General features: G+C 40.3%; 1 long non-coding RNA gene and 1 other non-coding gene across 2 annotated transcripts; both read right to left on the bottom strand.

The window, feature by feature from the left end:
* Positions 1-32,381: 32,381 nt before the first annotated feature.
* LOC112673298 (U6 spliceosomal RNA) lies at positions 32,382-32,484 on the bottom strand. The gene has a single exon (XR_003144726.1). It is a non-coding gene; the product is annotated as a U6 spliceosomal RNA (small nuclear RNA).
* A 103,185-nt stretch (positions 32,485-135,669) lies between these two features.
* LOC112673166 (uncharacterized) lies at positions 135,670-263,399 on the bottom strand. Its single transcript, XR_003144695.3, has 5 exons — positions 263,285-263,399; positions 245,012-245,081; positions 230,709-230,780; positions 156,533-156,732; positions 135,670-136,544 (listed from the first exon to the last, which is right to left on the bottom strand). It is a non-coding gene; the product is annotated as an uncharacterized LOC112673166 (long non-coding RNA).
* Between the last annotated feature and the right edge of the window lie 24,959 nt (positions 263,400-288,358).

Genomic DNA, 288,358 nt, shown 5'->3' with positions numbered 1-288,358 from the left:
TATGGCCAAGAGGGCAGAGTTAGGGGAGGGATGTTTGATGCTGGTTTGTTTAAAACACATACCTACTTGGGTTTCTTTTCCACTGTTAAAGAGCTATTCATGATAATACTTCATTTAATTGAAACTGAGCTGAGAAGTGAAATCAGTTTATGAATCAATAAACAAAGCTAGAAGCCATTTTGCAGTGTGGAGTCATGGCCATAAGACATTCAATTCCAGCGGCTAGCATGATGTCTCAGCCATAGAATAAACTCAGAAAAGATTTCTGTCTGCAAAACAAAATGGGTACAAGTGAGTTAACAGAGGTTTAAATGATACTGAATGGAACATCAATAGAAAGAATAAAGAGAAAACTGATTTTATTACGAAGTCATTGTGGATCAATAATACATAATAACATGGGCACGAGAAGCAATCAGTGACAGAAGACATTCAATGATTCATGAGCACATTGAGTTCATGAAATAATAAGCCCACACTGTTACATACTATCTTTTTTTCTGAATAGATAGCTATGGAATTGAATAAGAAAGTGGGATCTTTTCAAAAGGTGCAATAATAAGGGTGACAGAACTGCGCAGAGTTGATTATCCAGAGGATAGCTCCAGTATGTAGCTACCTAAGAGGAAAAATATTCAAAGGTTTAGCATGGAATAAACCCAGACATGTTCACCATGACAAATTGAGTAGACACATTGGTGGATCGTGATTAATTATCTTGTGTCAATGACTGGTTCTCTGCTCAAGTATCTCTTTTCTAAGATGGAAAAATCTTATATGCTGACTTCGTTTCCTCCCCCCGCTTCCACTGGGTCTTGAAGGGAGCAGTGTATTAACAGCGGTGCAAGCACCCCAAGCCCCATCCAACTGCAGGATTCTGACTAATGTGAGCTGAGGACAAATAGATGACCCGGATATCTAAGAAGAGGAGCAGCAGTCAATGAAATCTATTTTTTGACCCTCCTCCAGACAATATCATGTTGTCTCTTTCAGCAACCAAATAAGTTTGCAAAGGGATCCATTCAAAATCTCAAAACAGGGGCAACTGGGTGGCTTAGAGTTTGAGCGTCTGCCTTCAGCTCAAGTCGTGATCCCGGGGTCTGAGGATCGAGTCCCGCATTGGGCTCCCCGCAGGGAGCCTGCTTCTCCCTCTGCCTATGTCTCTGCCTCTCTTTGTGTGTCTCTCATGAATAAATAAATTAAATATTTTTAAAAAATCTCAAAACACTATCTAAAATAGTCCTTACTCTGAACAAAGGTTCTTATCATATGTTTTGTGCCAATTCCTTTAGAGTCATTTTCTCTCTTCGTCTCTCTCTCTCTCTCTCTCTCTCTCTCACACACACACACACACACACACACACACACAGAGAGACCACAAACATCAGCCTCATAAACTCATACACCAGAAATGGAGGTCTCCGAAGTAAAAAATGAAACATGATTTTAAAAAAACCTCTTTATTAGCTTATTCTAAAACACAAAATAGAGATTCTAAGCCACAGAAAACGTTATCTGGGTGTTTAGTCCAGAATGTTTGTGTGTCCTTGTGGGTTTACAGATGTGTTTCTGTATCTTCTGTTAGAACATCTGAAGCCTCTTCCAGTCCATCTCCTCTCTCTGTCTCTCTCTGTCTCTGTCTCTCTCTCTCTCCCTAATCTTCTTTCTTTCTTATTCCAGTAACTAGGGATAAGAGAGAATGGAAGTGCATATATATATTATTTGTTCTATTTATTGAATTTTTTATGTTCTCTATTCCTCTTGTACAACTTAGAAAAGTCTAATTGATACATTTCTCTTTTAAAAACAATAAAAACCTAATTAAATTGCCTTTTCTGTATTGATTGCCAATGGTTTCTACCTCCTTCGAGCCACTGATCCTGAAAAGAAGCAAGCTTCACCTTCATTCTTAGCTTATTTTTATGAAGTCAGAGTTTTGTTTTTGTTTTTGTTTTTGTTTTTTTCAGAAGAAAAGGAAGGAGGGCTTCCAATTTTTCCTTGCAGTCAGAATTTTGGTTGTCACTGCTTCTGGACTTTAATTCTTGACTTTGCTCTGTTAACAATGAGAACTCATGTTTCTACGTCTCCATAATTTTGTGCATACATCTTTGTATACGCCTGGCCAAAATTCCAGTCCACCTCTGGCACACCTTACCTCACTCTTTTAAATGAAAGATCCTGCTTAGGAGACATTCTTTTTTTCCGTCTCTCTCTCTCTTTCTCGCTCTTTTAACATTCTCATGTAGCCAAACAATTATCTTGCTTTAGAACCTCATTCACTTCCTGATTTAGGCAGAAAACAGCACATTCTAAAATTACAGCGACTTGGGGATAGAAGGGATTAGTCAATGTATCTAATTTAACTTAGTTGGCTCCCAGTTGCATTCTCACTGGTTTAAAGGATAAGGCAAGAAATAGGGCTCGTTAGTTGTTCAACTCTCTAAACATTTATAAAGCCAGGCATTGGCAGACACCAGAGGTTCAGAAATGAACATGTGGTTCTTGTCTTCAGGAAGCTCGTAATCTAGTGGGTGGAAAAGAGAAGTAAACAGTTACCAATGCTGGGAATCATTTGTGTGAGAGGGAGATACCGTGAGAGCAGGAAACCCAGGCTGGGGGGGGGGGGCGTTTTTAGGAACAAGATGCCTGATATGGACTCTGAAGGACGAAGCCTCAGAAATCCTCGAACTCTGGAAAGAGTGTCTCACACAGAGAGCATGCTATTTCAAATGCAGTTGCGGTCGGAGAAGTTACTATCAGAATAACTGTAAAAATGTCACCTTTATACTCAAGGTAGCGCAGCATGGTGTCTGTGTGGTTTATCGGCAATGGCAGGCTTATTACTTTTAATGCTGTGATTTTCCCAGGGTCACCGTTCTACTTTCCCTGTTATATGCGTTACATAAAAACTCTCCTTCTTCGTCTCTACTGGAAAAAGCAAAAATGCCTATGGAGGAAGTCGCTTTTTGATAACAGCATATTTTCCATGAAGAAGATGAAACCCTTGCACATTCACTTCATTGTGCTTGGCTCCCTCCTACATCAACTCCTTCCTTCCTTCTCCCCTTCCCCCCAACCCGTACCCAGCTGGTCCCTCCTGTTGCTCTGGTGTGGTGACCCTGGCCAGACTAGGAGGACCTATCTTGTGCTCTTGTTAAAGTTATGACTCAAAGCATAAATTGATTATTTTCTTTTTTTTTTTTAAGATTTCATTTATTTATTTGAGACAGAGAGAGCATGAATGGAGGAGGGTGGGGGAGAGGGTGAAGCAAATTCCCCACTGAGCAGAGAGCCTGCCCTAGAGGTTCCATCCCACAACCCCAGGATCAGGACCTGAGGCAAAGGCAGATGCCTAATCGACTGAGCCACTCAGGTGCCCCTAGATTGATAATTTTCTTTTTTTAAAGACTTTATTTATTTATTCATGAGAGACACTGAGAGAGAGAGGCAGAGACACAGGCAGAGGGAGAAGCAGGCTCCCCATAGGGAGCCTGATGCGATACTCCATCCCAGGACCCCAGGATCACGACCTGAGCTGAAGGCAGACCCCTAATTGACTGAGCCACCCAGGCGCCCCTAAATTAATACTTTTCTTTTTTATTTTATTTTATTTTATTTTATTTTTATTTTTATTATTGTGATAATTTTCTAATTATCTTTGGCTATTGGATAGTTCAGCCAAAATAAGTCTGTCTTCATTTAAGGCCATTAGAAGTGTCTGGAAAGTTAAGCTGCTTCTGGTGTCCCTGTAGCCAGAGAGCAGGGACAGCCTCGCTCTGATCAAATCTATTCTCTACCCGGAATGTTAAGGAGCAAGAACCCATTCCAGGGGCCAGGAGAGAGAGAGGAGGAGTCGTGGGAACAACAGAGTGGAACAGGGACCAGAAAACTGAGCCTGACAGGCCAGAGTGCCACTTTTGCTGCAGTCTGGTTCAGAATAGAGAGACTAGCCACGGTAAGAGAGCAGAAGTGGGCACTAGAGGCACTTGACAACAGGGTGTGCTAACTTGGGCTCTCTGGTACACCACACATGCCCATGCAGGCTGCAAAAGCCAACCTGCTCTAAAGAGTGCCAGTTTTGCAGCCTCACACCGCCCCCCACCCCGCTGCCAGGGCCAGGCCTTGGCCCCCATTCAAGCATAATGGGAAGGTTTCTATAATTATCACCCCAGTGCTGGCATTTGCACACAGCTGTGTTATCGCACACACAGGTCTGCCCAGTCCCTGAGAGGGAGTTCCGAAACAAGAGGACTGCTGTCCTTGACACCACCTCCGCAGCCTCCAGAGAACCTCAGACCTCAACCCAGGCCCCACCGGGACGCTGACCCAGGGCCTGAGGGCTTTGCCTTTTTAAAATTTTTATTTTATTTTATTTTATTTTATTTTATTTTATTTTATTTTATTTTACTTTCTGTGGGGTTTGGTTTTAAAAGAAAAAAAAAAAAACCCTAAAAACTGGTGAAACCGTCTAATATCCTAGCCCATAGTGCCAACGGTTGCAGGCCCAAAGGTCGGATGCTGGCAGAGCAGTGTCCGTGAATTTGCCATGGCCGGTGCCTCTCCTGTGTGTTCAGCAGGAGCTGAGAGAGCACAATCATTAGAGCCCTGCGTATTCCCAGAGGTTCCATGTCTGGACATGTATCCTTTTTTCTTGGCCCAAGGGGGGAAGCTGGAGCACAAGACAATCTAGCTTTGGATGACAGTGAATGCATTCTCCAACTCTGGTGCCCTCTATCCTACTGTGAAGTCCGGGGGCCCCGACCACAGGAGTCTTAGAAGTTTCAGATTTAGGAAAGATGTTTGAGAGTCTAACTTTCCACTCAGTGTGGCTTCCCCCTGGGAGATATCCTGGAGCCATCATCTAGGAAGAAGAAGGCTCTCCTTGGCTGTTTCCAGGAACCCGATCCCCATTCCTGGGGGAGGCAGCTGGATTTATATCTGAACAGCTCTGGTCCTTGGCCATTATGTCTTCCTTGCCTCTACAATGGGAAGAAAAAATCACACTTGGGGCCTCCATGGCTTAAAACCTATCAGGGGCTCCCAGGACCCTTGGGATCAAGCCCACGTTCACAGCAGCTCTGCACCCTTGGCCTCGTCCTTGATGACAGTCTCTTATCCACCTGACAGAGAGAGAGAGAGAGACACTCAACATCAGGTTTCCATTGATCTTCTAGAACAAGCCTCTCGCTCTCAGCCCTTCAGCCCTCTCACCTGTAAATTCCTCTTCTGGAAACAATGCTGCCTAGGTTGTCCTTTCTCTCCCCTGCATTCTCTACTCATCCTGCAGGTCTTTTTTCTGGGAGGCCTCTCCAGCTTCCAACCTACATGAAATCCCTTTGCTATGAGCTTTTGAAGCACTGCTGAGGGGTTAACACAATGCTTGGCACGTGGCAGAGGCTTAATAGGATTAGCTAAAGGAGTACATGAACCCGATCTTCCTGTAGCTTTTACTCTCTTGTGTTAATTCTACCCTCCCTCTTCCATATGACGGCCCTTGAAATATTCAAAGGCCATCATCCTAATCATTCCAGCATCAGTATGAATCTGGTCCCAGTGGGAGACAAATCACACACTTGGGCAGGGTAATTGGGGACAGCGTGATAGAAGGGGATTTACAAAGATGGGAGCAGGGCTGAGTGAATCTTAGGAGCACCCCAGAGCTAACAAGAGCAGAATCTTAAGCATGAAGGGTCAAGGGGAAGGAAAGCTTACCTGAGGCCAGAGAGGGCAGCTGAGCTGGAGAAGACCACCCAGCAACCCAGTAGGGAGGCAGCCAAGGGAATAAATACCCACTCCACACTCCTCCCACCTTCTAATCTTCCCCGTGCCTCCCACTGGCAGATAAAGGGCAGGGAGCCTCCTAGGATACAGAGCCCAATGGAAAAAGGTGGAGAATAAATGAATAGGGAGAAACCAATGAAAAATACCCAGAACCATCATCCAATTCCAATAGCTATCCCAAATCTACTCTTGCCAGGCTAAACAGCTTGAGTTGTTTCTACTATTGGACCAAAGGTGGTGTCTGCTGGATTCCTTATTATCTGAGTCAGCACCACCAGGGTAGGTTCTGGATTGCCATTTGTTGCCTGCCCTGAAGCCTGTTGCCAGGAATACCACGATGCTCCACACACTCTCTGAGTGGCACAGTGGCCAGGGTAAAGGATACCAATCTCCGCCACTCTGAACGCTACCTTTGTATTAATAATGCAGGTTTAGAACTGGAGTTCCTTGCTTGTTGAATACATTTCAATTGTTTTTTAATTGGGCTTATGATCAATTAAATCCCCCAGGCTTCCTCATGCAAACTACAGTGAAATCAAGCTTTCTCCTAAATTGTACTCATGTCATTGATTTTTCTTTTAACCTAACTGCAAGATTTTACATTCATCCCTGTCAGATCTTATCTTATTTACCTCTGTCCATTGTTCCAGATTATTAAATCTTTATTTTGTTACCTAGTGGAGCAGCTTTTCCTCTCCACTTTGAGTCACTAGCTAATTTCATTAGGTTGTTCTCTTTGTTTTCATCCGTATTGATGATGATTGAGCAGAATCCTGGACCGCTAGGTGCTGAAGACCTCCTCTCAAGTAGTATGGTGTGGTATTTTACATTTTACCAAGTGTGAGATATAGAACACTATTTTTGCAGTGAGTTGGTGGTACAGAGCCGTTAATATGCTAATATCTATGGACTATGTCTGGAATCAGACATTCAAGGCTCTGCCACATTGATTTGACTCTGGAACACTCACACGTGTTTGTGTGTATGCATATATTTGCACATGAGTGTATATGTAGTATTGCCCAGGATAGTGTTTCACAGAGTGCATCTTGGGAAATGTTGACTGTGGAATCTAACAGACCTGAGTTTCACTCCCAGTTCCACCACTTACCAGTTTGGAGCGAGATATTTAATCTCTCTAATCCTTGGTTTTCTTATCTGTTAAGAGGGAGTAAAAGTAGATCTTACCTCAACAGTTTGTGCTGAGAATGAAATAAGATAATGCATGAATGAATCAGTAATTTTTACCACCCCCAGATAGTAAATACTCGCTATGTGTTAGCCAACATTAAACAGTATTTTTATAATTATAATAATTACTAATGTTATTTTGACATTGATCCACTGGTTAGGCTCTGTACAGCAAATACATCAAAATATAATAATATAAACAAACTCAAAGATACACAAGAAGCTAGAAATATGTTCTAGTTTATGTGACTCATATGACTAATAGAGGATGAATATTCTAAATAAATGAGAAAAATTCTCACAAATAAGTAAGAAAAAAATGACATCCTAACAGTCAGTAAGAGACATGAGCAGATAATTAATAATAGAAGATACAAGTGGTCTTAGGTTGGAAATTTTTATTTTTATTTCTTATTTTATTTTTTAAAAGATTTTATTTTTTTTATGAGAGAGGGAGAGCAAGATCCTGCACATCCACGCACAAGCATGAGGGGAGGGGCAGATGAAGAGAGAGAAGCAGACTCTTCGCTTGTGGGGACCCTGGGGCTCAATCTCATGACCCCCAGAGATCATGACCTGAGCAGAAGTAAGACACTTTAACCAACTGAGCCACCTAGGTGCCCCAGAAATTTTTATTTTTATTTTTTTAATTTTTTAAGATTTCATTTATTTATTTGAGAGAGAGAGAGACAGAGAGAGAGCACCGATAGGGGAGAGAGGGAGAAGCAGGCTGCCTGCTGAGCAGGAAGCTCAACGTGGAGCTCTATCCCAGGACCCTGGAATTATGACCTTACCCCAAGACAGACACTTAACTGACTGAGCCACCAAGGTGCCCTGAAATTTTTATTTTTATTGGAAAGAATTCACTACTGGTACCAGTGTAAAATGACAATGACAACAATAACAACAACAACAACAACAATAATAATAATGAAAATTTAGCATTTAGTATATACTGGCCACTGTCCTAAGTATATTGTAAATATTTACTCGTTTAATTCTTACAACGAAAACTGTGAGGTAGATGTTTTTTAAATCATTTTTACTTTATAGATGAGAAAACTACAAAAGATTATATCATTTCTGGAACAGTGTTTGTGAAACTGAAATTTTTGATGGTATTTTTTGATGGTAAGAGCCTTAAAATATGCGTATGTGTTGACTCTCTATAGTAGAAGCTGTGATGCATTCCCCAGATTCTCTTCAAGGCTTATTCCTCCAGCTGCTGCCATGTGATGGTCTTCATCTCTCAGGCCTCTCTAGATATTGTCTTCAGCTGGGAACTTCTGCCTTGTCAACATGTGCCTTCGGACCAGCCCGTGTGCAATGACCAGATGATGTAGAAATATAAAGGCCTAGCTTCCTCACTGTGTTTAGGACAACTCTTTAGGACCATCTCTGCTGCAGAGCTTCCCATGGGGTCAAGTGAACCCTTGTTGCACCTCTACCACAACTGAACCTCTCCCTTTATCCAATCCTCCTTCTCCCCCTCTCTCTTCTAGAAGTTTTGATTCCAAGGGTAATTTCTAACAAACTTCTGCAAGGTAATCTTCATCCTAGAGTCTGCTTCCTGGAGAATGCACATTGCAACACCCAGTAATTTAATGTCTAAGAATATATCCTACGTTAAAGCCTACTGTGACTGTAAATAATTACACATGAGCCCTAGTGGATGGTAAAACCACAAGAGGAAGGAACCTAGGTCCCTGAATCAATGCATGAAAAGTTTCATCCACCACTTTCAGCTTGGATCTCTCAGCCATAGAAAGCCGGAAAGAGCTTTGCTCTCATCCTTTCTACAACAACAAAAAGGTAAACAAACTACAAAGAAATGGCTTTTTATTGAACACAAGAGAAAACTGAGGTCAGAGGGCAAACAACTATCCTGAAATCTAGAGAGAGAGAGGTGATGGTAGGGAAGAACAGAATGTTAGCATTTAGTTACTTGGCACAGAGCCCGCCAGAAGCCACGTAAACTGAGAAGAGGATTTAACTAGATTAAAAAAAATCAAATTGCAAAAGGCTGAGTGTGTGCTAGTGTGGGAGACTGAAACCCCTTAGCTGAAAACATAGAAAAGTTCATATCTTGCAGGATTTTCCTATTGAGACCCACAGGTCCTCACAGGGTGGGGTGGGGGTGAGTTCTAAGAAAGCTTCCCCCTTCCCCGTGGTGCTGACTGGTGGAAGAGAACATCTGCCACTGCTAAAACTCCACCTAGACTCCATACCTGTCTCTCATAAGAAACAAAAACAATCTGCTAGGGGCAAAGGAAATTGTAGCCTTATGGCACTGGTGGAAACCAGGTATTATCTGGGAGAAAGAAATGCGGGGAAAAAACCCTAAATTTCTGCTCCGGGGATAAGATAGGAACCCATAATTAGCCCAGCATTATGTTTGGAAGAAGGGCAGGGATACTTGTGAAGGCTACAACCCCTAACCCAGGTTTATAGCACCTGCCCAAGACTGAAGCTAAAGCAGAACATCAGAGAATGCACCCCCTCCACTGCCACCAACATGCTAACTAGTGCCAAGTGAAAATAATAGTGGAATAGAACTGGGGAGCTGCAGAATAAAAACTGTCTTTGAGGAGCATGACAATGAGAAGACCCAAACCAAGTGGAAAGCAAATTTCAAACTCAGCCCATCTCCCAATTATGTTATTACAACCTTTAATACTAAAAACATGGTAGATGGAATAGCATGCTCATCTCCAAGCACTAAAAAATGTATACCATAGTATCTACTGTCTGACATAACATGTCCAGCTTTCATCAAAAAAAAAAATGGAAAGGCAAACAAAAAGTCAAGAGGAACACAGTCTGAAGAGACAAAGCGATTTTCAGAAACAGCTCTATTTATGTCACAGATACTGGAACTAGTAGGGAATTTACTATGATTAACATGTTAAAGGCTCTAATTGAAAAGGTAGATTATATACAAGGATAGTTGATTTCATCAGAGAGATGAAGACAATAAGATGAAAGAAAATGGAAATGCTAGAACTGAAAAGCACAGTAACAAAGATGAAGAATGTGTTCAAGGGGCACATCAGTAAACTCAACACACAGCCAAGGATATAATCAGTGACCTTGATAATAACAGATCAGTAGAGATTATCCTACCTGAAATACAAAGAAAGAAAAAAAGAGCAGGAAGAAAAACTGAAGATCCAAGAGATATGGGACAATACCAAATGATTTAACATATTTGTAACGAAATTTCAGAAGGAGAAGAGAAAACAGAGCAGAAGAAATATTTAAAGAAATAGTGAAATAGCAGCTGAGAATTTTCCAAAATTGGTGACAGACATCAAATTATAGATCCAAGAGGCTCAGAGAACACCAAGCTAGGAAAAAACAATACCTAGGTGTATTGGTTTCCAGTGGTTGCTATAAGAAATCACCACAAACCTGGTGGCTTAAAACAACAGTGATGATTTTGTCTATTATAGCTCTGGAAGCCAGAAGTCTAAGATCAGTATCATGGGCCAGAATCAAATCAAGGCATACTTTTTTTTGAGGCTATAGGGTGAATCTAGTCCTTGACTTTTTCAGCTATGGGTCGCTGCCAACATTCCTTGGCTTAGGGCTGAATCACTCTAATCTTGAAGACCAGCATCTTCAAATCCCTCTGTTCTCTCTTCACATTGCCTTTTTTTCTGTATGTGTATCAAAAGCACAAGGGATGGGAGGATGAGTTAAAAATATACTGTTATATGGTTCTGACATGACATGTGAAGGCAGTGTAATAGTCTTTGAAGGCAAACTCAGATTGTAAACCAACAAACATGTTTTTAAAGAGGTATAAATAATAGTTCAATAGAAGAGATAAAATGTACTCATAAGAATGTTAAATTATACCTAGAGAAAGCAGAAATGAGGAAATAAAAAAGAACATATAGAGCAAATAGAAAACAGCTAAAAAGATAGTAGATTTTAATTCAACCATATATAATCTCATTTAGTGTGAATTGTCTAACATACCAGCTTAAAGAGATTTTCATATTGGATTAAAAAAATCAGGACTCAACTATGTACTGTCTACAGGAACCCCATGTTAAATATAAAGCCATAGGTAAGTTAAAAATAAATGAATGGAGTAATGCATACTGTGAGTGGAAACTGGAGTAGTTATGTTAATTACAGCAAAAGTAAACTTTAGAACAAGAAATATTATCAGGATAAAGAAGGATATTAGAGGGACACCTGGGTGGTGTAGTCGGTTAAGCGTCTGACTCTTGATTTCAGCTCAGGTCAAGATCAGGGTCATGAGATCAAGCACCACATTGGGCTCCGTGCTCAGTGTGGAGTCTGCTTGAAATTCTCTCTCCCTCTCCCTCCCTCTCTATTCCACCACCCTGCACTCGCCCTCTCACAAATAAATAGGTAATTTTTTTTTAAGAGGGCCATTACATCATGGTAAAGAGGTCAGTTCTTTAAATAATCCTATAGGTGTGTGTGTGTGTGTGTATCTAACAATAAAGCTTCAAAATATATGAGGAATAAAAAGGAGAGATCTGAAAGGACAAACAGACAGATCCACAATTCTGACTGGGATATACTGATTGATATTTTGACTACAAAATATCAGTACTACTACAGATGATCTGGACGACTCTATTAACCAACTTGACCTAGTTGACATTTATGTAATGTGCCAAACAACAACAGCAGAATATGCATTTTTTTCTAAGTGCACAGGGCACATTTTCCAACATAGATTACATCCTGGGACATAACATAAGTTATGATATTTTAAATCAAAGTCATACAAAGTATGCTCTTGGACCATACCAGAATGAAACTAGAAATCAGTAATGAAAAGCTATTTATAAAAATGTCAAATATTTGGAAATTAAACAACACATTTCTAAATAATTTATGGGTCCAAAAGGAAGTCTCAGTGGAAGTTAAAAGTATTTTGGCTTAAATGAAAATGAAAATGCAGCATTTAAAAATTTGGCTGATTTTAGAGCTTGGGCAGAAAATCACCCTAAAGCATCTTGTAGTAAAAGAAAGTAAGGACGTTCTAAAACAGAAATTAATTAATAAATAAAAGTAAATAGAAAAGAAATTTTAAAAGTTGGAAGCATGTCAAAAAGATACCGGAGCCAACCTGAAAGCGTTCCCAATGATCAAAGCTGGAATGATTTGAGTAACAAAATAAATAACATTAATTTTGGATTATAAACCCAGAGAGCAAATAAATATCCATGATTTCACACTGATATAAATAATTGAATAAAAAATAAGTGGGGAAGAACGGAAAAACTTGTTATAATACAATTCCACAGAATACATGTCAAAGGAATGAGAGAAATAGAAAATCAGCATTGGAGCTCCACAGTAATAATTTCTTCCGGCAGAGCCCTGATGGATGCAAAAATTAATGGGAAAAACTTTAAGGAGACACAAAATATTTGCATGGCCTCAAAGTATCTCCCCCTAAATATTTATTAATTATGGTGGTGCTTTTAGCATATGTCCACAGAGTCCTGGCTACTCCTTCCTCCAGAAAATCCAGCTTACTTGGATTGAACATGGGCTGGTCTTGGTGACTTGCTTTCAAGGAATAGAGTATGGGATGGAAAAAAATCATGACTTTATGGTGGAGAAACTGGCAAACACTGCTTAAGCAAGAAGACTGAGGCTAACATAATCAGGGATAAGTCATGTGGGTATTTTGTACCCCCTTAATATGATGTGGTAAGAAGGTATTCTTCTCTGAAATCCATAACTCCAATCCAATCACAGGAACACATCAGACTAACCTCAGTTGCTGGACATTTGACAAACCACTTGTCTTCAAAAGTGCCAAGGTCATGAGAAGCAAGGGAAGGCTGAGAAACTACCACAGATGAGAGGAAACTAAAGAGACATGACAATTGAATTCAGCGTGGTATTCTGGGTTAGACCCCAGAACAGAAAATGAATATTGGTGGGAAAACCAGTGAAATGATTTAAGTCTGTAGTTTTGTTACTAAGGCTATAGCAATGTTAATTCCAGAACATTCCATAAATGCACCGTGATTATGTAAGATGTTAACATTAGGAAGAGCTGGGGAATGGGTATCTGAGAGCTCTTTGTACCGTCTTTGTGATTCCTCTGTGAGCCTAAAATTACTTCAAAATAAAAGATTTTTAAGTTCTCCCCATACTAAGTACTCCCACACTGGACTTGTGTGTAAGAAATCAAATTCTATTGTGCTAAGCCTTGGAAATTTTGAGGGTTTTTCTTAATTGAAATTAGTGTCATCCTAATATACGGCTGATCATAATTATCAGATGGAATCTTTTCAAATTAATTCTATTCCACGAACACATATTTGACCACTCAATCAAGAAGAGATTGCATATTTGTTATAAGTTGTTGTAAGAGATCCAGAAAAAGTTGACCAGCTGTTCTCTTTTTGTAATTAGTTCTCCAAAATTAAACTCGAAATTATTCTCTACTTTGTCCTATGTTTGTTATTTTTATCATTACAGCTATAAGTACAACAAGATGCTTGAGATGAGAGTAACTAGAGAACTCCGAACTTGAGCGGGACCTTGAAGGACAGGGAAGACCTAGCATCATAAATTCAGATGCCCTCGGGGGCCAAGCAGGCAATAGGCATGTTTGAATGGGGCCTGCTAGGAACCACTGAATGCATGTGGAACTATTTCGGTCTAGAATTTTTATGCAGATTGAGTGAATGAGGTCTAAGGGTAAGAGACTACACCTAGTGATATAGATCCTATGGGAGGAGAAAACAGGATGTCTTTCAGGTAGGAGGCATCTCCAGGTGCAAGGTAGGTATAAGCAGAGCAGGTTCAGAGGACGACGGCAACAATATAAGGACGGAAGGTAGCATGCCTAGGGCATTAGGCCCAGATGGGATTTTGGTGTTCATGAAGCTAAGGAGTATGCAGTGTGACTCTATGTGGCCTAGAGGGTCACAGAACTCTCCTGAAATTTGGGGAGAGGAGCTTCCAAAATCTACCTCCCAGATCTGTTTAATTTGATCTACATATGGTATTTCCCTGTAATAATTTATTTAAATAAATAGTTTCATATCAAAGAACAGATTTGGAAAACATTGATCCAAGAGCCCTAAGTCTTTTCATATTATGAAGAGGCCCAAGATGTTGAAGTGACTTGTCCAAGATTCCAAAGTTATGTGGATTTCCTTAGATTTGACCTGCACCTCAGTCCTCTTTCCACTAAACTGCCTTATTGTGGAGGTCTGGATAGTCCTGGACCAAATTTGCTCCTTGGAAGAACCTCACATTTTATTTTATTTTATTTTATTTTATTTTATTTTATTTTATTATTTTATTTTATTTTTTCTCTCTGAGCTTCATGTTAGGTGCTGTTCTGGAATCAAGGATTTAAGAAGGGAAATATGACTTTGAATTAATTTCATCCGTTCCCTAGGTGAAGAAAACATCTGAAAGCAGGTTTTAACAAAAAGTAAAGAGCAATGGGCATAAGAGAGACAGTCAGGAACAAAAAAAACAATAATAGTAATGCCTTGTATCTATTGACTAGTTGCTATGTGTTCAGCACTGTCCCAAGCACCTTACAAATATTTTCTCATTTACCCTCACACCAGCTCCAGTCAGTAACTAGTATTACCCCCATTTAAAGGAATGAAAATAACACCTAATTAAAAAGGTTAGGTAATTTTCCCAAAATCTAATTATATAATTATTAATATTTTATTGGAATCTCTTTAATAGCAGCCAAGCATGAATGCATTCCCCTTCACTGTTTCTGTCTAGAGCTGTATTTGCTGCTATGAGAAATCTAGTCTTCTGTTGATGGGATAGTTGCTCCCAGCAGCTCCCAGCCCACCCTCCTTCAGATAGGCTTTAAAAAATGGGCTCTTCCTGAGTCCACTAAAAAGGGGTGAGCAGATGTAGGTAAAAATGTGCTTGTAGAGCTAGCATCTCAACGTCAAGGCAGTAGGCCACAATAGCAGTGAGAATGAGGGAGCCCAGCTGTAGTCTGCCTCCATCAAATGACTCAGATAGTTTTCAGATGTGGTGGGTGGGATGAAGCTCAAAGCTTGTTGGACTTCAAACATTTCCCCCTCTGTTTAATACATCCTGTGTGTTCTCCAGGGGAAATGCAATCCCTTATGCTTCTGTGATTCAACACAGTTGTTTCTTTTAAGTATATTTGAAATCCCAGAGGTCCCTTGGGCAAATCCTTTTAAGTGAGAAAGCTACATTTTACTGAATCAGATAACTCAATTTTGAGTTCCAAGAAACTTGGGATGTGATTTGAAACTTCCAACCATTAAAGTATGAGCTGGCGCAAAAGGTGGAAAAGCACATCTCATCTTTGCTTATCTGACAGCAGAAGCTGAGAATATTCCCTCACCTACCATTTCAACATATAGGAGGGCAGAGAGGGGGAAATATAGAGCAGGAAAAGCAAATTCCCACACAGCCAGGGTAGAAGACTTAGTTCCTGCTCTTTCCCTTTCATCCACTGGAGAAGGAAGTCACAGGATTACAACATTATGGTTGCAGCTTGATAGCGTCTGGACCACTGCTTCCCATGGTACTCTAGCAGTGGTTACTGTTTAAGTTTGAATCCAGTCTCTGCAACTTTCAAACTATGTGACTTCTGGATCCACTTAATCTCTACGTGCTTCAGTTTTCTCACATCTAAAATGAAAGTAATAGGGGGAGCCTGGGGGTCTTCGATGGGTAAGCATCTGCCTTCAGCTCAGGTCATGATCTCCAGGTCCTGGGATCAAGCCCCACATCGGGCTCCCAGCTCAACAGGGAGTCTGCTTTGCCCTCTCCTTCTGCTTCTCCCCCTGCTTGTGCTCTCAAATGAATAAATATAAAAGTCTTTAAAAATGAAAATAATAATAGTTCCAACCTCATTACGCTGTTGAAAGTATTCAATGAGTTAATCACATAAAGAGCATAGAACCATGCTAGTTTGCAATTAGACTGACACTTTAGAGGACATTAAGAATGGTCTGACCCATTATGACCACTAGTATGGTCTCAGCCCTATTCCTCCAGGATCATTGTAGAGTCTTCTGGTACTACTTTCAGACTCTAAATACAGACACTAAAAGAAGAAATGCTGAAACACGAAGTGACACTGTAATTCAAACCACATGGTCAGTGTGGGTAAAATGCTAGTGATGGTTGAGCGGGATGGTGATACACCCCAGGTAATGCTAATGGAAATTGCACCTGAGGAAGATATAGATGCTGAATGTGGATCACTGGTCATGGTTCTAACTAAGATTCTGGGGTCAGAAGAGGCCCTGCATTGGATTTCTGGTCAGGGAAGGGAAGTCACACAGTATTTGATAAACACTTTCTAAACACTTTCCATGCATTGGGTATGTTTTAAGATAATTATTTACACGAATATTTATTGAGCATCTGCTACCTACCAGCTTACTTCTAGGCTCTAGGTATACAGCTGTGGGTAAAATAAGCCAAAATCCCTACCCAAATGCGAATTATATTTTAGTGGAAGAGACAGACTACTAATAAGGTAAATAGCTAATATATTGAGTATGATAGATAGCAATCATAGTTAAGGTAAAAAAAATAAATTAATTAAGCAGGAAATGGAGATAGAGTCAAAGACGGAGTAATGATCACCTTAGGTAGACCCAGAAGAAGGAGTATGCCATATGGGTATTTATAGAAGGAATAGTCTATGCCAAGGAAAGAGCAGATGCAAAGGCCCCAAGGCAGAAGTATGCCTGGGATGGTTAGAGAACGACAAGAAAGCTTTGGAGTCTCCAGTGGTAGGAGATGAGGTTAGAGATGTGGTGACTGACCAAATCATGTTGGGCCTTGAACATTATTGTAAGGACTTTGACTTTTACTGTGTGAGCTAGGAAGCCACTGTAGGGGTATAAGCAAAGGATTGATATGTTCTGCCTATATTTGATGGGATTACTTTGGCTGCTGTTTTTAGAATCAAAATGAAGGAGGCAAGGACAGAAGTAGACAGAACAGTTAGGAGGCTATGCAGCAATCCAAGTGAGACATAACGATTGCATGGGTCAGAGTCATAGTAGTAAATTTGGTAAGAACTGGTCAGATTCCATATCTATTTTGGAAAAAGATCAAACAGGATTTTCTGATGAATTTGATGTATAGCATGAGAATGAGAGGAGTCTTCAAGGATGCCTTCAAGATTTCTGGCCTGAATGACTGGAAGATTAGAATTGTCATTAACTGATTTTGGCGGTGTGAGGGAGACTTCAAGAGGAAGAGGTTTGGAGAAGATCAAGAACTTGGTCAATTTGCACATGACATGCCTATTAACACCCAGATGGAGATGTCAAGTGGGCCCTTGGCTGTATACATCTGAAGCTCAGCAGAAGGTCTGGGGTGAAGATATAACTTAGGGAGTTGTGAGCATACAGAGTCTAGAAATCTAGGAGATTGAATGAGTTCATCAAGATAGTAAGTGTACCCAGAAAAGGGAAAACGTTCAAAGATGAAGTCCTGGGGCTTCACTTAGAGGTCAGTGGAATAAGAAGGAAGTAGAAAGGGATGGAGAAGAAGCAACTAATAAAGTAGGAAGCAAGCAGGAGGGTATGGTGTCCTGGAAGCCAAGTGAAGGAAGTGTCTCAACAGGAAGAGTGATCAATTCAGTAAAATGCTGCTGATCTATCAAGTGAAATGCAATCATAGAGTGGACCACTGGGTTTAGCAATATTGAGACCATCCAAGCTGTGTAGTTTTAGGGAGGAATGAGGAAGAAAGACCTGGAAGAGATAATGAGAAGGAAGGAAGATACTACCTCACATCTAGACTCAATGCTATGAAAGGTCTGGGAGAGAAAACAGCTACTCTTTGAGGAAGCTGCAAGGGAAGCAGGGGTCTCTGAGGAAAGGTCAATTTCAGTTAGAGCAAAAAAGTGAAGACAATAGCCAAGGAAGTGTAAGGGATTATGAGGAATTTGGCTGCTGATTGATAGATGCTTGACAGAAAGTTCCTGTTCTTTCAGGAGATAGGACAGAAGGATGGTTACAGAAAAGGCAATGCTTAGAGCCATAAGAGACTAGAGGCCAGGGAATAGGGGATTGCTGGAAGCCCGAGGTTTCTTCCAGTGACTGACATGGACAGGAATATAGGACATGATATTCCAAAGCAGACTGTGCTATTAAGTGTCGGGCAGTTTGAGAACAGTGATGGGAACACATAGAATCTGGTAGCCATTCCTTGGCTTCTACTGGTGGAGGATGAAATCTGCATAAAGGAATCTTTGCTCTTCCTAGCCTGTGGGCTTCCTCTTTCTGATGGAGGACTAGGAACTAAAGGAGGGGTGACCTTACATTGAACTTACAGGAAATCACTTGACCTCTGATGATAGTCACTTGCCCAGCCAATGCAAGAAATATTCTTTCAGGGTTGAGTGTAGCCATTGCAGCCTCCAGCATATACCTCTCCACTCTAGCTGGGAAGGGGTTGTCATCACCATTGGCACACTGGGTAACCACTTTTGTCACCCACTCCCAGGGTTCTGTGACCAAAAGTCAACCCAGAACCACTCCCTCGATCACTGGATCATTCTTAATTTATAGGAACATTTCCTGTGGTTGTTCTCTGCTAGCTTTGTTCCAAACGTGTCCAAATGTATTTTCATGTGGCTGAAAGTGTTTAAACATTCTGACATTTCAATCATGTAATACGGCTGAATGAACTTCCATAGTATTTGGCACAGCAGTGTTGCTTAATTCTTTTCTGACTGTGATCACCAAGCAAGAACCTAAGAAGTGGCAGGTATTCTCCAGGGAGGTACAGATGGCATATGTCTGCTCATGATTGCAGAGCATTGTTGATGCAAAGATGTTCTCTTGAGTCCAGTGGCAAATGGTGGGCATTATTTTGCCTGAAAATCAGAAGAGACTCAGAATTTTGAGAATTCTGAAGTCTTGAGTACCCTCATACAAGTTTTTTTTTTTTATTTTCCCTAAGATGTTGCCAAATGCTTTTCAGCTAATTCTCCTTCCTTGTGCTTCAACCCTATCATCAATGTACTGACAACATATCAACGTATAAAGTAACTGATCCAAATTATATTAGAGAACTTACATGTGTCTACCACTTCCTAATTTAGTGATTAAAGGCCTGGAAGTATATTTTCTGATTTGGTAATATGGCAAGATATCATCATCTTCATTTTACAGATGAGAAAATGTTTCTCTAACTCCTCAGGTGGGATTTATTTTCACCAAACTATGCCATTTATTTGCTCATTCATTCATTTATTCAGTATACCTTCATTTAGCCCTAGTAAGGGCTCTTCGGTATTTTCACAGCCAAGACTTCTGCCTAAGATTTGAACATTTGAACATTTCAAAAAAACAGCTACTGAATTCTTACTATATGTGATACTCCTTCAATAACTATTTTTAGGAGGATACAAAGATAGCTAGAATATAGACTCTGCCCCAAAGGAGCTCGAAGTCACATTTACAATATTTACTCTGAACTTCTCAGAGGAAACCCAAGCTGAGATGTGTATTGGTCCAACAACTTTTCTTGGTGTCTGTATTGCTTAAGGTAACCCTAGATGCTGCAACATACAAATCCCAACATATATAATGCTCCAAAAATAATAGAAATTTATTTCTTGCTTGGGTGAAGTCCAAAATGGGTGCTCCAGCTGGTGGGCAGCAATCTTCCAAGTAGTGATTCAGGGACTCAGGCTTTTTCCATGATGTTAGATCCATCTTCAGCACGTAGCTTCCAAGCTTGTTGGGCTCATTTGCATCAAGTCAGTAGAATGGGAAACAACATGGAGGGTAGCATGTGGGAGGTTCTTATGGGCCTGATGTGACAGTGGTACACAACAGTTTGCAATTCATTCTATTGGCTAAGACTCAGTCACATGGCCACACCTAACCTCAAGAGAGGCTTGAAAATGTGATCTAGTTGTGTGTTCAGGAAGATAAGAAAAAAGGTTTGATGAGCAGCTACCATTCTCTGCCATTTAGTGTGTGTGTGTGTGTGTGTGTGTGCGTGCATGCAGCTTTGGACATGGGTTTATCTGGAGCAAGATAGATCTAAGTAGGGTGGCAGAAAGCTAGGCAGGTGAGCTCCCCAGTAGGCTTCCAAGGTGTTCTGAGAGAGATGAGTTCTGGTCCTTTCCAAGGTGTATCTCTTCCTCATGAGGGGGATTCACTTTTCAGCTTTAGCTGTGAGTTCTTGCCCCTGGTGCATTCATTCTTCTGACGTTCTTGTCTACCCATACGATTAATCCAATGATCTCCTGCCCTCTAGCTTTGGTACTACTTCTGGCTCCTGAAGACTTTTACAGAAAGGACTTTCCTTGACTCTTCTGATCTTGGATCACATGCTGTCTTATCCTTCAGATCAGCCTAAGCCTATGGGCCTGAGGGACGGAAAGAAATGCTTAAATTGAGTCCTGTCATATGTTCGTTAACAGGCATAGTCAGTTGGTTGATCACACAAGAGTTTTTCTCAAGTTCTAACAACCTATTACTGTCTCCAGGAAAACCACTTCCTGTTTCTATATTCTAGTTCTTCTGGGGTGGGGTGGGGGGTAGAAATGACATTTTACACATCATGGCTATCTTGAGGGCACACAGTGGTTTCCCAATAAATGCTGTCAACATCCTAGCTTTTAGTAAAAGTGATTCTGAAGTCCTCTGCAAATTCCAAAATACCAACCAAGGGTTCCTTATTGCTGAGTCTGTGGGCAATTCCAAGTTCTGGCTGAGGTGAAAAAACAACCTCCTCATACTTTTTACTTTGTAATTGGATGTTAAAATAGAAATTTCTGCTGAGACACTAATAGATACTAATACCAAAGGGACTTGTGAGATAAAGTTTCCTATAGGATTTGCAGAAAGAAATGGTGAAAACCCAAAATTATGAGTTTTGTGACTCACTCACAACTGGGGAGGGGGGAAGGGTTGAGGATTAAGAATTTAGATGTTTTTTTAGATGTGATTTATTTGAGGAAGCTCTGTTGAGATGGCCAGGAATGACTTCTCTCTTTACCTCAGATCATGAGAGAGGGACTTCGCAGAAACCATTTGGCAGGGCAATATGTGTTGCCCATGGTTGGAAGGGAGATACAGTAGATTAATATCTACATCATACCTGGAATGGATAGACTAACTGCTCTAGTGGGTGGCTACACTGGGTGGACCATGACCAAAAGTTCTGGAATCTACTGGAGAAAAGGATGCATAAGTGTTTCCTGTGAAACAGATTTGGATGTGTGTGTGTGTGTGTGTGTGTGTGTGTGATTGAGAGAGAGAGAGAGAGAGAGAGAGAGAGAGAGAAGCATCAGCAGGATCAATTTAGGAACTATGCAGCAGGGCCCACTTAAAACAGTGAAAAAGAATCTTTGGGGAATAAAGCTAACAGTAAACCCAAGGGGACAGCCAGCAGCCAAGAAAACAGCAAAGAGATGAGACAGGAGACAGTCCATCACCTGGAACAAGAGAACTGCAGTTGAGAGAGCCCCAGCATTTGGTGAGGGGGGGAGGGGGAGACACTCTAGTTACAGAAGGCCTGTCTCCCTGCTGCCCCCAACTACATACTTTTCCCTCCTCAAACACTGGGTGCAGGACTGAGGAAGCAGGTGAACAACTGGGAGAAGAAAAAAGAAAAAAAGCACCATTTCTTCTCCAGATCAAAAGCTGATTACGTCTCTCCCCACCCTATGCCTGCTCCAGGCTTCCTACCAGCACCAGGTCAGGTTCAAAATTTTGATCATCACACAGACCTGGAAATTTGGGTTACTTATAATTACCAAAAAAAAAAAATGCGTCTTGGACCAGAAGTGACCATAAGAATTTTTATTACCTAAGTACTCCAGAAAAGAAATGGGACTCCCAGGATTTTGTCGAGGGGCTGGGGAAGGAGTTATCCTTCTGAATAAATGTAAAGGAGCAGTAGGAGACAAAAAAAAAATATAAAGTTACCTTGTACTTAGGTAGCCACGTGGTGACAGCGCTTTTGGAATACATTGGGAATGTTTGTGATCCCCCTCCATGACACATATCCTAGAAGGAGGCAGGTGATTGCTTTCTTTTATGGACATATTAAGTACCACTCCATGTGCAATTGTATCCCTTTTCCTGACCCTGACCTCACAGGAAAGGGAGAGACCCTCATTTCCATTACCTGCATTTATTATTATTTTGCACACAACGCTAAAAAGGCATCATCTTGGAGTCTGTTTCTAAATTTTGAGACGCTTAATTAATAAATGCATGCAAGTTTTAGGTGCATTTTTTTTCCTGCTTACACACAGGGCCACAAATTTATTGCTTCAAAATTGTGCTTCGCTCCAGCATTTAGCCAGAGTTGTGAGCATATTAGCATTGCACTCTGAAATGACATAATCATTTCAGCATCAGGCTCCATTTCAAAAGATACTTCAGATGCCAGGAGGTCTCCAAGGGATTGATTTCTTCCCTCTCCTTATTTACTTATTTTCTTTCTTGGTATTGCAGTAAAATTCAAGGCTGAGGAAGAGCTAGCTCTCTGAATCCCAGGCTGGGAGTAAATAATTCAGCACAGTGTGGCACAGAAAATGCTTCCCTCTAACTCATTTTTTAAAAACTTGTGTCTGTGTGGATTCAAGATCATGCTGAGTGTTCTGATGTAGAGCAGGGCAGATGTCCTGGCAGAGTCGAGAGATACAAACTCAGTGAGGTGTAAGTCATGGGATGATTGACTGTTCCGAAACTTGATGGAAAATGACACCACTTTGAACCTTTTGTTTTTCAGTGGAGTAAGGGCTCTTCGGTGTCCTTTGCAGCCAGGTCAGAGCAACAAAGAGACATGCAATGCAAAGCAGGGGGAATGTTGTCTGGCAACTTTCCTTACCTACTGTGTTCCTCTTTTGCTTTTGGATTGACAGCGCAGAGTCCTGGGTGCAAATCATTGGTTAATTTCCAGCTGATATGTTAGCTTCACTGATTACCCCACCAATCTGGCAATATGTCTTCCCCACAACCTTAAAAAATTATAAAAATTCACTCCTGTGTTTAACCACCAATTCCACTGCCCAATATGGTACTTCTCCAACAGTGCTATACATGCTGGCTTGATTTTGTACACGATCAACTAGAATTCTGTTTGGACGCTGGGACACCTGCACCCCGATGTTTATAGCAGCAATGTCCACAATAGCCAAACTGTGGAAGGAGCCTCGGTGTCCATTGAAAGATGAATGGATAAAGAAGATGTGATCTATGTATACAATGGAATATTCCTCAGCCATTAGAAACGACAAATACCCACCATTTGCTTCGACGTGGATGGACCTGGAGGGTATTATGCTGAGTGAAATAAGACAATCGGAGAAGAACAAACATTATATGGTCTCATTCATTTGGGGAATATAAAAACTAGTGAAAGGGAATAAAGGGAAAGGAGAGAAAATGAATGAGAAATATCAATAAAAAATAAATTTATATATAAAAAAATCTGTTTGGACATAGCAGTTTAGGGCACTGTATTAAGTGGGTAGGGACCACAGAGCTGATGAGGACCATCCTGGAAATGACAATATAGCAGGTGTTGTTGAAGCCCCACCCACACCCGGTTCATTGCACTCAAAATGGCTTCCAACTGCCAGCATTTCCATCTCTGGGTCAGGAGGCCATGTCCCAAACCATGATGGCCACTCTGCCTGTGCGTGTGGCAGGCCGGAAGTGTCAGAAGTTAACATTCCCCAAGAGAAGCCCTCAACCAATGATGCTCAGGAGTCAGTGGACCAATGTTCCAAGTCCTTTGCCTTCCAAGTGGGATGCTCCTGAGATGTGCATATTACCCTGTTGCCAGAATTTACTCCAGCAATTAAGTGCCAGTAGCTCACTGTGAGAGCTGGATTGATAATACTTCCTTTCTTGGTTTTTCTCCCTCACTTCACTCTTTCTCTGTTGGGGTTCCTCAGACATCCAGAATAAAGTCTGAGTCTGCTTTTCAGGAACCCTAACCAAGACCAAAAGGCCAGTCATAACCCACTTAAAACCTGAAAAGGTCTTCAAACTCAATATCAAATATCCGAGTATATTAGGATGATTCTTTTACACAAACATATCCTAGGAATGGAGGAGTGACACAGCCTGACACAACTCTCATGTGTCTGTCTTTGCCCACTCTGCTCAGGGCCACTGCAGTGTGGACAGAAATGGAAGATGTTCTAAGTTCTACACCATCCGTCGAACTCATCTCTGTGCCTCCAACTTCTCCTCCCTCCCATCTGCATTGGATCATACTGGCAGGCCAGTTCTCTTCACACCCCATTTTCAACTATTGCTCCCTGTTCAGAAATCTACAGCAGCCTCCCAGTCGGACAGCCACAAGGCAAAATGTCTCGACCTCATCCTAAGCCTCCCTCGTATTCTGGGGAGAGAAGCTGGCTGTTTATTGTCTCAACCCACTTCCTGCTGGTCTGTGGGGTGGCAGTGTCTGCATTCGGCCACTGAAGGCCACAGCTCCTATTGGACACCCTCCTGTAGTGACAGCGGTGACTCTAGCTCTCTCTTCAGGTTACCTAACCACTCTGTCACCTCTGAGCCTCTGGGCTACCTTCTCATACTGGGGTACTTCACGGTCACTTGTTAGTTCTCTTTGGTAAGCTCTCTCCAGTTATCATTTTGACTGTGCCATCTTTTCTACCAGCAGCACCAGTGCTGATGGAGAAATCAGGAGTTCTGGGTTCCAGACTTGCCTCTGTTGTTTTCTGTCTTGTGTGACTTTAGATCTTAGTTATCTGAGTGTTTTTGAGTTCTCTACTCATTAACGTTTAATGAGAACAATTAGGCATCCCCAGCATGCCTCATAGGGTGGCTAGGTTAATAAAATTCAGCTTTGTGCTGGAAAAGATATTGTTTTATAAATGTGGAGAGCCCCATAAATTTAAAGGTTTCATGATTATCATCTTAGAGGGAAGAATCTTGAGTGAGACTCAAAAAACACATTCCCAGAAAAGGAAAAAAAAACACCAACAGGAATAGGGTCACAGAAGGAAGCAGACAACTCGAGAGAAACATTCGTGCCACTTATAAGTCACTTATGTCAATGATTCATCTGGGGCCGTCCTCACTCAGGGCCTCAAGCACAGGGCAATCCTGTGTGTGTTGCCATAGCAACCGCCAGCCAGAATCTGGAAATTCCAGCAGCTTACATTATCAATCATCATGAGAAAAGGGGTCAGAGCAAACTGCAAAAAATGTGTATCATGGAGGCCATAAGAAAGAAGAACTATAGTAGAGATGATCCATGGAAGTTGTTCTCAAAGTACTGGCTCTGGACCCACAGCATCAATATTACTGGGAACTTATTAGACATGCAGAGTCCTGAGCCCCACTCAAGACCTACTGAATCAGAAACTCCAGGGGTGGGACCCAGCACTGTGTTTTAATAAGTTCTCTAAATGATTTCAGTGCATGCTAAAATTTGAGAACCACCACCCTAAGGGTTGGGAAGTTTGGCTTCCCCTCCCAGGGTCCAAACACGCAGAGTGTGAATAATGAAGAGACTGAAATAAAAGTTGAAAAATGGAAGGCAACTATGATCTCATAATTTCCCTGTGGTTTACCTGAGTAGGAATGGTTAACAGCAGTGGAAAGTCTGATCTTATTCATTTTTCCATCTCTGCATGACAAATGACCTCAAATTGACTAGCTGCAAACAACACACATTCATTATCTCACAGTTTCTGTGGGTCCCAAGCCTGGGCATGACCTTAACCGGCTCCTCTGTTTTAGTATCTCATGATGTTGTAATTAAGGTATTGAGCAGGACTGGGTTCCCGTCAGAGGCTTGACTGGGGAAGGATTTGCTACCAAATTCCCTCACATTGTTGGCAGAACTCATTTCCTTGTTGCCATAGGATTTGTGGAAGTTTGCTTCATCAAAGCCAGCCGTGGAGAGAGAAACCTTGAGCTAAATGAAATCTTATGTAACATAACACAGTCATGGGAGTCACCATCCATCACCTTGACGTTTTCTATTGGTTAGAAACAAGTCACAGGTTTCACCCACATTCAAGGGAAGATAGGAGATGATACAAGGGTGTGAACAGAGGGAGATAGGGATCATAAGAGCCGAGTTAAAGTCTTCTACAGTCTGCCCTCTGGCCCCCAATGATTATTCATGTCTCTCTCACATGGAAAATATATTTACCCAGGTCTAAAGGTTCCCAAAAGTCTCATCACATTATAGCATCAGCTCAAAGTCCAAAAAGATCAAGTCCAAATATGAAGGAGGCTCCTGGGTGGCACTTAAGTGCAGCTCTGGGGCCCCAGGCCCCTGAAACTAAAGAGACACATTATCTGCTCCCAACGTATCCAACATACAATGATTGAGACAAGCACAGTCCAACAGCTTGGACATTCCAGTTCGGAAAGGGACAGAATGGAAAGGAAAAAGGAGTCAACGGTCCACAGCTATTCTGAAAATGAGCCCAGCAAATTGTGCGAGTTACTTCATTAGATTTCAGTGTGGGAATCACTCTTCATGGCACTCAGCTCCACCCTCTGGGCTCTTGGTTCTGGGTTGATGGTCCTTCCGTTTGCATGAAAGGTAGCCTGTCTTTGCTGCTTACTAGTTTTATCAGCCTGCTTCCTGCCAGTATAATTTAGGGGATCCGACAGTCTCTCCATTTTGTACTCCCTTTGTCCTTTTCAGTTCAAGCTGGCAGTGTCTATCATGGGACAGTTTTCTCAGAAACTTTGTGGGTGTTTCATGGATTTCAATGGGATTTACTCCATTAGACAAAAGCCACACCCACAGACTTTTTTTTTCAAAACAATCCCTTCTCTATTTGGACCTTTTGTTGAGAGGGCGTAGAAGCTTTCTAGAAAGGCTATGGTCTGATTGACAGGATCTATGAAACACAATCTCTTGAAAGGGTCCTTTGTATGACTGAACCCTTTGACTTCTTGACCTTTCTGATGTTTTAGCAAAAGCTTATAGGGTTACTCTTCCTAGACACTCTTTCTCTCTAGACCGAGCTGTCTTAATTTTAGCATCTCTTTGCCATCTGAAAAGACTGTATTTCCGAAATCACCAAGTCCTCTTTCTTTTTTCTTCTTCCCTCAATTTATTTCTCTCCTCTCACATTTCACTCCAAGCAACAAGAAACTAGGCAACACTGTTAACACTTCACTGGCAAATCTCCTTAGTTAGATAAGCAAGTTCATTGCTTCTAAGTTGTGCTTTGCCCGGAACAGCAGGAGATCCTTTTTCTGAGCCTTCTGCCCCTCCATAACAAGGATTCTCCTTCCTTCCGTTTTCAAAAACATATTCCTTACTTCATCTGAGCCCTCACCAACAGCATCCTCCAACTCCAGATTTCTACTAGCAGTCTGTGCAAGGCAATTTAGGCTTTCTCTATAATGTTCCTCCAGATTCTTCCGGAGTCTATCTACGGCTAAGTTGCAAAGCCACTCCCGCATTTCTAGGTATTTGCTACCCAACATCCTACTTCTTGTACCAAAATATCCGTTAGTTTTCTATCACTGCATAACGAATTACCATGAAATTAGCAGCTTAAAACAAGATTCATTTGTTATCTCAGTTTCTTTAGGTCGGAAGTTATAGTATTGCTTAGTTTGGTCCTCTGTTCAGGGTCTCACAAGATTGAAATCAAAGAATCAGCCAGGAGTCAGAAGCTTGAGTGGAGAAGAATTTGACTCCTAGCTCACTCAGGTTACTGGAAGAATTCATTTTCTTGGACCTATAGGATTCATGGAAGCTTGCTTCTTCAGAGCCAGTGAGAGAGAGACAGCTAGCAAGATAGACTCTTACATAATGTAACATAATCATTGGGATGACATCTCTCACCTATGCCATAATTTATTGATCGGAAGCATGTCACAGATGTCACACACATTCCAAGGGATAGGATTATATAAGGACATGAACACAAGAAGATGGAGATTAATGGACCTCACCCTAAAATCTGTTCAGCATGCTGATATTTTTTCAAAATAAATAAAACAAATGGAATTTTCAGGAGGAGAATCCCTTTACTTTAAGAACATGTATAAATTAAAACCCAGGAGCTCAAAGGTGGGTGGAAAGAGAAAGGCAATTAAGTATGGAAAGAATTTTTTAAAGATTTTATTTATTTATTTATTTATTTATTTATTTATTTATTTATTCATGACAGACACGGGGAGAGAGAGAGGCAGAGACACAGGCAGAGGGAGAAGCAGGCTCCACGCAGTGAGCCTGACATGGGACTCGATCCTGGGTCTCCAGGATCAGGCCCTGGGCTGAAGGCGGCGCTAAACCACTGAGCCACCCGGGCTGCCCAAGATTTTATTTATTTATTTGAGAGAGAGAGCAAGAGTAGCAAGGAGAAGAGGGGGAGGGAGAAGCAGACTGCCCCACTGAACAGGGAGCCCAATACAGGGCTCCATCGCAAGACCCTAATACAGGGCTCCATCGCAGGACCCTGGGATCATGACCCGAGCTGAAGGCAGATGCTTAACCAACTGTGCCACCCAGGTACCCATGAAAAGACATTTTTTTTAAAGTTTCACTATAGATTGAGAGGTGTGGAGGTTGCTTTGTTATTAAATATGATGTAGAAAGAAAGATCCCAAAGGGTAAACTGGTTAGGGAAAGAGATGTCGGTGAGGTAGGAGTTGAAATGTACATCAAATAGTGGATAGTATTTAGAGATGAAGAGAGAACATTTCATTACACAGTGAAAGCCTGAAAACTAGTTGGAGTTGGTAACCAGTATGGAACATAGAAGGGACAGCCGGGAGAGAGAAGTGATTCTACTGTGGCAACGCATTAGAATCGCTTAGAAACTTTTTAAAATACTGATTCCCAGGCTAATCCCAGGTGTGGTGTTCTAACTGGTAGGAGGGGAAGCCCAGAAGTTAGTGGTTTATAAAAGTGCTCAAGCTAACGGCACTTTGATCTTGAACGTGTAGCCATTAACTGTGAGAAAATAAATATCTGTTGTTTAAGCTAACAATACAAAAAATAAAAAATAAAAATGGTTGAGGTAAATACACTGTAGAGCAGGGCCGAGTGCTGCAAGACTGACTAAAAGAGCATACTCACAGGTGCCTGGGTGACCCAGTTGGTTAAGTGGCTGCCTTTGGCTCAGGTCATGATCTCAGGATCCTGGGGTGGAGCCCCAGGTCGGGCTCCCTGCTCAGCCAGGGGAGTCTGCTTCTCCCTCGCCTCCTGCCCCTCCCCCTGCTTGTGCTGTCATGTTTGCACTCTCTCACTCAAATAAATAAATAAAATCTTAAAAAAATAAAAAATGAAAAAGCATACTCCCGTGAAACAAGGCAGTAGGTCACATTATGTCAAGTAGGATGAACCTTAGGTTACCTATATCACCTAGGACACAGAATAAAAAACTAGTTCAGACTCACCCCAGTTCTTCAAAACCATAGAGCACAGATGTGTCAGTCATTTCCAATCCTCTTGCCCTCTGTTTCATTTGTTTTGTTTCCTTTTCAGCTGTTGTGGTGACAGGCAGTGTGATGAGAGCTTTCTTCCTACCTCCCAACCGAAGTGCCTCCCTTCCTGATCGTACCTGATGCTTGTCTCCTTGGTACGCTGCCTGACTCCTTCACCCTGGCCTGCTTAAAGCAGAAGTGTAGGCTGGTTAGCATCCCAGGGAGTAAACCTTTGGCCCATGGGATCCAGGAACCAGTGGATAAATCTCTTCCTCTTTATCCACACACTGTCCTCAGCGGAGTCCTTGAGTGCTTTTTATGGCAATATTTTCTTGAGGGTCGAGTGCCACAAATCTAGCATTCAGTCGCACTAACCACAGTGGGCTCAACAACACAATTTTATGTTTGTTCTACAGTAGTGGTCTCCCTGTCTGTTCCTCTCCTGCTTCCTGGAATAGGATCCCTGATAAAATACAAGCACCTGAGCTTCAGGAGCCTCAGGCACTGACTTCTGCTGAACTCCAGTTACAAATGTAGGTACCTTGCACAAGATCATTTTGAATTTGTATTTCTATAGTAAAAATTGTATTTAAAACTTTGTTTTCACATTGAAACATGACATTTTAAAACATGATACTATGTGGAAGAAATCTTAAGTAACATTCTAAGTACAATTGGTAGAACGTCATAATATGTGGAGAAGACACTTTGAAAAGGGACAACAAAGTGAATGTAAAGCCAGCGTGCTGCCAGTGCTACGAAAAGCTAAGTAACTGCAAATAAAACAATACTTAATTAAAAAAAAAAAATTTTTAAGTTGGCTCCATACCTAGTGTGGGGCTTGAACTCGCAACCCTGAGATCAAATTCACATGCTCTACCAGCTGAGCTAGTCAGGTACCCCCAGAACAATTACTTTTTTTTTAAACAGCTTTATTAAAATATAATTGACATGCAATAAACTGCACATTTTTAAAGAATGCTATTTACAATTTTTGACATATATAGATATGCATGAGACCATACCACAATCAAAATAATAAACATCTCCATCACTCGCAAAAGGTCTTTTGTGGGCAGCACCGGTGGTGCAGTGGTTTAGTGCCACCTGCAGCCCGGAATGTGATCCTGGAGACCCGGGATCGAGTCCCACGTTGGGCTCCCTGCATGGAGCCTGTTTCTCCCTCTGCCTGTGTCTCTGCCTCTCTCTCTCTCTCTCTCTCTGAATAAATAAATAAATATTTTTTATAAAAAGGTCTTTTGTGTCACTTTGGAAGAGCTCCCCATTGCCCTCTGAGCTGTAGCTTCACTTCCCTGGGAAACTTCTGATCTACTATCTATCATTATAGATTAAGTTGCATTTTCTAGAATTTTATGTAAATGAATCATACTATATATTATATATATAATATATACTCTTTTTTGGTCCAGTCTTTTTATGCAGCATAATTATTTTGACATTTATGTCACATTGTGCATCAGTAGGTCATTTCATTTTATTTCTGAGTAGTATCCCATTGAATAACTACATCAGGATTTATTTACTCCCTTGCCAGCTGATGGATATTTGGGTTATTTACAGTTAAGGGCTATGTCTTAAACAGTTGCTGTGGACTACCTGTACAAGTATGTGTATGGATGTGTACTTTTGTTTTTCTCTTGGGTGATTACTTAGGGTGGAATGGCTGGGTCATATATCACAGATGTATGTTTCACATTTTAAGAAACTGCCAATGTGTTTTCCAATGTGATTGTACCATTTTACGTTCTCACCAGAAGTGTATGAGTATTCCAGTTCCTTTAAATTCTTGCCAACACTTGGTATGGTTTATCTTTTCAATTTGAGCCATCAAATAAGTATGTAGTAGTATCTCACTGCAGTTTTAATTTGTATTTCCCTAATGACTGATGAAGTTGAGTATCTTCTCATGTGCTTGTTTACTGTCCTCTATTTTACAGAAGAGTTTGTGAAGAATTGAGGTTATTTCTCTGGAACATGTTAGAATTCTCCAGTGAAGCCACCTAGGCCTGAGGATTTCTTTGTGAGAAGGTTTTAAACTTTTTATTTCTTTACTTATTTATTTTGAGAGAAAGAGACAGAGAATTGGGAAAGGGGCAGAGGCCAAGGGAGAGAGAGAATCTCAAGCAGACTCCACACTGAGCATGGAATCCAACACAGGGCTCTATCTCACAACTCTGAGATCATGACTTGAGCTGAAATCAAGAACCAGACACTCAACAAACTAAGCCACTGAGCCACACCCCACTACATATTTAATTTAAAAAATAGATTAGTAACTATTAAGATTATCTATTTCTTCTTGAGAGAGCTTTGGTAGTTCATGTCTTCCAAAGAATTTATCCATGTCCTCTGTTATCAAATTGACTGGCATAAAGCGATTTACAGTACACCATTTTTATCCTTTTTATATTCATAGAATCTGTAGTGAGGTTGTCTCTCATTTCTGATGTTGGTGATTTGTGTTCTTTCTCTCTCTCTCTGCTGATTAGTCTAGCAAGAGTTCTATCAATGTCATTCATTTTGTCCAAGAACTTATTTACAGTTTTATATTTTTTCTCTTGTTTTTATCTTTCCTAATCCATTGATTTCTGCTCCAAACTTTCTTTTTTAGTTTTACTTTTCCTAATTATTTTCTTTTTTGAGTTTCTTTTTTTCTTCCAATTTTTATTTAAATTTCAATTAATTAATGTACCATGTAATATTAGTTTCAGATGTACAATTTAGTGACTCAACACTTATATACAACTCCAGTGCTCATCATGACAAGCGCCCTTCTTAATCCTCATCACCAATTTCATCCATCCCCTTCACTCACCTCCCTTCTGGTAACCATCAGTTTGTTTTCTATAATTAAGAGTCTGTTTCTTGGTTTGTTTCTTTTTCTTCCTTGTTAATCTGTTTTTTAAATTCCACAAATGAGTGAAGTCACATGGTATTTGTCTTTCTCTGATTGACTTACTTCGCTTAGCATAATACTCTAAAAATACGGAACACTTCACGAATTTCTGTGCCATCCCTGCTCTGGGGCCATGCTTTTAGTATATCATTCCACTTTTAGTATATGTGTTGCTGAAGTGGGCACTCTTTTTCCAGTTTCTTAAAGTTAAAACCGAGATCATTGATTTGAGATCTCTCTCCTTTTCTAATATAGATGTTTAGTGCTATAAATTCAGAAAATATATTTTCTGAATATTGTCTAGTGACATCCCACAAAAAGTTGCATTTTATTTTTTATTTGTTTTAAAATACTTTTAATTTCTCTTTTTATTTCTCTTTTTTGACTCATGAGTTTTTTTTTTTTTAAGAGTGGACTATTTAGTTTCCAAATATTTGGGGAATTTTCCAGAGATTTTCCTATTATTAATTTCTAATTTAATTCCATCACAGTCAGACAACATACTCTGAACCCAGCATATGCTCACCTTGGTAAATGTTCCATATGCCCTTGACAAAATTGTCTTTGGGTGGCACATTCTATTTAAACATCAATTTGGTCACATTGTTGTTAGGATTTTCTCTATCCTTAGAGAATATCCTATATTCTGTCTACTTGTTCTATCAATTATTGAGAGGGGGATATTGAAATCTTTTACTGTATCGGTGGATTTATCTAGCTTTTCTTGACATTCTATCAGTTTTGTTTCATGTATATTGAAACTCTGTTATTAGGTGCATAAATATTTTAGATTTTTATGTACTCTTGACAAAGTGATCCTTTATCATTGTGAATTGGAGTTCTTTATCCATGGCAATATTCTTTGTTCTGAAATCTACTTTGTCTGATATTCATATTGCCACTAAAGCTTTCTTCTTACTAGTTTTAGGATGATATATATTTTTCTATCCTTTGAAGCCACTTGCGTATTTATATTTAAAAATTTTTTTTTATTTATTTATGATAGTCACAGAGAGAGAGAGAGAGAGAGAGAGACAGAGACAGAGACATAGGCAGAGGGAGAAGCAGGCTCCAGGCACCAGGAGCCCGACGTGGGATTCGATCCCGGGTCTCCAGGATCACATCCCGGGCTGCAGGTGGCACCCTGGGCCAAAGGCAGGCGCTAAACTGCTGGGCCACCCAGGGATCCCACGTATTTATATTTGAAGTGTTTTATTGTAGGCAGCATATAATCAAACCTTACTTTTTAAATCAAATCTGGTATCTATGCCTTTTAATTGGGACATTGAGACTAATTACACGTAATATGATTATTGGTACATTTAGGTTTAAATATATCTTCCTGCTCTTTGATTTTTATTTGTTCTATCTGGTCTGTGTTCTCCTTTTCCTCTTTTTTCTGCCTTCTTTTCGATTGAGTATTTTTGTGATTCCATTTTCTCTTCTGAGTTGGCTTAACTCTTTGATTTCTTATTTAGTGGTTGCTTTAGAATTTATAGTATACAACTTTAACTTATCACAGTTTACCTTAAAAAGATATTATACCATTTAACATATAGTATAAGTACTTAACAATTGTATATTTCTTGCCTCCCAACTTCTGTATCATTCTCATACATTTTACTCTAACATAGGTTATAAACACCAAATTACATTGGTATTATTTTAAACAGTCCATTGTGGCTTAAAAATCATTAAATGACAAGATAAATCTAAATTTATCCATATGGTTACAATTTTCAGGTGTCTTAAATTCTTTGTACAGATTTTATTTTTTTTTTTCTCTTTGAGAGTGCTCTCCTCCCAGTTTTTTAAAGTTTTATTTAAGTAATCACTATACCCACTGTGGCACTCAAACTCAGAGCTCCAAGAGTCACAGGCTCTACTGACTGAGCCAGCCAGGAGCCCATCTTTATGTAGATTTCTATTGCCATCTGGTATCACTTACCTTTTGCCAGAATGAGTTCCTTTAACATTTCATATAGTGCCTGTGTCCTAGTGATACATTCTCTCAGCCTTTTCATCTGAAAGATTTTTATTTTGCCTTCATTTTTGAAAGATATCTTCACTGGGTATAGAATTATAAATTGACCTTTTTCACTTCTAGTAAAATGTTGCTTTGTTGTCTTCTCACTTGATTGTTTCCCACAGGAAATTTGCTGTCATCTTTATTTTTGCTCCTCTGTAGGTAACACATTTTTTGTTATCACTAATTTTTAAGATTTTCTCTTTATCACTGATTTTGCAAATTTATTTTAATGTGCTTTGCAGTAGTTACTTTCATCTTTCTTGTGTTTGGGGTATTCTAAGTTTCTTGAATCACTGGGTCTATATTTTTCATAAAATTTGGATTTGGAGGCCATCGTTTTTTTCACATATACTTTATTCCCCCATTTTCCTTTCATGAACTTCAATTATATGTGGATTAGTGTGCTTGCTGTTGCTCACAATTCATGGGCGCTCTTTTTACTTTTTAAAGCTAATTTTTCTATGTGTGTTTTATTTTGTATAGTTCCTTTTGCTATGTCTTTGAATTTGCAAATAATTTCTTCTACAATGGCTAATCTGCCATTAATCCTATCAAGTGTATTTTGCATCTCTGACATTGCAGTTTTTATTTCTAGAATTTCAATTTGGTCTTCTATTGTATTTTTTACCTCAACTTAACTTTTGAACATATGAAAGACAGTTGTGTAAACAGTTCTAATGTCATTGTTTACTTATTCTAATCAGTGTACCTATTCTGAGTCCCGTTTTGATTGTGTGATTATTTTTGTCATTATACGTCAGGTTTTCTGCCTTTTTGTAAGCCTGGTAATTTTTTACTAAATGCCAGATATTCTGAGTTTTGCTTTTAAAATGTATTAGTGGGACTGAAACAGTGTTGTCTAGTACTGATTATCCTTCACTTCTGAGGTAAAATCCTTCTGTGTACTCTGATGTTTCATGAATCATGAGGTTTTCCAGTCTAGTTACTTGGATTACTCTCAATTTACTATGAGCACCAAGCATTATAACTTATAGTCCTTTTGGGTGATTCTTTCTCCAGCCTAAGATTTTTCACACTTGCATGCACTGGTCAATACTCTGCTAAATACTGAAGAGTGATCCCCCTGTAAATCACCAAAGGTCTGTCTGTGGGAAGCTATCTCTTCTCTGATACTCTGTCTTGCAAACTCTACCCATAGTCTTCTTTCCAGACTCTCATACACATCTCCTTAACTCAGGGATTCCTCTTGGTTCTGCCTCAGTTCCTCTTCTCTGCACTCCAGCCTGTGAATTCTTCCAAATCACTAAACTGGGTTAATCATTGGGTTTACTTCATTTGTTTTTCTTTTCTCAGGAATCACTGTCTTTTGTCACATGATCTACATTGTCTTAAAAAAATCATTGTTTCTTAGGTTTTGTGCAATTTTTGGTTGTTTTTGTTGGGTGGGTAAATCTGGTGCCTATTACTCCATTTTGGCTGGAAGTGGAATTCCAACTATTTGTTGCTAACCACATTGATTGTTTGCCTGTTAGAAAGTGATAGTTTGAGCATTTTACATCTCAAAACAATTTATTGTAACTTACATGTTGTCATTTAACTATGTTTCCATTATGTTTTAAGAAATTGGTGAACTGCTTTTGGTTGACATTTAACCTGTTTTTTTTTTCTCATTTAAAATAATGGGAATTAAGTTTTCAGTTAGCATTTTTATGTAGCATGTCTTATTTTCTGTAATGGATTATTGATGTTAATTAGAAAATGCCTATAAATATTACTTTTAGGCTTAGAATTCTTTCTCTTGCATGCAAATTCTGGAGGTAGCCTGTCTAGAGCTGTCATGGCAGCTCATGAAGTCTTCAGAGACAAGTGCCTTCTGTCTTTCTGCTCCTTAGTGTATGAATTTCATCTCCCTCAGAATTACCAGATGGAGCATTAGTCATCAAGCCCACATTCTAACTCCTCCTAGCTAAATCAGCCTTCTTTTAATAATTATTCTAGGGGCCTATCCCTTGCTTTTCTCTTACTGTGATGGACAGGTCAATCATATCTTCAAGAAACTGCTTACAAATGTATTCTTTTTCAGAGAGACCTGGCTGTATCAGTTTGTAGAGCAAACTCTCTCTTGATCTTGGGGCTGTGAGTTTGAGCCTCATGTTGGGTACAGAGATTACTTAAAAAATAAAGATAAAAACAAACAAATAAATAAATCAAACAAATGTAGTCTTTTCATTAGGCTTCTTGTTGCCCTGAATAAAACTAGAGTTCTGTTGTTAAGCCATAAAGAGAAAAAGGACATGGATAAGCTATTAAGAGTGTCTACACATTTGACAACGGACATTAATGACAGGCTAGGTATTGTGAACTCATTTTGAACATGGACATGACATAGATTGAAAGAAGATTCTTCTGGTAGTGTAGGGCAATATATTGTAGAATGAAAGAGGCTGGTGACACTCTCTTATTTGGTCTTTCCATGACAATAATCCAGGAAGGCAGCACTGAAAACCAGCAATGGAAAAGATAAAGGAAACACTCCAAAATACTTATCTAAGGAAGAAATCTTAGAAAGTACTTAGTGATAGATGGGTTGTAAAGGGCATGTACAGCAACAGGAATGTATAGCAAAAAAAGACAAAATTATGAAAGGAGTGTTGGAAAACTCATGGAAGCCACTATTCCATATATCTGGTAAGTTCAGCCCTGCCCAGGACTTAAGACAATGATGTCTTCATAATGCACTGAAGACTCTCTATTGGTGATAGGGGTGTTAAAATAGTCTGGCAGTAACACATCTAGGGTCTGCAACGATCTCAGATGGGCAGAGTACAGCTTGATATGTAGAGTAACCCCCATCAAAGATGGTCAGATCACTGACACCATGAATGTCCAAGCCTTTGTTTCCATGTCCCTGCAGGAGTTCCCTCTAAGACAAGGAGCTAACCCTAAATCTCAGTCCTGAAGTCTTTAGAGACTGCCGGTTTCTGTACCCAAAGTCAGTTCTATATTTTGCCATATCAAAGATAGAATAGGAAAATGATAAACATGCTGTAGTAAAAGAGTAAATAATCTGGCATCAGACAGGTCAGGACAGAATTATTGATTAATATTTTGTTAGTTGGGTGACCTTGGGCAGGTTACTCTTTGTCTCTGAGTCACATTTACTGATCTGAAAAAGAATTATTATAATACCTGTCTTATATAATTTTTTGTGAAACTTAGTTGTGTTTGTCAAAGAGCATGGCAGTTGGAGAGCTCATGCTCTGGCCTTGGCTCAATCTATTTACTTGATGTGTCACCTTTCAAGTAACCCCTTTGGGTCTTGATTTCTTTATCTGTCTTTTTATAGAGCTTCAAAACCAGTTTTTGGCATATAGTGTCTACTTAATAAGTATTTATTTAAAAATTATGTTGGATCTATAAAATAAAGCGTTTCATTTAAATTAGCGTTTTCCAAAGTATGTGTCATGAGATACTAATAAATTGATAATGCACATTGTAAATGCTTGTGCTTGAGATGATACAGCAAGAAAACCCAAGAAGATAGTGTCATTGATGACACTCATGAATGCAACATACCTACTTTTTTTCTTGCTCTAAATTTAATGTTATCTGAAATGAAAACAAACCCCCTATCTTTGATAAGCTATTTTTTCTGGGTGTCTATTATTACAGCCAAACAGAATTCTTTACTGATCTAAACTATTAATATTTACCCAGTAGTATTTTACAATAGAAGCCACTATTGCCCCTCAATCCTTGCCCATTTGTTTCTTTCAATTTTCAATCAATTCATCAGTGAAAATATCCTCAGACACTTATGTGTGCTGTGTGCTAGGTGTTACCCAAAAGACGTACAAATCCCAAATCTTGCTACTGCAGTGTGTTCGAATATCGGACATAATTAGATATTAGTTGATGGACCTAAATTGGGCAGAAATTTTTCTGAAGGAAGGGACTGATCAACCTGTGGGCTTGTCCTTGCCCCTGATGAGGAGTATAATGGGAGCCTGAGACATGCTTGCTCCACAGATGGTTTAATTTGTACACCTTGTAGGCCAGTTGCTCAACCAATTGGCTTCCTTATTGAAATGACAGCTAATTTAAAAGAATAAATGGCTATTTAATAGAATGGAAAACCATTAAGCTCAGATCCTTCTAATAAAGACTGATTCTTATGTAAGTTCTTATGGAGTGTTAATTGCTGGTTCCTGAGAAAAGGGAAAAATGAAAAATTGCTTGTTACCTCACTGTGAACTCGGACTCTACTCTGAATAATACTGACAGTTCTAATAATAATAAAAATGTTGCTGCTGCTTCTCTATTTTTCATTAGTACTTTGTGGCTTAGAAACTATGTAAATTTGGAGAAGTAATTGAATATAAAGCAAAGAGACTAAAAAATAGCCCCCTAAAAATAGAAAAAAAGGAAAATAAAGTCATGTCTGAGAATCAAACTTAAACATCAACACTTATTGCCCAGTAGCCCTAAAAATACAAAATGGCTAGAAGACCTGGCAACAAATTCAATTAAAATAGGAGCTGCAGGTCATTATAGAAACATAGTGGAACATTACAAATACAATTGTTCAAATATTGGGAAATGGAGACAGAATGTAAACCAATAAATTTTGGGTGTTTCCTGTCCCACAGGAGATAAACTATCCTAATATAGAAATAAATGTGCAGTAGATTGAAAGCTCCTCCTATCAAGAGGTAAAGTCTATTCCTCCAGACTTGAATCTGAGTTTATCCACATGACTTGCTTTGGCCAATGGGACACTGGCAAATATGGCACAAGTGAAGATTTGAATAGTGTTTACATAGTGAGGCTTAGTTTCTCTTGCTGCTGATAACTCCTTTCCCATTATGTGAACAAGCCTAGGCTAACCTCCTGGAGGATGAAAGTCTGTCTGTAGAGAGGCTTCAACTGTTTGGCCATCTCAACCATCACAATTGAGGCCTTATACATATGAGCAAGGCCATCCTGGACCCTCTAGCCTCAAACAAGTTGTCAGCTCAAGAAAACTATAGAACCACAGCTAACCCACAGAATTATGAAAAATAGTTGTTTATTGTTTTAAGTAACTGAATAGTAGTGACTACTACTTTTGGGGTCGTTTGTTATGCAGCACTAGACACCAGAGACTTTTTAGTTTTCAGTATTCTGGTCCCAGGGGTCAGGTCATCCCCTCTGCATGCATGTATATGGATGTATCAGGCAATCTTACGTTGACATCATCAATGACTCCATTCTCCTGACTTCCCTTACTCTGAGACAATGCTCACCAACAAATGTCTACCCATGGTCTGTCCTGCCACATAGTTTGCCTACAGTGGCTGTGTTCATAGACTGACCACATGAACACCAAGGATTCCTAGGCCTTGGTATGGTAATTATTTATGATAAATTAATGAAGTTGCTTCTGACCAAGGTTTGGCTTAGGGAGCAAGTATTCTGTCTCTAAACACTTACTCTCCATTCATCTCTACCCTGCTCTTTACTCCAGAAAGTGGATATGTATAGATTGCCTCAAGGAACAATCTTGCCTTGTGGCTTCTTGTTGGGCTACACCAATGGGAAGCTCTACCTAAAGACTGGAGGAAGGAGAGTGATTTCAGAGGATTGATCCCTACAGTCTCTCCCTATAAGATTGGTTTGGGTAAGCTGAGTCCCTGGACTGAAGACTGTGGCTCCTGTTAAGGTGACCCTTTCTCTGAAACTCTCTCTTTGAAACCAATCCTTCCTCTCATCTTTTCAGGCCTAGAGATAAAAATGGAACAATTTTTATTAGCCTCCAGTTCTGCACTATCCTATGTGGTTTCCCTACTCCTTCCCACACTTTTGTAAATAACTCTTTTATTAAACCCTTTCCCAATTATCCTGATTTCAGCACACCATCTGTCTCCTGTTGAGCCCCTGACTGATACATATGCTAAGCATGTGGGTTTGAATATCTGATTTGTCTGATGGTGATTTCTCTTTGGCTTATGATTTACCCCTGAGAGATGGCTTCACATTCACTGAGCCAATATAGTCAAGTTTTTAAGCCCATGAGTCTGGGAGTCAGGCTGAAATTCACAAAGGTAACAAATTCCTCTAGGAACTAGCCAGCTGGCCTTTCCCCTTCTGAAGTGGAGAACAAGAACTGTGCTTTTCTATATTTCCACAATACCCACTTTTCAGGGTGGCTATTAGGATTAGATAAACTACATGCAAATTGCTTTAAATCTTTGTACCTTTCATCTTATAAATTCTCAGCATGTTAAGAATTGTTATTGTTTTGTTTAATGTTCCTTTGGCTGTATAATATGGTCTTTACCAATTAAATGACGTGTAACATCTTTCTTGGACTCCTTTTGTGGATGCTTTTGTTAATGTGGCACATTGAAATTATGGGGGTTAGGATAAAAAAAGAGAGAACATAGGTGAAGCATGATTTACACATGATGCACAAAGCTTCTAAAGTCTTATGACAAGCCACTGAGTGGAAAGGATTTTGATTGAGCAAATGTCACGTAAACAAGTTCAGTGAGTCAAACGTGGAGTAAAAATGGCACTCTAAGTAGAACATTGGAATTAAGCATTCATGGAGTGCTTGATTCGCTTGTATGAATCCACAAAAGGTGGATATAAAACAGTTGGGGATGGCAGGTGGATCCCCTCTGGGACATGGCATGGTGGCAAGATGTGTCAGTTTCCTTGTTATTTACTAAGAAGTAAGGAGAGTCAAGTAAAAAGACTCCCTAGCATTCTTTCTTCCTCAGAAAAAGCCAGCATCCTGTGTGCCAAGTAGAGAGGCAAAGTAAAGAAGACCCTGGTAATGTCACTCACATCTCTTCCCATTATGGGCTCAGGTTAGCCTCTACATTGTGAGGTCCTGCCTCTATTTCTCTTCAGACAGCAAAGATTCTCTTACATACACACATGCACATGTCCTCCCCCCTCCCCAAGTATAGAGAGCCATTCAAAATCAATCTTAATCATTTTTATTCTCTACAAATGTCATTCTCTGATGGATGTTTTCACTTAGACTTGCTTGTTTATTTTAGATGATTTGTTTGGGGGCCTCAATTTCATGTCCCTACCATTCAAAAATGAATATGACCTCTGAGGAGCTCTAAGGTAGCTCAGGAAAAGGCTGCTGAGGAGCCATCATGAATGGGCACAGAATGAGCAGAAATTTTCATGAAAATGGGAGTATAATTTGCATAGGACCCCAGGGCGAACATTGATAGGAAGTGTTCCTGTGGAATGGCCAGTGGACAGAACATAGAAACAGACAGTAAATCGTAAGGTGGAGGATGATGTGTAAGATGGAGTGTGAGCCTATGGGAAGTAAATAAAGGAATGGTGTCTCAAGGTCATAAGAACCTTAACAGTCAGGGAGATGTAGAATGGAAATTTGATTAATAAATTCTGAGACAAGATGCAACTACCTGAACTTGAAATCAATGAGCACCATAAATTAAGAGGAAGCTAATATAGATAGGTAGTTAAAATTTGCCCATGTTGAGGGGGCAAGAGATTTTAGCAATAATGGTAACTTAAAAAAATCAGATTACATCCCAGTTGGAAATGTCCAAAAATCGTGTGAAGAGTTGACTGGAGGTTGTGTTAACTGGGGCTGGAGAAAACATGGAAAAAAAAAAGATTATCTGAATTCACATAGACTTATCCAGCTTATATGACTTAATCAGCGACCTACCAGAAGAACCTTTGTTTGGGGAATAAGAAGATAAGGGGATTCGGGCCCCGGGTAGGTAAAATAATCTTAGCTAGATTTCTTGGGTGTCTCTTGAGCCTGAAAAGTACCATCTCACTCTAGAGTTTAGTGTCACAATCAAGTTAAGTGAATCCCCTGGTCTGTCTTTTCTGGACCATATTAATAACACGATTCGTTCAGCCATTTAAAAAGCAGGGTTTCTTTTCACCTTTAAAAAACAGGCTGTTGTTTCTCTCTGCTTGCTCTTACTTCTGACACTCTGAGCAGCAGCCCCAAAGCTTTGGATGAGCCAAATTGCTGACTTGGGAAAAGGAAAGGAGAGTGCATGGCCAGTTCTCCCAGAAGCAGAAAGCCATGCAGAGGAGGAAGGCCTTTGTCTCTTGTGTAATTTCATGGAACCTACTTGAATAAGAAAGAACTGGAGGCTTCAGAGAAATTTTGTGCTACTAAGTGAACAATAATCATAGTGCAAGAAGAAAAAAAAGGGAAGAGGGGAAAAAAGTAAGAGGGAAGAAAATAAAGTGGCTTTTTTTTTCTTTTCAGCTGAGAATGTCTAAGGTTTCAGTAATGAAGCTTGGCTCCTTTCTCACCAAATGAGGTTCTGACTTGCTGGCAAAAGGCCTGTGCAGAAATATCATATCATTAATAATGCCTTGAAGGGAAATGTGCTTTCAGGTGTTTTGTTATTTTTTAATCACTTACTGTGACTTTTAGATTATTATTTGTTTATGCCTGCATTGTTGCAGAATGACTTTAGGGTGACTGATGTAAACACATGTAATAATATAAGGTAAAAAAAAAGATTAATAAGAAGCAAATAGGACAATCAAGGTGAAGGAAAAATTCAAGTAGTTATTACAAGATGGAGCCAAGGGTAATATTGATATTAAAATGTGCATTCTAAGTCCTCGTCAGTCCACTAAGAACCTGAGATGTGAGGGACAATACCAGATACATGATTTACATCGTGAGATAAAAATCAAACGTGATGCACAGGAGAGCCAGAGTGAAATGTCTCCCTTGGGTCCTCACAAACAGGAGCATAATGGACAACTTCCTCAACAGCATCCCTACAGTAAATACAGAAACCAGCTTCGTAGGGCAGTTTCTTATACTTCACTTGGTGCCACCACATAAACATTGTCCAGGAAAAGCAATTCAGTGTGCGACTCTACACACATCTCTGATGGTCTGGCTTGCACCTGGCGACTATTATTAGTGTATGTAAAAAAATGGGTGGATGCATGGCCCATCACTTATTCAACCAATCACCTCAAAGTACCTGATTTTTTGCCCAACCTTGAGAGAAGCACTGAGTTCAGGTCGATGCCTCAGACAAAAAGCTGGAGAGGAACTGCTCTGTGTTGCCAGCTTTGCCAACTTGGAAAAATAAGGATGATTTCTCTTAAAAAATTTTTTTTAATTTTTATTTATTTATGATAGTCACACACACAGAGAGAGAGAGAGAGAGAGAGAGAGAGAGAGAGAGAGGCAGAGACACAGGCAGAGGGAGAAGCAGGCTCTATGCACCGGGAGCCCGATGTGGGATTCGATCCCGGGTCTCCAGGATCGCGCCCTGGGCCAAAGACAGGCGCTAAACCGCTGCGCCACCCAGGGATCCCAAAAATTTTTTTTAATTTATTTGAGAGAGAGAGCATGAGCAGAGGGGAGGGGCAGAGGCAAAGAGAGAAGCAGGCTGAGCGGGAAGCCAGACTCAGGGCTCCACCCAGGAACCCTGGGATCATGACCTGAGCCAAAGGCAGACACTTAACTGATCCACCTAGGCGCCCTCCAAAATAAGGATGATTCCTTGTGAATGCTGAGGAGCTCCAACTCCTGGGGCAATTTCCCTTTATACATGTAAGAAGTTGCCCCCTTTACTCACTCCAGAGCAAGCCTGCACAGTAGAGCGGTCTGAGGGGCTCCCAGTTCAGGGGTCATCTAGGTTTTACTGCACCTACAACTTACAATTGTAGAGACTCTCAATTCTGAGAGTCACTTTAAGACATAAATACAAAATCAACTGCAAAAGTTGATTTTTACTTAGAATGAGAAAACACGAAACAATTACAACTTTTAGAAAAACTTGTCAGGTATCACGAGAATCTCTAAAAATGAATATTGTTTGTGAATTAACTGCCTGACCTACCTCAACAATAGAGCTTTCCTAATTTGGGGCCATGAATTACTGGATCTTTTCTAAAAATCATTTCCTATATAAAGAATAGAAAGATCATTCACACTTCCTTCTAGAATGGATGACAGAACATTTGTTTTTTTCTTCTTGACAGCTTAGGACAACTTTTTTCCACGTCACAACCTGTTATGGATAGTGGCACGTGCATTTTTAGAATTGTTTTTCATTTAAGGAAAACCGCTGTGGAATTTCTTTTATAGATATGTGGTGATATTTAGAATAATTTTTCACATATCAGTTTCAGGCTCCTTACATTTGTCTTTCCTCCACTACCTATCTACATACTTCTTTTTTTTTTAAGTTTTTATTTAAACTCCAGTTGGTTAACTCTATATACTTCTGGTCCCAGTCCCTGTGGGGCAGTTTCATATCACAATATGGCCCTGTACCTTCATGTTACAGTATGAGATGAGTCAACCCCTTGGGAAGTAGGGTAATTCTATCAGGGTCACTAGCAACTGCTTAACTGTGCAAGGAAATGACTGCAAGCTACATAGATATATCCCACTAAACACAACTCAAATGATTCTAGTAGGTTGAATAATGGCAACCCAAAGATATCAGATCTTAATCTCTGGAACATGCAGCTGTTGCCTCATAAACAAAAAAAAGAGTGTTGGGGGTATAATTAAGAATCCTGAAGATCTTAAGGACAAAGATATTATTCTGGAATATCCAGGTGGAGCCTAAAAATGGTCACAGGTATCCTTATAAGAGCCAGGCAAATGGAGATGACACACAGAGAGGAGAAGGTGATGTGAAGGCAAAGGAATGATGTGGTCACAAGCCAAAGAACATCAAAGAATGTGGACAGCCACCAAGAGCTAGAAGAGGCCAAAAATGGATTGTCTTCCAGAGCCTCCCAAGAGAGCCCTGCTGACACCTTAATTTTGGACACCTGGCCTCCAGAACTATGAAAGAAGAGATTTCTGTTGTTTTAAGCCACTGAGTTTGTGATACTTTGTAACATTAGCTCTAGGGAACTAATATAGTTTCTTAGTTCCACTTCCTTATAGTCAGATCCGACAGAGGGCCATAGATTTTCCATGACCACTTTATATTTGGGGAAAAATGAAAGAGGAGAAGTTGGAGGGAAAGGAGACAGTTATCTTACCCAATTGCTGTTGAAATAACTGTTGTAAACTGTAGAAAACCATATGACAATGTGAGTTTATCACCTAGGCCCCTCCCATGGGCTAAGGAGGGCCCCAAGCAATGAGGGGCCATGAAGCTTAAGACTCATTAGCTTCATGGTAGATCTTCCTCTGCCTCAAGGCAACCATGGTGGTTGTGTTGAGGAAGGTCTAAAAGGAAGATTTTACACCTCTGTGGAAAGGAAGGACCAATTTGGGAAAAAAACAGGATCTTCCGAGCATGATTACAATGGGAGTACTGGTGGTAGAGGACATGGAAGGAATAGAATAAGAGTGATAATCGAATTTTCAACAAATGCTACATGACTTCTATTCCTGCTTTTTCACTAGAAGAGGTGGAAAAGTTTAAGCTTGTTTCTTGTCTGTGATTCCCAAAAAAGCATCAATTTCTCCTTTTCCCCTAACAATTGCACTTCATGTATTTACATTTATAGCCAAATGTTCTATAATTATTTCTTAATATATCTATTCCCTCCCCCATGGTTTTGAGCTCTGTAAGAAAAAGGACCGGGATCCCTGGGTGGCGCAGCGGTTTGGCGCCTGCCTTTGGCCCAGTGCGCGATCCTGGAGACCCAGGATCGAATCCCATGTCAGGCTCCCGGTGCATGGAGCCTGCTTCTCCCTCTGCCTGTGTCTCTGCCTCTCTCTCTCTCTCTGTGTGACTATCATAAATAAAAAAAAAAAAAAAAAAAAAGAAAAAGGACCATGCCTGATTTACTTTGTAAATCGGTCAGGTTAAAAAAAAAAATTATAAGAGATCAGGAAAACCTGGGGAAGGAGCCTGCAGCACAGACTCAGACCATTCCAACTTTTACCTGCATGTCCTCTTTTCTCTGCTACCCTGGCAATAGAATCTTTATCAAGTCTAAGGAAGGAGAACCGACCTTCTCAGCATGTGTTATCACCAGTCTACTGTTTGTGGCATAAATATTGATTTTTGTTACTCAAAACACAGGCTGTTGGGATTTAAAACCCATTCTTTCAACCCACTGTTTGTGCTATGAGTTTGAACCATCTATTTCGAAATCTCCAAGTCTCCACCCCAGCTGAGAATTTACTCTGTTACTGTGCTATGTCTTTTCTTCACTAATTCAGTGAGTCCTGGATGCTCAAGGAGATGAGGGGAGAGAGAAACCATGGGACAATGGTACTTAGAAATAATGGAAAACATACCAATTGATAGTAAAATATTACCCCACTACAATTATGTTTATATTAGATCCTCTCTCCCAAAGCCTCATGGGTCTGACTGGTAGGAAATGCTATCTTAGTCATATTTTGGAAGCTCTACAATAGAAAGTTCAGGTAGTTTGTGATCATGATTATTGCTCTTCACAAATATTCCATGTCTTTCTCCTTCCAGTGCACTTGGCAGGACTTTCTTCTGCCTTGAAATTAGTTGTGCCCATTGGGCCTATGTGCCCATGTGCCCATTGACCAGTGAAGTGTGAATGGGTATAATATATACCTTCAAGAAGGGAGCTCTAAGAGCCATAGTGTGTTTCACTATGCTTTCTTCTTTTGGCCTGATTACCAGAGTGAGGAGATAGAGAAGAGCTCTCAACTGACCCTCAAAGGACTCAAAACACTAGTGAGCAATCAGACCTTTATTAGTTAAGCCACTGTAATTTTGCATTTGCATTTGTTTGTTAAGGTAGCATAAACAACTAACCTCTCGTGATTATTACAAACATGAGAACACAGCTCTCCCACCAAAGAGTGATGGCCTCAGAGTCCCCCCCACCATTTAAGTCAAAAGAAAGATATCTAGAAAGAACTGTGTATGGCTACTGGCATCTACACATAACTGGAATGAAATAGATTTAAAAAAACAATGTTTTAAGGGAGCCGTACTGACAAAGAAACCACGGGCCTGGCTGAAGAAAGTCTGTGACAGTTTGTCTTGACTGAGCAAAAGTAGATTGAGGAATAAGTGGCTTAGCCCCGAAGGAGAACATAACTAAGAAATAGAACTGGGGCCGAATAATTAAGCATTCTCCACTCCCTTGACAGAGGACCCTTCTAATGTCTGCCCAGTAGAATCGCTACAGACCAATGTTGTCCATTTTTCCAATTTTAAAATAGAAGTGCTATTGCTATTAGCCTGCCTCAATTCTACTGTGAATGTTATATTATGTGGAGATGCTTTCAGGTGTTAGTCTGTAGGTCTCTGGATGAAGAGAACTTCCATCCTGACCTGATGTAGTCATTATTACATATCACTCTGAGATGTAGAGACTACCATGCATGACCCAGAGTCATTGGACTTTGACTTTGATGCCAAGATGAGACAGGACTTTCAGATTGCCTCCTTTGAGTTGACTGTTTTCTAAATAAAAGTGGGAGAGTAAACTGAGCATTCAGTGATCAAAAGTGTAGGATTGTTCACAGTATTCCATTCACTTTCCTTCCCGGCACGTGATAGGATTGAATTTCTACCCACATGAAGTTGGGTGCAGCCATGTGACTTACCTTGGCTAGTGGAAAGTGAGCTGAAATGATGTGTACCACCCTAGGAAGAAGCTCTCCGAGAACCACTGCATGCATTGCAATGTTTCCAGAGAGTGTTTACTTTCTTTGTCTGGGCCCCAGAGTAAGGATGTCAACAGTGTGGAGCAGAGTCCCTAGTCAACCATGAAGGCTGTGAACAATAAATAAACTTCTTTCATTTGAAGTCACTGAGATTCATGAGTTCCTTGTTTCCACAGTAAACTTTGCCTATCCTAGTTCACAGAGGTTCTTATAGCATATTCTGGCAGGAGCCTATAATCTTAGCTGATGCTTATTGTCCAAACTTGAAAGTGGTCCAAAGATCTATATCTGAACTCTCAAGTTCATATCTCTTAGCCTTCAGGCCTCTGGCAACCTCTTGTGCATAGTAAAAGTCACGGACATCTATCATACTATATAGGATACCTTCTCTAAAATAAACCCTCTGTGGCGTTGGGGAAAATTGTCCTCCCAGACACCCATCTCCTTGTGTGCTCATCTCTGCCTGTCGGGGCCCAGAATTTCTAAAACAAAAACCTGATTGGGGAGATTTTCTCCATTCCTCAAAAACTCTAGCTCTGCAGTACCCAAGCCAATAACAATTTTATCAACAAAGAGTTCTCAACTCAAAAACCAAAACTTGGACTAATCCTTTGGAGTTTATGGTAGGGGGGAGACTATCACACACACTTTTCACAGCAATAGGAAGAGGATTTTCTAATACGCATGTCATTGACAAAACAAGGAATTCAACTCAGGAAACTGGACTTGCTCCTCTTTAAGAACTTAATATGATTCTTTTTAATCAAAGGTCATTCTGCAAGTTGAACAGAGGAAAAAGAGGAAAGAACTGGCACTTCAGGGATCCTCCTATGTGCCAGGTACTTCACATTCAACCCTCTCAGCAGCCATATGAAGGAAGTGCTATCATTTTCTCAGTGAAGACCCTAAGGTTCAGCAAACTAAAGTCACTTGCCTAAGTTCACAGAGAAAATAAGTGGCAGAGCTGGAATTGTTATCAGATGTCTCTAACTGCAAAGGGATCACAGTTGTAGTCTTCCTTCTCTAGCTATTGCTACATCCAAATGAAATTGCAAGAGAGAAAATATTTGCCATGGCAGGGTAAGAGAAATATAATTCAGAATTAAAGAAATTTTTTCTTAATATAAATAAAATTTACATTTTTAAACATTGTAACATTTAATCTAAAATCTCTCCATTAAACTACCACTCAAAAAGTCACTATATTTATATCCTTTATTTAGGAAATCCTGCACTACTGACCTTTTGGATGGAAATACAATCAATATCATCATCTTTAAGACATCAGACATAAAGGATACTTGAGAAATTCCTTACAGTTGTAGTCTGGGAAACGGATCATGCCCCCTTGCTGACCGTTACATTTATAGCTTGCCTCTGTGCCCATGTAACTTTCACCTAAAGGAAAACTGGGGAGAGTAATTTCACAGAATTTTATTTGTTTCTAAGATTTATTTATTTATTTTAGAGGGAGAGAGCACAGAGGGGGAGGGGCAGAGGGAGAGGAAGAAAGAGAAACCCAAGCAGATTCCATGCTGAGCATAGAGCCCGATGTGGGGCTCAATCTCAAACCCTGAGATCAGACCAGAGCCAAAACCAAGAGTCGGATGCTTAACTGATTGTGTCTCCTAGGCACCTCACAATTTCACAGAATTATATAAATTGCATTAGAACAGTTTTTGGCTAAGACAGTGTTTGATGTGTACAGAGCTTAACACAAAGCATTCCACCTAATACAAGTGTAACTAAATTAAGGGAACAGCATGGGCTTTTGAGTGATGATGAGGATTCAAAGCTGGGTGAATTCTCCTGTCCCTCCTTTGACAGAGATTAAGTCACTTACCATGGTTGAAATGAGGCTTCATCATCTATAAAATGGAGAAAATAATACCTATCTTACAGGATGCTTGTAAGCATTGTTCAGGAGATTCTTGGGCAAATTCTACTTTAGAAGCTTAAAGCCCCTGACCCCTGTCATGGATTTATTAGTCTTCTCTCAAGAAAAAGATGGGAATAAAAGATCGTGTCTATTAGCTCTTCTTAAATTAGTCCAACAAAATTCTGAGTGTTCCTTTCTCAGAAAGATAAATTTCCTGCTGTTGCAACAAATGGAACCTCTAATGCTTGCAAAGTCTCTGGCAGGTGTCTTTGTCTAGAGCTTGTGCCAGCTTGACATTCAACGTTGGTTCTAAAGAACATGGAAGGATCTGCCCATTGGCCCACCTTAATAAGGACAGGGAATTTGGTTTGAATTTCACCACAGATAATCATTTCTGCCCTAGAAGAAATTATAAAAGGGGTGGGAATCCTTTGAAACAGATGCCCAGTATGAGAGTGAAACTTCCTATTTCCGTCCACCCGCTCTGCTCCCACACCATAATTAAAGATGGGTGGATGCCAATATGCTTACATATGTGAAAGCTAGAAGAAATCTTACAGGCAAAAGGCTGAAACTAGTCAGGGTCAGAGCTGCTGCTGTGTAATATTGTTTGGAGGAGATAATAAGAGACAGTACACACAGCCATTACCTGTTACCTCCATTTTTATCTTAAAATGTCTACCTCTTTGCTTAGCTTAAAAATCAGCCAAGACCTGCAGTCCAGATGAGATTTCCTAGACCCCTTTCACCCTGCTACTCCTCACTAAGCACAACTAAGAAACCCTGGCAATTATGAAAGAAACAACAAAAGGAGAAGCTTGAAAGATGGTAAGGAGATGAACTCTTTTGAGATCCAGGGCAACCCAGCAGCATAGCGTCTTGTGGGCTCCCACCCAATGGAATAAGACAACTCAGACCCAGCCCTTCCCTTCCTCTGACCGAGCAACAAAAGACCACCCAGGCGGGTTCATTCCTCCCCTGGATTGAATGGGAGTCCTTCTAACAATATCAGGCAAGACATCACTCAACAGGAGGGACAAGTACAGAGCTTCATCAACAATAAACAGCTAAAAGTGCTTCCTATCTTGGTGGTGGCTTCCATAGGTACCCCCTACCTCACTAAGAGATAATTGAGGCAGGTGGACAGAACCAACAAAAGGAAGCTCCACTACAGTAAGAGGCCCTGTCCAGGAAGCCTCTTTGTGCCCCTGGGCCTGAAATTCTCTTCTCTCACCCAGAGACCCTGCAATTGTACTGTCAAGCATTTATCCTAGAGAAATGAAAATATGTTCATGCAACAACTTGTACACAAACGTCAAGAGTAAGAAACAAAAACAAAAAACAACAAAAACACAAAAGTCAAGAGTAGGTTTTAACTGTTGATAGGCAAAGGCTAGAGTTAGCCTAGATAGCCTTCAACAGGATGGCTAAGTGACCATGATACATAAATACATGCTCAGCAATGGAAAGGAACCAATGATCGATGTATACAACAATTTGGATGAATCTCAGGAACTACACTGAGTGAAAAAGGCAATGCTGGAAGGACATATACCGCATGATTTCATTAATGTAACACCTTTGAAACAGCAAAAGTTTTAGAATGGAGGTCAGATTAGTTGTGGCCAAAGATTCAGGGTAGGGAAGGAGCTGGACATGCTATAAAGGAGAACAAAAACAATCTTTGTGTTGATGGAACTGTTTGTTCTGGGTCTTGACTGTGGTGGCAGATACACAAATCCAGACATATGATAAAATTGAACAGAACTGTAAGCGTGCACAAACACACCCTTTTTATTTTTTTAAAAGATTTTATTTATTTATTCATGAGAGACACACAGAGAGAGAGAGAGAGGCAGAGACCCAGGCAGAGGGAGAAGCAGGCTCCATGCAGAGAGCCTGATGTGGGACTCGATCCTGGGACTCCAGGATTATGACCTGGGCCAAAGGCAAGCGCTAAACTGCTGAGCCACCTAGGGATCCCACACACCCTTTTTAATTCCCACTTAAAATCATGGAAGCTTGTCCCATTGCACTCAAGAATACTATAAACCCAGGCCCCAGAGTCTTGCACAAGCTATAGCCTGATGATTTGCATCCTTTGTATTGTATTGACTTCCAATGCCTCCCAGGACTCTTCCATGAGCAGCCAGAGGCAGTCGAGGCCTTGCAGCCATACAGGTCACTGTGGGCCCCAGTGACCCTTGCCCAAGGAGCGCTGGAGGTCACCAAGGAGCTCAGAGCCAATGGAAGGAAAAGACCCACATGCAATGAATTAGAGTAATCTGATGTAAATCCTATAGAAGAGGTAAATAGTCTTTGAGAAGAGGTCTATGAGAGAGATGAGGGGGTGAGCTGCGCATTCACTCAGATGTGGAATGCAGGCCTAAATGTGCCTAAAATTACAAGTTTCACTGTAGGTAAAGCAAATCTCAGTTTCCACATATGTAAAATGGGGATGATAAGAGAACCTATCCACCCCATGGAGTTGCTGAGAGAATGAAATAAGATACGGTATGCAAAGTGAGGAATGAACTTTTATGGCCTGACATGTGTCCCTTCAAAGCTCATGCATTGAAACCCTAACCCTCAGTGTGACTATATTTGGAGATAGGGCCTTTTAGAAGGTAATTAAGGTTGCATGAGGTTATAAGGGCAGGGTCCTAATCGAATAGGACTGGTATCTTTATTACAAGGGGGAAGAGATGCCAGGGGTGTGCACGCACAGAGGGAAGGCCATGTGAGGACACAGTGAGAACGTGGTGTCTGCAAGCCTCAGGAGAAACCAAACTGCTAATACCTTGATCTTGAACTTCCAGCCTCCAGAACTGTGAGAAATAAAAGTCTGCTATTTAAGCCTCCCAGTCTGTGATATTTTGTTATGGTGACTTGAGGTAGTACAAGCACCATCAGACACCAATTTTTGTGCTCAGTGAATATGAGCTATAATAATGATGTTTATTGCTAGAATTCATGTAAGTAAATTTTCAGGCCCTGCCGCAAAAGATATGGCTCCTGCATTCATAGAGGCCCAAGAGGTCTCTGTTGGTAGGGATGGGGCTGTGGTCAAAAGGGAAGAGAATAAGCTAAGAGTGGATGCTAAGAAGAGCTCAAAAGAGGGAGAATGAGCAAAGTGAAGCTGGGTGCGGAATTTTTCTGACATGCATCCACACAAAGAGTTGAGGACCATAGAGCAACAGCAGGAACTCGGTGGAAAGACAGCCAGCCGGTGGGGCAGCCTCTAGTGTGTGTGTTGGGGAAGGCAGCATTAGGGTGGAGTTCTGGGACCTCAGCCAGTCTGAGGCTACCTATAGGCTAGCCATGAACAGAAGGACAAAAATAGAAGTACGGGTATTTCTAGAGAACACCGAGCATCGATACTTGGAAGAACAAGTCGAAATGTCAAGTCCAAATTGCTGGGGCAGGGGAAAAACATGAGAGACAGGCACAAGGGTCAACCGCAGGGAGAAATTGGAGTGTGCCATAGAAAGCCGTGAAGGGCACTGAAATATTTGCTGTTTGCTTTCATTTGTTACTGCATCCTGCACAGTGGTTATGACTAGTTGAAAGTTATAAGGTCAGGCAGAGAGGTCCCAAGCCCGTGTTTTATAGTAATAAGAAACAGCTAACACTCAAGGCATCACAATAGACCTTGAAATGAGCAAAAGGAATCACAGAAAAAGCCAGAATTCAATAGGCCTTTCAAACAAACCAGAACAAATTGACCCTAAATGATTGCTCATCACCTGGCATCTGGCCAGGACCAATATCAGAGTAAGTGAAGAGGGCCACCAGCCCCACCAGCACTAACTGGGCCTTCTACCAGGTGACCCTCGGCTGGACTTCTTTGAGATAAATGAGAGGTCAGCAAAGTTTTCCTGTAAGGGCCACTAGTACTTTCTGGACTTGTGGGCCATAGAGTCTGTCACAGTGAAACAGCATGGCTCTTACAGAGCCGAAGCCAACATTGACTGTACGTAAACAAATGTGGGTAGCTATGTGCCAATAAAGCTTTTACGAAGATGTTGAAGTTTGAACATCATGTGGTTTTCACGTGTCATGAAGTATTATTCCTGTTCTGAGTTTTTGCGACCATTTAAAAAATGTGAGAACCATTCTTAGCTTGCAGGCCACCAGGAAACATGCCACGGGACAGATTTGTTTGACGGTTGTAGTGTGCGGACCCCTGACATAAACAGTGCACAGCCCACCAGCACTAACTGGGCATTCCAACCCAATGACACCTGTTCCATGACATAGGCAAGCCATTTGGGTTATGAATATGAGAGGTGACTTGATTTTTATTAGTGTTATACGTTTTATTTTTTTAAAGATTTTATTTATTTATTCATGAGAGGCACAGAGAGAGAGAGAGGCAGAGACACAGGCAGAGGGAGAAGCAGGCTCCCTGCGGGGAGCCCCATGCGGGACTCGATCCCAGGACTCCAGGATCGTGCCCTGAGCCGAAGGCAGTGCTAAACCGCTGAGCCACCCAGGTGCCCCTGGTGTTATGCATTTTAGGCAATAATTGTGCTCGCAAAATAGCCATGTTTTTTTTTTAAGATTTTATTTATTTATTCATGAGAGACACAGATAGAGAGGGAGGCAGAGACACAGGCAGAGGCAAAGCAGGCTCCATGCAGGGAGCCCGATGTGGGACTCCATCCCGGGACTCCAGGATCACGCCCTGGGCCAAAGGCAGGCGCCAAACCACTGAGCCTCCCAGGGATCCCCAATAGCCTTGTTTTAAATCAACTCCTGTTTCTGCTGCTGATTGTTAAGGCTGGGGGCTCCTTTGATGGGCTAAAGAGCATCGTTTGATCCTTTTAGCTCTGGTTTTGGAAAATATCCTGTTTCATTCTTATCACCCCCATCAATGCTTTTCTAGTCAAAGTTAAGTATCATTTCTTGCCTGCATCACCGCAATCCTTCCCCAACTTTCTCTCTTTTCCTCCAACAGTCTCTTCCACGCAGAGCAGCCAAGTAATCCCTTTAAAATACAAATTTGATGCCATCGCTCCTTTGTCCAGAACCCCACAGTCTTCCCATAACACTGTGGCCACCTAAGCTAGTCCTTATCCAACTCTCTGCTGCAGGTTGGGTTCCTCATCTGACATGGAGGCTAGAGGGCAGGGTATTTATTAGGGAGTGCCCTTGGGATCAGCATCTGTGGAAAGGAGGGGAACACAGCAAGAATAGGCAGAAGAAGAAGTTCAACTTTGACATAGGCTCAACAAGAGTCTTGGCCAACCTCACGTAAGAGCTCTAGAGGGGGAATGGGGCTTTAGAGTTGTCCTGAGTCAGGTCAAGACGCGAGGCCTTTAGGCTCCCTCACTCCTCAGTCTTCAGATGTAGGCAGCCCTAGGAAGGGGCACGACCTTGGTTGAGGAGGCACTCAGCAGCTGGGAAAGGTCTGAGAGAACTCAGAAAGCTGGGGCGGCAAGTCCATTAAAGGGGGATCTGTCAGCATATCACAGTGCCCAACACACACGCTCCTCCCTCACCTCCTATCGTTCTTCCCCTGGTTCAGTCAGCTCCAGGGAAACTAGGCTCTTCGCGGCTCCTCAGGCAAGTCCAGCACAGCTGTCTGTGCCTCATGAACTTTGCTCTTGCTCTTCTTCTTGCCAAAGCACCTGTCCTACATTTCCTCATTTTATTTAAGGCTCTTCTGAAATGTGAGTGCCTCAGAGAAAGAACTCCTCCAACAACCCTGTCCAAAATATCTGATACCTAGAATTTATTTCTGCTTTCTTGATGGCTTATTATCTCTCTTACTAGAATATAAGCTCCTTGAGTTGAGGATTGTATCTGTCTCATTCATCGTTCTATCTCCAGAGCCTGGAGCAATGTATGACACAAAACAAGGCTTCCAGAATGGATTGTTGAATGCCTTCAAAAAAAGAACGAACTGCTTGACATTGATGCATGCCGCTGACATCTGTAGGATCCTCTTCCGATTATTTAAATGCAGATAATGTCTGCTCTGCTCTGACACAGGCAGTTCTCCGCCCTCCCCTCCAGCTGGCTCCCAGAGCCCCCTCCTAGAATACACAGCTTAGTTCCCAGGTCCTCGTTTATAACCCACACAGTTTCAGAGCATTGTCTCCCTCACCAGCCTGCACCTGCTAACTCTACTACCACTGTCACTCCCGAAATGGCAAATATTGCTACCGCAAATGAGTTTTCAACCATGCCGTATCCTTACCGTCGCTAGCTTCCAATTGGTCTAAGTAGGTCACTTGCCAGTCCTCGAGCTACAAGAGAGGCCAGGAACACAAGTACCTGTTGTTCCAGCTTCTATTGCAGGCAATTTTTCAAATCTAGACTAGGGCATCGGATGCTGGGCATTAAAAACAGAAACGAACAGATGCTCCCCTGCCTAAGACATAGTAAATCCTGCCACTGCCCTGTAAGAAACTTGAAATTCTGTTGATGAAACAGGCCTTCACGGTTTTGTCCATCAATCAACATTTTTTAGCCTCCACTATGCACAAGGCATTGTGTTAAGGGCTGTGCATATTCTAAATAAGAAAAACACAGTTCTTGCCTTAAATAACTTTCTCCTCCTAGTAGGGGAAAAATAGTGACACGAGCAGCAGGATTCTGGGATAGAACTAACTCTTGCCCATTCTTAAATGTAATCAATATTGGTGGTTCTCTTTTTTTTTTTTTTTTGCTCTTGTTTGAGTAGTCACTGCGAGGCAGCCATATTTTGAAGAGAATTTGATATATTGTCAATGTCCAATAAATATTTTTAATAATGAGTGCTCTGGAGGAATAACATCCAAGGATATTCCAGCAGATGGTAAAACATTTTTGCACAGTTAATTTCTGCCAAAACACCCTCTATCCTACTTGAGAGCAGTGGAACATCAAACAGAAAATTAAAGACAGCTAGACAAAGCATGAGAAATGTCTGGCCTAAGCTATGGAGGAGGCTTATTCATTTGCCATGGTTGGATTACCTGTGTCTTTCCTTTGGCTCCCCTGAGGAGGGAGGAAGGGCAAAATGCCAGCACACACAGGGTACACATTGTATCGTCTCTTATTTGAGTTCACAGGACCATTGGGGAAGAGTATCAACAATCCCGTATTTAGAGTAAACTTGTTTTTTGCTTGTCAAAGTATATCAAGACATTTCTAACATGGTTAAGCTCCCATCAAGAAGCATTTAAACCCTATTCTAATTATCCCCAGTTTACTAGAAAGACAACTGAGGAACAGAGAGTTTGGATCATTTACTACAGACCGGAAATTCAAATTGCATTTTCCGTTAGCCCAGTTCATGCCTTAGAATTCTTCTAGAAAAAGAAAAAAACACTCTGTTCAAACACTTTTGAAGGGTACTGCGGGGTGTGAGAAGATGAGAAAAGTTCTCTGCTCTATAACTCAAGGATGAGGGCAGTTGAGAGTCCCCAGAGTTGTGTAGTATGTTCTAGTTCTATTTGATATGGTGCTGAATAGAATTCAGCAAGTTCGTATAGTGCAGATGAAAAGAAATGGCCCAGTGTTCTTCCCAGGTTATGTGCCCACTAAATACATTAGATTAGGTGATAACATATATGTGCATGTGAATGTATGAATATGTATATGTGCGTGGGTGCCTATACCATAGCGAGAACATTCCAGACTTGGTAAACCTAATACTATCTTACACACCAGGAAACATGTATTATTTCAACACTGGAAAAGAAAAGGAGCCTTCTACCATGTTAAGCCCAACATTCCTTTTCTGCTTTGAGTTGGAAATTTCTGTGTACTTTTTGGCACTCACTTAAAAATGGGCTGTAGAGTAGGGGACTGCCTCCTTCCTAATGGCCTCCCAGCAACCTCATGACCTCTGAGCTTAGGACAGCAGTTACCTGATTCAGTACACTTCAGGATGATGCCCATCTTCCTGTGTGTATAAATCACCCACTGCTTCTTTGTAATGGCCCCCTCTGATTCCCAGTTAGGGTAACTAGATGTGATAAGATCTACATTTCTGGGGAATTTTGCTCAACGTCAACATCCTATTATCTATGAGCATATTAATCCAGTGTGTGGACCTTTCTCAGTTTATTCATCCAAAGAATGGGAATAATAGTTCATGCTCCATTCCCCTTTTCAGAATTATTTTATTAGGAAAAATATCAGAAATGTCGTTTTCATTTCCAACCGAAAGACTGTTTAATAGAAGTTGCTACAGGGAAGATGTCTTTCAAGATGGTAGGCATTTCTGGTGACTAAACCTTGCTGCCGTTTGGCCCAAAAAAGTGAGAGGAAACCATTTTTCTAAATGAAAGAGAGCTTGATTTCAGCATTAGCTCCTCTGAGGCTCTCTGACTCAGAATGGTGAAAACCTTCCCAAACTAAATGCTAAGCTCCTTGAAGGCAGGGGCTGTATGTTAGGCTTTTCTTCACATCCCCCCTGAGAATTTCTTAGCCAACATCAGCTGCCCTAAAAAGACTTAGTACAAGTCATTGGAGAAGGAGATGAAAGAGCTGCAAGAATGAGATTTTATGATCTATCAGTTCAGGCCCTTACCCTCCTCCTGACCTCAATCAAGCACTTTTTTTAAAGATTTTATTTATTTCTTCATGAGAGACACAGAGAAAGAGAGACAGAGACATAGGCAGAGGGAGAAGCAGGCTCCTCACAGGGAGCCCCATGTGGGACTCTGTCCTAGGACCCCAGAATCAGACCTGAGCCAAAGGCAGAAACTCAACCACTGAGCCACCCATGGCTCCCCCAAACCAGGTACTTTTACTATGTAAATCCTGACTGGTTTTTGCATTAGGGCATAAATATACAGTAAATAACCCTCTTAGAGTAACTTTCTTTAAAATCACAGTTGAGGGGAGCCTCTCAACATCTTATGTGGTTTTAATCAGAAGAGAAAGGAAATTCGACCAAGACGTGACCCGAGAGAGCATGTTACAAGTACTCAGAAGTCACAAATGACCCAGAGGCAGAGTAATTGGTGTGATCAATGTGATTGATTTTAGTCTGTTTAGGGGAGCATGGCAGGATGCTCAGTGTGCTGGGCCTTGCCCCTGGTCCCCCATCACCTTCATTTCATTCATCATTTCATCATCTCCATCTCCTCACATTTTGGCAATTTCTTTCAGTCCTTTAAAAGTATCATTGAATTCACTAATGCTGAAAATTTGCTAATTTGCAAACCTGGGGTTTCATGGCCAAGCTGATGCTGTATTTTCCCAGATGACATTCCCAGAATTGAAAGCGCCCGCAGGCGGTGGTCCTCATAGGATGGAAATGCATTCATGGATGAGAAATGAAATTGCAAGTTTATGGAGTGTCATTTCATATCTAGGCAGCCACGTTGTGCCTGGGTCTTTGGTTCAAACAATTAGCTGCGTTATGGCTAAAAGAAAAGAAAAGAAAAAAGAAGAAAAGAAAAGAAAAAAAGTCAATTTCATGACATTTTTGGACTTTCATGGCAGGCTTTTCTTTTTCCCTGATGATGAAAAATATCCAATGCAGAATTCATAGAACTGTCATCAGGACTTTGAGATATAGGATTGGGGAATACTCATTCATTCGATAACTGTGTACTTGGAAAGAGTAATGAAGCCTGAAACCCATCGCCCTGACATTTATTTCAGTTATCTATTGCTGGGTAGCAAACCACCACAGAACTTCGTAGTTTAAAACAACATTTATTTTATGTTCTCACAGCTCTGTGGCCTGGGCTGGGCCCCCACTGAGGGTTCTTCTGTTGCTTCTCCTAGTGGTCATTAGTGTGGCTAAATTCAGCAGGCAGATTGGCTTGGGGCCAGGCTCAGCCAGGATCCCGAGATGGCTGGGCTTCTCTCTGTTTCCATGTGGCCTCTCCACATGATCTCTCCTGCAGAATAGTCAGACTTCTCTCATGAGAGCCCAGGCTCCTGGCAGCACGAGACCGAAGATGCTGGGCCCTCTTAAGGCATAGGCCCAGAACTGGCCAGCGGCAATCCCACATATTCCTCGGACTAAAGCAAACACAGGTCGAGCCCAGCTACAACGTGCGAGAACACACAGAGGCATGAGCACAGAAGAGATGTGGTTCATTCGGGACCACCAATGACACAAAGTAGCACAACATTAGCACCAGGATCTCTCTCTCTCTCTCTCTCTCTCTCTCACACACACACACACACACACACACACACACACACAGTGTATAGGTGAATAAATCACAGGGATGAAATGTCCAGCATAGGGAATTTAGCCAATGATATTATAATAGTGCCGTATGGTGACAGATGGTAGCCGCTCTTGGGATGAGCAGATGAGAACATATAGACTCGTTGAATTACTATATTGCACACCTGCAACTAATGTAACATTGTGTGTCAACCATAATTTAATTTTAAAAAGATGTTCAAAAGGGTGAATTTGTGGTATGTCATTATATCTCAACAAAGCGGTCTTAAAGAATCTCCCCAAAATGTACAGGTGAGTACTGGAGCTCTTCAGGCACCTTGGGATGGTTTCCAGAAGCCACCCGTATACTGAGTATTCACATCTACAGCTTGCCGAAAGATAGATAGAGAGAAAACTTACTTTAAAGAAAGGAAAGCTGAATTAAGGGCCCGACATTGCCATGTTACATAATCTTTTCGAGTTTCAGTACATTCATATGAAAAAGAGGAATAATGGTGCATATCCACCTACTTCAAAGGATTATTATATTAAGAAAACATCTGTGAAATCGTATTTCAAAGTGTAAGCCACCATAGAAATGTAAGTTGCTATTAGAGCAGTCGATGGATTTCATGACTGTCATTTTGTGTTTTGTTTTGAATCTTCTGTGATTTTTGAATTATGCTTGTAATTTGGGATGAGAATTCTTACAGCTAACTTTTAGTGAAGACCAAAATATTATTAATGGTTCCACAGCTCTTATTATGTTTAGTTTCTTTTTTCAGCAACCAGTTTGGATAATGGCTCTAAAATCACAATAGATATTTGGTTATTATTTTACCCCGGGATTGATTTTAGTGCTAAACATTGTGTATCTGGTGATTAAATAATTTTTCATGCCATCTCCCTAATAGTGGAAGATTAAGATAATTTCCTGCCGAAAGTATTAGGGACATGCTTATTAATATTTGAGTTATTTATAGAATTCTCTACATTATTATTTTTCCACTATTCAAGCTCATACTGTTTAACAGTTGTCATGAAATGTAAAGATGACAGGATCTTGGTAGGACCCAAAGTATCTAACCATATCTTTCTCTGACACTATTTCAGCACCCAGACTATGAAAAGCAGGAGACAGAGGGCAGAGGCTAACTCAAGGTCCTTCTCCTGTGTAGTGTAGACGGCATGACAAATTCGACCTCCATCAGAAAGCTCTGTCACTGGGAGACCAAATAAGAGCAGCAGAAATGATGGCAGCCTCTGCCTGCACTTCTCCTGGCAACCAGCGGACTGTAGCTCCTGCTGGAATCATGCTAACGTGGGCCCGTGGAGATTCACTGCTGAGAAGGGGCAGGCTGCTCCATCTGATGCGTCCTCCTGGGGCAGGTTTCTCGAGTGGCTCCCAGTGAAGCCTGAGGCCCCCACAAGCGGTATGGGTTGCTAGTGTCATTTTTCCCAGAGAGGAAATTTTCAATGTACTGTCCTTCTTGAATTTATGTGGAATTATACATGTGTTTTAAATAGCAACAGCTGAAGGAGTCAGATTTCCAAAAATTATGAAGACAGAGAGAAACATATTTCTTTGTTTCATTCTTTGCTTCCCTCGCTGCCTGCCTGCCTGCCTGCCTGCCTTCCTTTTTGTCTCTCTCTCTTTCATGGCAGATGAAGGGTGGGTGATAAGGAGACTTGAGGAAAAAAAGAAAAGGAAAAAATATACACTTGCATATTATTGCTTAGAGGTCCTTCACTCCACACATCGATATGCTGACCCAAGAATCTAAAATATATAAGTTAAACTTTATTTGCTTATAAAATCAAGTTTGCTGCACTGAATTTGGAAGTTTGGCTTATTAATAATGCTAATAACCTATATAATGAATGCATTTCTATCTTTTTAATTCTTATAATAAGATGAGAAAAATAAGAAACAGAGGCCAAGGAACCTCCCTCAGGTCTCAGCTTGCAAGTGGCAGAGCAAGAATTCAAACTCGGTTTAATTCCAAACCCATGACAGTGAATTTTTGAGGTGACCCCAGAGGTCACAAGGAATCGAATCTCATTATTTTCTTTTAAAAAATGGACAAACTTTACATTCAGACAATAATCCACTGAATTTAATATATTCTAAATTTTGTCAAGCACAGAATCCAAGACTGCTAACCATTAAGAAATCTCATGCTTTTGAGAGCTTGCTTTTTAATGTGTAAATTTTTGTGACATGTTTCCTGGTGTCCTATGGTGCATCCTAAATTTGGCTAGAGTACATGCTTTCTGAGAAGGAGCGAAAGGAAACCAGCCATAATTCCCTAGATGTTGCCATTAAAAACTTAGTTTATTAAAAAAAAAAAAAACTTAGTTTATCCAGCCATTTTCAGAGTTCACCATCTTCTGTTGTTTTGTCCAAAATCTGTGGGTTTACACATATGGAGACAAGCTTTTCGCTCCTTTGCCATACTAAATTGTATCTTGACTAGTCTAAATGGAAAACATGACCAAACGTAGACAAATTTATTCCATGTGCTATAACAGGCAATCACATAAAAAAAAAAAAAACGAATGAATGCTGAAGGTTCCAGTCCAACATAGTGACAGGGGAACCTCCTGAGCCCCCTTCTTCCCAGTGACACACCCAGTGTACAGCTATATCTGGAGCAATTGCCTGTGAAAGAAATCCAACAACTAGCTGAATGAATACTATACATCAGGCAAATGAGAGAAAACTCACAATGAAATGGATGGGAAAGGCTAAGATACACTCTTACCATAAACCCTATCCTTGGCACAGTGCCATACAACTGGAAAGGAACTCCCAACTCCCACTTTCTCCCTGAGAAACAAAGGGAGATCTAGATCTAGATCTCCAACTTCTAAGAATCTCACCTAAGGGATGTGCCGCCAAGACACCTATCTCTGAAAGCTGATGGAGCTTGTGTATACAAGACTCACAAGACTATAGAAAACAATGAAAAAGTTCTTTTTTTTAAAATTTTATTTATTTTATGATAGTCATCAGAGAGAGAGAGAGGCAGAGACACAGGCAGAGGGAGAAGCAGGCTCCATGCACCGGGAGCCCGATGTGGGATTCGATCCTGGGTCTCCAGGTCGCGCCCTGGGCCAAAGGCAGGCGCCAAACCGCTGCGCCACCCAGGGATCCCGAAAAAGTTCTTAATGGACTCTAGAGGACTTACAGTGGCTCTCCCCTCAGGGCTCAGTGCAGAGGGAGCAGACAAAACAAAACAGACATCCATATCCAAGAAGCCCAAGGAGTATCAAATAAAACGAATCGAAAGAGACCCACACCAATGGAGCACGGTTCAAGGGGTGGAGTGGGAAGACCCTGAATTCACCTCCTCTCACAGACACATCAAATTGACAGCTACATATGGAAAAACTCCCTCTGAAAAATACCTTAAAAAAAGCTGAACAGCTCCTCCACAACAAAAGATAAAAGGGGCCATACTGAGAGAGCTAGGAGAAGCAGACCCAGTCTCACCAGAAAACCCACCCCCAGCACAGCAACCCACAGCTGGGAGGGCTCTCACAAATAGGGAACAGGAGGTTCGTGCCCTACGTTGGACATCCCAACCCTTGGGACTTGCACTGGAGAGACGAGTCCGCAAAAAGTCTGGCTTTGAAACCAACAGGGCTTATGTCTGGGAGACTCCAAGGGCTGTAGAGAACGGATATCCCACTCTTGACAGGCTCCAGTGTAGATTTTCTAGCCCCAGGACCCAGCACAAAAGCAGCAATTTGAAAAGCACCTAAACTGCATGTATAAAGGAGATTCATTTGTTAATCTTGAAGTGTCTGCTGGAGTGTCAGGGACCTCTTGGAACACTGCAGGAATGGAGGCACTGGCTGGCACCGTTTTTTGCTCTTCGTCTACCTTGCTAGCACCAGAGGGTACACGCAGTCAGTTTCCTGAGCACCATTTATTGAAGAGACTGTCCTTTTCCCATTGTATATTCTTGCCTCCTTTGTTATAAATTAATTGACTGTATAGGTGTGGGTTTATTTCTGGACTCTCTATTCTGTTCCACTGAGCTGTGCATCTCTTTTTATGTAAATACCATACTGTTTTGATGACTACTGCTATGTAATACAACTTGAAGCCTGGAATTGTGATGCCTCCAGCTTTGTTCTTTCTCAAGATCGCTTTGGCTATTCAAGATCTTTTGCGGTTCTGTACAAATTTAAGATTGTTTGTTCTAGTTCTGTGAAAAATGCTATTGGAATTTTGATATGGATCGCATTGGATCTGTAGACTGCTTTAGGTAATATGGACATTTTAACAGTATTAATTCTTTCAACTCATGAGAATAGAATAATTTTCCATTTATTTGTATCTTCCATTTCTTTCATCAATGTCATATAGTTTTCAGAGTACAAGTCTTTTTACCTTCTTGGTTAAATTTATTCCTAGGTATCTTATCCTTTTTGATACATTTGTAAATGGTATTGTTTCCCTAATTTCTCTTCTTGATTGTGTAAGCAGCCTAATTTATTCTTGAGAGGTCCTAGTTGTTGAGGATGTGCCAAGACCTGTCAGTATTCCAAAGGGAGAGATCTCAGTGAGCACCTAGTTTCAGGTTGATTGGAAAACAGACTTTTAGGCAGCAGCTTTTAAAGGATGCAAGTATATACAATGCTGTGGGACTATAGTCTTAAATACTGCTGGCCTCCAGACCAGGTGATCTGGAAATGTCCACTGGGCGAGAGTTGCAAAAATCGGGGCTCTAGATGTGTGTGTAAGCTCCTATTCAGAAGGTACCAGTGAGCTATAGTGAAGCCAAAGGAAATTGCAAAGATGATGCCCCCTAGCCTATGTTCTCTGAGGGCACCTTTATAGTTTCTAGATGTGTGGTAAACCTGAAGCCTACCCCTCACACTGAAGATCCAGGACAAACAAATAGGCCTTTTTCACAGGGAAATGTAAGTGCATTTTAGGATGCTGTCTGTGCCATTTGCTGGGGGTGGTACCCTGCCCTAAACCATCTCCCTCTCTTTTTTATTCATGAGAGACAGAGAGAGAAGCAGAGACATAGGCAGAGGAAGAAGCAGGCTCTCTGTGGGAAGCCCGATGAGGAACTTGATCCCAGGACCCAGGGAATCACGATCCCAGCCAATGTTTCAGTCCCATGGGGCCCAGAAACTCCAGAACTAGGTACTCAAGGGATTGTCTCATAAGAGCACAAGAATGGCGATTGCCAGTGCATCCTTCCTCAGAGACAGCCCCAAGAAATCCCTGTCATTCAGGCAGACATGTTAAGATTAGCAAATGAATCACCTTCACATATCCTTTAGAGGCTTTTCAAACTGCTGCTCCTGCTCTTGGTTCTGGGGTGGGTGAGTCTGCGTCTGAGTCCAACAGTGGAATCTCAGTTTTCCATAGTCCTTTGGCCCTCCTGGACATCAGCCTTGTCAGTTTTCAAAGCCAAACATTTTGGGGACTCATCTCCGTGGTATAGGTCCCAAGGGTCTGGGTGCCTGCTGTGGGGCATAAACCACTTGCTCTTCAGGGAGAAACTCCATATTTGTGTGGTCCTTCCTGATTGTGGGTCACTACACAAGCAGAGGGTTTGTGTGCATGTGTGTGTGTATGTGTATGTGGCTGTGTCTCTTCCTCTTCTACCTGTCTTGATGGGCCTTTTTATCCTTTGTTCTGGTGGAGCTATTCAGCCGGTTTGCAGAGGGAATTGCCGCATATGTAGCTGTAGATTTGGTGTGTCTGTGGGAGGAGGTGAGTTCAGGATCTTCCTACGCCACCATCTTGAACTGCCTCTCCTAGTTCTTCTGAGCAGTCAACAAGATCATATATAGAAAAACCTTAAATCGAGTGCTTGGCATGATTTTTAATTCCTGAAACTTTATTTTATTTTAAAGATTTTATTTATTTATTCCTGAGAGACACAGAGAGAAGCAGAGACATAGACAAAGGGAGAAGCAGACTCCTTACAGGAAGCCCGATGTGGGACTTGATCCCAGGACCGGGACCACACCCTGAGCCAAAGGCAGACGCTCAACCACTGAGCCAACCAGGTGTCCCTAATTCCTGAAAATTTAATGACTGGATTTTTATATAATTATTTTTTCCAGTCTAACCATCCTCATATTTTAATATTGTCCAGATAATATCAAGCAAATTCACCAAAAGGTACCTGAGAGCTTTAAATTCCTAAAATGTGCTGCACTTCTTTTAAAGATAGCAAATCAAATATATTGTTACTCCTATTCACATATTGCTTTTCATTATTGTTCCTTGATTTTAGGTTAAAGAGCACTTGGTCTATTTTTGTCCAGTCTTTTTGGGTCTCACAATTTTATTTATATCTGAAAATCAAATGTATTCTATCCAGTGACCCAAATCCAAATGAAATATTATCTCACAATTTGTTTATTTAAGCAGATTCTTACCCTTAACTATCTTTTTAAAAAGGATTCTAGGTCTCCTGAAGTAATGTCATTCAATATTAAATTGATCTTTGTCAGCACTTTAGTCCAGATATCTTGGGCAAAAATGACGTGCTCTTAAATATGTATATCAACTACATTTTCTGCATCTCAGCTTAAATAATTAGATCCATTTACCATTAATTTTTTCAGAGTCCAAGATTATCTAGATGGATTTTTAGTAATGTAACCTTAATTCTTATACTTGGCAAAGTTCTCAAATGGTCCAATTTATCCTGTCATTCCCTTTCAATGTGACCTTATTAAAGCCATTATTACATTTCCCCTTAATTTCATTTAGAGGACACTTGTCCAGTCTCAGCCTCTAGTCTCACACATGGACCTGTGGAGACACTTATCTTGTTACATATATGGTAATTCCAAATCTTTGGCTAGCTAAGAAATATAAGTAGAAACTGGTTGTAAAGTGGGAAGTATTTTAAGAACCCCACGTAAAGGTGGATTTTTTGTTTTGCAGAGCAATGAACAAGCATATACACCTATAAGCTTTACTTGGCCTTGAGAACACACAGACCCAGGGGAGAACTTCAGCAACATGTTGCTCCCCAGGATTCTCTAGAGACTCCCAGCTGGATCTGGCTCTGAGAGCATTGGCTAAGCCAACAAGCCAAGATGTCCACACGTGCCATGTCTGGAATGGAGAGCTACCCTCAGGATTTGCTCACAATCTTGTCTCTATTCCTTTTCCACACTGTGGGTGAGGCACAAGTGACATATATCACTGCAGCAGGGCCCTTTGAATACATTCCATTTCTATGAACTTTCTTATGCCTTTGGGCCACTGCCCTTTGGAAGCTAGGTTTCAGACATGCCAGCCACATTCAGCTCCTTCACGCCCTGCCACATCACATTGCACTCGACAACCTGTATCACACAACCTTTGGGTGACTTTAACAAGACCAAATTTAGCTTATAGTTAAGAGCATATAGATGTACTCCAGTGCTCCTTTGATCATCATGTATAATCAATTTTTACTATGTGTTTCAGACCGAGTTCCCTAGAAATAAGAATCAATGGTAGAAGCTTGCACCTTAACCCTTTATTGTGGAGTGTAATCTCACAGAAGCAAGGAGAAAAAAAGAGTGAGACAGAGAAAGAAAGAAAGCAAATACAAGGTGGTGCATTAGGGGCTGGCCACAGCCTCATAGCAAAACACAACCTGTTCATATAGAAAGTGTCCAGACAGGCTGTTTGGAACCACTATGTCTCAGAACAGTCTGTTGAAGGAGAAAGGGAAAGCAATTGCCTCTTCCGATCTCTAGTCCCTTATTAGTCTACAGAAAGTTAACTTACCTGCACTTCTGGGCTGAGTTATTGGGTCTTCTGGGAAACCTTGAGATAGCAGGCCCTCTGTGGGCCCAGACCCACCAGGGTGCAGACATGGAAGTCTCTCCTTGTCAGTAAATGCTGTACATGGGGGCTTCTCTGATTATAGCAGGAGGGACAGCCAGGGTGTTGAAGACCACAGGAAAAGCATGGCATTTTCTTAGAAATACTCTTACAGTCAAGCAAAGGCAGCTAGTTACATTGGTGTGGTATAAGGAAAACCAAGGAATCTTCCACCTCTATGATAGCTCCCCTATCATATTGCTTAACTAAAAAGACCACATTTTAAACCTATCCTTTGCTTGAGGCTCTGAGAGATTCTGTTAGGACACAAGTATATTGGATAAGAGACATCATATTGAGCCAATAATCAGATTGCTTTATTTGCAGAGTAAAGCTCTAAGGGAATAAACTTCAGGAAGGGTAAGGATTTATTAAGACAAAAGGAAACAAAGGCTGGGAGTGATATCATTCAATCCACCTCAGTACTGCCCAAGAAGGATACATCCAGGTAAGAAACAACTAACTGAGAAGTTCTAAGTAATTGGAGAGTACACTGAGGTCAGAGAGCTAGACGTTAGGGAGAGAAAGGATTGAATGGGAAGAATTAAGGATCGATTTTCCCTACCTCACCTTTGGCCTTGGCTTATTCAATGGTCCCTTTTCCCATGAGTCCAATGATGGAGAGGTTGAACACTCTGTGGGGCTCCTTACTTTGCATGAGCTTCTCTCAAACATGATTAGCTAGGTACTCTATGATGGGATCTTCCACACATGGTCATACCATGTGTGGAAGCATTACATTGGCTTCTCCTACAAACTCTGTCAAAAACTCCATCTCTTCTAACACCCACCACTCTGGAGAACCTTGACTCAAGCCTGCAGAGAAGCTAAACAAACACCCCCAAATATGAAATTCCTCTCAGCAGGAAATTCTCTGAAGGACTGTCTCTTTTCAATCAATCACTCTCTTTCCTGCCTCCCCTCCACCCCCCCGCCGACACACCACCCGCACAATTCTATCCATGAAACATTTAAGAAGAATAACAATGTTATGTTGTCTGCATATTCCTAGGAATCTTGGTGAACACAATGTGGCCAATTTATTGTTTGGGGTTGTGCAATTCAAGGTTATGTTAAATGTGAATCTTTGGTACCATTTCTGTTGCTGTCTCTAATAGTTTTCAGATTCTTCTCTTCTGTTCATAAATTCAAGTCAGGCATTTCCTCCTAAGATCCTGCCCCTGATTCACTGCACCACTCACATTCTGCATTTAGAAGATGTTTCCCTATGACACTAAAATGTTTGATGTTATTAAAATCATGCTATTGATATTCATATCAATTATGTCTTGAGTGTTATGCTTAGTATGTCTATTAATAAGACTTGGATTTTCCTCTCTTTTTTTGGCTTCTGCAAAAATAATTTATAGAGACACAAATAGTAATATTAAAGCTATCAACCATAAAAGTCAATACTTGACAGCACCATGTAATTCAAGAGTTGCATGCATATGAATTCAGATCTTGTGCCTGCTAAATGTATATACATTAGCTGCACACCAGAAATTTAGAGTTTCAGAAGCAGCAAGCTGTCAAATAATGGAGCACTGATGTTTTGAAAATGAACTTTTCAGCAAAGCAGGAAAATTGGCAAAGCTAGGTTGGAACATAAAATACATATGCCTCTGTACTCCACCACATTGTCCTTAGGTATGTCCATTAACACTGTTTCTTTGTTGAAAATTTCTTTTTAGAAAAGGCTCTCATTTTAGCTTTCAAGTGGGAATTTCCCAGAAAAGAGGAAAGTTTTGCCTATGATCTTGGAGGCTCATTTGCAAACAATATTAAGCATAATCTTCAATTTAAAAGTTCACAACTATATTTATAAGATGTTTAATCATCTTGTCACTGTATTTCTCAACTCCAAAATATTTTCACAGTAGAGAAAGATCAACAGAGAAAAATAATTTGCTATTTCAGGAAGTGGGTCTATTAAAAGTGATCTGAATTTTGAGGCCAATTTGAGAATTCAAGTCCGATCATGTAATATAAGTTTCCCCACAACTTGCTAGCCAATGAGTACAAACGCAGAGGGAGGAGAGATGTTACTTTAATTGCAACAACACTTGTTTCACTGATGCTTGCTGCCCACTAACGACCTCTGAAAGTACAACTCAGTTATTTCTTCTGCTAGTCTTCTAGGATGTTTCAAGCCAATTGAATTTTTTGTTGTTGGTTGATGGGTTTTTAGATTTTTTTTTTTTTTTTGTGAATCTTTGGGTTAAGTCCACTGCCCTCAACAAAACTACACTGTTTCCTCTTAGAAGTGGGGAAATGTCTCCTTCCCCAAACCTGTATCATCTTTCTTCACTTGGACAAAAGCAAGTGAAGTGTTTCAGTTTCTGCTACATTCCTCTCCCACAGGGCAGGTAGAAATCCCCTTGATTTTTGCCCCTTCAAAAGAAAATCCTAGTGACAACTGATAATGCAAATGACTCTTAGGAGCACCATGTCAGTTTATTCGTTAAAATCGAGTATGTATTAATAGTGGCTAGGCAAATCTCACTACACATAAATAAAATAAGGAGTGTTTAAGGGAAATGAGAACTTTCAATATGGGTAAGAAACAGCAGATAATCTGGCAATATCTATGAAAATTGCAACTGTACATCCCCTGTGATGTAGTAACACCACTTTGAGGAATATATATATATTATGTATAATATATATATTTGTATTAGAATATATGTGAGGAATATATATTTGTATTAGAATGTTTACAGCAGCATTGTTGGAAGAGGTAAAAAGCTGTAAAGAAATTAAATGCTCATCAATGAAGTAATAGAGTAATGGATTAATAAATTGCAGTACATCCAAAGGACAATATGCCATAACTATTAAAATTAAAAAACTAGATCTATTTTGATCTACATATTTTTTTCTTTTCAGAAATGATATTTATTTATTTATGTGTTCATTCATTCATTTGAGGGGGAGGGGCAAAGGGATGGGAGAGAGAATCTCAAGCACACTCTCCACTGAGCCCAATGTGGGGCTTGATCTCTTGACTCTCAGATCATGACCTGAGCTGAAATCAAGAGTTAGATGCTTAATCGACTGAGCTACCCAAGTGCCGTTTGACCTACAGGTTTCTATGACATACTGTCAAGTAAATTGGCAAGTGGTAAAGGAAGGCACATAGGATAATCATGTTTTTTAAAGACAGAAATGTAGTATGTATAAATATGTGTGTGTACATACACACACACACACACAAAAGATATAAGGAAATGGAAATAGAAGGAAGAAAATGGAAGGAAATAGAAGAAAACTGTGGAAAGCTAACAGTACAGTATGGTATGAACACTGGTTACCTCAAAAGGTAAACATGGAGGTAGCAGGGAGATACTTTCATTAAAAATAAAATCTTTGGATCATTTCCCTGGTTATTGTGGTCACTTATTAATGTGTAACTAAAATGCTTCAGTTAAGGAAAATGTAGAAAGATTTTATGGAATAGAAAAAACAGTGAGAAAACTCAATAGAGTGCTACCTTCAAGGGTAAGAAATAGATATTGCATAATTGTGGCAGTCAATTCATTTCAAAAATATATATCGAGTGCTTATAATATGCCTAACATGTTGCTCAGTACTGTGAGAAATATGAAGGAAAAGTAGGTCATGCTTCTTGTTCTCAAAAACCCTGCAGATCTGCTAAAGGACAAAATGTATGCATTATTATTATCTCAAAGGCGCTGCTTTGCTCAGGAGTGATGCATAAAATATGTGTCTGTTGATTAATAGAAAGAAGATAACTGGGACTGAATGAGCTAGAATAGACTTTGTGGGTATAGCTGAGACTACTGATAACCCTCTCCCACCCCTAGCCCTAACCACTCAAGGACATGCTCACTCAACTTCCAGCTGCCAGGATCTGCATCCCTTGATCTGAGAGCCTTCCCTGACCATCAGAGCCTGTTCTGCCCCCACAAAATGGCAGCCAGAAGTACCAATAAGTTAATATCGCTCTCAACCAAGGATGGTGGCAGTTGATGTATAAGTTCTCCAGCTCCAATGTCCCTCAGGTAGAATAACTCTGAGGTTCATGTTCTACACTGGCTCACAGAGTTTCCCAACGGGATTAGGTTTTGATTTAACACAGTGATAACTCACTCGATAGCATATACTGGCCTTGGCCATTTTCCTTCCCTGTCTCACTACCCCCCCCACCAGTATTTTCCAGGAAACACTGCAACCAAGTCCTTATCAGGATCAGTTTCTGGAGGAACCCACACTAGGATAGTGGAGGTCCACAGACTTGCTTTAGACTTTATAGCTTTTGTATTGTCATTTATTCCAGAAATATAGATAGAATACCTACTTATGAATATCCAGTCAGGAAAACAGATATCACTCTAGACGTTTGAAGCAGAGAAAAATGTAACACTTGGAACTGGCTCCAGGGCTCCAGTATTAGTTTCCTATTGCTGCTGTAACAAGTGACCACAAATTTTGTGGCTAAAAATAACACATTTATTCTCTGACATTTCTGAAGGTCAGGAGTTTATCCTCAATTTCACTGGGCTAAAGTCAAGGTGTCCACAGCACTTGTTCTTTCTGGAGGCCCTGTGGATGAATTTTCCATTTCGTTTAGTAAATTTACTTAGTGAATTTTTCATTTCAGCTTTTGTACTTTTGACCTCCAGAATTTCTCTTTGGTTCCCTTTACTCATTTCTCTCTTTCTTGATATTGTCTATTTGTTCACACATTCTCCTCCTCATTTCCTTCAGTTCTTTGTATTTTTCTTTAGTTCTCTTAGCATATTTAAGACAGCTATGTAAAGTCTTTGTTTACAAAGTCTTTGGTATGGGCTTCCTCAGAGACAGTTTCTATTGATTTTATTTTTTCCTGTGGCTGGGCCATATTTTCCCCATTTCTTTGTATACCTTATAATCTTCTGTTGCAAACTAGAAATTTTGAATGTTGTAAAGGTGTAAATCTGGAGAGGCAACTCGTCTCCTTCCCAGGGTTTGTTCTTTCTGATCATTGAGGGCCTCAGTCATCTGTTTGTTTAATGACTTTCCCTTTTTAAAAAGATTTTTTTTTTTTATTCATGAGGGACACACAGAGAAAGGCAGAGACATAGACAGAGGGAGAAGCAGGCTCCATGCAGGGAGCCTGATGTGTGACTCAATTCCAGGACCCTGGGATCATGACCTGAGCCACCCAGGTGCCCCCGTTTAATGACTTTTCCAAACTATTTTTGCCAAGACCATATTCCCTGTTGTGTGTGGTCACAGAAGTCTCTGTTGTTATCTCAGAGGTCATCCATTGATCTGCAGAGACTTCTCTTCTTTTAATACTGAATTTTAATAATACTTGTTATGTTTAAACAGTCAGCAATACACAAAGAGAAAAATCTTCAGTGAATGTTTACACAAAGTGTGAACACATGCTTAAATGTGTAGAGGAAGAGGAGGGATGATGCTGGAGATTGCTGTAAACACTTGGAGCCAAAAAGGTGGGAAAGATGACTTCTCAGTTTTTGCAGATTGGTTCTGTGTTGGGGCACTCCTTTAACACTAAGCCAGGTTGCTTACCATTTTCTGTTAGCTGTCACATCCTGCATGTGCACAGCCCAAAGATAAGCCAAAGATGCAAGCTGAAGATCTTCTCAGGTCTTTTGTGAGCACCACTTGGCCCTGGGCATGTGTGTTGCATTCTGAATTCCCTGGTAAATGTAGTAGCCATTCAAAGCCGTTATTCTCCTCAAGAAGTTTCCTCCTCAGTTTTTTCCTTTCCAGAATTTTGGGTCTGCTTCCCCTTGCCCTGTCTTCTGCCCCTTGTCCCTGGGCAGTTACATGCAGCATATCTCCAAATTCTTTTCAGTAGCTGTCACCTAGAAAGCTGCTCCAGACCCTGGGAGGTGGGGGCAAACAAAAGTCTGTCTTGCGTCAGTCCCACAGGGAGACACTGAACTGGTCAAAATGCACATCCAAAATGTTTGGAGAACAAGATCCATATTGCTCACCCTCACCCCCAGCACCAAGAAGTCACACCAAGAATATGGTCTACTGTCTCTGTAGCCACCACTGAGCTGGGGAAGGGGGTATAATAAGACCAGTAAGAAAAAATTCCATTGTGGGGATCCCTGGGTGGCGCAGCGGTTTGGCGCCTGCCTTTGGCCCAGGGCGCGATCCTGGAGACCTGGGATCGAATCCCACGTCGGGCTCTCGGTGCATGGAGCCTGCTTCTCTCTCTGCCTGTGTCTCTGCCTCTCTCTCTCTCTCTGTGACTATCATAAATAAATAAAAATTAAAAAAAATAAAGTATATGTCACATCCTTGAGGACAGTTGTCCAACCTCAGATATAATCTCCCATTGTAACAGGCACTAGAATTGTCTTTTCAATGGGCAATTTCAACATTCTGTGAGCCCAACTACTTTTTGAGTAGTGGAACACATGGTAAGAGCAGTGAACTTTGTGGCCATGAGGCCAAGCCACACTTCTTTTCCTGAAAAATTAGATATTTGATGATAAGCAATGTTATGTGAAATAAAGTGATAGTGAATAATTCACTTTATAAATCTATGAATGGTGCACTGGCAATCATATCATGGGCACGGATACCAATCTATGTTTAGAATACATATATATTCCCATAGGGACAAATTGTTGCTCCTTCCACCATGGTTGAATGTGATCAATCTCCTATTGTGACTAGCTGGTCTTCCCTGATTTCCCCCTTCCACCTCTAGGGAATGGTGCCATATCAGAGTTCAGGATCACTTCTGCTGTTGGTAGATTGGCCAATTGATAGTGATGGTAGCCAGGCCAGCTGAGTAAGGTAAAGTCGATTTTGTTGAGCCCATGCCTAACCCTCATTCCTTCTGCCATAGTCACTTTGCACACTGAGCAATCTGCCACGATGTAGCTTGGGAAAGAAGCCAATTGACATCCACAAGATAGCTATTTGGAGTGACCAGCTTTGCCTGAGAAAGTGAGAAAATTGATCAGATTTGCATGAGCAGATGGAAAGGAAGAGATGTTAGTTTAAGCAAAAGAATAAAGGCAGGGATAATCATAGAGTTTGGCAAAGTATGGGAAGCCCAGCCAGACTGGAGGCAAGTTTGTGGTATGGAGAACTTTTTGAGAAAAAGACAAAGGTTAGTAAGGAAGGGCATTATAAAGTTCTACTAGCAACGGCAACAAAAACAACAACGTTTTGTAAGAACATATGATGATGGATATTAACTAGACTTATTGTGGTGAGCATTTCACAGTATATATAAATACCTAATCAGTATATTGTACATCTGAAACCAATGTAATGTCTTACATCAATTATTTCTCAATTTAAAAAAATTCATAAAAAACAACAACACATTATGCTAGCTTACATTGATCAAGTCCTTACTGTGAACCATGCTGAGCACTTTATATGTATTTTATTCCTTAATATTCAAAAAGCTCCGTGACAGAGAGTCTATTTGCAATGGAATGAATGTTTCTGTCTCCCTCAAAATTCATAGGGATTTCTCATGTTGAGAGCCTAATCCCAATGTGATAATGTTTGGAGGCAGGGCATTTGGGAGGTAATTAGATCATGAGGGTGGAGCCTTCATTAATAGAACTAGTGCCCTTATAAGAGGCCAGAGAGTTAGCTAGTACACATATTTAGCAATCTGCAAATGAGAAAAGGGTCCTGACCAGAACTCGACCATTCTGGTAGCCTGGTCTTGTACTTCCAGCCTCCGGAAGTTTTGAGAAGTGAATCTCTGCTGTAGATACAGAAAATACAGCTCACTGTATTTTCTTACAGCAGCCCAGACTGCCTGAGACACTATTATTATACCCATTTTAGGGAATAGTTTCATAAGATTAAGTAAGAAATTATAGAGCCCCCCCCTTGGCACTGACACACAGAAGCCCCCAGAAATTGTTTGCCACTGGGCAATACTGCCTTGCTATTCAGGCTGGGTAGTATAGATTCTAATCTTAGATGAAAGGAAAGGATTAGGGATATGAGAGCAAAAGGAAAGGTTTAAGAACATTGCTCCAGCACTGTGCTGTGGAACAGACTGGTTTTTCTCTCTACTTGAGAATGACAAAGAGGAAAGAAGGTGGAAAGAGTGTTGGGCCTTAAAGACAGTCTTGGGCTTGTATCTCAGTTACATCTCATAATAACCTGTGACCTGCAAAACTCTTAACCTTTTAAGTGCCCCAATTTCCTCATTGGTAAAAATGAAGATTTAACAGTTCTTACTTAGTAAGACTGTTGTAGAGAATAAACAAAACAAGATGTATTCCGCTTGGTCCTTGATGCAGAGTTGATACTACACAAATGTTGATGGTCTTCTTTCCATCCCCTTTCTCCCCAGTAGTGAGATTAGGTTTCTGGAAGTTTCTCAAAATAGAAATCTCATTAGTTTAGAATTTGTTGGATGGGACTCTCTTGGCAGGTGGGATGACATTTTAAATTCAATTTCATTCAATATCTATCTACCCTCCTCAATACTGGGCTCTGGAGGAACTAAAATGAGTATGCTATGGTCTCTAGCCAATGAATAGATAAATCAAAGGCAGTAAGATGAGGGCCACATTAGAGTTTGTATCAGGAGACATGAGAAAACTGTTGGGGGGAGAGTTGTAGTATATGATCAGTTCTCACAGTGGGGTTCACTGATTAATTTAAAGTTGATAAAGCAATAGCATCCCTTAAAATCACTCCGATAGAGCCATACATTTCTTATTTTATTAAAATTTAACAAGCAATCTCTCCTCCCTCTCTTGTCCCCCAAAACAAGAGGATTGGATGGAGAAAATGAAGATCATTGGCCAATAAGGTGGTCATCTCAAGTTTCTCTACTGGTAGCTAAAAAAGTAGCTGGGATAAGGCAAAAAAGCTCAACAAGGGGCCTCTTTATTATTCCCACCAGTTCCAATCATAAGTAACTGGGTAGGAAGAAGTAAAGAATAAAGGAGAAGGCTTCAACATTCCTTGAAGGCTAATGGAAAAGAATAATTCATTTGAGGAAGAGAGAATAATTACAGGGAAAATAAGAAAATATTTCCCTTTCTCCTTTGGAGAAGCACAATTGGAGAAAATAGGTCAGGAAGAGATATGGAACTAGTAATTTCCCTGTGAGAGCTTCAATTTACCTGGGTATCTCAAAAAAAATGTGGAAAAAATCATGGCCTGGCACTGAATTTTTTTCCCACCTTAAATCGCCCTTCTTGACCCCTATCCTTAAATAAAATGTATCCTACCCTTCTAGCCTCATGTGGAAATATAACAAACAGAAGCACGGGGTGTTAAAAAGAAGCGTGGAGGGCTTCCATTGCGCCCTCACCACTGGCTTTTATAAAGAAACAGCCCCGAGCAGTCAGGGGGCCAGATGTTAACCCAGCAGCCAGTGGAGCCACCTGGGAGGAGCAAGGCAAGGGGCTCTCTGTGGGCCGAACAACTGCAAAGGAAGTGACGTGAAACTTCCTCTTACCCTACAAGAAGACGAACTTTGAAAGCAGAAGAGGCACATCCTAGGGTATTGAGTGCTGTCCCTTATCTGTAATGTTATATTTGGAACAAGACTCATCCATCTTTTTGTTTTTCTCCCTCAACCGAATTTCTGTACGCGGCACTGTTTCATTAACTTCCCCTCAGAAGAATGTAATTGCCACTTGTGTGATGATCTGTGTAACGAGGCCTCGCTCCCACACAAGCACTCCCTACGCATAATAGTCCCTGTTCTGGCGTGACGTGGAAGGCTCTATTCCAAGTTGTGCCAACCAGCAATGGAGATGTTTTAAACGAGCCTCATCTGCTCACAGTTGACAGCCATGGGCCTCATGGGAAATTCAGGCTAACAACTGCAGTGCCATGGTGTTGCTGGGACTCAGGTTTCTCAAGCGTCAGGGGCTCACCAGCGTGAATTAGACATGGTGGCTGTCTGTCCGGAATGAAGCATTTTTGAACAGGTGCAAACTTCCAGGCGGGCTCCCAACCTGCTAAGAACCTACCTTGTCAAAAGTTTCGGTATTTTCTAAGGTAAAATGAAGCCTCGCATGGGCTTCAGTGGGGGGGTGTATCTGCATCTTACGAAGTAGATAATGTGATTGGGTATTTTTCCTCACTCCTCCACGCAAGTAAAAGGAAAATTCACGTGATTTATCCACACTCCTGTGATGTGCAGCTCCTTGTCATTATTTCGGAGATGTTGGGTTTAAGGCCTGGAAACACTTGCCAAATATTGAGTTTGGAAAGGACATAATACGTAAAATGTACAATTTATATAAATGTTTATGATATATCCAATGTATGTACGATTTTTATAATATATACACTTTATGTAAATTTATTATATAGAAATATTATATATATTTACTTTTCATATATAATACATATTTCATATTGAAATAGCCTCATCCCAGCTACTTTCTTAGCTACCAGTAGAGAAACTTGAGATGACCATCTGACTACACTCCCATGTAGACCTCTCCTTTCCCTTCCTTATCCAGTTTCAGCCCCTATCCCCACACACTACAACTTATGCTCTAACCATTGGGCTATTTGTTCTTCCTTGAACCCATTTGTCCCATTTCCAAGCCTTGTATCAGTGGTTCTTCACCTTTTCCCCAAAGTGACACATATAAGGAATTACATTCCCATGTGCAGTGACACAACTCACATAGCCACGTCCAGATTTTTGACAAAAACCCCAAAATTCCTCAGAGAAGTAAAAAAGTATAATAAGTCAAAGCAACCCAGATATTGAGTAGAGGAAGCAAAGCTGTGAGTGAGGCACGATTCCCTCTGAGCAAACTCTTGGGAGCTCAGTTCTCTCCCACTCAAAGCAAGGGAGTGAGAATGAATATTTATAGGGACAACTCTGAATTTTCTCTAATTTTAAAATGTGAATCATTTTCAAACTTTGGTGCTTTATTATATTTGCCATGGACCACACAAATGCTGCCTTAGTCCTTCCTACTCTTGCATGCTGAAATACCCCATATCACGACTTGCTGAAGAACCTTCTCATCATCTAAGGTTCAATTTAAATACCACCTCCTCCAGTGAAGCAGATGCTATGTGTCCCTCAGCCAAATCCTGTCTCTACACACCACTCAAGTTTATAATGCTTTGCCTGAATGCTTTCACTGGCGCACGGGAATGGACTCAGCCCACATGCAGGACAGCTCAGAAGTATTGGAAAGGTAACACTCCTGGGCAGAGCCCTCAGACAATGATGAACAGGATTTGGTAAGTAAATATCTTCATCTTCCTCCTCCTCAAGCAAAAACAACATTGAGATGTGTTCTTCACCGTCTCCCAAAGATCCCTGGTGGGACTGAGCCCCGATCACTCATAACAATGGCCTGCTTAGCACCTTGTTTTGCTCCCTGAGATCAGCACCCAAATAAACCTTGTGCTCGAATACTACTCTCGGCATCTGCTTCTAGAGGAATCCAACCCAAGATTTCTTGGAAATCCTTTTCTAGTGACCCCATCGAAAACAACTCTTTCCCCTTCTGGGCTCCCTTAACACTCTGTTAGAGTAAAGAAAATATCACACAGATATAAAAAAGACACAGGGAGTGGTAAATATATCTGTCCCTCTCACTAGACACCAAGAGATAAAACTTATGATTTCTCTCCATCTATATCCTCAAATTGCTGAGCATCACACTTTGTATAAAGTACTCCTAGTACTTCATGAATATCTGTTAATTTGAGTTAATATCAATACACCAATAGCATCAAAGATAGTAATTCTTAATGTTTTTTTTTCTGCTTAGAGAATTATTTCAAAACAAACTGTGAAGAGAGTGGAGGTTTAGCATCAAAATAATAGCTCGCCTAAGTGTTTGATTCAAACTTTTCTTGGCTCCCCTTAAAAAATGTACAATAAATTGACCAAAGGCAAACATTGTGGTAGTGTAATAAAATAATTATGAGAATAAGATAGCACAATAAACCAAAATGGAGAGTCCAGTATAGTATGGAAGCAAGGAGAAACTCTCATCATTTACATCACAGATATGTGTGGATTAAAAAACCCAATCATGGGATGCATGGGTGGCTCAGTGGTTGAGTGTCTGCCTTCGGCTTGGGGCGTGATCTGGTCCAGGGATGGAGTCCCACATCGGACTCCCTGTGGGGAGCCTGCTTCTCCCTTTGTCTATGCCTCTGCCTTTCTCTCTCTGTGTCTCTCATGAATAAATAAAATCTTAAAAAAAACAATCATAAGCCAAAGCATGTTCAAACTTGAACAGAACAGCATAGTTTGGAAGTGAGTGGAAAGAGACTAGGGCCACCATCACTCTCAGCCTCTGGCTCAGAGCACACAGGTACAGTAGGACAAAAGCCACTGTCATCCCTTCTACTCCATAGGGAGCCTCTTTGTGAGAAGACTCCATCTTCCCAACTCCTACTTCAGTTTCCTCTTGTAGATTTCCATGTGTTGGTGCCTCGTAGAGTAACCAAGCCGATTTTCTCTTCCCCTTCTCCCTTCTCCTCCATTCCTCCTCCTCCTCCTCCTCTTCCTCCCCTTCCTTCAATCTCCTGCCTCCTCCTCCTCCAACAGCATTATCACTCATGCATTTTGCAGACTAAAAGAAGAAGACATTTGAAGAAAAAAGTTTCCACTTTGGTTCAGCAGATCTGTAAGAAATTAATGCTTGCAGACCATGAATTTTGGGGCTCAGGGTTATGCAAATCAAACTAGCATCTGGCTTCAGAGCTGAGAAGGGAATTCTCTCAGCTTGCAAGTGGATAGTCAAAGAGAATGAGGATGGTCAAGTCCCTACCTGTTGCAAACATGAGACCAGTATAGATTTCTCCTTATTTGGTGTGATTAGAAATAAAACAATTGATAATGCAGAGCCTGGGAACCATTCTCTTCTACTTATATGAGAAGATAATTCACAGAAAGTTCAGAAAAGAAAGAAACAAAAAGGTCAAATGTAGCAGTCAGGGAAATTGAAATACAAATTTTTAAAATTTCTGGTCTGATCTCAATAAATTCTTGTTACTGTTCATCTAAAACAGACCTGTGATAAGTAGGATCAAATAAAAAGAAAACAAGTGTTGCATGTGAGAAGATTACAAGATAATAGAAAAGGCAGCAATAGAACTGAAATCTACACTGGAGATAATAACTAGCACAATTGACTCTGCAGAAAATTAAATCTACAATGTCAGTGGAAAGCTTCAGAAATTCTGCCAGAATGCAAAGAGAGAGAGATAACGAGATAAATAAATATGATTGAAAGAAATAAGTACACAGACATCAAAGAATAAAACCCAAGGTCCAACACACACACACACACACACACACACACACACACACACACACACTACTCAGGATCGACAAGGCGATTCCCAGACTGGCAATGGAGATCTAGCAATGGGATTTTGAGTATAGCAGCCGCTGAGCACTGTGTGCTGTCTACTCTCCACTGTGTACAACCTCCCCTGCCCTCTTTCCTGCTACACACACCTCCATATATAGGCGAGAGGATTCTAATTTTCTGGACTCTAATTTTTTGAGGGAAAGGGTTGTGTCTTAACCCAGTGCTTGATACTTTATAAATACTGAGCCAGTCAATGTACAGTTCAGTTTATCTAAACTTCTTGTCCTCTTGTCCTCATAAAGAACAAATGAAGTTCTGCGTAAGTCCCTCATACACCTTTTCAGAACAAATTTCTAAAATGACTAAATGGCCAGAGACTTCCACCTCATCCTCATACCCTCAACATACAAGGGAGGTAGTGTTGTCATCAGTTGAGCATGTTCCACTTTTCATAGTAATGAAATTGTGTTTTGAACTGTACTAAAATGTATTAGAATACTGCTACCAAAAGTAAAGAATTTGGAGCATTCTCTAGATTAGTAAATCACTTCAGAGGAAAATGCTCTGGTCTTTGTTTCACTAACTTGTTTTGCAGAAAGATAGTGAAGGGACCATGTGCCAGTATACATTTTACTTCAAGAGAAAATAGCAAATAATAATTTTTAAAACTACCACAGGGAATTTGTCGAGAAAACAGGTATTAAGGGTTGGATGAAAATGGACTCCCATGTCATATGTTTTACCAACTGCTATGTTAGCTAATGAATATTCATCAGTATAACAATAAGTAATGCCAAATTATGAAAACAGTTTCAGTTAAGTGAAGCAATGCTATCTGAGATGAAATAAGAGAAATTAAATTATATGATTTATATTTTTAAAGATTTGACCAGTATTTTAAATATTAACACAGATATTAGAAATTTGACTCTCAAGGAAAACTAATTTCTGGAGAGCCCCAAATTGTTTGCATGTGCGTGTGTGTGTGTGACTCTGTGTGTGTGTGTGTGTGTGTGTTGTGGTTAGGAGCTTGATCATTAGATTGCAAAAAATCTGTTTTTGAAACCTAGTCTGATACTTACTAGATGTGTGACCTCAAAAAAATGTACTTATGTAATGGAAGGCCCAAAGAAATGACCTGTAAGTGGGAATACTAATACCTACTCTGGAGAACTGATAGGACTAAATAGCTAATTCATTGAATAGTCACTATTTGCCAGGCAGTGACTTAAGCACATTAGATCCATTAATTCTCACAATGACCCTATGAGGTAAAGACTGTCATTGTCTCTATTTTGTAGCTCATGGTGCTGAAGACCATTAACTTGCATTAAGCAACTTGACCGGGAGTATACAACTATAAAACAGCAAAGCCAGAATTTTTTTTAAATTTTTTATTGGTGTTAAATTTGCCAACATATAGAATAACACCCAGTGCTCATCCCATCAAGTGCCCAGCTCAGTGCCTGTCACCCAGTCACCCCCAGCCCCCACCCACCTCCCTTTCTACCACCCCTAGTTCGTTTCCCAGAGTTAGGAGTCTCTCATGTTCTGTCTCCCTCTCTGATATTTCCCACTCATTTTTTCTCCTTTCCCCTTTATTCCCTTTCACTATTTTTTTTATATTCCCCAAACGAATGAGACCATATAATGTTTGTCCTTCTCCGATTGACTTACTTCACTCAGCATAATACCCTCCAGTTCCATCCATGTCGAAGCAAATGGGTATTTGTCGTTTCTAATGACTGAGGAATATTCCATTGTATCTTCTTTATCCATTCATCTTTCGATGGACACCGAGGCTCCTTCCACAGTTTGGCTATTGTGGACATTGCTGCTATAAACATTGGGGTGCAGGTGTCCCGGTGTTTCACTGCATCTGTATCTTTGGGGTAAATCCCCAACAGTGCAATTGCTGGGTCGTAGGGCAGGTCTATTTTTAACTGTTTGAGGAACCTCCACACAGTTTTCCAGAGTGGTTGCACCAGTTCACATTCCCACCAACAGTGCAGGAGGGTTCCCCTTTCTCCGCATCCTCTCCAACATTTGTGGTTTCCTGCCTTGTTAATTTTCCCCATTCTCACTGGTGTGAGGTGGTATCTCATTGTGGTTTTGATTTGTATTTCCCTGATGGCAAGTGATGCGGAGCATTTTCTCATGTGATTGTTGGCCATGTCTATGTCTTCCTCTGTGAGATTTCTGTTCATGTCTTTTGTCCATTTCTTGATTGGACTGTTTGTTTCTTTGCTGTTGAGTTTAATAAGTTCTTTATAGATCTTGGATACTAGTCCTTTATCTGATGTGTCATTTGCAAATATCTTCTCCCATTCTGTAGGTTGTCTTTTAGTTTTGTTGACTGTATCCTTTGCTGTGCAAAAGCTTCTTATCTTGATGAAGTCCCAATAGCTCATTTTTGCTTTTGTTTCTCTTGCCTTCATGGATGTATCTTGCAAGAAGTTACTGTGGCCGAGTTCAAAAAGGGTGTTGCCTGTGTTCTCCTCTAGGATTTTGATGGAATCTTGTCTCACATTTAGATCTTTGGAACAGAATAGAGAATCCAGAAGTGGACCCTCAACTTTATGGTCAACTAATATTCGACAAAGGAGGAAAGACTATCCACTGGAAAAAAGACAGTGTCTTCAATAAATGGTGCTGGGGGGCATCCCTGGGTGGCGCAGCGGTTTGGCGCCTGCCTTTGGCCCAGGGCGCGATCCTGGAGACCCGGGATCGAATCCCATATCAGGCTCCCGGTGCATGGAGCCTGCTTCTCCCTCTGCCTGTGTCTCTGCCTCTCTCTCTCTCTGTGACTATCATAAGTAAATAAATAAAAATTTTAAAAAATGGTGCTGGGAAAATTGGACATCCACATGCAGAAGAATGAAACTAGACCACTCTCTTGCACCATACACAAAGATAAACACAAAGCCAGAATTTGAAGTCAGGAGCTTAGATATAAGAGTCCTGCTCTCTTGGGGCTCCTGGGTGGCTCAGTTGGTTAAGTAACTGCCTTCGACTCAGGTCGTAATCTCAGGGTTCTGGGATTGAGACCTACATCAGGCTCCCTGCTCAGCGGGGAGTCTAATTCTTTCTCTTACAATGCTCCTCTCCCTGCTAGTGCTCTCTCTGTATCTCTCAAATAAATAAAATCTCAAAAAAAAATTTCATGCTTTCTATCACAGAGTTACAGTGGTTAAATATGTATATATAAAATATACGGGATGCCTGGGTAGCTTAATGTTTGAACATCTGCCTTTGGCTTAGGGTGTAATCTTGGGGTCCTGGGATCGAGTCCCCATAGGGAGCCTACTTCTCCCTCTGCATATGTCTCTGCCCCTCTCTCTGTGTCTCTCAGGAATAAATAAATAAAATCTTAAATATATATGTATAAAAGGCCTCACACACAGGAACACAACAAGTCAAAATGCTTATTCTTCAGGTCACAGGTAGAGTTACAGAGTAACCTCAAACTACAGTAACACAATCCCCTAAACTACAGAGCTGAGGGCCCTACTCAGCATTCCTAACCCTTCACCCACTATGCATGGGGGAGAAGAATAAGAAAGAAGAGAGGAAGCACCAATGGGACTGTGGGATTGTCCTGGTAGCTGCCTTTAGCCCTGGGCTGGAGCAGATTTCCTTTGCCCCTGCTGCAGATCCTACGTGTGAATGGCGATGCTCTGGCTATACCAGGCCATCTCAAATATGGCAGATCTTGTGGATGTGTCCAATATTTGTTATGTATGGCTCTTTTCTTGATTTTATTACCATCTGAAGCAGTGATTATGAAACTTGAGCATGCATTTAAATCACTCGGAGTGCTTGTAAAATCATAGGTTACTGGGCCTCACCCTCAGAGTTTCTGGTTCAGAGGGTCGGTTGGGGGGGAGGCTGAGAATTTGCATTTGTCACATATTCCAGGGGATGCTAATATTGGTTATCTAGGTACTTTGACAACCACTGGTTCTAGAGGAAGGGTTGGCAAATGTTTTCTTTTCTTTTCCTTTTTATTTTTACAGGGCCAAATAGTAAATGTTTCAGGCTGATGGACTATATAGTTCCCTGCCACTGTAGATTAAAAACAGCCATAAACAATGCAAAATAAATGAGTATGGTTCCAATAGAACTTTATTTACAAAAGCAGGAGCCTGGACCTTCAGGCTATAACAGGCCATTCCCTGTTCACTTGTTGTTCTACAATACAACAAGAGACTCTGGGACCCTACTTTTCTTAGAACTCAATATACAATGGCCAAGTAGAGGAGGATCATCTTGCAAAAGAAACAATATGGCCAGAGATGTAGGAAGAGGAAAATCAGGAGTGTTGTAGTATGGAAGCCAAAGAAAAAGAAATTGGTTAACATGGCAAATGCTGCTGTGATCAATAAGCTGAAAACACCTACTGGATGCAGTGATTCAGAATAGAGCTTTATCAGGACCAGAAGGGCTGTTTCAGGGAAGGGATGAAGGCAGAACTCAAACTAGAGAGGATAGAGGAGTGAATTGGAAGTAAGAAAATCTCTAACCTCTGAAATAAAAGACATTTGGTAGTTATGAAAGGCCACAGTTTATTTGCTACTCCTCCCATTAAGAAATGGAGTCTAATTCCCCTTCCCTTAAATCCGAGTGGATTTTAGGGACTTGCTTGGCTTAAGTGATTTTGTGGGCTGATCCATAAGGAGCCTCATAGCTTCCACCTGAGTCACTTAGAACACTCAAGGATGCCTGGGTGGCTCGGCTGGTTAAGCATCTGACTTTGGCTCAGGTCATGATCTCAGGGATGGTGGGATCGAGTCCCAGCATTGGGCTCCCTGCTCAGCAAGGAGTCTGCTTCTCCCTCGCTCTCTCACTCTCTCAAATAAATAAATAAAATCTTAAAAAAAAAGAACACTCACTCTAGGGAAATTCATCCACACTATAACAATACTATCTGCTCTGAGACTACTGGGACCAAAGCACCAGCAAAGTGAATGAAGAATCCACCTGGAAGTGGATCCTTCCAGCCTTTGCTCCCCTGGCTGATGCCACATGAACCAGAGGAAAAAAGTGCCCAACTGAGTCCTGAACTCCAGAGCCACAATCTCTTTAGCAAAATAAAATGATGTTTTGAGGTCTTAAGTTTTGGGATAATTTGTTAATGCTGTGAGAGGTAGGTGGAACAAGGAATATGAAAAAACCATCACCACTCAGGAAGACTACAGGAGAGTCCTTAGAGAGAAGCATTTTTTTTCAGTTAGAATCGGGAGGTAGTAAGGGATTCTATGACAAGGCCAAGAGTAGACTAGAGCTTTACGATGAAACAGGAGTTCTGTGCTCAGAGGAGAAAGTTGGGTCTGAGCATGACAGCAGCAAAGTAAAGGATCATGGGAGAGGAACACATTGGAATAAGTATATGTTGGCAGACAGGTTACTGGATGAGTTTACTTTTGGAATGGTGGCTTGAGGTAACAAAATGGAGGTCTTGGACAGTTTTGCTGACCTCAATAGCCCAGTCATTGGAGAAAAAGTCAGGATATGGTCATGTCAAAGTTTCAAGTTGCTTCTCAGGAGGAGCTATTGTAGTGGCAAACTTTATTTTCTCAATCTCTGCATTGATGTAGTATAAAAACCCCATTTGGCTCCAGTGGAGTTTGGCTCTAAAAGTAGTAAGGGAAACTAGCTGTTCTAATCGCCAAGAATTTATTCAGAGTCTATTTGAGACACTTTCAGGATCTTAACTCTCAGGGGTGAGGTAGCAGATGGTCAGTGGATAGCAGAAAAAGAGAAAAACCCAGAGTCATAGAAAACCCCTCTCAAATCCTGCATCTCAAATTTCAAATCTTTCCTCTGTCACTGGCTGAAATATAGTGCTCTCTCAAGAGGTGTTTGGGATTTGTGTGAATGCACAACACAGAGCTTTCTTTTTTTTTGTCTTTTTTTTTTGAGTCAGCAAAAGGATCCACAGACAAGAGGACAGAGTGTGCTGCATTATTAATAGAAAAAACATTTTCCATTTTATTAGGAGCACCTGCACTCTTAAAGTGCCATTGAATGTGGAGTTTTGCCAGATGAAAGACTGAATGAGCCACCCAGCCTTTCACTACTGCCAGGGGCTGGGTTTCCAGAGTAGTCTTGCTAAACATGAAATGAATAGGAGCATGGTTTCCAGAGCTGTTGTAACTTTCATCCATATTGCACCAATGAAGTCTCAGAAACTATGTGGTGATGAGTATACCTAGCAGTAGGCTAGTCCTCAGTTCCATTTAAGGAAGAAAATTCATGGGAGTGGAGAATCAAATTGCAAAATCTTTAAATTCTGAATAAATTAGAGGACTGACTGAGTTGATCACTGGTGACACCATTAGAACCACTTTATAGAGGTGCCTGGTGGCTCAGTCAGTTAAGCATCTGCCTTTGGTTCAGGTCATGAGCCTGGAGTCCTGGGATCAAGTCCCAAGTAGGACTCCCTGCTGAGTGGGGAATCTGTTTCTCTCTGCTTCCACATCCCCCCTCATTCCGCTTATGATCTCTCTCTCTCTCTCTCTCTCTCATGTTTATAGTTGGGATAAACAGGGCAGCTTGATGGGGACAGATACTGTAGGTGGGTAGGTAGGAAATAAAACACAGTCATAATTCCAGGTGATGTTTGCCGGCCATGGGAGGAAAATCTTGTGACTAGAAGAAATTCCAGTCTCTTCTGTAACCAATCTCTTCTGCTAACACCTGGTTTTGAAAGCAGATGACTTTAACAATTGGATGCCAACAGAATCACCCAAGTTAATCAAGTTAATAGATGCACGGGCATTTCCTTTACAGGAATATTCCCTCATGAAGAGGTCTTTGCTCACTGAAATCTTTTTGCTATTAGACATTTCACAGACACTTTGTGTTTTGCTTTTTTTCTGAGCATTACCCTCGATGCTCCAATTCCATCAGTCAATTTAACAAGTCAATAGGCTTTGGGGAGAACTGGAGGCAATGGGAGAGCAAAAAATAGGGTTCAAATGACACCATATTTACAGGTAGCTCACATACAGTGTCAAACACAGGCACAGTCTGAGGCCTGGTTGCTAATTTGTTTCTAACTGTAAGTTAAAAAAAAATTCATCTTCCGAGTTGGAATACGCTGGGTTGCTATAGAAACAGACCCCTCTCCCACCTCATATTTTACTGTTCACAGCTTTCCATGTGAAGCCACACTGTGTCGCTTCTTTTACCGACTGAAAAAGCAGTTTCTACCATTTTTTTCCCTACCACTCATATTACCAGTCTCAAAGCCTATAGAGGTTGATATTTCCTCTTCCTTCTGAGTGCAAAGTGAGATAATTCAACAGAGTAATTATAATAAACAATCTATCCCATTCAGGTTTACTGTCCCATCTTTGCTTTCTTTTCCTAGAGCATTAGAAATCCATCACCGGTTTGAGATCTCTTTAAAAATGCATGAAGGGAAGAGAATTGGCAGCACAGTTAAATGAATTTAATTCAGCCAGATTTTACATTATTAACTCACTTCCGAAGAGCTGAATGCGGGGAATGATGGAAGAAGAGAGTGGAACTAAAATTGGACCATTGATCCTGGCAGTCTCTGTGCCAAGCAGACGTGGGAAAACAGGCTAGGAAAACTGTAAATGTCTTTTGACACCAGTTAGAGATACAGAGCATTCATTTATTTTAATCACTATGAGATATGTATTCGGCAGAGTCTCCCCCCACTCATTACCCATTGCACCCTGATCCTGACTTAACTGATGTCGGAATTGGCAGTCTCACAGTCCAGGATTGTTTGAAATGACATATTAGAGCCACAGGACTTCCCTCTCCTCTGTTGTTAAAAGGAAACCGAATGCCTAGAAGCCAGTAGAAAAGGGCACTCAGCATTCAAGTGATTACACTCGTGCTCCAAGATCCGCCTTTGGAAGAAAGAGGAAGAAGTCAATATACATAATAAAGTATTCAGGCAATGAAAGAGAGTTGTGAATGCATGTGCTTTACAGTTGTTCCATGGTTAGAACAGCAGAGATGTTTATCCCCTTCAATCCCCATTTGAATGCCACATGCTGAAATTCAAAACCTTCCAGTATCAAAGACATAGCTTCTATCTTATTTGGTCTTCGCCTTTGAAAATGGATTGTTTTTCTACAAGGATTAACACATTTTTGCTTCTAATGTACTGCTCCCTTGATAAATGACTCGGTCTATTTATTGTAGATGATAAGGAAGCCAGATGACCACCATTTTTAAAGTCACTGAAATGAGATTTCCCAAATGTGAATGTGTGCTAATCATTAGGGCTGTTCCCAGATAACCTGCTCTCCTTTTGTTCACATGGTAAAATCACACTGCCCTCCCCACTTTGAAATCAGGTAAGACCACGTGACATGCTTTGGCTATGAAAGAATGGTACGGTGATACTCTGGTCTGGAGGCTCTAGGAGGCAGTATGTGATTCACCACATTTCTTTCCCTGCTGTGGGGATAATGCAAGCCTGTGATGAGATGAAAGGAAACCGAATGACATAGGCCCACAACAATGACAGTCCCCCAACAACCAGTATTGGACGAATAGTAGAAATGAAAAATGGACTGGTATAAAGCTCATAAAACTTGGGGATTGATTGTTACTGCAGTAGTATTTCATTTATCCTGATCTAGGCTTCCATTAAAATGCTCACAAAGGAGCAAAATAAGATAGAGAGCCATAATAACAATGAAAATGTGAGTGGTACTCAATTACTTGCTGAATCCTGTAAGGAATTTCCACTAAATGCAATGGAGATGGGGACTACCTTTAGAAATAAAATGTGTGTAAAAAAAAAAAAAAGAAAAAATGTGTGGACCTCTCCTTTGAAATAACAGTAGAGTTTAAAGGACAGAATGTTAGTTGGGCCTTTGACCCACCATCACCATCTTCTCCCAGAGTTGTAAGCTCTACGGAGAAAAATATGCATAGATAGCCATTGCAATCCTGTAGTGAAACTTCCTTCGAAAGAAGATGAGAGTAACTCCAACACTCAGTCTTCACTAGTGGTCTTGCTGCATTCCATCAGAGACGGCCATCTTGGCTACCACTGAGGTGGGTGATGCCAGATTGTGTGATTGTTGATGACAGGAGTGGAGGTCAAGAACTAAGTTAATCAAGAAAAGGTGACCCCTGCATATGTAGAGAATGGCTGAACTTTATTGAAAGATTTTTTTTTAAAGACTCAAATAAATGAAAGGATATGTCTTTGTGGATAAAAATCCTATAGCTTGAAGATTTAAACTATTCCCAGATGTTTGTGTTGTTTCAGTGCAATTGCTAATAAAATTCTGAATTAAATTTGTTTTTAAAACAAAATAATTCTAAAGTCACTTGGAAAAAAGTGAACAGATGAGAATATTGTTTTTGAAAAAAAGTATTGCAGGAATTGCCATATTAGTTATTAAAATATATTATAAAATCTGTAATAATTAAAACATTCTAATTCTGGTGTAAGAACAGACAAATCAATTAATGACATAGTAGAGACAAAAACAAATGTGTATGTGTGTGTGTGTGAATTATTTCATTATAAAAGAAGCATTGAGAATTAACAGAAACATTAAAAAGTATTTAATGACAGTGGCTGACAAAATCAATTTAGAGACTCCCCTCATACTGTATAATAAAATAAGTTCCTGATGTGGTCAAAGAATAACATTTTAAAAATTATACATAAACACACACACACACACACACACACATGCAAAAGAGGTAAGACCTTACAAGTGAGTAAAGACATTCTAAACTTAAAAATAATGTGGACAAACAGATAGGAATAAGTGATAATTTTGACTACCTATAAAAGAATAACTTTATAATACTTGGGCATAAATTAAATTAAATGATGACAAGAGGCATGACAAATATTTAATGATTCTCATATATAAAGAAAGTACACAGTTCATTTTTTACAAAAATCCTGTGGAATAATGAACAAAGTTCAGGGGCAAATGATTCACAAAAGGGAAAATAAAAATAGCTAAAAGACATAAGAACTAAAGCTTCACTGGTAATCACTGAAATGCAAACTGAAATAATGAGATGCCATTAATACCTGTAAACTAAGCAAAGATTTTAAAAGGTATGCTACTTAATTCTGACAACAGTGAAATTTGCATATAGTATGATTGCAAAAATATTATACATATGCATATATATTTGTATATCTATATGCATGTTTAATATTAATACTCGCATAGACATATTTAGAAAAAAGACTGGAAGTAAATACATCCAAATATTAATTGTAATTATTTCTGGGTGGTGAGATAATCGTGGAGATTTTCTTCTTGAGTCTTTTTAAAATTATTTTTTCTTGACCTTTTTCCTGTATTTAGTAAGTGTTCCACAATGAATATGGATTATTTTCATAATCAAGGAAAAAATTTAAGTCACTTGAATCAAGGTGCAAGATCATAAGATTACCAAATGAGCTCCAGTGAAATTTCCTGATAGAAATGTATAGCACATGAGTAACCCACACCTGATATAGTCTGACTTCATTGTGTATGTCCAGATAGAAATATAGAGAGGACAAAAGAAACTAACTCCAGGAAGAATTAAAAATAATCAGAATAATCAGAGATTGCATAAACTCTTATCTGAGTTTATTGGTTTGTATTTATGATCTTTGGATCTCACATGCAGAAGGTTACATTCATCATACCATTCAGTTCATGGTGTATCATCATCATCGGTTGATGCAAAGCTCTCTTATTTTATTACACGTCTGTTTCCTTTTCATCTCTTATTCCCTCCCTGTACTCCACCCTTCAGCAACTATTCTCTTGAGATTCATTCGTGCTCTTGTACAATGTGGATCATTATTTTGTATTGAGGAAATTTTAATTTATGAAACAGATACTTTGTTTTATATCTTGTTTTTTCTCCTACTTTTACAAAAAGCCTTGCACTGCTTTTAGGATCCCTACATGTTCTAAATTCTTGCTTCAGTTGCTGCTCAATACTCCGTGATGAATAGCCACTACATTTGTTTTCTCTGGTCTCCCAGTGAATGGACAGACACTCAGGTAGCATCAACTGGTTATAACTGCAGTACGGTAATTAACAATCTCATATCTTTTCCCTTATGGTGCTGTGTGAGAACTTCTTTCTGATTAATCCCAGGTGAAGAATTGCCAGGTCACATTGTATGCATGTTGATACCTAGCCTAAGGAGCACCAGATTGCTCTCCAACAGAGCGGCTGCTCGGGTCCTTGCTCCCATTAGCAACACACTCCCATGTCGCCAACGACACTTAACAAGACCAAGTTTCCTTATTTTTTTTCAGCCAGGTGTAAAGTGGATTCTCATTATTGTTTTAATATGCATTTCTCTGATTACTCTTGATTTTGAGCAACTTTACATATGCTTGTTGGCTTTTAGAGTTTCTTATTCAGCAAATTTCTTATTCATATGTTTTGCTCAATTTTCCATGAAGATTAACATCTTTTCTTGTTTATTTGCTGGAACTGCTTGTATATTCTAGATATTAATTCCATGTCAGTTTTTAAGCAAATACCTTCTCTCGTTTTTTAACCTACTATTAACCTTTTCTCCTAACATCTCTAATTTTGATGTCATTTGCCATGTAATTGTGCTTTTCTAAGAACTCCATCCCTGTCCCTACATTACAGAGATATTGCTGGCCAATTTTCCCATCACCCTTGTCTAGCCCATATAACTCAAGGAACTAATAAAACCCTGAGTTCCAATACATTCAATGAGGCTCAATTAAAATATGGCACCATAGCTCACGGATTACACATTTTCTGTCTGTTTCCCAATCTTTGAACTAGATCCCATAGGAGTAGAGCTGTCTCTTAGGCATACCACCACTGGATCCTCCAGGATGATCTCTGCTTTCCATTCCCTCTCTGTTTCATCTCTTCCAACTATCTATGCTTGTAACAAATTACCCCAAACTTGGTAGTGTAAACCATTTTATTATTTTCATGGATTCTGTGGATCAGGGATTTGAAGAGAGCACAGTGGGGCTGGATTGTATCTGCTCTATGATGTTTGTGGCCTCAGCAGGGAAGACTTGAAGGCTGGGGTTGATTTAACAGCTGGAGGCTGGAATTATCTGAAGATGTGTTCACTCATAACCCTGGCACCTGGGCTAGAATGACTCAATTGGAACTGTCAGCCAGAGAGCTCACAACTAGCCCCTTTTGGGGGCTTGGATTTTGTTGGAAACCAGTAGCCTGAAGGTTGGATTTCTTAGGTGGTATCTTGAAAATTCAAGAGAAAATATGGGGAAAGCTGTATAGCCTTTTAAGATCTAGTCTTATCAATGTTGCTGTTGTTGTTGCTGTTGGATAATTCAAAGGAAGGGAACATAGACTCCACTTCTTGGTGGAAGGAATGTCGAAGATTTTGTGACCATGTTTTAAAACCACTAAACTGTTCGATTTACACCTACAACTAAAGTAATACATTAAAGCTCAGCTCAGATAATAATACCTTTGTCAATAAAGTTTAAATGGTTTGTTGTCTTCTTGACTTCTTGCTAACCATTGAGGCCCTTTACAGTTGAACCCCAATTTGCTCTCAGCCATTTTCCTCACTACCTTCCAGCATGCAGTCTTTAAATCCCCCCAAATTAGACTTCTAGATGCTGACTTCTTTATTCAATTCATAGTTCCCAATCTCCCTACATTTGTATTCCCATATTCCCTCTTCCTGGAATATCATCCCTAAACAATTCTCAAACAGCTCCCTCTTTTTACATATCTATTTCAAAATTCAGACTTCATGGAGATTTTCTTGGTATACCACTCACTCATTATTTCCCTACCCTCCAAGCACTTCTAGCCATGATACATTATATTTCTTTAGTATTTCCCCGTCTTAGTCAGTTTGGGCTGCCATAACAAATGCCATAGACCGGGTGGCTTATAAACAAAAGGCATTGATTTCTCACAGTTCTACAGGCTGGAAGTCCAAGACCAAAGCACCAGCAGATGGGTGCCTGGTGAGGAGAATCCACTTCCTAATTCATAGATGGCCATCTTCTCACTGTGCCCTTACATGGCAGAAAGGGCAAGGGGGCTCTCAGGGTCTCTTTTATAAGGGCACTAATGTCATTTATGAGGCTCTACCCTCATGACCCAATCATCTCTCAAAGGCCCCGCATCCTCAGGCCATCACACTACGGGTTATGCTCCGGGTTAAGAATTTGGGGAAGACACACTCAGACCATAGCACCCAGCTTCATTTTTCTCCTTGACACTCAATGACATCTGACATGCTCACAGTTTGCACACATTTTTGCTTATTATCTGCCTCCTTTCACTTATGTAAGCTTCTTAAAATTAGGGATTTTGCTTTACCCACTACTTATGGTAACTTTAGCACATAGAACACTGCTTGGTACATGGTAGGCATTTAATAAATATTTGTCAAATAGATTAATGAAAAATGAATAAGATATATAATTGGGAGTTATCAGTATATAAACTGTTCCCAATGGTTCTTCCCAGGCTAGGAGCTTTTTTTTTTTTTTTACCCAAACGGGAATGACAACAAATGAAAGTTAAATTCTATTGTGTCTCTTCCAGAAGCATGGCTCAGGGTCAATTATCATCATGGATTTCTTTACATTTTAGTGCCCCAAACCACAGGCTTGCTCTACTCTCCACTTTAGTCCCAAAGGGGTAGAAGCAGGAAAGAGCAATGAAGCACTTTAAAATCTTCTAGCTTTTTGAGCAAGATCTGTGCAGAAAGTGTCAATTCTCATTTACTCTTAGCCTCTCCCTATTTGGCGAGGTGGGGGGATCTCTCTCTCTCTCTCTCTCTCTCTCTCTGGCACAACAAATGCTCAAAACAGCTTTAGACAAAGCTTGCTCACACAAAATTATTTCCTTTGCCCAAATACTTCCGGGTTTAAATAATCCTGCTCTAGCTTTGAAGATAATCATTTTAGGTGAATTTGATGAAATCTCTAAAAATGCCACAAATGGGCAGCAGTAGGACAGACTATATCTTTATCTACACATACTAAAGGAAAGGGGGTCTCTGCTCTTTCGGCTTTAAATACATAAATCAGCAGGGCTGATCCTCTTTCTGAGTTTAATTTGGTTTTAATGTTTTATGAAGCTTACACCAAGGAATATTAATGCCATATGCCAGAACAAGTCACTTGAGCCTTTCATACACGGGCAAAACTTTTCATCTGATCTGAGAGATAATTTTTCTAAACAATATCAGCATAGTCAATAGAAGTTATAATTAATTCACACATTGCGAATGTAATTAGCATTCAAATGAAAGACATGACTGCTGTACAGACTTATAGGAAACCAAAAAAAAAAAACCCACCTCATTATTATATTTTATAGAAACACAAAATGATGAAAAATTTCCCTTATTAGCAGTGGACACAATGTGACCATTTCTTTTTCTAGACTCCCTTCAGTGTAAAGCCAATAGATCAAATGAAGCAAGTGGTCTAGCTTTGACAGCAAGCTTGTCATTTAATATTTAGTGTTGGAGTGCAACCTATCCTCTCTGCCTTTGTGTCTTTCTAAGCAATCCAGTTCAAACTGCATCTTTCACTGATTTATAAGTAGGAAACCTGAATAGCTAAAAGAGCCTAACAGGAATACCTTTATTTATATCAACTAATATGTCATCAACTATGGGTAGGATTGTCCCCTAGTGATAAGAGTGTTTGTTTAAGAAAAAGAAGCAATATCCTGAAGCTTAGTGTCACCCCATTCCCTGTGAAATATTTCTGCAATAAGCATTGGGAGAAAAGACAGGGCTACCAGACAGAGACCATGGGTGAGAAAAAAAAATCAGAGACTCAAGGCCAAAGAGTTTATTGATTCACCAACCACTTATCTGCTGCTTGATAATTACCAAAAGGCAATCACTGATGTGCTATAAAAATGGAAGGAGAAGGAAGAAATATGAGGGAAATAAAATCACAAATATCATGTGAGTATTTCTTACATTATCATTTGCTCTTCTCAGGGCATCTGAATACATGTCACAGTTTCACACAAGTGTTTATTTTAATTCTCAAACATACTTTCATATGCATTATTCCACTGGCTGCTCCCAATAACTCTCAACTCCCAACACAATCTGTTGAACTGGTAACACTTATCTTAATTATTAGATGAAGAAACTGAGGAATAGAACATATATGACTTGCTTAAGCTCACTCAAATCACCTGTACTCAAACCAAGATTAAAACCCATTTTTCCATCTTCCTAGAGCAGGAGTTTTCAATGTATGGCCCCTGAAAAAGCAGCCTCAGCCTCACCTGGAAGTTGTTATAGAAAGGCAAATTCTCTAGTCCACCGTGGACCTACAGATTTAGAAAGTCAGGGGATGAGTCTGGCACTCTGTGTGTTGTAAGTCCTCCAGGGAATTCTGATACATGCTCAATTTGAGAATCACTGGTATAGAGATATGCTCTCTATTTACACTAGAAAGACAAACCATTCATATGTTGTAAATTTCAAGTGAATTATAAGACCCAAAACTGTTATGACATTACCTTTCACGCCCTACTTCATGAACAAGGGTTATGTATCACCCTAAGCTGAAAAGTAGGAAGTCATTCAACCTTAAAAAAAGGGGTGGGGGAGTAGAAGCAAAAAAAAAAAAAAAAGAAGAGAAGAAAAGAAAAATCGCACACACACACACAAAACAAGCCCAAATATTTACTGCCAGATAACAAAACTGAGGGACTAATTTATACTAAGTCTAATTTCAAACTACATTAAGTGGCCAATAAAATTAATCATAAGTAGGCATTACTAAGTCTTGGAAAGTGCAGGGTTGTGGAAATATTCACCAGCTAAAAATATATTCATCAGCAAGTACAACTTTGGAAATTCAAAAGATACAGAAGAACATGTGCATGTGCCCTCAGGCAATCTAGCATTGTATTGGCAGAATTAATTCTAAGCTGGGTGTTAAAACGAAAAATGTGGTTTGAGTAGAGACTTCAGGGCATTTTAGTAAACATTTCCAGTGGATGACCTAATATACCACAAGAACAGGCAAAAGCTTGATAAGACACACTAAGGATAAGAGGTGCTCCTTACTGTCATTTGGTTCTTGTGGATCCTAACAATGATGTGCCCATAGGCCATGGGTTTTTCTGGAGTGGCTTAATTTCAAATATTCTATTCCAGCAAATCCATAAGCCATCTAAAGGTGCTAGACATTCAAAATTTTGAACTCCAGTTGTGTATCTATGATGGCTTTTCACCTCTGGAAATATTCCAAATTCCTTTGTCAAATCATATACTCTAGAAAATTCTAGAAAATGTACTTGGCTTTATGCATTAGATATGATGCTGAAAAGACTGTGAAAATTGATTTACCCCTATGAATATAATAAAATAAAAGTATTTAACTTTAAATGTCCTAGAAAATTTATTTACTAAAGAAACTCAACCCTTGTGTAAAATTATTAGCTTCCTTTAATTTATCCTCACCAAATCTGAATTTTCATGTATTTATGTGTTTAAAACTGGATAGAAAAATCACATGATCATATCAATTGAGATAGAAAAAGGATTTGACAAAATTCAACAGCTATTCATGACAAAAAGTCTCAGCAAACTAGGAATAATGGGGAACTTCGTAAACTTAAAGAACTACAAAACCTTGCAGCTAAAGGCATGCTTAATGATTAAAGACTGAATACCTTTCCCCTAAGATGAGAAAGAATGTAAGGATATTCACTTTCACCACTCTTAATTAACATGGTAGTGGAAGTTCTAGCTAGTGCAAAAAAGTAAGAAAAGGAAATAAAGTATGTTCAAATTGGACAGAAATAAAAACCACTCCTATTTGCAGATGACATGGTGATGATCTATATCAAAAATCCCAAGAAATATACCAACACCCTCCCTCCAAAAAAACTCAAAAAACTCTTGCAACTGAGAAGTGAGTTCAGTAAGGTCACAGGATACAAAATCAACATACAAAATTCAATTGCATTGCTATACACTAGCAATGAATACATGGAAACCAAAATTTAAAACACAATGTCATTAACTATAGACAACAAACTGGTTGTTGCCAGAGGGAAGGTGGATGCGAAGATGGATGAATTAAGTAAAGGGTATTAAGAGTACACTTATTGTAATGAACACTGAGTAATATATGGAACTGCTGAATCACTGTATTGTACATCTAAAACGAATATAACACTGTATGTTAACTGTACTGGAATTAAAATAGAAAAAACTAATATCATTTACAATCACTTAAAAATTAAATAAATAGGTGTAAAACTAACAAAACTATGTATAGGACTTGTAGCAAGATGTCAGTTCTTACCCAAATCAGCCATAGACTTATTACCATTTCTATCAAAATAACAGCAAGATATTTTGCACATATGTAAAAGGTTATTATCAAGTACAAAAACTGAATATAAAACACTTGAACTAAAACCTGGCAGGTAGTATAAGACATATAAATGTTAGTTACTATTACTATCGTTAGTATAATAGTAATACTATACTTACATGAAGGTTGCTAGGATAGTTCATAAACTATTAGTTACAGATTGCATTAATGAAATGAGAAGAAGTAATAGAACAAAGATACCCTCTCAAAATGAATTTATAAAACAAAATTTCAAAACAAATGAAGAAAACTTTTGGCAGTAAAGAATACTAGCACAATCAACAATTAGCAAATGAATATCACATTATGGGACAGTTTGACAAACACTTAAACATTAGTATGATAAAAAAGATAAATGTGGTTCTGTTTTTGACCCAGCAGCCTTATCTCAATGGCAGACCATTTCTCCTGCTGGTTAAAACTGAAAATTGGCAAAACACACACACATACACACACACACACACACACACACCAATTACCTGGAGACTCTGCTATTAGAAATAATAGCAGGTAGATTATGGAGAGAAGTAAAAAATTAGAGAAATGACTTGGAGGGGGGAATGACTTTCTGAATTTTTATTTTTATTTATTTTTTGAGTTTCTGAATTTTTAAAATCTCTTTTTTCATATGGACTTGCCCTAAAAGTTGGCCTTTTTTTTCTTCTTTATTTTTTTTTGTTTTTTACTGCACAATAACCAAGTCTTATTGGCTAGAGAAATCTGGAAAGGGAGTGTTGTGGGACATAGTGTGTAGGGAGAACTCTGGAGAGAAGAGAGCAAAGAAAGGGATCCCCTGATTCTATGTATGAACCCATACAATCTCAGACTCACTATTTGGACTATGCATGTGTAGAATGGGCCCAAACCAGCACAGCAAAGACATAGGAGACTGAATTGACATCACCTATAACATATAAGACAGAGATTATGGTTTGAACCTGAGTTGATACCTTACTAAAACTAAAATAAAATTTAAAAAACCTTTAAAGAATTATAACAGGGCCCAGAGTCTGTATACAAGAATACTTACAAAGTCCACAGTATGATCCAAAATTATTCAACATGGAAAAAAAAACAGAAAAATTTGAATCAATTCTGAAGGGAAATTACAATACTCAGATATCAATCCCTAGATTACTTACATGTTGGAAGTATCAACAACAACATCAAAAAGACTTTAGAGCAGATTTTTAAACTGTGCTCCATGAGGTAAAGGTAAACCTACTTTAAGTGAAAGGAAAAGTCATGTCCTCATCAGAGAAATAAAAGCTGTAAAATATAACCAAATGGACCTCTTAGAACTGAAAACAATAATGTCTGAAATTTTAAAATCGCTAGATGGATTCAGTAGTACAATAGAGATGACAGAGGGGAGAGGCAATGAACTTGAAGATAGATCAATAGTAAACATACAATCTAGGGAACAGAGAGTGAAAAATAATGAAATTTGAACGGAGCTTCCACGATTCATGGTATAATACCAAATGAGGTAACATAGGTGTCATTGGGAATCCAGGAACTTAAGCAGGAAACAGTTGATATACCAAATGTATTTAATATAAGAAATAATGAGAGAAATGTTTCCAAATTTGGAAAAAGACATACATTATAGATTTAAGAAGCTCATCAAACTCCAAGCAGGGAGGTTCAAATGGGAATATGCCTAGACCCATCATAATCAAATGGCTGAAAACCAAAGATAGAGAAAGAATTTTTTGTAAGATTTTATTAATTTATTTTATTTTATTTATTTGAGAGAGAGAGACAGAAAGCACAAGCAAGGGAGAGAAAGAGTGAGAGGAAAAAGCAGACTCCCGCTGAGCAGAAATCCTGATGTAGGGCTCCATCCCTGGACCTGGAGATTATAACCTGAGCTGAAGGCAGATGCTTAACCATCTGAGCCACCCAGGTGCCCCGAAAAAGAAAAATTCTTGAAAGCAGCAAGAGAAAAATGGCATATAGGAGAACAGTTATTTAAATGTCTTCAGATTTTTAATCAGAAGCCATGGAGGCCAGAAGACAGTAGAACATCTTTTAACATGCTGAGAGAAAAGAAGTGTCAACCCCAACTTCCTTTTTTAAAAAGATTTTATTTATTTATTTATTCCTGAGAGACACAGAGAGAGAGGCAGAGACACAGGCAGAGGGAGAAGCAGTCTCCATGCAGGAAGCCCAATGTGGGACTTGATCCCAGAACTCTGGGATCACGCCCTGAGCTGAAGGCAGATGTTCAACTGCTGAGCCTCCCAGGCATCCCTCAACCCCAACTTCTATATCCAGAAGACACTTGTCAGGAATGAAGGCAAAATAAAATTCTCCGATGAAGAACAACTAAGGAATTTGTCATCAGAAAACTGCTTTGCAAGAAATGCTAAAGGAAGCTCTTCAGGGTGAAGGGAAATGATACCCAAGGGAAACGTGGATCTTTAGAAATGAAGCAATAGATATAGTAAATATCTGAGTAAATATAAAAAAAAACATTTTTTCCTCTCATGTTCTTTAAAATATATATGACTGTTGCTGGGAGGAATAATAGTAGTTTTAGCAGGATTTGTAATATATTCTGTATAATTCTTTGTATGATCTTCTTCTTTTCATTTTTTTTGCCTTTACCTGGTTCTTCTTACTGTTTTATGACACATGAGTCACTGAGTCTTGTTGTAGCAAGTACTTTGCTTTTAATGACTGGTAGGGACCTGTTTTTCAGACTCTATTTAGCTTCTCTCCTCCTGCTACTACTACTAGTTCTCACTACAGTACATGCTCAGTTCCACCATCTTGGGCTGGTCATGACTCTATTTCAAATCCTTCAATATCTCCTCTTAATCAGTAGAATTAATGAAGCCCAACTATCATAGTGAGGCAACCAAGCTCTTTCACAGTGTTACCCAAACACCCTTTCCCCACCTACAGGTAGCTCATTGAATTTTTTTTTAATTTATTTTTTATTGGTGTTCAATTTACTAACATACAGAATAACCCCCAGTGCCCGTCACCCATTCACTCCCACCCCCCGCCCTCCTCCCCTTCTACCACCCCTAGTTCGTTTCCCAGAGTTAGCAGTCTTTACGTTCTGTCTCCCTTTCTGATATTTCCCACACATTTCTTCTCCCTTCCCTTCTATTCCCTTTCACTATTATTTATATTCCCCAAATGAATGAGAACATATAATGTTTGTCCTTCTCCGACTGACTTACTTCACTCAGCATAATACCCTCCAGTTCCATCCACGTTGAAGCAAATGGTGGGTATTTGTCATTTCTAATAGCTGAGTAATATTCCATTGTATACATAAACCACATCTTCTTTATCCATTCATCTTTCGTTGGACACCGAGGCTCCTTCCACAGTTTGGCTATCGTGGCCATTGCTGCTATAAACATCGGGGTGCAGGTGTCCCGGCGTTTCACTGCATCTGTATCTTTGGGGTAAATCCCCAACAGTGCAATTGCTGGGTCGTAGGGCAGGTCTATTTTTAACTCTTTGAGGAACCTCCACACAGTTTTCCAGAGTGGCTGCACCAGTTCACATTCCCACCAACAGTGTATGAGGGTTCCCTTTTCTCCGCATCCTCTCCAACATTTGTTGTTTCCTGCCTTGTTAATTTTCCCCATTCTCACTGGTGTGAGGTGGTATCTCATTGTGGTTTTGATTTGTATTTCTCTGATGGCAAGTGATGCAGAGCATTTTCTCATGTGCATGTTGGCAATGTCTATGTCTTTCTCTGTGAGATTTCTGTTCATGTCTTTTGCCCATTTCATGATTGGATTGTTTGTTTCTTTGGTGTTGAGTTTAATAAGTTCTTTATAGATCTTGCCATTGTGTTTCACCTCTGCTTACATTCTAGTATGCAGGTACACTATTTGCCCAGTTTATGTGCCCTTTCTATCCTTATGAAAAAAAAAAAAACTCAACTAAGGTTTTATTTCCTAACAAACATGTCATTGAACATCCCCAGAGTTACTTTTTAAAATATTTTATTTAAATTTGAAAGAGAGGGAGAGAGAGCGTGCACATGCACAATGTGTGCACAAGATGGGGAGGAGGGGCAGAGGGGCAGACCCTTACTGAGCATGGAGCATGATGTTGGGCTGGATCCCAGGACCCCTGAGCCCAAAACAGATGCTTAACTGACTGAGCCACCTAAGTACCCCTAAACATCCCCAGAGTTAATCACTGAGACTATTTTTCTTTCCGGTCCACAATATTATTAAGAATAACTACCATTATTGGTAGTTATTGTTGAGGGCTTATTTGTGCCAGGTACAGTCCTAAGGTCTCTATGGATGGTACCTTATTTTATCCCTGAAAACAATCCTATAAAAGAGGTGGATATTACTATTGGCATTTTTCAACTGGCATAATAAGAGTCAGGGTAATTGACTTATCAATAATAATACAGTCAGTTAGGAGCAGAACTAGGATTAGAAGCCTGGTGTATCTGTGTGTATCCTGCTGTTGCACTTAGAAAACTAGCAATTAAAATGCTTTGAGATGTCTCATAAATATCAAATAAAAAGTTGCTTAGACTCTCTGAGCTTATAGTTTCTTCTTAAAGAAGATTAAGTTTAATTAAGATTAATGTATATTATTTCTACGTATGTACATAGAAATACATATATACATATATTATGTATACACATAGTATGGTAAAATGCATAGTGCTGGTGTATGAGTTTAACATAAATTGTGCTATTCTATAAGCTGCTTTTTCTGTTCTCTAATGTTTTTTGGAGACTTATCCACATTCGTATCTATAACTGCTTTCATTTGAGTTACTGTATGAATAGACAATTAGCCATTCTCTTCTTATTGGACATTTAGTTCATTTCCAGTCTCTCACTGTTACAGATACTGCTGCAGTAAACATCATCATACGTGCTTCTTCGTGCGCATGAGCAAGTATGTCTCCAGGGTAGGGGCTAAGAAGTGAAATTGCTGAGTCATGCGGTATGCATACTTTTAGTTTTAATAGATACTAACGAACTGCCCTCCAGCGCAGATGATCCAATTTACGCTGCTGTCACATGCCTCATGGCTCCGTTTTGAGGATTAAATGTGGTCATTCACACATAGCACTCAATTAATAGATATTATTATGCATTTCCACTTTATATTATCAACTTTCAGATGTCTAAAAAGAATAAAAAGTAATATTTTTGTAATTTTATTTTTTTAAAGAGTTATTTATCTTAGAGAGAGAGAGAGAGAGAGCGCATGAGTAGGGGGAGGGGTAGAGGAAGAGAGAGAATCCTCAAGCAGACTCCCTGCTGAGCATGGAGCGGGAAGTGGGGCTCCATCCCAGGACCCTGAGATCATGACCTGAACTGAAATCAAGAGTCTGTGGCTTAACCCACTGAGCCACCCTGGTGCCCCTTTTTATTTTTACTTGCATTTCCCTGATGAAGCAATTTTTCACTTATAATGAATTATATTTATATTCCTGTTTCTATGAATCAGGTGCTAGCCTAGAGCCTTCATTTTTCTTTTTTTTTTAAGATTTTATTTATTTATTCATGAGAGACACACAGAGAGAAAGAAGCAGAGACATAGGCAGAGGGAGAAGCAAGGATCCATGCAGGGAGCCTGATGTGGGACTTGATCCCAGGACTCCAGGATCACGTCCTAGGCCAAAGGCAGGTGCTAAACCGCTGAGCCACCCAGGGATCCCTATTTTTCTATAGAATTTTTTGTCTTCACATTCATTGACAGAATTTTTTTTGTATATTCTTGATACTAAGGCTTTGTCTCTTATATCTGTAGCAAATATTTTTTGCCCAGCCTACATCTTGCCTTTAAACTTTGTTAATATGTATTTTCTTATGCAGAAGGTTTTAATTTTGATGTGTTCCAGGATATCAAACTTTTCCTTTCAGTTTTTTTCTTAAATTGAAGTATAGTTTATGCACAATGTTCCTTTAGTTTCAGATGTACAGCTAAGTGACCTGAAAAGTCTGTTCATTATAATTTGCTCACCACAAGTGTAACAAACTTTTCCTTTTGGTTTTGTACATTTTGTATTTTATTAAGAAAGTTTTTCCATTCCCGGGGTCATGATGACATTTTACCAAGCAGGGAAGCTTCTGTGGATTTCCATCTGTTTTCCTTTTTCAAAGCTCCTCAAATTCTGATCTAGATCCTGATTAAACAGGCTGGGCCTCATAATTGGAAATTATCAAAGGTTTCATCTGTACTTTCTTTGAAAAATTAAATATCTTCACACACACACACAAGCACAAATAATACTGGAAAAATGTGAATTAGATCAGTGGATTGCAGCAGTATTGATATCCTGGTTACGATATTGCACTATGATTTTTTAACATGTTATACAATAGGGGGAAGGTACACAGGATCGATTTGTATTTTTTTTTCGATTTATATTATTTTTTACAACTGCATGTGAATCTATAATTCTATCAAAATAAAAACGTTATTAAAAGTCTTTAAAAGACAGGATATTCTAAATTACTATGTTTTGAAGATAATTACTGAAAAATTTTAGCAATGACAGTATCTCTGAAATAATAATAATGCTTTTAAAGGGCACTACTTAAAAAAGGAAAACTCTAGTATATTAAAATGAGTCACCTGGCCTTATACTTTGAAGAAGTTCTTTCCCTTCATGTCCAACTTCACATATGTCTTACATTTTCCCCCACTTTTATTGAGAAATAATTGACATATATCACTGTGTAAGTTTAAGGCACAGAGCATGATGCTTTGACTTACATATATTGTGAAATAATCACCACAATAGGTTCAGCTAACATCCATCGTCTCATATAGTTACAATAAAATGAAAAGAAAGAAAGGAATAAAGGAAAAAAAATTTCTCCTTGCGATGAGAACTCTTAGGATTTACTCTCTTAACAACTGTCCTACGTATCACACAGCAGTGCAAGCTATAGTCATCGTGTCGTACGTTCCATCCCTAGTACTTATTTATCTTGTAAATGGAAGTTTATAACTTTTGACCACCTTCCTCCCATTCCTTCTCCCCCCTCCTACCTCTGGTAACCACAAGTCTGCTGCATCATCATAGGGTAGTTCTATTTTTAGTTTTTTGAGGAACCTCCACTCTGTTTTCCATGGTGGCTGCACCAATTCACATTCCCACCAACAGTTCCCAAGGGTTCCCTTTTCTCTACATCCTCACCAACACTTGTTATTTACCTTTTTGATTTCAGCCATCCTGACAAGTGTGAGGTGATATCTCATTGTGGTTTTGATTTACATTCCTTCTAGGGTAAGTGACGTTGGGCACCCTTTCATGCACCTGTTGGCCTTTCATATATATTCTTTGGACAAATGTCTATTCAGGTCCTTTGCCCATTTTTTAATTGAGTTTTTTGTTTCTTTCTTTGCTATTGGGTTGTATGGGTTTTTCTTTATATGTTTTGGATACAAACCCATTATCAGGTAGGTAGTTTGCAAATATTTTTTCCCATCCCATAGGCTGTCTTTTCATTTTGTTGAGGGTGTCCTTTGCTGTGCTGAAGCTTTGAGTTTGATATGGTCTTTCTCTTGTATTTTTTATTTTGTTTCTTGCACTTTAAGTATTATATCTAAAAAATCATTTCCAAGACCCATGTCAAGCAGCTTTGTTCCTGTTTCTTTTTTTTTTTTTTTCTAAGAGTTTTATGGAGCAGGTAATGGGGGGGATCGGGATGGGAGCTGCTCTGGTGACTCTCAATTTCCCAAACTGGCTCTCCAGTTGAGAGGGGCAGAACTCACTCTCAGCCTTGGCTATGAATTAATCCCCTGCCCATGTATAGCATGGGAAGCTTCCATGCCTGATACTGGCTTCACTCTGAGGCAGTCAGTTTCGTCTGCTTACCTCTCAGACTGGAGTGCCACTGGGCCACAATGCTTCCAGGAGCTGTCACCGGTCCTTCCGGTCAGATGGAGCTAGAAAGCACTCTCCACGGTAGGACTGTGACTCAGCTCCTTGCCTGGATGTGGGCAGACAAGGCTCCAGGGTTGGCAAACTCCTCATTTGATAATCCAAATCAGACAGATCTGTGTACCACCAAATTCCGTGGTCAGAGTGCACCTCGACTTGATCCTGCAGATGAGCAGTGATGGTTGGGCTTACTACTTGGGCACTGCAGGTATGAACTTCATCTGCCAAGATCCCTGTGCTGGTTGCTGCAAGCTCCTTGCCTCTTCTCCATCAGTCAGATTGCCAGCAGGTGAGCCCCACAGATTCCTCTGCAAACTCCATGCCAGAGTTCCTGCAAAGTAAGCCAGAGTGCTGGGGGAGTTAGTTGTGTCCCTCTGTCTCCCACTCTCTTTTCTCAGAAACTGGAAGCTCAGGGGGGGCCTTCCAGATAGTGTTCTGCTAGTCTGGGGGAGGGCCAATGATGTGGTCAACAGGTAGCCACTTCTCTTACCCTTCTAAAGCAGTCGGTCTTGGTCTGTATGGTGCATAGCAGGCTTTAGACTCACCCTTGTGTTCTAGGATTCTCTCAGTGTGTCTTGGTTTTACATAGGTGTTAGTTGTTCTTGTGAAGAGAAGCAAAGTCAGGAACCACTTAGTGCCATCTTGATAAAATCACTCTGTTAAATTTTTTATATTGAGCATTTTGCCAAACTCTGCACACTTCTCACTCATACCTGACAGAAATCTCTAAGACACATATTATTTTCTTTTTCTTATTTGAGGATACTAAGTCTCAGAGGGGATAAATAACTTTAGGCACACACAGCTGCTCACAAGTGATTTGGTTCCTTATTCTTTATATCATGATTACACCTCTGTTGGTCATTTTGCTTTCTATATCCAAGGTGAAAGCAATTGTCCTGTTTCATTTTTTCACTTATAAAATCTTACTCTCTTTTCTCTTTTTCTACAACCATTCCACTGGGAAGTTGTAAGGTAAATACTTTTATTACTCATCAATGCTATATGGAGGCCCAAAAGCAATTATGAGAGATGCAATTTTGAAATTGAATAAGTAAGCAGGCCAAAAGTTCCCTGAACATGATGAAGAGAATAAAATTGATTACTCATTTAAACATCCCCTCTGGAGACACTACAATTGATGAATTTCTATCACTCCTTTCTCTAATACTTCCTTCTTTCTTGGCACAAGGCTTTCATCAACTTCAGAGAATGCTCTGGGCATTAAAAAGAGCTGAAGGAGTGTGTAATGGAGATGAATAGAACATAATATACTTAGGTTACAAGACAATTCTTCTAGGTCATGAGGTCTTCCAACTTTTTGCTGGTGTATCTTCAAAAAGCTTTATTAAACTAAATACTCTTGTCCAATTCTTTAAGTTGACTTTTAACTTTTTTCATTATAATGTTAAATATGGGCAAAGGGTATATTTTAAGTTCTGACATTTTTTAGATAGATAGATAGAGAGAGAGAGAGAGCATGTGCACACACACATGTGAGCAGGGGGAAGGCGGGGCAGAGGGTAGAGGAAGAGGGAGAGAGAATCTTAAGTAGGCTCCATATCCAGCACAGAGCCTGACATGGGGCTTGATCTTAAGACCCTGAGATCATGACCTGAGCTGAGATCAAGAGTTAGATGCTTAACTAACTGAGAGACCCAGGTGCCCCTAGGTTGTGATATCTTTAAACAGACTATTACATCACTCCTAAAGGTACCCAATAGAATTTGTTATGACAGTGCCACTCACCATCACTTATTTAAAAAATTATGTGAACAAGCTCTTCTTTTTTTTAAGCTCTTCTTTAACTGTCAGAAATGTTACACTATTTCTTTTTCCTCTTGACTATTTTTCTAGTTATTTTTCCCTCAGAATTCCTACCTACTATCCTACTATCATATATTTCATCCTGGAAAATCTTTTACTAATCAACCTACTTACCTTCTCTGCAATAAATACATGTATTTAAGTTGAAATCTAATTTTTAAAAATTTCCTTTGAGCAGGTAGCATTACATATTAAAAGTATTTTTAAGGATTGAATTGTCATTACAATTACTATTAGAAAAATGATCAGCAACCACAAATATATTACATGTTTTGACAAATAATTTTTAAACAAAAGTTAAAACCTTAATGAAAGTCGCACTTCTTAATAAAGTAAATAATATTATCTTTATACAGTTTATACATCCAACAATGAATGATACTTTATTGTTAGAATTTATGTAAGACATAAATTTGCTTACTCTGTTTTAGTTATATACTTAGAAAACTTGTCTCTTGAATAAGAGGATGGGAATAGAAGGAGATTTGTTATAAAACTACCACCCAACTCCTTCAGAATTCTATGACAAAATTCACATAGTGATCTGTCATCAAAAGTTATTTTTTAATAATCTATCAGCCAGTAATCTGTTTAGGTGTCCTTTATTTTGACTGATAATCAAGGATCAGAAACCCTTAAATTATAAATTATAAATTTAAGACCCCGTCTTAAAAGTCATTCACTTTCTCAACACTATTACAGATTCTTTAAATTACCCTTTGGTTGGCACTTTGGAGTGTGTTAGACCCCAGGGCAGTGAACCATAATAAGATTCAATATGAGGACCTTTCTTCTGTAAAAAGGGAAAAAGACTGTTGCGAACAGGGGGTGGGACAGGGAAGCAGCCTCAATTATAAGTTTGCTCTAAGCAGACCATTTTTAGAAAAGAGAGCTCAGTGAAGCTGAGGATCTGGAAATTCATCCCCTAAAACTTTGCTAGAATTTTCAGTATACACTATCTGCCACACCACATATGTAGATTTGGAGACCACTGCACAAAGACATTCTTTCCCAAAACTTTGAGAAAAGTCTAGAGTACAGCCTAATGGGGGAACTACCTTAGCTCCAATGCTGGCTCATCTACTTTCTAGCTGTTTGACTTGGGGCAAATTACTTAACTTACCTGTGTTTCAGTTTCTTCATTTGTAGAATGAAGATTAAAAAATGATACATATGTCACAGGGCTGCTGTAAAGATTAACTGAATGGATATGTGGAAAGTGCTCAGAATAATGTTTATTACCATCATCATCATCACCATGCGGAAATGACTGGGGATCTGGAAGGAAGAAGGGGAATGAAATATGATTGAAGAGGAGGAAGGGGGGCACCTGGGTGGCTCAGTGTTTGATTGTCTGCTTTTGGCTCAAGTCGTGATCCCGGGGTCCTGGGATCGAGTTCCGCATCAGGCTTCCTGCAGGGAGCCTGCTTCTCCCTCTGCCTATGTCTCTGCCTATCCCTCTACTTCTCTCATGAATAAATAAATAAACTCTTTTTTAAAAAAGAGGAGAAAGGGAAAATGGCAGGTATGACTGTGTATTTGTAAATGTGTATGTGTACAGGTATATATCAGAATTTAGAAATCATTAGAAAAGTGCCATTATTCAAATGTACACCATTTTAAGGTGGCTGACACTTAGTGTTTTTGTGGTCCAATTCACTTTGTCCTCTTTCATGTTCCCTAGCATACTGCTCTATCCATAAGAGACCTCTCAATGAATATCCAGTAAAAGGGGAACAAAATAAGGAGAGAGAATCACTGCTGCTAAGCTAAACCACACATTATGAAAACAAATTGTTAAAAGTAGTGCAAGTTCATCTGTGGAGAGTCATGGTCCTGGAAGACTGGTGTTTCCTCCTGAAACTGATTTTCAGGATCCCATCCCACTCCATTTATACTCGGTACTCCATTCGTACTTGCTAATTCTGCTGACCTATAGCTGGCTGCATAATTTGCGGGCCCAAGTGCAAAACTAAAATGTAGGGCCCCTGTTCTAAACACAGGGAAAAAATGCCTATACTCAAAGATAAAGCTTTTTCTTTTCTTCTGCAGTTTCACTCTGGACTTGCCGTGTGCTTTTTGTTTGTTTGTTTGTTTGTTATCAGTTGTTCGATGCCATTCGAAGCAAAGAAAAATAAAAAATTTAAGCTGTTAGTATGAATTTTAGTCTTCAGGTTTATATCGTGCTGTGCTAGTTTCAACCACGAACATTAGAGCATTTAACTCTTACACAGAATCACTGAAACTCCAAAATTCAAGTTTTGTAGCTCATAGGCACGTAAATATTTCTCCCAAAACAGTGGGAACACTGTAAAAAACCACTCACCTGTTTTCATCTCACTTCTTGATACACATACAATTTACCAACACTCTACCTCCTGCTTACTAATGAGCTAGGAAGGTCTGAGAGAAAAGGAGAATTAACTATGGGGGGCCCTGTCTCTTTCCTTCTACATCATCACTTTCAACATAAGAGGCTGACTACTACGAAATAATGTGAGGAAGGAGATGAAGTAGAGTGCTTTGGTCATTCGTACTGCCCAGAATGCTATTGCCTTTTTGCATTCAAAGAAAGTTCTAGTTTAAATAGAAAACATGGCCTCTCAGGGCTGTCAGTGCCCCAGCTAATCAGTCGCAGATGTAGCCTCCTTGCCTTCTATACCCTTGGAGTCCCCCTGAACTCTCACGCAGAACAGATCCACTGGAATTCCACACTCACGTCTCTGACAGCAGTCGTGACTGGGGACACACGCAGTGGCAGACACGCATACGGTGTTCGCCATCTCCTCTGGTCACAGGCACGCTCCATGGTCCCATCAGACTTCGCTAATAAAAGAAGAGATCAAGGATAAAATTTCCCCAAATTTCAAGGCGGCAACCACAGAGCATGAAACCAAGTGCAAGGCCTTAACAGCTCGGGCCCTGCATGACTGCAAGAGGAACACACACATAAAGCTAACCCTGCTCTGAACTCCTCAGGTTATCATAGCTTTTCTGTGGCTATTTGCTCAGTCTCATCGCTTGCACAGTTGGGTGAAAAGAGCTTTCTCGTCCAGTGATTAATTTGTAGGACCAGTGCAAGGTACCACACAGCCAAGTTTCAAGCTGCTAGAGTTCCTTTGTTAAGACCCTCGCTTGGAACTTGAAGGTATGCTAAGATTTCCCTTGACTATGAATTTGTGGAGAGCATGGGTGTATGCCCCCAAAATCTCCCTCCCAGGAAGGGTTTGCTGCCCCAGCGCTCCACTGTTTCAGGTTCTAGCTACCTGAGAGAGGATTGCCTGAGCAGGGTCTGCTGCAGGGAGCCACATTTCCCAAGTTCATGCCCTTCCTGGGCCGGCCCCCAGTTAATGACTGATCAAAACTGGGGTCTAAAGGCCCAGATGTTCCAATCCAACTGGGGAAAGGTTGTCAGACAAAATATTGTATGTGATAAATATCGCATAGGATGTACTCATGCTAAAAAGTTATTTGTCATTTATCCAAAATTCACATTTAACTAGGTGTCCCATATTTTTACTTGCTGAATTTGGCAATCTGAAATGAGAGACAACTCTGATGGGCCCTGTGGTCTCCAGAGCCCCCTGTAAACTCCTCCTTTACTATCAGGTCTGCTTAGCCGTTCAACTTCTCCCTCTGCCTAATCCTGCTTCTTTCTCCTTCCTAATAAGTACCTCTCATGCCAAATTCTATCTCAATGCCTGCTTCCAGAGATTCCATCATGCATCAACAGTGATATTTAAACCCAGGTAAAGGCATCTTGTCATCTCTTGAGAAGATTGATCAGTCAAATTTCAGCACAAACCCAGCATCATTCACCACCTACTAGTGTCTAGCAGCTCCTGAGACAAATTTTGAAGCTGGAAAGATCCAGAAGAAAGGCTTCAGAACAAAGATAACAATGTCATAATTAAATTTTATGACTTTCACATCAATAGGGATGTGTATTCATATGCACACACATGCACACACATCCATTTGTAATAGAAGTTAGCAAGAGACAATTAAATAAAGAAAATTTTGGCCTAAAAGCAATTGATAGTGGTACTTTTCCTGATTTCTTGAATTTCTTTTCTTTTTTCAAAAATCAAAACAGGAAGTGTAAATAAATGAAGATACATTACCTCAGAAAGGAGAAATGTGAACTATCAAATTTCTATTTGGTTTTGGTTAAGAATCAGTACATGATAGTGATTAAATATTCGGCTTCTGAAGTTAGATGGAGATGAATACATATCCTGACTTTGCAGCTTAATACTGGCAAGACTTGTGGCAAGTTATAACTTTTCTGAGTCTCAGTGTATTCATTTGCAAGATGATGATAATAATCATAGTTAGTCCAGAAAGTCGTCATGAGTTTTAAAAGAAATAAAACATGTAAAACACTTAGCTCGGGGCTTTTCCATAATATTTGTATTAATAATATTTTTTATTGTTAAAAGAAAGGGAAAATCTTTCTCAGTGCTTGGTGGCTAATAGGCAATAACCATGAGGGGGCCAAGTATATTTTCTTGGCTAGATTAATATTGCATTTATCCTCTTCACTTTACAGAAGCCTTATTCTATTAATGCAAATTCCAGCCTCTAGCCAAAATGCCCAGATACATATTGAGTTGAAAAAGTTATTAATATTACAATGACTATTAGCACAATGGCAACAGTTATTTTGATTTTCTTCTCAATATAACTGTGGAACACTTGTTAAAGACAGAATATTAGTTTAGCCAATAAAAGAAACCCAATTCAAATGGTTAATGCCTAATAGCAACTGGGTAGTAGACTCAATTCTTTTCCTCTGAAGCAGTGACATACATTTTTTCCACATTTTAAATTTTTTTACTTTATATATATATATATATATATATATATATATATATATATATATATATATATATAGAAAAGATTCTCCCACCAAGTTCATTAACACATCCATCACCTCACATATTTAATTCTGGGTTGTTTAGTTGTTGTTAAGAACATTTAAGTTCTACTATTTTAGTAAATTTCAACTATATAATACAACGTTAGCAACTATAGTCACCATCTTACACATGAGATCTTCAGAAGTTATTCATCTCATAACTGAAAGTTGGCACCTTTTTACCAACCTCTCCATATTTCCCCAGTCCCAGCCCTGGCAGCTACTGTTCTAAGAGTTTGACTTCTTAAAAATTAAAACAAAAAAATTTTTAGACTTCATATTATAAGTGATACCATGCAGTATTTGACTTTCTCTGCCTAGCTTATTCCACTTAGCATAATGCCCTCCACGTTTATCCATGTTGTCAACTGACAGGGTCTCCTTCCTTTTTAAGGCTGAATGATATTCTGCTGTTTGTATATATCATGTTTTCTTGATTCATTCATCCAGTGACACAGTGACAGATGCTTAGGATGTTTCAATACCCTGGCTATTGTGAATAATGCTGCAATGACCATGGGAGTACAGTTATTTCTTCAAGATAATGGTTCTGTATTTGGGATTGCTATATCATATGGTAATTCTGTTTTTCATTTCTATAGTGAATATTTTTTAAAGATTTTATTTATTTATTTATTTATTTATTTAGAGAACAAGCACTTGTTTGGGAAGTTTGGGAGGCAGAGGGAGAGGGAAAGAGAGAATCTCAAGTAGACTCTGAGCTGAGCATGGAGCCTGATGCAGGACTCAATCTCACGACCCTGAGATCATGATTTGAGCTGAAATCAGTGGTCAGATGCTTAACTGATTGAGCTACCCAGGCATGTCTAAAATCAATATTTTTAAATTGCACGAATATAGTAGCTCATTTCCAGGGAAATAGCGACACAGGGCACTTTGGGAGCTATTGGCTAGTGCAGGTTGTCACAGTGATTTTGGAAAGGTCACATAAGAGGATTGCTAGAAAGGATTTATCAAATTGTGAATTAGTGATTTGTAAGTAGAAGCATTGTATTCTTAATGAATTTGTTAGTGTCTTTAAGATAGTTTTCAAAACTTTGCATAAAATATGAAAGTTCAGAAATTAAACCTCTTATAGATTCTCACAGAAATTCTTTGATGTGGTCCGGAGAGATATTGATATCTCTATATTAAACCAGACAAAATAGAAGTTAAGGGAGATTGCTAGGTCAAGTAAGCCCCATCAGTCTTCTGTTAAGTTAATTGACAGTTGTCCCCTATCCCCATCTTTGCCCAACCTGCCTGGTCATAAGAAACATTTGGTTGTATTCCTTTCTGAGATTCTCAGATGAGGGCTGGAAATTTGCACTTGACAATATATGTCACATGATTCTTAGACCAGTTTGGAGGACCACTACCCTCCTTCATATCTCATTTTGTTTTGATAAATACTTCCCTTTGGCTTTCCAAATATTAAGCTCAAAGTCAAGCTACTCACTATCACAAAAGATAGTTTTGTACCTTACAGTGACTACCTCTTGTCAACCAGATGGACTAAAATGAAAAAAAGAACAATGAGAAGGAGTTGAATTTGTCAATATTCTACTTCAAATCATTGCCAGTGGACAGCCACATAAGATGAACTGGGCCCTTGTATGCCTAGAAATTTTCTTAGCTAATGCATTCTTTAACTCTCAATTGTGGTGCCCAGGAAAGTAGAATTTATCATAAATACATGCATTAAAAAGAATCCCTAGCTCTTTATCCCAATTTGTTCTATTAAAAAATATATAATATGTTAAGAAATTTATTGGATAAAGTAATATCTCTGTTGTACTATAAAGGGATTGTTTTTCCAAGAAAATCAATCAAATGCTTTCATAACTTGTTACTGATAACACTAATATAGAATAATGGGTAAACTAGTTTGGGTAACTTCCCAAAATAATTGGGTTTTCCAGGAACATTACAGAAGATAAACAGCAAGATCAATAAGTCCTGAGGTTGCAAGAGTCATTATTGATTTATGACCTTGCTTACTTCCCAGCAAAATAATTGCTAGAGAGAAGTTGGCTTATGTTTACAGATCATAATAATCTTGTGAGAAAGTCTTTCTTAGCCCAAAATATAAGCACTGGAAAGAACAAGTGATAAAAAATAGCTTATTATTGTACTGAAATTCATAATTCGTAATACCTACCATTCACTGTGCATCTACTATATGGCACATGCTTTATGTGAGTATCAAATTTCTTTAAATCATCCAAACAATTCTGTAACAAGAGCTATTGTTAACCTTGCCTCATAGGTTAGGAAAATTGAACTTCAAAGATGTCAGGTAACTTGTCCAAGGTCAGGTACACCCAGAGATTTGCAGAGCCAGGATTCAAACTCAGTGTTCTTTTCCCATGCTTCAGTGCTTCTTAAGATCATATAGGTTTGGCCTAGAGAAAGCTTAACAGGCTTTAAGAAACTTAGAATACTTGGCAGAAACAATCATTTGCATATTTATGACATCACTGCAATTTCTACCTGATAGTGGAATTCCCATCACCATTTCCAGAACATCAATATTCCTGGGAAGGTCTATCTGAAGACAGACAATAACCAAGCAGTTAAAGACCAGGAAAGTGGAGCGTGCCTGGCTTGATCAGTGAAAGTGTTGATGTTAATATTGATTTAGTATTCAATATTAATCAAACTCTCCTTCTGCTGTAGGATTTCCTTTTTTAATTCTTTTTTTTTGTTGTTATGTACAATTTCCTTCTTTAGAGCCCATGGAATCATGCTTAACTCTTCTCAACAATAGACAAGCCCTCTGGCAATCTAATTCACAGCTGCAATTCTTGCAGCACTTTGTATCCCAATGAGATAAGTATGCAATTTGTATAGTTGACCTCGTTTCACCACTATGCACCTGAGATGCTAAGAAATTAGATGGCTTTCTGAATGTCCAAGGCAAGTGTGAACATTGAGTGACATCTTTGTCTATCACGCCATTCAATAATGACAGCCATTACATTTCCTACAAATGCTTTACAGCCATTGTGATAGGAATGATAGGAGAGCCTAAAAGAGAAGTCACCTCACCTGGTATCTATTCTCTTATTATTCATCACTGATGACTGGTCGAGTATAGAAGACAATACCTCCTCTATGTTATCCATAGTCCAAAGGAGCACAAGACTAAACATTCTAAAAGAAAGAACAAAGATTTGGAGATGGGATGATTTCTCCATTTCTAGATTCTCCACTCCTCAAAATTCTTGCCTTCCCTTACTTTCATTTTAATTAACAAGAAGAGACTGGAAATATCAAGGCCATGGTTGGAACTTAAGAGAACTATGTTTCAGGGATCACTAGTGCTCTGTGCCAAGGTTTGAATAGGATGATAGATGAATTACTCTATGACTTCTCACATACTTATTTTACATAAAGATGCAATGGTTAGGGGAACCTGGGTGGCTCAGTTGGTGAAGCATCTGCCTTTGGCTCAGGTCATGATCCTGGGGTCCTGGGATCAAGGCCCACATCGGGATCCAGCCCCATATCGGGCTCTCTGCTCAGCAGGGAGTCTGATTCTCCCTCGGCCCCTCACCCCACTCATGCTCTCTCTCTCAAATAAATAAAATCTTTTAAAAAAAGATGCAATAGTAAGTTGCCTATTCTCCATTAGACTTGAAGATCACTGAAGACAGAGACTGTGTCTGTTTTAGTTACTATTTTATCCGCATCATATTAAATAGTGCCTGGCACATAATGGACAATTAGCAAATACTTGTTGAGAAAGTTATCATAGCCATTATCCACAATCATTCCCCCCACCCATTAACCTAAACTACAGGTCAGTGGTCAATGGGAAGGACTGAGAACTTGAACTGCCAGATTCTACCCTCATTCTATGGAAGAGGCAGCAGAACTAACTTGGCCTTGGATCCTTTTCCTATTAACTCCGTGGGCAGAGGGTGAGGCCCTGTTCAGTTCAAGCCACTATGGAAAACTGTGTGGAGGTTCCTCAAAGAGTCAAAAATTGAGCTGTCCTACGACCCAGCAATTGCACTGCTGAGGATTTACCCCAAAGATACAGATGCAGTGAAACGGCAGGACACCTGCACCCCAATGTTTATAGCAGCAATGGCCACAATAGCCAAACTGTGGAAGGAGCCTCGGTGTCTGTCAAAAGATGAATGGATAAAGAAGCTGTGGTCTATGTATACAATGGAATATTCCTCAGCCATTAGAAACGACGAATACCCACCATTTGCTTCAATGTGGATGGAACTGGAAGGTATTATGCTGAGTGAAGTAAGTCAATTGGAAAAAGACAAACATTATATGGTCTCATTCATTTGGGGAATATAAAAAATTGTGAAAGGGAATAAAGGGGAAAGGAGAGAAAATGAGTGGGAAATATCAGTGAGGGTGACAGAAGATGAGAGACTACTAACTCTGGGAAACAAACAAGGGGTGGTGGAAAGGGAGGTGGGCAGGGGGATGGGGTGACTGGGTGACGGACACTGAGGGGGGCACTTGACAGGATGAGCACTGGGTGTTATGCTATATGTTGGCAAATTGAACTCCAATAAAAAAATACACAAAAAAATTACCTAAATATGGACTTATCACGAAGCTAGGAAAGCTTACACAGTTCCCTTCCAAGGCCATAGAAGAGGCCTGAGCAATATATTCACAGCATATATTTTTGTACAAACTGAAAAGTAAGATATTTTAACCACAGTCGGTTAAGACCACTGACTCCTTTTACAATGACCTTCCTTCTGTCACATTTTCCCTCATATCATGTAGTGATGGAGTGGCCACAGACATGTTGGGGAATTCTGTTAGAGGGAACTTGAGCTGGGCTTAAGTTTAAGGTAGAGTTAGTGAAATCTATTTATGTGGAAGATAGTCACTTCCATGTAGAGTTAAGTTATTGTTTGTCAATCAAGGGTAAGAATGGCTTCCCGAGATACCCCCAGCACCTCTAGGCCAGTGCAGGGCCAGAGTTTGTAATGGAATGATATGTAATGGAATGATAATCTTCAGGCTCCACAAATCTCAGATCTGGCTCTGGCTAATAGCCCTTGTTCCAAGGTAATGCACAGGATTTGCTCAACAGCAATACAAATGTGAAGCTCCCCTTTAAATACTTCCCCTTTCCTTATCAGTTTTCATCTTTCCCAGCTGTCTCTCTTGCCTTCATCTAATCACTATCCAGGATTCCCTCTGCATCCAAAGACATTATGAATAATTTTATTTATATCTTCAATGATCATGGATATTAGTTGTGGAAATTAAATGCTAGGGTCAATTGTGAATTACTGTCAAATTCATGGTTATCAAATGAATTATACTCCGTCTATATTTCATAAAGAATAACCCTTAGCAAAATTAAATAATATCTATTTCCATGATCAAAGGACAACTATATATGTATCATGAAATAGTTATGTGTTTGAGAACATGAAAGTGTAGTGTTTCAGGTAGGTTGTGAATTGATGGGTAGAAAAAGTGCAGAGACAAACGTACACTTGGGATAGATGTTCTCAATTATTTTACTAAGGCTATAGAAAAAGATGACTATGCAGAGTATGAGCAGATGCAGTATATATTTACATGGATTTCCCCTCATCCTGGCTTTCCTATGGGACATGGAACTGCCTGTGTCATTCTCCATGCAAGTAGAATCCCTCCAGAATTGAGAAATAAACCAGATCTTGCTATACTACTTCCTCCTGAATTTATGTACTTAAACTTTATATTCCAGAAGAACTTACATCAATTACTCCATTTAATTTTAAACTTTAAAAAATTTTAAGATTTATTTATTTATATTAGAGAGAGAGAGAAAGTGGGAAGGGAAAAAGGAGGAGGGAGAGAAAATCTCAAGCAGACTCTGGATGAGCATGGAGCCCAGCGCAGGGCTTGGTCTCACAACCCTGAGATCATGACCTGAGCTGAAACCAAGAGTCGAACACTCAACCAACTGTGCCACCAGGCACCCTTCAGCTACTCCATTTAAGCAATTGTTTACAAACATGGGGGTTTCATGATGTACTGGGTATTTTTCCATTGCTTGACCCAGATCCCCTCTGACCTCCAACTGCTCTGTGCCCCAGGAAACTGGGTTGTATGAACAGCATTAGTGGGCTCCATTGCCCTCTGGCTTCTAGCTGGGTTCAGCCAATAGGAGAGACTGACTGAAATGGGGACATGAGAGAAAAATGAGGCTGGGATGTTTTATTTCTCTGTCTTCCTTTCTACGAGATCACTATGGGTCAGCGGTTCCTCTCTACTGAAGGCCACAACTTCTGTCACGCAGCCCTCTTCATGTAGATCCTCTCTCTGAGTTCCAACAACTGTATCCTCCTCTTGCCCTTGGAGGCCGAAGGGTGATCATGGGTCTCGTTATTGCCATATGTAGAGAACTACACTACCCTTTGTTGATTTTCTTATCCTTTGTGCCCACACATTTGTAAATATTCCCTTTATTAAACTCTCTCCACATTTGCTAATTTTGAGTATTGTCCTTTATTCTCTGAAATGTTTACCAAAGAAAACCCTAGTTGTTTTGTTTTGTTTTGTTTTGTTTTGTTTTGAACAAACTCAGCACTAGCATGAGCACATCTTCATCTTCATGAGAGGGAGCAGAGTCAGCATCTTGGAGTCCTCAAACCCCATCTCCTCTCATAGTGCTCCAGAGTCATAGTAAACCTGTACTCCCACAGAGGCACCCTTTCATGGAAGGTTTTAGAGAATGTCAGATCTCCATGTTAGAGAAAACAAGAGTTAGGATGTGCAACTGTAGAGGACAGTGGGCAGAGGTAGTGAGCAAATGTGAACAGGAGACATGAACGTATTTGTTTTTCAATTTTGAACACAAATGAACAAGCTTGCTGTTTGTTAGGAAGCTGATTATTTTGTTTGAATATTCAAAATGGACAATTCAGTTTTGCAGTACAGAAAAAAAGGCAACTGGTACCAGTAACACATTTTATTTATTTGCTGTACCACCAAAAGTTGGATTATCTAAGCAAAATTAGATAAAGTTACTGTCAAAACACTTTTAGTCCGTCTTTAGCAAGCAAGACTTTTTAAAACTAGTGCAATTATCCAACAATCGTTAGTAAATGAGACATTAATAGAACTGGTAGAAGGAAGTAAAGATTTGACACAGATTTGCAAGTTCTTCATTCCAGATAAAATCCCTCTGCTGCCAGCCTGTCACAAGCCAGTAATCAGCAATGGGTGTGATTGGAATTACGTTTGGAAAAAATACATAAATAAAAAATTAACCCTCTACCCTAGAATCTGATGTTCTGAAATCTCCAAACCTGCTTGTTATTTGTTTTCCTTTTGCCTCCCTTTACCACACATCACCGGGTATCTGAGAAGGGCTTCTGCCAGAAAGCAGAGATCGGGAAAAACGCACAGCAACAAAAATGAAACTAAGAGAAAAGGGACAAGTTGAAAAACAAGAGCGCTTGGTATTTTGAAAAGATGAATAATGTTATTTGATTGACGAAACAGGAAAAGAAGACCGTCAAAAGGAACAAAGGGCAAGCAGGAGCTTTTATGAAATAAATGAATAAAATCATGGCTGAAATTTTTTTTTAATGTGGACGATGGTACATAAAGTCAAGAAAATCTTCTAGAAGACATATCAAAAAAAAAGGGATGGAAAAGGCAAGAAGTGTTTAGCATGTATTGTTTTCTTTTTTTGACTTTTTTAAAAAAAAGATTTATTTATTTTGAGAGACAGAGCAAGAGAGTGAGTGAGGGGCAGGGTAGGAGGAGAGGGAGAGAGAAAATCTGCTGAGCCCAGAGCTCGACTGGGGGATGAATCCCAGGACCCTGAGATCATGACCTGAAGCGAAATCAAGAGTCGGAGGCTCGGGATCCCTGGGTGGTGCAGCGGTTTGGCGCCTGCCTTCGGCCCAGGGCGCGATCCTGGAGACCGGGGATCGAATCCCACGTCGGGCTCCCGGTGCATGGAGCCTGCTTCTCCCTCTGCCTGTGTCTCTGCCTCTCTCTCTCTCTTTCTCTGTGTGTGACTATCATTAAAAAAAAAAAAGTTCATTAAAAAAAAAAAGTCGGAGGCTCAACTGATTGAGTCACCCAGGAACCTCTGTATTTTCTTTCTTTCTTTCTTTCTTTCTTTCTTTCTTTCTTTCTTTCTTTCTTTCTTTCTTTCTTTCCTTTCTTTCTTTCCTTCCTTCCTTCTTTCTTTCTTTCTTTCTTTCTTTCTTTCTTTCTTTCTTTCTTTCTTTCTTTTTTTGTATTTTTTCTTTAGTATCATTTTCCCGGCAGCCCCGGTGGCTCAGCAGTTTAGCACCGCCTTCAGCCCAGGGTGTGATCCTGGAGACCTGGGTTCGAGTCCCATGTTGGGCTCCCTGCATGGAGCCTGCTTCTCCCTCTGCCTATGTCTCCCCGCCCCCCGTGTCTCTCATGAATAAATAAATAAAATCTTTAAAAAATATATCATTTTCCTTTCACCAAAGAATAGTCACCTCAACTATGTTCCCTGAATCTGCATTTTATAGCATGACAAACATACTTTCTGTCTAATGATGTGCTTCTCTGGCTTCCACCCATTTGGTCATATGGTCCAGTTCAAAATTCTCCAAGAGAGTTTCTTTTCTTTTGTTCTAGTGACTTTGACACAGACACAGAGCAAAGGGAAGCAACTGTCTTTTGACTGATAGGAAGAATGTCACGTGTCTCAAATGCCCTGAGCAGCCTCTTTTCCAACTTCTGAGACCAAGCTCATGGTGGGAACTCCTAAGTGTCAATATTCAGCCCTGACATTTCTCCAAAACCTACTGTACATTAATATGTATATTACCACCCACTCTACCCTCCAATTTTCCATAATAGTTTTCCAAATATTCAAGGACAGGAACAATGGGCTATGATAGTTTTTTTTGAAATTCATAAGCTTCAATTTTTACTCATTTACCTTGGAAGAAATTGAATAATTTCTCTAAGGACTTTGAAAGCAATCCTCAGGCATGAGGGAACAGGGATAAGTATAGGACTCCAGGGCTCAGGGATGTTTCCATACCTTTCTTACTTTCTTGTTTGGGTAGCAGCCAGTGGTTTTGATACCTCTTGACAGATTCTGTAGGAAGGCAGTGTCATACCCTAATGCTATGTCAGACAACACATAAATATTTCTGTATTCCCCAGAAAAGAGGTGCCACTTCCTCATTCATTCCTTTGTTGAACCAGTACTTACTGAATATTACTATGTATAAAATCTTATCCTAGGCATAGGTTACTCAGAGGGGAACAAAGGACATAATCCCCAACCTGAGAAAGCTCACAGTCCTTTTGGATGGCCACTGGACTACCCACATTTGCTCTTGCCCACACCTCTTCTTTCCAGACTTCAGAGTCCCCTTCCATTGGATGCTCCAAATATATCACCATTTTGTTGTTGTTGTTGTTGTTGTCCCCGCATCATTGCATTTTCCAGTCTGCTATCTCGTGGCTTGCATTTTCCTTCACCTGCTCGCGTGTATTTTTCTTCTTTAATATTTCTCCTCTGTCATTTAGGAACCCTTTATCCCATCACAATCCCTGACATATTAGTTAGTGCTGGATACAATCCTGGAGAATGAATGAATACCTAAATGGACTAAGGCCATATATAAGTGAGTTTTAAGACTGTGGGAGCAGAGGCATGCAGGTAGAAGAATGAATATTTTGTTTGGAGTAAGTTTGGAAGGGCCCATCACACACACACACACACACACACACACACACACACACGTATGCACTTTTTAAAAAACTCAAGTAACATTACATCTTTCTACGATCCTTAAGACATAAAATCCTTTGCCTCGGTAGGCATTCAATAAACATCTGACTATTTGATGCCCTAAAGTTCACATGATTGTTACAAAAGTATTGACTGGCTGAATTTATGTAGATTGAATATTCATTTAAAAAATGTTTGGAGATGGCTTCTTAATGCACTTTGTATTAGCTTTTAAATCCAAATGGTCACTGTAGCTTTGTGGCTTATAAATCAAGTCTTATTTGTTACTCCTCACAAAGTGATTTTATAGGTTGTTGACTATTTTATGGGACATTCTCGCTATCTGCTATTCTCTCTGAATTGCGTGTTCATCCCTGCTGGAGGAGGGTGGGCATGTCATAAGTATATTTTATTCTATTGTTGTGTACTTTCATTGTAGACAGGCCTAAGAAAATCAGATTAAGCTAATATATCTATATACCGAACAATTCCCAGGGCCAATGCAAACGACCAGATTTCTTGAGATGAAAACAGAGGTCACAGCTTTCTCTAACATCTCCCTCTCTCTTTCTCTGTCTGTTTGTCTCTCTCTCTCTGTCTCTCTAGTTAATGTGCCCACCTCATTAACTGCATCTCCCTTAGATTTCTTCCTGATGTCCAGCTTGAAAATCTCCCACTGCTATGATCCAGCCTACATACTTGTCTTCTGAGCCCTTCTGGACATAGGAAGTTCATTCCACTTCATGATATTCATGACAAGTTCAAATTTTCTTTTTTTAAAGATTTTATTTATTTATTCATGAGAGACACACAGAGAGAGGCAGAGACACAGGCAGAAGGAGAAACAGGCTCCATGCAGGGAGCCTGATGTGGGACTCAGTCCCTGAACTGGGATCACGCCAAAGGCAGATGCTCAACTGCTGAGCCACCCAGGCATCCCAAGTTCAAATTTTCTAAATAACTCTTCCAAGAATCTAAGGGAATTGGGGAACTTACAAAAGAATAAGTGTCTCAAGGTACAGATTCCTGATCCTGTTACTACCAGTCTGGCCAGAAATCAACCACTTTGACCATAAAAATTCAGGACCCAATCCTCTTCCTTCCCTGTCTCCAGGTTTGAAATGCTAGAAACCATACATCCAGCTACCTAGAGGGTCAAGGTTAAGGCTAAAGGGACTTGACACTCTCATCGATTCAATTGTTCAATCCATGAATATTTTTCTTTGTTCTGAACAACTGTCAAATACATCATGATCATGGCCCTGAAGGATTTCATAGTCCAGTTTGGGGCTTCTCTGCATCTTAGTACTTACAGAAAGAAAACTGTTCCCCTACCTTTCTCTGAGTTTCAAGTCAGCTTGTGCATATTCTTGAGTTGTCTCTGGCTCTGGACATTTGGGTTCTAGGAGTCCTACTCTCATCCTCAATTCCATTCCATCTCTCATTGTCTCATGCCAGTAATTAAGCCTATTGGTTTTGCAAAAAATCTTTCTGTTGTAAAACAATTATAGATTCATAAGAAGTTGCAAAGATAATACAGGGAAGCTCCACACACCATCACTCAGTTTCCCACAGTGGTTACGGCTAATGTAATTCTACTACAATATCAAAAGCAGAAAATTGATGTTGATACAATGTGTGTGCATTGTGTGCATCGTCTCTGTTATTTTATCACGTGTGTAGATTTGTGTAACCACCACCACAAATCAAGACACAGAACTGTTCCATCGCTGCAAAGACCTCTTTTATGCTACCCCTTTGGGGTCACACCCACTCCCCTGCTTCCACCATCCCTAGCATCTGGCAACCACAAATCTGTTCTCTATGATTTTGTCATGCAGAATATTATATAAATTAGATCATACAGCTTCTGATCTTTGGAGATTTCTTTTTATACTCAGCATGATGTTCTTGATATCTATCCAAGTTGTTGTGGGTACCAATAGTTCATTTCTTTTGATTGGTGAGTAGTATTCCATAGTATGCAATGTTCCACTTGTTTAACCATTCACCTATTGTGGGACATTTGGGTTGTGTTTGGTTTTTGGCTATTACAGATAAAGTTGCTCTGAACATACACTGATTCGCTGTTCTCTTTCCTTCTTGTTTCCATGATGACAAATTTGGGGTATTCAAATGTTTTTTCCACCACAAGTAAAGCAGGCTTTTTCTGTGTACTTTTGAGATTATTTTCTTTGTTTTAGTTTTCAAAAGTTTAATATGCCATGTCTTGGCATGGATTTATTCGGGCTTATCCTGTTTGGAGTTTGCTCAGCTTCCTGACTCCGGAGGTTTATGTTCCTTACCAAACTTAGGACATTTTCAGCCACTGTTTCTTCTAGTTCTTTTCAACCCCACCCTCTTCTTCCTTTCCTAAGATTCTTAAGATGTAATCTTAGATTTTCTGTTATGGTCTTCACATGCCCCTGGAATTCGATTACTTTTTTTAGTCTATTTTCTTTCTATTGTTCTGTTTAGGTAATTTCTATTGTTCTATCTTCCAGTTTACTGATTCTTTCCTCTTCCTATTAAAAATCAAGATCTGGGGCACCTGGGAGGCTCGGTGGTTGAGCATCTGCCTTTGGCTCAGGTCGTGATCCTGGGGTCCTGAGTTGGAGTTCCACATTTGGCTCCCCACAGGAACCTTGCTTCTCCCTCTGCCTGTGTCTCTGCCTCTCTCTGTGTCTCTCATGAATAAATTTAAAAATCTTTAAAAAATTAAAGTCAAGATCTAGTTTATGCCTCAGGGGTACAAAATAAAATAAGTTCTAACCCTTGTCTTCCAGAAGTCACCATAGTAAGAGGGAAGACCTTACCTTGTGTTACAATTGACAGTGGGCTTATGTGGTTACTGTCATGAGCATCTAACCTCATGGAAAGGGAAGATGCATCTCGCTATGTGAAGATGATTCCTTAAAGAAACTTATTTAGAGTGGGTAAGAACTGGCTACCAAAGAGGCTCATGAGCTTTTTTTTCCTATGGTAGAAAAAGAAAGAGGAGTTTCAGATAAAGGGAACAGCCTATCCAAAGACAAAGAGATATGAGGCAATATGGTGGAATAAATATTTGAAAACTATGAAGACTACATTCCAGACAAGTACTTCTTACATTTTAGCATGCCAATGGTTCTCCTGGAATATTTGCTAAAATAAAGATTACTGATCTTCCCCCTCTCCTCAAGATTGTGATTTAAAAAGTATGGTTAGGGACCCTGGAGATAAGAACGAGTTCCCAAGTGTTACTAATGTTGACGGTCTGAATACTATAATTTGAGTCAGAGTAGCAAGGACCTAGATCGTAACAAAATGCCGTCCAATGATTGGGTGTCAATCATGTCTCCAAGGGATACACCTATAGATTTAACTCACACTTCAAGTTATCATATTGTACATCTCCATGTTTTCGGTATACTAAAATGCAATTTGAGTAAAGTATAATACAGAAACTCCTATGAAAGCTGAAGGGTCACTTTATAAAGGTTCACTTTTTTGTTAAAGAGGATTAGAAGAGAAATTATTCACTTACCTATTAACGGAATAGATGGCTTTTTGGTGGGCACACATTAAAAAAAGCATGTACGTGCACTAGTTATAAATCACTTGTATTTGCTCATTAAAGGAAACCTTACCCCAGATGATACTTGATTAGTCTGGTTTTGCTTCTATGTGAACTTCAAAGGACGAAAACCATTCTCTCCAAGGTAGATTGCTGTCTAGCAATCACAAAGCTTGACTGCCACACAAACACCCCCAACGTCTCCCTCAACTGGGGAAGAGAACTGAGTCAAAGTCCTTGAACTCCCTACTATTTCTTTTCCTGGTTAATTATTGTTAAGGATACTCTCAAAGAGATATATACACCATTTTTGTCATTTGGTGTGTTGTTTAAGAATTCATGGCCTCCTGATGTTTCCCTGTAGTCTGAAGATTTTTCTCTCAGCTGATGTTGTCAGGTGAATGTTGTGAAAATATGTTTAGGGCACTGTAAATGATGTACCAGTGGGAAAACACAGCCTGAACTGATGGGTACAAAAGGCTGTTAATGAGATAAACTGTTAACGGGATCTTTACGGGCCATTCGCAAGCTGGGTATCTTGAAGCCCAAACTGTGTGTATCTTTTGAAGATGTTTCTATTTTCAAAAGCAGAATTTAGCACTAGAGGTACTAAGGATGATATACTCCTTAAACCATTCTTCCTTCAATATTACTGGATATTATGTGATTCTGGCGGGCCCTGGGAAGACAGAACTTCTATTTTAAAAAACAAGCTCATGAAGAAAGGAAAGGAAAGGATTCTTCAAAGACTGTCCACATTATACTGACAGGGCCATGACTGACTGGCATTTGATAGATGAAAAAATGTTAAGTGATTGAGTCAAACAAACCCCAAAATACAATTTCATGCCATTGTAACGGCTACATGTGCATGGCCTGATCATCCGACACATTGAGATGTAAGTTATAAATTAAAACATAAGCATCCAATTTATAATCATCAATCATTAAGAGAAAATACAGACTATGAGAGCAATATAAAAGCCTAAGAATTACGTCCAAATTTGGGATTGTGTTTCTGTTTTCCACGAACCATGAAATCATGTTTAATCTGTTAATCAGTTTTGCCTCTCTGCTATTATATAAAGCCACATGCTTTCTTTGGAAGGAAGTATATTTTAATGCTGTCTAATTCTGCTGATGCACTTCAAAGTATTAACCAGATATATTCCTGTTTATAGTATATATTGTTTAAAGCAAGCAAAAATAATGATTATGCTAATATGAGTACCTATTAACAGTTGGAGCTAGGCTATAAGGAGCCTGATTGATGATAATGACCTAAAACTCCCAGATTAAAAATCAGGCTTTGCTTTATGAAATCTAATGAAAATTATCATGACTTCAAGTGAAGATCCCAGCATGATGGAATCTGTGCCTGATTTTTTTTTCTTTAACCACTCCCATGAGACCTGATAATGGCTTAAAAGGCTGCAAAGTGTGAGATCTCCATATTCTTCCCTGAGCCTGAAAGGGGTTTGTTTGTCAAAGGCAAAAAGAAGGACTTAGACTTGCATCAAGGAGGTTCCGGCCCATTCTAGAGAACATTAGGCTTGAGGTTTCACTTGCCAAATTGATTACTTGACCATCACAAAGAGACAATTGGTTTGCCATTTTGTTTTATTTATTGTATTTTTTTAAAGATTTTATTTATTTATTTGAGAGAGAGAGAGAGAGAGAACACAAGCATGAGAAGCAATAGTGAGAGAGGGAGAAGCAGGTTCCCTGCTGAGCAGGGAGCCTACATGGGACTCAATCCCAGGACTCTAGGATCATGACCTGAGCCAAAGGCAGATGCTTAACTGACTGAGCCACCCAGGTACCCTAGTCTGCCATTTTATATCTTCCATACTCAGCAATCTCCTTCAGTGGATTTATTTCCCTTGAATGGACTGGGTATTTAAAAGAAATTTCAGCTGGGGTTTCCTCCTCATTTGCAGACCTGTGGGACAAAACAATCTATCATAGAAATCTGTAGCATCACGTCCATCGAAAAAGGGATCTGGGTTTCTCAGTTATAAAAGAGCATATATTTGGGACAACCCTCCCTACCACCAACTGAAATTGGTTTAGAATTAGTAGAAATATAACTTAAAAAAAAACTTGCTTCTAATAAAACTCAAATGAGTAAAGAGGACCTATGTTCCTGAATGAGATCATTAAAAAACAATGTGGGTGATGTAGAGCAAATTGAATTCTCATATATTGCTGATGAAAATGGAAATTGGTACAGTCACTTTGGAAAACTGTTTAGTAGTATCTACTAAGGCTAAATATACACACAGCATGTGACAGCAGTTCTAGCCCCCCCCCCCAAAGTGTGCTTAGATCTACAAAATATATATACAAGAATATTTATAAGGCAGTATTCAAAACAGTAAAAAACTGAAAACCAAGCCAAATGTCCATCAGCAGTAGATTGGACAAATAATTCGGGTTATGTTCAGACAACGGAGTATAACACAACAACAAAAAAATAAATTACAGCTACGCATAACAATATAGATATTGTGGAATAAAAGTTTCCACACATGAAAGAGTAAATATGGTGTGATTTGATTTATGTAAAATTCAAAAGGAGTCAAGATTAATCCATGTCATAAGAAGTCAGGAAAGCAGTTGCTTTTGGGCAATGTTTTTGGCTGAGAGGGAACAGGAGGGGGTCTAATGAAACACTGGGAATGTGTCATATCTTAATATAGGTAAAAAATTCATCAAGTTGGATACCCTTAAGATCTACCCACTTTACAATTTGTATATTATACCTAGCTTTAAAAAATAATTTAAAAAATAGTGTGCTTGAATCTTAACAAGATGCATCTTTAGCCAGTTAATATATAACACTACAGCTTCAATTTTTATAAGGGGCTAAAAGAAGAAATCTTTCCTTTACTAAAGCACATTGAGTAACACACCAGACAGTGAATTGATTATGTTTTTTGAAAAGATAGAAATGTTATTTACTTAATTACCAACATGCAGTATCATATTTCCACTTCTTAAGAAAAAAAGTTTTAAATTACTATTCATCCATTCATTCATGCAATAAATAACTTATTATTTTCCAAGAATTTATCTCCTCAGAGAAATGTACTTTTCTATTTTTTACTTAGCTATAAGTAAACAAATAATTATAAGTAGTTTTTAAAACTTTCAAATATTTTGCACTAGGTGTCGATGAATTTCCATTCTTATGTTCCATTGTCCTATTCTATAGAGCTTTTAGCTTGAAGAGTAAATATGTAATATGAACATATTTGTCTCTCTCTTTCATGCATAGAAGCATACACATACATGGAAATAATAAAGAAATGTGAAAAATTTTCACCATAGAAAGCTGTTTTAGATACACTTGTGTTATATGGATTTTTCTTCAGATTCTCAGTGCAAATTTTTCTTAAAGACCTAAGTGATAGGGGATTCCTGGGTGGCTCTGCGGTGTAGGGCCTGCCTTCGGCCCAGAGCGTGATCCTGGAGTCCTGGGATCAAGTCCCACATCGGGCTCCCTGCATGGAGCCTGCTTCTCCCTATGCCTGTGTCTCTGCCTCTCTCTCTGTGTGTCTCTCATGAATAAATAAATAAAAATCTTATAAAAAAAGACCTAAGTGATAGTGTTTGCTTTTTCAGGTAAGCACCAAGGGCCAAGTTCACTGCTTAATAATTTTGTCATTTATCTCATTGTAGCAAATGCTTGTCCTTGATTTTCAGTGGTCTGTGTCAATTTCTATAAAATGTAAAAGCTGGATAATAACAGAGTTATTGGGAGTCAAACTTGCCATCATTTGCTGATTTGACTCCCAGCACAATTTAATATTTACTGAATGCCCACAAGGAGGCATGAGATCATATTAGAACTTATGTCTTATACCAAATTCTAATTTTGTCTCTTTTTTCAGCATATAATTCAGTTTGACATGTCAATGAAATATTGAAAGAGGTAATTATATTCATGACTTTTGGGGGAAATATTTAGCTGGGAAGGAGACCAGATCTTTGATGAGAGAGAGAGAGAGAATAAAAAAAATTGTAAATAAAAATAAAAAATAAATGTAAATACTAATAATAATAATGAAATAAATAAAAATAAATACTTTATGTTATTTACTTAAGTTTTGCCCTATTATTAAAAAGTCACTTATTGAACACCTACTATGTTCATGGGATTTAATGAGATAGGTCACAAGTCACCTGGTCTATGGAGCAAAAAATGGAACAGGAAAGAGAATTATTAAATTGAGTTAGAGAGTATGAGGGCAGGAGAGAGTTTGGTGTTAATCTTGTGAGTCAAATTCCTAAACTTTCAACTTCTAATCTTTTTATTCCTTTCACACCCAGCAGTACCAGATTAAAACAGATAATTATAATTAGATTCTACTATCATTCTAATGACTCCTCCATCTGCTTTGCCAACTTAATTTTCTCTGGCCTTGAAGTGAAGCTTTTTAACAGGGACATGGGAAGAAGGAGCAAATTTGTGGGAAGAAACTATCCTATTTAAAACATAGTGAATTTGAGGTAAGCATCGAGGGAAATTCAGGTGAAGGTCAAGTGAAATGGGAACACAGATGTAGCAATCAATATTAGATAAACAGTGGTGATGTCAGCAAGAAAGACAGAAGAAGGACCTCCACAAAGCCAGTCTCCCCAATAAAAGCAGTGAGATTGCTGGCAAAAAAAAATGTCAAAATCGATGTTTTCAGAACTCTGGAAATTAAGCAAAGGTTTGCAACAATTTGAAGAGCACTTATTAAAGAAAAAGGACTAAATCTCATGAAGAACAGTGAGATTTTTTGACATTTTTTACTTTCACTGTTCACATTCCAAGAGCTTCCTGATCATAAAGAAAACCAACAGCCTAGCACACACTGGAGGGGGTAGACTGTGTTAGGAGGCCCTCAAAACACAGTTCTCAGAGAATTGTCATTAGTTGATTTGTCTGGCAGATACATAGAAATCCCCGTTCTCAGAGCTTTATTTATTTGCCTTGACTCAGACTTCACTAGGTGCAGACAGCCTTTTCCCTAGAGGCATTTGTGAAAATCATCAGCAGCAATTGTTGAACAATGGAGCTGCCTGAGGTAGTGATGACAATTGGAACAAACAAGAAGCTAGCCAAGAAGCAAAAAAGGAAAAGCTAGAAAATGAAGTGGTCATAGGGAACTTTGAAGAGCTCTAACACTTGCCCTGAGAATCCAGAAAGACAGGCACGTGCATGGGACAGTGTATCATCTTGAGGCTGTGCTTCTGTCCAGGAAAGCCCTAAGAAGGCTCCAAATGCTCACCTTTAGCTGATGTTGAAGCTCTCTACAAGCAGAAAGTGACAGCTGTGATAACATTTTAAAACACCTGGCTTAGTGTTGAAGGTATGACCCAAAACACATCAACGGAGACTAGGAGAATTTTTGGTTCCAGGCATTTAAGGAAATTTCAGTCCCATCACTAGCTGAATATTAAGCTAACAGAATAGAAACTTCTATGGCCACACATGACAAAGAAGACAGACTTTACGGAATTCATTCATAGAAGTCACTAAGCAAATAATAACGCAACTACAACAAGTAGCAACAACAACAAGCCCCAGGGAGAGGGAAGCATCTGATTTCCAGAGGTGCCACAGTCTATTCTTTCCAGTTTTCCACACACACACACACAAAGTGACATGAGAAGACACAAGAAAATATGGCCTATACACGGGAAAAGAAACAGTAAATGGAAATTGTCCTTGAGGAAGCTCAGACAGTGGACTTATAAATACAAAATTGTCAATCAGCTATTTTGAACATATTGAAAGAACCAATGGAAACCATGCCTAAAGAACTAAAGGAAAGTGTGAGAATAGGGGTGCCTGGGTGGCTCAGTTAAGCATTTGTGTTTGGCTCAGGTCATGATCTCAGAGTCCTGGGATTGAGCCCTGCATTGGGCTTCCTGCTCAGTGGGGAGTCTGCTTCTCTCTCTCCCTCTGCCCCTCACCCCGTTCAGGCTCTCTCTTTCTATCTTGCTCTGCTTTCTCGCTCTCAAATTAATTAAGGATTTAATTAATTAATTAGTTAGTTAATTAATTAAATCCTTCTTTAAAAAGTGTAAGAATGATGTCCCACCAAAGAGAGAATATTAATTAAGAGATAGGAATAGAAAAAAAAAGAGAGAGAGAACCAAATAGAAATTTGAGGGTTGAATAGTACAATACTGAAATGAAAACCGTGATAGAGGAGCTCAACATCAGATTTGAGCTGGTAAAAGAAAAAACAGCACATTTGCAGAAAGGTCACTTGAGTTTCTCAAGTTTGAGAAACAGAAAGAAAAAAAAATAAGAAAACTGAGCAGGGTCTGAGGGAGCTGTGGGACACTATCATGCATACCAACATAAACACAGTGGAAGTCTCAAAAGAGGAGGAGAGAGGAAATGGAATGAAAGAATATTTGAAGAAATAATGGCTGAAAACTTCACAGATTTAATGTAAAACATTAAATTAAATATCCAAGATGCTTAATGAAATCCAAGTGGCCTAAATTCAAAGATATCCATACCTAGACACACTATAATCACTGTTAAAGGTCAAAGGCTAAGAGAGAATAGTGAGAGGAACAAGAGAAAAGCCAATCATCACACACAAAAAGCCTCAATAAGGTTAATAGCTGTGTTTATTTTTTTAAAGATTTTATTTATTTGTTTGAGAGAGTGTGAGCATGAGTCGGGTGGGCAGAGGGAGAGGGAGAAGCAGACTCCTTGCTGAGCAGGGAGCTTGATGTGGGACTCCATCTCAGGACCCTGAGATCATGACCAAAGGCAGACAGATGCTCAACCAACTGAGCCGCCCAGGGGTCCCAACAGCTACTTTCCATGAGAAAGACATGGAGCCTTGAAGACAGTGAGATCTCATTAAATTGTGGAAAGAAAGGAAAAAAAAACAAAAAACAAAAACGATGGTCAACCACAAATTCTGTATTTGGCAAAACTACCAGAGAGACAAAGGGTGTCAAAATGGAAAAGTTCAAGACTGAGGCCAGGCTGCAGAATTATCATGAAAATGGATGGTAAGATCACCAGGAACAATTATAAAGAAGGAGATGCTCTCTGAGAAAGAGAGGGAACTCTGAGCCAGATGCTGGAAAGACCAAAGAAAAGTGAGACAATATCCTGGAGATTCAGAGATGCTGAGTGCTCTTCCCAAGTCTTACCCAGATCGAAATTGATGTGGCTGAAATAGGAAGGAACCTCCTTCTGACTCCCAAGCCCATGCTTTAGTCTGACTCCCAAGCCCATTACACAGTGATGTTTACTTAAAGCATGTTATTTTTTTAATTTTGAAGGAAGTTATATAGATTTTTCCCCCACTTGGAAGGTGCCATGTAACTGACTAGCATACCCGTGTGATGAATGAGTGTGATGCCATAGCTTCCTCTCCCAAGGATGAAGTCGAACAATGAAGTCACTCTTTCCAGGTAAATTTAGGAGAATGGCTCTAGTACACAAGGCTGAAGAGTATTTTCCCCCTTCTTCAGGTTCTTTTTCTGTATAGATGCTTTTGAGTGTACTTCTTTGGTGTGCAAGACAAAATTAGCAGAGATAATTTAGACATAGAACAAATTTAGAGGAAACACAAGGGGCTAATAAACATGTGAAAAGATGTTCAATCTGACCAGTAATCATGGAAACATCGATTTAAACTACAATGAGAGAGCATCTTTTGCTCATCAGACTAATCATAATTAAAGTGTGACAATCACCAGTGTACAGGAGGAGGATGTGTAAATGGGTAATCTTCTACCGTGCTTGTGGTGATTTTAATTGGAATAGCCACTTCAGAGACCAGTATGACAGTAAAATGAGAAAGGTGCTGACCCTAAAAATCAGCATTTCCTCTTCTGGGTGTACATTCTAGGGAAGTATTTGCACATGCACACAAGGACACACAAATGGAAAAAAAAATTTAAAAAAAGGACATACAAATGGATGTTTATCACAGCATTGTTGGAAACAGCCAAAAGTTTAAGATAAACCCAGATGGCCATTGATAAAGAAATGGATAAAATATGGTATCTTCCTGGGGCTCCTGGATGGCTCAGTCAGTTAAGTGTCTGCCTTCAACTCAGGTCATGAACTCAGGGTCCTGGGATCGAGTTCCATATCAGGTTCCCTGCTCAGTGGGGAGTCTGCTTCTCCCTCTTCATCTGCTACTCCCCCTATTTGTGCTCTTTCTCTCACTCTCAAATAAATAAAGAAATCTTTTTTTGAAAAAACATGGTATCCTCCTGCAACATATTGCTATCTATATATAAGGGACCAGAGTGTATGAGTCAATACAGAAAAACAATTAATATTAAATTAAAAAAAACAAGCTGCAAAATGTATAGGATATATATGCATAGGAAGACTCCTTATATAATCTTTATCAAAACCCATAGAAATATTAATCACATTTCTGGATTTCTATTGATGTATGTTAAAGTATTAAAATGGATAAATATCAACTTATCATAGCGGCTGTCTCGAGGATATGGAGAAAGCAATGGGTCTGGAGATATGATCAAAGGGGAGTCTTACATCTTACTATTTTTTTTTCTAAAAATAAAGGATGCACATAAAATGTGTTTCTTTTTTTAAAAAAAAGTGTTTAAAAAAAAGCCACACACATACAAAGGCTAGAAGGAAATATAGAAATTATTAACAGTTTTAAAATCTGGGACATGATAATGGGTGTTTGTTGTATATTATTCTTTTGAAAAGTATGACTTTCTAAAGAAAATTCAAGTCCTCCAGCATTATTCTAGAAACATAGTAGTTCTATTTCTCAGGGAAAGAAAATAAGGTTTTGTTAAAAGTGGTCAAGTAGGCAGACTACACACTGAATGTTCATGTTCTGTGACTGGTCTAGACCTGTCCATGCTGGTGTGTGTACTCTCAAGCTAGCTATGTGTACTTCCTTTTTTCTGTTGAAATCCCGAAGGGATCTTTAGAGAGCGATTTCATAGCAAACTTAGATATTTTTAAAAGTCACCATTAAGGAGTGGAATACGAAAGAACTAGCTGCTCCAATAAAGACCAGACAAAAGAAATTCTCCCTTGGGAGAAGAAAAGCACAGAAGATAATAGATGGAATATTTAGGTTACTTCTACTTCACACAATCCTACTTCCAGCTGGGCAGTTTCTTCTAACACACGCTGTTCTTGTCACCATTCTTGGAATAACTCTTGGGCCCCAGTCTGACGCTCTGTCTGTGACTATAAACAACTCTTCCTCTATAGTTAGCACAGCCACAGAATAATGACACCGCATTAGAGACATGAATCACAGCATAAATACTTTTTTTATTATGATAAAATAAATCACTGGTTGTCTGTTTCTACAGGCATAGGCAGAAAAGGAATTGGGTTTTCTATTTTTTTATTATGCACTGGAAGTGAGACCATCATTTGTTGAATATTATGTGTTTAAAAAAATGGCTCAATGCCTATAATGAAAGAGATGATATGTGATTTTGCAGACCTTTGGGCCAAGCATGGGTGACGCTTTCCTACAGAATAAAAGAACGAGTCTTAACACCTCAAACATAATAGATAAAGAGGTATAGTAGAAGATAGAGAAACAACAATAGAAGTGGGGGGTGAAGCTAAAGGCACAATGGTCTCTGCAAATATATTACCTTATGTTGAAATGGAAGAAGCAAAGAGGGATGTCATCTGTAGCATCTCTTCAGTATTTGGTGGATTACACAATCCCGCACTCAATAGAAGAATATTGAGTCTTTGTGTCAATCGGGATAAACCAGGGTACACCACAGTAATAAACAACCTTCCAGCTCCAGTAGCCTAAAGGTTGATTTCTCATTTCTGTGACAGTTCGAGAAAGATGGCTTGGGGCTCTGCTGTTGCCATCATCCTCACTTTGAGTCTCAGGCTTGATGGAGCAGCCACCAACGTAGACTATTGCCAGTCACCAGGGCACAAGGAAAAAAGGACCTCACATGGGTTCCTAAAGCTTCTGCCAAAGGTGATTCACATCACTTCTTCCAGCGATTCACTGGTCAAGACAAGTCTTATGGTTAAGCCTGACAACACGACGGGAACGTATTCTTCTCCCATATTCCCAGCTTGCTGTGTCCCATGCTTCTGTGGATTTCATACCTATGTATGAAATGTCCAGGTTCCAGGGGAGCATCTTCCCTTAAGGTGAGACAAAATGTGGAATTAAAATCAGGTGCAATCAAGTGATTTCCCTAGTGAAAATGCCCCTTCTCGGGGATATGAAAGAATCACAGCCTACTCCATCCATGTATAGGAACTAGGATATTGTCCAGGTATAACTTTGGAAGAAAATGTCTGAGAAATACTGGTGAAAGTGGAAAAAAACAAAGGACTCCATCTACCCAGGAATTGACTAGAACCCCACAAACCTAATCTGCAACCCTTCCCATCACCGAGGGATATATGGAATTATAGCCTGTGTAGGCAGAAAGAGACTTTTGAGACTATCTTTTTTTTTAAATATGAAGAAACTGAGTTACAGAATTAAAGTAAAGAGCATAATTTGTGGAGGCAGCACATGAACAAAGGTAAGTCCATACTCCTGGAATTTCTAGCCCGCCTACATTCCCTCACCTACCACTCTCCATCATCTCAGAGGATATTTGTGTTTAAATCATCAACTTCCTTCTGTCTTGTTCAGGAAGAGAACATATCCTTCTTCCTTCTAGATGATTCAAAGTCTCAGTCCCCATCTCTCCCAACTGCTTGAGGATGAGGTCCTTCATAAGTTCCTCTTTTCCTCCAACATCTTCCGTCTCTCTTTCTCAGACATTATTTATTGAACTCTCAGATATTGAGAATGAGTGGTCTAGATCTGGTTCCCATGTAATTTGTAGATATATACATCCAGAATCTTTTAAGAAAGATTTTAATTATTTATTCATGGGAGACACACAGAGAGAGAGGCAGAGACACAGGCAGAGGGAGAAGCAGGCTCCTTGCAGGGAGCCCGATGCAGGACTCGATCCCTGGACTGGGATCATGCCCTGAGCCGAAGACAGATGTTCAATGGCTGAGCCATCCAGGTGTCCCCATACATCCAGAATCTACCACCTCTCACCCTCACCACTGCTACACCCTGATCCAACCTGACACTGTAATAAGCAGAATGATGTCCCCCACCCCAATGACAGCCACCCTCTAAGCCCTAGAACCTGTGAATCTGTTATCTTACATGACAAGGGAGATTTTGCAGATGTGATTATGAGTGTGAACCTTGAGATGGGAAGATTACTTGGATTGTCTGAGTTGCTTTAACCTAGTCACATTCATCTTTCCTAGGTGGGTCAGAGAATGACGTGATGATGAAAGAGAGGTTAGAGAGATGGTGGCATGAGAAGGATTCAACACCCTGTGGCTGGTTCTAAGATGTAAAAAGCTACAGGTAAAGACTAGGGAGAGGCCTTTACAAGCTAGGATAAGCCCTGAGCTTATAGACAGCAAGAAAACAGGGACCTTGGTCCTACAACCACAAGGAACTGAATTCTTTCAACAGCCCAAATGAGCAGGAAATAAATTCTCCCACTAGGACTCCCGAAAAGGAACACAGTCAACCAACACCTCGATTTTTGTCCCATGATACCTGTACCTGACTACTGACCTAGAATCTGTAAGATAATACATTTGGGCTGTTATTAAGACACTAAGTCAGTGGTAATGCTCCATAGCCATAAAAATAAATGAACACAGGCATCATCTCTTGTTTGGATTATTGTGAAAGACTTTTTAAGTTAACAGGTCTACCCGCTTCCATTCCCTAAGCCCTCCAGTGTATTCTCAACACAGAGGTCAGAGGGGTGTTTTTAAAACATGTCAGGCCATTCCAGTGGTTTTTCAAGTCACTCAGAATAAAAAGCAAAGTCATTACAATGGCCTTTGGAGTCACAACCTAATCCCTTATTATCACTCTGGCCCTTACTCTTACCACTCTTAACCTTGCTTACTCATCTCCAGTCCTACAGTGTCTCCCTGGTATTCCCTGTATATATAGGCACATGCCCCCATCTAAGGCCATTTGCACTATCTAGTCTCTCTGCCTGAAATAGTCTTTCCTCAAATATATACTTGGCTCTCACATTCTTCAGTTTTTGCTTAACTGTCACTTTCTCACTTAGGCTTTCCCTGACTATTCTATTTAAAAGTACAATACCCTCTCAGTGCTTTCCAATTTATTTTTTTTCTCAGTAGCACCTGTTTATATATATATATATATCCCTTATTTTACTTATTTTGCTTGTTCTTGTCTTTCTGTACTAGAATTTGATCCCCATAAATGAAAGGATATTAGACTGCTTTTGTTTACTGATATATGCCCCACACCTGCAATAAAATGTGGCATCTAGTAGGCACCCAATAAATATTTGTTGAGTAAATGAATGTGCAAATAAGTGAATAAAAGAGTTAATGGAGATAACTAGGAGCCTCTGGATGGATCAGAGTAATCAGAATTTAGTGGCATAAGGGTGGCATGAGGGTGGTGGACCCTGACAACTCATTCCTGGGGACTTCCAAGGTCTCTGCTCATATTCACAGTCATACATGCACTTTTCAGAGTCTTTCCTAGTTATTTCCAATATTTGCATATCTATCTCCCAGTGCCAAAAAATGTTTCTGATGAATTATTTCCAAACCCCACTGGTTTTAAGCAACATCTGCTGTCCTGACAATCTTGAATCAAGGGGAAAATCAGATCATGGTCATGTAAGATCAGAAAGTATGATAGATTAGTTAAGAATACAGTTATATCAAAGTTTGACTCCTGTTTATACCACTTATTAGTTATGAGACCCAAGGCAAGCTATTTAAATACTTAGTTAACTTCAGTTTCATCACAGGTACTATGTGATTAATAATACTAACTTATAGGGTTGTCAAGGGACTCAGTTAACACATCTGAAGCATCTAGACTAATTCTCAGCACATGGTAAGTTATTTAGTACCCAATCATTATTGTTGACAGCACAAGCAGGTTTTCCATTCTTGACCACCTCAAGTTCTGCTTCATCTTTGGTACCAATCATGTGTTTCATCTTCGAGCAGACCTATTATCTGACACAAACATTTGCTTCCTCTTCCACCATTATGCCCACTCTTGTCCTGCAGGCTCTTGCCCTTGGAAATGCAGGGTCAGTCCTGAACTTAGTGTAAGTTCAGGCCTGAAACTCTGCTGGATCCAGCAGAAAGCTTGATCAGAAAAGCTCAGAGAGACACAGAGAAGAGAATTGAAGGTAGAATGTTAGGGCCCAAGTTGCATTTTTATATCTCCTTTTCTCCCCCTTCTCTCCTGTGTTCTACCCATTTGTTCAGGAGGCTAGGAGAGTCCTTCATCATCCAAAGAGAGATCCTTACTAGGATTATAGGAATGGATCACAGAGTAGAGAATGTTAGAGACAAAGGCAGTCCCCCCAATATCAACCAATCATCCCTTCTTCCCGTGGAAGAATCAACTTCACAGACATTTATGGAAGAATCAGGAATCAAACCTAGATCATCAAAGTTATCCTGCCAGCAGAGCATAGTAGCGTAGCAGACAGGAAGAGACCTTACTCATTTCTACATTTCACAGAACTATATTAACCGATCTTACTCTTTATTGTTTTTTTTTCTATTACCTTGGAACGGTAAAAAATAGGAGTCAAGGCATAGAAATGAAAGGAAATAGCAGATATTTTTCAGAAGGGAACTTTAATACCTCACTTTTCAAGACCCAAACTACTGTGTTATCACCTCTGAATTAAGCCCCAGCTGTTGTGCCAGACAGACTCCAACTTCAAAAATGAGGGATTTGAATTCAATCAATTTATTTTCTCTGACTCAGTAGAAAATTTTCCTTTTTATTAAAGTCTTTTTATTATCCACAGGTAAACCCGACTAATGGGGAGAAGAGGAGAAGGTGAAGGATTCATTCAGTACAATGTACCACGACTGCATAGAGCACAATTCAGACATGTTTCCTTTATTGTTGGAAGCAGTGGTGTGTTAATAGAGTGTAAGAACATGATTTACACACACACACACACACACACACACACAAAGAGGAGTTCAGTCAGCACAGCAAGTCTTGTATAGCATTTTTGCAGGCAAAAGCTCTACCATTGAGCTACTCCCCTCGCACCATACATAGCATTTTTGAATGAGCTGATATCTTTAAAGTTTTGGACAGTTAAAGTTTCAGCAGACTCTGGAGAATCTAAAGGTAGGGCTCAATTGATAGTAGAATTGACAATAGAATTTAAGAGGCTGACACCTGAACCTCTGTTGATACATGAAAATGGTTATAATCTCAATTCTGTTAAAATAACTATTTCTGTATCACCATCATAGAATGCAGTAGGGGTCTTCCATTAGGAGAAAAAGCTGTTATTTTCATAGCTTCCACTTCTCCAAGAGAGCAATGGTGTTGTTGTTGTCAGGGACAGTCTTTTCAGGCAGGGGAGCTTTGTAACTGTTTTGTAACTCTGTATTTGAGAGGGAAAGAAATTAAGATATGCAAGACCTTGTTTTTATAAACTGACTTCAATTCAGAGAAATAACTAATTGATCATGGGCAGTGACTCTTTTGTTTACAAATAATACACTGTCATTCATTTCAACCTAATCATTTTGCAGGGTCTAAGGGCCTGGAAAACTCTGCTAAAGGGCATTGAATTTATCCCATTAGCAGTGGAGAGCTATCAAAGGTTTTTGAAAAATCAAGTCTCAAGATCACATCGAAAGCTCTGTGGTCATGGGATTAGAATGTTAATGCCAAAGTCTAGGCAAAGGAGGATGACTAGGTAGTCTCAATTTAAAAAAAATAAAGGAGAGATTCCAAATGTCAATTTTGTGGTAGAATGGACAGGAATTGGTAACTGATTAAATTAGAGGTCATTTAATTTATGGTGTTATCAAGTGCATTGACAAAATGTGAGGCCATTTGATACTAGAAGCACTGATTGTCACATAAAAACATTTTTTCCTATTAAGTAAGAGAAATCTTACTTAAGCAAGAGTCAACAGACCATTGGGCTGCAGGAAACCTTGAGAGCTTCCCTCTCGGGTAGTACAACTTTTCAAAAAGGATAGAATCTGCGGCCCAAAGTCTTAAGAGAAGGAAATTTCACATGTTTTCTTAGGATCTCAATGTTTGAGAATCTTTCATGGTAAAAGAGAGCAGACAAACTAAAAAACTGAAAAGACATTTATCATGTGGCCTGAGAGTCATATTTGTTTCCAAGAAGGGGGACCAGCATTTCATGAGTCTTCTCAGAATCTATGACCCTAGCCATTCAGTGTGGTTAAACACACTCTTGCACTGAGCACCAGTCATATATCACGTGCTGGGGATGTAAAAATCAGGAAGGCAGACTTCACAGGCCAAAATGATAATATGTCCAGGTGGCTTTTGGGGCTATCTTCAGTCAGAATATCTCTCTGCCATACCACAGGCCAATACAGGTGGTTTTCTCTGTATTCTTAAAGTCTTCCTAGGTATTTGTATTTCTTTCACTTCATTGACCACACTGATTTAGCATTATTTGCTTTCATGTTCATCTCCTCCTAAGACTGTGAGATTTTACGGCATGAAGGCCATGTCTTATCTATCTTTCCATACCCAGCACCCTTTGATGCTGCCTGGCATATGCCGAGAGCTCAGTGAAGGAAAGATCTTGACTTTATTCTTTGGATAAGTATATTTCTTCTTATTCTGGAAATTTCTTCTTATTCTGAAAATTACTATCACTACTTCACAGACTTCCCTTATTGAAATTTAAAGATCATGGAAGTTTTAACAATTTATTCTGGCTTAATCTCCCAGCAATTTAAACATATTGGTAGCTTTTCTCTTCAGGAGGTATAGAGCAAAAGAGCATGGGCCTTGAAATCTGAAGACATGAATCAAATGCCAGCTCCATCATTTACTATCTGATAATAATGGGCAACCCTCAGCTTAGCCATCGGGGAATAGCAGGAGAGGAGAAAAGTACTGTCTTCATGGGATTATTCTGAGGATCAAATTAGGCAATGCATGTTGTTAACTGTAAAGTGATATGGGGATACTTATTATATAGCATATTGATTACCTGGGATGCCCACCAAGAAGAATAATACACAGTTCTTTTCCTTGACTTAAAAAGTCTACTTAATTTGGTACATATGGAGGGATGGGAAGATAGTTGGGGCTTTCTGTTCTGAAATACGGTAAAATAATATTTAATAATTCCAAATATTTTCAGCAAGAACATATCACTGAATGACAAAAGTGTCATAAGTTTTCAGGATTTATGTTAGAGAAATTTTACAAGTTCTTAAATTTGGCTCTCTTCTGGGTACAAAGAATTTTCATAGCTCAGTTGACAAAGAATGACTTTGAACAGGAATGAGAACCTTAATCTTATTTTGAAAACATCAATTGTCTAATTATTATGGGCTCCGTATATTCTTTTTCAATAACTGTGGCAAAGAGAATTTCATAGTCAACGCCTTCTGCAAATATGCTTTTGTGGTAGAAAGAACAAATACATTTTACAAAGAAAAATAGCCCAGATTTAGAGAATTATACTGACTTGTTGACTCACTGGCTGAGTTAAATAATTCCCCCCCTCAGACACTTGGCAGAGTGAAAAATCAAACCCTTCAACTTCATGGCTCTTTCTATTTGCTTTTACTCAGCTCATTTTCTCGTAGTTCCCAAAATGCGAATTAAAAGTGTTTTGCTACCTGATGACAGTTATAGATGATAAATTTCTTAACTCCGTAAACATAGAAGAAGTCAGGATTCTGTCTATTTATATAGCTTGTATTTTATTTTATTTTATTTTATTTTATTTTTTTCTATATTTTTATTGGAGCTCGATTTGCCAACATATAGCATAACACCCAGTGCTCATCCCGTCAAGTGCCCCCCCTCAGTGCCCGTCACCCAGTCACCCCATCCCCCCGCTCACCTCCCCTTCCACTACCCCTTGTTCATTTCCCAGAGTTAGGAGTCTCTCGTGTTCTGTCACCCTCTCTGATATTTCCCACTCATTTTCTCTCCTTTCCCCTTTATTGCCTTTCACTATTTTTTATATTCCCCATATGAGTGAAACCATATAATGATTGACCTTCTCCCATTGACTTACTTCACTCAGCATAATACCCTCCAGTTCCATCCACGTCGAAGCAAATGGTGGGTATTTGTCATGTCGAATTGCTGATAATATTCCATTGTATACACAGACCACATCTCCTTTATCCATTCATCTGTCAATGGACACCAAGGCTCCTTCCACAGTTTGGCTACTGTGGACATTGCTGCTATAAACATCGGGGTGCAGGTGTCTTGGTCTTTCACTGCATCTGTATCTTTGGGGTAAATCCCCAGCAGTGCAATTGCTGGGTTGTAGGGCAGGTCTATTTTTAACTCTTAAAGGAACCTCCACACGGTTTTCCAGAGTGGCTGCACGAGTTCATATTCCCACAAACAGTGCAGGATGGTCCCCCTTTCTCCACATCCTCTCCAGCATTTGTTGTTGCCTCTCTTGTTAATTTTCACCATTCTCATTGGTGTGAGGTGCTATCTCATTGTGGTTTTGATTTGTATTTCCCTGATGGCAAGTGATGCGGAGCATTTTCTTATGTGCATGTTGGCCATGTCTATGTCTTCCTCTGTGAGATTTCTGTTCATGTCTATTACCCAATTCATGATTGGATTATTTGTTTCTTTTTTTTTTTTTTGAATTATTTTTTCTCACTTTCTCTTTTTTTTTTATTTTTTTTATTTATTTTTTTATTTTTTATTTTTTTTTATTGGTGTTCAATTTACTAACATACAGAATCTTTGCTGTTGAGTTTAATAAGTTCTTTATAGATCTTGGACACTAGTCCTTTATCTGATATGTCATTTGCAAATATCTTCTCCCATTCTGTAGGTTGCCTTTTAATTTTGTTGACTGTTTCTTTTGCTGTGCAGAAGTTTTTTATCTTAAGTCCCAATAGTTCGTTTTTGCTCTTGTTTCCCTTGCCTTCATAGATGTGTCTTGCAAGAAGTTGCTGTGGCCAAGTTCGAAAAGGGGGTTGCCTGTGTTCTCTAGGATTTTGATGGATTCTTGTCTCATATTTAAATCTTTCATCCATTTTGAGTTTATCTTTGTGTCTGGTGTAAGAGAATGGTCTAGATTCATTCTTCTGCCTGTGGCTGTCCAATTTTCCCAGCACCATTTATTGAAGAGACTGTCTTCTTTCCAGGGGATAGTCTTTCCTGCTTTGTCGAATATTAGTTGACCATAAAGTTGAGGGCCCATTTCTGGGTTCTCTATTCTGTTACATTGATCTATGTGTCTGTCTTTGTGCCAGTACCACACTGTCTTGATGATCACAGCTTTGTAGTACAACTTGAAATCCAACATTGTGATGCCCCCGGCTCTGGTTTTCTTTTTCAATATTCCCCTGGCTATTCGGGGTCTTTTCTGATTCCACACAAATCTTAAGATGATTTGTTCCAACTCTCTGAAGAAAGCCCATGGTATTTTGATAGGGATTGCATTAAATGGGTAAACTGCCCTGGGTAACAGTGACATTTTCACAATATTGATTCTTCCAATCCATGAGCATGGAATATTTTTCCATCTCTTTGTGTCTTTCTCAATTTCTTTCAGAAGTCTTCTGTAGTTTTTAGGGTATAGATGCTTAACCTCTTTGGTTAGGCTTATTCCTAAGTATCTTATGCTTTTGGGTGCAATTGTAAATGGGATTGACTCCTTAATTTCTCTTTTTCAGTCTCATCATTAGTGTATAGAAATGCTACTGATTTCTGGTCATTGATTTTGTATCCTGCCACACTGCCAAATTGCTGTATGAGTTCTAGCAATATTGGGGTGGAGGCTTTTGGGTTTTCTATGTACAGTATCATGTCATCTGCGAAGGAGAGTTTGACTTCTTCTATGCCAATTTGAATGCCTTTTATTTCTTTGTGTTGCCTGATTGCTGAGGCCAGGACTTCTAGTATGATGCTGAATAGCAGTGGTGAGAGTGGACATCCCTGTCATGTTCCTGATCTTAGGGGAAAGGTTCCCATGTTTCCCCACTGAGAATGATATTTGCTGTCAGCTTTTTGTAGATGGCTTTTAAGATGCTGAGGAATGTTCCCTCTATCCCTACACTCTGAAGATTTTTCATCAGGAATGGATGCTGTCTTTTGTCAAATGCTTTCTCTGCATCTAATGAGAGGATCAGATGGTTCTTGTTTTTTCTCTTGTTGATATGATGCATCACACTGATTGCTTTACAAGTGTTGAACCAGCCTTGCATCCCGGGAATAAATCCCACTTGGTCATGGTGAATAATCTTCTTAATGTATTGTTGGATCCTATTGGCTAGTATCTTGTCAAGAATTTTTGCATCTGTGTTCATCAAGGATATTGGTCTATAATTCTCCTTTTCAGTGGGGGTCTTTGGTTTTGAAATTAAGATGATGCTAGCCTCATAAAATGGGTTTGGAAGTATTCTGTCCTTTTCTATCTTTCGGGAAAAGCTTTAGTAGAATAGGTATGGTTTCTTCTTTAAACATTTGATAGAATTCTCCTGGGAAGTCATCTGGCCCTGGACTTTTGTGTCTTGGGAGGTTTTTGATGACTGCTTCAATTTCCTCCCTGGTTATTGGCCTGTTCAGGTTTTCTATTTCTTCCTGTTCCAGTTTTGGTAATTTGTAGTTTTCCAGAAATGTGTCCATTTCTTTTAGATTGCCTAACTTACTGGCATATAGCAGCACATAATACGTTTTTAAAATCATTTGTATTTCCTTGGTATTGGTGGTGATCTCTCCTCCTTCATTCATGATTTTATTAATTTGAGTCTTTTCTCCTTTCTTTTTAATAAGGCTGGCCAATGGTTTATGTATCTTATTAATTCTTTCAAAGAACGAACTCCTGGTTTTGCTGATCTGTTCTACAGTTCTTCTGGTCTCTATTTCATTGAGTTCTGCTCTAATATTTATTAACTCTCTTCTTCTGCTTTGTGTAGGTTTTATTTGATATTCTTTGTCCAGTTCATTTAGGTTCAAGGTTAGCTTGTGTATTTGAGTTTTTTCCAATTTCTTGAGGGATGCTTGTATTGCAATGTATTTCCCTCTCAGGACTGCTTTTGCTCTATCTCAAAGATTTTGAACGGTTGTTTCTTCATTTTCTTTAGTCTCCTTGAATCTTTTTCATTCTTCTCTACTTTCCTGGTTGACCCTTTCATCTTTAGCAGGATGGTCTTTAACCTCCACGTGTTTGAATTTCTTCCAAATTTCTTCTTGTAGTTCTAGTTTCAAAGCATTATGGTCTGAAAATAAAAAGGGACAATCCCAATCTTTTGGTATCAGTTAAGACCTGATATGTGACCCAGTATGTAGTATATTCTGGAGAAAGTTCCATGTGCACTTGAGAAGAAGGTGTATTCAGTTGTGTTTGGATGTAAAGTTCTGTAAATATCTGTGAAATCCATCTCATCCAGTGTATCATTTAAAGCTCTTGTTTCTTTGGAGATGTTGTGCTTAGAATATATGTCATTTGCAGAAAGCGCCGTGTTGAAGTCTCCCAGTATAAGTGTATTATTATCTAAGTATGTCTTTACTTTGGTTATTAATTGATTGATATACTTGGCAGCTCCCACATTAGGGGCATAAATATTCATGATTGTTAGGTCCTCTTGTTGGATAGATCCTTTTGTATGATAGAGTGTCCCTCTTCATCTCTTACTACAGTCTTTGGGATAAACCTTAATTTATCTGATATGAGGATGGCTATCCCTGCTTTTGAGGGCCATTTGAATGGTAAATAGCTCTACAACCTTTCATTTTCATTTTGGAGGTGTCCTTAGGTCTAAAATGAGTCTCTTGTAGACAGCAAATAGATGGGTATTGCTTTTTTATCCAGTCTGAAACCCTGCATCTTTTGATGGGATCATTAAGCCCATTCACGTTCAGAGTTATTACTGAAAGGTATGAATTTAGTGTCATCATAATACCTATTCAGTCCCTGTTTTTGTGGCTTTTTTCTTTGGACTTCCTCTTTCTTTTACAGAGTCCCCCCTTAATATTTCTTGCAGAGCTGATTTGGTGGTCAGTTTCTGCCTATCTTGGAAGTTCTTACACTCCTTCTATTCTGAATGAAAGCCTTGCTGGATAGAGTATTCTTGGCTGCATGTTCTTCTCATTTAGGACCCTGAGTATATTCTGCCAGCCCTTTCTAGCTTGCCAGGTCTCTGTGGAGAGGTCTGCTGTTAAACTAATATTTCTCCCCACATAAGTTAGGGATCTCTTGTCTCTTGCTGCTTTAAGGATTTTCTCTTTATCTTTGGAATTTGCAAGTGTCACTATTAAATGTTGAGGTGTTGAACGGTTTTTATTGATTTTAGGAGAGACCTCTCTATCTCCTGGATCTGAATGTCTGTTTCCCTCCCCAAATTAGGGAAGTTCTCAGCTACGATTTGTTCAAATATGCTTTCTGGCCCTCTGGCCCTCTTGGCGCCCTCTGGAACCCCAATTATACTTAAATTTTTCCTTCTGAGGCTGTCATTTATTTCCCTTAACCTTTTCTCATGGTCTTTTAATTATTTTTCTCTTTTTTCCTCAGTTTCCTTCCTTGCCATCAACTTGTCTTCTATGTCGCTCACTCTTTCTTCCACCTCATTAACCCTCATTGTTAGGACCTCCAGTTTGGATTTCATCTTATTAAATTGATTTTTAATTTTGGTCTGATTAGATCTAAATTCTGCAGTCATGAAGTCTCTTGAATCCTTTATGCTATTTTCCAGAGCCACCAGTAGCTTTATAATTATGCTTCTGAATTGGCTTTCTGACATCGAATTGTAATCCAAATTCTGTAACTCTGTGGCAGAGAGTACTGTTTCTGATTCTTTTGTGGTGAGTTCTTTCTTCTAGTCATTTTGCTCAGTGCAGAGTGGCTGTATGAGCAGGCTGCGCCAAGAATATTAACCATGACCTAAGTAAATTTCACCCTTGATGACTCTGAGGAGGTCAGAGACCAGAAATTGAAAAGAAAGATCAAAATGACATAAAACAAAAGGAGCACTAAAGTCAAAAACAAATTTTAAAACAAAGTAGTAAAAAATAAAATGCCAGGAATCCCAAAGAAGAAAAAAAAAGAAGAGAAAAAAGCAAAGATAAAGGGGAGGGGGAGAATAAAAAGGAGGGGACTGGGAGATGGTGGTCGTGACCAAGTTGTAGTGGACGGAGAATATAGCCTACCTGAGGGATCCTAGAGAGTGATCCTCTTGGTTCTGAGTATATTAAGTTCTGTATGTTAGAAGATGATCAGTCCCAAGTTTATATAAACCAGAAATACTTGTAGAGAGTCCCAACATTCATCACCAAAAAATAAACGAGATAAAAGAGGGGGGCAGATTAGGAATGGAGAGAGAATATAATCTCACAGAATGAACCAACATGGTATACCACTTGGTTCCTGGTGCATGCTCTTCATGTTTTAGAAGGTATTAACTTCCACCATTGTAGAACAAAATGAGGAAGAGAAAACAAAACACACACACACACACACACACACACAAAGCATATCTTGTATATCTCCCCAAATTAAATTGAGTATGTTGAAGGGAAGTGCAAAATATATCTAAACCTGTAATTGTAGAAATATGAAAGTCAAAAAGGAAGAAACTTTAAAATGAAGAGGTGGTAAAATATTGCAGTTAAGGTGGGAAAGGAGAAAAATATTGGAAATTTTTAGTCTGATATAAAAACTAGTTGTACTGGAAAAGAGGGGGGGAAGGAGTGGTACCCTCTGGTTCTATATACTGTGAATATGTCGACTTCCCCTGGAACTTTCCAGTGCTGCTGGGCCAAGAACTTACTCTTCCCTTATCCTTCCAGCTGGTCTTCTGGGGGAGGGGCCAACTGTGCTGACTCTCAGGTGTGTGCACCTGGGGGAGCTGCCCTGCCCCCCTGCCAGGTGCACGGCTCAATGGGAGCTGTAGACCCTGTGAGGCCTCTGCCTCTGTCCACTGGCCCCCGCTCCATCCTAGGTACAGGGTGACACCAGAAGAAAAACAACACTGGCAGCAGCCAGGTCTCCAGCCCTGGAGTCAGCTCCTCCAGTAACTACCGCAGCTCCCAGTCCGCACTGGCCTGGATGCTCCTGGGGGCGGGGCGTGCTGACCTGCACAGCTCCGGGGCGCCGGGCAGCAGGAGCGTCCTCGCCTCCGCCTGTCCCAGGGGGGCGCAGGATCCTGGGCTGTGTCCCCCGCACCCTGGCATCCGGGGCCTGCAGCTGCTGGAATCGTGTTCCGGGGTCGCGGCCCCTGAAGGCAGCAGGTGCAGCCCCCTCCAGCCCAGCCCCGCCTGACCCACCGGCTTCTCCCCGAGGCCCCGCCGGCCGGCGCTCCAGCCCTTTTCCGAGCTCGGCCGGCGGGGTGTGGGGCGCTCTCCCCTGGGGCGCCCCTCCTCTGTTAGTGACCCCAGGAACCTGGAGGTTCCACTGCCCCTCCCGTGATCTTGCCTGAGTTCCCTGCAAGCGCCTCTCCGTCCGGGAAGAATCCGGGGCGAATTGTTAAAGTTCCCGCTTCTCCGGGGCTGGGCTCTCCTGTCCAGGGGCTCTCACTGCCCCCCTTAGTCTGGCTCCTCGTGGGGCCCCTCCCCCACCGGATTCTGTTTTATTTTTTCTGCTTTCCTACCTTGTTAGAAGCACAAACCCTTCTCTCTGTAGCATTCCGGCTCTTCTCTCTTTAAATCTCAGGTCGAATTCGTAGGTGTTCAGGATGGTTTGAAAGTTATCCAAGTAAATTTGGGGGGCCTGGTGAGTTGGGGCCCTACTCCTCCACCGTCTTGGCCCACCTCCTCTACAGCTTATATTTTATTTATTTGTTTTTTAAAGATTTTATTTATTTATTCATGAGAGACACAGACAGGCAGAGAGACAGGCAGAGGGAGAAGCAGGCTCCATGCAGGGAGCCTGACGTGGGACTGGATTCCCGGTCTCCAGGATCAGGCCCTGGACTGAAGGCGGCGCTAAACCACTGAGCCACCGGGGCTGCCCTACAGCTTGTTTTTTTTTTTTTTTTTTTTTTTTTTTACAGCTTGTATTTTAAATGAATACTTTCATTACTGTCTTCCCAAAGGTGATCAACAATTCGATTAAACATTAAACACACACACACAACACCTTCCATAGTGGATTTCACTGAAGGAAAGAAGTTATGCAAAGGTGGAGGACACCATAACTGTGCCCCAATAGTGATTTTCATTTGCAATAATGTTTAGAGGTCTTATAAAGCACCACACATTTAGTCTTAATGAATAATGAATTTCTCAAGAAAGTGATTTGTCTCACTTAGTAAACATCTATATTATTTTGGTTATAGACCAGGCATGATGCTGGAACGAAAGAAAACGTTCCTCGTGCTCTTGGAGCTTCCTATTTCAATGAGGAGCCAGACAAGCATGAATCAATTGGTCACACTGATGAATATGTAATTCCAAATAGAGAAAAATGTTGTGAAAGAAAGGAGTTGGTTGGGCTTTTTAGGTAAATTACAAAGAAACCTGGTGCAGCCTGGGAGTGCTGAACAGGTGGGCTTTCTTTCTTAGGAGGCAGCATGTGACCTAAGAGCTGAAGCAGGCATTAGAACTCATTAAGGAGGGTTACAAACCCAGACTGAAAAGACCATATGTGCAAAGGTCCTGTGGTGAGAGGGAGCCGGACTGGTTGGAGAAACTTTTAAGAAACCCTATTTGGTTGAAACACAGAATTACTTTGTGTGTTACAAAGAATAAGAAGCCTTGGAAAGGAACACTGATTGAGAGACATTTCTGGAGCACTAGTCAGGGACAAGTGATGTAGCATCATATAGGCTGTGTCAAAGATATTGGTCTTTAACATCTTATGTAAAGAGATGTGTATTTATGCATTCGGCAAATATTGAGAGGGCTTACCATTGCCAAATACTCTTCTGGAATCTGAGGATAAAACAACGAATAATAAAAAAAATACAGGACCACACTTGTGTCCATTCTGGCTCCAGTATAAAAGGTAGATTGGATGGGGGTCATCACTGATGTCTAGAAACTAGTCTATAAGCTTTTGTAGCAGTTCACATGAAACATAGTGCTGGTTTAATTTAGGGCAATGGTGGTGGTAGTGATGAAATGGAGAGAAGTGAACAGAGCTATGAGACGTTAAGACGTAAAATCAACAGAACTTGGTGATAGATAAGAAACTGGGTTGAGAAAAGGGAAGTATAATCTCTATCTTTGTGTTTCTTCCTTGAGACACTGTTGGAAAAGCTAAGATTCACTAAAATAAAAAAGTCTGGAAGACAGTTACATTTACTTTTCTTTATTGAAAGATAGAGGGGAGTAACCATACATTCAGGTTCATAAGTTCAGTCTTGGACAAATTGACCTTCAGGTGATATTCAAGTGGAAATATTGAGTAAATAGTTGGATATACAACTTTGGAATTCAATGAAGAGGTCCTGGGTGGATAAATTTGAGTGTTGTCAGGTTAGGGATGAGACTGGAAATCACCAGACTATAAACTCCATGATGTAGGACTCTATATCTCTTGTTACTTATAAGTAGAATTTTAGAATAGTGTATCTGGCACATACTAGGTGCTCAATAACCACTTGTTAAGTGGTAATACTCAACAGATGAACTGAGAATTCTTTGAAATTTTCTTATGTAAACTTATGAAATTGCTCTCATCTGGGTTCTTCCAGAAATATTGTAGTACATTTTGTCTCTGCTGTGCAAAAATCGTGAGCAAAATATCAACATAATTAATTTAGATTAGCACAAAAAATAAATGTTATGGCATGAATGTGATTTAACCTTGGCAAAGATGGGTTTCTCCTTTGATAGAGTATATTTCTGATCATGTATATTTCCCTATGTAATAATATTAGACAGTGATTCAAAGACATAGGAAGAAAAACAACAAAGTAGGAAAAGAATAAGATGAGGAGGAAGTGGTGGAGTCAGGGAGGGGATAATGATACAAGGGTTGTACAGAACAGAGGCCTCTAAAAAACAAGCCAAGAAGTTTGTCTCCAGTTGGCTGTATTTAGCATATATGTATAGAGCATCCTCATGCCTGGCTCTAAGATCAGGTGAATGCACACAAACATATATACATATGTAGGATTTTTGTGTGTGCTCATTTTGTTTGAATGACTTAAACTAAAAGCTTGTTACCGGGATGCCTGAGTGGTTCAGTGGTTGACCATCTGCCTTCTGCTCGGGTTGTGATCCCAGGGTCCCGGCAAGGAGCCTGCTTCTCCCTCTGCCTATGTCTCTGCCTTTCTCTGTGTGTCTCTCATGAATAAATAAAATCGTAAAAAAATAATAATAAAAGCTTGCTACCTTCTTGTCTTGTCTGCTTGGGCTACTATAACAGTATATCATAGATAGACTGGGGGGCTTATAAACAGCAGACATTTATTGCTCACAGTTCTGGAGGTTAGAAGTCTCAGATCAAGGTGTCAGTGCATTCAGGATCTAGTGAAAATCCCCTTCTGGATTGCAGACTGCAGACTTCTCCTTATACCCTCCCTCAACAGCAGGGTGGAGGGAGCTCTCAGGACTCCCCTTCTAACCCCCCTCCCATGAGGGTTCTGCCTTCATGACTCAGTCACCTCCCAAAGGCCCCCCTTCCTAACTCACCACATTTCAACATCTGAATTTGAACATATGAATTGGGAGGTGAGGAATAAACATTCAGACCATTGCATTTCTCAACTCCAATCCTTCATTAACAGTAAATTGCTCCTTGGTAGAAATACAAAGGTGAAAACTCTGGAAGACATCTAGGCACCAGCAGCCAGCATACATTGCATCCTTCCATGTGTAGAGTTGAGTGCTAAGCTAGAGAACCATATGGAAGACGTGTGTTGCCGTAGAAATATTTAAAGTCTAATGTTAGCAATAGGATGCTTAAAATGTTATTTTCATGTATGTACCTATTACTATGTTTTATTAATATTAAGACACGAAGTTTCGTATTTTAAAATCTCTGAAATATGGATATATCCTATAGTAAATGGCATATTACAACTGCCATCAGCAGCATTCACAGTGTAGTTGTCATTAACTGCACATGAGAAAACTTGGCGCTTTTCTTAGTGACATGACTGTACGACTCCAGCCCTTTGACATATCAAAGAACAGATCATTAAGGACCACTTGATTAAGGAATACGAGTCCTGGTTGCTCTCTGAAAATCTTCCATGGACATTGTATCATCAAATCATCATTTACAGAATGTGTGTAATGCTTCGGAAGAAAATTCTGAAGACAGTAGAGCAGCATGCTTGTAAAAAACAAAACAAAACAAAACAAAACCTTTTGCATCAACAACATGCCAGCTGGGATGGAGGATATTGCTATGTGAAGAAAACACATGGACATTAGTAACTTTGAGCCAAGAAGTGATTCAAAAGAGTCAAGCTTTCTCAAAATGTGAAGATGTTTTAGGAATACATCAATCAGTTTATTTCACTCATGTTCCCCTCTTTATGCAAGCACAAGTGTGATATACGATAAAATCTATATTCACATAAGTCTAAAAGAGTTCTTTCAGATAGTACCAATGGAAATTCCAGGTGATAAGACAGATTTATGCCATCGTTTAAATGGCAGCATTTTACCATTACATAAAATAATGGCATGTCTTACAACCAACAACATTGTAGATTCAGTGAGATGCAAAATGATAATCTAAGTGAAACACCAAACCAGTGACCATGACAACAAATAGATATTAGGGCTCTGTACAATGCAACCAGAAAACTAGAAGATAAAACCAATTTAACAAAAGTGAGATGCAGTTCAGAGCAGACATGTTTGCCATTAATCCAAGGTTGATTCTTTTAAAATGAAATAAAATTTCTCAAGAAAATGGAGTCAATAAGGTTTAGCATGAGAGATGTTCATAGAATATTGCACTGCTTTTTTTTTTCATCGTTCTTACCTTTCCAGTCACAATAGAGCCTCGGAGAGATTTTTGCCCAGTGTTATGCAAGGACACTTGTTACTCTAGGGCTACTTGTTGACCAGAAAAAAATAAATTGCATTTCCATCTCCTGAAGTATTGTGATGATTCACATGAATTAGCCTTGAAAGTATTTTCCATAAATTGTTTTCAGTATCCTTGCCCACGAGGAAATATTTTATGCTTGGAGAACATAGTTCAACACAATAGGTAATGTAGCCTTGGTAAATTTAAATTATAAATTATAATATGCTCCTTTTGTACACTTGAGGCAAAACTGGGCAAACTTAATATTCCTGGGATACACTACTTCTTTCCTGTGTTGGATTTCTAAATGTTAACCAAGACCACTGAGACCACAAGAAAGATATAAAGAGCTGACACCTTTTGAGCAATTATATAGCCAAGCAGTAGACTAAGAACTTTTCAAATATTTTTAAAAATATATTTTATTTATTTATTCCTGAGAGACACAGAGAGAGGCAAAGACACAGGCAGAGGGAAAAGCAGGCTCCCTGTGGGGAGCCCGATGCCGCTGATCCCAGGACCCCGGGATCACGACGTGAGCAGAAGGCAGACGCTCAACCACTGAGCCATCCAAGCATCTCTGAATTATTATGTTTAAAGTCATGCTCTCAATTTTTAGTAAATGTGACTATAAGAAATATCTAACCTTGTTAGTGTTGCTTCTGCATGAGCTGCTTCTCACTTAATACTCCTACACAACGTACCCTGTGAGGAATTGCCAGTCGACCCCCACCCTCCCCAGACTGGCACCAGAAGAAAAGGAACTGTTTCCTTCAAAGAATTTAAAGAGTATTATCTCAACATATAAATTAATCCATTTCCCTGTTAATCAGATTTTCCTATCACTTGTTATATTTTTTTCCTTACATAAACCCTTCCAAATACCTTGGAATAAAGCAAAGAGTAAACAAATAGTAAATTTAAGAGCTTTCGTAGCACCAGATATTGACAAACCTGGTCAATACCCTAAGGAGTCCACAGTAAATCTGGAACTGACAAGCTTGCAAAATAGTACTTAGAATTAGGGTGGGGAAATTAAATTTACTCTCCCCAGAATTTACCCACTCCAGAATCTTTTCCCAAGTGTTCAAAAGTTCAAGTGTCACAAGAACAAGTATTTAACCCAGCTGTTCAATCTACCATCCGGCAGATCCCAGGGATTTCTTGTATAGTTCCTGATGGCCCAAAACATTTGCAAGTTCTCTGCATCTTTTCTTCCCAACATTCTTTCCTTCCTTTATGTATATATTTATTCAATCGGTACAAATGTTCTTATTGAGTATCTTATGTGGCAGGCTTTAGATTATTGCCTGGCATTACAGAGGGGAATGAAACATACCCCTACCCAGAGAAGTTCACAGTCTGATTGAACAGATAGACACATAAAAATCAAGTTACATTATGAGGGGTCCATACTCCATATGTGACTGTTTATCCCTCGATTTAAAATTTTTGATTCTGAAAGAAGTTTCAAAACCTATCATCACAGTGAACCCAAAGTAAACATCACTGCAGCCTGGGTTTGTTTCATATGTCAGGGCCCTTGGATCATCATCCTCTAATAGTGAGCACAACTGAGGCAAATGGGATTTATCCTTTACAAACCACAACTTCTGTGCAAGAATTAATGGCCTTGGGAAGTGGCTCAGAATATATGACATCATGAGTCCTCTTAGGTCTAAATTGACTTTGATCCTCATCTCACTTTGCAACCATCTCTATCATTGCCTGATGTGCTGAAGCCTCCCCACGAGTACCTGAGATTCCCTCCCTAGCAGCTTCTTTTTCCTTGCAAAAAAAGACGAAAGGAAAAAATAAGGTTGCAGGGGCATCTGGATGGCTCAAGCAGTTACACGTCTGCCTTCGGTTCAGGTCATGATCTCAGGGTCCTGAGATTGAGCCCAATGTCTAGCTCCCTGCTCGGCAAGGAGTCTGCTTCTCCCTCTTCCTCTGCGGCTCCCCATGCTTGTGCGCTCTCTCTCACTCCCCCTCTCTCTGTCAAATAAATAAATAAGATTTTTTTAAAAAAAAGATGGTTATAATGTTCTTAAAAGGAGCTACACTGATTGCATAAGAGCTGAATCATTAGAAACACAAGTCCTGCTGTGGCTACTACAGGAAACTGGGACGTACCGGAGGAGCACACAGTGGGTCTTGTTCTGATTCCAGCCCTCGGGCCATCTTGGTTCTCTGTGGTTGAGAGTTCTCATGGAAGTGAAGTCAGAATGTCTGTCGCTGGCACATTTCTACCAGAGGAGCCTGGTCTAACGAGATGTCATTCCTCAGAAAGCTGCCTGGCAATAATACCTAAATGAGAGTACCAAGGTGATATCCTTGGAAAGGAAAAAGAGTCAAGAATGCAGTACTTAAAATATTTGCAAAGCAGCCACCAACAGCCAAGCATGCTCACTTGCTTGTTTTGGCTCTCTGTAGCATAATTTATTGGCTCTTCTCAGAAAAGGAAGTGTGCCCACACAATGCAAGCCCATGAAACAACCCTCACCATTAGTTGCTTCTACTTCTGCCCTCTTGGCAGTTCACGGCCCTCATTGATCTTTTTTCTTCATAATATCTAATTTACCAATTATGCAGAGCACAACAATGTCCTTGAGGAAGGAAAAAACATACCCAAGAAACCTTCCTTGAAATAGTTTCTTAAAATATTCAGCTGTAATATCTATTAGTTATTTCCATGAAAAGATAGTCCAAATGAGTCCCTGAGGGGTGGTTCTAAATGTTGTGTGCATTTATTTTAAAGAGGTACTCAAACTCAAATAAAAATTAAGTGTCACTTGGTGTCACCGTGTGGGTCTAATTTGCCTGTGTACCTCAGGAAGCCCCAGGGTCCTCAGGCAGGCCCTGGGGCTCCTTGAATAGAGGACTTTCTAGGCCCCAAATGAAGGACTGTGTGTAGAGCTTTGGAGCTGATGATTTGTACCCCAAACACACAGTGCAACCCTAGGAGAGGACAGCTAAGGAGCACCACCTGCTTCAAATTACATAGCCAGGTAGGGAATAAAGAGAACGAAGCCTGAGTTTTCTTCCCTCATGCAATCTGAGGATATGAATAACCAAATCCCAAAAGGCAACTGCATAAGATAAGAGACAAGGAAAGAACTATTTGGAAGACACACCACTTACCAGTAGAGATGACTCATGGGGGAGGTAACCAGTTGGCCCAGGTCAGTAGGTAGAAACCTGGTAACCAAGGGGGCTGAGTGCCACAGGAACCAGATTATAGTTGAGCAAGTGAAAAGGGCACTAGCAGTGCCCATGACTTCACAGATGGAGATTTGGGAGCTCAACGTTGCTACTTTCCCTGCTTTGAGAAGTCCAGCCTATCTGTCTTTCCATAGACACAACTCCATATTTTATCTACATGTGTTCTGGATGGACTATCCTTCAGCCTGTAATCTAAATCCCACCAGCCTTCTTTAGCCCCATTTTCCCAGACCATTCTAGCCCACTATGATCACTCAATGATCCTCATGGGGCACTTCAGGATTGTCTTTTCTTGTCATTTGGACTTTTTCATACTATATGCCTCATCTCCCAAAACAGCTTGGAAGCCCATTGAAGGCAGCAGAGTTAGGGTTGGGTGCCTTATATCATTCTCTTACTCATCTTCCATAGCATTCAGCACAGTGCATTGCATGTAATGCTCAATAAATGCAAGCTGAAAAGATGTGTAAATCAACCCGAAAAGTACTATAGACAGGGGCCCCTTGGGTGGCTCAGTTGGTTAAACGTTCAATTCTTGATTTCAGCTTAGGTTCTGATTTCAGGGTCCTGGGATCAAGCCCCACATCAGTCTCCTCGCTCAGTGGGGAGTCTGCTGGAGAGTCTCTCCCCTCCCTCTGCCTCCCCTTCCCCCCACCGTGTGCTTGTGCTCTCTCTCTTAAATAAATAAATAAATCTTTAAAAAAACTATTAAAAGAAAAGAATAGTATTACAGATAGTTCTGATGTCATACTCCACATTTAAGCACTACCAGGACTACCTGGGATCCTTTCCTATGTATTACTATTTCTTCTTTCTTGGCATGAAGAATAATCATGTTATTAAAACAAAGAATTGCTAGGCCCCGAACCCAGAGGTTCCAATTTGGTAGGCCTAAGTGAGGTCAAGGGTTTGTGTTTTTTCACAAGTTTCCGGGTGATACTGACATTGTTGGTCTGGGGACAATGACACTTTGAAAATTGCTCGATAATGAGACTTAAGAATTTGCCACAAGTAGTTCTAGGTGGCCTGCTTGATTTACAGCAAGACAGAAGAAGTTGGGGACACCTGGCTGGCTCAGTGGTTGAGTGCCTTCGGCTCAGGGCGTGATCCTGGAGTCCAGGGATCGCGTCCCATATCGGGCTCCCTGCATGGAGCCCGTTTCTCCCTCTGCCTCTCTCTCTCCCTCTCTGTGTCTCATGAATAAATAAATAAAAAAGACAGAAGAAGTTGGATGTACAGGAGGCAAAGTGAAGTCCTTCAGTGAGAGAACATCAATAGGAGCCAGGCAAGACTAGTAGGTCCCAACCAAGCAAGCTGGGTCCAGGACAGGACCACAGACCCAAAGAAACCTGAGTATATTAGAAACCCAAGGGAAGAGCTTCTCTGGGGCCAGAAATGGGGCCATACCAGGCAGGGCTGTCAGCTAAGGCAGCACAGCATTGGCATGTCCATGTAGCCAAAGGGGCAAGTTATCAGAAGCACAATTACAAAACACCAGAATGAAACAATGACAACAGCAAGTGGCATTGGTAAACTAGAGCAACCAAACAGCATGCATGCCAAATGGGAGAACTTGAGCAATCAGGAAATTGGAAAGAGATGAAGCAACAGAACAAGCCACAGAGAAGATGTGGGGCTCGGATCAGAAGGCCAAAGATTCCAGCTACAGGTATCGGCATGGGGCAGGGTGCATTTGCTGCATCTTGCCCAAGTCTCAACATGATACGGTTGGGTTGAGGAGCCAGCTGACACAGCAAGGGTCAAAGAGAAAGGAGACAGATCAGTGAGCATATCCCATGCCCAACAGGCTGATGGCAATAACTCCCCAGGGTTGCCAGGCATTGGCTTGGCAAAGGGCAGGACTAAGACTGACCATCAAGGACTCTCAATGCCCACAAAGCAGAGTGGATACAGAAAGGTAAGGAAGGAAAGGCACTCAGAAAGGGGTCCATTTCTGCCTTCCATGAGTTTGCAAGTTATGCTTTGCCCAAGTTTCTCACTTGCTCTGTCTTATTGGTTCATCTGACTAATTCATAAACATATCCTGGTAAACATCTCAACCAATAAAAATGTCTCTCAGAAAAATACTAAAATTTCCTTTTTACCTGCTCATCCCAACCAGGTTTATGCATAAATATTTAGATGCACACGTCAGGGATTACAGGCTTTTCTCTCTAACAAAACTGTGATAAAACTTTTCTAACAAAACTAACAAAACTGTAATAACTGTGTCATATTGGACACATTGACCTGCAACTTGCATTGTTGTTTTGTTTGCTAGGTTTGCATTTTTTTTACATGACTGTACATCTTGGCCATGTTTCCATATCAGCCCATATTGATTCTCTCTTATTTTCCCTAACAGATGCATAGTATTCCATAAGATGAATATGCCTTTTTTTTTTAAACCTTTCTCCTCTTAATGGAAATTTAGGTCCTTTCCAGTTTTTCTCTATTATGAAGAAATTTCTATACTGATTATTTCTGAAAGTCTGTTGGAATATTTCTTTGGAAAGTATTGTAAAAATAAGAGTCAAAAGGCATGTGTATGTGCTAGATCTTTTCTTTGTTCTGGAAGACTCATTCTGCATCCTTCAGCACACTGTTCCTTGCCCAAGGAGAAGAACCTATATGGACTGTAACTGTGGCTTTCCTTGCCTCTGGCTTCTGGTTGAGTTTTGCTACCAGGAGATGTGGGCAAGAGATTGCAAGAAGGTAGGGGAGTGAGTTTGAGGTGTTCATTTCTCTTGGAATTCTCCCTGCCAGCAAAACTTCTACGAAAACATGGCTGTATTCTTCTACCAAGGGCCATAGCCCCTGGAGGCATGTCCTGCCATACAGCTCCAAGTTCTGTCGACCAATCCTTCTTCTTACCCCTCAGTCCTAGGATGGCAATAGTTCTCTGCTCTGGCCAGCCACAAGTACCGTACCATCCCTTGTTGGTTTCCCTAAACCTTTACTGTATGCTCTCAACACTCAGTGTGGAGGTGCCATCTGTTTTGTGCCAAGACCCTAACGGATGCCATACATTTTAAATTCTGGTACATATTCAGAAATTGTCTACCAAAAGCCTGTAGTCATTTTTCCTCCTACCAACAGTGCGTGAGAGTGCCCAGTTAAGCCACTCTGTGCAAACTGCTGGAGGGAGTACTGTATAAACAAGAGCTTAACACGTAGTTTGAAAGTCAATGATGCACACAGTGATGGTCAATCCATCATGATGGATAAAAGGTCAGAGCCGCTCAAGGATTTTTCCCTCTCCCTGTACCATGAAAGAACAATCCTTGAGCTGACCGAGGACCTTCCTTGTATGACTTTTGCTCTCAATCGAAAGTTCCTTTTTTGAAATTCCAGTGCATCATCCCTACGACTATTGGCAGGCTTCGCCAACATGTGTTAAACAGAGCTATTACTGAGCCAAAAGGAACATCTCTTTTGGCATCGGTTGACAGTTTCATGTGTTGGCTTCATCACAAATTCCACAGGAAGCTCAAGAAAGGCTCTGAATAACCAACATTACCAGCCGTGCCTGTTTTAGGGCGTATTCCTCAGAGAATCCTGGAAATAGAGCAAACTCTTATGGATCTACATACCGTTGAGTCTCAAAACTCGTTGTGGTACTTGGCCTTCTTTCCAACCGCACTTCCTACTTCTACCTCTCATCTTTAAATCCTCCAAATGCTTTGTCTCGCGATAAATAATCAACAAGTCTTCACAGCTGGTAATTACAACTTAGACTGCGGAGGTTAAAACAGAATTCAGGAGGAAACGTTCTCTGAAATCTCACTGGGGCTGCGGAAGGCGTTTTTCTCAGCCATGGTAGAAAAACGAATGGCACTGAGAGCTCTCTCAGAGTCCCTGTGTGCATAGCCAGTTCATCTGGCTCTTCCCTTAGACCTCTCATTAATGTGGAATTCTTGCTCATTCGCTACTTAGCTGGAGTCTAAAGTCCAGAATCTCTTCATCTCACACTCCCCGCTCTGCTCACAGAATTCTGATTTTTCTTCATTAGCTCTTCGCTGTTGGAACATGATCATCTTTTTCTCCAGTCTATTACAATTGCCTACTATCTATGTATGTGGTAATATTGCATGAAGAATTTTTTGACTTGGGCTTACTAGAAGAAAAGAATATCTCCCTTTCTAAAGAGTCTTAATTGGGGTATGGCTTGCTACGCTTTGTCCCAGATTTAAAAAGCTATGGGAGGAGGGCAGTGTCTGGTCTTCAGTTTCCACCAGAAAAGCATTGTCACTCAGCTGGTGAAATAGCTGCTTCGGCTCCATGCTTCCTTTGCAGCAAGACAAGTGATGAATCAGGCAGCGAGGTTTGTTTACTTAAGGCAAAATGGCAGATCTTATCGCAATAATGCAACGGTCTGAGTTTCATTTATAAAGATGACACTATTGACCTATCACAAGAAGCGCATGGGCCAATTGTCTTTTGCAAGTTGGGCTGAAGCATCCACAGTCTCTTGGTCATGCTTCCTTATGGTCAAAAGCCAGTAAGATGGAAGACCGGGGACACAGGCTATGAAAAAATTCCATTTGTTTGGCCCTCACAGCTGACAAGTGCCACTCCATCCTACTCTCATAATAAGGGCTGAAATTACTGAGATTTAACAATATGCCAGGCACTCTGCTACGTGCTTTACAATCACTGAGCCTTTCCATCTTCACGCGACTCTAAGAGGTCAGCACGGTCATCATCCACATTTTACTGGGGCACAAAAGAGATTTGTGATTTGCCCAAGGTCACACTGTTAATAGATGGCAGAGCCGGAATTTGAATCCAAATGTCTTAGGTCAGGTTCACCAGAAGCAGATGAGATTTAGGTGCAAGTTACCTATTAAGCAAATTGTACCAAGAGAAATCAGGAAGAAAGTTGGAGGAAGTGAGATGTATCAGTTTTCTATTGCTACAGAAAAAAAGTACCTCAAAATTTCGTGGCTTGGGGATCCCTGGGTGGCTCAGTGGTTTAGCGCCTGCCTTCAGCCCAGGGGTGATCCTGGAGTCCCAGGATCGAGTCCCACATCAGGCTTCCTGCATGACGCCTGCTTCTCCCTCTGCCTCTCTCTCTCTCTCTCTCTCTCTCATAAATAAAATCTTTTAAAAATTTTAGTGGCTTAAAATAATAACCAACATTTCCTGTTGCACACGTTTCCCAAGGTGCAGGAATTCAGGAGCAGCTTAGCTGGGTGGTTCTGGCTCAGTATCCCTCATAAAATGAGTCAAGATGTCAGCCAAGGCTGTAGCCATGTGAAGGCTTGACTAGGGCTAGATGATCCACTTCCAGAATGACTCATCCATATGAATGGCAAGTCTGTGCTAGCTACTGGTGAGAGGGGTCAGCTCCTTATCACATAGATCCCTTTGTAGACTTATCTGAGTGCTTCCCTTAAAAAAGACAACTCAAGAAATAGCAAGGTGGAAGACACAATACCTTTTATGCACTAGCCTTGAAAGTCACATGCCATCATTTCCGCAATATCCTAATGGTTAGACAGGTTGGCCCTCTTCAGTGTGGGAAATGACCACGCAAGGGCATGAATACCAGTGAGGGTTCCCAGGCGCCATTTGGGAGGCTGGTTAAAACACAGGGCAAGATGGGGTAAAAGCCAAACAAGGATAAGACTTCAGCCAGAGTCCCAGCCTCAGCCTGATGCTACAGTGAATTCTAGATCATTAATTACATCCCAGTGTTTGTCTCACCCAAAAGGGGTCTAGGCTTTCATAGTCCCACAACAGGAACGTATTGGCATTGGCATATGAATTTGCAGGCATTTCTGGCTCTCTATGCAAAGGAAATAGCTCCATTAACCCAAAGGATAGTAATGGGAAGAGGGTCACAGAGGTTGGCTGTTTCAAGCACAAAGAAGCTGGAGAACGAGATCAGAGAATTAGGACATGGAACAGAGGGAATCCGAGGGGCAGCCTTAATAATGTCCTTCTATTTCAGGTATGCCTGAAATAGAATCCTCACTCCTGAAGCTTCCTATCTTACAACCTTGGGCTTTTGGCTTTGTCAAGATCCTCTGCTTTGCGACCAGTGGCCAAGAAATGTACGCTTTCACATACTTCTCTAGGGAGAAATAATGATTTTTTCAAAGTCCTAGTTTAGACATTGGCTCCATCTTGTTTTTGTTTTTTTTTTTTCATTTTTTAAATATGTACATATTATTTTATAGTCTGAGTTGAGCCCCAATGAAATAGTTCAATGGATGAGATTGGCTTTCGGCAAACTCCACTCTTCCTTTTTTCTCTCCTTCGGGCCACTTATCCTGACCTCTCACCAATGACTTCTTCTGTCACAATTTCTAGCTCTGAGTCAACTTACATCTAATCCCAACCTCTTACTTTCTGGGCCGAATAATGTCGTAATACAGAAACCCCTTCTGAGGACATTTACTTTCAAAGTAGGAATTCTTGAATATACATAGGGAGAGGCCACAACTATTCTAGAAGCTAGAATCTCACAGCTGGTGGCATTCAAGAAATTCAGTGCTAGCAAGTCCCAGCCTGAGTGCACCCAACTGATAAGCGATCTCTGACATTTCAGCGTACACACACACACACACACACACACACACACACGGTGGGGAAGCCAAGGAGTGAAATTAAGTGATGCTGAAGGTAAGAGATGAAATTTAAGGAACCCTAATGCTGTCAGCCTCAAACCACAGAGAGTAAAGCACAGAGCTCTCCCAAATCAGGCTTCTGCTTTTCTTTGCCTCTTTATGTATTCTCTTCCTTTCGTGTATGTGGGAGGGACCTACAAACCAATTCCATAATGATTTTGCTTTGTCAAGGGCAATTTAAATTCGTTAAGAGCAAGTCACTTATTCATGTCTACAGTGCAAAAATTGACTTTTAAGACTTCGGTATATGCTTTTCTTATGCTTACTTCAGCACTGAGCTCTGGATTTCTTTTATAACCCCCAGCACCTTGTTATATTCATTAAGCTGTTTTAATATAGGGTGGGCCATGCCTACAGCACTCACAATGATACCACCAAGATGTCTCCAGATTTACCCTGAAATCAATTGAATTCAAATTGAAATAATCATTAATGCTAAAGTTCGTACTTCTGTTTTCAGCAAGCTGGCGTCTGTTTCCATGGAAACAGGCTGTCGCTGCACCCTGCAGTAAAAAACGTCAGCCATGGCTTATCAATTCTGGTGAGCTTAGGCTGGGACTTGCTAGAACTGAATTTCTCTAACAGATAAGAGATTCCAACTAATTTCTCGAATTAAGGGTGATTTTCTTGTTTTGTTTTGTTTTGTTTTGTTTTTTCCGACAACGAGGAACAAAATGAAAAACCAAGGTCTTGGTTATGTGGCTTTCAGAGTATCAGTTAATGACAGCTGCCCCAAACATTTAGCAGTGGTATCTCTCTATAGGTGATTTTAACTTGATTTGTGTTAAAGAAGTTCCCTATTCAAATTTCCACCACTCAGTAATTTTAAATTGATTGGTTTTGTAAAAGTTACCTATTCAGATTTTCACCACTCAAGGGGATGGGATATCTCCAGGATTCTCAAATCATTTTAAAAGTCTGAGCAAACCTGCAAGAATCTAACATTTCCAACATGCTTCATTTCCCACGCTGGTCATTTATGTAAGCAGATTTAATTCAACAAATGTATATTGAGTGATCTAAATTCTAGGCCAGGAATGTGCAAACCATATAAGAATTCCCTGGTGACTTTATTTCAAATGCAGAATTCCCAGGCCTTACCCTCTAGAGACTCTGATTCGGTGTATCTGGTTCAGGACCCAGAACTGTACATTTGAACAGCCTCTCTTTTCCACTCTGTAGGTGATTTTGATCTCAGTGGTCCTCAGACCACAATTGGAAAACTACTCCCCTAAGCACTTTTGCTAGGAGCTGAGACTGCAAAAAAGAAAGCTAAATAAATAATTATTAATTAGTCAATCAATCAAATCCATGCCTTAAAAAAGTTAACAGTCTATTATATGAGGAAAATATACTAAAAGTACATTACAAGGCCTAGTCCTAAAATGCCTGGTACTGCAGGGACACCCAGAACTCCATATTAAAAGAAGACCCCATGTATCTCTTTGCTCAAAATCATATCACAACCTTGTTAATACCTAAGACTTCCAATTAACATGAACAAGGGAAATAGATGAGACATATCTTCCTGGGAATAAGTGATCATCATTCACCTAGGCAAAGTGGGGACCGAAAGGAGACTTTAAGGGTAAAGGAAGAGAGAACATTTTTACTTTTTTAAAAAAGATTTATTTATTTATTTGAGAGGGAGAGAGAGCACAGTGGGGTGGAAGGGCAGAGGGGGAGAGAATCACAAGCAGACCCCCCCACTGGGCATGGAGCCTGAGCTTGATCCCCAGCACCTTGGGGCTTGATCCCAGGATCCCAAGATCATGGCCTGAGCAGAAATCGAGAGTTGGGGGCTTAATCAACTGAGCCACGAGGTGCCCCAGAACATTTTTACTTTTAAGATCTTTTTCTTTCCAATTTGCCTAGGCTGATGATGAACCCTAATTCTGGGGAATATATGTCTCAAATGTTCCCTTTGTTCATATTGATTGGAAGTCTTCCGTGCTAAATAGATCTGCCACTCAGGGAGGGACAGAACAATGAAGATGATGTATTAGGAGATCCAATTACATCATTAAGAAGAAAACTCATAGCCCTAAATATTTATAGCAGTAAAAACGAAACTTAGAAAACAAGTGATTTTAACAATAAATTCAAAAAGTAAGGAAAATGGAAATTAGAAAATGAATATGAAAACGAAGCCAAAGAAATCAGAAGGAAGGAATTTAGAGATATAAAACCAGATAATCATAAGTTAGAACTGAGAAAATGAACAGCACTAATATAATAAAATATAAAATAAAACCATGAATAGTTAATCTAATCAAAAGAAGCAGGGCAGAAAGCACAAGTACATCAAATGTGATGACAATAACCATAGAAACCAATGAAATTATAAAATATCTTAAGATATTACCTTGTATATTTCCATGCATATAAATACATTTGAAAACTTATATAAAATAGGTAAGTTTCTTAAAAAGTGTAATTCATTCTAACTGATGTCAGTAGAGACATCAAGTTTAAAAAGATAAGTTTTCATAGAAGTAATAGAGAAAATTATTAAAGAACTTTTCTCTAAAGATCAGTGGACCAAGTAGTTTCACAGGGAATTTCTACAAATCTTCAAAAGTCAGATACTCCTAGTGTTACTTACATAATTTTAGAACTTAGAAAAGTTCCAGAACTTAGAAAAATGTTTAAGTTCTGATTTTGTGATGAATATAACATTGACACCTGATGCTGATACCAATCTCTCTGATGCAAAAATCCTAGATAGAACATTAGGACATAGAATCCTGTAAAATATTAAATATATTCTAATTCTATATTCTAATATTATTAATCTATAACTAATATAGAACATTAAATATATATCATGTATTATACATATTACATTTTAATATTAAATATATATTTTTTGAACAAATAATTTTCCAGCAATGCAAGGAAGTTTCAGTATTTAAAAAAAATCCATTAATGTAATGCTCCATATTAATGCATCTTTAAAATCATATTATCCACTTGGATGTTAAAAGTGTTGACAACAATCAAAACCCATTCCTATGAAAACATTTAATAAAATAGGAACTGATCCTACTTTATGATAAAATAAAATTAAATAAAGCTGACATCTTAATAGGGAATCATTGGAGGCCTCCCCACTATGGTTAGAAACAGTGCAAGGATTCTATTACCACTACTTTTAACATTGCATTGGAAGTATTTACCAAAGCAATTAGATACAAGGACACTTTGGAAGGCAAAAGGATTTTGGAAAGAAAAATGTGACATTATCTTTTTAAACAGCATGAGAGTACAACTGGAATAAATAAATGCACTGGCAACAGCAAACTTTACTGGTGAGGCTGCGGACAGTAAAGTGGGAGAATAAAATGTACTACTTGAAAAAGAATATGGAAAGGTCACATAAAATTACCAAATTATGGAATTACTTTTTTTTTTACAGAATTACTTTTTTAAAAAAGATTTTATTTATTTATTTAACAGAGAGAGAGATCACAAACTGGCGAGGCAGCAGGCAGAGGGGGACTGAGAAGCAGACTTCCCACTGAGCAGGAAGCTGGACACGGGGTTGGATCCCAGGACCCCTGGATCATGACCTGAGCCAAAGGCAGATGCTTAACTGACTGAGACACCCAGGCGCCCCTTTACAGGATTCCCCTTTGACCAAGCAATCTCAAGTCAGAGAATCTACTCAAGTCATACCTGGCACCTCCCTAAACACACACTTATGTATGAATGTGCGTGAGCATGCACACACATACACACAGGTTGGAATCGACTCAAATGTCCTTCATTTTTTAAGATTTGCTTATTTATTTTAGAGGGAGAGAGAGAATGTGAGGAAGAGTGAGCAGGGGGAGGGGCAGAGGGAATGAGAGAAAGAGAAAGAGAATTCTGACCAAGCTAGCATTGGGCTCTCCGCTCAGTGGGACCCAAAAGTCCTTCAATTGTGGCTGTATAATAAACAATGCCACAACCACAAAATGGATTGTTATACAACTTGGAGGATAACAAGGAAGATCTCTATGAGTGGAAGTGGAATAACTTCCAGGATATACTGGTAAGAGAAAAATGCAAGATATGTAACAGTATATATAGTAGACTGTCATGGATAAGAAATAAAGGGAAATAATACATATACAAAAATGAGTGCCAGAAAGATAAACCAGGAAACTAAAAAAGGCAGATTTCTCTGAGAACTCCTTTGCATGTGTTTTGATGCCTGAGTTATGTAAATGTTCTACTGTTTTCAGAAACAGAGTTCGGGAAAACCCTGAAATGAAAAACAAGTAGAAGAAAATGACCCTAACTGTATATCAAAATGGTTAAACAAGAAAAAAGAAAGAGGGAGAAAATTATTTCAAGTGATTGTAGAATGAACATAGTGCTCTGATTGTATTGGGATATAGTAACAACAAAAAGAAATGCAAAGAAACGATGCAAATCTTTCTTCGGTTAGTAGTAATATTGGTATAGTACTTTTGACATTTTAAGTTAATGTTATTAGATACCATATTTTCCATCTGAGAGAAAAGAAACGCAGAGGTAAGATTAAAGATATTAAGTAAAAATTCTGTCTTGTTAAATTTGAATTGAAAATTTGTATGTAAACTTGGGAAGTAGGCCACTAAAAGGGCCAAGAAGTGATCACAAATCCAGTGGCAATGGGCACTTTTAGCTCTCAGATCTTGGTTCCCCTCCCCCTCCCCAAAATGAATCAGAGCTCCTGGCAGAAATGTTTAATGCCAGGTCTGGGCCAAGAACATTTTAAAGTTCACCTAATTCTGGCACGGTCCAGAAAGGAAGAGCTCAAACTAATCCAAGTGCGCCAAAAGGATGCAGGGCAAGCAGGATTCAAAGAGTTCCCACTGGTTAATTCTTGGACTTGGAGCATCAAAATTAAAACTGGGGCACCTGAGTGGCTCAATCAGTTAAGCACCTGACTCTTGGTTTTGGCTCAGGTTGTGATCTCACAGTTGTGAGATAGAGCCCTGCGTCAGGCTCTGCACTCAGTGCAGTCGCTTCAGATTCTCTCACCTTCTCCCTCCTGCTTACTCTGTTTTTCTCTCACTCTCATTCCCTCTCTTTCTTTTTCTCTTTCTCAAATAAATAAATAAAATCTTTTAAAATCTATTTAAAAAAAAAACAAACTGATGACTGTTAGTGATAACCTCTAGTCAGTAAACTTTAGCTGCCATTTCTACCTCTTTACATATTTTCTCTGGGTGTTGAAGCCCTTTTGACTGATAATGCCAGGAAATTAATGCTCCCCATGAGCAGTCTTCAAAGAATGACTGACGAAGTTGTGGATACATACCTATAAAATGAGATGACTCTATGGCACATGTATGTACTCCACTGGTCTCTGAGTTCTGCAGCAGGATCCAACTCGTTCATTGCAGGAAGAAATGGGTAATAAGCAGCAGTCCTGATTATCTTCCTTCTCTTCCCTGTCTCATTTCCTTGCCCCCCTTCCCATGTTTCTGAAATCACCTCTCAAATAACTACCTGTCTCAGGGTCTGTTTCTGGGAAAATCGGTATCAAGATAGACTGTGACAATGCTCAAAATAAGAAAAAGGAGAAAAAACTCACTCATTTACCATCAATGGAGATGATTTACTCTGAAAATTGCTAATTAAAGGGGAAGAATGAAGTAATCACCCTAGATGAGGAGCTGAAATTCGTTTCTAGTTGATCAGTGAATGCTCTTCTTTACAGCAGAAAGGCAACTAATAAATGTAGAATAATTGACAGAATTAGAAAATTATCACTCCATAACCACAAATGGTATCATTGATTCAGGCATCAATGTACACCCAAACCATTAGGCAAAAGGGTAATAGGAAAGAGGAAAACCTTCAGTTTTCAGGAGACACGTGTTAATTATTAACATGTGAGAGAAATCCAGATTACGAGATATGCCACAAGTCAACTGTCCTGATTACTTTAAAATTCAATATCGTAAGAACAAATTGTATGATTGTGTAGATGACTATTCTAGAATATAAGAGTTTTAGGAAACCAAACCAAAATGTAGAGTGAAACCTGATTGGATCTTGGGTAGAACAAAAAGTTATGAAAAAGAGCTTTTGGGGAAAACTGCCATTTTTATAAGGACAGAGTACCACATTGAGGTAAGGGAACTGCTGATTTTCCTAGATCCAATAAGGATACGAAGATTATGTGGGAGAACACTTTATTTTTAGGAGGTGCAAGTGAATGTATTAAGGAGTGATGCATCATGAATGATGCCTACAACTTAACATAGGTTTAAATGTTCAAAGTATGTGTGTGTAGAGAAAGAAATGGTATTAGAAGAAATAAGAGAGAGAGAGAGAATAATATGGCAAAATATTAACAGTTGTTGGATCTCAATACCAAATATACTGGTGTCCGTTGAACTAGTATTTCAACTTTCTATATGTTTGAAAATTTTCATCTAAAAAATTGAAAAAAAAATACATCTGAGGTAAATAAGGCAAGCTATCAATATCTTTAAAACAGATGGTATGAATGCGCTTGTTTATTATATTGCTCTCTATATTTCTCTTTATAGTTGAAATGTTTCATAATATAAGTTAATAAATACATAACCAAAACAAAACAAAGCACTAAAGAAATGAGTTGAAGTTGTATTTCAGGCCAAAGGAACAGAATGTACAAAGGACTATTACATAGAAGAGCATGCTTTCCTCATCCAATATGGCTTCCCTGATTATTGGGGAAGAGTGTGGAGAAATGGACCAACAGGCTAGATTGGCCAGCAGGGGAACCATGAAGGGCCTTGAGGACAGGAAAAGGGGCACAGAATTTAAGATAAAGGGATCAAAGCACTACAAAAAAAAAGCTTTAAGCCATGGAGAAACAAATCAGAAAGGTATAGACAAGAATAAGAAGTCAGGAATCTGTGGCAACAGTCAAGACGAGCAGTAACTCAGACCTAATCCCTGCCTGGGCCAATGGGAATGAAAAAGGTTTTGAAGGATAAAATTATTTTCAAGAATTGCCCATCCAACACACTATGGCTCATAATAATTGTTAATTAGAGGAATCTAGAGAAACTGGATCAACATTAATGAGTTACCTCATTAGAAAGTGATTGTATTCTAAACTCACTAAAGGTGAATACACAACGTTATAGAACCTGTGTGGGAAATCTTTTGTCAGATAAAAAGAAAAAAGAATTTGAGCCAAGAGAAGATATTTTCTGTTGTAGTGATTTATTTATTGAGATTTCTCTTTTCCAAGAGCAGGCACATTCTAGCAAATGTTATCAAAATGAAAAGAATTCCTATAAAACTATATCACAATTACATTCCCTCAGATTTTAGTCACTTTCTGCCATCTAATAAAATATACTTCTGTCCTTTAGCTTATCGTTTTAACACCACTTTGGCCAGAACAAAAAAGAGGGTTGAGATGGGAAAAAATGCCTTTGCTAACCTGTGCCAGACCTTTGTGTGAATTAGAGAAAATGTTCTCCTTCCTCGATACTTCCTTAATAAATGAGTATATTTAGCATGTAGACATTAAGGTGGTTCCATGATCCTTAGTCTCCTGGAGCTCATAGGTTTTTATGGTTCCCTCTGCTTGAGTGTGGGCAGAGCCTGTGACTTGCTTCTAACGAATAGAATATGGCAGGATGTCATTCCTGTAATTGTATTACATTATATAAGGCTCTGTCTTGCTAGAAAACCTGCTATCTTTCTCCCTTGTTTGCTTTGGAGAAGCAAGCTGCCATGTGGTAAAGAGAATATGGAGAAAGGCAACTGTGGAAAGCTTCTAGAACCTAAGAGTGGCCTCCATTCAATGGCCAGCATAAGCTAGAGCCCTCGGTGTTATATCCATTTGGAAATGAATCCTGCCAATGATTACAAGAACTTGGAAGCAGATCCATTGCCAAGAGAGCCTCCTGATAAGAACCCAGCTCTGGCCCACACCTGGACTACAGCATGGCAGAGGGCCCAGATAAGCCATGCCCAGACTCCTGACCCACAGAGACTGAGATAACAAATGTGTGTGGGTGTAAGCCACTAAGTTTCTGGTAGTTTGTTATCCAACAGTAGAAAAATAACACATGTATTAATGTGCAATCTCAGCAATCATACACAACCAGCTGTTGATCCCTCCAGCCACACTAGGTGACCCTATCTGTCTCAAAACTCCCTCTTCTTCTCTAAGAATACCTGTGATTGCAATTAAGGCCAATCAGGATAAGCCAAGATAATCTCTACATCTCAAGATCTTAAATCAAATCTTTTGCCATATAATATTCACAGGTTCTTGAGATTAGAAAGCGCATATATTTGGAGGGAGTCATTTTTTTCAGGCTACCACAGTGACCCTAGAAGTGCCTATGTGTAAAGAACAGGAGGCTTGGTAGAGGGAGACAAGAAAGCAGCAGAACACGGTCTCTATGGCTAAAGGAGTAGCATCCAGTGACTTTATAAAGTAAACTACTTTGTAATTTGTTGGCCAGACACACGTATCCCACTAAAAATTGAACAAAGCCTGTTCAAATGCACCCCATTTGAGTCTGAAGGTCTTTCCAGAGTCTGAGGTCAGCACTTGGTTGTGCATAGGCACAGACTCACCCTCCATTACTACACGCTTACACCCTGCCCAGCACACAAGCTAGAAGGAATGCACATACTCTATCCCAAGATGAGGTGACTGTGACAAGTTCAGAATAAGGGGGACTGCTTATTGAGTGAATCCAGACACCCAAGGCACAGTCAAGAGGAGGCATGACCATGTGCATACATGTGTGTCCAAGTAAATGTGAGAGGGAAGGCTTTGTGGGAGGGGGTATGGGTACAAGTGGGCAAGTAAAGGGTTATGGGCAAGTAAAGTGAGAGGGCTCTCTTGCTGTTCCAGGACTCAGCCAAGAATCTACACTTATATGCGGTGTTCTCACACAAATTAACTCTGTATAGGTCCATGATGTGAATGATGCCTCCTTAGATATGGTAACCTTGTGTGGTGCACCATCTGAACTTTACACAGAGATTGGGGGCAAGATATAAATGGGGAGCAGTGACCATTCTAAAATCATAAAATCAATTTCAAACTCAAACCTCAAGAAGATTTGGTTTAGTTGGCTGCCTCAAAGAAACTAAACATCTAAAGATAATTTTTATCTTGATGCATGAATACCTATACTATTTTAAAGCATTTCATAATGACTAGTAATGCTCAACATATGGCTATGCTCACGTCTTTTCAGTGGCGTGTGGCTGATCTTTCATTGCCTACAGGGGCAATGAGCTTCAGCACACTTTATATGTTTGTGAAAGGTAAGGTGAATTCAAAGATCAGCACTTCAGTATATGGAAGACCCTCAGGTATCTATTGCTAACTGGTGACGTGAGTCAATCATCTACTTTAGCTAAGCTTAAAAATTGCCTGTATACACATTCCCAAGTATAGTCATGCTGACTTTGACACATCATGATTCATTTCATAATTTTCATTTACGCACTGGCTACCTCTATGACCCTTACTTCCTATTACCCTCCTAGTAGATAACTAAGAACAGCAGAGACTCCTTCTCATCTTTTGGAGGAGAATGTAATTTTAATATAATCAAGGTTGCACTGCTGTCTGTGTCAATTACATCTACTGCTTCCTTTGTCTCGGCATGGCCTGTCAGTCTATCATGCAGAGACCTTCATTCATTCTAATATGATGATCCCTGCTGTTTTAAGTTGTCTGGTAGTCACAAATTTTAAAGTGAATTGCTTTATTACCATCCCAATTGTTGAAGCTAAGCTTGCCAGGCCTAGGTACTTTCTCATGTGTGCAAGAGCTGGATGCATGTTACTTTCTTTAAGAGTAGATGTGTCACAAAACCGATCGACGTACCCAAAGGTACCCTAGTCAGTTCTAGCTACCCAAACATGTCTGTACCCTGGTGATTTCATCCTAACTAAAAACTAGCTCCAGAGAAAATGTCTTCCAAAATAGTATTCTTTGCATACCCCCGCCTTGTTCTCAACCATAGTGAAACCAAAAGAAGATATTCCAGCCACCTTGGCCCAGGATAGGGCACAAATACGGGTTTTCATGAAACCTCAGAAAGCCCCATTGGATTGTAAGAGAGGCTGATCCCAAATGTCTCCTTCCCTTAGAGGTCAGCTCAAATTGCCATTAAACATATTTTTCTATATTCCCCCCAGATGCTCTATTTCACTTGCATAGAGCCAACTTCAGGAGATGCAAAGGGTAATAGAAAGATATATGAAAACAAGAACAAAATAGTCCTAGCCACACCCTTCCCCAAAAAAGAGTAATGCCAAGGAAACTTGTAAAGTTCAGTTATTTCCATTCTCCTCTATGTCGATTCCAAAGTCTCTGATGGAACTTTCAGGTACAATGATGAATTGAAGTAGTGATGGTGGGCACCTTTTCTTGTTCTCATCACAAAGTAAAAGCTTTCAGCAATTTATGATGAAGTAGAGTTTTGGTGTAGGTGTTTTTTGGTAGATAACTTCATCAGTTTAAGAAAGTTTCCTTTTATTACTAATTTGCTCAGTGGAGCTTTTACCTCCATAGATGGATAGAGAATGTTATGAAATTTGTTTCAGCCTCTATGGAAACAATCATATGATTTTTGTTCTTAATCTTGTTTTTGCGGTGAAACACACGGTTTCATGTTCTATTTTTAAACCGACATGGCCTTTCTGGAATAAACCAACTTGATTCAGATATATGATATTTGTAAATACTGCTAAGTTTGAATGACAATCTAATGATTGTTTGGATAGTGCATGTATGTTCTCCAGCGATACTGACCTAAAGTATTATGTCTTGTCATGTCCTTGTGAGATTTTTAGTGTCTATAGTCCTGCTGCTCTCGTAAAACAAGTTAGATAATGTTCCATTTTGTTCTATATTTTAGATGAATTTTTGACAGATTGGCATTGGTTTTTCCTTAAGTGTTTGGTAGACTTTACTAATGAAGTCATCTGGGAATTTTCTTTGTAGAAAAATTTATAATAGAAAAACTTATAAGTCCCATTTTAAAAAAAATGTTGTGTTCTTCAGATTCTCTGCTTATTCTGTGTCAGGCTTACAATGTTGTATCTTTCTCTAAATTTGCCTAGTTGATCTAAATTTTTAAAATTTCTTGGCATAAGGTTGTACATAATAGCTCCTTAATATATTTTATATCTGTGGGAGGCACAGTGGTTTTTGTGATTTTTATTGATTTTATTTGATTGGAAGCACCAACTTTTATCCTTGCCGAATCTTTCTTTTGCATTTTTTCTTCTATTTCATTCATTTCTGTTTCTTATCATTTTCTTCTTTCTACTTTCTCTGAGATTAATTTGCCTTTATTTTCCTCATTTCCTGAGAGGCATGCTTACCTCATTGATTTCCAGGCTTTTTCTTGATCCATGGGCTTAAAACCTCCAGCCTCCAGCTGCAGGCTAGCGAAAAGGTGACACACACTCTCAGTCTGTGAGCCTGAAATGAGCTCGGAAACATTCTTCCCCAAGAAGAGAGAACTCCGTTCTAGCCAACACCCGATAACCCATGTCCAGTCCCCCGACCCACATAATCTAGGAGATAATAAGTATCTATTATTTTAAGCTACTAAATTTGTGGTATTATGTCTATGCTGCAATAGACAACTGAAACAATGTGTCTGTCACCTTTGCTGCTGAAGGAAATGATCACTAGTTTAGAATTTCCGGTTGGTGGTGGCTTTCTCTCAACGTTTTCGAGATGCCATTCCAAGGCACGTAGGCTTGTCTCCTTCTGCACATGGTTAATTTTTGCTTGCCAGATATTGTATTTACACGTATTTATAGAAAGAATATGAGGCACAGTATCATGTTAGCCTCCTCCAGAGCAGGGGTCTGTTTGCTTCTGCTGGGGTCCGGGGATATAAGCAATCCGAGATCACTTTAATCCATGCCAGGATCGGAACAAGTTGAGTTGCGGTATCTGAGGGTGTACCTTCTCTCCTTGGATACAGCACAGACCACAGAGTGGTCTTTATGCCAAACCCGGAACCTGTATCCTTGTAAAGTTCTCCAAAGCACCATTCAAGGCTACTAAGATTCAGGCATTTGTCTCTCAGTCACCTGGGAAGGAACTGGCAAATGCCCCAGCAGAAGAGTGGTCCCAAACTCTGGTTTGCCCCCTGGGTATCTATCTTCTTTCATTTTGTGCACGGTGCAGTAATTCTCCACTCTGGTTTCAGCTATCTGACCTAGCACTTTCCAGAATACTTTTTTAATATACTGGGTTGTGTGTGTGTTATATACATACAGATAGATGAGATAGATAGATCGATCGATCGATCGATCAATTTAATGATCCCAGCTTCTTTTTTTTCAGTTGTCTTCAGCAGGAGGGTTGGTCTTCATTAATTAGTCCACCATTACTGGAAGAAGAAATTCTGTACCGCAGATCACCCCAATCATCACCTCCATTCTTCTGTGACCTTTGACTCTGTTCTCTGCTGTTTCCACCTACCCTGCATCACTACCCAGATGGTGTCCCTTCTACTCCATTCTCATTCTGCCCCCAATCTGTCAGAGCCCATGTAAAATACAGGAATGCTGAGAGCATCATCCATAGCACAGTTCATGCATTTATTTACATTGAAGACTATCTCAGTTCTAAACTCCAATGAAGAAAACCTTAATTTTCTCTTGACTGACTCCACATACAGATTTTATCAATTATCCAATTTAGCTAGCACTCAGAGACAGAATTTAGGCAGAACTAATCTAAGTTCTATTTTTATTTTTTTTTCCTGTGAAATGGCAGGCATATATCCAGCTCTCTGACAAGTGAGGAACTGCATGTAAAAAAATGTCTTTAAAACTTCAATGCTCTATACAGAAATGAAGTTGCATATGCAATTCTAGGTCTTTCACATTGACCACTTTTGTTTCTCTATCTCTATGTATACTCAAGCAGTAGTAGGCAGCCTCTAGTCTTTCCTTCTCTTGATAGAAAATTCTTTTCAAAAACCTAACCCTAACCAAATAGTTTAGTGCATTTATCCCTCCACCTTTCATCTCCCTAAATTCTCTTACTCCTTTAACTTTTAGAAAGTGATATTTCTATATTATAACCCTCATCTTCTGAGGATTATTTTAGCTATGTTGAAGCATAGAGAAGTGGGCCAAGATCCAGGTAAGGAATTCGTCTATCTGACAGCTAAAGTCAAAAAACTACAATTTAATGTTTGCTATTAATTATCAATATGAGGAATTCATATATAGTTCATAGCATAAGCAAAAGAAGTTTTAAAGTTTCTCAAGTATGATTTTTGAATATTTTTTAAGATTTTATTTATTTATTCATGAAAGAGAGAGAGAGGCAGACACATAGGCAGAAGGAGAAGCAGGCTCCCTGCAGGGAGCTCGAGACAGGTCTCAATCCCCGGAGCCCAGAATCACAGACCTGAGCCAACGGCAGACATTCAACCACTGAGCCACCCAGGCATCCCACTTTTTGAATATTTTTAACAGCTGGCTATTTTCTTCTTCATAGTTACCTCTCCAGGTCAATAGGTAGTGATCTAATTCATTTTTAATAGCTGCATAACATGGTCATAGTACAGTCTATTCAATAATTTCCCCAATCACATATATTCAGGTTGCTTACAGGGTTGGGGTTTTCGTCACTACAGTGATGTAACAAATACTGTTGAATGTAAGCCTACTGGTTCAAAGTGGGTCAATTCCCAGACAGTATGGGAGTGTTTTTCAGTCAAAGGTACCAAGTAGCTACCCGCCTCTGGTGAATTTCAAACACACTCTCAACTCAAGTTTGAGTCAGCTAGTTAGTCCTATGCCACTCTGGTCAAAGGCAAAGTCTGGTCAGCAAATTTATACAGTACATAACCCTGTTGCTCTTGCTTCTCAGAGTTGCCTGACTTTCAAACAACAACAAGGGGCACCCGGGTGGCTCAGTCAGTTACACATCTGACTCTTGATCTCAGCTCAAGTCTTGATCTCAGGGTTGTGAGGTCAAGCCCCTCATTGGGCTATACACTGGGTGTGGAGCCTACTTAAAAAAAAAAAGAAAGAAAAGAAAAGAACAAGAAAACCCAATGTTGTTTTTAATCAAAAACTTTAAAATGATTCCAACAGGATACCAGCTGCATAAACGCTAATGTTCATTTTCACCCTCATCTCATTTTCAACTGGGGTAGAAAATTTAGATGGGGTCGTAGCAACTGCAGTCATGGCCTCTACCTGCACTGTCAAGATTTAATTTACCCAGGCCCATTGCAGATTTATTAGCACTGTTGATTCCCTGGGGACATGATGCTTTCGTTGGTTTCACATATCCAACACCTACCGGATATTCATTTTCTTTTTAAGATTTTATTTATTGGGCACCTGGCTGGCTCAGTGGTTGAGCATCTGCCTTCAGCTCAGTTCATGATCCCAGGGTCCTGGGATTGAGTCCCACATCAGGCTCCCTGCAGGGAGCCTGCTTCTCCCTCTGCCTATGTATCTGCCTCTCTCTCTGTGTCTCTCATGAATAAATAAATAAATAAATAAATAAATAAATAAATAAATAAATTTTATTTATTTGACACAGAAAGAGAGAGAGAGCACAAGCGGGGGGCAGGGGCAAGCAGAGGGAGAGGGAGAAGCAGGCTCCCTGCTGAGCAGGGAGCCCAATGTGGGGCTCAATCTCAGGACCCTGGGATCATGACCTGAGCTGAAGGCAGATGCTTAACCAAATAAGCCACCCAGGCGCCCCTTGGCTTTTCTTAAGCAATGAGTGGATTCAGCCACAAACCAGTTCTTCCTTTGGCCCCAAGCCTCCAGTCTGGTGTTTCCCATTTTATTTATTCCCTTTTCCCCTGTCCTCATTTCCAATGCCTCTCTCTTAACATGGTTAAGCTCTAATTGGAAGGGTTGTTATTTTTTTTCTTTCCAAAGAGTTGGTTTTCTGACTCATGCCATCAACGAATGTCATTTAGCTTTTGTTTTCCATTACCATTAAATAGTGAAGAAACACTGAACTATTGAGACAGTACGAGCATTATTACTGGGGTTTATGTACCACCTTTGGTCTGGGCCCTCAAATTATGTGACAAACCAATATTTCAGCATTCATATCTCTGAGAGTCCAAAATATGCCATAAAAATTATTTTGAGTGGAAGGCATTTGAGTTCTGGAAATTTCTTATCTGCCCAAAAGCAGAGCCTCCCAAAAGAACTCAAAGGAATTCAATTGTCATATATTCCCTCCCCAGGAGCAACTGGGAAAGATTGACTCATCACTGGACATGAGAAGTCTCCACAACACACCTAAACAGACATTGTTACAAAACTATCATATCTCTCTCTCCTGAGGGCTCATTTATCTTTCCAAAACATAATTTGTTTTCCCAGAAGTGTTCATCATCTCCCTTTCCCTTATTGAGATGATAGATAAGCCCCAAATTCTAATCACCCCTTTGACTCACATTTCTTTGTGAACTCCCCTATGTACATGATTAAATCTGTCTTTTCTTTCGTTAATCTATTTCTTGTCAGTTTAATTCACAATCCCCAAACACTGAACTTAAGAGGATAGATGAAAATTCTTTCCTCTCTGATATCACAAATGAAGGGGAAGATAAAGGTGAAACATGGAAGAAGCAATAGTTTCATCACAGAGGAAATTAAAGCTAAAAGTAAATTTGCTATACCCTTTCAATCTACTTCCACTATTCTTTCCTGAGATCCCTCTAAAACAAAAAATTTAAATAAATCTGAGTAATGCAATTAGGCAGGAAGGGAAAGCAGAATGAATTATTGAAACTTCATAACTACAAGATGTCACTTAAGAATATACCTTTTTTTTTTTCAGTTAAATACATGTGAAGACTTATGGCCCAGCTCCCTTTGAGGAATCAAACAGGACAAATTGACACCTGTATTGCTCTTTTCCAAATGGAAACCATTAAGCTGATTTTTCAACAAATCTATTTTTCAGCAAATATCTCATATTTGGTTGATTGGATGCCTCAATTATTCTTCAGAACTACTTTTGGCAGTATTTCTTTTCTTAGAAAATTCTATTCAATTCCACATTTATAGAGGATCTGTTTTGAGGACTTGACCCAGACCAGGCACTAACTAATATGAGCAAAGATAATTCTGACTGGGATGGACCTTACCATGGCCACTTGTGGTGCTCATAGAGGTATGCCATTCAGAGGTCCCTTCAAAAGACCCTGCTTGGAGGAGTACAGATCACTGACCACCCTTAGCTGCTGCATCTTCCCTTTGGGATCCACTGTAGCTCTCCTGCTGAGGCCACACGTTGCCCAGGCTGTTCCCACCCAATGACTGAGCACGATGATGGGGGGAGGGGCAGCGCCAGGTCACTCTGCAGTCTTTGCTCTGGGGCTCTCCATTGGCCTGGCAGAGACTTTCTCAGAGCTGCACTGTGTCTGAAGCCCTTCCCCATCCCCCCCCCCAACCTCCTTCCTTCCCTCTCTTTCCTCAAGGGTCAGACTTGCATCACAGTCTGAAGGCTCTCCCCTCCTACTCCTGCCCCCCTTATCCTTCACAGTTTCTCTCCCAGTTAAGTCTCCTTTGCATTCCCCGCCCTCATCTTCTAGGAAGGCCTGAATGAACTTGGCCCATAATTCCTGCGAATCCTGAAGAACAGCAGTTCATTCTTGAATTGCATCGGGTACAGCATTGGCCAAACACATCCCTCTAGGGACTGCGAACATTCCATGAAGTAATAACAGCTATCATTCATTCATCAATTTCCATGTGCAGACACTGCACTCATTTCTCTTTGTACGTTAGTTTACATCAGCCTCACAGCAACCATGTATGTCACAGTACCACGATTTTATAGCGATATGCCCAAGGACACGTTGCCACTCACAATTTGAGATTAAAATCCAACACCATCAAGTTTCAAAACCCACGTTCTTCCCTCCACTGTACTACTTACTACCTTCCAGCAGTCATGATAAGAATTATTCTAAATGTTAGCTAGTGTCCCGGACCAAGCACTTGGCTAAGAGCTTTACATATCTTCCCTCATGCAATCCTCCCAGTGGCCTCACCAAGAAGTATGATTATTATTTCCCATTGTACAGAAGATAACAAATAAATAACACATCACGGAGTAGCATCTCCTAGGACAAACTAAAAGGGTCTGTTCCACTACAATAAATAAATAATAGATGTAGATCAATAGGATTTTCCTGAACTGTGATTTGGTTAATGGCAATGTCATTTAGATGTTTTCCCCCAGATTCTGGCCTCGTTACTGATACTCTTAGCGTTCCAGTGCCCTCTCTTTGCTCTCTTAGGCTTTCTGTGTTGAGCCTTCAACTCTGTAGTCAAGGGGACCTCTGATCCATTGCTTTGCCAGTTACTTTCTAGCCCCAAGGCACTTTGTAAACAATAGGCTAATTCTGAAAACCATCCCCAGCAAAGGAATCTAGTTTCCCAGAAAATACAGCTCTGAGTTTGTTAACACAGGGTACATCCACACAGAGTTGATTTTGCTTTTTGCATAGTTTGGAAGCTATTCTATTATGTTCTTTCCTGAGCTGCATATTAACTACAAAGAATGCCCTACCATATAATGGTTAATACATATTTTTTCCCTCAGAAACATGCTTGGATTTCTTTCTCTTCCCTCTGATGTGATCACCACCCACACCCACCCACCAGTAAGATTAAATATTCTTTAACAAGAAAATAATAAAAGCTGAATAAATGCCCTCCAGCATCAAAAATTGCAGCAGAGGCAGTAGGGGAAAAAATGCTCTGAGTTCGGCTTTTGTGATTACGTTTAAGACACGGAGGGCACGGAGGGAGGGCTGCTCTTGTTCCTCCAAGAGGCTTCTGGATGCTTTCTGTAAAACCTAGCTCTCTGCCCTGCCCAAAGAGTGGCAGTGGGTGGATAAGCGTCGAAGGGATGGAAAAAAGGAAGAAATGTCTATTTCCGGACTGGGTGGGGATGGGGAGAATAATCAAGGGCTCTTGAGTCTCTGTTGGTGCCTCAACTGCCATATTCCTGGTAGCTACAGAGCATCTCACATTTTGCATGGCTCAACATGTCTCAAAATTGTCTACATCAGTCTCAGACTGAAGTTTCAGAGACATCATAGGAGGTGATGTGATGTAGCCAACCTGCAGACTCCTGAGCTATATAAATAGTTATGAGGCTACATGATAATTCACTTGGGGCAGGGAGTGGTCATTCCTTAGCAATCAGTCACTGATAGGCAGATAAGATGAGATGAGAGACTGGGGCAACCTTCCAGGTTGAAGAAAACGATGAAATTGCAAAATAGTCTGGTGTTTAATGAGACTGCCGAGAAGCACAAGCCCCTCAAGCCCACCCACTTCTAAGTGCGTTTTTTGGCAACTTATATCACATAGCTTCGAACCAATTAACCCAGAGGTGTTTGGGTCTTTTTTTTTTTACTTATTTATTTATTTGTTTGTTTGTTTATTTATTTATTTATTTTTATTGTACTGTTTAGAAAGATGATACCATTCTTTTTTTTGTATATTTTTTATTGGAGTTCGATTTGCCAACATATAGTATAATACCCAGTGTTCATCCCATCCAGTGCCCCCCTCAGTGCCTGTCACCCAGTCACCCCAACCCTCCGCCCACCTCCTCTTCCACTACCCCTTGTTCATTTCCCAGAGTTAGGAGTCTCTCATGTTATCTCACTCTCACTGATATTTCACACTCATTTTCTCTCCTTTCCCCTTTATTCCTTTCCCTATTTTTTATATTCCTCGAATGAATGAGACCATATAATGTTTGTCCTTCTCCAAATGACTTACTTTACTCAGCATAATAGCCTCCAGTTCTATCCACATTGAAGCAAATGGTGGGTATTTGTCGTTTCTAATGGCTGAAGAATATTCCATTGTATACTTAGTCCACGTCTTCCTTATCCATTCATCTTTCGATAGACACCGAGTCTCCTTCCACAGTTTGGCTATTGTGGATATTGCTGCTATAAACATCGGGGTGCAGGTGTCTTGGTCTTTCACTGCATCTGTATCTTTGGGGTAAATCCCCAGCAGTGCAATTGCTGGGTCGCAGGGTAGCTCTATTTTTAACTCTTTGAGGAACCTCCACACACTTCTCCAGAGTGGCTGCACCAGTTCACATTCCCACCAACAGGGCAAGAGGGTTCCCCTTTCTCCACATCCTCTCCAACATTTGTTGTTTCCTGTCTTGTTAATTTTCCCCATTCTCGCTGGTGTGAGGTGGTATCTCATTGTGGTTTTGATTTGTATTTCCCCGATGGCAAGTGATGCAGAGCATTTTCTCATGTGCTTGTTGGCCATGTCTATGTCTTCCTCTGTGAGATTTCTGTTCATGTCTTTTGCCCATTTCATGATTGGATTGTTTCTTTCTTTGCTGTTGAGTTTAATAAGTTCTTTATAGATCTTGGACACTAGCCTTTTATCTGATAGGTCATTTGCAAATATCTTCTCCCATTCTGTAGGTTGTCTTTTAGTTTTGTTGACTGTTTCTTTTTCTGTTCAGAAGCTTTTTATCTTGATGAAGTCCCAATAATTCATTTTTGCTCTTGTTTCCCTTGTCTTCATAGATGTATCTTGCAAGAAATTGCTGTGGCCAAGTTCAAAAAAGGTGCTGCCTGTGTTCTCCTCTAGGATTTTGATGGATTCTTGTCTCACATTTAGATCTTTCATCCATTTTGAGTTTATCTTTGTGTCTGGTGTGAGAGAATGGTCCAGTTTCATTCTTCTGCACGTGGCTGTCCAATCGTCCTAGCACCATTTATTGAAGAGACTGTCTTTTTTCCAGTGGATAGTCTTCCTGCTTTGTTGAATATTGAGTTGACCATAGAGTTGAGGGCCCATTTCTGGGTTCCCTATTCTGTTCCATTGATCTATGTGTCTGTTTTTGTGCCAGTACCACACTGTCTTGATGATCACAGCTTTTTAGTACAACTTGAAATCTGACATTGTGATGCCCCTGACTCTGGTTTTCTTTTTCAATATTCCCCTGGCTATTCAGGGTCTTTTCTGATTCCACACAAATCTTAAGATGATTTGTTCCAACTCTCTGAAGAAAGTCCATGGTATTTTGATAGGGATTGCATTACATGTGTAAATTGCCCTGAGTAGCATTGACATTTTCACAATATTAATTCTTCCAATCCATGAACATGAAATATTTTTCCATCTCTTTGTGTCTTCCTCAATTTCTTTCAGAAGTGTTTTGCAGTTTTTAGGGTAGAGATCCTTTACCTCTTTGGTTAGGTTTATTCCTAGGTATCTTATGCTTTTGGGTGCAATTGTAAATGGAATTGACTCCTTAATTTCTCTTTCTTCAGTTTCATTGTTAGTGTATAGAGATGCGACTGATTTCTGGGCATTGATTTTGTATCCTGCCACACAGCCGAATTGCTGTATGAGTTCTAGCAATCTTGAGGTGGAGTCTTTTGCGTTTTCTATGTAGAGTATCATGTCATCTGCAAAGAGGGAGAATTTGACTTCTTCTTTGCCCATTTGAATGCCTTTTATTTCTTTGTGTTGTCTGATTGCTGAGGCTAAGACTTGTAGTACTATGTTTGAATAGCAGTGGTGAGAGTGGACATCCCTGTCTTGTTCCTAATCTTAGGGGAAAGGTTCCCAGTGTTTCCCCATTGCGAATGATATTTGCTGTGGACTTAGATGATACCATTCTAAGGACATTTGGTTTGGGCATGATTTCTTTCTTTTCTGATTTTTAAATCTCAAAATAATGTATACCTTAATACATTTCATCTTCAGTATGTATTAACTACATTTTGTATTAATAGTTTCTTAGAGACCACAGGGCGCATGAAGGGAGGGCAGGTACCTAACCAAATGAGAGGGCAATAAAGACCATACATGATTTGTTAAAATATGAGCACCCGTGGCTTTTCGCCCCCACTCAAGAAAGCACTGTTTAACGTCAATCTCAAATTCATCATGCCGCAATTTAATTTGATTTCCTTTTATGTTGCCCTCACTGGAAATCAGAAGGTTTAAGCTCCTTTGCTGTGTTTTTAAAGACATTTTAACATTTTCCCCTTGATCTTTCCTCTGGTTGACAAAAAAGCTCAGACGCCCCCAGCATGTTGTTGTGTTTTATGTATAACCTTTAAATCCCCCTCTGGCTCTCTGTGAACTTTCTCCAAGTACTTCTGGCCTCTCCTTATGGTTGTCTGCCGCTGCCTAACCAAGCACCCTAAACATCATGGCATTAAAACAGCAACAATCACTGGTTAATATTTCTCTAGTGGGCCAGGGGGGCAGACTGGGCTCAGCTCGCTGGTTTATCCCCCGAGGTTCTCCTATGTGGCTGCTGTCAGACAGTGGCTGGGGCAGGAGTAGTCACGAAAGCTACTTTTCTCCCATGTCTGGGGAGTGATGCTGGCTATCAGCTGGAACATCCATGTGTGGCCTTGTTCCCGGGATCTGGGTTGGATTCTAGAAGAGAGGGTCCCCAGAAAGAAAGAGACTCAAACCAAGCCATAACCAGAGAAAAGGTAAAAAGGAGCCCATAGAAGAGCAAGGAAAGTTAGCACCAGTCTCTGCAGTAGAACAGTGACCCCACAGGAAACTCCAACCTAAGGCTAGAGTCTGCTTAATGTGGACTGGGACCCATTTGTGGCAGGGGGAAGGAGCCCAGAGAGGTGGTAATCAAAGGCAAAGGGCACCCAGAGAGCCTCCCAAGGAGTGCAAGGGAGAGTGTTGCTTTCAGGATTATGATTGTGCTATCATCCAGACCCATCTCAGGGCTTTTCCTGGGAGCAGACCTGTCCCGAGGACACAGAAGGCTTCCTGTCACAGTGCCCACCTCTGATCACCACCACTCAGGTCTCACTGATGAACACCAACACCGCTGCCTAAGAGAAGTGTGAAGCCACCCAGAAAGAAATGAGGCAGCTGTTTGCAGGCTGGGTTTCTGAGAAGTTGCCACAGGCAGTGGTGGGGTTACTGAGTACAATGGGCCCGGCTTCCTGCGGGACAAGGAAATCTACTGAGATCTTCCTATTTATTCATCCAAAGAGAAAATGAAGTTGGTGGGAGGTCGAGGCAGTGAGTCAGAACCTGAGATGCAAGGAAATCGACCGGCCCCAGGGGTGCTCAGGGCTGAGGCCACAGTATCTAAAGGTCCACCTCCTAGGAGACAACTGTTGGCTCAAGGCCTGGCACACAGCGTGTGCTCAGCGAATGCTCGCTAAATCAAACAGAAGTGAGACCGCCCAGGCCCAGGCGATGCAGTGGGCAGCCCCGTTCCTTCTGTTGTGTGCAGCGAGAAGGGCAAAGCGGGGGGGATTTTAAAATATAAAATGCATCCTGTTCCCCTAAACTTTATGCTTATCCTAATCACACATTCATATTTAGACTGTGATCTCATGTCCAAACATGCAGTCACAACTGCACACACAGAACCACCCACAAACACATGTGCAACTACCCACACACACGAGCACACACACATACACAACCATAGACACGAAGCATGTGCGTGTGTGCGCGCACACGATCACTCTGCCAATTCCTTTCCCTTTCACAGCAGCTCCCTCTGTGAAGTCGATGCAGCCCCTGTGAGAGCTGGTGCCATGGTTACCTCCATGTGTGAATGAGTTGTCACACTGATTGAACATAGTGACTCCATTCCCTTATTGTTCATTCAGACAGTGTTTATGAACCGCAGGCCAGGCAGGGCACTAGATAGAGCAGAGTTGGCAAAGATGCATAAGGTAGAGTCCTGTCCCCCAGGAGTGACAATTGAGCAACAGGACTTGAAAAATCATTCGCGCCACAACCTGCAAGTGTAGAGGAAATTTAGCTTCTTTGATTGTGTCTGTAACGAATCTGACACCCTCCCTAGAGTGAGCAGGAGAGCCAATTCACTAAGGACCCAATCTGGTTCACATGGAACCCTATTCAGCAGCACCTCCTCCTGCCACCACCCCATCGCCCCCGCCCCCCACCCCAAGATGGTGCAGCAGTAGGGTGCCAGCAGTGGGATGCTAGCCAAACAAGGATCTTTTGAGAGTAAAGGAGGGAATGCTGCAATCATTACACTGGAACAACTGGGATAGATTTGGACTGTCTGGGGGCAAACCAGGATGGAAAGGCATCCTCCCTAGCAGGAAACCACACACAAAAGGGATTTTTTGAGTGAGGGCCTGCTTTCAAAGGTGTCCATGAGGGTAAGCTAAGCTGAGCAGGGATGGTGAAGGACCCAGGGCTCACAGCAGGAGGGCCACCCCTAAGTCTATAAAAGAATCCAAAAGGTGCTAGAGCCTAGTGAGACCTATAAACATGGGAGAAGGTTGTCCTTCAGACCTTCAGCAGGGGAATGCAGTCACTTGTAACCCATTGGCCGATAGGGAGGGAGGAGGAGGTGAATAACATCCCCCCCACCCACCCTCTGGACTCTTGGGGGCAGGAGTACTTTCCATTGGCAAAAGACATCCGGAAGTGAGAGGGCAAGGGAGCCCAGTCCATAAAAACCAGCCTCCTTTTGCGAGGAGCAAGGTGGAAAAGAGTGGAGATGGATCATCATGATGACAGGAGAGGCTTGAGGTCCTCGGGCACGGTGGCTTCTGCCTCCAAGCCACCAAGGGGAATAAACCCTCACTCAAAGCCCTTTGGACTGCCTGGCTTGCCCTGCGGCTCCATCCACTGATGGCTGTGCACACTATAACCCCAGGCTGCTAAGTGACTGGTCCCCAGGTCTCTGCCAAGTGCCCCACCCTGCCATGCTGGGCCTCATTTATTCGCGGTATTACCCTAGTTTTTTGAAATCACCTCCCCATCCCGTCACTGGAGCCCAGAGAGAAAAGAATCAGGGACTGACAACTGCTAGTCCGGGCTCCCGTTTCTCTCTCATTCTTTCTCCCTGCCACATTTCCTCTGGGAGGGAAAAGGCCCAGCTGTCTCTTCCTTCCCCTGGGTCACATTCTCCCTTTAGCGCAGAGTAGCAAGACTCATGGCTTGGCTGTGTGGACTCAGCAGATTTCTGTTCTACTCTAGGTCCTTGGGGCTGGCCATGCTGTAGTGCAGAAAGGGAATGAGACAGAAGGGTCTGCCCTAAAACTAAGCAAATCCTTTCTGAAGACCATAACCAAACTTATGAGGCTGTTGTCCTGCCGCACAAGATTTTGCGAACATGATCTTGATTTTTCCATACTCCTTCTTGCACATTTCTATTGCATGCACGTGCATGCACACACACACACAAAACCTCCTCAAAAAATTTTCTAGAAAGTTCAGTATCTTGGGTCAACTAGGGTAAGATCACATGCTCAAGAAAGGAGGAATAGAATATTACATCAATATTTTTAAAATATTAATCCCCCTTAAAATTTTAATTTCCTGTTCCCAGCAACATTCTGGAAGCCTGAGCTTTAAAGCAAAGGGCACTCCTGCCTAGGCTAGGGCAGCAGGACATGAAGCGGTGTGTGAACCTGGATTGGACCCCTGTCTCTGCCCCTTATTAGCCATGGAACCTTGAGCAAGCCACTTCACCTCTCTCAGCTTCACTTTCCTGTTGTGTGAAATGAGGATGCTAATGCCTGCCCATCGATGTCGTGGTGAGGGTTAAATGAATTGGCAGAAAGCCTGGCTCATTGTCGGTGTTTACGTGACATTCATTTCCTGCCCTCAGAGCCAGCGCTGAATAAAAGCAAAAAAGTACAGGCCTCCAGTGTCATTTGAAAACATAGGAGTTGGGGGTGCCTGAGTGGCTCAGTGGTTGAGTATCTGCCTTCAGCTCAGGTCGAGATCCCAGGGTCCTGGGATCAAGTCGCGCATTGGGCTTCCCACAGGGAGCCTGCTTCTTCCTCTGCCTATGTCTCTGCCTCTCTCTGTGTGTCTCACATGAATAAATAAATAAAATCTTTTAAAAAATGAAAAGAAAGTATAGAAGCTGGAATTCTGGACCAGAGATTCTTGGTCTCATGAAACTGAGCAAGGTAAGACAAGAACTAGAATTGATTGCCTCCTGTGGGAAAGACCCAGTAGTAGCACTCTGTTAGCCCTTATAAACCATCTCATCTCCAATGTACAGGAGCAAATGAGGCTCAGAGACTAATTTGCCTGAGTTGTTTGCCTCTTGTTAGTAGACAAAGTGCTTTTCACTAAACATGTATCATTCTGAAAACAAGTTGCTTCCACTCAGTGGATACTATGGGGCTCTATCCAGGTCCTCTTGTCAGAGCTGGTGCTCCCATCCCCAGCTGCTGGGACTATCAGCTGCAGACACAGTTGGGTCCCTTAGAGGGAGGTGCCCTTGGCTACAGGAAGCAGCCTTGCCCAAATTTACAACCCCCTAGTGAGTGAGTTCTTCCTCCGTCTCTGACTGGGAGATTCAAAGGCCCGGTCTCCTCGACCTCAATCTGGGACAACTCTGGAAGCCCTTCCCAGCTCTAGCACTCCCTGTAGGATCAGCTGAGGCCTATGCCCAGTCCTGCCCCCCTCACTTACTGGAGCATCCTGAATAAATCTTCGCACACAACCCTGTCTCACAATTTCCAGGGAACTCCATCTAAGGCATAGACTTAAACTTGAATGTTAGAGAAAACCAGCAAACACCCACTAGGCCTCAAAATCCAAATCTACCTGAACCATGTTGATTAAATGATGGTGGGAAATCATACTTTCTTTTCATTTTTTTAAGGTTTTATTTATTTATTCATGAGATGGGAATGGGCAACTCCTAGAAGGATGCAGAACTGGAAGGAGGCATGCTACTTGGGTCAGGGACCCAGGAATAAGAGAAGAAAAAGGAGACCCAAACATGCTCCCTGTTCCAATGCTATGCTCAAGATTTTAAAAATGAGGGGCACATCCCACATCAGGCTCCCCACAGGGAGCCTGCTTCTCCCTCTGTCCATGTCTCTGCCTCTCTCTGTGTGTCTCTCATGAATAAATAAATAAAATATTTTTTAAAAAAGATTTTCAAAATGAATAAATGGCCTCCTAGTTTATGGCAGGCTGTCTGGTGTCCACACATAAAGGTTTTAATTCTAGATAGGGTTCTTAGCTATAAGATAATGAGGAAATAAAACTTATAGTAACCAAACGCATTATTAACAATAACAATAACACTCAACTTTTATATAGAGCTTTCTATGGTTGTAAGCATTGTTCTTAGTTCTCTATACACATTAACTCAGTTGACCTTAAAAAAATCCTATGAAATGGTCACTACCATTATCACCTTGATGAGCAAATAGAGGCATAGAAAGGCCTTGTAATTTCTCTAAGGTCATGTAGCTAGTGAGCTGGGCTTTTACCCAGATGATTTGGCTCCATGGTTGTTGCTCATGATCAGTATGCTATGAAGGAAAAGGCCACACTGCCTTCATTTAGAAGAGAGACCATCCCAAAAGTTGAGTCCTGGTGCTCAGTCCAGAAGCCACCATTCCCAAGAACTGCAATGGTAGCCATCAATCCTCATTTTCCAAGCCCACTATTAACTACTTAGCTACTAAGAAAGAAAAACCTCTCTTCACTATAAACCTTGGACTATTTTAGCTAGAGATTTGTTTATTGGGGGCATAAAAATCTTATTTCACATACAGCCCAATGCATTTCTTAGATATACTTTAAAACTTTATTTAAATTCAATTAACTAACATATAGCATATGACTCATTTCAGTGGCCATTTTAAAGAAACAGGGTTCCAAGCCCCAGGTCACTGAGGGGACCATAGAAGTAAATGGACGCTTCAGTGCCACTATAGAGAACATCACTTTACACAAAATAAATAAAAAGAAAGTTTTCATTATGGTTTGGGAATTCACCCATAATTGGCAATCGTCTCCAGAAAGTCCTGCAAAGAGTCATCATTGGTCATAGAATTCCAAAGGAGAGTGGTTGGCCCATTTGTCACTTACATCAGTTAATTTAACCAAAGCTTTCTCCATTAAGCTCTACTGAGAAGCCCAGAAGGAGCACTACTCAACCAACATTTGATCACTTAATAGCATATTCTCCTTGCTTCTGTTGTTCCTGTTATAAATTTGGAGTAAACATTGATTTGTCAATTGTCTAGAGCTAATTTTACATGTAGCAGGATATTCTAGTGGATAAAAAGTCTAAGACACCATGAAGTAACAAAAGGTGTACCAGCTATCTGTTGACATATAACAAACTACTCCAAAGAGTCATGACTTAAAACAGTAATAATCATTGGTTCTGCTCTTGGATCTGCAATTTCAGAAGGTCTGGGCGGGGACAGCTCCTCTGTGCAGGATTGGCCGGACCAGCTCAAGTGGAGGCTGGAGGATTCACTTTCAAAATGGCTCACTCACATGGTGGTAACTTAGGGGTGGCTGTCAGCTGAGAGCTTAGCTGGGGCTGGAGACCAGGTAGCTCAGTTTCTTTCCATGGTGGGACTGTCCATGGGATGTATAGGCCTCCTTATGGAATGGTAGCTGGGTTTCAGGTGTGATCATCCTAAGAGGCAGTAAGTAGAAGCTGTCGATTTCTTAGCCTGGGCCTGGAAACTGGCACAGCCTCACTCGTATAATATTTTATTGAATAATCAGTCACAGTGCTCATATGGAAGAGGAGGGAACATAGACCCCACCACTCAGTGAGAGGATAGTCAAAGAATGTTTGGGTTATGTTTTAAAACCACTACAAAATGGTAGTCACAGAATGTCCAACATACGACATATTTTATTCCACATTCTTTTTTTTTTTGACATATAAGTAAAACAGTTCAGAGAGGTGAAGTTATTTCCCAAGAGCACACAGCAAGATAGTTGCAGAGCCAAACCTAGAACAGTGGTCTTGATTCCTGGCTTTGTTCATTTCACTGAAAGAGAGCACTTTACTCAAATTGCTCTGACAAAGCAGCCCATAGAAGTTCTGGAGATAACTCTTTAAAAATTATGGCTAGCTACAAATGGCTAAATCCCTCAAAGGTACACAGGCATTCAGCACTATGACGGGGCACTGACATGGTAATATATTGTAACAATATAATCATATGATGGCCATAAAAATATAATGATACATTAATCAATTTTCCTCAGCCATTACAATGATGCAGGGGATACAGCAATGAGCTAGAAACAGGCCTTGTCCTCCCAAAGTATATAGGCCGATAGAAGCTACAGACAATTAAACAAGAAAGCACAGTACCATTGGTGCTGTGACAAGGGAAGTTTATATTGTTATGAAAGAGCACAGAAGAGGAAACAAAAACTTGGTTTGGAGATCTAGAAATTCTTCTCAAACGATGGGATGTCTAAACCAAAACAAGAATGGTAAGTAGCGGTTATTCAGGGCAGAGATTAGAATATTTCAGGCAGAGGAAACAGCATATATAAAGACATGTTGAGAACAAGACTCTAGGATTGCTCGAGGGACTTAACAGACTCAAACTATCACAGAATCTGGCATATAGTAGACTCTCAATAAATCGCAGTCAGATTTAAAAAAAATACAAGTGACTCCTTGAATGTCTCCTAGTCACTAAGGAAGAATTGATCTTTCTTGGTTCTTTCTCAGACATGACTTAGCCCTAAAGATTGTTGATAAAGAAAAGGCACAGGAAGACATAGTTCATGCAACCATGTGGCAACATAGCATACTACGCATTGTTGTCCGATGCTCAAGGATTGTGGGCAGTCTAAGAAAGGCCATTTTCTTGCTGCTTCCAACCAGTGCTAAGACCATTTGTTTCTGTTTGTAAATGCTTAACGCATCCTGGAAAGGGTGTGGACACTTTCGGTACAATTATGCAATCTTTGTTGTCAGAATGGAATGAATATTTCTCTTTTCTGCAGTAACTGCTAATTATAAACTAGCTGATATAGCTCTCCGGTGGCTTTAATTTTCTCTAACAGCCTCTGTCTTCTCTGAACCCAGTGACAGTGGTTCTCAGGAGTCTCAGCTGACATTCCAGCAGTATTCCATGTTCACTACACAGGACTATTCACTTTCTCCATCCCATCCACCTAGACCGTTCGTTCACTTCTCATTTCAGCTCTTCAACTGATCACTACAAATATTTCAATCAATTGCGTGCAGGACACTGAACTAAGCATGAATCAGAGAGTCCCAAGGATGAGTAAGACACAGATTGTAAACTCCTTGAAAGTAAATACCATCAAGAAAGAAAATATGTATGAATTTGTACATCATAACATAGCAGAGTGTGATGCATGCTCTTGGAAGAAAAATGGCATACCATGATGGAAAGAGTTTATTTTTCAGCAAAACGTCCAGGAAGGCTAAGGTGGAAGCATTTTCATATTGAGACTTAAAGGATAAGTAAATAGGATTACATAAACACTTTTCAAGTGAATAGATAATCACATAATTAGATACTCATTATCTCTCCACTTTTTTCTGTGCAGTTCAGGGAAATAAGCACTCAGCTAGATCAGCCCTGTGGTCAACTGCCATTCTTCACCAGTATTTGTTGCTCAGCCATAGGAAATGATTATACTTCTCCATCCTGTTGAATCTACGTATGGCCAAGTCACTTGCATTGGCCAATGAATGAACATAAGTATCAGCTCTGGGTGGAGACTTGAATGGCCAGCAACATCCTCACCATGTTCTCTTTCCTGCCACAACTACAGGCAATAATGTTCTGGATAGAAGCTGCTCTGCTAAAAAAAAAAAACAAAAAAAAAACAAACAAAAAAAAAAAAAAAAAAAAAGAAGCTGCTCTGCTGCCTAATACTTATGCCAGTCAGCTGAAAAGTAATATGGAGCTCAAAATGGGGTAGCAAGGTATTTGACTGGTCACTACTATTCTGAGCATTGTATGAGGTAGTTTACCTACATTATTTCATTAGATTCTCACAATTTCACAAAGTACAAATCATCGCTCCCTTTATACAGTTGTAGAAACTCAGAGAATTTAAGAAACTTGCCCAAGGTCATAGCAGGTAAGAATCATTGCTAGGATTCCAATCTCATGTAGCACACAGGGAGTCTGCTCCTTTTGTAGCGTTACATTACCTATCAGATCACAAAGATACCACATCCTTAACCTCCCTAGCAAACTTGTGTTCCTTATTCTGAACTTGATGATCTGTTACTTAAGCCTGGACTTTGGGAACAAGTGGATGGGAACCCTGATACTTGTTCCATTTTTTGATATATGTTGGAAACGTGGACCCCTGGCCAATGATAAGTAATTTCATTTAAATCAAGGAAAAGAGATTAGCCTCAGCAATTATTTAAATCCATCATGCTCTATCAAGCCTGAATGCCAGCAGTTACTCATCTTGGATTTAAATATGTGATCACTGACGAAATCACAAGGTTAGATTTCCTATGGATCCCATGGGACCACAAAAATTACATAGTTCAATAGAAACAGTGTCCCCAAGAGTTGGCTTTACCTCTGTAGATCTCTTAGAAACATGGGGCTGTAATTCTTTCAATCACCCTGCTTTTACAAGCTGGAAATGTTGCTATGAAAAGCCAGAAATTCACAGTCAACAGAACCTAGTGCAGTCACGATACATATTAAACAAGTATGCAATGGACCCAAGAGACTTGATCTCTTGGGTCCTGATTGGGTCCTGAGATCAAGTGACCTGTTGGTCACCAGGGAAAGAGGTGCCCTGTTGGAGGCGTAGACTGAGATGAGGGCAGAAAGAAAGGAAAGGCTTCAACAAAGACTCTTCTGTAAATCAGCTTGATTAGCTGATACCTTCTTTTTTAAAAGATTTATTTATTTATTTTAGGGAATAGGGAAGGGCAGAGGGAGAAGGAGAGAGTGTCTCCAGCAGACTCCCTGTTGAGCTCGGAGCCTGACACAGGGCTCAATCCCATGACCCTGAGATCACAACCTGTGCAGAAACCAAGAGTTGGATGCCTAATCCACTTGGCCACCCACATGGCCCAATACTCTCTTTTTCTTATTATCCATCTCTTTTTCCTTCTGGTCACCCCCCCCCCACACACACACACACACACGCACCCATTGACTCTTTTCTGCCATAGATGTGGCTCCCTATAGTTAGTAGTCAATGTCAGAGAAATCTGTATTTCTCTTTTTCAAGCATCAAGTACATTTTTGGTGTTGAATTGAATTTCTGAAATTTTACGTAATATCATTTCCCAGATATAGTTGTCCCAGCCACAGTGTTAGAGATTTTAGCTGATATTTGGAGGTATTTATTAATTTTATAGTTCAGTTAGTGGTTTTTCTGTTCTACATGTATATACCTGTACCACACAAAAACCCATGGAAGCAAAGAGAAAAAAAGAAGACATAAGAGAAACAGCACACAAATCAGACACAGACCATGGAGCATTGGGCCTGACAGCTGAGTAGTTGATGGAGAGCCAGGCAAAAGGCAAAGGATGGCTGGTGAGATAACCCATCAACGAAGCCAAGTAAGTGATGATGTAGAAATAAGAGCCTGGATGGATCAATGTGCTGGCGAACATCCTTCATGGTTTCACCAAAATTTTTCTTTCAATAATTTCAATTAAATAACTTCTTAGAATTTTCCAAAATTTGACACTGAGATTCTTTGCCTTAGGCAAGACATTATATAAAGCTGATAATTAGAAGTCATTCGATCTTTTTATGTTCCTTTGCTAGATTTTTCATTTCGAGCTTTTTCAAATACACACACACACACACACACACACACACACACACACACACCATGAAAACCACCATGGCAGACACCCAATTACCAGTAGCCTTCCTCACCCCATAAGCTTCTCTGTTTCATTTCCCTTGCCTTTTACAGGAAAACTATGGCAGGACCCATAATTTTTCTTTTCACTTTCAGGTTGAAAAGCCCTCTTCAATTCCCAAAACAACTTCACTTCAGTAATTCTACTCTGAAATAATATGCAAAATTTAAAAGTCTCATCAAAGTCAGAGCTTCTCCCCTGTCCCAGTTGAGACATAATCCAGGTAGAAAACCTGCTTTGGGTAAGACCAAGGTTTGCTTTCTCTGTACTGTACCACTTTGAACATCTACCCCTTTGCCTCCAGCTTGCTAACCATGGTTTCTGACCACTCTAGGGTCAAATTTTGGTGAGTGACTAAGAGAAATAAAGGAAACCAAAAAGGCCTTAACTGGTAGCATTAAAAGCAAGTATTGGTTTCCTCTAGTTGTGGTGAATTTTTACTTTTATCTTTCTTGTGGGATGCTCCATGGGTTCTTCAGAGAACCCATCCACTCCCATCACTGAGGATGTTCCACCTGCTGGTTCCTGACATGGGGGAAGCATTCTCCACCTGGCCTTTTATGAATCTATCATGGATTCACTGTTTCTTGGAATTCTTCCTACACATATTCCTTCTCCCATTACCCCTCTAGATGCCCTCCTTTTAGGCTCACCTACTCTCTGACCCATGTTTAGTCCATCAGAAACTCAAATCTGTGATCTATCATCAATAGATGTCACTGACTCCCAGCCACAGCTGCTGGTTGCTTCAGCCAAGCCCTAGGACCTTCGATTCCTCAGAAGGGTACCATAGTGCCTCCCAAACACCACAGGACATATACAAAATCTTGAAGTGGTTTCATTGATAGCCTTCTCAAAAAAGACTTGAGGTGATGGGAAAGGATCTCTATCACTTTCCCTTGGGGACGGAGCCTCATGGGGCATAGTAACATCCTCTAAAAAAGCCTCTTTATTTTCCGACTCTCTCAGCTCCTCCAAACTCTTTTATAGGCTGGAGATGCTTAGGTGGTCTGGCTCTTCACCTCCCCTACTGTTTTGGGGGTCCCAGCCCAGACCTGAAACCATATCTCATCTTAATATCTTGCTGTTGGCACATTTTTATTTGTGTACACTCTATTAGAGCTTGTGTTGCTTAACAACGTTTAGCTCAAATATAATAAGCAAATAGGGGAAACCACCAGTATCATATGAAAGTTGTGTGGGTGCTTATGTGATTTTTCCTAGCATGCTAATGACTTGAAAAAGATCAGAGGCAAGTTCTCTCCTAATTAAAGAGAAAGCCCTAGCCTTAGGCGGTTCAGGCTGCTAAAACAAATTACCACAGACCGAGTGGCTTCCCAACAACACAAATTTAGTCCTCACAGTTTTGGAGGCTGGAAGTCCAAGATCAGGGTGGCAGCATGGTCGGGTTCAGGTGAGAATCATTTTTTGGATTGTAGACTGCAGACTTATATATCTTCACATGGTGGAAAGAGAGGGCAAAAGAGTTCTCTGGGATCCCTTTTGTAAGGGCACTAATCTCCTCGTGAGGGCTCCAGCCTCATGACCTAATCATCTCCCAAAGGGCCCATTGCCTAAAACCATCACAGTGAGGGTTAAGATTTGAACATATGAATCTTGAAGAGACATAGCACTCAATCCATCACAAAGACCCTAAGAAAAAAAGGTAAAAAAAAAAAAATCATCCCAAGTGTCTTTCTTGGGCTGTGCAAGCAGTGGCTACTTTAGTGGATTCAAAAACCACCACAATTTTTATGTGTTAAACTGTCTAGAGAAGTTGCAAACACATCTCTTCCTATGTTTCCAGGAAGGGAAGGAGGGAAGGAGAAAGGGAAGGAGGGAGGAAGAGAAAGAGGGAGGAAGGAAAGACCTTAAGAATGTCCATACCACCCTACATCTGAGTTTTAGTTTTGATGAAACTGTTCTCCTTAGAACTCAATGCCCCCAATATCTTACATCTCAAAGGTGAAAAGAGAAGTTTCTGGCCAAGGGCAGGCAAGGATCAGATTGTGAGGGCTGGGTGTTAATATCATTGGAGATTGAACTGTCAGTATTTTTAAGTAGGATTGTTAGGGGTCTTGTTAGTAGTCTAGTTAGAAATTTACATATGTTGGGGATCCCTGGGTGGCTCAGTGGTTTAATGCCTGCCTTCAGCCCAGGACATGATCCTGGAGTCCCAGGATCGAGTCCTGCATAGGGCTCCCTGCATAGAGCCTCCTTCTCCCTCTGCTTCCCCCCCACCCCTCTCTCTCTCTCTGTCTCTTATAAATAAATAAATAAAATCTTTAAAAAAAAGAAATTTACATATGTTTTCAGCAGTCTGCCCCAACTATATTTTCCCTATAAAGCAGTTATTTAGAGTGTGCTTTTGCAGCATGAGAGGTTTTCCACAAATGCATATTTTATAAGCATATGTGTGTGTGTGTGTGTGTGTGTGTGTGTGTGTGTGTGTGTGTGTTCAGGTCTAATATATATAATACTTTGCTTTCACTCTCTACCTAATGCCTCCACCCGCCTGCCTTCCTCACTACTTCTCTGATTCTAGCAGGTCAGAGAAGAGGAAGTGAAAGATGTCCTCACACTCACGGGGTCCTGCAGGAAGCTGGCTTCCTTAGATTTTACAGAGGCTTCTCCGTGAGGCATTTATATGAGCCGGCAAGTGCTGACCCCTTCCTCCAACTGGTGGGCTTCCTCGTGGCACTGTTCTTTAGGCTGCCCACTCCATATGGATACCCTCTTTTGTCATTCCTTTGCCTCTGCTCACGGCTCTCGAAGACAGAGTTGTAGAAAGCTCCAGGCTGGCTGTCTCCTCTGCATGAGCGTCCAGCTCATCCACAGAACCACTTTTGCCTCCTTAGTCCCAGCAAACTCTAGTAGAGGCCAATCTTGGTGCAGGAGTGCTCACGACCTTGCTCCACCACCAAGGCAGATCAGTGACCCCTCGCAGAGCCTCTGGATTTGCTGGAAAGGGACAAATGCCAGTTCACTGAGCCCTGCCAACCATGGATGGTATGTGCCAACCTCTCACAGACATCTCCTCTTCTTGGACATGAGGGGAAGAGAGAGCACTCAACCCTCCTGCATTAGAAGGGGTTAGAAGTGAGATAGCCAGCATCTACCAGAGACATTTTCTTGACAAATCCTCATTTGAGTCTCCACTCTTCTCTCCATCCTCTATGAAAGTAAGGGCTTCCAGAGCCTCCTACACAGTTCTGCTATTTTGACTTTGAAATGTCAGCACAGGAGTGCCTCTGGAGTACAGGATGAATTGTCTTCATGCCTCAACCAAAACTAAGACAAGAAGAGTCCCATTTTAGGTGCACCTGGGTGGCTCAGTGGTTGAGCATTTGCCTTTGGCTCAGGTCATGATCCTGGGGTCCTGGGATCAAGTCCTGCATCAGGCTCCTTGCTCAGGGGGGAGCCTGCTTCTCCCTCTGCTTACATCTCTGCCTCTCTCTGTGTGTCCCTCCTGAATAAACAAATAAAATCTTTAAAAAAATAGTCCCATTTTACAGTAGGACACACATACCCTGAACCACACATACACAAGCACATTCACACAGAAATATTTGTAGTTTCCTATGACAAATGGTGTACTTTTCTATCCCTGCACAAACACTGTACTGCCTTAATTAATGTAGTCTTGCAATAGATTAGATAGATATAGACCTGGTAGGGCAAGTTCTTCTATTTTGCTTTTTTTCAAAATTGTCTTGGTGCTTCTAGCTTTTTGCCATTCTCTTTAAATTTTAAGATCATCTTATCAATACACACACACACGTACGCGGGCACACATGTATGCACGTACAAAATTGTTGGGATTTTTATTGAAATAACATGTAACTCTCTCCACCTGGTTTTCTCCATTAAGTAGTACGTATTTTTGATTAGATTTATTCGTCAGTAAGGTTCATTGCTCTTGTGAATAGGATTCTTACAATTACATTTTCTAATTGGTTGTTGCTAATGTATCAGGACATTGTTGACTTTTTAAATCTTATTTTTATCCACTAACCTTGTTGAAATTTCTTATTAGTTCTAATAGCTTGTTGAGTCTCTTGAATTTTCGATGTACGCAATTAGGTTTCTGAAAATAATGACAATTAAACTTCTATCTTTGTATTCTTAAAACCATTATTCCTTTTCCTTGTTTGTTGCATTGCTTACAGCCTCTAATACCATGTTAAAGCCAGTGAAAACAGGCTTTCTTATCTCATTAGTACATTTTAAAGGAACACAGGCATCACTATTTAGGATGGTATTTGCTGTAGATTTTTCAAAGTTGCATTCAGGGATTGCCTCTTTTCCAGATGACTCATCATGAATGGCCTTCAAGATGGATCGTTGGAGGCGCTAATCAGCAGTGCAACTGCCCCTAGAGCACTGCTTTGGGAAACAGAATGAGGCATTAAGTGACCTTGAGGTGTCCTGGCAAGTGTCTGGCAGAGGCAGTGTTGGGTCATTCTTTTACTGTGCTTGTATTAATTCCCTACATCTGAAATGCATTCTTTATTCAGTTGTCTCATTGTTACATCATTTTGGAATTTTAACTTTGGTGCGCATCCTATGTCTTTCCACATAGATTGTAAGTGCTTTGTGGATAAGAGCAAAATAGTCCCTTTCTTTTATCTCCTGGAAACTCTTTAGAATATAAGCTCTATGAAGGAAGGGGCTTCAAGTATTTTGTTACTGCTATTTTCTTAGAGCTTTGTACAGTGTCGAGCAGTTTAGGCTCTAAACGCATTTGAATGAATGAGCCAGCCTCACATTCCTCCAACCCCTCACAGACTGCAGCCCATGTCTAGAACTTTGCCGTGTACACCGGTTGCATTCAGAAAATGGTGGTGACATGAATGAGCCATTCGAGGCCCTAGTCTTTTCTTTTGATTCCACCAGTCTTTCACCTGGACATCTCTATTTCTAAATAGCTTAAGTGAAGCTGGATGTTGATGTTTTTGTCAATGCCAGGAAAAAAAAAGTTTGACAAGTGTGCAATCTAACTTCATGAATTTCACAACAGATGACACCCATTTTGATAAATGCATATGATTCTGCAGCTGATGAAAAAGAAAAATGAAAATGGGGCCAAATTACAGTTTGGTACCCAAGACAATAATCAATCTTTCATCATGCTAATGGTCTGTCATGAGACTGTAAAACCACATGAAGACAGCAAACAAGAAAGTCCTCACACCAGCTTTCCAAGGGAGTCAACATAATTTGGTTAACAAGACACACTTATCTGTGAATGAATTATAGCTAAGTGTGAACCTGGCAGTTCAATTATAAAATATGTCAAAGCTTTCCAGAAGCGATTACCACCATAACATTGAATAAGGTTACCGCGGGCAGAACAGACTAATTGGTAGAGTTAGGTCTATTTTTAAATGTCAAACAACATCTTGCTCCCCTTACAGTGCTGCTTGCTGCCCCTTAACTGGGAATACTAACTATCTATTGATTTCTCATTCCCACCATAATGGTCTCTCCATATTTGTTTTTCAAATCACACAGTTGGGGAGAGATACATGGGAATCCGAAACCAAGTCCTAGCCCCACCTCCTATGAGGTGGTGGTATCATAGGGTTGGGGAGAGGAGAGCTCTTGTTCCTAGGCCTTCACGTGCCATCGCCAACTTCAAGCTCTGTTCCTGCCCCACTAACACTCCCTTTCAGCTGCATGAACTCAGTCATCTGTCCACCTGCCCCTTTACTTAAGGGCAGAAAGCCTTCTCCCCGATGGCATCACTCCTCAGGAACAGTTATCTGATCTGAATGGACAAGATGGTTCACCATCCTCCCATGATCCCTTTTACTGATTCAGCTCTCATCCCTCCCTCCTGAAACATAATTGTATGGACAGAGAATCTAGATTCCCAACTGCCCTACTTTGGATTCCCCCAGACACAGACTTTGAGTCAAGGATTTCAGAGCAATTAGTTTTTTGGGGAGTGATCCCAGAAAATATCAGAAAGGGAGTGGAGAAGTGAGAGAGGAAGGGAAAGGAAGCCAAGGGGAAGTGGCATTATCATGTACCACTGGAGGCAATGTGGGCTCAATTCTACTGGGAACTCTGGGGAAATAGTGTAGAACACACACCTCAGAATGGACTCAAGTAGTCTGAGAAAGCCCTCAGATGCAATTTCTGGCATTTATTAATTCATTTGTTCATTCATTCATTCATTCATTCATGAGAGCAACAGAAACAGAAGCAGAGACATAGGCAGAGGGAGAAGCAGACTCCCTGCAAGGAGCCCAATGCAGGACTCAATCCCAGGACCCCGAGATCACAACCTGAGCCAAAGGCTGATGCTCAATCACTGAGCCACCCAGGCATCCCAATTTCTGGCATTTAAAGTTGGGTTGGCAAGCAATGAAATGGTTAAGACCGAGGAGATATGGTGGGGCCTTGACAGCATCTGCTGCCTCCACCAATCAGGTGTAATTTGGTAGCCCTGTGCATCTATGTAAAAGCCCTTTCCGCAGCCCTTACAAAAGAAAAGAAACAGTCCTCATGCAAAGTCCTAACAATTCCAATTACACCCATCATTCCATGCCAAGGCATTAAATGCTAATACTCATTCTACTACACTGACTCATCTTCACACTGACAACCTTTGTAGTTTGCAGTAGAGATTAAGTCCAGAGTGAAAGTGTTCAGCATTCAAGTATATTTCTTTCTCCAGAAAAAAGTCTATATAGATAATATTTTCTTAGAGCTAGGCAAATAGTTTTGTGTGGGCAAATGTTCTTATTTTAGGAATAGGAGAACTATAAATCCTAAGGCAATTATCTTTAGGAAAGCAGCAAAATAATAGAAGAAAGAGTATTATCTTACCTTTAATGACTTTTTGTAATATCAAAATAAATCATTACTGACTGAGCTGAGAGGTAATTTCAATATTATAAACAAATCAGTATAACAATTAAGTTATCAGGAATGAAATCAAACTGAACATAAAAACTATTTTCCAGTAACTCAAGATGGCTTTGCCCCTTCAGCAGGAGACTAATGATATCCAAATATCGAAGTTTCAAAAGACTTAAATGTTATCTCTTGGAGTCTTGGGTGCCATTTTGCCCCAAATGTTTATGGCCCGGGACAGGGAAATGGAAATTACCACCTAGAAGAGACTAAAAAGAGATACTGCCCAGTGAGTGAAAGAGTGGTTCAACTGGAAATCTTCAACAAAATATTGAGAGAAGGAAATGATGCTCTAGAAGACAGAACCTTTGTTGACACTGAGTTGAATTCTCCTTCTAAGAAGAAAAGTCTCCTATATTTACTTTGTCCTGAATTCTTTTCAAAGTGCTTATCCATAAAAATCTTATGAGCCTCTGAAAAGTTCTGCAGGTTAAAACCAAAGATACTACTACTGTCTTATAGAGGAAGACTGAGGCCTTTGGTGAGATATCACTGTAGCAATGGAGTATGAAGGTCACCTCACCCAACCACTGTATGGAAGTTCTTCATGGAAAAAAAAGATGAAACTTAGAACAAAATCTCAGGCACAGAAATACTCGATAAATCAACAACAGACTGGCAACTTTAAGAATATAAACTCAAGACAGTGACTCTTCGACGATGAGGTGGGCTTAAATAGGTTGTTTAGTCCTTGACAATATCCCTTAGCTTTCATGATTGCTGGAAATAAATATATGCTATCCTTAAAGCTCAACCCTTGAAGGAAATACCTAGTGCTGATAAACAAGTTCTATTATTTCATGTGCTCTCTGAAAATTAATGGTTCTCAGAAACTTTAGAACATTCCAAGAGCCAGTTAAGGAAATGGCAATTTATTTAGTACGTTAATAAAACATGGAGATGCCTGAAGCAAGCGAGTATAATACGGTGGGAAATTTTCACTAGATAATACCCATTTGCAGTTGTCATCTGATCTGCACAGAACTGAGGACAATACAGGATTTGCCATTGATTTGACTGGGTGGGCTGTTTTTCCACTTTGGAGACCCTGCTTGGAATACTTATGAATTAGTTTTCTTCCCAATACCTATTACAGCCAATGTTCACAATCTTTACCTATTAGGTCTGTTTAAAAGAATCTCAAAGCCGTTATTCAATGATGCACTGCTTTATGTATGGCTATAGACACACAAGAATGTCTGTTCATCTATTCCATACATTTGTTGAATGCTTACCCATGAGCAGACAAACTTCTGACATTTGATCTGAAAGACAAGAACTATTCTAACTGCTACATTGTAACAACGGAATGAGTTAGCAGGAGTGTTAAGAAAAAGTGAAGTAAATGATATTGGTGAAGAATCAATCCAATTTGGAGTATGACCAAAGTCAACCATGTACCAAAAATAATAATTTTAATTTTAAAAACGTATAACCTCTGCTTTTTTAAAACACCAGGCATTCCTAGCTTATATTAGGAAAAGCTAATGATTGCTTTTCCAATAATAAAGTGTCCCTTAGCTAACTTGTATCCCTAATTTTTGTTTCTTTGTTTACCCTCCTCCCCCTTCTTTGTCAATCCCCTCCCCCACACTGAATTAATCCCACAACTCCTTTTTCCTCTTCTGTCCCTAGCCTACTAATAAAATTAATCAAAACAAGGAGATAGGTGGGGCTCCTGGGTAGCTCAGTCAGTTAAGCATCAGACTCTTGGTTTCAGCTCAGGTCATGATCTGAAGTCATGGGATTGTGCCATGGAGCCCTGAATCCGGCTCTGCGCTAAGTGGGGAGTCTGCTTGAAGATTCTCATCCTCTGCCCCTCCCACCATTTGCCTGTACGTACTCTCCTCAAATAAATAAATAAATATTAAAAAAAAAAAACACACACACACAGGGAAATAGGAACCATTTCAACCAGTTGAAATTGGTTCAAAGGGCCCCCGGGTTGTTCTTCAATGCAGATATACCTTGCTGATACCTGTTTCTTTTTAGTTGCCATTGACAAAAGTCACCAGTATTCTCCATCATGCCATCTAAGACACATTATTGGTAGGGCACAATCTTACCTCTTGCACCACAGGCAAAAGTGGAGCTGTCAACTCTCCATCCTCCAATGTAGAATTTTGTCTGATACCGCACCCCTCTCTCTAGCTTCATTACTTCTGATCTCCAGAAAAGAGATGTGTCTCCTTCATGGTCAAGGCTTACCTTGTCAACCTGGGCTCTGATCCCTCCTCTTCCACTCTGCCAATCCCATTTATTCCTTAACCCGCTATTTTCCACCTCTGCTGTCAGTTTTCCCAAAACAGCTCTGGACCTTTCTTGGTAGAGTCTTAATATATTATCATCTATATTATATATGATCCAGTATATGGCATTTAAGGCTCTTGAGCCTTCCTTAACTTCAAGTTTCTCTTTCTTTGGTTTCCATAAGGCACCATCTCCTGACCTACTACTCTACCACCCACTCTGTCACTGTCACTGACTTTTCCTCAGGGATTTTCTGCTCATAATAATTAACACATGTAGATTGCAGAAATTTTTGAAAATACATCCAAAGAGAGTAAAATAAAATTTTCTAAATATAAATAATCTGAGCATTGTAGAGTAGTTCGTTCTAGGCCATATGTTTTCGTATTCAAATTCCAATTGTGCTATGTTCATTATCTTGATTGTGGTGATGATTTTACAGGCCTATACATATGTCAAAATGTATCAAATTGCACACTTTAATACATGTAGTTTATTGTGTCAATTATACCTCCATTAAGTTGTTTTTAAAATGTAAACAATATAAAGAGAAATACAAGTTATTTAGAGATATAATTAAGGAAATCAAAATAGAGTATTTGAATCCACTATAATTTTAAAGAACCTTTGGCAACGAACGCATTGACAAAGGAGAGTGAAGGAGGTAGGAATGATCGTCATAACTGAAATGTAGAACTGAATTCCTTGTTTATTTTTTCGGCTGAAACTCTCCTACCTTGGGAAGGTCATCTCTTTCTGTGTGTCCAGAGAAAAGCACAACCTAACAGCATGAAAACTAAAGTGATCAGAGCCATGTTTGTGAGATTAGGGGGAAAAAAATCAGTCATGCTATAAATAGCTTTGTATTCAGCTTTTTTTTCACAGAAGCACTTTGCCATATCAATTAAAATTCCCCAACACATGGAATGTTTGGGATATCTCACAAATGCTAAAACTGTCCAATGAAGAGATTGTCATTCATTTACCTGAGGACTCAAGAACAGGATAATGGCTTATTTCCAACTTTTGATGGTTTATTAAAAAATTACATATGATGAATATTCTTGTGCCTAAATTGTTTTGTGCATCCAGATGGTCCCTTGAGATACGTTCCTAGGAGTGAAACAGCTGAGCAGAAGATAACCAGCAACCTTAAGGCTCTTTTTACATTATTTGCCATTGTTTTCCTGGACGCTTAGGTCAATTCGTTCTCTCATCAGCAGTGGCTAAAAATGATCAGCTCACTGGACTATCAACATCTTTGTACATTTTTAAAACCTCCTGCTATCTTATAGGTGAACAGGTATCTTGTTTGGGTTTGTATTCTCTATTCCTAGGGAAGTCAGATATGTTTCAGATAGAATTTGGGACCATAAGTATATTTTTCTTCTCTGTTTGTGTGTTGGCCCATTTTTCTACAGAGACATTAATGCTTTGATTGCTAATTGGTAATATATTTATGTATTGAATATACTAACCTTCTGTCTTCCCTAATATACCAGAATGTACCCAACATCTCTCACTTGCCTCTTTTAATGGAGTTTTCAGTATACCTAGAAAATAGTTGCATGTTGGGGCAGCTGGGTGGGTCAGTGGGTTAGTCTCAGACTCTTGGTTTCAGCTCAGGTTGTGATCTAATAAGTCATGAGATCCAGGTGCAGGAGGGACTCCCGGCTCAGCGAGGAGTCTGCCTGCAATTCTCTCCCTCTGTCCCTCCCACTTGCACTCATGCATGCTCTCTCTCAAATTAATAAATGGATCTTTATTTTTTTAAGATTTTATTTATGTATTTATGACAGAGAGAGAGAGACAGAGACAGACAGAGAGAGAGAGGCAGAGACAGAGGCAGAGAGAGAAGCAGGTTCCATGCAGGGAGCCCGACATGGGACTCGATCCCAGGACTCCAGGATTACACCCCGGGCCGAAGGTGGCACTAAACCGCTGGGCCACCGGGGCTGCCCAATAAATAGATCTTTAAAAAAACATTTGCACACTGGGTGTTATTCTGTATGTTAGTAAATTGAACACCAATAAAAAAAAAAAAAAAAAAGAAATCTGTTCATTAAATCTATTAAAAAGTTAAAAAAATAAAATAAATAAACATTCTGTAAATTACAGCTACTTAAGCAAATTGTTGATAAAGGCTTTGTGATTTAATAAAAAAATAAAAATAAAAAAAATAAAAAAACATTTGCATGTTTATTTTTTCATTTAACCCAAAATGATTATTCATTTTTCCTCTTGTTTTCTTCCAATGCTTTTAGGCTGAGAAATATTTTCCTCAATTCAAGATCAGTTCTAATACTACCTATTTTATCTTTTGGGGTTGGTTTTTTTTTTTTAAGTATAGTTGACATACAATGTTATATTGGTTTCAGGTGCACAACATAGTGATTCTATGATTCTATACATTACTCAGTGCTCACTATGATAAATGCTCTTCTGGAAATCTTGTGGTTATATTTTTAACTCTAAAGCCATCTGAAACTTATTTCCATGTATGATAGAAGATGGGACTGTAACATGATATTTTTTCCCAAATAGTTTTCTCAGCATTTTTTGTTGAGTATGTCGTCCCTTCCCATCAGTCTGTGATATTTACTTCAGCATACACTAAGTCCTTCCATATGTTAGGATCTGCTTGAGGGCGATCTGTTCTCTCGTGTGGATCATTCCATATTTCTGGTTGCAATGATGTTGTGGTTTTATAACATGTTTGGAATCCAGTAAAGCAAGTCATTCTAACTGCCCACACTTTCACGTTCCATAACATTATTCATCAGTGCCTTCTTCACAAAGGACTTCCTGTAATATTCCAAGAAGATAACTCCACTGGGACTTAAAAAATCACCTTATTCCCAGTCCATAATAAGGGTCCAGGGAGGAGAAAAGAAGGCATTGCTGGAGTCCTTGACCATTGCAGAAGTGAGGAGGGCTGTTGAACTCCCTTCTCTTCTCTCCACTCTCCCGAATAACCTGAAGTCTTCCCCACAGCCAAAGCTGAGCAAAACACAGTGATCATCAAGCCAGGGAAGAGGCTCCAAGGGAATGGTCATTAGAGATTCTATGGGTCCCTGGAAGAGGTGGAGGCCAGTACCAGGTCCTGTCTTAAAATCCAGCGGGGGAGAGGACTTGCAGATCTTTCCCTGGCGCCCTTCTGAGCAAGGGTGAGGGCAGCAGAGGAGATAGCAGGGCTGACCCTGCAGAGGTCTGCACCACCCAGGTTTGGCATTAATGCCTGCGTTTCACAAGTGTCATGTGGACGGCTTGGAGGAAGCCAGACTCCAGCAAGTTTGCAGGTGCCTCCACCCGAAGGGGAGGCGTGGACAGCGGGAGGCTGGGGGCCAAGCAGGGCTGATGAGGAGGTGGGATCTGAAAGGGCTCAAACAAGAGTCAGATGGTAAACCTCTCACTGCCCTGTGCGAGAGCAGGTGTTTAGACCCCGTCACACAGCAGGTAGCGGGCACCTGTCGGAAAAGTAGCAGCCGCTGACAGCAGATTGTCAGGGAGCCCAGCTAAGTCATTTGCCCTTTCCCCTAATCCCTCCTCCTTCCCCTACCACACAACAGAGGAGCGGTAAGAAAAATGAGGGCCAGAGGAGTGGCATCCCGGAGAAGCCGGCCACACACCACGCTCACTCCAGGCATCTTGAGCCACAGACCTGGCAAGCCCTGGGGAATGGGGAAAAAAAATCTCTGAAGGGTAAATGAAATGGACAGATTTTTAATAGCATCCACAAAAGAAGTCAAGGCATCCTCCCCAAATGTCCTTAAGGGGGTCTGTGACCCAGCAGGGGAGGGACTTTTCATATGGCACCGTTGTAAGAGTGACGGCTGGGAATGGTGAAAAATAAAACCATTTCCTCTCTGTATCCCACAGAGCTGAGACAGTTCAATAAAACACTTACTATGAATAAGCAAAGAGGAGAAAATAAAAATCATCTGTTATCCCACAAGGCAGCTATAACTAATATTAACTGATGTTTGCGGGAGCTTTTTACATGAATGTCTTTCCAAAAATGCAGTTACAATGTATTCGCTGTTTTTTTTTTTAACCTATCTTTTTATTCTCAAGAATATATTCTGAACAGTTGTGATTTTAAAAAGGGGGGGTGGGGGCAGCCTGGGTGGCTCAGCGGTTTAGCGCTGCCTTCATCCCGAGGTGTGATCCTGGAGTCCCGGGATCGAGTCCCACGTCGGGCTCCCTGTATGGAGCCTGCTTCTCCCTCTGCCTGTGTCTCTGCCTCTCTCTCTCTCTCTCTCTCTCATGAAGAAATAAAATCTTAAAAAAAAGAGGAGGGTTATAACATGGACACCTGGGTGGTTCAGTGGTTGAGTGTCTGACTTCGGCTCACGTCATGATCCTGGGGTCCTGGGATCGAGTGCCACAACGGGCTCCCTGCAGGGAGCCTGCTTCTTCCTCTGCCTCTGTCTCTGCCTCTCTCTGTGTGTCTTTCATGAAGAAATAAATAAAAACTTTTAAAATAGGGGTATAACATAATTTGCAATCGCTTAGAATGTTTTATCCTATGGGTTGAAGGTCTCAAGCAACGTCAGGACCTTTCTTATTTAGAGGTGCTTCCAACGCCTTACCAACATATATACATATATAACCCTGCACTGGATATCCCTAGAACTGAATTCTTGTACCTTTCTTTCATTATTTCCTTTTGGTAAATCCTGGTAGCAGAGCCATTTTATCAAAAGGTATATACACTCAAAGCTTTCCCTCTAGGCTATGAATTCCCCTCCAGTCTACACACCCACCAATAGCCCAAGAGAGTCTGTCTGCAGTTTGGCCCATGCTAAGTATGTTCCCTCTTTTGGGTTGCCTAATATCTATTTGTGATATTTTTTAAAGAGGCAATAAAAAAATTACTAGTAGAGCTGACATTTTTCACTGGTTTGTTGGACAACTTCTATTGTTTCTAAAATAGATCTATTTATAGATCTGTCATATGTATTGCAAATATTCTTCCCAGTTCCTGATGGTTTATGATGTTATTTTCCACGCCGAAGTTCAATTTTTTTAAGATTTGACCATGTAAAATGATTTTATGATCTATGCCAGGGGTGAGCAAACGTTTGCTGTAAAGGGCCAGAGAATAAATATCTCAGGCTTCGCCAGCCAGTCTCCGTTCCAATACTGTCTTTGCAGAGCAGAAGTGGCCATAGAGGACACCTCAATGAATGTATGTGTCTTCATTCAAAATTTGGCCATGAGTGGGCAGTACTTTGTCCACCTTGACATTAAGCTCTCAATGCCATGCTTTGAAAGTGGTTCTCCACCACAGTGACATATTCTTCCATATTCTATTCTAGTCACAGTCTATTCTTACCTTTATGGCTTCACTTCTTAAATTTCTGGTTCTAATACATTTATACCTAATTTTGTTGATTTAATTTTTTTCTCAAATGGGCTAGCCACCTGGCCTAACATTGTTTATTGAATAATCCATACTTTCCCAACTGAATTGACTTGCAAACTTTTCTAAATTAAAAAATATGGACACCCTCACACATACTTGGATTTTTAAAATGCTATTGCTATTCTGGGGCTAGCATCATGCTTTTAATCATTAGAGATTTTTTAGTACATTTTGATATCTTGTATAGCAATTTCACACTACTCCTACTGTTTACGTATTTGTTGATTTTTTTCATCTTTTCCAGAATGTTCTTTAGACTCATTTTGTCAAGTTCTGATAAAAATTGCATTGTATTTTCATTGGAATTGCCTTAATCTGTAGATTAACTGTCAGATAAACTGACAGCCCAAGATAGTGGCCTACAAACAGTTAAGGTCACTTTTTCATTATCTTTGGTCACATTAATTGCCTTTATACTGAATAGAGGCAACTAAGAAAAAGCATAGCTTTGTAATTTGGTATGACTTCATTTGAAAATAAGATTCGAGTGCTTGAAATTTTGAAATCTACCGATTTAACCTACTGACATTTGTCGTTATTACTAATGTGGCTTCAGTCATCTTTCTTTTTTTTTTGTATATTTTTTATTGGAGTTCCATTTGCCAATATATAGTGTAACACTCAGTGCTCATCCTGTCAAGTGCTCCCCTCAGTGCCCATCACCCAGTCACCCCATCCCCCCACCCACCTCCCCTTCCACCACCCCTTGTTTGTTTCCCAGAGTTAGGAGTCTCTCATGTTCTCTCACCCTCTCTGATTTTTCCCATTCATTTTCTCTCCTTTCCCCTATAATCCCTTTCACTATTTTTTATATTCCCTGTATGAGCGAAACCATATAATGTTTGTCCTTCTCTGATTGACTTACTTCACTCAGCATAATACCCTCCAGTTCCATCCACGTTGAAGCAAATGGTGGGTATTCATTGTTTCTAATGGCTGAGGAATATTCCATTGTACACATCTTCTGTATCCATTCATCTTTCAATGGACACCGAGGCTCCCTCCACAGTTTGGCTGTTGTGGACATAGCTGCTAGAAACATTGGGGTGCAGGTGTTTGGGACTTTCACTGCATCTGTATCTTTGGGGTAAATCCCCAGCAGTGCAATTGCTGGGTCATAGGGTAGTTCTATTTTTAACTCTTTGGGGAACCTCCACAGTTTTCCAGAGTGGCTGCACCAGTTCACATTCCCACCAACAGTGCAAGAGGGTTCCCCTTTCTCCACATCCTCTCCAACATTTGTTGTTTCCTGTCTTTAATTTTCACCATTCTCACTGGTGTGAGGTGCCATCTCATTGTGGTTTTGATTTGTATTTCCCTGATTATCTTATTGTCTACCTTAATATTTTTAATTCCTCCTTCCGGTTTCCTTTGTTTTCCATTCCTTGACAATATCTGACTTTAATTCCATGAGCAGTTATTTAGAGCTTATTTTTATCAACAACTTTACAGTCTATCTGATCTGTACAAATGAGGAATGAAATGATAACATTTGAGTCTCCCTTATTTGAGACAACGGGTATAACACAATCTTACATTCTGCACCCTCACCACCTGGCCCCTGCTACCTGTTTTTATTAATAACAAAATAAAGAATTTTAGGTCCACTATCTTTTTAAATAATCATGTATCTTCTCATTTGGGAATGATTTCTGATATTTTTATTTGGTTTTATAGTCAGATTTTTTTATATAATATGCTATCCTTCCATTCTACAGCTATTTTATGATGATTGTGTCTTCCAGTGCTCTGTTGTAAATGTTAGGTAGTGTCTTGAAATTTTCCTCTGGATTCATTGGTAGATGATTATCAGAAATTTGTTATTCTTCTGAGTCTTCTAGGTACATCTCTTTCTCATTCTGAAGTATTATTCACAGATTTTGTTACTTTCCTCTTTATTCATCTTAGTCCTTGGTCCTGCACCCTGTCCCCTGCTAAGGGTAGAACGACCTTCTCCTACTAACCAGAAAATGATGTGCAATTATTAACAAAACTTAACCTTGTGTACATTTGTACCATATGAGGGGGGATATCTTCTTACCACCCCACCATCTAGTTCTCTGAACTGATGTGTTACATGAACAAACTACAGTTCCCAGCATGCACTGCCCGCTGGGTTCTTCCTACAATGGCTTCATATAAATATTGCCTTATAATCCTATGTTCTACATTTGTACTGCTCCTTCCCATACCCAGGTGAAAAAAAAAAAAAAAAGGTACCCAGGTATTTGGCTGGTTCAAATCTTGAATCTCTGGGAGAATCTCTACTGACTGGAGCACAACATACTTTTCTACCTTTTATGAAGCTGTCTTTGGCTTTCCAACCCAGCTTCTTGTCCAAAAATTTGTTCCAGTTTCTTCAACATTCTGGTGTTATATTACCTATCAATATTATTTTCCATGTTGGGAGCGTTATTTTTCCCTGTAGGCCTTCATTAGTGGTTTTTGTTAGATGTTGAGAGAGGCTTCCCTGGGGACTGTTAGCCAGATGCCACTTTGAGTAACAACAGCAGCAGCAGCTAACATTTATTGAGCACTTACCAAGTACCATCCATCCATTTTCTCACTTAATCACCACAACAACCCTCATTTAACCTCTCTAAGACTCATTTGCCCAAGGACACTCTCTGCTAAGGGCACACACCACCCTACACATGTATTTAAAATCATTTGCAAAATTCTCAGGCTGTCTGGGATTCAAACAAATATAGGAAACCCTCATTCTTATACTTCTCTAAATTTCTTAATTTTTCTGACCCTGACTTAACCCCTCAAATGCCAGTATTTCCTTCTTCCTTTGCATATTGTTATGATACATAACCTCATTAGCTAACTCTGTGATTAATCTCTCGCTTGATAAATCTCATGGCATTCATGCCTCATTAATGAGCATTTAGTAATCAAGGATCCTTTAAAATTCCTTTAATTGGACAAATTATATGTTCCAGATACTTGAGCGAATGTCTCACTTCTCTGTCATTTTTTAAACTTTGTAGAAGAAAGCTTTTGTCAACAACACATGGGTCGTATCCCCTTCCAGATGGATATAGGGCATAAAGTGTTAACAATACATGAGCAACAGATTCACTAATAGATGGCCACAGAAATGCTAAGAAGGCAAAACACCTACACACAATGGTTATAAACTGGATTTTCTGAAAAACAGGCTGACGTGGAGCTTACAGTGCACAATGGTTTTTAGGGAGTGATCTTGGGATGAACAACAGTGGGAAGAAGGAAAAAGCAGCAGAATTGAGTAGAGGGAGAGTTGAAAATTCAGGACCAAGAACAGCCTCAGCTGACCCCCTCGAGGAGATCAGAGCCTTCAGAGCCCTCCCAAGTTGGGCCAAGATAGTCAAATTGTCGTACCCCCTCATCAATCAGGGATTGAAAGTGGGCCACCTGGAAAAGGGATGGCCTTGGAAGGATGGTACCGCAGCCTGAGGCAGTCTCTGAAAGGCTGACTTTGAAGGCTGACTGCTGGCAGCAAACCATCCTTCATCGAAGGGGTGAGCTAGCTGGGGAGTATCACAGGGTCTACCACAATGATCTTCTCTGAAGTCCATCGTACCAGAGATGGCTACACAGCTCCAGAACATTTCCAATTATTAAGTCCAACTTAAGGATTGTTGTCATTTTTTAGTACTTTAAAAATTCTAATAAAATGAGGCTGCTAAGTGAATCACTACTTTTGATGGGACTTGGCTAATAATCACTAAACACAAGAACATTTGGGAAGGAAAAAGAACTGCCATGCTGAGCATTCTCTGGCTCAGACCTTTCACATACATAATTTTCTTTCACCAGCTTGAGGTTAGAAATGAGAAAATGGAGACAGAAGACTTATCCACAGCCGTTCCATTGTACACTTAGAACTAGATGGCCGCAAAACTCATCAACCATGATGGCTCATCCCGACAAAGTGGCTGTGATGTCACAGACATCTCATGGCTGGCTTTTGGAGTGTTTTGGCAAATGGCGGCACAACCTATGGCCAGGGAGCATGGGCCAGAGCAGATGGTCTGGATGGTGCCCAGTGCCACCCCAGGAGAGAACAAAGAGATCTTTTTTAAAAAGGATCTATTAAACATGTCCCCTCACAAGGGTCTTCAATGATCTCAGCACGTTGATGGGTCTTTCATGCCTAGAGGGAACCTAAGTGACAGAAACCATCAGTCAATGAATATATTCTGAGAGCATTTGCCATGTGCTTAGACAGCAGAAGAGACACAAAGAGATTTAAGAACAGCATGTCATAGTCAAAAAGCACTGGCTGCCCATTTAATTTAGAATAAAATTCAAATGCTTTGCCATGGCTTGTAATTCTTACCTTTGTTATGCCCCTTGTCTATTTCTCAGGTGTTATCCGCCCCCTTGTTCACTTTGTTCCAGCCACACTGGTTTTTTCTCCACTAGCTATTCCACCTGCCTGGAATCCTCTTTCCCAAATCTCTGTGTAATTGACTTATTCCCTTCCTTCAGATTTCAGCTCAAATTTTTCTGTTTCAAAGAGGTTTTCTCTGATTCCCATAGCTAACGTCGTCCTCCAGTTAGCACTGCTTTATTTTCTCCATGGTACTCTTCACTTTCCGAAGTTATCTCCTTTGCTCATTTACTTGTCCATCATCTGTCTCCCCAAAGTATGTAAGCTGCATGGAAATAGGGACCTTCTTTGTCCCCACGACTTAGAAGAGTGCTTGACACATAACAGGGACTCAGATATTCGTTGAATGAATAAAGCAAGCAGGAGACCTCGATTCCATTCCTACTTCTACAAGCTGAATGAAATTGGGAGGATTTTTTAGTCATTTTGTGGGGTTTGGGGGTTTGTTTTAATTTTTTTATTAAGTAATCTCTACACCTAATGTGGGGCTCAAACTCACAACCCTGAGATCAAGAGTTGCACACTCCACTGACAGGCACCCCAATTTAACCATTCTGAATGGAAGCATATTCATGTAGAATAAGAGCTGGCACACTAAGGGTCACAGACCAAATATAGCTAGTCGCCTAATTTTGAAAATAATGTTTTATTGGAATGCAGCCATACTCATTCATTTATGAATTGTCTGTGGGTGTTTTCATGCTCCAAGGGCAGAGTTGAGTTGTTGAAACAGACATTACATGGCTCAGGAAGCTTAAAATATATACCATCTGACTCTTCAAGGAAAAAGTTTGCTGACCCTTAGCGATCACAATATCTGTTCTACATTCCCTGCACCATTTTTGTAAGTAACAAAGGAGAAGATGCACAGGAAAAATCTTTGTGAAGTGAAAAGATGCTACTCATGAAAGAGGTAACTTTCTTAGTTAGGGAGATGATCGTCATGAAACCACAACAATCACTTAGTCAATGATTGTGTAAAATAAAGACACTGATTTCAATGATTCAGTCTCAGGAGGACTTCAGGCAAGTGTGACATCATCCCTCTGGGCATAAGCCAGCCAGCCTTACCTGAATATCAGCCCAGCTTTGGGGTTGGTTAACAATCACCTCACCAAAGTGGACGTAAAAAGGAGACATGCATACCTGGAATCAAATTTCTACTCTACCACTTACCAGCTGTGTGCCTTTGGATCCTCACAAAATGCTACCCGTCAGGTTCCCCATCTGTAAAATGAGGAGAGTTAACATTCCCGTTCCATAGGATTGTTGGAGGAATCAAATGAGATAATGCATGGAAGGAAACAGTGTTGGGGTCATTGTCAATATCAATGGTAATTGTCAACTTCATCATCACCCACATTTTGCACTAATTCTGTGGCTAAGGAAACGCGTTTGAGTGCCTGTCCTATTATATCCTGAAGAGGTAGGCACAGGATACCAGGGGTCTCATTTTTCTCTGTGTTGTTCCTGTGTTCATCCACTCTCCAGGACTGCATGACTTTCTTCCCAGATGACCTCTTAACCTCGGTTTCATCCTAGCCTCTCCTCTCTCTTACTCCCTATATCAAATAGACTGCTAATTTTTGCCTCTTGAAACTAATCTCTAGTATCTGTGCTCTAGGTTCTGCTCTTATGGCCATGGTCTTATCTCACAGATTTACCAGCTCCTGGTTCAACTTCCATCACAGCCTTCCAGGTGGGCACCTGATTCTAGGCAATTCCAGCTCCAACCTGTCCTCCACACAGCATCAATGTTATCTATGCTCTAGGATAAAATCATGCCTTTTCTTTACTTTAAAAGCTCTGGGGGATCCCTGGGTGGCGCAGCGGTTTGGCGCCTGCCTTTGGCCCAGGGCGCGATCCTGGAGACCCGGGATCGAATCTCACATCGGGCTCCTGGTGCATGGAGCCTGCTTCTCCCTCTGCCTATGTCTCTGCCTCTCTCTCTCTCTCTGTGACTATCATAAATAAATAAAAATAAAAAAATAAAAAAATAAAGCTCTGGGATTCCCCATTCTTTGCTTGTTGCCCGAGGCCCTTCTAAACCTACCACCTGCCTGTGCGTGGAAATTAATCTCCCTCCAACTGCTTCCTGCTGGTCCTCTCTCCATGTCTGTGTTTCAATCACAAGGATCTATATGCTACTCCCCTAGCCAACCTAAAGACCAAAGAGTGAGAAAAAAATGCTTGATGTTGCAAACCATTGAGATTTGGGAAGTTGCATTTTATGCAGCATTATCTCAACAGAAATCTGACTAATATGTGGCAGAAATTGTAATTGAATGACCAGATATTGAGCTGAAGTGTTTCCCCCCTAATATAACATCTATAGCCTAATTTCACTCCAAAATAGTCATGAATTGAAAAACTCACCAATAAATACACATGAAGAGGGAAATCATGTATGCTGTCTTTGGGAAACATTTGCTAAATGTGTGTCTTATCTACCCACAACCTCATCTCCATTAGTGGGGGCAATTTTCTTTAGAAAAGACCATAGTCAAGTTTTAAAGAATAAAAATTATGACTGAAGAAAAACCAAAAAGGCAAAAAAAAAAAATGCTGACAGTATGGCACTCAATAAGAAGCCTGAGAAAAAGTAACACAAAATGGAGACAATTTAAGTTGATTGAATGATTTGGGGTTCAGGAAAGGAAGCTCAGCAAGACGAACAGCTAACCATGTGAGTATACAGATAAGAGGTCCCCGAAGGTGCAGGAAGAGTGAGAAGAGTGAAAATCTGAGCAGTGCCCTTCATGTAGATCTGAGCCTGACGCATCACCAAGGGGAGGCTAGCACAGTAGCTGGGTAAGAAGGCCCAGGTCATGGGAGAACAGTGGGCCCAAATAGAGGTGGCTATTGAATTAACTCCTTTGAGCATTTATCTGAGAGCCTTAATGGATGCTCAAAGATCTTTTTGCCCACATTAGCTACTAAGGAGACTTGACCCTCAATGAGAGGTACCATTGGGTACATTAATCGCCCTGCTAATAGCCTGACCTCTTTGATAATGTCACATATACGGTTCTTTTCCCGGATTGGTTTTGGAGTGCCCCTGCCCCTGCAATAATTCCATATTGTTTGTCTCATCTCATTGCTAGGAAGGAAGGAAGGAAAAGAGCAAGGGTGGGAGGAAGGAGATAAGAGGAGCAAAGACCAAGCTATAATTCACTCCTGGTAGTTCCTGGAGCCCATGTGTAAAGCAGTGGTGATACGCTGGGAATTACCCAGCAAGGTAAAGATGTCCCTTTTAGTTCCCAGGGTCATGTGCGCATACTCTGAATTACTTTGATCTTCAGTCTCAATGAGGGGACTCAAAATGATCCAGGAGTTGGAACCCATAATTAATTTATAGCAAAAACTCCTTGTTGGATAAACATGGGGAACAGAGTAGAATCCACCAGTTATCATCAGTCATCAAAGGAAAAAAATTGTTTCATCCAGCCTTTCTGGGTAATTGACATGACATCATCTAAGAGCCTGTGGTGTGAAATGGGTACTAAGTACCACGTAGAATTGATCTCCGCTTTTTTGGTGCTTCATTTCAACATAAACTTTGATAAACGGAACGGAAAGCAAACAGGGTATTTTTGTTACTTGAATATCTTAATATTTTCCATCCTGGAAATTATTTTTGAGAGTTAATAAGATATCAATGTCTCCTGAGCAGGTCTAACTTCAGTGATTTCCAAGTTTCCATGGGACATAAACTGTTAAATCCTTTGGGGACAGCTTTGTATATCAGGTTTGAAAAAGACTTTGTATACAGAACATGTACTAAGTAAACAAATAAACAAATAAGTAAATCTCCCATATCAACATGCAATGCCCTGGGTAATTTTGGAACTGGGTTTTCTTTGATGGCAATATTGTAGTCTAGAACGCAGACTTTATATAAGTTCAATTAGTGCAGAATAAGCTATAGCTTGCAGTGGCCCATTTTAGAAAATGGATTCTTTATTATTTTTACTAGAAAAAAAGTTAATGATAAAAAACAGTAATTAGGAATTTTGAAGGAAAAACACCCTAGCATTCCAACTATTTCTAACACAGTATGTAAATAAAATAAATTTGGTAGGGAGTAAATCTTTTTCTTCTACAGGCTTTCAGTTCCTTTATTTAAAGTAAAAAGGTACAGACTGGAAAATCTCTAAGTTCCCTCCTGGTGGTAAAGAACCAAGATCTCCAAATCTGTGTGTGAACATAAATTAAAGGTAGGCCCTCCTAACTGCAACCAAGGCTCCTCTGATTCTGGCCTCCCACTTCCACCGCTACCTTACTCCATTTTGCCTTAACTCGCACAACTCACCAGAAACCGATCCTGAACTACTGAACCCATCCTGAACCCATTGCTAGAACTATTCTTCTCAGTGGGACATCTTTGGAAAGGCCGGGCTCCAATCTTTTTCTGGACCTTGGCCAGGCTGTTCCATTCATTTGGAATGGCATCTCTAGATTTTCCAAATCCCACTTTTTCTCCAAGACACAGCTCACTGTTTGCTTTTTCTGTGAAGCTTTTCCTGCATAGATCAGCTCTGGCTCTTTCATTTCTCTGATCATATTGTTTGTATGATCTGTGGTGTGACTACATACAGTCCAATACGTACTGTGGATGCTTCATTTAATTTAAGAGCGTGGGCTCTAGAACAGGCTGCCTAGGTTCAAATCCCATCTATACCACTTACTTACTCTATGACCTTGGGTAGTTATTTAACCTGAATTAACCTCTCTATGCCTTGGTTTTTTATAAACTGAAAATTATGTGATATGTACCTCAGAAGTTCTGTGTCATGGAACCATTTGTGGTCAAGTTATTTTAAGTGAATTCATGGAGAATGTCTCAAGAAATGTGTTCAGCATTGTACAACATCAGCATCATATAACATTTTTTATAGTCTACTTAAAAATGTGTATAATTTTAATATATTCATGTTCATATATAATGCATAAGGGGCACCAGTTGGTTAAGCATCTTTTGATTTCTGCTCAGGTTGTGATCACAGGATTGTGTGGGTTGGGGCTCCATGCTCAGCTCTGAGCTGAGGAGCTCACATGCACTCTCTCTAAGTAAATAAATAAATCGTGACACCTGGGTAGCTCAGCAGTTGAAAGTCTGCCTTTGGCTCAGGGCGCAATCCCAGTCCGGGGATCGAGTTCTGCATCGGGCTCCTTATAAGGGGTGTGCTTCTCCCTCTGCCTATGTCTCTGCCTCTCTCTCCGTGTGTCTCATGAATAGATAAATAAAATCTTTAAATAAATAAATAAATAAAATCGTTTTTTAAAAACTTAAAAATACAGATGAATGAATAACTCATAATCCCTCCGCCCAGAGATAATCATTGTTAAAAATGGTGCATTTATTCTTACAGATATTTTCCCACAAATTGTGGTAGTTTTAAAATACGTCCAAGAAAGTTTTTGACACTCCTTCCCTCAAAAAGTGGAGCTTAATTCCATTGCCATTGAGAGTGGGCCAGACTTAACGACTCACTTCTAGCTATTAAAATGTGGCAGATGCGATGGTATGTGATTTCTAAAACGGTCTCTCTGTCTCTCTGTCTCTGTCTCTCCCTCTCTCCCCTTCCCTCCCACCCTCCTTCCCTCCTTCCCTTTCTCTTTGTCTCATCACTCTCTCTAGGGGAGCCAGCTGCCATATGGGGACATTGAAGCAGCACAATGGAGTGGCACATATGGTGAAGAACTGAGACCTCCTGCCAACAGCCACACGAGTGAGCCATCTTGGAAGGAGATCCTCCAGCCCCAGTCAAGTCTTCAGAGACTATAGTCTCAGCCAACATTCTGACTCCAAAGACTTGAGCTGAAACCACCCATCCAAGCCATTCCCAAATTCTAGACACATAGAAACTATGAGATAATAACATTTGTTGTTTTAAGTCACTAAGTTCTGAAGTAATTTGTTAAACAGTAATAAATAATTAATATACATACATACAACACACACACATACACAATATACACTATATATATTCTCCCTCCAAATGGGAAAATGCTTTACGTGTCTTTTTGTAACCCTCTTCATTTTTTATTATTAATAATATATCATTAGCTTATTTCCATATGTATCCTCAGTGATGATTTTAACAGTCAGAAATTACATATAGCCCTTCCAAAAAAATTTTCAGAAGATTTTATTTATTTATTCATGAGAGACACAGAGAGAGGCAGAGACATAGGGAGAGGGAGAAGCAGGCACCCTACAGGGAGCCTGATGCAGAACATGATCCCATGATCCTGGGATCATGACCTGAGCCAAAGGCAGAAGCTCAATCACTGAACCACCTGGGTGCGCCCCCCCAAAATTTTTTAATAACTCCATATATCTTGTAGGAGAAGAAAAATCTTTTCCTTCTTCCCTCTTAAGTTCAGTTTCTGGGCAGAATAAACAGACAAAAAAATCTAATTAACAAGAAAAAGTGTATACAGTTTTGTTTGATATTAATATTACATTTAGATGTACATGAGACCTCACAGAAAAGGAAGTAAAACCCAAGTGGGTAGGCCTGAGAGCTTATATACCACTTTAACAAACAGTAATAAGTTTGTTGAGAAGTGACAAGGCAAAGAAAAACAGTTTGAGTCTCTAGAAGTGGTAAATTGTGGGTGATAAATATATGGGAAAAACTAATAAAAGACAAAGGTTACTTCAGTGAGTTTTGTTACTCAGATTCAATATCATACAGTCTCTGGGGTGATAAGAGCATCTCTGGTGATTTTCTTCTCCCTGGGATGGGAGCGGGGAGGAAGGACATCTTCACAAAGGGAAATTTATACTTTGTCTTTAGGCAGAAAGGGGAGGGTAGAGAATGTTTCTCCATATCTGCTGTTTCTCAACTGCCTTCAGCTCAAAATAATCCTTATGCCAAAGTGGCATATTTTGAGGTGGTATATTCTGATCTCCTTCAGTGTAGTGGGGTTAAGATTCCCCTAACAAGGGACAAAATCCATATTCTACAATTTGAGATGAGACTTAAAGTGTAATCATTGGCACCATTACCAGAAGGAGAAAACAAATTCTAACTGAGGTGTTAATAATTACAGATATCTATGCTCTAGGTGGGTTTTGCAGTAGAAGGAGGACTATGATAGGACTAATGTAGATATATGAAGACAGAGAATGGGGTCAGTTTTTACATAGTTTGAGGTATGGTGTATGTGATTTTAATGAAGAAAGAGTTAGGCTAGAGATATAGAGACTTTAAGGATTAATGAACTCTCCCAGAAGGAGAAGATAACTCCAAGAATTCTAGGTTGACCCTTCAGTGAACTGCACACAAAGATGTATGGAAGGGAAAGAGGGTCAAACAACAAGGCACGGAAGGAGACATCAGCAAGGATAGGGAAAAGCAGGAGCAGATGAGACTATGACAGCCAGGACAATCAGCATGTCAGGAGAGTGAAGGGAAAATAGTCATGGTCAAGAGTCTTGGATGCCATTAAAAGAAAAAAAAAGAACCATTGGATTTAATGAAAAGGTCATTTAATGGTCTTTCAAAATACCAACTGGGATGAGCAAGGGAGATAAGACCCAAACTAATGCTTGTTTCCCCCCAGCTCTTTTTCAGTCAGCTTCTTGGGATTAGTTCATTGGGCATCCCCAGGAAGTTTCCTCTGCCTCTCTAGGCTGGGCAAGGTACCACATTCCTATGAGTTCCCTCAGCTCCCTGTGCTCTCCTGCCACATAGCATTTAATCACACACTATAGACATTAATCCCATATTTACCCATCTTTCCACCTCTAAAGTAGCAGCAGCTTGAGTGAAGGGAATGTTTAGTTCCCAGCTGTACCTCCAGGACCTGCTCGTATACTGTACTAGCTCAGAGAATCTTTGATGGATGGATGAGAGATGGAGTAGCCTGGAAATAGAAGGAAAAGGGGAAGACCTTTGTTGAGCGGTATGGCCACAAAAGAAGGAAAGTAGTAGAACTGTAGTGAGAGAGAGCTCTAATGTCAAATGAAGGGATGACCTTTGAAAGGAAGGCTGGTTTGAACTTGGCCCTAAAACAATCTAAGCTGGAAACTAATGAGGAACTCAACAGTATGCTTTGGACTCAGTCTAAAGACAAAATCTGCATCTCTCTTGGCCCTTAGAAGGCCAAAAAGCTTAAAGAGCTATAACATTTCTGGTATCCTTAAATTTGTGCACAAAGATCACATGCTAGTATAATGTGGATCAGTCTCCTATTTGGTAAACATGATGTTTGTGAAATGAGTAAGACACGGAATTCTTATTTATTGTTATTATCAGAATGTTAGTATTCAAATTTGAGATGTACTTTGGAGATAGGGATTCTATATATGACTTGGAGTCAAAAAAATTCTCCTCATGTGCTTCACACATTGAAATTTTTTCAAACCGCTTAAGTATTAAATGCATATTGATCTTTGCAAAAGTTAAACATTACTACAGTTAATGATGATGTGAAAGCCATTAATTTTATATTCCAAAACAGTTATTAAGAACTTTCAAATAGTTCAATAAGTAGATATTTAGATTGACAGTTTATACCAGATTAATAGAGTATTAGTTGATAAGTTTCAGAAGAACATTAATTCCTTTCTGAACCCACAGGCATTTTGCCAACACTTAAATTCAGAAATAATACAAGTCCAACTGATAGAGATTAAACTACAGCATAAGCTTATCTTTTGAGAGATTGTTTACAGGGCTATCACTTATACTATTAAACAAGATAACATAGGAGACTCTTTCTGAACATTTAAAAAAGCATCTTTCTCAAGCAACTCACAGAGCTTCATGGGGTGGGCGGGGGTGGGGGGATTGCTTCAATTCATACCTCACCTTGACCAAAGTTCAAGTCCAACAGATGAGAAAGAAACTTTCTTAACCTTAGTTGGTTGCTAGTAGAAAGGAAGGCTGACTTAGCAATCTGATGGCAGCCTTCCCCTAGCAGAATCCTATATTAAGAGAACAAGCCTCAAAATATCTTGCTTATCCCTCAACCTCGTTTGAAAGGGAGCACCCATTTGGTATCAAAAATGTACGTTATAGTGATCACACAATCAAGCAAGCAGCTCACTGTCCCTGAGAAAATATTATCTCTAATCTACAATGTCAGTCTTGGAAAAGTTGAATATTAGATTCTTAATAATAAATATTTTGGTGCATTTTCAGATTTAGCCTTATGACCTAGAAGTTCATTTTATGACAGTGATTTTCACCTTTGGCTTTAGCTTAGACCAAATATGATTTTTAAGATACTGGCCTTTTAGCATTTGGCCATAATGTGTATTTAGTGTACAGTAATAAAAACAATGAATCTTGACGGGAAATAGATAATCCCGGGAATGTTTGGAAGATGTCTATGACTCCAAATTCAAATGAAGGGAAATCCTGAGATGGCTTTTTGGGTTTGTTTGTTTGGTTGGTTGGTTTTTGTTTTTGTTTTGTTTTTTGGTCCCAGAGGAGGGCTGGGCTTGATGGGAACAAGGGAAGAGGGGGAGGCCTCCCTGACAGATGACAATGGGGCAGGGGTTAAGGAGGGGGCACTAGGATGGGGAGGCACATTTTGTATCTTTAACAGGCCAACCAGGTGGTGAGAAGAGGTACAAAAAAAGAACCTTCTTGCACTACAGTAACAAAATTAAACATTCTTAGATAGGGCTCCAAGCTGGCCCTCCTCATTCCAGATTTCTCTTTAGAGAAAATGCTATCAGCATGGGGGATTGGAAATGCCTGGGCATCTGCTGACATATGCAGGAATTAATTAAGCATAGTAGTGAAGGTGCTGTGGGGCTTCAGGGATCAGAATCCTGGGGTCACCAAGTTGCCAGATAATGCTTGCACTGAGCATCCAGTCCCTGCCCTCACAGCCACTAGCCAGCCTTTCTTGCTCAGTGTGGAGCTCAGCTGTCCACATCCCTAATTGCTTGCCAGCTGCTTAAGCCTCCCCATTGTTCACAGAGATATTTGAGGCAAAATAAAATTTACCTTCCAATTACATAACAAGCACAAACTGTTCCCCACAATCCCTGGTTTATCTGAACATTTATTGAGTGCCTACCAGGCAAAAACTGATATCCAAAAGACTCTGGCATTATCATAGAGCAAGGTAGTTTAGAGTATAAAATACAGATTCTAATAGGGCTTGAAATCCTGACTCTTTAAGCTCTTTGACCTTGGGCAAGTTATTAAAAACCCCTGAGTCTTAGTTTTTCTCATCTGTAAAATGAAATGAAAACCCTGACAGGCCCAATGAACTCCATCGACCCATTTCTTTCAGCTGGAGTTTTCAAGTCTCCGAATCTTCCCACTATCCATTTGGCCTCACCCACTTTGCAGTCTTTGAATTGTTCTCCTGATAGAAAAGATTCAAGTTTGAGCAGGGATGTCAATTGGGCATAAGCTCTGCTCATCCTGGGTTCAACATTTGGGCAACTCAGGAAGTCTACTGAGTGCTCTTTAAGGGCAGGTCAAGGAGCTAACAGGAAAGACCACCTCCTAAGGCAAAACAAAGTCCAACCAGTTTGACTCAAGATCAAGGGTCCAGGAGACATATACAATCACCAAAAATATGACCACAAATATTTCAGTCACATTATCATGTATTCAGTGATGGAAAGTGTACACTATCACAGTATTTGCAAATTCGGAGATTTGTGAGTGTTTAGGGAGGTATCCTTGTCAAATGTCAAAGGCTTAGTGTATTATCTTATAGATCCTCTCTATTCTTTTAAACAATATTTAAGATGGTCCCCAAACTTTGAGATAGCAGGAGGCTCGTATAAGCTACTAAAGGCAACTGGAATCCATAGCAAATAATGAGTTATTTGCTTGGATTTTCTGAGCAGGGAATGTTTCCATCAGGTCATCTTAGAACAGCATCTACCTGAGCAGAGAAATGTATTGATGTGTTTACTGAGGGCTCCCTATGAGTATAAGTACTAAATAAAGTGTTCGTCGACAAGAGATCACAAAGGCAACACTACACAAGCCCTGCTTTCAGGTTATTTTTACATCAGTTTGACTAAAAATAACAATAATAATTTATATTTTCATGACATGTTACAACTTTTAAAAAGATTTTATTTTATTTGGGAGAGAGAGATCACGGGCAGGGCTGAAGGGGTGGAGGGAGAGGGAGAAGCAGACTCCCCACTGAGCAGGGAGCCTGATGTGGGGCTTGATCCCAGGGCCATGGGACTATGACCTGAGCTGAAGGCAGATGCTTAACAGGAATCCCCATTTTACAATTTTTGAAGACTTATAATACCTATTCTCATTTCATCCTCAGAGATTCCCATAAGACAAGTGCAATTAATTCTATTTTTAAATATTTTATTTATTTATTCATGAGACAGAGAGAGAGAGAGAGAGAGGCAGAGACATAGGCAGAGGGACAAGCAGGCTCCATGCAAGGAGCCCGATGTGGGACTTGATCCCTGGACCCTGGGATCACACCCTGAGCCAAAGGCAGACACTCAACTGTTGAGCCACCCAGGCATCCCTATTAATTCCATTTTAAAGATGAGGAAACTGAAAGTCCAAGAAGTGAACACATTTTTCTAAAGCCATGAAGTTAGTATATAATCACAACGCAAGGCTTTCTGACTAGGTTTAATGTTCTCACTTGCCATAGCTGCATCTTGAAAAAGAATCTTTCTGCCTTTGCTTAAAAAGGTGGAATGGAAGGAGCAGAACATTTTTTTGATTGGTTTTCCCAATCAATCAAGGCCCTATAATGCATCTGGCCTTGGCAAAAACATCATGGAGGAATGAGTAGAAAAAGAAGATTTGTTTCCTACGGTCCAAAGGCTTTCAAATTAATTGGATGTTAAGAAGCAAGTGGGGAAAAAATAAGAAGTGATAAGAAGACTTGAATTTATGGAGCTTATATGTCCCAGTATCTGCCACAGGGTCTAGGACACAGTATGTATAGATACATAATAGAGATTTATCCCATAAATAAAAGATCAATAGGAACAAATAGATAACCATGAAACATACCTTTGTATGTATTTTAATCTCAAACGCAACTAAGAAGGAATCCCAAAAAGAATAAGGATAGATGTTTATTTAACAGAGGGGTTTGGAAAATTAACTAGTTGGAGAAAATCAAGTTAGATTCATAATATAATCTTATAATGTCAAGTAAATTCTAGATGAATCAAGGAGTCAAATGTTAAGAACAAAATTATTTTTAAAAAGGCAGAAACTATAAATTAAAATTTTATTAACTTCTGACTGACAAGGGATTTCTACATATAATGTAAGACATCATACTGTGAACAGCTAATAGAATGATTAAAGATTTGGTTCTTGGCTTAAAATTTTTGAATTTCTCTATGTCCAAGGATACCATGAATGTCATATGATGAACTAAGATATGTATTAACAGTAAATAAGAAAAACAAAGATTAGTCAATATATTAAAAAATATTAAAAAATCTATAAATCATTGAACATATACAAACTAGGAACCCAATGAGAAAAACATAAATAAATAAGAAAAAAGTCAAAGGATATAAAAAAACTAATTCATAGAAGAAATTAAGATGGAAAATAGTTGAAAAGCTATCCAACCGCACTGTCAAAGAAAAATAAAAACACTGAAATAATGTTTCCCTAATACATTTGTAAAAATTAAAATCATAATGCTCAATACTGCCAAAAGCATGATGAAATGGCTCTCCCTAAAACTGATGGTAGCAATTAAAATGATGAAACTTCAATGGGTGCCTGGGTGGCTCAATCAGTTAAGCATCCGACTCTTGGTTCTGGCTCAGGTCATGATCTCAGGGTCATGAGATCAAGCCCCATACCAGGCTCTGTGCTGAGCATGGAGCCTGCTAAAGATTCTCTCTCCCTCTCCCTCTGCCTCCTCTCACACTCCCTGCCACGTCTCTCACCTTTCATGCTCACATACTCTCTCTTTCTCAAAAATAAAAACAAAATGGTAAAATGTCTAGAAAGGCAATTTGGCAAATGCTATCAAACATTGTTTAATGGGCATAGGCTTGGAATCAGTAACTCTGCTTCTAGAAAATCATAGTAAGGAAATAATCAGAGATGCAAAAGATATATATATATATATATATATATATATATATATATATATATAGTGAACCTCTTCATACGCTTCTTAATGAAAAATTGTGAACAATACTCAATGCCCGGAGATTGTTTTGTTTTTTTGTTTTTTTTTATGATAGTCACACACACACACACACACACACACACACACACACACAGGCAGAGACATAGGCAGAGGGAGAAGCAGGCTCCATGCACCGGGAGCCCGACGTGGGATTCGATCCCGGGTCTCCAGGATCGCGCCCTGGGCCAAAGGCAGGCGCTAAACCACTGCGCCACCCAGGGATCCCTGCCTGGAGATTGTTAAGCAAATAATTCATAAAATGGAATGCCACATAGTCATTAAATAATCAGACTTTATAAAAATAAAAATCAAACTTTAGATGAATAGTTAATGAAACATTCAATACTTGATATGTCCAAAAGAGGTAAAAAAAAAAAGACTACAAAAGAGTATTATAATTGATATCATTATTTCAAGAAAGAAGAAGGAGGGACACCTGGGTGGCTCAGCGGTTTAGTGCTTGCCTTCGGCTCAGGGTATGATCCTGGAGTCCTGGGATCCAGTCCCACATGCGGCTTCCTGCATGGAGCCTGCTCCTCCTTCTGCCTGTATCTCCGCCTCTCTCTTTCTCTCTCTCTCTCTCTCTCTCTCTGTCTCTCAAGAATAAATAAATAAAATATTTTAAAAAAAGAAGGAAAAGAAGGAAGAAGTATAGATAAGGGAAAAAAACAGCAACAAAATAGCAAACTCTGATAGCAACAGAGGTATCTTAGAAGGGTAAGACCACAAGGGACTTCTTATTTGCTGTTTCATTTTGCTTTTCAATGTTTTAAAAAATTTTCCACATTTTGTAATTGGATATTTATTTATTTATTAATTTATTAATTTTCAATGGCAAAGAATACCCGGAAATCTCTGGGCAATAAGATTACAAACATTCTTCACTTTTGTCTCGATGCTTCTCTGTAGTTTTTCCATATCTTTACAGACAGCATGAATTATTTTTATTGAAAGGGAAAAAGTTTCTTTTTACCCACAGAAGACAGGGCTATCTCTTGTGTGTGACATTTTATTTCAACATAGTATTTGTACAATACTGTGAAATATATTTTTAATAATAAAGATCTGGTCTGAATAATCTAGAAGAGATGAAGGGTTCCAAATGGATACAAATTTGGCAGTGAGTCCCAGGTATCAAATATTCTTTCGATTCTTTCCACAAGGAAACTGTGACAGAAATGAAGACTTATTTCTCTTATTTTATGTTCAGTTTTCATGGGAGCCTGTGGGATGGAGAAGGCTTAGCTGCAGGCATATCTCTGTGTGCTCAGAATTTGAGAGAATGAGGAGCAATAGTTGGGATGTAGCTGAGTGGAGAGGTCTAAATAGAATTTTATGGTCTGTACACATTTTTTTCAGGATCTTACAATTTAATAAAAAATCTGTAAATAATCTGCTTATTTCACCTCTGTGTGAAGCTTAAATAATGTTGAGTTACTTTTCAATAAATGATATTTACAAATAACAATGGCAGACATTATTGAGTACTTGTTCTATGCCAAGCACTTCATCACACTTTGGTCATATATTATTTCTTTTAATCTGAACAGCAGCCTGATGAGGCAAGGACTATTTGAATCCCCATCTGACAGAATTTTTTTTTTAGAGAGAGGGAGAGAGAGAGAGATGGGGCAGAGGCAAAGGGAGAGAGAGAATCTTAAGCAGGCTCCACACCCAACATGGAACCCAATGGGGGCTTGATCTCAAAACCCTGAGATCATGACCTAAGCCAAAATCAAGAGTTGGACCCTTAACTGACTGAGCCTCCCAGGCACCCCAATCTGACAGATTTTAAAAAGTGAGCTCAGAGAGGTTAAGTAACTTGTCCAAGTTCCTAGTAAGTAGTCAAGCTGAAATTTAAAATCAGATTTATCTGAATTTAAGCTGCAAGTACTTTACATTTCACTGCCTCCTGTATCTACTATAGCTAAGCAACACCCAACAAAAATGCATTCACATAGTCATCAAAAGACACATACTAACTAGAAAGTTAAATAGCAGCACTGTTCTTAACAGCCTCAAACTAGAAAGCATCCAAATCCACATCAGCAGTTGAACAAATTGAAGTCTATTTACTCAGTGGAAGGCTATAGAGCAGTGAGAAGGAATTATCTACAACTACACATCACAAATGGATGACTATCAGAGACACAGTGCTGAGCAAAGAAGTCAGGCCCAAAAGAACACATAATGTATGACTCAATTTACTTATTTAAAACATGCAAAAAAAAAACAATCAAAATGAATCCATGGTTTTAAAATCAGGGTACTGATTACTCTTTGAGGTTGGGAGGTGGTGGTAGAGGGTGCAGGCTGGATGGTGGCATAAGAGGGTTTCTGGGTGGTAGTGGTAATGTTCTATTTCTTGATCTGGGTCCTGGTTACAATAATGTGTTCAACCTTGTGAAAATGAATTGAGATGTACATCTGCCATATGTATGTCTTTCTCTATGGCTGGTGACTCCAGAGGAAGAAAGTAGTGGGTGAAAGATACCTAGTTTAGTTTCTACTCTGGGGAGACCTAAAACAAACCCACTACACCCACAGGAAAACAGTACAAACTGATAAAGGAGGATCATGGAAATACTGATCTGATAGCAGTGAGCTTTCTGAGATACAAACAATTAGCCCTGGGGAGTGACAAACAATACGCCACAACAAGCTCACTTCGTTACCTTTCCATCAGAATTCAGAACCACAGCGTGTCTGTTTGGACAGCAGGAAAGCGTTTGCTTTAATATCACCACCTGCAGAATGAAATTCAACCAATTAAGTTAGGAAATTGCCATTTGCAGATAATTATTATTTAGCTGGTTTCTAACTTCATAGTTCTGCAGCCATTTGAGGACAAGGTCTCAGAACTGCCACAGGGTGTGGTATCAGAGTTGGTCTATTTTAACTTAATGATCTGGAAGAGGAAATAACCAGTATGGTAATGACATTGCAAACGATGCTAAATTGAGAGTGTTGCAAATGCTAATAAAGGCAGAGGAACAAAATGAGAAGACTTTGCTGATAAAATCTGGGCTTTAGTGAATAATACCAGTGTATTGAATTTCCAATTCTCTGCTTTCGTAACAGATTCTTGAGCACACTCCTTTGTGCTAAAAAATAAAGGTCTTATGCCTCAAAAAACTGAATACTCTATATCAACATTGCCATTCTAAATAAACTTTTAAAGTTCTTGGAATAGTATCGAACATACAGAAAAATTGCAAAAATGGTACAGAGAATTTCCATATACTCCACACCCAGTTTTCCTTATTATTAATGCATTACATTAGTATGATACATTTCCTCACAATTAATGAACCAATATTGATACATCATTACTTATGAAAGTCTTTCTGTAGATTTCCTTAGTTTCAAATAATATCCCTTTTCTGTTTCAAGATCCCATTCAGGTTACCAAAGTCCATTTAATCATCACGTCTCCTTAGGTTCCCATTGGCTGCAACAATTTCTCAGACTTTAGTTTTAAAGACTTGGACAGGGACACCTGGGTGGTGTTGAGTGGTTGAGCATCTGCCTTTGGCTCAGGTCGTGACCCTGGGATCCTGGGATCGAGTTCCACATTGGGCTCCCTGCGTGGAGCCTGCTTCTCCCTCTGCCTGTGTCTCTGCCTCTCTCTCTCTCTGTGTGTCTCTCATAAATAAATAAATAAATAAATAAATAAATAAATAAATAAATAAAATCTTTAAAAAAAGACTTGGACACTATTGAAGAGTATTGGTCACATATTTGGTAGAATGTCCTTCAACTGGGATTTCTCTGATGTTTTTCTCATGATTAGGCAGGGATTATAAATTTTGGGGAAGAAGACCACAGAGATAAAGCACCAAGGTCATACCATATGCAGGGTGTGATATCAACTATCAATATGACTTACCACTGTTGATATTGACCCTGATCACCTTGCTAAGATAGTATTTATCAGGTTTCTCTACTGTACTTATTCTCTTCCTCCCCTCTTTCCATCAGTGAACTCTTTGAAGGAAGTCACTACATGCAGCCCACACTTAGAGAAAGGGGAATTATGCCTATCAGAGGGCCGAGTACCTACACAAATTGTTTGAAATAGATTCTGCAGGGGATGTTTGTCTATTTCCCTCCATTTGTTTATTCAATCATTGAATATGTCAGTATGGACTCATGGATATTTATTTTATACTTTGGCTTATAATCCAATACTACTTTATTTTGTTCCTCAAATCATTACAGTTTTAGCCAGCACAGGGCTCTTTCAGTTAGTTCTTGGGTCTGTTTGACATATCACCATCATTGTGGATCTTCTTAAAAACTTCCTTATTTTCCAGCAGTAAGAGATGCTCCAGGATTATCTGCATATTTCCTACCCCAGTCCTAGAACCAGCCAATTCTCAAGGAGGTTTAGTTTCTTTTACTGGAGAATGGTACTATAAACCAAGACCTGGATTCTGGATGTGATGACTTCACCTGGGGTGTTTTAGCTTCCAGGCCTTCTCAGCAGACAGTGCAAGGAAATAAACTCATGTGTGTGCACATACCTATAAATATTGTTATGTGTCGCCGTCTGTATCTATAGTAAGCTAAACATGAGTTCATCCTAATGTTTCCAACTCCAATCCATTACCACATGGACACTTCTAGTTTCTTCTCCTTGCTTCTCTATAACTTTCTCATTTCAACAATGAGAAACCAGCTCCCACCATCTACCATCCATTTACTTGTTTAATCCCAGTATACATGGACAGTGGTTTCAGAATAGTTAACCAAATTGTTAACCAATAATAGGAAACAATTTTACCCACTCTAGTGCTTATATATAGTGCCTTTTGTCTTCAGTCTTATAAACTTTATTCATTAGCTTAGTACATTCCTTTCCATCCTCTTTGGTTATGCTGCTTAATACATTTATAATACTTAGATTCTTTTGTCACATTCTGCATTTCATCCTGGGATTCACTGACCTCCTAAATGACTTTTTAAAGTTTGCATACATCAAGGTTCACTCTTTGGGCTGCAGTTCTATGAGTTTTGAGAAATGCATAATATCATTTATCTGCCATTGTATAGTCTCATACAGAAGAGTCTCACTGCTCTAAAAAAATCCCCTGTGCTTCTCCTATTCAATCTTCCCCCAATCCCATCCACTGTACTCCCACCAAAACTTTGACAACTACTACTATTTAGTGGCTCTAGGGTTTTGCCTTTTCCAGAATGTCATATAAATGGAATCATACAGAATGTAACCTTGCAGAATGGCTTCTTTAAGCGATGTGCATTTAAGACTCATCCATGTCTTTGCATGGTTTGATAGCTCATTCCTTTTTATTGCTAAATAATATTACATTATGTGATGTACCACAGTTTATTCCTTTTCCTATTAAAGGTCATCTTGTTTGCTTCTAGTTTTTGATGATTATGCATAAATAAAGCAGCTATAAACATTCACATGCAGGTTTTTATGTGGACATAATTTTCAACTCATTTGGGTAAATACCTGCGAGCACAATTGCTGGATTATATGGTAAGACTACGTTTAGCTTTGTGAGACACTGTCAAATGGTCCTCAAAAATGGCTGTACCGTGGCTCCTGGCTGGCTCAGTCGGTAGAGCATGAGATTCTTGATCGCAGGGTCATGAGTTCAAGCCCCATGTTGGGTCTAGAGTTTGGATATTCCCACCAGCAATGAATGAGAGCTCTCGTTATTCTCCTCTACACCCTCGCCAGCAATCAGTTTTGTCAGAGTTTGGATTTAACCTTTTTTCTAAGAGTTCTGTCATAGTATTATATTATTGGTGTACTTTGTATCGCCCTAATGACAAATGATAGCAAGTATTTTTTATCTCTTTTTTTTTCAGCTATAGATCTTCTTTTTGTTTTTTAAAGATTGTATTTATTTATTCATGAGAGACACAGAGAGAGAGAGGCAGAAACATAGGCAGAGGGAGAAGCAGGCTCCTCGCAGGGAGCCTGATGCAGGACTCAATCCTCGGACCTCAGGATCATGCCCTGAGCCGAAGACAGATGCTCAACCGCTGAGCCACCCAGGTGTCCCAGTTATATATCTTCTTTAATAAGGTCTCTGTTTAAACCTTTCATCCATTTTTTATTTTTATTATTTTAAATATTTTACTTACTTATTTGATAGAGAGAGCACAAACAGGGGGAGGGGCAGAGGCAAAGGGAGAAGCAAACATCCTGCTGAGCAGGAACTCCAATGTGGGACTTGATCCCAGGGATCATGACCTGAGCCAAAAGCAGGTGCTTAACCGACTGAGCCACCCAGTTGCCGTTTCATCCGTTTTTTAATTAGGTTGTTTGTTTTCTTTTCAAGTTTTAGGAGTTCTTTGTATATTTTGGATACAAGTCTTTTATAAATATGAATTTTGCAAATATTTTCTCCCAGTCTGTGGCTTGTCTTTTTTATCCTCTTAAGAGTGGCTTTATTTTAATAAAATGGAACTGACCAATTTCTTTCTTTTGTGGATCATGTTTTGGTGTTACCTAAAAATACATAAACAAACCCACAGTCACCTCGATTCTCTCCTATTTTGTCTTCTATATGTTTTATAGTTTTTCATTATAAATTTAAGTCTATGGTCCAATTCATTTTGAGTAAATTTTTGTGAAAAGTGTAAGGTTTAAGTGGAGGTTCATTTTTTGCCTGTGGATGTCCAGTTGTTCTAGCACTATTTCTTGAAAAGATTATTCTTTCTGTGCTGAATTCCCTTCGTTCCTTTGCCAAAGATCAGTTGACCTTTTTAGTGTAGAACCAGTACTGCACTTTCTGTTCGGTTCCATTGATGTATGTGTCTATCTTTTGGCCAATACCATCCAATCTTGATAACTTTATAGTAAGTCTTGAAATCAAGTAGTATGAGTCTTCCAACTTTGCTCTTCAGTATTGTGTTGACTTCTTCTAGATCTTTTGCCTTTCCATACACAAACTTTAGAACCAGTTTTCGATATTTCTAAAATAACTTGCTGGAATGTGCTTGGGATTCATTGAATCCATAGATTGAAGTGGAAAGAACTGACATTTTAATAATATTGAGACTTTCAATCCATGAACACAGACTATTGCTCCAATTATTAGATTTTTTTTATTTCTTTCATCAGATTTTTGTAGTTTTTCATATAGACCTTATACATATTATATTTTTATCTTAGTATTTAATTTTGGGGATTCTAATGCCATTAATATTTCTCTTGTACAGTGCTGGTATATGGGAAAATGATTAGCTTTTGTATATTAACCCTGTTCCCTACAACCTCTACACTATTTCTAGGAGGTTATTTATAGATTCTTTGGGATCTTATATGGAGATAATCATGTCATCTGCAAATAAAGATGGTTTTATTTATTCTTTTCCAATCTGTATACATTTTATTTCTTCCTTTTATCTTATTTCACTAACTAGATCTTCCAATATGATATTGGAGCGGTGAGAGAAGACATCCTTGCATTGCTCCTGATCTCAGAGGAGAGGTCTCCTTACCATCAGATCTTATTTTAGCTGTAGATTTTTTGGTAAATGTGCCTTATCAGGTTGAGAAAGTTCCCCTCTATTTCTGGTTTGCTGAAGGTTTTTTATCATGTTAAATTCTTGTCCTGCATCAATTGATAAAAATATATGATTTTTCTTCTTTAGTCTGTTGATACGATGGATTGCATTTACTGATTTTCAAATGTTGAATCAGCCTTACATAACTGGAATAAATCCCACTTGGCTATGGTACATGATTCTTTTTATACATTGATGGATTCACATCGCTAGTATTTTGTTGAGCATTTTTGCATTTCTGTTCACGAGAGATATCAATCTGCTGTTTTTCTTTCTTGCAGTGTCTTTATCTGGTTTTGATATTAGGACAATGTTAGCCTCAGAATACATTAGGAAGTGCTCCCTCCACTTCTATTTCCTGGAAGAGATTGTAGAGAATTGGTGTCATTTAATGTCAAATGTTTTTCTTACATCACTTGGTAAAATCATATGACTTTTCTTCTTTAGTCTGTTAATGTGATGGATACATTAACTGATTTTCAAATGTTGAATGAGCTTTGCATAACAGGAATACATCCCACTTGGCTATGGTATGTGATTCTTTTTACACACTGATGGATTAAAATTGCCAGTATATTGTTGAGGGTTTTTGCATGTTTGTTCATGAAAGATATCAGTCTATAGTTTTTATTTCTTGTAATGTCTTTATCTGGTTTTAGTATGAGGGCAATGCTGGCCTGATAGGATGATTTAAGAAGTATTCCTTCCTTTTCTCTCTCTTGGAAAGATTGTATAGATTGGTATCATTTTTTCCTTACATACTTGATGGAATTCACCAGTAAAATAATCTGGGCCTGGTGCTTTCTTTTCAAAGGTTATTATTTGTTGGTTCAATATCTTTAATAGGTATAAGGCTACTTAGATTATTTATTTCTCCTTCTGTGAGTTTTAGTAGTTTGTGTCTTTTAAGGAATTGATTCATTTCATCTAAATTAAGAAATATGTGGGCATAGAGCTGTTTGTAGTATCTATTATTCTTCTGATGTCCATGAGATCAGATCAGTAATGAGTCTCTTTTATTTCCAATTTTGGCAATTTGTGCCTTTCTCTTTTTTTTCTTGGTTAGAGTATGGCTATAGTTTTATCAGTGTCATTGATCTTTATAAAGAACTAGGTTTAAGAGTGATACAAGTGCCTTAAATCAGAGTATTTCCAATTCTTTCCTCCCATTTTGGTAACATTTCTGTCATTCATTAACTTCACTTCAGATTTCATTTCATTTATTCATGTGTTTTGATCACTCAATACATTATTATTGTTACTACCTCAGTTATCTTTTAAATCAATTAGGAATAAAAATTAAAGATTTTATTGTAATTTCAGTTACTTATTCTCCATTGCTCTTCCTTTCTTTATGTACGTTCAAGTTCCTGACCTATGTTATTTTCCTTCTGCCTGAAGAACTTTTAACATTCCTCAGGCAGTAAGTTAGCTGGCAATAAATGCTCTCAGTTTTTGTTTGTCTGAGAAAGTTTTTATTTCTTCTTCACATTTAAAAGATAATTTCTTTGAATATAGAGTTCAAGATCGGGGAATTTTGTTTACCTTCAGCAATTTAAATATTTCACTCCACTCTCTTCTGGTTTGCATGGTTTCTGATGAGAAGGCCACTGTAATTCTTATCCTTGTTTCTGTTTAGGTAAAGGATTTCCCCTCCTCCCATCCCAACTTTTCTGGATTTTTTGAAGATTCTTTGTTTTTGTTTTTCTGCAGTTTGAATGTGATATGCCTGGGTATGGGTTTATTTTTTATTTTTCATTTGGTTGGGAGGTTGGTATTTTTTCCTGCTGATGTTTTCTGAGTTTTCTTGATCTGTGGTTTGCTATCTGTCTTAGTTTTGAAAAGCTCTCGGCCATTATTTCTTCAAATTATTCTTCTGCTCCAGTCTCTTCTTCTTGTATTCCAATTACATGTATGTTACACTTTTTAACATTGTCCTATAATTCTTTTCTGTTTTTCCCCATTCTTTATTCTCTTTGCATTTTAGTTAGAGAAGGTTCTATTAACCTATTTTCAACCTCATTGAATCTTTCCTCTGCCATGTCAGATCAGAGATACTTTTTATTTGTTACAATGCTTTTTATTTTCAGCATTTCCATTTGATTATTTCTAGAGTTTCCATATCTATACGTAACATCACCCATCTGTTCTTGTATGTTGCATACTTTTCCCATTAAAGTCTTTACATATTAATCATTGTTACTTTAAACTTCCTGTCTGATAATCCTGACAACTGTGTCATTTCTGACTCTGGTTGTGAAGATTGCTTTATTTCTTCAGACTGTGTTTTATCTGCCCTTAGGCATGCCTTGGAATTTGTTGTTGAACACCAGACATTATATTGGGTAATAGTAATTGAGGTAAAGTGGTCTTCAATGTGAGGACTAATGTTAATCTGGCTACGAGTTAGGCATTATGTGCCAAGGACTTCAAAATCCTCTAATGTCCTTCCCAAAGACAAAACAAGGACACTTCCCAAAGTATTCCTTCTCAGAGAAAGTCTATCTTTCCCTGCTTTCAGCTATAATTTAACATTATTATACTGGAAACTTGTTGGTGTGGTGGTAAGTATGTGGGAGGTAAGTTATCTAATTTCTGCCTAAATCTAAGGGTTATTATGGTCCTGTGTCTCATATCTATAGTCTTCCCAAATATTTCTCCAGTGGCATAGCTGTTTTTTCACTGCCCCCTACTCCTTTACTGGCTGAAGCATGCACAATCTATTTCCTTGAAGCCCTGACCATTGTGGTCTATGCACCCCTTCCCCACTAGGTGATCCAGAAGGACTAGAGGGACCTGGCTGATGTGGGAGGAATGAGGCTCAGGAATTGTCTTGTCCCCTGGAAGGTCTTTGTTATGGAGAAGACCCTGAAACTATTTTGCAATGATTACTCTTCTTCTTCCCTTGTCAAACCAAGAGGGGAATCTTTCTCCAATCTTCACCAGGAGAATCTAGTGGGATCCTAGAGGTAAATCCCACAAAACTGAGGGGCCTTTTAAGACTACAGCCCAAGGATTTTCTTACTCTCTTGCTAGTTCACACTCAAGCTTCCAGCAACTCATCAAAATTACTATCTAAATGTTCCTGAAAGTTTACATCTCTAGAGGCTTCTACCCCAGGTTAATAGATCTCAGTTGTGACTATGTGGATGCACCTGTCTGTACGGACTTCGGAGCGATGGTTTGCCCGGAAACTCAGTTCCCTAGTGAAGCTGAGAAAAGTTGTTGATTTTCAGTTTGTATAGATTTTTCTTTTCATAAGGATAGGAGAGAGGACTTCCAAGCTCTTTACATGTCAGAGCTGAAACCAGGTTCTGTCCAGCACTGAATTTTAATTAAATACCATGACTAAAGGATGTCGAGTATTATGTTTCTAAGAGAGGCATTGGCAAGTGACATTTGTTGAGTGCCTAAAAATTTATATATCTTGTTAATTTGATCAACAAATAATTGTTGAGTGCCTGCTATGTGTCAGGTAATATTCTAGGAGATGAGGCCCCCTCAGGGAACAAAACAAAATCCCTGCCCCCATGAAATTTCCATTCTAGTCAGTGAGAGACAGAAGAAAATGATAAGTGCTAGAAAGTAAAAGTAAAAATGGGTAAGGGTGATAGAGAATAATTGGATGGAGGTTAGGGAATGCCATTTTAAAGAAGATTGGTTGATTTGCATGTGTAAGGCCCTGGGTTTGATCCCTGGCATATCCACTACACCTTTATAAAGACAATGCCCCCTTACCAAAAAATTGAAAAGGCTCTCTGATAAAATAAAATTTGAAAAGATACCCAAAGAAAGTGAAGTAGTACTCCGATAGGATATCTGAAGAAGTATTTAGGGAACATGAAGAAGGCCAGTATGGCTGGAGTGAAGTGATGAGAGACAGTCACAGGAGAGGAAGCAGTGGGAAGCCTCATTATGTGCAGCCTCGTCAGCCACGGTAAGGATTTGAGCTTGCACTCTGCATAAGATTGGAAACCACTGGAAAATTTTCAAACAGAAGAAGGACATGAATTCACATATTTTAAGAGGATCACTCTGGCTGCTGCATTGAAAACAGACTGTTGTGGGGTGGGAAAATCAAGACAGAAGTTCCAGAGACTGTTGAGGATACCATGGGAATAATCCAAGCAAGACGTGATGGTAGCTTTCAGGTAATGAAATGTCATCAGACTCTGGAATTATTTTGAAGGTAGACCCAATAGGATTGTCGATGGATTGGTTATGTTATTTAACCTTTATAACAGTCCTTAGGAAAATAAGGGTAATACAATTCATGAGAAATTAGGAAACTGATCCTCAAGGAGATCTTACTTAGTCCCTAAGCTAATGAGTGACAAATAAAAATTTAAAGGCAAATCTGTCAGGCTCCAAATCCCTAAATCTGACCCTCCCGTTCCCAACCTCTTAGTTACAAGGGATCTTCACTTCATTCCACGAAGAAGAAACCAAAGAGCTTAAGGGTCATTCTTTAGGTGCTACAATTTGCTAGGGGCAGAATTGAGACAAAAGACACTGTCTGGTGACACCTGAATCGGTCACTCTCTGCTCTTTCATGCTGCCCTTTCATCTAATAAGTGGGGAATAAACAGTCAAGGATTGCAAGTAATTGCCAATTAAACCTAAGTTCACAATAAGATAGCTTTATTACAAGATCCACTGCATATGGGTCATCTTTGAGGAGGCATCATAAGACGGGAGTGATATTTATCACTGCACCCTGAACACTGCCCATATTTTTCATCATTAACAAAGTGATGCAAAAAAAAAAAAAAAAAAAAAAAACAAAGTGATGCAATGACTACAGGAAGCCTTTTTAAAAACCAAAGGAAAAAAGGAAACAAACAAACAAAATCCAGGAATCAACCAGTCCTAGTTGCCTAAGAAACATGCCAGGACTGGCACAATGATTGATGTGCACGTATTTTCGTAAGATTCTTTGGGGACTTCTGTGGCAGTGGTAATAGGACCTAAAGTGTGGCATCGCCTAGTGTAAGAAACAGCATCATTTTGTTCATCTTAATTGGCCATTTTCCCCTAGAAAAGATATTCCTGGGGAGATAAAGGAATCCCTGGCAATAAGTTGGGGGTTTTTGCATTTGTAAAAAACTTTTCTTCAGGGGTACCTGAGGGGCTGAGTCGGTTAAGTGTCCAATTCTTGGTTTTGGCTCAGGTCGTGATCTCGGGGTCATGAGATCCAGCCCCATGTCGGGCTCCCCGCTCAGTGTGGAGTCTGCTTAAGACTTTCTCTCTTCCTCTCCCTCTGCCCCTTCCCCTACTCTTTCTCTCCAAAATAAATAAATAAATCTTTTTCAGAAAATGCTTTTTTTCATCTAGTAATGACTATTGGTCCTTCAAATTCAACTCGATCTGCTGTTTATTAAGTCCTTACTACCTGCCAGAAATTGGGATAAGGGATTTATGCATTTTTTTAAGGCTTTATTTACTTATTCATGAAAGACACAGAGAGGCAGAGACATAGGCAGAGGGATAAGCAGGCTCTCGCGGAGAGCCTGATGCAGGACTCGATCCCAGGACTCCGGGATCAGACCTGAGCCAAAGGCAAACACCCAACCACTGAGCCACCCAGGTGTCCCAGATTTATGCATTGTTTATTTAAATCTTCAAAACAACTTTAAGAGGCAGGTATCATTATCTCCATTTTACAGAAGAAGTGATGAAGGTTATTAGGTTGTATGCCTTCTTTTGGCTCACAGAGAACCCAAGGTTGGCCTCTACACCTTCACTCTCACAAGCCAATTAGGGATTACAGTGCTGTGATACCTCTCTTCCACTAAGCGTCGAATGCCTTAAGGGCAGAAACCCTTCTTTCTCTCTTCTTCAGTACTTCAACATATCCTGAGAAGTAACACAGACCTTTCCCCCAAATATGTAACTTAATTCCATTTATTCGTCATAATAGCCCAATGAGATACTTTTGTAATAGTCTCCTATCTACCCCATTGGTGAGGGAATGATTCCTACACTAGAGTAATGGGCATGGCTGAGTACATGGCACCCAACACTGCACAGATGAGATTGATAGCAGTCTACTAGTCACATACACTCACAGCCCAGAGGAAGAAGACACCATGCCATGCGGGGCCATATGGGGACTGCATTTGAGAACATCTGAGTGATGTTCTCAAATGAGTGAGCCATCAGGTGCTATAGGAGGCAGGCTTTGTAGTATCAAGAGAATGGGATACCATCTGGTTCCTGCAAAAGAATGTGATTGGCTTGTTTCTATAATATCATGGGCTGGCAAGAACTGAAATCCACTCCTGAGAGATAAGCAAGAACTGTGCGTGGTCCCTATGATATGTTTGCCTAGGGAACCTTATCCATCAGAGCAGAGTAGGGAGGGAATTCGTGGTTAGGCTGTCCCAAGCTCTCCCAATTTTACCAGATATCAAGACAATGCATAACATCGAGCCTTAATTGTAGGCCTTACACCACAAATATGCATCACTATCTCCATTTTATAAATTTCTAATTTGAATTAAATTTACAAATGGGGAAATGGAGTTCAGGATGCCTACAGCATGGACAAAGTCCCATAGCCACTGAGAGGCTGAAGTTAAACTCTGGTCTCTCTGATCTCAAAGTAATATTTCACTTATAAAAGGTTAATAGAATATTTTCCATTTCTTTTTTTTTAAGATCTTATTTATTTATTTATTCATGAGAGACACACAGAGAGTGAGAGAGACAGAGACATAGGCAGAGGGAGAAGCAGGCTCCATGCAGGGAGCCCGATGTGGGACTGGATCCCGGGACTCCAGGATCACGCCCTGAGCCAAAGGCAGATGCTGAACTACTGAGCCACCCAGGCGTCCCGTATTTTCCATTTCTAACCAACATTTCAATGTGACTTCTGGGAAGGATGAGAGTGGAAAGGAAAGAATACACCATTTTCTGGCTTAAATCCATGTACAAGAGAGCATTTCTCCCCCACATGCCTGAGTCACCAGCATTTGCTTGAAAGGAATGACCACAAATGCTTTGCATCAGGAGGTGGAGATCGCCATTGTTGGCTCATGCCAAGGCACCTGCCTGCTTGCCTATTTAGACCATTTAGTTTTGATTCGGCTCAGGCTAGCCCAGTCTCAGAATAAATGCAGGAACAGCTTAGATAAATTAACAGGAAGCTCTTAATATGCATATTTGTGTTCTTGTGTGTTTGGACTGTCACTTATCCATCATAACTTGTTCCCTTCGGCTTTGAATATTTTAATAGTTGTTCTTCTTATATTTTTATTTACTTACATGCCAAGCTCTCCCAGCCCAGTTACGATCTTCATGTTTGAAAGCAGAAGGACCCAGCGATACCCAACCCTGTAGCTTGCTTTCATGTACAAAGGGCAGGGCTTGCCATAAGGAGTTTGATCCTACCAACTAACATAAAGATGAACTTCATGCTAACTCCTGAAGGAAAAAAAAAGTACATACATGTATTTTCATTTTCATTTTGCTATGACTTTTATAAATCACTTAAAATTAATTTTTGAGCAATGTCAAGCCAGCAGTGAAGTTTCTCTAAAGCATTTTTTCCAAATTGCTTCTTTTATACAAAACTGTAGAAATAGACTTTTCAGTTTAGGAGATCTTTTCTTGAGGAAAGCTATCTTCAGTAAAATTCAGAATGTGGTTGGTGCTCACGAGGAGCTTTAGTGATCTCTCTGCAGCCCAGCGTGTTCCTCAGCAAACCCAGACTTCCCAGGTTCTTTGAGATGATTCTATGCTGGATGCTGCCTCCCACTGACAAAGCTCATTAGGGATTGATGTGTAAATTCAGAGTGCAAATTTAATTTGCAGTGAGAAATGAAATTTCGAGCTGGACTGAAGAGTCGTATTGGTAGAACCAACATTGGTTCAACAAATATTTATTAAGCGCTGTAGTAGCCTGAATAATGGCACCCAAAGATAATAGGCCACAACCCCTGGAACCTGTAAATGTTACTTTATTCGGTAAAAGGGTCTTTACAGATGAAGTTAAAGAGCTTGAGATGGGGATACCACCCAGGTAGGCTGTAAATGCAACACAAGTCTCCACATAAGAGAGAGCCGGAGGGAGATTTGACTATATACAGAGGAGAAGGCTGTGTAAGGATGGAGCAGAGGGGGACTTGAAGATAGTGGACTTTCCCCAGGAGGAACGCAGTCCTGATTTCATGCACACCTTGACGTTGGCCCCAGATACCAATTTCAGACTTCTGGCCTCCAGAACTCTGAGTAAATCAATTTCTGCTGTTTTAAGACACCAAGGTTGTAACAATTTGTTACAGCAGTTATAGGAAACTAATACAGGCCACCAGGTGCGTACCAATTGTGTACATGTGAGGAATATAGTGGTAACCAAAACTACGTGGCTTCCATCTCCACAAAGCGTCAGAGCAGCTGGTGAGAAGGTATATGATTTGATGACATCAGGTCTCAAGAACCTTCTGTATTCCTGCCACAGTGGAAACCTATAACCTGCAGGCAGACTGGTGCTCCTGTCAGCTGGAAGGGCATTTTTTTCCTTTCTCGTTCATCTTCACCAACTGCTTTATATATATATTATATTTTAATATAATGTAAGATATATTTATAAAATTAAGGAAACATTTTTAACTAAATATATTTAGTATACATCTGTATATTTTGCTTGTTTATCTCTCACAGAGTACCCTGCTTTATACCTCCTTACCAAGTTCTTGAGTACCACCTCACGTGGTTACATCTTTCACATGCTATTTAAGATTATAATGCTTGCAAGGAACAAAATCGCAGATGTTGAGCATTTGAAGAGGAATACTTTTGACATTCTCTGATGCTTTGGGATGAGACCTTCCATTTGGCAAAGGTATTGTGACCTGGACAAATGTTCTGGTCAGGTAATTGCCTACAGCATCCCTTTGCCCATACAACAAACTATCAGGTATGGCGTACTGCCCTGTGAATTACCATAAACTTCTGTACTCTGATTTTCAAGGTGCCTTGTGAGTTATCATATCTAAGATGAACTGGCTATATTACAGTTAACAAGTAGAATGTTTGGCTTGCAATCAATTGATAAAGTCTTGTTACCCGGGTCTAAGAAATGCCACCCTCCTTTGCCTCCAATTGGCTTCAAGAATGCAATTCAGATCAGATCGTCTCCCCCAACATGGACACAAGGTAATTTGTCATTCAGCCTCACAAACAGAAAATATGACCCAAAGTTTGTCCTCCACTGTCACTCTCCAACTTTGGAGGCTCAAGGACAAAGGGAACAAGCAGCCGTTTGCAACAGTGCTCTTCCAAGCCCACAGCGAGCTCACTTCCCTGTGAGCCTGGGAAAGGAACAAATACCATATTTCTCTCAACTGGCTTCCTGCCTCCAGCATTTTCTGTCTTCCACCACCAGTCCACACTTGCTACTCAGAAATGAGGTTTATTCACTTACCTCTTTAACTTCCTGGAGGATTTGTGAGGTTTTCCATGGACTTCAAGTACTTTTGTTGGAGTCAGTAGGCCTGGAGAGAGAAAATTGGCTTCAGTGCCAAGGTAACAAGAATGGAGTTTGCCTGTTCGGCTTTTCTGCTTTCATAGGCTTTGAAAAAGTGTGGACCAACGAGAATCTTCTTTGGATCATGAAATTATAAAAATTTTAAATATGTTTTCTGATTACAAAGCAATAATGTAATCACTGCACACAACAGAATATAAATGAGAGGGAGTATAATGAAGAAAATAAGACCACCTGAAAAACTTATCACTCCAAAATAACCGGTGTTGGCGTTGAATATGGATATGTTTCTTAATGAAATTATGATCATTCTCCGCACACAGTTTGGCATCCTGCTTTTTATCACTTTACATGAAACCATATTTTTCCATGTCATTATATATTCATCATAAACATGACTTTCCAAGGCTGCAAATATTCTTCCATAATGTATTTGACCATTTTACAATCATTTGACATTTCCATAATTTCCAATTTCTCATTGTTAAAAGTAACACTTTGAAGGAAAAGCCTTGCATATAAATTCTTTGTGAACATCTATAATTATTTCAGCAGGATAAACACAGTAATTGTGAAATTACTAAGTGAAAGAGTATGCAGACTTTTTAGTTTTATTAAAGTATAACATATATCCAGAAAAGTACACAAATCATATGTGGATTGCTTGATGAATTTTTAGCAAGTGAACACATTGGTAGAACCAATACTCAGATCAAAAAAATATTACCAGCATCCCAGAAGCCATCCTCCCAGTTTCTGAACACCCCAAAGGTGACCACTATACTGACTTTTCACACAATAAATGAGTGTTGCCAGTTTTTTTTTTTTAGCATCATATAAGAAGAATAGTTCATATGGCATGCATTCTTTTCTATCTGGGCCCTGTCACTCAACAGGATGTCGTTGGTGCACTTCATCTATGTCCTTGGGTATAGTAATAATTTCTTCATTCTGTTTGCTAGATGGTATTCCATTGTGTGAACATACCACCCCTCATTACCCATTCTACCGTTGATGGGCATTTGAGTACTTTTTCGATTTAGGGCTATTATGAACAGTGCTGCTATGAACATTCTAGTACATGTCTTTTGTTGAACATATGTACACATTTCTGTTGGATATGTACCTAGGAATGGAATTGCTAGATCATAAAAGACGGCATATGTTCAGCTTCAGTAGATACTGTCAGTCTTTCCAAAGAAGTTGTAGAATATGCACATTTTAAGTCTCTTGATGAAAACTGCCATTCACAAAGATTCTCTGCCCTTACGGTCTCTCAGTAGCATATGAGACTCCAAGTGGAACCTTTCCTAACAGTATTACACATTTTTAAAAAACCTTTGCCACTTAGGTAGATCAAAAAGCGATTTCTTGCTATTGTTTAATTTGTATTTCTTTGATTGCTCTTGATACTCAACATTCTACAAAAGAAGAAAAACAAATAACCAGTAAACATATGAAAAAAATGTTCACATCATTCCCAAACTATTTATTAGAGTGGGCTTTTTTTTCTTGTTGTTTTGAAAGTCTTTGCTTTATAGTGACAAAATCATAAAAGATTCTTAAATGGTAACTTCGCATACACACACGTACTCAAATGAACACAAGAGTACATTTTATAAGTCTCTCATACTTTCTAATTTTTAAACTTTTCTTACTAGGCAAATTTATTCCATATACAGTATGCTCAAGGATATATGCTGCACACCAGCATATCATTGGATATGAAATTCAATGGTGGATGTGAAATCATTCAAGATGTACAGACTCTGCCCTCAAGTGGCTTATAGTTCATTGGCTATGTAAGACCCCCAGGTGGATATCGCCGTTGTAGAGCAGCAAGCTGGGCAAATCACATGGGCAATGAGAAAGTAACAGGCTTAAGACCTTCTTCACCAGTTGAAGCTGAAGCAGGAGCACAGGCTAAACTGGCCCTAAGGACTGGAGGAGGTCCAGGGGACCTGAAGTTCAGGCCACAAATATGTATAAAACAAGAGGAGAAATCAAGAAGTCTAGGCTGATTCTTACCTAGAGAATGGTGAGCTCGAAAGAAGATGGGAAAGCCACTCTAAGAGAGTTACCGTTTCAAAAGATTTCATTGGCACCAAGCTGTTCCTCCATTTTCAGCCTTGCATGCCCTCTGGAAGAAATCCCTCCATTGGGCTCAGAATGCCAGGTGAGGCTGGGGGGAATTAGTGTGGTAAACCTCGTAAGCCACAGGTAAGCTGCATGCATACAAAGCTAGGAAACCTTTGTTGTTGAGAGACCTAAGCAAGTAAAGGGGAAGGATAATGCTGGAGGCAAAGTGAGTCAGTCTCAAATGTTCTCATACTTGAAAGGTGAAGAAAAATAAGGCAAGGGCAAACAAAATGGAATTGCGGCTCTGTTTAGAGATTCTGAGGAAGGTTTATTTTGAGTTGCTTTCTGTAACAGAGAGAGAAACAACTGGGGATGGTGTGGGTAGCAGAGACACAGTCCCTGAGGATGGCCAGGGGAACTCACACGTATGGTAGTCCTCCCTTATTCAAGGTTTCAGCCACCTGTGGTCAATCCTGATTGGGAAGTGGATGATCCTTCCGATGAATCATGAAAAGGTCAATAGTAGCCTAACGTTAGCCCACAATTCCTGTGACATTCACCTCGCTTCATGTCAACACATTAGCATTTTATTATCTCCCATCATCACAAGAAGAAGGATGAATACAGTACAATGAGATATTTTGAGACAGAGAGAGAGCATTCACATCCCATTTATTACAATACATTGTTATAATTGTTCTACTTTATTATTGTTGCCATTAATTTCTTACTGTGTCTAGTTTATAAATTAAACTTTATCACAGGTGTGATAAAGGAAAAAACATAATACATAATAGAATTTGGGTCTATCCGCAGTTTCAGGCATCCACCCGGGGTCTTGGAACTTATCTCCCCACAGATAAGTGAGAACTACTGCATACTGGCAAAACAAAACAAAACCAAGATTTTGGTTATACTTTAAATTATCTTAAAAGCATTAGGGAATGCTCAAGGCTTTCCTTCCATTTAGCATATATGTATACCTTACGTACATTGTGTAGCCATATCTGTTGTCTTGTGTTTTCCTCATTCTACCCAATGCCTACCCTCCTTCCCCAGCAATCTGCTCTACACACACACACACACACACACACACACACACAGGGAGTGCTCTCTCAGGGCCAGGAAAAATCCATAAACCTGTTCCCTGGCTTAGAGTCCAGCAAAAGAAAATAAGGGGCTAGTTGTGAGCAAGAATCACTGAGTTGTGTTTTACACATTTATTTCCCTAATGTTATTCAAGGGCCGTAAACAAATTTCTTCACTGTGTCTTCCCTGCTTTGTTGTTTGTCATTTTTCTTAAATGACAATAATGTCATTTAAAAGTATTAATCTGGTACCTTTGGCTTTTTTTTTTTGTACTGTAAATTTATCTTACTATTTATTTTTTTTATTGGTATAAGATAGCCAACATTTGCTCAAAAGAAACGTTCCCTGTCTACATTTCTTTTCTAGCTATTATTATTATTCATTTAACTTCATGGTTATTCCTGAAGATAATTTTGTCAAGAAATGGTCTGCTCTGGTTGTCAATACACCAAGGCACAGTGCTGATGGAGACCAGCAGTTTCCCACCAGGAGTCCCACTGGAGCTGCAGATCTAAAAATCCAAGATGAATTTGAGCCATAACAGGTCTCACTCAGTTAACCCACCTAGGAAGATACATCTCAGAGAAAGGGGAGCAGAGCCCAGAGCTCCATTAGACACATTGGAGGTTTTGTCCCAGCAACTTAAACCACGAAGAGTTGAGGAAGGCAACTTCCAGACTAGAAATTACTCTAAAAGGAGTAATGGTTCAGCATGCCAGATAGATGCTTTCAAGCTTTTTCAATAGCAACCAGCACTAAAATAAGCAAAGCCTCCATTTCACATGCAAGCAGAACACACATACGAATATCTACACATGCCTATTATTTAAATGATGCTTAAACTTTACTGTAGGTGATGAAGTCTGCCTATTCTGTTCTACTTCACTTTTTAAAAACTGTTAGTTGTGACCCAGTAAATTGATTTCATGACCCACTATTGAGTTAATAACCTGCAGTTAGAAAAGAGTACAGTATCAGGAACATAGCCAATGATATTGTAATAACTTTGTATGGTGACAGATAGTAAGTACTAGGCTTATCATGAGGATCATTTTATCATGTGTAAAAGTATCAAATCACCATGATGTACATCTGAAACTAATAAGATGTCGCATGTCAATTATACTTCAACCTAAAGAAATACTGATGTAAGGGAAGGGAATCTTGACCTTTTGGCATTTGACTAGTAATCTAAGGTTTGTGGGTCTTTCACTCTAGAGCAAGCTTTGAAGAACCATATGTTCCTTCTTATCTTGTTTCCTGGAGCAACCTGAGCTCAGCCTTCATTAAGAGCCAGAGACAAGGATGAGTCAGGTCCCAAACAAAATTAAAACAGGCCCTCAAAACATGTTAAGGTAAGAAAAAAAAAAAGAGAGCTGGGAATTTTCTGACACTTTTAACTGATAAAGTAAGCACTCTTCAACTAAGAATATCTCCATAAGTTAAGGGTCTGTTTGTTAGGGCACTACAAAAACAATTAGAAGTTTCCAGAAGTAGCTTTGGAGAAAGAAGGTGTCATAAGATACTCTTTTGCCAACAGTGAATAATATGTACATAGGCACGATAATGTAACTGTTTTTGATTTTCCATTCATAGAACCAACTCATAAAAAAAGCAAGGATTTATTTATTTGAATTTTGTACTTGTAGTTGTTGTCAACCTTCAAAGGCAAGAGTAAATGTAAATAAGTATAAATGGCAAAAGTCAGGAGGTGGGCATTGCAATGGAGTTGTGGAAGGGTAGCATCACTAAGATCCTCATCTTAAAAAGTGAAGTCAAGGATATTTACTTCTTCTCTAGCTGATAAAAGAGAAACCAAAATACATTATTTAAGGCCACAGAGCTAACAAAAGGGAGATATGAATTTATTGGTTGGCAGAGAAGAAACACCTGAGTGAGTGAAATTTCTCATTTCCCATAGCAGAGAGTCAATATATGATGCATACAATTGATAAATCAAGAAATAGTAAAATATATATTATCTTTAGCAAGGTGGAGCTAACTACAATATAAGAGGGGCAAAATCATTTAAAAGTAGATGTAGTTGGGAAGGAATGATGCCATTACTGAGCATTTTTTTACACACACTTTCCTGCACAAATTGAGTTTTTCAATTATGTTCACTAATTACTCTGATTTAAAATAATAACAATAAAATTAATAATAGCAGTGATGTTAGGGGCCCCCAGGGTGGCTCAGTCAGATAAGCATCCAACTCTTGATTTCCGCTCAGGTCATGATCTCACGAGTAGAGAGATTGAGCCCCGCATTGGTCTCCATACTCAGCAGGGAGTCTGGTTGAGATTCTCTCCCCCTTCCTCTCCTCCCACTTGCACTTGCTCTCTCTCTCTCTAAAATGAATAAATAGATCTTAAAAAAAAAACAGAGGCAAAATCAGTGATGATAATAATTAGTGTAACCTGGAAATCTATAGGTTTTACTCTCTTGAACTTCCAGAGTTATGACTCCATGGTTGAGATAAAAATGATCACGGTGTATTCTCTTCCTCCTGGCCCAGTCTGCCAGATTCTAAAAATGGTTTATATACTGTTCATTCATAAATAATGCTTAAATATAAGTCAAATAGAAACATTCCCCCCAAAATAATCAACTTCCATAGGTCAGAGAAGATTCTATGGTATTTTAATCCTATTTTATGTTCCATATTTGGCCCATAGGCTTCTTAATGCTAGCAAGGTTATCCTTCCTAAAAGAAAAGCTATTTTCCTTTCTGTTAAGTTTAACTTATGCTTCCAGGACCTCCAGAGAGAGCTCATGTTTACGAGCTACATTAGCAGTGTCAGATGAGATGTATCTGGGATTCCTATCAGTTTGGTCAGGTATAAGATGAAAAGTCCAAGATGAAATGGACCTCACAGACAGTCTATCTCCTTGATCCTCAACGTGGGGTCCCAGGACCAGCAGTTGGAACACCACCCAGAGCTTGTTGGGCACGTACCACACAGAGCTGCCGAATCAGCATCTCCATTTTAACAAGATCCCCATCTGATTCTGTTGATTCATGTGTGCATTAAATTCAGAGGAGCACTGGTTATTCGAATCCAATCTCCTCTCAGTGGGAGAACCCCTCCCCCCAAGCATCTCTGGCAGGTGGTCTCCCAGCCTTACCCATGTTGAGGATGGTGGACATTATTTTGTAAAAAGGATATATCTGCATGGGTATGAGGGAGGCTACTTTCATGATGTGCTAGAAATTGCTTGATATACTGAGGCAGAGGGAGGGTAAATGCTATTGGGACTGGTGGAAATGAGGGTAAAAACTGTGGAGCCAGTCTGACAGGACAAGGCACCAAAGTCAGCTGGGGGGACAGGCTGGGTCTGAGATGGGAGAGTTCATCCCAAGGCAGACCTGCTGTGAGCAGCCTAGGAAAGTGGCTGATAGAAGCTCAGAGAAAAATGGAAGATTGTTTGTGTATGGTAGCACACTTTTTGTAAATATTGTGCCAGTCTGGCAAGATAACAACATGTTTTTCCCTTGAGGAACTTCCAGTTAGTCTTCATGAGCATTTTTTTCCTTAACATTTTTATTGAGGTATAATTTACACTCAAGTCACTCATCTAAAGCATATAATGCAATGACTTTTAGTGACTTCCATAGTTGTGACTCCACCACCACAGTTTTGGAATCTTTTTTCACCCCCAAAATAAACCGTGCACCCCTTAGCCATCACTCTCATTTCCCCACACACATGCCCCACCGCACCTCACTCTGCCCCTGGCAACCACTAATCTACTTTCTATCTCTATGGATTTGCCTGGACTTGCCTCTATGGATTTCTGAACACTTCATATAAATGAAATCATAGAGTATGTGACCCTTGGTGACCTGCTTCTTTCACTTAGTGTATCTTCACAGTTCATCTGTAATGTATCATATATGAGAAAATATTTAAAATATTTTATTTATTTATTTATTTATTTATTTATTTATTTATTTGAAAGGGAGACAAAGGGAGAGAGAGAGAAAGCACCCGAGCGAGGAGGAGGGGGAGATGGAGAGGGAGAGAAAAGTCTCAAGCAGATTTTGCACTGAGTGTGGAGCCCAGTGCTCCAAGGATGATGATCCTGAGATTATGATCTGAGCTGGAATTAAGAGTTGGACACTTAACTGAGCCACCCAGGTGGCATGTATGAGCTTTTAAGATGAAACCAAATTATACGAATTCTAAGACGAAACCAAACTATACTTATAATAGACTTCCCCTATTCCCTTTGAGACATCTCTCTCCCAGACAAATGGTTAAACTCTCCAACCAATCAGGATGTCTTGCTGTATTGTGTAGTGTTGTGTGTGTACATGTAAGTGTGTATGTTTTAAGAACATCTCCCTCCCTCAGTTCTCCATCCTCCTGCACCATCTTGCAGGATTGCGCCCCCCATCCCTGGAGGTGGTGGGGTGGGGCGGGGTGGGGTAGGGGGGCAATGCACAGATGTCATTCTGGGATTTCCCTTCCCCATTTTCCTGGGATGTCACCATTTCCTGGATCCCATATTTTTGCTTATCTACATCGTTGCTTTGCCATAATACAGCCTCAAGTAATATCCTAAGATGAGGTGTGTGGAGGACAAGTTTTCTGAAATTTCTATAAGTGTCTTTATTTTACTGTCATATATGAGAATAGATTGGGCCTCACTGAGTGAAAGGTCACATGTTGAAAATTACTCTCTCTCTCATCCCTTAGAAGGCAATGTACCATATCCTTTGGCATATGGTATCGACAATGAAAAGTTTGATACCAATATTATTCTTGTCTTCTGTAGGGAGTGATTTCTTTTTACTCTCTGAAAATTTCTAAGAATTTAAATGTATCCCTGGAGATTTCTTTAGATCAGGGTTCTGTTTGATTGGTTGTCTGTATATGCCTTACGCTGGACACATAGCAGGCATTTTCATGGATACTCATGCTCCTGATCTGCAGGTTCCACATTGTTGGCTTGATAACTTCCCCCTCTCATTTTCCCCATCGTCTCTTTCTGAAACTCCTAATCAGTCAGATGTTGGACCTCCTGAATGGATCTTCTTTTTTTGCTCTTGTTGTGGTTTCCATCTGTGATGGTCAAATTTTTTTGAGGACTTAATTTTTTTTATTTAAATTTTACTTAGTTAACATTAAGTGCACTATTGGTTTCTGGAGTATAATTCAGTGTTTTATCACTTACATTGTGATGGTCAATTTTTTGTACCAGCTTGGCTAAGCTACAGTACTCAGTTATTCAATCAAATGCTAACTTGGGTGCTGCTGTGAAAGTGTTTTGTTGGTGTGGTTAACATTTATAATCAGTTGACTTTAGGTAAAGGGGCAGATCCTCCACAATGTGGGTGGGCCTGGCATAATCAGTTGAAAGGCCTTAAGAGCAGAACTGGAATTTTCCTGAGGAAGAAGAAATTCTACCTGTGGTCAGCTCCTATCAAAGATTTCCCGCCTGCCCTTCCTCATGACCTTCCGAAGCACCTTCACACAAATCAATTCATATATATATATATATATATATATATATATATATATATATATATATATAAAGTTTGTTCTCTCTGGTAGAACCCTGACACACATACCATCTTTTTGTCTTTTAAATTAGACTTTTTGAAAGATTTTCCTTCACCTCCTCTTCTAATTCTTTTCCATGTAATTTATTTTAGCAATAACATCTTCAATTTCTAAGTATACTTTCTTGTTCTCAGACATTCCCTTTTTCATAGTATCCTATACTTATTTCACTAATACAATACTTACTTTACTCTTTCTGGATTTCAAACTCTTTTCTCTTCCTCCAGTTCTCTATCGCCTCTCCAACTGCTTTTTTTTTTCTATTTGTTTATCTAAATTTCTTTTCACATTGGAGTTTTTCCTTAAATGCTTGCTGGAGGTGGGGAGGGAGTAAAAGAGGGGAGCCCTGCATATCTGGATATTGTTGACCTGTAACCTCTGCCATCAGACTGTGTGGCTGTTAAATACCAGAATGAAGAAAAATTTTTATCTCAGGACCTTAGGTTTGTTTTGAGGTGAAGTCTCCTATTTTTTGCTTGAGTGATAGACATGATACATGTGCTACAATCAAGATGGATGGGGAGTTTTCTGTTTCATATTCAGACTACCAACAAGTCCTCAATGTCTCCCCCTGATCACCCTCTGTTATGTCTGTAGTTCTGCAGGGCAGGCTGTGACCTTTTTTGCTGTAGCCCTTCCATGCATGCTATGGGCTCTCTGGCCTCCTTCACCTGCTTCCTTAGTGTGACGAACTCTTCTGTATATTTTCTGCCTTCCAGAGATGTTTTGCACTACCTCACCTGCTCCCAGCTCTCTCTTTCTCATTCTCTTCATTGCCATGAGTTTCTGTATTTTTATTCCACTTCTGTCACTTGATGTTGGGAGGAAGAGGAAGCACATGCATGTGCTCAACTCATCAAATGTAAAGGGGCATTTGACTCTTGTTTTTTATATACATATTTGAGTATTAAATATTAGCTGAAGGTGGTGATAGTGATGGTGGTGGGAAAACACAAATCCTGTAAAGCAAGATAAAGATACTTACATTTGTAAAATATCCCTTTGTGTCCTCTCTTCAAGAGCCCTGGATGGTTCCTCACTGATCATCACATCAAAGCCAGATGAAGCCCTCAAGGTCCCACATTAAATGGTCCTACTTTACCGTTAGACCCTTCTCTTTCCTTGGTTTGGTCACCAGCCCAGAATGTGTCCTCCTACAGACCTCTCTCCTTTTCTACCCTGAAAGTCCGGCCTCTCTACCTTGACCCTTACAGTTTCTTCCACCTAAGATACTGTTCTATACCATGCCAAATATTTCAGTCCCACCTATGCCCATCTCAAAGCCCAGCAAGCCTTCCTAAACCAATCCCGACTATATGTTCTTTTCCTCCCCTGCAGCGCTTATATGCTTACACTCACCTATCACAGCAGTGTGTTTGTTCATTCCTGCTATAAACATGTAATGGGCGCCAACTATGTACCAGACACTGTGCTAAGCATTAGTGATGGAGAGATGAATAAATCAGAGGTGTTCTCTACTTTTTCAGCAGCATGTTCTCATTCCCTGTCACACGTGCTCAACCTCTCTGCCCAGATTCCCTCATATACTCTCTGCTACTGGCTTTGAAGCAGCTATTAACATAGCAGGTGCCTGCCTGCATTATTGCATTAGACTTCTCCTATGTCCCCTTGCCCTTTGATATTTTTAGAGGTAGTTCTTTCCCTTCTTTCGTTCCTTCACTCCACTGAGGAACCCTTCGTCTTCTCAAATAAGCCAGAGGTTTGATAGGCATTTCCCAATGCCATCTGCCAAAGACATCAGAATGCATGTGCAATGCTCAAAACTGACAAACACACCAGCCAGAAAGGCACACGCAGCATCCACATAGCCATAGGGTTTTTGGAGTCTCTGCTTGCAAACAGCTATAGACAATACTCTGGCAAAGTCCTATATTCATGCCCATCCCTACCTCCAGCTCTATCAGCCAACTGTCATCCAATGCAGAGGGGAAAACATTAACAATGTACACCCGCAGCCTCCCACCCACTTGCGCGTAACACAGGTGTTCTCCAAATGCACACAGGAGCAAAGAATACTTTGCTCACTAATCTCTGTGCCTCTTTTGCTTTTCACGGTCCCCTGGCCTTTCATACAAGAGTCTGTCAGCCCCACAGGGATCCATGGTGTCAGGGTGGCCTTCAGCATTGTCTCAGATGAGGACGAGTGGGTTGTGCTTTCCTATCTGCACACCAGTCAGTCATCAGATGCTGGCTCCCCCAGAAGAGGGTAAGATCTTGGGCCAGGCAGCTTTCTTCAGTGGGGGCAGTCTTGCAAAGACTACCAGCTGGAGGCTGCCTGCAGGTGGCTGGGGGAGCAAAAGCTTGTTCCAGAAGGGGGATCTGCGCGTCATGGCATCCACCGCAGTTGACTTTTCCCAGAAAGCCTGTGCTCTAGACAATGGTGTGCTCCCGAAGTAGGTGTGGGCACACCAAAATCGATTCAAACACTTCCTGCAATAAAGTGGTATTTTCTCAGTCCTCTCCCCCTACCACCACCACCACCCAAGCCTTAGGGGAATGTCACCTGCAAGGAGGCTGCCACCACTCTACACTCAGTACAAGCTCTGAGCACTTCTTTGCCACAGAAATAACAAGGGGATTAGGAGGAACGTCACAGGCTGTCAATTACTGGTTTATCCTTTCAGATCAGTGAAGGAAAAGAACCAGCACAAGACAAAGGATGGGAGAAATGAGAGTCTACTCCCACCCCTTTCCTTGAATGCCATCTTTCCCTTTTTATTCTTGGCCTTGAGCTGCTGCGGTTTGCCCAAGGTCTAGAGTAATCTTTCGTACATAGTAGGTGCTCAGTAAACATCTAAAGAGTGAACAAAGCAGCCTCCTAAAAACCACTCTCCTCCTACTCAACCATAGTGAAGAGAAAAGCAGTCCTGGAGAATTAGTGGAGAAAGTGCATTTCATTACACTATTGTTTCTCATGGCTTATTATCTTAAATGTTCTAGATGGAGGGACGTCTGGGTGGCTCAGTGGTTAAGCGCCTGCCTTAGGCCCGGGGCGTGATCCTGGAGTCCGGGGATCGAGTCCCACGTCGGGCTCCCTGCATGGAGCCTGCTTCTCCCTCTGCCTGTGTCTCTGCCTCTCTTTCTGTGTCTCTCATGAATAAATAAAATATTTTTAAAAAATGTTGTAGATGGTGACTTTTTTTTTTTGCTCGACTGCTAAGAAGATGCATGTGGTTCAACTCACCAAGCAGTAATCATACCTACTTGTACCTTTCATGGCGTCCATTTCAATCTGTGTTCCAGAAAGGATAAATCACAATCCTGCTTTGGATTGAGCCCTTGCTCACTGTACTGTCTGCTTTCCCTGTGGGTTGCCAGGAACCAGTGGTGAAGGTCAAGGCATATGTCTCTGACATCAATGATATTTTCAAAGCTTGTTATTTCAACAATGAAAACAAATAAGGAAAGGCAGCGACTGAAATGCCCATTGAATGCACAGTATCTAAATGCTGTCGGTGTTATGTCCTAGAGAGCCCATGAGTCCTGTGAGTGAGAAACTTCGAAACTGAAAGGTTTCCCGTGGAGAGCTCACAGCAGTTTCTTGGTCTCTCCCAAAATGTTGAGTCGGCCTGCCCCTGATATTCAGTTGACCACTGTAAGGTGATGGAGCCACCTTGTCCTTGGCAAGTTTTCCAAAGCCTCATGATTTGGCCCCAATCTCCTCTCCTAGTTTCAGCACTGGCCACTCTTTATTTTTTTTTAAGATTTTATTTATTTATTTATTCACGAGACACACACACACACACAGAGAGAGAGAGAGAGAGAGAGAGAGGCAGAGACACAGGCAGAGGGAGAAGCAGGCTCCATGCAGGGAACCCGATGTGGGACTCGATCCTGGGTCTCCAGGATCATGCCCTGGGCCGAAGGTGGTGCTAAACTGCTGAGCCACCCGGGCAGCTCCGGCCACTCTAACCCACAGGCACAGCAAGTACTTCTCGCTTCCCCGGACCCTATCCATTATCAGCCTTGTCCATTCTTTAATTATTCCAAGGATAAAAAAAAAAGAAAGAAAGGAAGGAAAGAAGGAAGGAAGGAAGGAAGGAAGGAAGGAAGGAAGGAAGGAAGGAAGAAGAAAGATAGAAAGAAAGAAGAAAGCAAGAAAGCAAGAAATCAAGAAAGAAAGAAAGAAAGAAAGAAAGAAAGAGGCTTCCAGAAGCCAAGCAGGGAAGGTGAGCATGCGATTTGGGGGCTGCATGGGACAATAGCAAGTGGGCACTGCTGGGTGGGGCTGAGCTGACGCGAATGAGATTCAAAAGGCAGGGTGAGTGGCCTGGAGTTGTGGGGCTGGAGAGAGGATGGAGCAGAGATGCAGGAGGCAAACTATGAGGTGTTAAAACCTCCGTGATTCCCCGGCCATAATCCGGTGACCCAGCCAGGAAGTCACCTGCTGCTTCAGGGGACAAGTTCCTGCGTGTCTCTGCACACCTCCAAGGCCTTTGCTGCAGCAGGCCCCCTGCCTGCCGGCTTTCTCCGGCTTAAAGACTACTCAGCCCAACCGCAGGACAGGCCCCAAGTGTCAAGAAATTAACTAAGGTCCCTGGGAGCAGCCATCAACCAAAGAGAGATGGAAGTTGGCAGATAAATACCCCCATTTCTTGCCACTCTATCCTGAGGCACCTCCCACGATCTCTTAGAAGCTCCCCCGTGGGAACTTGCCTAGCTGCCCACAGAGGTAACCTGTTTGCTTACACCTCGTTTATTGGCATTCCCCCCCCAACCTCTTTGTCTCACTTCTTCTCTCTCCCTCATGCTGTTTCCTGGGGTCCCCTCCCAAATAACCTGCCCCCAAATCCCCATCTCAGGGTCTGCTTTGGGGAGTGGTAGAGGATGATCCAAACCAAGACAGTAGACTAGACATGCATGATACTGGCAAGAAGGAGATCAAGTCTGAAGTAGGAAACATCTCATGGTATAAAGATATTGTAGGATCAACACAGCCCCATTTACCAGAGTCTGAGGACCGGGGGAGAGGGCCTACCCACCTTCCTCCAGGTATATTCCGCCCATCTGGCGCCAAAACCTCAACAGAGGGCATATAGAGATGATTTGACCAAAATATTTGTCCTGCCCAACTTTTACTTCATTTAAACTTCCACCTGAGCAAATTTCAATGCCATTGAGATTTAACTCTGAGACATCTATATGTTAAACAGACTCAAAACCTAGCTTGATAAAGCTGAGCCATAAAAATATTGTTCTTGCAAATAAAGAGCAACTTTTCCTTTCCCGTCGGAAGTCAGATGGAGAGAAAATAAATTAGGAGGTGGTGAGGGCTCTGCGTCCCAACCATTGTTTATAGCTCTCTTTACTTAGCCATTCTAAATCATGCATTGCCTCTAAGGGTCATAAAGATATCACTTTCCCCACTCAGCAAGAGAAATGAGAGGTGAGGAAGAAGAATGTTATTTCGCAGGAAGGGAAACAGAGCTCTGGAGATTTATCCAGGCCTGCATCTGAGTAACTGGCTGACCAAGGGGTTTGCATTCGGAGCATCAGAACTTGAGCCCTTGGCTTCATCTAGAAGGCCCAGAAATGGATGAGATGCCAGGCCTTCTGCAAAAGCAGTCACAGCCAGATCACTAGTACCTTCCAATTATATGATATTACCCAACTCTCCCCTACTGAGAAATTTTTAGATATGTAATTGCTAGCAATTTCCAACCAACAGTTTTCGGAGAGATTGGTATTAATAAGAATTCAGTTAAAGGCACAGACACGTTGAAACAGCATCTGCTACGTGCGGGCGTTGTGATAGCACAAGGTTTGGGACATCATCCATGGGTGTCCAGGTAGTTAATGAAGGCAACCAGCTTCCTGGGAGAGGAAGGATCCTGGGGATTGCTTACCTCCTCCACCCACTCAGTACACCAAGAACTTAGCAGCAATTGCCATTCTGGAGCTTTCCTTTTTTTTTTAATAAATTTAATTTTTATTGGTGTTTAATTTGCCAACGTACAGAATAACACCCAGTGCTCATCCCGTCAAGTGCCCACCTCAGTGCCCGCCACCCAGTGACCCCCACCCCCCGCCCTCCTCCCCTTCTACCACCCCTAGTTCATTTCCCAGAGTTAGGAGTCTTCCATGTTCTGTCTCCCTTTCTGATATTTTCCACTTATTTTTTCTCCTTTCCCCTTTATTCCCTTTCACTATTTTTTATATTCCCCAAATGAATGAGACCATATAATGTTTGTCCTTCTCCGATTGACGTATTTCACTCAGCATAATACCCTCCAGTTCCATCCACATCGAAGCAAATGGTGGGTATTTGTCGTTTCTAATGGCTGAGGAATATTCCATTGTATACATAGACCACAGCTCCTTTATCCATTCATCTTTCGATGGACACCGAGGCTCCTTCCACAGTTTGGCTATTGTGGACATTGCTGCTATAAACATCAGGGTGCAGGTGTCCCGGCGTTTCATTGCATCTGTATCTTTGGGGTAGATCTGGAGCTTTCTATATGTAATATGACCTAGAGGGATTTGCTAACAGAGGACTATATGAAGAAAACCCAAAGGTTCATTGAAAATAACTGAATCCAACTTTAGTAGCAATTAAAATATACGTTCATATATATATATTTTTTTTAATTGCTACTAAAGTTGGATTCAGTTATTTTCAATGAACCTTTGGGTTTTCTTCATATAGTCCTCTGTGTATATATATTATATATATAAAATCTCATTAAAATCCTAGTAAGGCATCTGCCATAGTTTATTTACATCTACAACTCTGAGAACCACCATGCCTGATCTCTTTGTATGAGCCAGGTACTGGGCCAAGTGTTTTCTACTCAAACTCATTTAATACTAATGAAACCCTATGCAGTGGCTATAATGAGCATCATTTTGAAAATAAGGACAAGGAGGTTCAGAGAGATAAATCAACTTGCCTAAAGACACACAGCTAAGAAGGGGTGGAGATGAGAGTGAACCCAGGACCATTCAAGAGCCCATGCTGTTCACTGCTGCATATTAAAAAAAATTAATTTCTAAGCTTTCCTCACTTTATTTAACTAGATGCACAGACTTGGGATTCGCAGTTTACTTTATCTTTGGAATGAGATTACAAGGCCCTCAAGAGAAGATATACATTCTTTCTTTTCTAATTAATTAACAAACTTTATCAAACTTTGGTCACCTATGGAGACCACTATACCATGTACCTGGCAACTAGGACAGAAAACCTTCTCTACACTGAATTTTCGTTATATCTCTCTCCATCTGTATTTACACGTACATCTGTACTTACACCTATGTTTTTAACCAGAGGACCTGGTATAACTCACACAAAGTGGGTATGAAATGGTCAAGAGCAAAGCCCAGGTTCTCAGGGCCATGGAGAATACTTACTGCTTTCTTAGTATGACATAAAAGGGACAATTTCTGGGTTGTGGAAGGGTTTTAATGTACTATAGAGAAAAAAAAAAGAGCATATGTGTTCAATGTTGTGGCTCTGGAATCAGACTGACCTTGTTTCAAGCCATGGCCTGAACAATGTGATCTTTATTAACAGTGTGATCTTAGACAAGTGACTTACCACCTCTGTATTAATTTTCCAGGGCTGCCATAAGAAATTACCACTAACCAGGTGACTTAAAATGACAGAAGTGTCTTCTCTCATAATTCAGGAGCCCAGAAGTCCTAAAGCAAGGCATCTGCAGGATGGATTCCTTCTGGAAGCTCTAAGGAAGAAATCAGTCCCATGTCTCTTTCCTGGATTCTGGTGGTGGTTACTTGATTACTCCAATCCTTGTCACTGTCTTCACATGGGTTCCTCTCTCTGTATCACCATGTGCTCTCTCCTTACGGTGACAGCCATCATTGGATTAGGGGCCCACCCTACTCTTATAAGACCTCATCTTAACTAATTACATCTGCAAAGACCCCATTTCCAAATGAAGTCCTATTATGAAGTCCTGGATGCACATGGATTTGGGGGTGGGAGGACACTGTTCAACCCATTACTCCCTCTAAGCCTCAGTTTCCATACCTGTAAAATGTGGATAAGAGAGATGCTTGGGTGGCTCAGTCAGTTAAGCATCTGCCTTCAGCTCAGGTCATGATCCCAAGGTCCTGGGATCGAGCCCCAGGTCGGGCTCCTTGCTCAGTGGGGAGTTTGCCTCTCCCTCTGCCCCTCTCCCTACCCACTCAGTCTCTTTCTCTCTCAAATAAACAATTTTAAAAAAATCTTTTTTAAGTGTAGATAATAGTACTGCCCTTCTGAAGTTACTGTAAAAATTAAATGAAAGAATACATGGGAGCACCTGGGTGACCCAGTCAATGGAGTGTCTGACTGGGTTTTGGCTCAGGTCATGATCTCAGGATCCTGGGATTGAGCCTGCATAGAGCTCTGTGCTCAGCAGGGAGTCTGTTTGAAATTCTCTCTCTCCCTCTTCCTCTGCTTCTCCCCCTACACACTTGCACACACACTCTCTCAAATAAATAAATCTTTAAAAACAAATACACATACAGTCCCCATACATAGTAAGAAGCCAATAAATGTTAGTAATAAATAACAGCTGTAATCATAATAACCAGCCTGAAGTATCTCTCTACCATAAGGCAGAAGCTTAGGGCAGGCAGATAGAGGAATTTGGGATGACAGGTAGCTGGAGCATGCTCTGAGATTTACTTTACTGCAGCGTGCTCAAAGAAGAGTTTTGCATCATGTGAGATGAGGGATAAGATCAACTATTTAAGAACAGTAATAATATGAGCAAGGCACTGGTTCACTGTACACCAGATGTGGAGACTGAACTGCAAACAGACCAGCCGAATTCTTACAACTAATATGCTAGCTCTTCTGTGCAAGAGGCCATTTGGTGTTTGAAAATGCCAATTCATTGCATCCCATTTTCCACCTCTCCTGCCACTTTCTTTGTATCAGAGTCATCGCACTTAGAGAATCCTCACACTTTTTCCCTAATCTCTCAAGGAAGCCACTTTGGTTTGAATATGGATTATCCTAAAGCTCTAGGTTTCCAATTGGCTATTGCACAGGTTCGTGCAATGCTGGAACTTCCCATCTATAAGCTACAAAGCCACTGGTTGTCATTACCTCACCGACCCATCAAACTTTTCAAAGTTAGCCAAGCCACCGCAGCATGTGCCAGCCTAAAAACAAGCTTTGAACAACTGGGACTATTCTAAGAAATTGCCCCCAATTTCTCCTCTTTTTCCTCCTTATATTAATTTTCCCATCTTTCTGGTTTCTGGATTCCTGGCTCTGTGCTTCTTACCAGGGCTGACCTTAAGTCTAGTTTACCCATCTCACCTTCACCACCTTGGGCAAGAAAATCCCTGATTCACCCTCAGTCCAGAGGGACTCCCGGTGGTGTGTAGCAAAAGGAGTTCCTCTGTTGTCTCACTTGCCGGTGTTCTCATTCTTTCTCTCTGTATCTCTGTCTCTGTCTCTCTCTCTTTCTCTCTCTCTCTCTCATCCACTCACCTTCTGTGACCTATATCCGTGCATGCTGCAGGGAGAGGTGGTGGTTCACTGTGTCTCTCTGGTTTGGAGCAGGAAGAGAACAGCTTCCAGGCTGCAAAAATCCTGAACCCGCCCCCTGCCCCCCCCCACACCTTTCCTAAAGGACAAAGAGCTTGTTCATGCACACTGCAAAGAGAATAAGAGATCCATACAGCCTTCTCTCTCCTCCTCCCCCACTTTCTGCATCCAAGGGAGAACAGTCCAGAGCTTTGTTCTTTGGTCTTTGGAGTTTCAAGCCTGCTCTGTGGGGGCTACATTTGCACTGAATGTAAATATTCATTAATGTATTTAATTCCCATCCTGAGTATCTTTCTGTTTCATTATTGTCTGTCTAGTGGGCTGAGACTGAAGCTGACTTTTTCTGTATATCTTCCTGGTCCAGCATCACATATAAATGGGCACTTAATAAGTGATTTTGGTCATGATGGCATAATTAAATCTTTTTGTATTGGAAATTACACATGACTTGACTCGGGGGCTGGTCTAGTCTAATTGTGTTTGTGTTCATTTTCTTGCTTTTTCCTTTATCTTGCCTAATCCTGTCTTAGCAAAGTGGGCTTTAAATTCCAAGGAAGCTCACGTGGGATTTCAGTCCCAATTCCCTTATGTTGGCTGACCAAGGGCAAGGAATTAAAAATATGTATATATATGATCCGCCTGGAGTGGGCATAGAGTGATCTGGCCTTTAACGTATTCAAACCACTAATGCTGTCATTCCTAGGCAAAATGTCTTGTCTTCAAGGAAAGCTTTTATGCCTTGGAAAGACTCCAGCTTCTCACTCTTACTGAAAGAACAGATCCAGCTTTAAGAGGCAATGCCTATTGTCTGGAGGAGAAAACAGCCCTATGCGTTAGTCTGATCTGGAGGCTGTAGAAAAGGACATGGGAACTCTACCCTTAACACCAAATTTACATGTTCCCCAAAGACACAGTAGCATGACACCCACTCAAAGTCAGGGACAGACATGGCCACCCAGAAAAAAAGGCCATTTAAATGGGTGACTCCATGGTACCAGGCTTCTCTCTGACATTAAAGATAAGCATTGCTATCATTTTCCAAGGTTTGCTTCTGTCCTGTGTCTAACACGGCAGCCACTGGCCACATGTGGCTGTTAAAATGTAAATTAATGAAAATTAGATTAAATGTAAAATCCATTTCCCTGATCAAACTAGTCACATTTCAAGTGCTCCAATAACATGTGGCTAATGGCTATGTTTTGGTCGGTACAGACACAGAACATTTCCACCATCACAGAAAGTTTGGACAGGGCTGGTCTACCTTAGAGTGCATTGAAATAAATCTGTGCATTACAGACTGGAATTTGGTGGGGTTTATACCTCAGCTAGTACCCCAGGGTGTAAATTATGAGTTGGGTGGTTACCTGTCAAAGAGCCACAGGCATAGAGAGGCTCCAGGACAAGCCATTGTAGCCTGGAAAATTCTGGCAAGAGGCCAACTCGGCCTGAGTCCCTTGGAGGTGGAGCTTTCTGATGCGGTTCAATTCAGATCCCACACAATAGTAAAACCTGCAGCTTCCGAGGATGCCCGCAGCCAAACATGGGGCTGATTGGGGTGAGGGCATTGGTAAGCTCTCTGCCATTCGGTCTTGGAACCTGCTTTTGTTATTTCTTCACATTTTCTATAATGATATTTCCTTTTTTGCATTCCACACATTCAAGGAATGTGATGAATAGTTCAATAGAAATTCAGAGAGATGGTATTTCTTGAGCTCACAACCAATGGCTCTGTGGCAAGAAAGGGGTGAGAAAACTTGGCTTTGGCCTAATTGAGTTTACCAGTCCCCCGTGATAAATTATTTCTTCCAGTCTAGATCCCCGTTTATTTTTTAAAAAGATTTTATTTATTTATTCATTCATGAGACACCCAGAGAGAGAGAGAGAGAGAGAGAGAGACAGGCAGAGATACAGGCAGAGGGAGGAGCAGGCTCCATGCAGGGAGCCCGAGGTGGGACTCGATCCCAGGACTCCAGGACCACACCCTGGGCCAAAGGCAGGCGCTCAACCGCTGAGCCACCCAGGTGTCCCTAGACCCCCTTTTAAATACAAACATACTACCTGAGCAGAGAAACGCAGCGAGCATGCAACCCTGGATGACACACCAGCGTAGCTTAACGCATCAGATCTCGGTGGAGGAGCAAGGCCCAGGGAGAATTATGCGGGGAACAAATAAAGCTTAATGAAGAAGCAACAGAGAAAGGTCTGTGCTGTTTGTCGGTAACTCTTCTCGAAGGAGACTTGGGAATCTATCCTTTCTTTCCCCTGTGGTTCCCTTAACAGCTGCCGTGTCAAAGCACAAATGATTCCTCAAGACTCTGAATTAATAGGCTCCCTTCTATTCACTTTTTACCCTCCTCAACTGCCCTCGTCTGCAGCTTCCCCTCCGCTCGCTGTGCCCACTGGAGTCGGCGAGGAGGACAGGGGGCTCCTGTGGCTCAGGCTGGCCCCCTTCCAGCGCCAACCTCTGTGCCCAGCGTTAGCTACGCTTCCTTAAGAATACTTCGCCATCTCGAATTTCCCTCACCAGGCTTTCAATTCCTGGCGACCTTCTTTCACTCCTCCCTCCCTGTACAGCAGGTGGAATCCTCATTAAAAAAAAAAAAAAAAAAAAAAAAAGATGGGCTCTTTAAGGAACAATTTCAGAAATCAAATCATTTGCTGTGAAATCGGCAGCCTCTGTTTGCCAGGGCTCCCCATGACGCCGGATCCGTGGCTCTGTCGCATCAAGATCTCCATTATCCTCCCTGCGAGCAAACAGTAACCACTTTCTACTGCTTCTCAGAAGAGGAAAGGTTCTTCTTGAAAGTGACACTAAGGGGCTGTGGGTGCCGGCTCCGAGCTGTGCGCCTCCGCGCGCCCCTCTATTTGGATCAGAGGGGACGTGCCTGCGGAGATCCTCTCGGTGGGGAGGACGCGGGCAATCTGCGGCGCCTTGGCCAGCCTTCAAGAAGGAGCTCGAGCCTCGTCTTTTTTCTCCCGGCTCCTCTCCCTGCCGGGTCGAAGCCTGGGACTCCGCTCTGGCCCAGCCGGGGGGGGGGGGGGGGGGGGACAGGAGACCCCGGTCCTCGGAGGCTGCGCAGGCCTGCAGCGGGCCCGGAGAGCGAGATTCGAGCGCAGTTTACCCCCCACGCTACTAGCACCTCTCTCCTGGTTCCCCCGGGAAGGAGCTGCTCCCGGCCAAAGAGGGTGGCGAGGTTGAGCAGGGATGCCCAAGGGGGTTCACATCCCACTTCTCACTTCTGCGCTGCAGTGCCCCGTTTCCACACTAGGGAAATCGCAGGTTAACCGAGGGGCCAGGGATGTGAGCCAGGCTGCCCCAAACACAATGGCTTTCTCCTCCGCGTTGCTTAAGTCACGTTTTCTGAGCCTTGGCTAAACACAGTGTAGCTCACTCTGTGCTGAACAACTCAACAGACATGATCACTGATGCTAATAAAATCAGTATTTGAAAGAAGGCTTAAGAGGTTTTACGAAATACATCCATACTCATAGACTTGCAGCTGTTAGACTGCAATAAATAATTTGGAGACTGGTGGCTTGTCACTATTAACACAAGGAAGCCCCTTTGTAATGGTCAGCAACTGCCCAGAAAAGGATTCTTTTATTTTTAATATTTTATTTGTTTATTCATGAGAGAGACAGAGAGAGAGGCAGAGACATAGGCAGAGGGAGAAGCAGGCTTGCTGCAGGGAGCCCGATGTGGGGACTCGATCCCAGGACTCCAGGATCACGCCCTGGGCCGAAGATAGGTGCTAAACCGCTGAGCCCCCCGGGGTATCCCCAGGATTCTTTTTTTTTCCTTAGCCCCGATCCTATTACTTTGGATCCTTTTGCTTTTCATTTTAAAGGCTAACAAAGAGCATGACATATCAACTTATCAGGCGTGTGCTTCAGGTTACTGAACCTACCACAAAGGCCTTGAAACTATGACCTGCATTTCACCTCTCCTTGCCGCCCAACAGAGTCCTGTAGTCCCCCCCCCCCCCCCACCAGACTCGGCAATGCACACCTGCAGCATCCCCAGCCTTCTTAGCGTGCAGGGCAGAAGCATCATGCTCATGGCTGGATTCCTAATCGTATTCCCCTTTCTTCAAGAAAGCAGTGAAACCTCTTCCTTGTACCATGAAGAGCAGAATAAGTGCTTCTTTACCTCTTGCTCTTCTTCGTGACAGAGGAATCTGAATGTCACACAGAAAATTAAGCCAAAGGATCGTAACTTGAAGCCAGTTGGACTTCTTGTAGTACTCTTCGTGCTGGTCAGTCTGTCTGCTTTCCCCACCAACAGACCGGGTCTTAGTGCAGGTTCCCCCAGAAGACCTTGAGATAAGGGCCAGAGTACAAGTGGTTGCTTTAGGAAGTGATCCCTAGAAACACCCACACAGGAGTGGGGAAGTGAGCCAGAGAAAAACAAGGCAGCCAATAAAAAGGTCCATTATCAAGCAACCCACACTAAGCTTCATGCAGTGGGGACCTACAGAAGCTAGCGTAGGGGGAGATGGAAGCAGGCTGTTCACACACCCACTCCCGTCAATCATGACTGAGGGCTGCTCATAGGACCATTCATTCCCAGTACTTCTGGAATGCCCTGTATGCAGCCTAGTAGGCTGTGACAGCCAGAGAAAGATCTCAGGTGACCAAGCACACAGGCCAACAATGGTAAGCGGGACCTGTGTGCACTGGAGTAGCAAAGTCAAGGTTACAGGGAGAGCATGTAAACTGCAAGCCCCCTTGCTTTCCTGTGCATCCTCATTGTGCCCGGTGCTGCCTAGCCACTCAACACTCAACATATCCCTGTTGTCTAGCTAGACTTGGTGCCCTGTGTTACCACATCCTCCACTCCATCATAACCAGTATTTTTTCCCTCTGTGAAAAGGGAATGCATTTTACCAGTCAGTTCTCCATTCTCAATACTAATGTACAAAAGAAGAAAGTAAGAAATGCCTAATGGGGCTATGGTGCAGGGGCGGGAGGGGAGTGGGAGGAACAACGCTAGAACCCTTCATTTGAGCACCATTATTTACGGCCATCATTTTCTGTTCATTACAGGTAAGATTGCTGAGATTTTCTCCGTTCTGCTTTACAGTAAATGTTTTCCAGGAGTAATCACCTACACCACCATCAGGACTGAAATAGTGGTAGAAGCAATAACTGTGTCTTGCCTTCCTCCTCGGGCCCTTACTAACAAGCTGCCCTGGCAAGAGAAATGCTTTTCAATAGCCTAGAAAAATTTAAGCCCCAGATAGAACAAGTTAATATGAAGGTGAAGGAAGGTGTAAGCTAGGGCCAGCTCCACACTTAATTCCCAGCCCCCAGGGGACGTGGTGGGCACAGCGAAATACTATAGTTTTGCTACAAATATGGCCACTCCTTCATTATTCCCAAACAGAGGCCCAGTGCCCAGTGTTCACCCCACCGTCCCCAGGCCACCATTGCCATACGACACCAGCTGCTGCGACTATCATCTCTGCCGGAACACTGACCTCCCTCCTCCGGCAAAGTACCATGTCCTCCACATAATCCTTCCTCTCAAGAGTGCCTGTTTCAGCTAATCCTCAGCATCTGTAGAAACAACCCAAGAAGGTCAAATCCCCTGTGGCTCTGGCTTGCATGCTCTTCTGTTACAAGGAAGTGTAGTATTAAAAAACACCGAACAGAAGAGACAGACCAAGCAAGACTGGGAGAGATGGTTTACAGGAAAAAAGAGAGAGAGAGAACTCCTCTCTCCCTCCCAGCTCCTCCACGGCAGAAGGATGACATCACTTCACAGGCAATACCTAGACCACTTGAATTCTGTTTCCCTGGAAAGTCAAAGCACCATGGGATCTCTTTCACCTGACCTTTTACTGACCAAAGTTCTCTTTTAATGAAACAGTACATCTTCCATATTTCGGTAACTGACACATTCAATTGATGGTGCTCAGGTGGTGGAGTCTCTGATGTGGCTGCTGATCAGGGGGTTCCAGATCTGCCTGCCAAAGGAAGGAAAGGCTATTCCCCTGGCCGTTGGTGGTGCTGTTGGACGGTGGCCCTCCACTGTCATCCTTCTCCGAGGATTGCTTGTGCTAAAGTAAACTACCTCGCCCATGGTCTGCTTCCTTCCAGGGGTAACCTGCATCAGCTATTTGGTAAATGCACAGAATACAAAGGCTGGATCCCCTCACTTCAATTCAAGACAATGCTGAAAGGCCATCCAAGGCTCACAGCTCCCCCAGGAGATGGGCTGTTTCACTAAAGCTGCATTACAGATCGACTCCCTCCCCTGTTCATTCCTGCTTCCTTCCCCTTCTTTTGTTAATCCCAAGGGCTCTCCCTCATGAACTTCCCGAATGTTAATTTCCATCGCATAATCTGCTTCCTGGGGAAGCCAGTGTATAACAGGTACTTAGACCCTTGTAATACAGATTACACACAATGAAAAAAATTCATGTTTTGCATATTTTATTGTGCAGCGCTGCTTTGGAAATTGCTAATCAATATATGTCCATGATCTCTTAATCAGAATATTTGATTAATTAAAGGGCCTTAATTCTCAACCATGTCGGTGTAACAAGCAGGCCTGAAGTCAGGGCTAGTGGGCAAATGGAAATAGGTAATAAATTAAATCACACTTCTTGTTTTCCATATTAACAGATAATAGTAATAGCAGTGGTTAACAAGATATATTAAGGGCTTACTATGTGGCAGATATGGTTCTTAACAGTTTGTATGATTTCATTGAAATTTCACAGCAACTCTGTGAAATGCATACAATTATTGCCTTCTACTATAGAGATGAGGAAGCTGAGGCATAGAGAAAGCACACGACTCCCATAAGTGAGGCAGCCTGGATTTGGAATTAAGGCAGTCATACTTGAGAACCCAAAGTCTTATTGCTTCCAGTATATCTGCTTCCCTAATTTAAAAAAAAAAACAACTTTATTGATGTTTAGTCAAGTCTGATGTGGTCAAAGTCGATGACTATTGAAAGGAAGCTTTACCTTACTCAAGAAATGTCAGGTAGGCTGAAAATGCAACATCCCAAACCAGCCTGTGGGGCTGTTGAATCCTACTAGAGAAATGACCTCCATAGCACAAACCAGTTTCTTACATCAGCTGGGCCCTCATCACCCACTAGAAACAACTGTGTCTGAGCTCGACCAGCTGTCTCTGCCATTCCTCGTATCTGTAGTCTGGAACTTTCTTTTTTTTTTTTTAATTTTTATTTATTTGTGATAGTCACAGAGAGAGAGAGAGAATGAGGCAGAGACACAGACAGAGAGAGAAGCAGGCTCCATGCACCGGGAGCCCGACATGGGATTCGATCCCGGGTCTCCAGGATCGCGCCCTGGGCCAAAGGCAGGCACCAAACCGCTGCGCCACCCAGGGATCCCCGGAACTTTCACCATTAATCCAGCATCGCCAACTTCACAGCTTCTCCCTTTGTTAGGAGTTAGTTGGGCAGATAGGTCATCAGGGCCGGGGTGTCCAACAAGAAAATATGGAGTCAGGACAGCTAAGATAAAAAAGCACTGACGTCCCATTTTGCTGCTTAGACAGGACCACACTGACATTCTGCTTTGCAGCCTTTGCAGAAATGACTTCAGCAAAACGACCTAAAATAAGGCAATTAACCACAAAGCATTTGTCAATATCACAGGCAAGGGATAGTTAAGACCTAAGCCCCCAGATGTCAACAAAAACAAAAGACCAGGGGCACCTGGGTGGCTCAGTTGGTTAAGCGTCTACCTTCAGCTCAGGTCATGATATCAGGGTCCTGGGATGGAGCCCCGAATTGGGCTCCATGCTCAGCGGGGTCTGCTTCTTTCTTTCCCTCTGCCTCTCCACCCCCTCCCCGCTCTTGTGCTCTGTGTCTTTCTCTATCAAATAAATAAATAAAATCTTAAAAAAAAAGACCATTAGCGTGTGGATGTTAACTTAATCAGGTAGACAGATATTGACCAAAGCCCTGATTGGCACGACTCAGCAGCTCCCCTACCCCCAATTTCTTAAGATAGTTCCACAGAAGAGCTCATAAAAAACCCTTAAAGGTAAAAACTCCACGGGCAACCCTTTCGGGCCCCCCTCCCTCTCTGAGAGCTTTATACTTTTGCTCAATAAACTTTGCTTTGCTGCCCACCACTCTTCGTGTGGTCCACCTCTTCAAATCTTCAAAGCAGTGTGACCAAGAACTGAGGGCACTAAAGGGACAAAAATTCTGTAACACCTTCACTCCCAGTAATGACCTTGCCTCTACTTCACAGCAAAAATGAGCCAACAATTAAGAACCACCTCAATGTTTCCTTCCCCATCTACAACATGTCTTTGTACATTTGGCCTTATCTTAGAAGATGGCCCTCTGTCCTCAGCCTGATCTCATCACATGTTTGAACCCCATCTCCACCTCCATCCTATTCAAGAATTTATTACATCAACATATTATAGCCACTACTCAGAAATACCATTACTTTGGTATGTATCCTTCCAGTTTCTTTATACATAGACACCATATTGATTTAAAAAAAATAGTATGTTTTCTTACTCTTTTCCAAATGTTTTCACATATATTCTTCCAAACGTTGTATGTAATGGCTACCTAGTTGTGGTAGATGTGATGGCTATGACATTCATTCCACTCTCTCTCTTTTGTATCTTGCTGAGATCAGCAACTGGAAAGCTAAAAACTACATTTTCTAGACTCCCTCGCAACTAAGATTTTTGGCTACGATTAAGGTTACTAGTCCAATGCACTCATATGAGGTTTGAAAGATGGAAGTGAGGGAGAACCCTTGCCCATGAGTCTCCTGCTGTTTGGGCTGGCAAGCTCAGGCATGGAAGCATTTGAGGGCTTTTTTTTCCTCCAGTATCTGTAGTAGAAAGCCCCAGTGTCTGGTCACAATCAGAAGAGCCAAGGCAGCCTTCAAGGTGCATGGAGGAGGAGAACTATTGCAGTCAGGGTGGTCACCAAAGGTTTCCCAGAGGAAGCAGCAGTTGTGTAAAGACCTGAATGAGATAAGTAAATAAAACATGTACAGACCTTGTGGAAAACACTGCAGGCAGAAAGAACTACAAATGCGAAACCCTGAGGTAAGAATCAGTGTGGTTAGAAGAGATCTAAGGATCGGGAGAGTAGTAGGAGATCAGATCAGAGAGACAGAGGGGGCTAAATCATTTATAGCCTCATAAATCATCATAAGGCATATGGATTTTATTCAGAGTGGGTTGGGAAGCCATTGGAAGGTTCTTCCATATGTAGGGGCATGAAAACTGAGCAGAATGATGATATGCCTAGCTAAGTATGTAAGATTAAAGAAATGAGTATCTGGGCATGAGAATTAGTCAATCAAAGATGTAGAAGCAGGAGGCTGGGTAAGTTGCAAGGTCAGGAACCATTAGTTATTCATGTGGAAGGCACCAAATGTTATTGAAAGGGTAATCCAGAAACCCATCATTCAAGGCCGAAACCAGTTCTGTCCTTTTCCATTCAATAAAGTACGGACCACCTATTTTATACCAACTACTCCTTTATTCAAACATTCACCAAGTACTTGTTGATATTTACTAGTTCGGTAGATGTGGAGGAAACAAAAAGTACAAAGAAGAGTAAGACGAACTTGCCTTTGAGAAGTTTCATTGTCTACAAGCAAGGGATCACCTCCCAAGAGCTGTAACAGTAATTTGCACTAGAATGGTAACTAAGGTTACCAAAGAAAATAGGAGACTGCCCTTAACTCTGAATTTAGATAAACAATGAATACTTGGAAGTGTATGTCTGCCCTGAATATGGCAATGTCATAGTTAGTCTATGGGACAAAGTTACACTACTTAAGTATTTGTTCTTTATATGAAAGCAAATGTAACTGGGGGTCCTGTACCTTCGTTTGCTAAATCTGGCAACTATAGGTAGCAGGTACAAGGGTCTTCAAACTGGTACACACCTTGGGAGCACATGGGAACTTTTCATGATATGGACACCATGTCAGATCTCGATTTTTCCAAGTGTGATCTTCCCAGGAACAGGCTTGTGATGGAAGTTATGTCTGCTCTTGACTTCATTTTCACAGTGGTCAATCTCTTGCTTTATAGAAGGAAGGGGTACCTCTCCCTTCCTGAGTAGGACTCTGGTGCATTGTGCACCAAAATGCCAAAGGTACAATTCAATATAACTGGTGTTGGCATTAAAAAAAAAAAGAGGATTCTTAAGATTTGGTCACCAAACCTTTGCAAGTCAAGTGGTTCCAGCTATTATCAGATTATTGAGTTCTCAGCTGATAGATCAGTTAAGATTATTTTTGAAAATAGATTTCCATGTGATTTTTCGGTATCTAACTTGGAAGGAGTTCAAACAACTGAGTAAAATTACTGTAACAAACCCCTTCCTTTCATCTTATTTATGGCTGACACTATTTTAGAAAAAATAAGAATAAACTCCTACTAAGCCCTATTTCATTTTGGCAATAAAAGAAACTCACCCATAAATATATGAAATATTATTGTGAAGATCCCCATTTGCTGTATTAGGAAATGTATTTTTGATAAAAATTTACATTTTATGTTTAATGATTATCAAAATTTGTAGTATATTTATGTTATTTTAATCAGTTGGGAACAACTAATTTTTATAACAATGACTCATTCCAGAAGATGTTTGTAAACACCGAGAGTCTTGTAATCATAGGAAATAAAAATAATAATAATAATGTTAATTTATATATATTCCATGGTGGGAGACTATAATACAGTGGTTAATAAAATTCTTTCAAAAGCAAAAATATATCACATTGGAATAAAATCCTGCAAGGGAAGCAGGATGGAATGAGGGGCTCAAAGGAGATAAAGGGAAGAGGTCAAATTTCTGTTAAAGAGCTTATCTGTGTATTTTTTAAAGGAGGATGGTGGGTATCGAATCACTATGAGATTTAGACTCCTTTGGATAATACTGAATGTTCTCCCAAGCCCAACCCCTGAATGTTGAAACCCAATCCCCAACATGATGGTGTTTGGAGGTGGAGCCTTTGGGAGGTGATTAGCTCCTGAGGGCAGAATGCTTGTGAATGGGATCAGTGGCCTCATAAAGGAGACCCCAGGGAGCTCCCTCCTGCCTTAAGTCCTGTGAGGACATAGCAAAACGGTGGTCGTGGTTGTCTGTGAAGCAGGAAGTGGGCTCTCTTACCAGACATCTAATCTCCCAGCACCTTGATCTTGGACTTGTCAGCCTCCAGGACCCCGAGAAATAAATTTCTGTTGTTTATAAGCTACTCAGTCTCTGGTGTTTCGTTAGAGCAGCCCAAAGAAACTAAGACACATTCAAAAGAGAGATGCTAAGAGTTTCCTTTCCAAATGTCAATTAAGTGTAATATACCACAAATGACATCCTTTGCAGGGTTTAAGTTTTAAGATACAAAATTTTACATGGCGACCTCGAAAGGTCCTAGGGGCCACATTGCTTTTATTGAAATGGTTTTTATTTTAAGAGGCAGGCAAAAATTTAAAAAGTTTGAGGAGAACTAGGGGTGGTGGAAGGGGAGGAGGGCGGGGGGTGGGAGTGAATGGGTGACGGGCACTGGGGGTTATTCTGTATGTTAGTAAATTGAACACCAATAAAAAATAAATTAAAAAAAATAAAAAAAAATAAAAAGTTTGAGGACCACTTGCCAGGTACAGAGGTCTGGGCTAGGGCAGGGAGTGGGCATCTCAGCCTCATGGAGCTAATAATGCTCAGCTTGCTTAATGTCTCAGGTTCTAAAAAATGAACTATCTTTATAGCATCTGTCCTTCAGAAGGGGATCTAAAAAAAAGTTCTGCTTTGAAGGGACTCTCGTAGAGGCTAAAGGTCTGGTTTAGGGGCAGTGGACAAGGATGGATGTGCGGCATTGCTCCAGGTAGGAAAATGAATGCAGTCGGACACCCCAAGAATGAATGCTGAAATTCAGCTCGTGTTCTTCCCAACAAGTCTTGGGCCTCAGCACAGAGCTACTTCCACTTAGAGGAAGGGGCATCTTTATTTTGGACAAATGACCTGATAAGGCTAGGGAGAGCCATAGTTAGGTCCCTGTCCACGGGGTGGGGGGAAGGTGTAACAAACACATTTCTCAAAACATGTAGACACCTGGTTGATTCCTGAAGATGCCGAGTTGGCATGCTTCTGCAAACGAGAGAAACTAGCAAGGATGCTGTAGCACCTCTGGAGGAGTATAAAAACTAAAAGAGAAATTATTCCTCTCTTTGTACCAAATGGAATGTGTCCCCAGCTGGGACATGGTGTGCAGCTCTGATCAGAGCTCTCAAGAAGTACCTAAAGGTCCAGAAGGAGGTGCAAGAAAACAAAATGCTCCAGGTGAGGAGGTGAAGCAGGATCCTGAATGAACAATTCCTCAAGGGAGATGAGGTTGACAAGCATTCCTTAGGCTGGTCAATTTTAGCCACAACAATGGAGCATAACTCTATTGGTTATTCTGTCTTTCAGCACTGGCAAGAGCTTGGATATCCGATATAATAGCAGGGCATGAATGGTGGAGCAGATTACTTAGATTTAAGACAGAACCCTGAGTACATTTATATTTGGCTTGTACACATTTAAACACCTCTAGTTTATAGCAGTTTCAAACAAGTTCCAACTACTCGCCGGTCTCACGGTAGTGATCCTGAGGCTGAGTGTGTCCCAGGATTTTAGTAAAACAGCTCTGAGGTTTTTTTTTTGTTTTTGTTTTTGTTTTTGTTTTTTGTTTTTTGTTTTTTGTTTTTTCCCCTTGTGGCTTTCCAATTCTCAAGATCAGCGGTAAACCCAGCGCTGGCCAAGCTGGGCAAAGCCAGTCATCAGATCGCTCTGTGTCTCACAGAAACTGCCTCTTCCCTACATGGTTTAGGCTTTCCCACTGGGTCATCCAGACAAACACGGAAAAAAGGCTGAGAGTCACTTTCTTAAAACCCTGGGAATGGCTGCAGGAACACAGCTGTGGGATTCTCGAGCAGTTTTTATCTCGATGGTGAGCAGCATCCCTCCTGCCTCTAGAGCTGGCTTGTGTAGGCTTAGCTGGTTGACATCATGTTGGCAGCTTGAAATTGGCCATGGTGGAAGCATTTATACCGTGAAACTTGCCAAATGTTACAACTCGGGGCTTTCTTTCTTTCTTTTTTTTTCAATTTTTCTGAAAGCCAGTTGTTAAACATATATCAGCACAGTGCAGATTCTCCCCCAGGAGAAACTACCAGGCACTCAACAATAGTGCCAAAGGTTCCGGGGTACCTGTAAGAGGCTGCAGGTGCCCCATCATTAACTGAGCAGCAACAACCGATACTGTGATGGCCAGGGAGACAGAAGTAGCAGCCAAGGTGCCCAGCAGAGTAGATCTATATTTGGTCAAAAAGATGATCTCTTCTCCTCCTGGTAAGTTCCTGAAATTCCTATTGGCAGAGGGAAGTGGATATTTTTGCGGGACCCGAAGGCCTTAAGTCAAATTGGGGCAGGGTTGGGAAGGGAGCAGGACAAAGTGAAATCTAGATTCATCTTATCAATGTAACACAAGTCATTAAAGAAAAAAATATCTAAACCTTGGTAATAAAATCCTTTCAGTGCCATATTGGAACAAGTTTCCCAAGGACTGTTTACTTATCTATAGGAATGTGCCTTTGTTTGACTTTCCTATTTACTCTTAATTACTGGTTCACATCCTGTGAAGTTATATGTTAACTTGATATAGATCTTTTCCAGGAACGATGCAAATAATTTCTATCCAGTTGAAAAGGAAATCCGAAGGTTATGGCTTTTCTCTGTCCTGGAGGTTATAAATCCATTTTATATCTGATAGCAATTTATTTTAATATCTCTTTAAATGCCTAGAAATACTCAGGCCCTCAAAAATGTTCTTTCAACCAGCTTTTATCATGTTACCAGTTCTCTCGTTAAGGGGTTAATATATCTTCAACATGTATTCATACCATATGCATATGAGTCGGGTTTTTAACTTTTTGAAAATTAGACTTTGACAGCGTAAGTAGGCTTTGATAAGGTAAAAGGAGTTCATCTCAGCTGATCCAAGGGATAAATGTAATTTGGAGTCATGTCGTGGAGAGCTACAAGGACCGTTGGACAAATTAATAGAATTTCTGCTCTTTGTCATCCTATGTGGGGGTGCCCAGCTCCCTAAGGAATACAGAAGACAGTGGCCAGGTTTGGTGGGATTATAGAGTTGCCATAAATCATTAGTACTGTAGACAGAGTATCTCTCGCCAAACACAAGTATTGACGTCTTTAGTATCATAACGCTGAAATCTGTAGGGGGGACAAGATTCATGTGTATTTGAATTGTTAAGCTATCATTCAGTTTGTGTCTGGAAACGTCTTGAACGACAGTGTCTCACATAACCTCCAAAACCAATCACTCTTTATAAACGGATTTGCTTGACTGCAGAAGCCCTGAGAACAACCTCCATTGTGCTTGGCTTTTTTTAAAAAAAACTTTTTTTTTTTTTTAATTTTCACCAACACTTCCCTGGCAGGCAGCCGTTCTAAGCACACGAAGTGCGTCTGTAACTCTGCTGTAATGCGTGTGAGGCTCACAAAAGGCAGCGGGCGGAGAAGCAAAGCTGGTGACAATCTCACAGCGCTGTCTCCCTTTCGCCCTTCTTTCTACAAGCTGTTGACAAGGATGGATGGCTTTCGCTGTAATCTGCTAAAGCCCACTCCATGTACAAGGGTGTCTGAGGCTCCTGTGCAGCGTCTCCCTCCATCACGCACATCCTGAGGAGTGACAAACAGTGGAATCCCTGGAAACATCCCATTCCGACCTGGGTGACAGGGAGTCCCAGCTCACATGCTCTTGCTATCCCACCTAATGCAAAGCGCAGTGTTTCGTGTCTGAGGGCTGACACGAAGCTTGCTTCACACATGGCTTCCGCAAGGACCCAGTCCCATGGAGAAGCTGGACCTGCTGGGGTGGCTCCCTGCGGCATCCACCCCCACGCAGGACGGTGGGCCCATCTCCTTCTGTGCCAGAAGCTGGGACTTTCTCTCTTTTTAAATCTCTTTGCAAAAGCTTTGAAAATCAAACTACTGCGTGCCAGGATATGATGCTAGCAGAGATTTGTCACTGGTCTCCCTCCCCGCAGCACCCCCCCCCACCCCGGCTTGTGCTGGTGACTCTGGATTAGTGCCCAGGAGCCCTGACTCTACATCTTGGCTAGGGGAGAGGCCAGATGAGCACATAGTTTCTGGTGAGTTGAGCCAGCGGGAAGAATGCTATATATTCCTGATGCTTTTGTTTCCTTTGCCTTCATAGATGTATCTTGATGTCTCCACATAGATGTCTCCACTGCTGCGCTAGATGGCTAGATAAGACTTTTTTTTTTCATTTTGTTTTTGTTTTTATTGAAGTTCGATTTGCCAACATATAGTGTACCACCCAGTGCTCATCCTGTCAAGTGCCCTCCTCAGTGCCTGTCACCCCGCCACCCCATCTCCCCACCCACCTCTCCTTCCACAACCCTTTGCCCATTTCCCAGAGTAGGGGACTCTCACGATTTGTCTCCCTCTCTAATTTCTCCCACTCAGTTCCCCTCCTTTCCCTTATAATCCCTTTCACAATTTCTTATATTCCCCATATGAATGAAACTATACAATGATTGTCCTTCTCTGATTGACTTACTTCACTCAGCATAATACCCTCCAGTTCCATCCACGTTGAAGCAAATGGTGGGTATTTGTCGTTTCTAATGGCTGAGGAATATTCAATGTATATATAGACCACATCGTCTTCATCCATTCATCCTTCTAAGGACACCAAGGCTCCTTCCACAGTTTGGCTATTGTGGACATTGCTGCTATAAACATCGGGGTGCAGGTGTCCCGGCGTTTCACTGCATCTGTATCTTTGGGCTAAATCCCCAGCAGTGTAATTGCTGGGTCGTATGTAGGTTAGCTCTATTTTTAACTCTCTGAGGAATCTCCACACAGTTTTCCAGAGTGGCTGTACCAGTTCACATTCCCACCAACAGGGCAAGAGGGTGCCCCTTTCTCCACATCCTCTCCAACATTTGTTGTTTCCTGTCTTGTTAATTTTTGCCATTCTCACATACACAAAGATAAACTCAAAATGGATGAAAGATCTAAATGTGAGACAAGAATCCATCAAAATCCTAGAGGAGAACACAGGCAACACCTTTTTTGAACTTGGCCACAGCAATATCTTGCAAGATACATCTATGAAGGCAAGGGAAACAAGAGCAAAAATGAATTATTGGGACTTCATCAAGATAAAAAGCTTCTGCACAGCAAAAGAAATAGTCAACAAAACTCAAAGACAACCTACAGAATGGGAGAAGATATTTGCAAATGACCTATCAGATAAAGGGCTAGTATCCAAGATCTATAAAGAACTTATTAAACTCAACAGCAAAGAAACAAACAATCCAATCATGAAATGGGCAAAAGACATGAACAGAAATCTCACCAAAGAAGACATAGACATGGCCAACACGCACATGAGAAAATGCTCCACATCACTTGCCATCAGGGAAATACAAATCAAAACCACAATTAGATAATGCTTTCTATCCTAAAACCTACAGTTGAGGCCTGAGAATCCCTGAGCTGTCTCAACTGGCTTTTGCTTACTGCCCTGCCATGCCGGCCACTGCCTTTACACACACACACACACACACACACACACACACACCAGCAGCAGCAGCACCCAGTGCTCACTCAGGAAATACAAACAACAATCGGGGATCCTAGTGGGTGAGCGTAAGCAATTGAATGAGGCAGATCTATGTAAGGACACCATCTCATGCAAATCTACAAATTATTAGATGATCGAGGATAGTAAGTCCTTTGCAAAAGATTACTTGGAAAGAAACATTATATCCCTATAACCCAAATGGTAATAATATAGTTAAAAGTTGTTAATAAAGTACTTTGTGCTGCTTTAAATTCAGTTCACAACCTCAGTTGAAAACTTTTATTTTTTTTTATTTTTTATTTTTTTTCTCAGTTGAAAACTTATTTGCACCAGCATTTATGATAAAATCTAGATGATGAGGTTTTTTTCCCCCTCCCTCAAAGACTGACACAATGATGGAATCTCAACTTAGATTTTATTCTTGGATCAATCTGTTTCGTAATGCCTGGATTTTGCACTTCGATACAAAATAGCTCAGTTTAATTTCTTTCTTTATGATATTTGTCCCCAGACTTTGTACTTTCTGACCATGTTTAAAATCGCACACAAATCCCCACGTCAGCAAATGGCCTCCTTTTGATAAAAACAACTTTGTTTCCTGCTCTGGAATAAGCATTTGGTTCACTGTGAACACAGACAATAAGAATGGGTTATTGAAATATTATCACGTTTCTGTCCCACTCTGTAAATTTTTATTAAAGGTTAAAGTTAATACACTGTCTGGTTATATTAATATAAAATATGCTCATATTTTTCCAGCGAATAGTGTTTTGATAGTAAATTAATAAATGGAAGCAAGAAGGATTATCTACTTCATTCTGAAGATTTACGAAACCTCCAATAAAGATTTCTTGATTGAATGCAAGGACCCACAAAATGTTTTGTTAAGAAATGAGTAATAAGAATTTACGGGGAGACTGCTGCTTTTGGAAGGAGGGAAATAGTCATTTCTTGGTTGTATGACTTCAGCAGATTTTTCCATTGTCGGGTTGTCTTTTTTTTTTTCAACAAACTGGAAACTCGTTATTATTTTCAGTGTTTTCTTAGGAGGAAAAAATGTCACTACTGTGGGCAGCATCTTTTTAAAAGGTCAAATTTTTTTTTTATAGTGAGTGGACTATGTAGTTATTTCCAGATAATTCTGAAATTAAAACACTTTGGCTACACCAAGGTCTAACTACACTAAAAAGTTTTTATTTTTAAAATCCTTATATGTGATGAATCACCAAATTCTACTCCTGAAACCAATATTATACTATATGTTAACTAACTAGAATTTAAATAAAAATTTGAAAATAAAATAAAATCCTGTAGCACTTATGATCTTTTTGTTTATAAACTTGTTTACTTGACCTTCAATCTATCTCCTCAGTGTTTTAAGAGATTAAAAAAAAAAAAAAAACAATGAAGGACCCCTGGGCGGCCCAGTTGGTTACGCATCTGCCTTCGGCTCAGGTCATGATCCCAGGGTCCTGGGATGGAGTCCACATTAGGCTCCCTGATCAGTGGGGAGTCTGCTTCTTGCTCTGCCCTGCCTCCACTCCTTTCCCCTCCCCACCATGTGCTCATTCTTGTTCTTTCTCTTGCAAAAACAAATAAATACAAAATTTTTTTAAAGATAATAAAGTCAGTGGTTTCAAAAACTTTTTATCAAATATTTGGAGAAGATTCACTTAACCATTTTATTTATTTATTTATTTATTTATTTATTTATTTATTTTATTGGAGTTCAATTTGCCAACATATGGTATAACACCCAGTGCTCATCCCATCAAGTGCCGCCCTCAGTGCCCATCACCCAGTCACCCCCACCCCCTGCTCACCTCCCTTTCCACCACCCCTTGTTCGTTTCCCAGAGTTAGGAGTCTCTCATGTTCTGTCACCCTTACTGATATTTCCCACTCATTTTCTCTCCTTTCCCCTTTATTCCCTTCCACTATTTTTTATATTCCCCAAATGAATGAGACCATATAATGTTTGTCCTTCTCCGATTGACTTGTTTCACTCAGCATAATACCCTCCAGTTCCATCCACGTCGAAGCAAATGGTGGGTATTTGTCATTTCTAATGGCTGAGTCACTTAACCATTTTAGACAAATATCAAACAAGAGAGTATTTTTGAACAGGCTTTGCACTCAGTGAAAATTATATGAGAACATAGTCACCTTTTTCTCCACTTGGGAATTTTTGGTTCACTTCTCTAAACGGAAGCAAAGTGAGTCTTTGGGAATCAAGAAGGGGAGGACATACCAAATAAAAGCAATGTGAAAGTCATAATATAATATCTGGAAAATAAATTATGGTATTTTACTTATTATTAAGTCAATTTTTTTTCAATTTTCACACACACACAAAAAAAAGAGTGTATGGAGGGAGTAACTAATTTAGACTCAGACAATTGAGGATAAGGAATTTTGAAAACTCTGAAAAAGAGCAGCAGATTGTTAGCAGAGGGAAAAGCAAGTTTGCATAAAATAAAAACGGCCACTTGCCATTCACTAACACTGTCCCCAACCTCGAGGGCAGGGATATTATTAATCATTTATCCACATAAAACATAGGCTGATGAACAGTTGCAAGTTGAAATATGATAAACTACTTATGGCTATTAGCTAGATTAAGGTAAATTTTACACTGAACAGTGGTCTAGAAAACAGTATCAATCAGATTTTCACTAGAAAGGAAATGCAAATGTTTGCCTCATTTCCATAATATTCTCTAAAATAATTTTTATAATATATATGGTAGGCTTTCTGAGATCCCATATCCAAATATGTATATCATAAGTAAATCATTAATTTAACAAATACTTATTGAGTACCAATTATGTCCCAGGGAACCATAATAGTTTTTGTAGTAGAAAGAACAAAAGAATATGACATGATATATTAAATATCACAATTCAAATGCTACCTCAAATCCTTCTCGAAAGGAGATTGTGGATAGATATGTATCTTAAGAGATCATTTTTTAAATTTTTTAGAAGATTTTATTCATTTATTCATGAGAGACACAGAGAAAGAGGCATAGACATAGGCAGAGAGAGAAGCAGGCTCCTCACAGGGAGCCCTATGTGGGACTCGATCCTGGGACTCCAGGATCACACCTTGGGTCAAAGGCAGGCTCTCAACCCCTGAGCCACCCAGGTGTCCCAAGAGATCATTTTTAATGACAGTAGGTTTCTGTTGGTACAGATCAGGTTAGAATCAGACAACTTTCATAGAACAATCCAGGAAAATGTCCAAGGCATCACATCTCTAAGCTACTGAGACAATGTGTTATTTCCTTTATATTCATGTTTCACTTTGGGCTCCACCCCAGAAGCAGCCCCTGAGACAAACATTTAAGTAGAAGTAGTTTATTTTAGTTTATTTAGGAGACAATACCAGCAAAAACTGATATGGGAGTGGACAGTTGAAACTCGGGAAGGGAAGGAAGTCAGTATGGAGTTTGTCACACTAGTTACCACTGTGCAGAGATAGAGCTGAACTCTAGGAGCCAGGAGAGGTTATATGCCTCGAGGTCACCCTAGCCAAGTTTGACCTCATCCACCAACTCCCATCAATCTTAACATGAGAGCTGCTGAGTCAGGGGCATTCATTCTCCAGCATACCTGGCCTACCCTGCTTAATAAGGGGGTAGAGTGGGTCTTGGTAGCAGAGAAAGGCTTTGGGTAAAGAAATACAGGTTCTGGCACCCAGGAGTCCAGCCTGCCAGCATATAAGATATATGCATACCAGTCTTCTAGAGACACCATAACAAATGACCACACACTGGGGGCCTAAGCACAGCAGCAATGGGTTGGTTCTTTCACAGTTCTGGAGACCAGAAGTCTGAAATCAAGGTATCAGCGGGGCCACACTCCTGCTGTAGACTTTGGGGAGGATCCTTCCTTGCCTCTTCCAGCTTCTGGAGGCTCCAGGAATTCCCTGGCTTGCGGGTGCATCACTTCAGTTTCTTCTTCTGTTTTCACATCACCCTTTTCTGTGTGTGTCTTTTCCACTTCTCTTCTAAAAACACTTGTCTTGAGATGTAGGGCCTACCCTCAATCCAAGATGATCTCATCTTAAGAGGCTTCACTTAATTACATTGGCAAAGACTTCTTTTCCAAACAAGGTCACACTTGTACATTCTGGAGGTTAGGACATGGACATATCTTGTAGGAGGCCACTATTCAACCCACTACAGGTGGTATGAGTGAGAGATTATAAGCAGGACCTCAATTGCAGTAGTGCCTGCTGAAATCTAAGAATTTTTAACAATCCCCTTCAACCTGTTCTCTTCCTGGCCCACCAAGACAGATCATTCACCAGAGATCTGCTCTCAGTTTTGTAGCAGGCTGTGTTAACTGCCAACATTGTTGCCTCTTCTGCTACATGCTTTTCATCATGTGAACACTTGCCTTATATGGAGCTGTGCATTTTATTGGTTATTTCTCAGACATAAATTGATCTTTAAAAGCAGCAACCACAACAACAGGGATGGGGTGTCCCTTCCACTTACAACAAACCTTTTTGTGAGCAAAACATGGTTTACTATTTATATATGCATATACAGATAATCACTGCATAAAGGCAGTGCCCTGAAATCCTTGCAATCGAAGGTAAGATTGTAGAATGAGGAAATTAGGCTGCATGTCACAAAATAATTTAACTGAAACCCCCAGAGTTTCACACTTATGACGGCAACAAGTCAGGAGGACTGTCAAGCTGCACGCAATGGGTGAAACATTAATTGGGGCCTGTGCCTTGCATATTAGAGTATGTTTCTCCAAGTCTGGCATAGCCTGCAAAATTAAAACAATTCCCTCAGCAAGTGAAACAGCTAGTAAGCAAATCCACAGCACTACCACTGTTGTTCAGGAGCCAGCGTCTGTCAGGTTTTGGCCGGTGTCGGATTTATTTTTTTCAGATCAAAGGGGTTTGTTTGCTGGTTATAGATTCTGCTACTCACTTGTGTGGTAAGATTTTCAGAAAGGTTCCTTTGGAGGGCAGTAGGGAAGGACCCTGAGTTGAGTAGCAGTCCAGAAGGCAACATAGATGAGTAAACTGGAAAAAAAAATCATGGACTATTCTGGGAAGCGATTTGTGGCGTAAGAGATGGGATAAGAAGAAGCTTGCCCATGGAGGGAGCCACAGGCAGGGGCACATTGATAGATCATCTCCAACTGTGTCCCAGCCTGGCAGCCATTCAGCAACTTCTGCAATCGGCACTCGTATAAGTCTTTCCATCCCAGCACATTTGGTTGAAAGTTGAGAAACTGTGAAGGAAGGAGGTTCATAAGGCAGGATGCACCCATTCACCTACTCAGAAGTGGGATTCCATCAATTCCAAATATAAGCACTTCACATGCATTCATTCATTTGCTCATGCAGTAACTCTCTAGGGAGTATCTACAGTGCCAGACAATATACTAGATACTCATCCTTGTGAGTCCTTATCCTTGACTCTCCTCCCTCTGACTTTGGTGACACTCAGTCTCATTTGTTTACTAAAAATAAGAACTTCGGTTTCCTTTCAAAAGAAAAAAAAACCCTCGGAGCCCCCATTGGGCTACCTGTCAGTGGGGAGCCTGCTTTTCCCTCTCCTTCTGCCACTCTGCCTGCTTGTGCTCTCTTTCTCTGTCAAGTGAATAAATAAGATTTTAAAAAAAAAAGCCCTCAGATTTTAAAAACCATGATCACACTGTATCCAAGATCCTTATAATTACCCTATGTGGTGTTAAGTCCAGATTCAATCAATATTAAGTAGATTACAAAAACCCTGCCATGATTCCACAATACAAAGGAAATGAAAATTGTACTCCAACATTTAATTGTTTTTAACATGTTTGTGAAAAGTGAGAGAAATGAAAGATTTGAAATAATATTTATTCTTTTAGGAAGCTGGGATTTCACTTAGTAAAAGATGATTTAAGAGCTGTGGAATACTTCACAGGTGAGAAGCTATACAGCAGAATGCCTTTAACCATGAATTTGAAGGATGAATTATAACCTCTTTTGGCTTAATCATTCTGCAATCGCCCTCCAGCCAGACACTTAAGGATGACTAAAACTTTTCAGTCTCCATCTAAAATAATAAGCTTAGAGACATCAATGCCAAAATGGCAATAAAATCTAGACTTCTGGAAGGTGAGGCAGGAGTTCAAAGTCTTACAGACTTTCCATTCCCTCCACAAGAAATGTCTTTGTCTCTGAAGTATCCAGTAGTTTTTACAACTTAATGAGCATAAGAATTACTTGGGGAGCTGATTAGAAATTTGTATTCTTAGACCCCACCCCTGCTAGTTTTTGTTTAGTAGTTCTGAGGTGGGAGCCAGGAAATTTGCTTTATTAACAATTGGCCTCAGATGATTCTGCTGCAGGGAATTTGCTGATCACATTCTCAGAAACAGTGAGCCCGGGAAACGTCATCCTGAATTTGTTACTTTCGCCCTCTCTAACAGTGTGGTGATAGCAAAGATGATTTCTTGACTTTTCAAATTTTTAGTGAAGACTTAATGAACACTTATTTTCTGCCAGGCACACTGTATATGTACATATATATCAGTTGATATTTATGTCTACATCTATATTTATAGATACATTTATGTCTATACTTGTATCTATCAGTTTATCTAATTCTCACAATGACCCTGTGAGATAATATCCTTATTCTACCACGAGAGAACAGAGCCTCACCAAAGTTAAGCAAATTGCTCAAAATCTATCCTAGGATACTGGACATCAAAGCATTTGTTCCAAATTGTTACAATGGCCTCCCAAAGAGTTCCATGAGCACATTGTGTATTTTTGATACTCACCCAGTTAACCTCATAGTGGTTGGTCGGTTACTACAATAATTCACATCACTTTAAAAACATCATTCCCACAAGCTCCTGCTGTGTTGAAATCGCTGCCAGAGGTGGGCAGATGAGACAGGCAGGGAATAGCTGGTCACTGGGGACCAGTAGCCATGGTCAAGCAATCAAAGAGAACCCAGCTGCTGTTCTAGAAAACGTACTCATAGGCAATAAGACTTTCAGGCATTAACCACTGTAGAGATAGTTTACAATATCAAAGAGGGAGCTTAGGACTTCTACTCATGATGGTAGAACTGATATTAGACTAACCCTTCTGCTGATAGCAACTATAAACTCTGAACAATGTATAACATGGCCAGGGTGGGGGTGACTGGGTGACGGGCACTGAGGGGGGCATTTGATGGGATGAGCACTGGGTGTTATTCTATAAGTTGGCAAATTGAACACCAATAAAAAATAAATTTATAAAAAAATGTATAACATGGCCGTTTGGAGGCACTGGACAATAACCAAGAGCAGGAAGCAACTGGAGGATATTTGGCCTACAGAGCGGGAATCACACTGGCCGGGAATCACATTTATATGTCTTTTTATCTGTCATTTTTAAGGGCATTCCTCAGTCCTCACAAATCTACCAGATACAACCAGAGTGGAAATCTTGAATTTTATTGACTTGAAGATTTAGAGGATGGCATTAGACCTGGAAAAGCAACTGGAAATCGAAGTGGGGGAAACGTCAGAAAAGAGAGAGCTTAGAGAAGGAAATCACAAAATGTGCCGGCCAACGTTCCTCAAATCTGTGAGTGGTCTCTGATTTGTAACACGTGGGATAAGACTCCAAGGAGCCTCAGAGAGAAAGAGTAGCTGGAAAGCTGAAAACCAAGTAGCAGTTTTATTTATTTTTTATTTTTTTTAAGATTGTATTTATTTATTCATGAGAGAGAGAGGGAGAGGCAGAGACACAGGCAGAGGGAGAAGCAGGCTCCATGTAGGGAGCCCAACGTGGGACTCGATCCCGGGACTCCAGGATCAGGCCCTGGGCCCAAGGCGGCACTAAACTGCTGAGCCACCGGGGCTGCCCCGAGTAGCAGTTTTAACAACTGTCCACAAGAGAGGAGAAAGAGTTTGGAGTTTGGGTAGTCTCATGTTAGAAGGGCTTGGCAAACACCTCGGACTTCCCACTATAATTCTATCTGTGTCGCATCTTTGTAATATATGCCATGTGCCCAAGATTAAGGGCTTTATCCAAGGACAAAAGACAAAACCAAGATAGAGCCTTAATGAAACATAAACCCAAGCCTCCAAAAAATCAATCAAATCAAAATCAACCAAAACACTCTTTAGAGGAAGAATCTCTATAATGCATTATGCAGTATACATCAAAAATTACTAGATATGTGAGGAAAAAACCCAACCGGAATATGTGGAAGAAATCAGTCAATATAAACAGACCCATAGATGATCCAGATGCTGTAATTAATGGAAAAGGATTTTTAAATTACTATGATAAGTTTGTTAAAGGATTTAGAGGGAAAAATGGGTAAGTAGAGGAATAGGAGTTTT

Source organism: Canis lupus, chromosome X, assembly GCF_003254725.2.
Source record: "Canis lupus dingo isolate Sandy chromosome X, ASM325472v2, whole genome shotgun sequence".
Classification (NCBI taxonomy): domain Eukaryota; kingdom Metazoa; phylum Chordata; class Mammalia; order Carnivora; family Canidae; genus Canis; species Canis lupus.
This window is presented reverse-complemented; position numbering and strand designations above follow the sequence as displayed.